The sequence below is a fragment of the Miniopterus natalensis genome, chromosome 7 (genome assembly GCF_054644295.1).
Source record: "Miniopterus natalensis isolate mMinNat1 chromosome 7, mMinNat1.hap1, whole genome shotgun sequence".
In the NCBI taxonomy this organism is placed as follows: domain Eukaryota; kingdom Metazoa; phylum Chordata; class Mammalia; order Chiroptera; family Miniopteridae; genus Miniopterus; species Miniopterus natalensis.
The window spans coordinates 10267913-10556270 of record NC_142087.1 but is presented as its reverse complement, the minus strand read 5'-3'; the positions used below and the strand labels follow the sequence as shown (position 1 = coordinate 10556270).

The window sequence follows — 288358 nt, the reverse complement described above, 5'->3', positions numbered from 1 at the left end:
AACTTCATCTTTCATAAATGGACTCTCACCTCCTTTTATTGCCCCAACATTTCATTATGAAAATTCTTACTGCCTCTGTGAATGTTTTATTTATGAGAATTTTCTACACTGAGAAACTTTACATTCCCCATAGTCAATTATATTTGTATTCGCCATTATAATTCTCTCTATTGCTGTGAAGGCTACAGTGGTCTCCTCAATCACAGTTTGGATAATAAATAATTTCCATTTTTCTTTCTAGTTAGTAGTCTGCTGTTTTTTGTTGTGTGTGTGTGTGTGTGTGTGTGTGTGTGTCTGCTTGCAGTGTGCTCTTTAAATCACCTGGCATTGCTTTTGGTGGTTAGTATAAAATGAAGTAAAAGTTGCTTTTTGTTTCCCAAATAGGTAAAAATCATTTTCCGGTCCCACTTAGTGACAAATCCTTCCATCCCCACTCAGTTGTGATGGCTCTGCTCTCACGGGCCACAGTGGTAGATGGTCTGGGGACCTGCATCCGGGCTTCCTATTCTAATCCATTGAGATGTCTTTCTTTTTTTATAAAAAAATGTTGTTTTGTTTTATATTAAAATGCAATATGTTAGGATTAGAACCCTTGAAATCTCAATTTCATGTCAGATCAGTTGCCCAAGCGTCTGTTTCCCACATCCAATTTCCTTCTGGTCTCTCACCTTGGGTGTCCCACAGCTCCCCTTTTCCACACGTACATCCACTTTTCTAGCTATTCTCCCAGGATGTCACATCATATCATTGTGCTCCACAGGGGCAGGCGACTGGTGGGTACGGCCTTGAAATCTGGAGGCAGGGTCAGGAGGTCTGGGTTCGACCACTGGCCCTGCCAGCCGTATACTGTGCCTCTGGTCAGCTCAGTTCCCCTTTCTTTAAAATGGTGTTTCAATCACCAAATGAGGTGGAGAACACCAGCGCAGCTCCATGCTCCTCTCGGCTGACGTGGGCGAGGTACCGGAGCACCAGGGTGGGCAGGGAAGCCAAGGTCTGCAGGAATGGCCTGCAGGGAGCTCCCAGGAGTAGGAGTGGGGCTTTTCACGGGGGAGCCCTTCAGAGAAAAAAGGCAATTCTAAAGAAATGATTACAAGGGCCCTGAGGGAAATGACCAGAATGTTGAGGGGAAAATGGGGCAGGGACCCTGCTCTGGGGAAGGGTCTGGGGAGAGCCTCTCTGAGGGACATTTAAGCCTAAAAGGCTGGGAGGAGGGGCTGGGGAGAGCTTTCCTGGGATGAAGAACAACCTAAGCAAAGGCTCTAAGAGAGGGATGAGCTCAGTGCCTTAAGGAACTGAGAGCATTAGCTTGTGGCCAGGCGACGGGAGTGGAGCATCCAAGGGTCATTGAAATGTGGACGGGCAGGTCAGGGGAGCCTTGAGAATGAGGCTGGATTTTGCTCTCAGAGCAATAGGAAGCCACCAAAGGCTGGCGACATAGACGAAAATGACATGATCCTATTTATGTTTTAAGAAGTCTGCTTTTACTGCTGTGTGAAAGTTGTGAGGCCGTTGTGGGAAGGAGGTGGGAGATGGGAGGTGGCTAGAACCAGGCGGTGGCAGCGGGAGGGCCAGGGTTCACTGGAATTGGGTGGGAGGGATGAGGGCAGGAAAGACTCGAAGACGACTCTCAAGGGCCAGGTTTGGGAGATTGGATTGAAGGTTGGGCCTTTTGCAGAGAAGGGGAAGACAAGAGGGGAGCAAACGTTTTGGGGAGAAATCAGCATTCTGATTGGCTGTGGCAAGTTTGGGGTGTCCGTGAAAGACATCCAAGTAGAGCCGTTAGCTGGACTGTTGGGCAGGCCAGTCTAGACAGGGCAGGTGGGACATAACCAGAGTCACTGGTGACCACCCAGGGTGAGAACGCAGAGGAAGATGGGAAGGGGTCAGGCACGAGTCTTGTCTTGGGGGAACCCAACGTCTAGATGCTGGGTGGAGGAGTGGCCCGTGAGGGCGGAGGTGACCTGGGAGGTCTTGGTGTCATGGTGGTGTCACGGAGGGCAAGGAGAGGTGCTTTCAGGAGGGAGTGGTCAGCTGTGTCAGACGCTGCCACGAGGCCAAGCGAGTGTAAGGAGAGGAAAGCATCCTTTGGATTGGGCAATGGGGGTCGCTGAAAAGAATGGCAGCCGTGAACAGGTGGGGGTGAGGCCAGCCAGTGGGCAGCACTGTCACCTATGAAGAGTTGGGCCCACATTGGTAGCAGAAGTCCTACCCCTTCCCCTTGTGCACATCCTTCAAGCACATCTCCCAGGGCCCAGCCAGGAAACTACCTGGTGACATTTTCAAAGCCATAGAGCTCCCACATTGTGTTTTTTGGTTAAAAGAACATTTTCTGAACCTCCATTTCAAGCATTTGATTTCAAGCAGATAGTAATTATTCTGCCTCTACCTAGCTCGCTGCCTGTTGCTGGGTGCAGAAAGGTATAACGAATGAATAAGACATGGCCCCAGACACAGGCAGGATAAAACTATGGCTAATTAGAGCTGTAGTTAAGTACCCAGAGGGCAGAGAAAAAGCCTCCAGAAGAACATGGAGATCAGGTGATTTGGTAAAATGTACATGAATCAATTTTGTTCCTTCCTACCAACACAGCTAATCCCTTCACCTATACACTTAATCCCAGTGCTCTAGGGCCCCTTCCATTACCTGCTCTTCAAACTTTCAGGCTCAGGCTTACATAGCCCCCCACCCCTTTCAAATGTCAGCATGTAAGAAACAGCATCTTCTCTGCCCCACTGTCCCCCCCAGGTCTCCTTTTCCCTCCTGCTTTCTCAGCAAACCCCTGATCATCCCCACCCAGGTGGGCTTCTGCCTCATTCCCTCAAAGTTGCTGCGGCAAAGATCCCCAAAGACCAGACTCACCTCCCCCGACTTCTGTGCATCTGACCCACCTGTGGCCACCCTGACTTCTGGAAATGCTCTTTCATGGACTTCTGAGCTCCGCCTTTCCTTGTCTTCTCTTTCTCAGACTCCCCTTCCCCTGACCCCTGGCCTTGGGCCTTCTCTCTCATTGTGCCCCTTTCCCCTAAAGCTTTGCCTACCTCCTGGGGGCCAATTCTCCAATCTGAGAGTCCAGGTCAGGCTGCTTTGAGCTCTAGGGCAACACACCAATCTATCTCTAATGACCACTCTTCCATTTGCAGTCCAGAGCTCTACTCTGAGCTCCAGAACCTGATGGTCAACCATCTATCAACATCTCAGACATCTCAACAGGACTCAAATGAAACTCTTGGTCTGGGTTTCTCTTTTCACTCAATTATCTCTTTTTTCAAATTCATAACTTCTTTCCCAAATAGGTCCTCATCTTGTGTTTCCTATTTTGGGGAATGACAATACCTCTATAGTGAGAGACACTTGACATTCTAGAACCTCCTCTGACTTCACCTGCCGCATCCGTTGTGAAGCTGGTTGATCTACCTACAAACTGTCTCCATCCTCATCAATAGTTTAGTCCAAGCCATCATCTCACAGTTGGTCCACTGCAGCTACCCGCGAATTGGTCTCTTTAAATCCATTCTTCCCGCCAATAAGCCAACCCCCACAGAGCATCCAGAGTGTTTTTTTCAGAAAATGTATTGTTTTAATGCCCACCTCCTACTTAAGCCCATTCAATGCTCTTAGAGAAAGATCAGCTTTGATTAATCCAGCCTCGGCAGATACCACATTCCCCCTATCCAACGTCTGGTTCTTGCGAATAATATTTTCTCCTTGGTTCTTGCTAACAGAAGTCACTCTCCATGTGACATAGGTTGATCTATGTGAGTCATCAGTGGCCAGGCCCACTTCTCTTGCCAGTGATTGGTTTTATGAGTGGGCATATGGTGCAAATATGACTAATGAGAGGTGGTGGTGGTGGCGGTATCTTTTGTGGAAGGTGCCTTAGTCTTTCAGAAGCAGTATAAGGAAAACCACTTCCTTTTACCCATCTCTGGATCCATCATTTTATGATGGATACAATGCCTGGAGTGTCTGCAGCCATCTTGTGATCATGGGGACAGGAGTCCATATGCTGAGGATGGGAGGACTGAAAGATGAATAGAAACTAGTCCTTGATGACATGAGAGCTGCCTCCCTTGGGACTTCTTATTGTTTAGATGTTTTTAAGTTGAATTCTGTCACTTGTGTCAAAATTGTTCTTACCAATAAGTGCTGCAGCCATGATGGCCGTCTGGTTTCTGGAATGCACCATCCTCCCACCAGGAGCTTTACACAAGCTGTTTCCTTATGGGCAATGCTCTCCTCATTCCTAGTTAACTTCCACTCCTCTGATCAAATGTTACTTTTCTGATCTAGGAAGATTTCTCAATGGCACCTATCAGAGTTTAAAATTACGGATTTCTCTTTCACTCGGTTAATATCTGGCTGTTTTGCTGGCCTGGCAGCTTATGTGGGCAGAGACCAGGTCTGTCTTTGCTCAGCACCGTGTACCCTCGGTCTCAATGCTTAGACAAAACAAGCTCACTGGTTCAGTCAAGGTCCTGGTAGGAAAGAGGGTGGTGTAGTCAAAAAAATTTAACTGATGGAACAAATTCAATGAAAGAACTATTCACAGAGTGTGGCAGGGCTAGGGGTTGCAGAAACAATAAAGGACCGAGGGGTGAGCAACGGTTGGAAGCCATCACTAGTTCTAGGACTGAGGAGATGAGAAGAGGGTGTGGGTTTTCAGAACCTGGGGAGAAAGCTGTGGCTTAAGGAAGGGACCCCACCCGTGGCCATAGTAAAGGAACCCAGTCAGTGTCAACCCACAGCCCATAGGAAGACAGCCAGGGGGACCTCGCTCCTCTCCTGCTGGTTCCTCCACTGATCCAACTCCACTGACTCCAGAGGGCAAGGAGCCCAGCTGGTGTCAAGGTCGGCCATTCAGGGCACAGAACAGGATGGAGAAAGATAATGGCTTTGAAGGGGCCAGTGAAGAACATCTGAACAGACATCAAACGACCTTCTCGCTACTCAGTTCAATGTACCTTTCCCCTTTCTTATTAGTCTCAAGCACCCTGCAGAATTTGACAGTGTAGACAACCTTCCCCGCAAGGTTTTCAGGACTGCAAAGGGCATCACAAGGCAATCTTTCCCATGCCTCGCCCTCTGCCCTCCAGACGTCTCCAATCATACCCACGTGTTTCCTTCATCTGGGCTCCGAGGATGGATCCCAGCTCACACATTGCTCCTCTTTTCCCCTCTCCCTCTCCGCTGTGCCCTCTTTCAAGATGAGAAAATTCTAGGGTCTTCCGTTTTCAAAAATCCTCCCTTGATCACCCACCTTTTTCTCCCTGCCACTCAGCTCCTCCCCTAGTCACCCGACCTTCTCGAAGGAGGGGGTCTGTGCCTCCGGCACCCGTTCATTCTATTGCCCCTGTCAGCCAGCTTTTACCTCCGCCCCCTCCCCCCCTGCCAAGGTTCATAATAGCTTCCTGATTGCTAAATTCAAAGGACTTTGTATTTTTCTGAGATTCGGGCCATATAGCAGCGTTGATTACTTTCTCCTGGAAACTCTTCACTACCTTGGTTGCCATGGCAACCCCCTCTCCAAGTTGTTTGTCTCATCTCTTGGGTCCTTCCCTCTCCCTCCTTTGTCGCCCGCCCACACCTCAATCAGCCCCTCAAAAGTCGCTGTAATTCCAGATTCTGCTCAAGGCCCTGTCCCATTCTTTCCCTACCCTCTCTCCCTGGGGTTCACACCACCCTCTAACCCTGGGCCGGCCACTCCCTTCGAATCTCTTCCTGAGCCTCAGGCTGTGGGATCCAGCTGCCTGCTGGGCACCACCTGGCTGTGCCCCCGGGCCCCCAGCTCTATCTGCCTGAGACTGGGTTCGCTGTTCCCCATCCCAAGCACTTCCCCACCCACCACTGAGCTTCCTGCCCCCCAGACACATGAGACTCACCCTTGGCTCTGCCCTCATTCTCACCCCAACAGCCAACAATCATCAAACATTTTTTACTTTATTTTCTAAAGATTTCTGGGTTCTGCCCATCCCCTCTTCATCGCTCCAGGTCAGGCCTAACCCTACCTTACCTGGATTGTGACCATAGTATCTTAACAGGTTTCCCTCCCTGGAGTCTGACCTTCCAGATCTAGCTGTCACACTGGCCACCACAGTGATTTTCCCAGACCACACACTGGAGATGTCGCAGGGTTAAGAACTTTCAGCAGCGCCCACTGACTATAGCTGGAGGGCCTGATCTCCACCACCTTCTTCAGCGATGAGTCCCATTCCCTCCTTTCATAGTCCAGAAACACCGAATGCCCTCGAGCTCACTCTTGCTACTCACTTCGGGGGTTTGCTGTGCGGTTTCCTTTGTTTGGAATGTCCCTCCAGTCCCTCTCCCTGCTCATTCCTGGTCATCTTGAAGAAGTTAGACCGGTGCTCACCTCCTCTGGAAAGCTCCATGCATCTCCATGTTCCATTATTGCACTTGCCAGACTATATTTTATGGCCCACTAAAATGCCGTGGAGTAGGATAGTATATTACGTATTATTCAGTGGCTTCCCCACCCCCTCAACATACACTTCCTTGCTCATCACTATTCTATGTAACAAATAACCCCAAACTTTAGTGGCTTAAAAACACAATTTATTACTTCCTGTAGTTCTGGGGGTTGACAGGGTTCAGCTGGGTGGTTCTTGTTTAAAGTCTCTCAAACGACTGCAGTCAGATGGCAGCTGGCTTGACTCCTTGAAGGCTCACTGGCATAGCTGGGGCGGCTGGGAGCTCCGCCGAGGGTGCCGACTAGGGAGCCTGCGCGTGGCTCACCACGCGGCTTGGACTCCGCAGCATGGCAGCTATGTTGCAAGAGGGAGTGTCCCGAGACCAAGTGCTTTGAGAGGCTGGTGCAGAAGCCACAAGGCTGCTGATGACCTAGTCTCACAAGTCCCAGACGCCCCTTCTGCTACATCCTATTGGCCAAGAAAGTCACTAGGGCCAGCCCAGGTTCGTGGGGAAGGAAAGTAAACTCCACTTGTTGATGTGAGGATTCGTATGTGTATACAAGGAGGGTGGTGGGGAGTTGATGGTGATCATCTCTGGAGACTAACTACCACCGTCACTCTGCAGATTCAGTCAGAGTTTGGGGAAGGGTTGGTATTGCTGCAGCATGAATGAGTGAGGAAGACAGCCAGTGGCTTCAGTCTCTTGAAACCTACAACAGAGACAGGGAGTTTGGTTGTGGTCGCTGACCTTTTGTAAGAAGAAAAGCAGCTGAGGAACTCAACTTGAGATTGATGCCATGAGCAGTGACTAGAGAAGCAGCTGTCTCTGACTGGCTAGTGGGGGGGGGGCGGGGAGAGACATGGAGACATAACTAATGGCAGAGACTAGATCTCTCAAAAGAAATTTGGGGTGTCCTGGAGTAAAGGGGCTATTGCCTGGCTCCCAGCTTGGGCTGGAGAGGTTGAGAGCCCTGCTGGGCGGAGGCGTCTCCCAGAGGGGCCTGTGGGTGTCCTCCAGGGTCCTGTGTGTAGCCGTATCAGGGTGCTGATGGCGAGGGTATAGGGAGGTGGGTGAGTGAAGCTGGTGGAGTTGGGAACGCTCTGTGGTCAGGACAAGGATTCAGCTGGGGTGTCTCAGCTCCGTGGACAGATCCTGGTGATCAGGATCAGATCTAAACCTGGTGCCAGGGCAAAATAGGAGAGCCCAGAACACAACCGCCCTCAGGGAAAAGAAGGGCCAGCTGGAGCGGACCAAGAATCTACTTAGGACAGACTTAGGAAAAGTCCACATGTGGCTGCATTTACCTTGAACTGACAGTTTGCGCTCCTGAACAGGAAGGTGGGGGTGGGGGTAAGAGTGAGCTTGAGTCATGGGGAAACAAGCAGCTATGTTTTGGCAAGGCTCTGTTGATGGCAGTTTCTGGGCCAACAACCTGGGGCCATCTCCAATCTCTCATGCCCCGTCTACCTCCAGAACTTCTCTTGAATCCATCTCCTTTCCATCCTCACTGTTTAGCTTAGCTGTGCATCAGTTCTCACCTGGACAACTGTGGTGGCCTCTCAGGTATTGCTCCTACCTCCAGGCTTGTGGGGTCCTCTTCAAACCCTTTGCTGCAGGCAGCCAGAGGGGTAACAACACATCCATTGTTTTCTTTACTTAGACCAGTGCCAGCTCCCCTGGGAAATCATTCTGCACTTCAGCCTACCTGTTTTGGATGGAATTCACGTTATTACATAACCCACCTTATTGTCCATCACTGACTGGACAGGGGTAATTGGGTCCCTGATGTAGGCTGAGCCCTTCCCCAGATTTTTTGACTTGGGAACAGAGAGGGCTCATAACTAACATCTCTGGGGCCCTTACTACATGTCAGGCCCTTGCTGAGCATTTTACAGGCATTATCTCCTTTGACTGTGACAACTCTAAGGATAGAGCTGTTACTCTCCCTGATTCACAGTTGAGGACACTGAGGGCAGAAAAAGCAGATAAAATAGTGAGTAGCAAGTAGCACTGAGTTGAGTGGGGCTTCTTACCCAACACCGGCGCTTCCACCTTGGTCTCTGGTCACACACAGCTGGCATACAGCAGGATGTGGGGGCGCGGAGAAGAGGCAGGGAGGGTGGGTCTGACGGTCAAGGCCCTGGCTCCGGGGGACCTGGAGGCCCAACTTGCCTGGCCTGTGGCTTGGTTATGGAAGCCAACCACGTTCTCTTTCTGACTGAGCTAGTTTGAGTTGAGCTGCTTTTACTGGCAAAGAAAAGCAATGTGGCTAAATGAGAATGTGGTCGATCGCACCTGTCTCCCTGCTGAAGCTCATTCACTGGTTCCTCATCGCCCTTAGGAAACGCCTCGGCAGGGCACACAGGGCCCTGCATGCGCTGGCCAGTCTGATTTGTCACTGCTCCCCCCCTTCTGCACCCATGCCCCCACCCGTGTGCCCCATGCACACAGGACTCACCGCTGCTCCCTAATACCCTGTGAACGTTGCCGGCCTCAGAGGACCAGGTGAGAAATGAGATCCATGCCCACTCTCCCTGCTACCCTTTCCTTCTCAGCTCTCAAGTTCTTTGAATCCAAGTCTACCTAGGATTTCACCTGGGCTGTCTCTTCTAAGCTCTGGGCCCAAAACTTACCTCTCTCATATGTCATCTCCTAAGAACCTAGGTCTTTGACTTTTTTTTTTTAATTACAAAGATAATTTGTTAACATCTTAGAAAATTGCTAAGTACCCAAAGTACCCAGAGGCAACCACTGTTCACATCTTGATATACTTATCAGAACTGCTTTTTAAAAGACCAATTTTTTATCTTTTCATGTAATATACACATATAGTTTTTATTTATTTATTTTCCCAACAATTGTATTGATCTATTGATTTCTTAACACACTTATTTTTAATCAAACTTTCCTTTTAAGTGTATCCAGCTATAGAGACTATTTTCTGCCATAATCATCACTGGATGGGATCAAGAAGAAACCCTTCCAGAGCTATGAGTTTGTAACTAACCAGATAAAGGCACTCCTTGAAAACAGAGGAGTCTCTTCCTTTACAATGACCTTTGGCTCTCTGAGGAAACATTTTCCCCCAATAACTTAGATACCTTGTTACTGGACTAGAGTTGTTTAAGAATGTAATCTCTGATCTCTTAACTACAACTCTATTCAGCTAGATTTCAGATGGTTCTGAATGATGGTTGTTTTGTAGCTTCGCTGTAATTTTGATGTGGTTGTGGGAGGATGCGTGTACCGCACTTACTCTATGCCGCCATCTCGACTGGAAGCCTCATATAATTTTTAAAAATCTAAGAGGATAGAAGGGGTTTGATGAAGACCAGCCTTCTCCCCACCCCCAAATCCTCACCCCAGAGTGTGTGATCTTCTCCTGAGGTCACCTCCCCAGCTCTAAAAGGCTCTTAGATTCGTTGTCTTAGATAGAGTGCTTTCACCAGCATCCAACAGAACACCTCAGAGTAGCTTAAATAAGAATGTTTATTTATTTCAAAGAATGGTAAGTCCAAAAATCAGTGGTTTCAGGTGTCCAGGCTCTGAATCAGCAGAGAGCTGCATCTCCTGGCCTTCCCCTCCTGGTCACAAGGTGGCTGTCAGAGCTCCAAGCATCACGTTTTCACCTAAGCAGAAAGGAAGGAGCAGGGCCAGGAAAGCTCACCAGGTTATCTCTTTAATCAGGAAGGAAAGTGCTTCCTTGAAGCTGCCTGAAGAGGTCCCCTTAGGAGATCCTAGTCAAACTTGGGTCACAAGAGTTCTCTGAACAGCATCTGCAACATCTGATTTCTAGTTCCTAAAATCCACTGATGTCCCACGTGGCAGATTAGGCTTTAGGTCACTTGGAAACTACTCCCCTCCATCCCTGCATCTCCCAACAGAGTTTCAAAGCACCTCTACTGTATATCTTTTGAATTTTAAGGCATCTCCTTGCCTCTACACTCCTGTTCCACTGTGGGCTCACAGAGGCTCTAGCCTCCCCACATTACCATTCCCGTCAACCCCCCTCCCTCGCATTGGTATTGCCAAACTTCTGTATCTTTACCTTCACATTGTAATGAATGATAATATTGACATTTTATGCTGAAACCATAATCAAATACAAAAATTGAATATAAAACTGGAAAGGAAAAGACAAAATTATTATTGAGACACCTATTTCCTGTGGGTACCTTTCCATGTATTTACAAGTTTTTAGAAAGTCTAGAAAAGTACACACTGAGACCATTACAGTGGTTATCTCTGGGGAGAAGGAAGGAAATGGGATGGCAGTGGGTGGCCGAAAGGGACATGAGCTTCAACTGCAATGTTCTAGTTTTTAGAAAGGAGAATGTATTTATGTTTCGCTGGTGTCATTAAACTTTAATTTGAAAAAAATTCCCATTCATTTTCAGCCAATTATGCCAGCTCTGTGTGTTTGGCAGTGCTCGCATGTTTGTGCCCAGGGAGAAAGAACATTTACTTTGTGTGTGTCTATGAATGAAGTACAGTGATTAGTAAGTAGATTTAGAAAAATGTAACAAGCAAAAGCAAAACAAGAAAGGGGGTGTGGAGAGAACTCATTCACAACCACAATACAATCTAGAGGAACAAACCCATTAGGAAACGGGTAGCTTCTTTATGGAGAAACTATAATATATGTGGCCGAGGACACACCAGATGATCAGAATAAATGCAGGGCTCTACCGTATCCATAGGTCGAAAGGCTCAGTATTGTACTGATGTCAGTTTTCCTCAAATTGGTCTTTATATTCACGGAACTTGACAGGCAGGCTTTACAATTCATGTGGAGGACCTAATGCACAGTAATAGTTAGATGAGATCATTGGGAAGGAAGCACAATGAAATGGAGCATTTTATTTAACGATACCAAAATGGTATAAAGCTACAGCAGATAAAACAGTCTGGTACAGACAGGAACATACAGACCGATGAGGCAGAGCAGGGCCTCAGGCCGCCTGGGGGGGGTCCGGGGGGGGGGGGCTCCGCTTCGGCGCAGGGAGAGCGAGCGTGCTCAGCAGCCTGCGCGCTGCGCTATCGGCCGGTGTTTGGAGAAAGGTTAGATCATATCTCATTTCAATCATAAACACATTCCAGGTGCATTAAAGACCCAAATAAGAACAATATTATCAGAAAAGAAGATAGAATATATTTAAACCTTAGGAGTAAGGAAGGCCTGAAATAGGATATGTAAATAAAAGGAATAAAGGAAAAAAACTGCCACGTTTCATTATGTCAAAACTGACAACTTGTCTAACAAAAGATCCTACAAAGAGTTATAGGCAGCAGACAAACTGAAAGAAAATACTTCCCAAATGATACAAAAGATTAATATCCAGATTACATTAGGAAATTCCACAATCAGATAAACAATTTTTAAATGAGAAATGAAAAGATAATTCAGAAAATAGAAAATACAAATGCCATACACCTATTAAAATCTCTCTAGCAAACAGGTATATATACATCTTTTAAATGATTCAATTTTTCATCTGTCAGATTGGCAAGTGTTTAAAACAACTGCTTATGGTATGGGGATTCGAGTCCTCTGAAACCCTCTGGCTGGAAATTTACATGGTACATAAATTATGGAGGACACTTTAGTAATATTTGTTAAAACTAAAAATGTGGAAAGCTTGAGACCCCAGATTCCACTTCTGAATCACTACCCTAGAGAAACATTACAGAGGCACGTGCAGGCCGTCTCCTGCGGTGCTGCTGACGACGGAGGAGAGAAGAGCAGCAACTAGCCGCCTATAGATCTCGGGACAGAGGAAATGCGGTACGTTCACGGGAACACATACGATACAGCTACTGAAAGGACCGGGCAAGAGCCATTTGTATCAATATGAGTGCATCTTAATAAGTGAAAAATGCAGCTTACACTAAAATCCCTACAAAGCGGGAGGATTCACTCACAATACCTACATTAACGCTGCACATTTCTAGAGAAGGAGACACACCTGGACGGGGTGGGAGACTCCAACTTCAGAGGGCAGCTAAGGGAAACTTTAGCTATATTCACACTGTTCTATTTTTAATAAGGAGAACGCATTCATGCTTTACTTGTTTGATTAAAGTATAATTGAAAAAGATTCCAATTTGTCTTCAGTCAACTATGCCGGCTCTCTGTTTGGCTGTGCCCAAATGTTTGTGCCCAGGGAGAAGGAACATTTCCTTTGAGGTGTGGCTGCAAATCAGGTGCAGAGATTATTAGCAAACGGGCTGCAATGGAATACGAAAGAACTAGGGCCAAACAGATTCAGGGAGGGGGTCCTGTTCTCAGTTGACAGCAAAACCTGTAACAGACCTAGGGATACAGTTGTCAGGAAATGTGCAAGACTTTGATCACAGAAAATAAAAAGATGTCCCTGAAAGGCGTAAAAGATGACTGGAACTGAGAAATACAGCAACGTGCACTGGTAGGAAGACTCAGTATGATAAAGATGGCAATTTTCTTCAGGCTTGTCCATAAACTCAATGTAATCCCAATTAAAATCCTAGTGGAAATTTTTCTGGAACCTGACAGGCTGATTTTAAAATTTATGTAGTGGGACAAACATGCAAGGATGACCAAGGCAATTCTGCAAAAACAACAGAGAGGGTGGGATTTGTCTTGCCTGTTAGCAAAGCATATAATTAAGCTTGGGAGTAGACAAATAGCTTAGTGGACCAGAAAGAGCTCTGACATAGACCTGTATTGGCATTTAGTGTGAGGCAAAGGTAGTAATTTTAAATCACTGAAGAAATGACAGATTATCCAATAAGTGGTATGAAAAAAACTGATTGTCAATTTTGAAAGTTATTAAAATTAATACCAATATCACATTAAAAATAATCTTCATATACAGTAAAAACTTAAATGTGAAAATTGTAAAATAATGCAAAATATAACTACAAAAAGAGAACTATGTAAGCTTTAGAAAAAGTATAGGAAAAATGGTTGTGATCCTAGTTAACAGAGGACCTTTTAAGGCAAGATTCTAAATTTGACATAAAAATTAAAAGTTCTATAGTAAAATATACAATTCAGTTAAGAGACAAGGGTCAGAATGGTAGAGAATTATGTTCAATGTAAAGAGTGGATAGGGAATTAATATCAAGAAAATATAAAGAATTCCCATAAATCAATAAAAAAAGATAACCCAGAAAAAAGAGAGACAAAGGATATGCACAGATGATCCCAACAGGGGGAAATATAAATGGCCAGGAAACCTGTGAGGACAACCAGGATGACCAATCATTTGGGAAAACAGGAATTAAACCAAGAAGAAGCCATTTTTTTCCTCCCTTTAGCTCCCTAAACTTTAAAAGCTTGTGATGGTCTGGGAAAATATGAATTTACATTTACTCGTGGAAGGAGTTTAAATTGGAACAGCCACTTCCGAAGGCAACCTGGGCCACGTCTATTAAAACTAAAACAGTGGACACCGTGGAGGCCAGATCTTCACTCTCAGCACCTATCCTATGAAACATTTCAGGAGGCTGTTCCCGGCAGCATTCTTCATATTAGGGGGGAAAACCACTCAGGGTCTGTGGGTGCTAGTAAGGGGGAAACATGGTACAGTCATGTGATGGGTACGAAAAGCTGTTATCAGGAGGGAACAAGAGCTGTATCAACTGACATCAGAGATCTCAAAAATATAAGCTTGAATGAAAAAAATGCAGGATATAGTACAATACCTATGATGTGGTATCATTTATTTGAAATGCCTCCATCAATACTATGTGGAGGGTTATACATAAAACTGAACTAGCAGTCACCTCTGTGGAAGGGGAAGGGACCAGGATCTCAGGTGGCCAAAAGAAACTTTAGCTATATTCATACTCTTCTATTTTTAATAAGGAGAACGCATTCATGCTTTACTTGTTTGATTAAAGTATAATTGAAAAAGATTCCAATTTGTCTTCAGTCAACTATGCCGGCTCTCTGTTTGGCTGTGCCCAAATGTTTGTGCCCAGGGAGAAGGAACATTTCCTTTGAGGTGTGGCTGCAAATCAGGTGCAGAGATTATTAGCAAACGGGCTGCAATGGAATACGAAAGAACTAGGGCCAAACAGATTCAGGGAGGGGGTCCTGTTCTCAGTTGACAGCAAAACCTGTAACAGACCTAGGGATACAGTTGTCAGGAAATGTGCAAGACTTTGATCACAGAAAATAAAAAGATGTCCCTGAAAGGCGTAAAAGATGACTGGAACTGAGAAATACAGCAACGTGCACTGGTAGGAAGACTCAGTATGATAAGGATGGCAATTTTCTTCAGGCTTGTCCATAAACTCAATGTAATCCCAATTAAAATCCTAGTGGAAATTTTTCTGGAACCTGACAGGCTGATTTTAAAATTTATGTAGTGGGACAAACATGCAAGGATGACCAAGGCAATTCTGCAAAAACAACAGAGAGGGTGGGATTTGTCTTGCCTGTTAGCAAAGCATATAATCAAGCTTGGGAGTAGACAAATAGCTTAGTGGACCAGAAAGAGCTCTGACATAGACCCGTATTGGCATTTAGTGTGAGGCAAAGGTAGCAATTTTAAATCAGTGGAGAAATAACATACTATTCCATAAATGGTACTGGAACAATTACCTATCTTTTGTGGGGTGGGGAGGGATTAAAGTTAAATTCTAAGATTCATGTGTATGGAGTTTATTTTTTGTATATAGTATAAAGGCTTAAATATATACATATATGTAAACTATATATTTTAGAGAAGAAAATACAGTAAATGTTTTTGACCTTGATATAGGGAAGGCTTTCTTAAGTAAGACTGTAAAAAAGGCATAAAAGTAAGACTGATAAATGTGTATTAAAATGTAAAATTTCTCTAAGACAAAAGATATAATTAAATGACAAGAATCACAATGTAGGAAAACATTTGTAATGTACAGAACAAGGTATTAGTATTCAAAATGCATGAAGAACTCCTAAAAATCAATAGCAAAAAGACCCAAAAAAACTTAAAAAAAAGGCAAAGGGTATGGACAAGCAATCTAGAGTAGTAAATATAAATGGATAGTAAACATATGAAGATTTCAGCCTCACAGGTAAATTCAGCAAAATGCAAACTAAAAGCAAGATACTATTTTTCACTCATCAGACTGGTTAGAAGTGTGGAACTTGGAGATGGCCTGGGTAAATGGACACGCTCACACATGCTGGCAGGAGATTCCATTAGGCGGGCACTTTGGAGAGCATTTCAGCAGTCTCTATTAGAATTTAAGATGTGTATACCCTATGATCCGTCAGTTCCTTTTCTAAGGATCTCTCAGTGAAAGACTTGACCATATGCAAATGGGCAATGTCCACGGAAGCTCTCAGGGCTTTGTCTTGTGGAAACATTTAATAGTCAATCAGCAGGAAGCAAGGAAGTCAAATGTGGCATAATCAGCTCTGGCGCCCGTCGCCAGCGGCAGGCTATACCGGGGTCCCGTAGGCGCACTAAGCTGAGAGCAACACCCCCAGCGTGTACACACCATGTCTGTGCAAACAAACACACACACAAAAAGAATAAAATGTATTTCACTGGGCACAGAAAAACATTTTGGGTAAACAGCAAAAGCTTAAGAACAACTACCTCTGAATGGGGGAAGGGGCCTGAGGAGGAGGTGAGGGAGGTCAGCAGAAACCTCTTTATTTGTAACGCTGTAATTTTATTTAAAAGAAAATATATTCATGTCTTACTTGTATAATTAAAATTTAATTCAAAAGTTCTAATTCATTTCCAGCCAATTAGCTCTACTTTACATGTGTACTGTGTTCTCATCTGTGTACCCAGGAACAAAGTACCTTTATTCTGAGTGTGTCTGTGAAGAAAGGATCATGATTAATAAATTGATTAAAATTTGGAAAACAAAAAGAAGAAAAAAACCTTTTTCCACTCACAAAAGCAACAAAACTGATAAGGTACTCAGGCATAAATCTATTAAGAAATGTGAAAAACCTTTATGACAAAAGTGACCAGACTTTATTAAAAGTCATTAAACACCAAACCAAACAAATAAGACTGATTAAAAGGCCACAGATACCATGTTTACAGATGGGAAGAACCAATATCCTAAAGATGTTATTTCTCCCTTCAATGCAATCCCACTCAAAAGTCCAACAGGATTTTTTTTTTCATGGAATTCTGACAAACTGATTCTAAAATGCATGTGAAAAAGTAAGTGTATAATATTGACCCAGGTAACTGTAAAACAGAATAAAGATCCAAGAAGAGAGAGGTACTTACCATATCAGGTAGCAAGATAAAGCTTTGCTCATTAAAATCTGGCATTGGCCTAGAAGTGGACAAATAGATGGACAGACCTGAATAGAGTCTAGACACAGGGAACTGGGAGAAAAGATGGGGTGGGGACAATAAATAGAGCTTACTGGTTATACATTTGGAAAACGATCAATTTAGATCTGTCACACCATACATGAAAATACATTTCAGATGGGTTAAGAACGTAAGCATTTTATTAAAATCTAGGAATTTTAGATGCAAATAAATAATATCTGTATCATCCTTATGGTGGGGAGGCTTCTTAACAAGAGTGTGACATGCTCTAATGCCAGTCCTGCAGATTCCATCACTGTAGTTTGATAGGATGCTTTAATACCTGGTAGGTCTCCAGTTGGTCTGTACCTCCAGCCTCCTGCAGGTGCCAGTGGAATATCTTCACCTGGACCTGGCAGACCCCTCTTCCTCTCATCTCAAGCTCACCCTGGTCCTGGGAAGAAGGACCGCGATACTGGGTGGACCGAGGGCTGAACCCAGCTCCTGACAGTTGTGCTGTATGTCAGTGAGACACTTCCTTCTCTGGTTTCCGTACTTCCTTCTCTGGTTTTCATTTCCTTCTCTAGGAAATGGGGCAATTTCTGTCTTGTGGGGGGAATGTGGGTTCACATGAGATGGTGGATGTAAACAATGCAGAAATGGCAGAGCTTACAAGGATGAGGGGAGCTGACTCTGCTTTTTCTCCACCTACCCACCCAAGTCCCTGCCACCCAGGACCTATTGTCCCAATTCTTTCTTCTTTCCTGCACTGTAACTTTTGAAGAATTGTCATACATTCTTTTTGGTCAAAAGGTTGAATGTTGACTTCAGATATTTTATTCCAGGGCAGAAAATACCGATTTGGCCCAAAGAGCTTACTGCCTGTTGCTAGGTGCTGAGAAACACAAAAAATAGTAAGACATGATTCCAGCCATGAGGCAGGAGAAAACTGGTGTTAATTAGCATGGCAGTGAGTACACAGGTCAAAGAAAAGCTCCCAAAAGAACATGGAGATCAAGTTACTCTTTAAAAGGTAAATAATTTTGCCCCTTCTAGTCAAATGCACATTACTGCCCCAAACTAATTTATCCACCTCAATACTTGATCCCAGTCCTTTGGGAGCTCATTTCAATAATTGTCTCCACCCTTAATCGCTTCATCATTCAGGCTCATTCCCTCAGAATACTCATATACCAGCACTGTTCTCTCCTTTAAGGCTAAAATTTAAATTCAAAAGTCCTAGTGCTGGCCAGGAGCGTCATCCCATAAAGCAAAAGGCTGCAGGTTGGCTTTCCGGTCAGGCGTAGGCCCCGGCGGTGGGTCAGATCCCTGCTCGGGGTGCGGATGGGAGTCAACGGGTCCATGTTTCTCTCACATTGATGTTGCTCTCTCTCTCACTCCTCTCTCTACAGATCAATAAAAACATATCCTCAGGTGAGGATATAAAAATAATAAATAAATAAAATCAATAAACATGCCCTTGGGTGAGGATAAGAAAGTGAAAATAAAAAGCCCTAGGCTTGGCGCCTCCCTCCTCATTCTCCTTAGTCAATGCCTCCCCCATGCAGCCTCTGGTAAAGGTCCCCAGAGGCCTTTCATGGGCTCTGGGGGTGCCAATCAACACTGTCGCCGGGCTGCCGAATTCCAGGGGCACCGTGCTGACTGTGCAGTTGTACGCTGGAGGGGCTCACGGATAAGCCCTTGTCCTGACCTCTCTGCACATACCCTCTGCTGACCGCTCCGGCTTTCTGCTGGAAGACCACTCTGGCTCTTCCTTTTTAGTACCCTAGGAAGATTCTTCTTTCCTTTTATAGTCCCCAAATGTTGGTGCTTCCTGGGCTAGGTTCTGGCTGCTTCTTCCTCAGCAGCCCTCACAGCCCAGAATGCTCCGGAAACCTGACGTCACTTCAGTTCACATTTCCACCCAGGATTCCTCAGGAGCTCCGAAACGGTCTCTGCAACTTTTCACTCTGTACTCCACATCTATGCATTCAGCCACTTCCGCCCCACCTCCATCTGGATGACTCTCAGCTGTCTACCAACAGACTTGGGGGCTGCCTCCTAGACACAGTCCCTTTCTAAGGCGCCCCAATTCTGAGGGCGGCACTGCCACCTCACCAGTAAGGCAAGCCAGAAACTCAGGGGTCATCCTGAATACCTCCTCCTCTCCCTGACCCTCTTCATTTCACCCAGCACCAAGGCTGGCCAGAATATGTTGATTGTGTCCAGATTCTGGCCACCATGACAACAAAAGCTTCTTAACCGGTCCCCATGTCTACCCGTGCTGCTTTAATGATTTCTCCATAGAACAGGCAGTCTCAGGTTATAGTGACATACCAGGGCAGGTCTCAACCCAGCTTCCCTTGTGTATATCTCAGGATGTACTCAGGAGCTCGGCCCTGGCCTCCAAAGCTCTGCACAGTCAGCACTGCCTGCCTCTCTGGTCTCACCTCACCCCCTTTGCACAGGCTGTTCCGTTTGCCCAGAATGCTTTTCCCCAATTTGCTCTGTCCCATTAATTCCTTCCCCTTCTTAACAACCTGATTCAAGTGTCACCTTCTCAGGGAAGCCTCCTAGAGTCAGCCTAGGGCAGGTCCCGGTGTTGTACACCCTGCAGCACTCGCTACCTTTCCTTCAGAGTGCCTATCAATGTTTAAAATTGTACATTTGTGAGATGATCTGATGCATGTGTTTCTCCCCTACCCCATACAAGCTCCATGAGAACAGGGATTCTGTCTACTTTAATTCATTCACCCAAGTATCCAGACTGTTACGCACACAATAGGTGCTAAATTAGAAAATGTGGAATGAATCAGCTTTGGTCACTAAAGAATGCTTATCACATTTGGGAGTTGATGTCTGCCTATAAACTGGCTCATGTCTTTCCTATGCTTTACCTCCCGCCCCATCCTTCACATCTCGAAGTCTTCTTTCCAGACTCTTCAAAGGACTCTTAGTAATGGACTCACCTCCCCCTCACATCTCAACATTATTCCAGCCTATGCCCCATCATTCCCCCAAAATGCTCTTATTAAGGTCATCAAAAGCTTACTAACCATCAAATCCAAAGAAGAAAATTCTGTCTTTATATTATTGGAATTCTCGCTGCATTTGGCAGTGTTGATTACTTTCTCCCTCAAACGCTTCACTACCTTGGTTGCCATGGCAACCCGCTCTCCTAGTTGTTTGTCGCATCTTTCAGGCCCGTGCTTCTCTTCCTCCTTTGTTGCCTGTCCACACCTTGACTGGTTCCTCAAACGTCACTGTAACTCAGGATTCTGCCCGGGACCCTGTCCCATTCTCTCTCTGGTAATCTCACCCATTCTTAGGGTTTCCATTACTCTTTCAGTGGGCATGGCCCTGGGCTGGTACTTCTGGTCAAATCTCTTCCTGAGTCCCAGATCTGGATCTAAGTGCCTGCTGGGCTCCGCCTGGCTGTATCTTAGTCCACTGTCCTGCCCCTCTAACTGGCTCCCTATGCCATCCCAGGGGCCTTCCCACCATTCACCCTGCCACCCAGCCAAGACCCATCCAAGTCACCCTTGTCTTTACCCTCTCTCACATTCTAATGGCTAATCATACACCAATTATTTCTGGTTTTTATCTACTACAAGTTTCTGACCTATTTCTCTCCACCTCCAAGGGTCTGGTTCAGACCTCGTACTCTCTCTGGGCTAGTTCTTATAATGAATGTCTGGGGGGTTGGGCTTTCTAGTGTCCCTTATTCTTCCCTAGTGACTCTTGTTACATTTAGAGAAATTTCCTGTTCCCTATTTTATGTGGCTCTGGTGGGACCTGAGCTACTCTCTCACACAGAAGCCATAGAGGCTCTTCCTCCAGGTCCTGCCTCTCATCATTCAGGTCTTCTTAGGGTGGCATGAGGCCTGAGCTCAGCCAGTTAGACCAAGGCTCTCTCTTGACTTTGACTTCTGTTCAAATATGAAAGAAATAGAATTATTCGAGACCCTGAATGTAGCTTTTAAGACTGCTTCAGTCCTCACCTACTTCATTGTCCATCATTTTCTCCCTCTAACCTGTCTCTCTGGGTCTCAGCTTCCTCACCTGGGAAATGGGGCTAATGGTGGACCACTAGGGATGATGAGATGAGGCAATGGTCATAACCCCACCATATAAATTATAAAGAGCTATGTCCACACTAGAGTACAGAATATATTTCCTGAGATCCAGAGAGCCTTATATCCAGACAGCCTCAACCTTGACTTTTCTCTCCTCTTGTTCATTGATTCCCTGGGAATTGTCACAAAATCTCTGTGGTAAAAAAATCCTGAACCTCTATTTCAGACATTTGATTTCAAGCAGATAGTAATTATTCTGCCTCTACCTAGCTCGCTGCCTGTTGCTGAGTGCAGAAAGGTACAAAGAATGAATAAGACATGGCCCCAGACACAGGCAGGATAAAACTACGGCTAATTAGGGCTGTAGTGAAGTATCCAGAGGGCAGAGAAAAAGCCTCCAGAAGAACATGGAGATCAGGCGACTTGGTAAAATGTACATAAATCAATTTTATCCATTTCTACCAATACAAATAATCCCTTCACCTCTGCACTTAATTCCAGAGCTCTAGGGCCCCTTCCATTACCTGCTCTTGCTCTTCAGACTCAGGCTTACACAACCCTCCTCCCTCCAAATGTCAGTGCGTAAGAAAAAGCACCTTCCCTGACCCCACTGTTCTCTCTAAAGTTCCCCCTTTTCCCTTCTGCTTTCTTAGCCAGATCATCCCCCACTCAGGTGGGCTTCTGCCCTCTCCCTCAAAGTTGCTGTGGCAAAGATTCCCAAAGACCAGACCCAGGAGATGCCCTCATCTCCCCAACCCTGTGCATCTGGCCTACCTGTGGCCACCCTAATCTCTGTAAATTCTTTCTTCCCTGGGCTTCCAGGACACCCACAGTTTTGGTCTTCTCCTCTGGCCACTCCTGCTCAGTATCCTCAGCAGGACCGTCTTCCTGCATCCATCCCTAAAATGTCAGTCACAGCTCCATGTCTGGCCCTACTCCAAGAACTCTGCACCTTCTCCTTTAAGCTCATCCTTAGTACTCCATCTATGCTGCTTGGGAGATGCCCACACTTACTTTTTGAGCTCTAAACTGCCATATATACTTTCCAACTTGACAGCAGCTCTAGTCAAGGTCACCAAGGAGCATTTTCCCTCCTTACCACTCTTGTCCTTTGATCTTGCCTCTGATTTATGCAGACAGGAAGACTTTAGGTGACAGCCCTTTCACCCTCTCTTCTATCATGTCTGTCCTTATTTCCTCTCAGCCCAGCTCAGAAATCCTCCCTGACCCAAATCATAACTCTAGCAACTTCTTCCCAGTATCCCAAACTCCCCGGGACAGGTGGTCATGGTGCCTGGTTTTCCTTCATTTTCCTCTGCCCACCTTACGCCGCAGTGAGGATCTAGGCCCCCCAGTTGCTCCATCCAGTGGCCCTCAGTCCTTATCTAACTGGATTTCTCTTTTGTCTGCCTATTATTCTTTCCTGGAAACACACCACATCCCCGGGTTTCCATGTCAACACAGGCTCCAAGTGCTTGTTCCATCTTTGACTTCCTGAGAGCTTTCTGAGAGCTTTTCTTTCTCTCTACCCACCCTGTAAATAGGAGAAGGGATTCTCTGTCCAGACCCCCTTTCTCTTTTCAGCTGCTACATTCTCTTAGGGCCACTTCACCAAAGCCCATGGCTATAATTGCCATTAATCACAACCTAAATCTTTTGTTCAAACTTCCTGCTGGATTCAAACCTTCTACCTACCCCCACCTGGATGCCCACCTTTTACTCAACTTGTCCAAAATGAAGCTTAACAATCTTCCTCCAGCCATCCCACCCCCAAGCCTATTCTTTCTCCTGGGTATTCTCCCATCCACCCAGTCACCCAAGATAGTGTCAGAGAAGGATCCTTGGTCAGCAGGTTCTCCTAATTTTACCTTTTCGCCATCCTCTTGGCCTCCACCCTAATTCAGGTGTTGCTTTCTCTACCTGGACCAAGGCAATCATTTCCTCATTGGCCTTTGAATCTCCAAACGTCTTCAAGCAACCAGAATAGTCACAAAAACAGAAATCTTACCACAGCACTCGCCTACTCAAAATGCTTCAGTAGCTCCCTGTTGTCAAAAGGAAAAAGACCAAACTCTTCAATTAGACAGACTTGATGCTGTGACCTGGCCCCGCCTTCTTCGCCCCCGCCTTTTTTTTCATCTCTGGCAAGCCTGAAGGGTCTGTGAGTGCACCCAGGATGCTTCTCACTTCTGTCTCTGCCCTAGACCTGAAAACTACTCATCCAGGCACCTCTTCTAGAAATGCCCCTGAATGCTCCCATGAAGCTTTACACTTGCACCACCCATTCCATGGGCATGCCCTGCCTATGTCCCAAGCCTATCTCTGCCCATCTTCCTACGACATATCATTTTAGTATGTTTGTGTCTTTCTTACCTCTTTGACTAAATGCCCAAGAGCAGATACCACATCTTATTTATCTTCATATTTTAACACCTAACGCCATGCCTGACTGAACAATAGTGCCCGTTCCACTGTATCCTCATAAACACTGGCTATTCTTAAACTTTTTTTCCTAATTTGTTGGTAAAAACTTCTATTTCCTTATTGTTTTTCCTTTTTTTTTTTTTTTTTGGTTAATGCTCACCCAAGGATATTTTTTCCACTGATTTTTAGAGAGTGGGAGAGAGAGAGAAACACTGATGTGAGAGAGACACATTGATTGGTTGCCTCCCGCATGAGCCCTGACGGGGGCCAGGAATTGAACCTGCGACCCTCTGGTGCAGGGGCCAACGCTTTAACCACTGAGCTACACTGGCCAGGGCAGGTTTTTCATTGTTGATTTTCAGTTAATAAAATTGATTATTTTTTCAAATTTTTTTTAGTCAATTCTATTTCTTCTTCTGTATACTCTATTTAGGTGAATTACATACTTATAGGTTGCATTTTTACTGTTAAGGTTTTGTGTGTGTCCTTTTATACATTATGGATCTGCAAATAGTTTGCCCAGTCCACTTTTTGGTTCTGTTGGCGATACTGTTTGACTTTGTAAAAATTTAGTTTTGCCATAGTCAAATTGGTTTGCCTTTGCTTTCTTGATGTCATTTTGTTGTTTTTTAGAGGGCACCCACCACCCCATTCAGATACTTGTTAAGTAACCGATTCTTTTCCTCCCTGGTTTTTAATGAACCGATAGCTCCTTACTGACCTTTTAAAAGAGTTTTTGCATTTGAGAGTATGTTCTGAGGTGAAGTTGGAAATAAATTATTGTTTTTCTTTCAATAGAGCCCAATTTTGGACAAGCCTTTCCCTCATAGCTCTGACTCTCAGCTAAACTCTTCCTGGCTGCTTATGGCATCAGGGCCGCAGCCTTCTCAGAGAACCTGCCACCTGGACAGGGAACTGGAAGGCTTTGAGAAGGTCTGCTTTCAGGCACAGAGACAATGAAATACAGGGAGGCATGTGAGAGGTGGGAGCAGAGCTGGCAGCAGAGAGCCTTTCTGGAAGACCTGCCAGGACAGTGTGTGGGAAGATGGTTCACCTACTTTGCAAATATCGAATGGCTGAATCTAGTTGGTACTGATCCTGGAGGGTTATGATTCTGCAAGGAAACATTACTCACGGATCATAAGAAAGGGAGAGCCCGACCCCACCCCTCACCTGCATCAACCTACCTGTACAGACTCTGCCAGGACATTTCACCTTCAGCAAGAAAAAGCTCTCAGCCAGTTCCTGTCAAATTCATCACCAAGGATGCGGCAGCCATCAGCATGATTCCTCCATGCTCCAAGATATGGACTGGACCCAGGTCCCGGGGTCATCGTGTCCCCTGCCCAATTACTGCCCTAGGCACCAGGGCATCTGAGAGTGATGCTAGAGCTAGAAAGGAGCTCAAGGATTATCTAGTCCAACCATCTCATTTTACAAATGGGGAAACTGAGACCCAGTGAGGACACCAGGCTGTGGAGCTTTTATGAGGTTCTTCTCACATGTCTTTGCAAGATATTAGTGTCTGTGGTACTTGCATATAAAATATTAGTCCGGAGGCTGGAAAATATTGTCACTTCAGAGTTGCCAAGAGGAGACTTGGGAGGCAAACTCAATTCCATTAGTTCTAGGAAAGACTGGGCCATCTAATTCCTTAGGGAGTCTAGATTGATTGGGCCATCTACCCATTTAGCCCCCTGGCCAGACACCAGCAGGTTCGCTGCCAGACCTGGTCAGGAAGGTACTGTACCTGGCAGGGGGACAAAGACAAGCCCCACCCTCAGGGTTGTGCAGGGTCTTGATGGCCAAGCTAAGAAGTTGGGACCACAGGCAACAGGGAACCACTAAAGGGCTGTCTGTCTTCCTCCCTCAGAAACCCTTCCAAGTCTGCCTTGACTCTAAGCTAAGATTCTTGACAGTTCTGCATCTAAGAGATTTAAAGTTTATTCTTTAACGCAAAAAATCCTTTGATTAAACACTTGCTTGTTTTAACACACTTTCTTTCAAGCAATATCTCTAAGACTAAAATAACAAGGGTAAAGTTCACTGATGTTTCACTGAAGATAGCTTTGGAAATGTTAAAAGACTTCCTGGTATAGCACCCTCCTTGGAGTATAGATGAGCAAACAGAAGAGCGAGCAGATCAGAGTAAGGTCACATGGGAAGTGGGTGAGGATCAGGCCCAGGGCCTCAGCTCCCCACCTCCACCCCTACCTACCCTGGGCTGCCACTATCAGTGTGGGTGCAGGGAATTGGCAGAGGGTTTAGCTTTGGAAGAAGTGGTGAGATATCCAAGTGCAGACTTTCTACAAATGGCCAAAGTGCCCAGAAAGAGGTAAGAGGCAGAACCACTCAAAGGATTAGTCTTTGGAGAAGGGTCATGCGCAACCCATAATCTGACAGAGCACTCAAACATATCCCTACACTGGTTCTTCATGAGGAAAAGGTGGGATAGGCAGCAATTTCTCTCTAAGAGGGGGGAAATCCATGGTGAGCAAGCTGGTGGCCAAGCAGGGACACAAAGTCAGGATTTTGGCCTCTTAAGAAAAAGCTATGCCTTGGTATTTCTTTCCCTTTTTAGGATGTTGTCGTTTTGGGGCTTGTAGAAAATAAAGACATACACGCTGAGGTCCTAACATATGGGTTCCCAAATGATTTCTCTCCCTAACCCCACTATAGTCTGAACAACATGGCATTGTAATCACTGGCTTACAGGACTTGCTGCTGCCCTCCCTCTCACTGAGCTGAGCCCCTCAAGGAGGGCCTAGTCTTATTCTGCATCAGGTTCTCAGAAGTTGGCACAGGACCTGGCCAATGCTCCTTACATGAATGAATGAGAGGGAAAGCTTGATGATCAGATCACATCCAGGCCTGAGATCAATAATGGTCGATGGTGGGGGGCCACAGAAGATAGGAAATAACATTGGGGAGACTTCACCTTGAGTCAGGCTATGGTGGATGCTATGATATCCGTGTTACAAGTGAGGAAACTGAGACTCAGGGGGGCAGAGACACAGAGACAAAGGCATAGGGCCTGGGAATCCCAGAGGCCTCTCCTCTCAAGGTTCATCAGTCCTAAACTGTTCCCCAAGTTCACCGCATCCCACTGTTTTGAGTCCTGATAGCCCAAAGGGAGACCAAGGACTTCAGTCTGAAGCCTCTAGCTGCTGCTTAGCCAGCTTCCTACCTTCACCTTGAGCCCACTCTATAATCAAGTTTTTCTCAAGATATGGAATTCTCTGTCAGAAGCCTGGTAGACCAAACTCTGGCTTTCAGGAAGACACTGGGAAGGGAGAGTACTGGTAAGCCCCTCACGGTCAGGATCAGTTTCCATCATTTGCTGAGGTGAGCACATCTTAGTTTTCTCCTCTTTCCAGAGCAGTGACTCTTTCACCCATTACAAAGGGGATGTGGGGTGGGTTGTGAGCTCTGTCCTGGATGTCAGCACACTGGGTTCTGACAATCCTTCTCTGGCCTCCCTTCCTGCAGCTGCTCAACGGGAGTCAGTTTTCCTTCTATCACCTTTCTCTGTCCTCCTGCCTTCCCCACCTTGCCTGCCATCACACCTTAGTGCTACTTCTCCCCAGGGCAATGACCTTCTTGACAGTCCTGCTGCTTTCACAGCTCAAATGCTATCCTGTTCCCTATTGACAAGGTCCCACCTTGAATGCTGTTCTGATTGGGTCACCCCTTATTCCCATCAGATCCTTGTTTGTGATGGTTCCAGTCAGCTAGAAACTGAAGCGTTCTTGGGACTGAGTTTTGGGGTATGCCACCGCCATGTCAGCCGTAGACCTCCTCTGTAAGTCCCAACACAGTCCTCTAGCTTTAAACAGACTGATTTTTAAGTCAAAAGGCATTTTGGGGTTCCAATTGCAGGGTAGCCAAGTAGAAGTGGTCTTTCATTTTACTTTTGGCCCAGTCACTTTATCTATAAGCACAGAAATACCTGATCAAATGGTGGGAAATAATATCTCATTTATTTCACTGTTCAAACATTTACACTTGTCCTCAGATGTCAGTCTGAACAGCAGTCCTCCCCAGCCTACATCAGATCCCCTCTCAGGCCCCTCTTATGGCACCTGCTACAATCCAGTATGTGTCTGGCCATTGTCATCCCCTTTCCCACTGGCCTGGTTGACTCCCTGGTGGCATGGACTGTCCACCCTGTCCACTGTGTGGCCCCAAGGCCTATTCCTGCATGGGATTCTGACAAGGACCTGCTTATTAAATAATAATTCAGGCCCCCTTGGGAGACAGGAGGAGCCCAGTCACTATAGAAGAGGAAGTTACCCAGCGCTGACACTAGCACTAAACAGGGAGCTGAGTAAAGTGCCCTAGGCAAGTGGATCTCCAGGGAGAGGGATGAAGTCCAGGAAGGCTTCCTGACAAGAGGCATAGCTGAGCTCACATGGTACACTGACTAAAGCATAAAGCATAAAGCATAAGCAGGCTGTCCTGCAAGAGCACTGCCACCTTCCTCAAATGTATCCAGGAGGATCCTAAGAGAAAGGATGCCCTGTGTATTAGTGCTAGAAAGATTGTGTTTGCTCCAAAGACCACATTTTACCTATAAGGAAACTTAGGCCCAGAGCAGGACAGACTAGTTCCTAAAGAAGCCCAGACCTAAGCCTCATGGGGCTTGCAGTTACCATGTCACACTAGGAGCTCAGAGACCAGTAGAATTGCAGAGTGTGCTCCTGCTCTTTTCCAGAAGCATCTACTTTTCACTTTCCTGAAAGGTGTTTCAGGAAGAGGGGACAGGGTACTGCTGGTGCTGCCTTGGTAAGGTGGTAAGAATGCTGATTTGGCAATCACCTTGGGAGGTGGTGGGCTGCAGGCTCCCTGCTGGAAAGGGTCAGAAATCTTTCAGAGGGAGGCCTGTTTGTGACTCTTAAGCAGGCTTGACCTACAACAGAAAGTTGGTTTCTGAGGGAGAGCAAAGTAAGCAATAATCTTGGCTTCATTTATCATCCAGGTGCCTCCACAGGATAGTGGGGCCACAAAAGCCTTGTTTGTTTGTTTTGTTTTTGGAATTTGCAATTGTCTATTTTCTTAAGTCTTCCCACTAGGCTAGAATCATGTGGTTCTGTAGAGTCAGGCCTAGGTCTTGCCCCTGAAATCCCCAGCAAGCATAGTATAGGGATTCAATGTTTGCTGAACAAACCATCCTTCCCACATGCGTGACTCCCCAGCTTAAGACTTTGCTGAACCAAGAAATATATCCAGAAACCCAGAAGAGTATAATTCAGAGATAAAAGCCCTGAAGAATCAGACAAGAAAAATACTCAGCAGATATAATCAATAAAAGTTTGGTTGTTTGAAAATACCTTTAAAATGGATAAATCTTTGGCAAGTTTTGATCAAGAGAAAGCACTGATAAACAATACTAGTAGTGAAGAAAATGAAAAACTGACAATAGGGAGATTTTAAAAGCACAGGGGAAAATTACACAAAACTATAGCAAGAAATTAAAAATCTAGGTAAAGCAGGTAAACTATGAAATTACCAAAGACCTTTCACAACTCTTATCTCAATAAACCCTCACAGCAGCTCTGTGCCTTGGACAGGTAGTGCACCTGCTGTTTTTCTAGAAGAGATTGAGAGGTAGACACCCAGCACAGGGTTCTGCCAAACAACCCTGCTTTATCTCAAAGGTGACAGCCACGGGAGCACATGCACATCGACGACACTGAACTGCATCAGTCCTGCTTCTAGCCATTGCCTTAAGCCTTAAGTCCCTGGTTGGATGGCCAGCCTTATTTATTTTTCCACTTCAGATGCCATAAGGGGTTTCACTTTATTTTTACTTCAAAAGCAGCACCATAAAAATCCTTGATGATTACAGCTCCAGCTGTCTTAAGTTGTTTGTCAAGGGATCGGTTACTCAAATCTCCTATGGAGGGAAACAGTTTCAGGCGAGAAGCCATGGGAGCTGAGAAATGCAAATGTCTCATCTCTGAAAACTTTCAGACTCCCTCTTGTTCACTGCCTGGCCTGCCCCCTGCTCCCCCTCCCCCAAACCCACCATCTGCTCTCCAGAGAGCAGATCAAATTTGCGGGCTAAGGTACTCTGGCGCCAAGGACTCAGCCCCTCCATGCTACCCTCTGCCCCCCACCAACTTAGAAATCCAACACCACGACCCAAATGGACTGCAGCCACATAAAACCACAAAGTAAAGTTTATAAAGCTTTATTAAACATTTCAAACAGCTGTGCAACGAACACACCAGAAATAAAAGCTCCAGAATAGCAGTCCAAATGTTCCACAAGTGTGGCCTTGAGGTCCCATTTCCTAGATGGACTGCCTCCAGTTCTGTCCTCTGCCTGGCCCACCTCCCTCCCTGCTCAGGCAAGAGAAAGATGGATGGTTTCGACTGGAGGGACAACCATGCTGATCCCCAGTGGGCAGGGGCCAGGAAAAAGTCTCATCTGCCAACACTTGTACGGAAGTGCAGAAACAGAAAAAAAGCAAGTGACAGTCACAAAGTCTTCCTGTGTAGTCTTCATAATGTACAGTCTATATGTGCAGGACTGAAGGAGCTCCTGGCACGAGGACGATGGTCACTGCTCCCTCTGTCTTGTCTGAACCACCTTGGAGTCCAGTGTGCTGGTCACTCTGTAATTCCCATGCTAAATAAAAACTGTAGTGGCACCTATTATAGCTAGCTATTGCTAAACCTCAAAATCGGAACACGTTTGATAAAGCTTCTTTAAAAGGAATATACACATGTATTTGTACACGTACACACACACTTACGGCACACCAAAAAATATCCAAACACCTATCAAAGGGATCATGGCTGTTGAGAAACACACAAGTACTCTCGCACTCACTCGGCTGGGGACTGCTAGATCTACGTGAACACGCTACACCGCAATCCTGCAGAGCATGCACAGGAGACACAATGAGGCCAACAACCCCCACCCCTCCCCGTGGGACAGCTGAGGAAGGCAGGAGAAGGGCAAAGGAGTGAGGCTGGGCCTGAGCCCAGGCACCCAGGTGAAAGAGCAACATGTATCCGTTACTTCTTTCTTAAAAAAAGTGGAAAAAAATACTGGAGCTTTGTGAACAAACAGTCAAGACACGTTTCTGTCTAGCCTGCTGACCAGGGAAAGGAGGCTGAAAAAGCGAGGCTCTCGGGCGTCAGCAATCTCTTTAAATTCGAGATAAGTGCAAAAATGAGCCCTGTCTTGGACAGATGCTCCCGAAAAAGGAAAGGGGTTGAAGAGAACTAAAGGGAAATCAGCAGGGAGGCTAAGGGTTTGGGAATATTCTGGGAGGCAAGAGACTCTGACAAGGAGGGGGTCACAGAGGTGATGACGAGACTTGGCATTTTACCTGCCCAGGTCATGCTGGGGTGGTTGGCCAGGATGGGTGCAGATTCCTCGTAGGAATGAGGTGGGGGGTAAGGGGGGGGGGGGGGCATCTTGCCAGCTGGGACCAATATGGGGACAGAACACACACAACCACAAGACCACCCACGACTATAGGACTCTACAATAAAAGCACCGGTCAGTGCCATTATTCACATTATAAGGATAAAACATCACAGGCCAAAAAGGCGCCGTCAGGAATGTGGCACCCGCGGGCTGCGGGATTTGAAACTCCAATGCTTTATGACCTATGTCAATGCCTCCCCTCCCGTCTTCTGCTTCCTTGGAAAGCTAAATGGGCAGGCTGTTAGGTGCCCACAACGCTGGGGTCATGTGCCGATTCCGGAAGCGGGGAATCGGAGCAGTGGTACAGGAAACAGTTTCCCCAGCAGCTATAGCAGATGAGGAACAGGGCTGCCAGGAAAACCAAGGCACAAATTGTGCAAGGCTTCCGCTCCAGGAGGAAGCTGAGCAGGTAGAAGCCCATGAACATGGAGTGGCTGAACCACAGGGCGGGGTTGAGAGGCTTGGGGATGAGGAGGACGGGCAGCAGCCACTGGAGGCAATACATGATCTCTGCCAGGCAGGGCCTTCGCCAAGGCCGCTGAACACCGCTGCAGGAACCGACCTAATGGGAGTCAGCGGGCGCGGGCGGCTGCCCTCCGCTTTCTTCAACCCTCACTCTCCAGGAGCTGAGCCGCTGTGCTCTCTGGCTGTCAGCCCGGGATCACCAAGGCAGCAGGGATCCTGAAGAGAAAAGTCAACACAACAGACAAACAGACAAAAAACAGAGACAGACAAAAAACAAAAAACAAACAAACAAAAAAAAAAACAGGAACAGAATGTATACTTATTTGGGAAAATGGATCATGGTTAACAACAGTAAATGTGAATGCCCTTTCCTCCCTGCCCACCCATGGAAGTCTATTCCTCTCCAAATCACCATTTCTAGAAGCCTCCTGGGGTGTCTCCCCTGGGCTTCTTGGGGGCTCCGCCAGAGGGCTCTTCCAGCAGGTCCCGAACAGTGGACTGGCTTTGCCTGGGCCCTACCCAGCAGAGATCATGTATCGCCTCCTGGGGCTGCGGCCCGTCCTCAAGGGGTCCAGACCTCACAATACCGCCCTGTGGTTGCCATCGGACAGCCATGGGCTCAGTGCTGTGCTCCTCCAGGATTAGCACAGGGTCCGCTCTCAGCAGGTGCTCAGTAGGGAGTTAAAGCAGTTAGCAGCGCACTGCCTGCGGAGATCGCAAGCAATGGATCCTCGAAAGCTTCCGGAAGCTGCAGTAGCGGCAGCACCATCAAATATTTTGTTTTAAGATGGCTTGCCTTTTTCAAATAGCCTGGCGTCATTTTGCCAAAATCAGCCAACTTCTTCGAAAGTGAATATAGAAAAAAAGTATCACCATGCTACTTTGTCCAAACTGACCTCACTTAGATCACTTACACTCTGTCTACTGCTGGCACTATATAGAACCTGACTTCTGTGAGCTTTTAATCAAAATTAATTTTCTGTCCACATAGGGGCAAATGCCAGTTGGCCCTTGTGCCAGGCAGCGTGCTGGGGAGTGGCGCTCTCCAGCGCAGGCCACCAGTGCGCTGGGGACGCGCTCACAGACCGCTGAGCCTGGAAACGGCGGCAGCCACAACCCTCTGGTGGCGGTAGCAAAACCCTGCTCCACCCGCCCAGTGCAACGGGTACAAAGAACCTCGTTGGCTGAGGAAGACCTACCAGGGCCTGGGGGAAGGAGAACAGAAGACGACAGAGGTTGAAATGACCTGCCCAGCAGCAAACTATCCCAGAGCACATTCTGACTTCACGGGAGAGCTCATCCCATCTCTTCAGCACATACAAAGGTGCCAGTCCCTCCAGTATCCCTCCCACAGGGTAGACACCCAGTGACTACAGCTTTCCTGCCTAGACTTTAGCGCCCTGGGAGGATTTCTACAATCGCCACTGCCGTAGGTCTAGCAACGTAAGAAGCGGGACTCAAAGAATCAGCGAAAGGTTACACGGTCGGAGACTCCCGTGAAACTGAGGATGCCGCCTTACAACACATCGAAAAATCAGAAAAAGAGTGCTGAGCAGGGACCTGCGAAGCCAAGGCTCCTAGAAGGGTCATCCTTTTTTGCTCCGTGGGATAAATGATCCATCTCTAAATTAGGTTTCCATCCGTGCCCAAGGTGGGTTCTGGCATGGCACTGGTTATTGGGCTCGAAGAGATGAGGTCGGCACCAAGAGGCAAACACCCCCTACCCTTGCGCTATGTGCTACTCAGAGTTGCAGCCCCCTCGTTTTACACTAAAATTCAAAAGCGGGCACGGCGGAATCTTCTGGAAAGGGGCTAAGATGAAACTCAGGAGGCGGGGGTCGGTGTGGAAAGAGCAGATGGATTATTTTTTCCTCTCCTAACGAATGAGGAGCGCCCCTGGCTACCCCCTCTCTTGGACCCCCCCCAAACGCGCATGCGCATTTGGGTGGAGGGCGGATACTTAAGGCGCGGCCGCGGCGGCAGCGGCAGTGCGCCCAACAGCGGACTCCGAGAGACCAGCGGCCTTCGGCGAACCCGCAGCCTTTGGCAGCACTCGCTCTCAACCACCCACTCTCTGAACCATGGCGGCAGTGGCGGCAGCCTCGGCTGAACTGCTCATCATCGGCTGGTACATTTTCCGCGTGCTGCTGCAGGTAAGTGTGCCCGGGGTTCGGAGTGGGAGAGGGGTTCCGATGCGTGTCCCCTGATCCGGCAAGCCCACGTTCGCAATTGCCGCCTCCCATACCCATCCTATCCTGATTGCCGCGATCCCTGATTGCCGCGATCCCCGCCTGCACGAGTGCCGCGGCGGCACCACGCGCCCCCACCCGTTCCCTGCGCCCTCCTCCTAGCGCAGACCCTTCTCAGTGCGCCCGCGCCCGGCCGGGAACAAAGAGTTGGGGCGCGGCGGGCGCCAGCCGCCGACGAACGCCGAGGCTCTTAGAGACCAACGTGGTAAGAAAAACCCGCTACACCCAGACTCGACCCTAGGAGGGAGGCGGGGCACGTCTGTTTTGCGAAAAGAGACTTTACAACTCGCATAGCAAAAAATTTCCGCCATAAAAAATTGCGCATTGCAGGGAAATTTTCTTTTTAAAAAAATATAGCGTTTTCGGGGCTGGAACGAAAAATAAGTTAGAAAAAGGCACTTCTCAAAAACAAACAAATACAAAGCACTTCACAAAAACCAACCAACAACAAATTAGGAAAAACGTAATTCGCGGGGAAAAAATGAATTCGAGAAAATGCGCATTGCAGGAAAAATAGACAAAAGCACTTGGCAGAAAAATTGCATTAGGTAAAAAGCGCATTGCAGGAAAAAATTAGACAAAGGAGCTCACAAAAAAAAAATGAATTGGATAAAAGCGCTTTGAGGAAAACAATTAGAGAAAAAGGTTCTTTGCAGGAAAATGAAAGAGAAAAAAGCACTTCCTAAAAAAACAAATTCATTTTATTAAAAAAAATTAATAAAAAGAGGCAAAGCGCTTTGTGTAAAAAAAACCCACACAAACAAAAATATAAACAAAAAAACAGAAGCAAGCGCTTTGCCCATAAAATCATGTACCCTAAAAGCACCCTTTGCAGGAATAGTTCCCTGCTAAAGGAATCCTTTGCCAAAGGACTCGCATATTTCCTTCAAGGTGTTCCTGGAATGCTGCATTTACTGGGTAGGATTCCCTTTTCGAAATTCTCCAGGGACCCAGCCCATTGCAAGAAGTGAGGTATACTTAAGTTTTAGGTCCAATCAGCTTGCTGCCATGCAGCCTTCAGCTGCGACGCTGCCCGCTTCTCTTAGCCGGGCGGGCGGGCGGGGCAGGGGTGGGGCGGGTACAGAAGCGCCGCAGACTGGCTGCGGGTGCCCGCCTCTAAGGTCAGGTCCTGGGTCTCTCACTACAGGTGTTCAGGTACTCCCTGCAGAAGCTGGCGTACACCGTGTCGAGGACCGGGCGGCAGGTGCTGGGAGATCGCCGCCGGGCCCCCAACTGAGGCCCCAGCCCCCAGCCCTGGGCGGCCATGTCACCAGGTGCTCCTGTGCATCCCACCCAGCATGGGAGCCAGTGCCGCGCAGGAATAGGGGGTCCCCTGTGCTCTCTCGCCAGAGGAGCATTTGCCAAGGTCAGTGAGGGGCTGGCAGGCCTCCGGAGAAGCAGCACCGCAATGACGACAATATCAGATCTCTTTCCACTCCCTTTGTACCCCTCCCACTGTGGGGCGGGGTAGAGGGAGGAGGGGGGATGGAGGGAGCAGACCTCTGAGATTTGGGCATAAGGCATTCTGATCTGGACCAAGTCGGGACAGGGACATCCCAGCCCCACAGCCAGGGCCATGCCAGCAGGCCCCACCACAGAGATCCAGACAACCACAGCAGCCAGCAGAATGAACATTCCAACATCACCAGCTGAAGCCCTGAATCTCTGAGCAGCAGACAAGGAGTCAACTGCGTGCCTGTGTGGCGGGACTGGAGGGCGCGGGGGAAGGAGGAAGAGGGTGAAGAAACAGAGTGGGGCCCTCTCACTGTCCCTGGCCTACAGCACATGCATTCCAGCCTTGCTGCCTTTGCTCCCTCAATTCCCCCTTCCCCCTCACTGCCTCCCAAGCCCACCCCAAAAATGTGTCACCCAATTTGGACCTATTCAACCAGTAAAAGAATCCCAACTTTACTAAAACACCTTCTCTGAGCCCCCAGCCCCTCACTGATCTTTTCCCTGGTCTCACGCAATTGTGGAATATTGTGGTAATCGCTAATTGTAATGATTGTGTAAGTGTGCATTAGTTGTGTTTCCCCAGCTAGATTGTAAGCTCCTGGAGGACAGGGACCACCTCTATAAAAAATAAAAAACAGTACCTCCCCCGTCTTGCAGTGCCCCAGGACCCTGCGGGGCGGTGGAGGCACACCAAAAAGTTGTCTCTTGTAACTTCTATTGCGGCTGCGACACATACTTCTAAGATTGAGCTGATGTGCCCATTGTGGAGGAGGCACAATATTTGAGGGAGGGGGGCAACAAAACGGGAATTGGAACTCTCACATAACCAGTTTCATCCCAACACTGTCCTGAGATAAAGGACCATACCCCCTCCCCAAAGGGAAAGTTCTTCATTTGTGGCCTCAGAATAAGGGACTACTACCCTTATTCTCCCAAAGGGGTGGGTGCCTTCACTGGTCCAGGGATAAGGGGCCCTGGCAGGTAATCACTGGGAAAGACAGGATGAGGGTAATGGTGGGAATGGCCCTCAAAATGGGGTACTAGGGACCAAGTGGGGGTGGGTGATCAGGACTTTAGCCCTGTCTCTATCCAGGAGCCCCAAGGAAATGAATACTGGGCAGGGTGGGAACTGGTTTGGGCAAGGAGTATGGGTTAAGCAGTGTGCTGTGGTGCGTCCCTTGCCCAGCTTATCCCTCTAGGCCCTATAACCTCTACCAGGACCCCTACAAGGGCATCCTGCTGGGTATCCTCCCCCACCCCCAGGAACCTCTCTCCAGCTCACTTCGTTCTGTTTCTATCATTAGCCTCCATATCCTATGGGGTGCTTACCAGGTCCCTGGCCCTGGGCTCTCCTCTGCCATCATGTCAGGGTGGGTGGGTGGTCTGGTTGCTCAGCTCCAGACTCTGTCCGCTCTCCCACTCCTCAGGGAGTTAGGGCTCAGTTTACATGAGGTGAGCTGACTGCCTCACCAATTGGCCCTGCTATCTATTCAGTCTTGTCTGTGGCTTTATGTGTCCCTGTAACCACACCTGTTCCTGGGTTAACACCAAGGGAGGGAGCTGGAGGGCAATAAATCTCTTTCTGCCACTTCCTCAAATCCCTTAGTCACAGTTGTCACAAACACTCTGGAGCACAAAGCACCTCACCCCCTTGAGCCTAATAATATTTCCTTCCTCTAAGCAAGCCCCTGGTGTTTCTCAGCCCAACCACCAGCACCTCTAGAGGCACCTATAACTTCAGCATCAGAGAATTAAGGGGGTGGAGGGTGTGTAGACTTCAGTTCTGATATTGGCTTTGCCATCAATCAGTCCAGGGAGCTTGGCCAGGTCACTTTTTAACCCTCACCTTTAGTTACCCTATGTAAAAGGGCTGCTAAGATCCCAGTGAACCCTAACGTACTAGAAACATTCTGCTATCAAAACAGCAATCGGGACTCACAGGATTAGAATGGGAATGTGCTATCTGAGACAGCATCTTCCTTAGGCTGGGTGGCTCCAGCTTCTACCATAGCCTGAAGGTAAGGCACGTCTCCTGCCTCAAAGGAAGGCAATACCCACACCTCCCTTCAGAAGCCCATCTCTTGACAAGCCTCAAGAATGGAGTTTCTGTGGTTTTCCACACTAAACCCCCAGAACCATGAACATATTTCAACATGTGTTCTCAATGAAGGCTGCCCTTCCCCTCAGAGCTTTCAGGGGGTGTGCCCACTACCCCAGATGCTCTAACCTGAGCCCAGTTTTAAGGCAGCTGGGTTCAGGGAGACAGGCTGCAGCAGCATAGAAAGGTCCGGCTGCTCTGGACACAGCAGGCCTCCCTTAGTGTCCTGTGCCATCATAGGAGGTAGCCCCAGAGCTTTCCAGACGCTCTTGGCAAAGCCCATCTGTGGAGCTTCCTCCATCCATACATCAGCAGAGCTCAGAGCACGGTGAGATGACAGACTTCCAGGCAAAGGTTGCCCTGGTGGCCTACACCTACATGGGTGGGCTTGAGTGTGCAACGTCCACTCCCTCCTTTTGTCCCCCATTCCCAAACTGTCATGCTTTGGCAACAAACATAACTCAACAGAGGACAGAAGGACTGCGTTCACTTTCTATTCCAGTGAGAGGCCTAGAAGTCTGGTCCAAACACAGCTTGTTTATAATTTTTCTTCCAGCAGTGATACCATTTAAACATTTTATTCTGATAGAGAGCAATGGGAGGAGTTGAAAATGACTGGAGTTTTATTGCAAAGCCCTTAGTCCACAGGGCTAAATGTCCACAGGCCTCTCCTTTTCCTAAACTGTCTCTACCACCCCCATAAGACTTTGCACGCACAAAGCCAAGGACAGAGATGAGTTGTGAGAGGACTGGGATGGCTTTGTAGAACTGCAGCAACACGTGAAATTGCCCCAAGAAGGATGTTAGTCTCTTAAACTAACCAACTGAAGTTAAGCCCCAGGGGAGTTCAAGTACCATGACTTTCAGGGGTGCTATGTGACACTGTTACATCTACCTGTGGAGTATTTGGATTGTGACTGAAGGAAGGGGCAGGGAGGATAAGTTTCTTGAGCTTCAGCTGAGGAACAGCAACAGTTTATTACATGTGGTTTGGATGAGGGAGACGGTTTGCTGTGAGCCCTTTGACAGACATCTATTTTCAAACTTGTATCTGCTCAGGAGCCAGCAACCTAAAGTGAGAGTCTGAATTTGCCGTTAGTTTTACCCCCCGAGATTTAAATGTGCAGGAGCACATGCACACACACAAATAAAACATTAATAACAGTCTCTTTTTCCCTAGTGACCTCGTCCTCTATATGCCCCAGAGACATAACCATCTTTTCTGGGAAAGATCCTGTTCACCCTCCTCTCCTCCCTCCCATAGGGCCCATACCCCAGCAGGATCCGGATTCCTGCGCATTCCCAGAACAGGAAGTCAGAGAGGCAGGCAACACATGGTCCTCAGTACATCGTGCAGTGACAGGTTTGAATGGAATGCATAAGTTTCAAATATAAGAGAACAACGACAAAAAGATGACCAAACCCAGACTTCCAGATTCCTCTTTGAAACAACATATTACACATAAAAGGTTAAACTGTTTCTGGCAGCAATTCTAACAAGACCAATTTCAGATATGGAATTGATCTGGTCACTCACTGTAAACCGACCAGGGCTCTAAATCTTTTTAACAGATTTGCTTGACATTAATTAGTCTCTTATTTAAAACAAACAAGATCTAACATTTGGCACTAGCACTTAAGCTGGAACTTTTTTTGGTCCTGGCTTTGGTGTTGCAGTCCAGAAGGCTGAAGGGATGGATGGGCCATGTCAGGCAGGGCAAACAGAAGCTGTCCCCAACACACCAGTTCCCTAAAAGGGACAAAACACGATCCAAACCTATAAACAAGAAAGACCATTTCTTTCCTAGGACAGACCCCAGTCTGTCCCAACATTTAGCGCTGCAAAGGGACACGGAAGCCTGGAAGGAAATTAAGGAAGGCTTGGAAGGGGTAAGGAAAAAGCAGCTGTCCCCCATCCCCCTTTCTCCTTTCCAGGCTGTAAGTGTGCCAGGCATTCCGTTCCTTCAGCTGCCCTTGAGGGCCACTCCCCACATATACCGAAGGAAAAGGAACGGGCGTCCAGACTTGATGTAAAGTTAGAGGTTGCAAGCAGTACCCCAGACTCAAAGCAGAGAGTCGACCTGTCACCCCAGACACCGAAGTGGGGGAGCGAGGCAGAGGACCTTTTCTCTTCTCCCCCACGCCCCTTCTGATGTAAAAAATGCAACCGAAGCGGCGGCGACAGAGTGACAGGCTTCTCAGAAGCTGGGCCCTGTGCCATGGGCCCCAGGGCTGAAGAGGGGATGGTCGCGCCCCTCCCCCCCCCGCCCCGCGCTGCCCCCGCGCCGCCTGCCCATCCCGGGAGCGGACAGGCGAGCGCTGACCTTGGAGGCCAGAACGAGAACCCAGGAATCCCGTGACTCGCCCTCGGCCGGGAAGGGATCCCCAAGGCCCGGGCTGGGGCCAAACAGGGCAATCATGTGACACCGGAAAGGTGGCCCGAGGGTGCGCGGAAGGAAAACCCCAGTGTGGGACCCGGAGACGCCTAAGGTGACCCCAAAGGGGCAACATGGCGGCGCGGACGCATTGAGGGCCTCTCATCCCGCTCCAAGGAAGCCAACGCCACGGTACCTGCAAGCCATGCCATAGCACCGCCGCCACCGTCGCCTTCGCGGTCGTAGCCCGCCTCCACCTCGGCTCGCTACAGACGCTGCAGGAAGCAGGGGAGACGCCCCCTTCGTCTTCTAGTCCAGCGGCCGAGGACCCCTTCTGGGATTAGGCTGTCTATAGCCGACGCCTGATCACGAGACCTAAATTGGGGGAGTCTCTCGCCCGCTCTCCCCCAAATATCCGCCCCGAATGACCCTTTAAAGACTCTCTACGTATGTTTGAGGAACTATGGGGGCTCTAAAGTCCCCAAGCCCGAAGAATTTTTAATCAGGCGTACTTTGGGCAGCCCCCAAATCATGGGCCCATGGCCCCCTCATGCATATGCAGCAGGTTGTGACTCTCCACCCTCCGAGAGCCGAGGGGGCGTACCTGGGTCCCGTAGGTGCGCTGCGGCTCTCTCTAGGCCACGTGGATCACCCGGGTACTTCGGCAAACGCTGCTCTTGGCTCAGAGGCCGCCCCTTCCTGCCCTTTCACCAATGGGCCGAGGCTCAGGAGCGGAAAAATCCGGACTCAGGATTTAGGACCCGACGTGGGGTCAGGACCTGACTCCTCCCCTTGCCCTGTACCTTGGGCAAGCCCCTCGCTTACTCAGGCTCTCAGCGTGTCCACGTCTGATGAAATGCCTACCTCACAGGGTTGTTATGGAGATCGAATGAGTCAGTGCATTCAATTATTAGCTAATTAAGCACATTTCTTGAGCGCTCACTAGGCGTAAGTGCAGTGCTGAAGGCAGGAAGGTGGAGCGGAGCGTGACGTAGGCGCTGTGCTAACCTCAGGGCGGCGCCCGTCCCGTGGAGCCGGGGAGACTCGGGGGCAGGGAGCAGGCAGAGGAAGGACGGTCATCAAATACTCACTATTTGTTAATAATTTTAATCGAGTCAGTATATAATTATGCATCATGGAAAGTGCTGTGGGGGAAAGCATAAAGAGTTATGAAAAATCAATGGAGTCCTAATGTAGGGTATTGGGAAGCTGGGATTTAGGCTGAGAGACCAAGGACAATTAGGAGCTGTACAGGGCCAGAGTGAGAGGGGAAATGTTTTAGGCAGAATGAACCACTTGTCCTAGATGTGAAGGTGGGAAGGAGCAGGGTTAGGATTAGAGATGAGCAAGAAGTGCAGGTAGAGCTCCCTAATGAATTTGGATTTTATCTTGGGAGCAATGAGAAGCCATTTTCATCAGGGGAATGATACAGATTTGGGTTTCTGAAAGGCCACCCTGGCTGCATGGAAGGCACTTGGGAGTGGGTGTGTGGAGACCACTTAAAAGGCAATGGCAGCCATCCAGGTGCAAGGTAACGGTGACTCGGTGCTGGCCTGGGGTGGTAGAGAGCAAAGGATGTAAGATTGGATGTGGGTGGGCCCTGAGGCATTGGCAGTAACACCTAGTTTTTTGTCTTGAGTATGAAGGAGTGAAAGAGCCCTTGACTAAAGTGGTGAAGCCTGAAGAAGGATCAGAATGAGGGGGAGGATCAAGAGTTTGGCTTTGAGAAGGTAAGTTTGAAATGCCTGGGCAGCATCTAGGTGGAGAGGGTCAGTAGGCAGTTTTGTGTGAGACTGGAGCTCAGAAGAGAGGTCTGGACTGTAGATATATATGGAATAACATCTGCTCACTGGTGATACATCATGGCACGGGGATGAGATCCCAAGGGAGGGAAGGTAGATTGAATAGTAGGCAGAGGAGGAGCAGTCAAGAAAGGAGGCTGAGAAGCAGTGACCAGCGGGGCAGGAGGAGGACCGGGTGAGCATGGGATCCAAAACTGAACACGAGGAAAAGACGAGGCGTCTGAGAATGAAAACTCTTGTTTGGAGAAAGAAAGGGGGCTAAAAAGAAGTATTGGCATGGATGTGGAACAACTGAAATTCTTGCACACTGCTGGTGAGAGAGGGAATTGGTACAACCACTTTAGAAAACTGGAAGTTTCTACTAAATCTAAACATACACCTATGCTGTGACCTAGAATTTCCACAACTAGGGATGCATTCCAAGAGAAATGAGTGTGTATACATACGAAATGACTTGTGCAAGAATGTTCATAGCAGACTTATTCATAGCTTGAATTGGAAATAGTCCAATGTTCATCAACAGGGGAATTAATAAACAAATTATGGCATGCTCATTCAATGGAATACTATGTTTTACATCTAAAAGTACAAACCACTGGACATATGTGACACCATAGATTAATCTCACATACAGTATGTGGACTAAAAGACTCCAAACACAAAAACAGTGCAAATTGTATGATTCCATTCATATAAAGTTCAAGGGGATGCAAAACTAATATATGGTGATAGAAATCAGAATAGTAGTTATCTGGGTTGGAGGGGGAGTAGAGATGGGAAAAGAGCAAGAGGGACTTTTCTGGGTTGCTGGAAAAAGTCTGTATCTTAATCTAGTTGGTGATTACCAAAAATTCATCAGGCTCTACAGTAAGCTTAGGGGACTTTATGTATGTTATACCCCTGAGAAAAATAAAATCTAATAAAAGAGAGAAAGGGGTCCTGCCAACCTAAGGCCTGTGATATGTGCTGCTGAGCAAGAATCAGAAGGTCCATTTTGGAGGGACTCCACCTTCCTGTAACCTTAATGCCAGGTCTGGGCATTGTCAAAGCCTTAGTAGCCAACCGTTTCCTCTTTGGGGCCCCAGAAAACTGAAGAAGGCGAGGTAGGACTTCTTACTCACATGGGTTTGGCTCATGCCCAGGTGGTTCCCTTTCTCTGTACCCACAAGACCACTTCACTCTACAAGCTCAGTTCCTGGTGGTAGAGATGATGCCAAAGCTGGGCCCTGACTTCAGGGACCTGGGAGGTCTTTCTGCCCTAAAATTTTGCTCAACAGATCTCAAGTTCCTGCCAAGGCCTCTCCAGCCTGCCATCTGAACTTACTTATGACTCCTGCTGTCTCCTGCTCCCCACTCCCCAAGTCTTGTCTATCCCTTCTAAATTCCCCTTCACCCCTTTTCTGTCCCCACTGCCAAAGCCTTGATCTAGGCCACCATCCTCTCTCTCCCCTGGATCCTACAACCATCCTCCTCACTGGTCCCTTATCCCCAAGAACCATCGTTCTTCATACAGCAGCCAGGATGATCTTTTTAAAATGACCCTGTCCAAAGGGGGAGGGTGGTTACAGGGCTGGGTGAAAAAGGTGAAGGGATTACACACCCTCCTTCCCCAAAACCCCACAGAACTCATAGACAGACAGTAGTATGGTGATTACCACAGGGAAAGGGGGTGGGGGGAGGTAGAAGAGGCTAAAGGGGGGATAAATGGTAATAGAAGGAGACTTGACTTTGGATGGCAAACGCACAGTACAATATACAGATGATGTATTATAGAACTGTATCCTGAAACCTATATAATTTTATTAACCAATGCCACCAAGGTAAATTGAATTTTAGAAATCAATAAAATAAAATGACCCTGTCACTTTTGAAGGGGTGTCCCCCTCTCCCCTGTCTTCACCTGGCAAGAGCCTTTCCAGTTGTCAAACTCCAGATCAAATGCCGCCTCCTCTATGAAGGCTTTGCATTCATTCAGCAAACATTTATTGAGACCTAAAATGTGCCAGGCACTGTGCTGGGCATGGATGATAGAGAAGTGAATGAGACCAACACCGTCAGTCTGGAGAGAGGAGCAATTAAGCAGTGCCAGTGTGTGCACACTTCCTGTGTTGGTTAACTCTCACTACCTGTGAGCTCTTTGAGGGCAGGGCTCATTTTTGGGTCATTTCTTGGCCTCTGAGCCCAGTACAGGGCCTGGCAGGGAGGAAGAGGTAGTAGCTATTGAATCAAGGAATGAATGAACAAATGAGTGAATGAATAAATGAATGAAAGGCCAGGCCAACCTCCTCCCTTTCTCAGTTGCCCCACAAACCTCCTATATAGCTGATAACCAGGTTCATGAAATTCAGTTGGAACTGAATGGCAAACTTGGAGCTAAAAAAAAAAGAGTCAGCAGAAGGTTGTTATTTATAGAACAATGTTTTGTAAAACCACAATACCTACTTTCCTATATTATCTCTCCATTTAACAATTACTTTTTTCCAAAATCCACATTATTTCCTTACTAAGACTTAGATTCAGGAAATTTAACCTGTAATGGAACAGTAGTTATTTGTTAAGTCACCAAAGAAGCTATGTGATATAAAAATATTTCAAATGTAATAAGATACATTATTACCAAGGTGACCAAAGAAGCAGTAGTCAGAATGCCAGGGTTTTGATCCCACACTGCATTTGCTGTGTATTGTTGAGCAAGTCACTTAACTCCCCTGTGCCTCACTTTTCCCATTTGTAAAATGAGGAGGATGTTAGAATCTACCCCATATGATTGTTTCTGGGACTTCAATGAGTTCATATTTTAAAGTGCTTAGAATAGCACCAGTCACATAGCACTCATAGTTATCTATTACTATAAATGGATAAAACAGGCTAGCCCAGGGCCTCCCAATTATTCTTAAGTTTGTCTTCTTAAAGAAGCAGGACAAGTGGGTTCAAATCTTTCATGACTTTGTGAAGTCCCCTTGCCTACTGTATCTCCAGTTTCTCCAACTCTAAGGCCCTTTTGTTCCAGACTTCCTAGGGCTTCTACACAGGGAAGCTAGTGCTGCTATTTTAGCCAAGTCTGTGTCGACACCTAGTGGTCTATGAAGAAATGCCTAACGTTGTCATTAAACTGTCATCAACCTATTAATGGCAGGTACAATAATGGTATGTTAAGGTCTTCCTGTATGCCAGACACTGAGTGTTACATGAACTCTATTAGTTAACTTTCAATTTCAGTCTATAAAGAATAGATTGTAGTTCTTATTTTACAGAAGAGGAAAGGAGGATTCAGGAAGATAAATCAGTTGCCTAAGACTACATAGCTATAGGTGAGGGAGCTGGATTTGAATGCCCTGAAGTCCGTATTTTTTACCCCTTTGTGTCAGGTTCTTGGATGAATACTGGGAAAACACAAAAAATCATTCCTGCCTCATACAGAACATAACTATAATCAGTAGTTATTTTAGGGAAAATAAATGAGGCTTAGATCTCATGCTTGGATAAGCTATAAAATGACTCCCCAATATCCCTTGGAGAATTTAGGAGCTAGGGAGCTTTTCCTTTCCCAGGGGCCAAGTCCATTGAGAAAATTATGGAATCCTGCCAAAGACTAGTCATGAAGCTCAATTCCAGAATCCCAGGTGTAATTCATTCAGTCATCTCTATAACCAACATTTATTGTTTGCCTAGTTAAGCCAGGCATCGTGCTAGGCTCTCCCTCTCCCCCTCCTTTCTCTCTAAAAATCAATTTTAAAATAACACAAAAATAAATTTTAAAAATACATATCCTAGGGTGATGATTTTAAAAAAAGACACTACAAAGAAGAAAATTATAGACCAATATTTCTGATTAACATAGATGCTTAAAATCTTCAACAATATATTAGCTAACTGGATCCAGCAATACATTTAAAAGATCATACTGTTTTAAGGACTTAAAAGGAATGGCCTTGGCCTCTCCCCCTGAAATTTCAACAAGTTAACCAACTATAATTCAACAAAGAATTTCCTACTCAATACAGAGGCACACCTGAGAGACCTGTGCATTGAAACATCTAAATGTGGGCAACCAGGAATAAACAGGGAGATGAGTCAGGAGGAAGGCTCAGACGGCCCTTAGATGCAGCCCTGGCACTGGGAGCTTGCTGCACTGCCTGGAGAGGGGAGGAAGCTGGTGGTAGCTGGCACTTCCTTCAGCCATGAGGAACAGAGAGCTGCTGGGGCAGAATAGTGACTGAGCCAACAGATGCATAACAGAGCACAGGATTCTGCTGTGTGGCTATCCACTGGTGTTTCAGACAAAGAAACAGAGTCCTGGCACCCCTTAGACTTGCAAAACTTGCCTCCCACTGCCCTCAGTGTTGGCTTGAGGAGCATATTATCTGTAAATCACGAGCTATTGCAATAGAACTGCTGTTTCCCTCTGTGACTGATCCTCAGGTTTGGTGCTTGGGGTGGGACCCCACAGAGGTATGGGGGTCATCATTACAGTGAGGGTAAAACAAACCTCACTCCCAAGCAGCGTGACTGTACTGCCTTACAGAGGCCCTGGAAGTCTAGTATGGGAGATCACAGAGGTAAAAAAATATTCTGATTCAGCACCATCTACTGGAAAATAGTAAGAAGACCTCTTCAGATAATGCTGCTATAGAAGGCTATTTATACCTAGACAAAGGAGAGTAGCAAATACCATGAATAACCATGGTAACGAGAGTGATCAGAAGGAAGATGAAAAAATCCCCAGAAAGCAAGCTGGCACACGTGGAAACACATGATATAAATGACAGAGATTTCAAGATTGAAGTTCTGAAAATATTCAAGATGTTAGGAAATATAGACAGGCAATTCAGCGCACTCAGAAAACAAATCAATGAACAAAACGAGCACTTTACCAAAGAGAGTGAAACTTTGAAAAGGAACCGATCAGAAGTCCTGGAAATGAAGCATGCAATTAAGGAGATTAGGAATGAGCTACTGAGCATAGGAAACAGAGCCAAGCAGATGGAGGAAAGAATGAGTGATATTGAAGATAGGAATCTAGAAATGACACAGAGGGAAGAAGAGAGCAACCTGAGCATAAAGAAAAATGAAAGAGCTCTATAAGAAATATCTGACTCCATCAGAAAAAGCAATGTTAGAATAATAGGCATTCTGGAAGAAGAAGAGAGGGAGAAGTGAATGAAGAGTCTATTCAAGCAAATAGCAGATGAGAACTTCCCAAACCTATGAAAGAACTAGATCTTCGAATCCAAGAAGCAAACAGAACACCTAGTTTCCTCAATCCAAAGAGGCCCTCTCCGAGCACATTGTATTAAAACTCAAAAATTAATGGCAAAGAAAAAATTCTCAAAGCAGCCAGGGAAAAGAAGGAAGTGACTACAAAGAAAAACATCAGAATTTCATCTGAATTCTCAGCAGAAAATCTACAAACCGGAAGAGAGTAGTACCAAATATTCAAACGTCTGAAAGAGAGAAATTACTAGTCACCAATAATATATCTAGAAAAATTAATGTTTAAATATGAAGGAGAAATAAAGATGTCCCCCAGACGTACAGAAGCTAAGGGATTTTATCACCAGAAAACCTCCACTGCAGGAAATATTCAAGGGAGTTATTCTACCTGAAACAACATAAGGTCACAACACTATGAGTAAGATCACCAAAAAATGTACAGCACAAACAGGGATAATTTGTGACAATGAAAACACAAAAGGGGCAGGGGAAAAGGTCTGAACTGGCAAAGAAGAATGGACATCAGATGCACTCGAAAGAAAAATCTATTGTATACACGCAACTTTATTTTTAACAAACTTAATGGTAACCACACACAGAAATCCCCAAACCAGGACACATAGCTTAAAAATAGAGGACACAGGAAAGAAGTGTGAAACACCACCAAACAAAAGCAACAGACAGAAGCACAAAGGAAAAGAACCAGTGGAGGCACAGAGCTACCAGAAAACAAAAGATAAAGTGGCTATAGGAAATCCTCATACTTCAGTAATTAGCCTAAATGTAAATGGTATGAATTCACCAATAAAGAGGCACAGTATAGCAGAATGAATCAAAAACCAAAACCCAACCATATGTTGCCTACGAGAGACACACCTGAGCTGCAAAGACAAAGTAGATTCAAAGTAAAAGGGTGGAAAATGATTCTCCAAGCAAATAACATCCACCAAAAAGGAGGTGTAGCCATACTTATAGCTGACAAAACAGATTTAAAGATAACAAGAATCAAAGATGGACACTTTATAATGATAAAGGGGACACTACATCAAGAAAACATAACACTTCTTAATATATATGCCCCCAACCAGGGACCACCGAAATATATAAAGCAACTACAGAACTAAAGGCAGAAACAGATCAAAACATGATCATAGTTGGGGACTGTAATACTCCATTGACAGCTCTAAACAGATCAACCAAACAAAATCAATAAATATTGGCCTTAAATGAAACTCTAGACCAAATGGAATGGATATAATTGACATTTACAGAGCCTTTCATCCCAGAACATCATATTATACATTCTTCTCCAGTGCACATGGAACATTCTCAAGGATAGACTAGATGTTGGGTCACAGAACTAGCCTCAACAAATTCAAGGAGATTGAAATTATATCAAGCATATTTGCTGACCACGATGCCTTGAAATTAGAAATCAACTGCAAAGAGGAAGTAAAGAAACCCACAAATGCATGGAGATTAAACAAAAATGACTAGCAGGTGTGGTACCCAGGGTGACGAAGCCAAGGAGAAACCACAATGCGGTACCACTTTGCGCCCACTGGGTGGCTGTAATGAAAAAAGACGAACAATAACAAGTGTTGGCAAGGATGTGGAGACATGAAGCCCTCATATACTGCTGGTGGGAATGTAAAATGGTGCAGCTGCTGTGGAAACAGTCTGGGAATTCCTCAAAAGGTTAAACATTGACTTACAATATGACCCAGTAATTCCAGTCCAAAGTATGTACCCAAGAGAAATGAACATACATCTTCACAAAATTGTACAGAAATGTTCATAGCAGCATTTTCACAATAGGCAAAACATGGAAACAACCCAAATGTCCACAAACTGATGAAGAGATAAACAAAATGTGGTTTATCCATACAATGAAATATCATTGAGCTATAAAAAGGAACGAAGTTCTGATACATGCTACATATGGATAAACCTTGAAAACATGATGCTAAGTGAAGGAATCGAGACACAAAAGACCACAATGTGTATGATTCTAACTCTGGCTAGTGTCCAGAATAGGCAAATCCATAGAGACAGAGAGAGTAGTGGTTACCTCGGGCTGGGGGTGGGTGGAAGGTGAGACAGTAGCTGGCTTACTAATGGGTATAGGGTTTCCGTAGGGGTAATGAAAATGTTCTGGAATTAGATAGTGGTGATGGTTGCACAATTTTATAAATATACTAAAAGCCACTGAATTGTACGCTTTAAGAAGGTAAACTTTGTGGTATGTGAATTGTATCTCAATAAAGCCATTATAAAATCATTGAAGAAGGCCCTCACTCTCAGGTGGGACTCTGCTTTAGCACAGCCATGAGAGGGAGAGTCTCAAATTTTGAGCTCTGGGCATCTCCCTTCTATGCCTTCATCCTGGCCCTGGTGGAAGATGAAGTATTTGTTCTCTAAATTCTGGTCCTCGCTGATTGAGGGTCACCCCCGAGATTTAACACTCTGGGCTTGTCCTCTGTATCCAGCCAAGCTCAGTGCTATGGGCAGGCGACTCCCTCAGGGAGAGACTCGGGAAGTCGTCAGGGTGTGTGGGTGCTGATGGCCGTGGCACCATCAGTGTCTGCTATGCCCTGTGTCATCTGGCCACCAAAAGGTCCAGTGAGCAGCTCCCTCCCTGCCCCAGGAATTCACTGTCTGCTTTCTGTCCCTGTAGCTCAGCATTTCCTTTTCTAGAATAGCACACCGTGGGGTAATTAGTGTGGCACATGCTTGATTTCTTTTGCACAGCCTCGTGTTTCTGAGAGTCGTCCGCGTTGCTGTGGGTATTGGTTACTCCTTGCCTTGCTGCTGAGCTGTGTTGCATCCCACGGATGCACCTGGAGTTGCTTGCTCACCTGCTATTGATGGGCACCGGGCTGTTGCCAGTTTTCAGCTTTAAGGACTAAAGCTGCCGCAGACATTCACACGCGGTCTTTTTGTGGACATAGGGACACGTGCTCATTTACCTGACAGTGGAATTGTTAGATTATCAATGGGCATCATATTTCCTATTTGCTTTTTTTTTTTAATGGCCCATCTTTCCACTCAGCCTCAGGAGGGCGGGGACTTTGCTCGGCTGGAGGCTGGGTCCCAGGAAGCACAGGCCTGTAGTCGGTGTGAGCAAGTCCATTCTGTGAGCAGAAAGCCAGCCAGGCTGACTTCCCAGTGAAGAGCTCCAAGCCAGGGGGCTGCCTGCTGCCGGCCCTGCTCCCCAGCCTTGGGTTCCTGCTCTGGGTCCTGCAGGACCTGGATGCTCTGAACCTGGAAGGGAAATAACCACAGGAGAGGGGAAACAGTGACACAGTCACGCCCCTCCACCCGAATTTCCCTGAGGTTTCCTGCAACGCTGACATGTGACAGTGGAGTCGCCTTCTCTCCTCTCCCTTAGGACTTGGCCTGTCCCTTGCACATGACTCTTTTCCCACCGTTGGGTGACTGGGTGCCTTTGCCTCATGGAGTGTTTATGCAGGTCCCCTCCCCCCGGCTGCCTCACACCATGAGGGCCCCCCCCGCCATGGGTCCAAACTCTGTCCACACCTTCCACCACCAGGCACCCCTTCCTTGCTCTTCTGGGCTCCTGGAGGCAGGGGAAGGGCCCGGGTGGTTTCGTGTGCAGGTTTTAGGGTGCGCCCGGAGTGTCTGAGGCCGGCAGGCATACGTGTCCGTGAATCTCCCGCCATCTGTGGTCCAGGCTCCTGGCACAGCAGATCCCACCCGGGAGGCCTCGCAGCCCCGCGCCTGCACAGGCTGCCCTACCGCCTCTCGCCAGCAGGGGCCGCCAGCGCTCCGCGGAGAAGAGGCGCCGCGTCCGCGCCCGGCTGCGGCGGGTGGGCGGAGGGCAGATCGGGGTCGAGAGAGACCAGGGTCTGCGGTTCGAGACTGAGTTCCCCTGGCCTCAAGAGCCCTCGGTTGTTGACAACGGGAAAGGGGGAGGGAGGCTACTCACATCTCCTAAATCCCATTCCCTAATTCCAGCGCACCACACCCTCTCCAGATTTCACTGGGGAAAGGGGGCTCTGTAGGAAATAGGGTGAGAAAAGTGTTCTCTAACTGGGCTGCTTAGACTTGCTGCTAGGCAGGGGGATGAACTCAGTGACTTCTCAGTCCCCTCCAAGACTTTCATTAGCTGCTGGGAAGCCTGTGAGCCCAGGGGTGAGGTCTGGAGGGCAAGGCTGGGGGACCTGGCCCCTCTGGAGGTTGCCCAATATGAGGGAGGGGCTCTGCGGAGTGTTTACTCATCTGTAAAATGGGTATGTAGGGAACTGGCGCCTCCAATTCCTTCTCTTCCTTCCAGCTTCATCCTAGCTCAGGCTGAAAGTTTAAGAGGTAGCTGGGCCATCCTTGCCCCATCCAGGCACAGCCACCTCTGGAAGAGACCACCGCTCCCTCCTGGACGCTGCCTGCCTGGATAATGAGATGGTCATCTGACCGGAGAGTGCGCATTTCCATTATCCTACCAGCCTAAGTCAAAATGATGGGTTGGGCCAACCAAAGATTGCCCTCCTGTTCTTCAGGGAAACATATAGAGCCCCAGCTGTGCGAGCACCAGGCTCTGTAAGCACAAAAATGAGGCCCTGCCCCCAGAGACCTCCCATCCAGAGGGGGGAGACAGACTGCCAAACAAGTAAACAACAAACAGACAAAGAATTGCAAATTGTGGTCAGGGCTGTGAGGAAACCCAGAAAGGGCAGGGATAAAGAATAACTGAGGAGGGGAGGCTGCTCCTAGCTGGAGCTGTCAAGGGAGGGCCCTCTAATGAGGCAGCATTTAAACCAGGAGCTGAGAGAGGAGATGGAGCCAGCCATGCAGAGGCGAGGCGAGTGGAAAGGGTGAGACAGGGCAAGGAAAATGATCGAATTCATAGTTTTAAAAGATCCTTCTGGCTGCTGGGTGGAGAATGGGCCGGAGCAGGGCATGAATGGAAGTCAGAAGACCAGACAATAGTAATTGTTGCCATAATTCAGGGGGAAGATGCTGGTAGCTCAGACCAGGGAGGTAGCCATGGACTTGAAGGATTCTTAGTACATTTTAAAGTACGGGTGATGGGTCTTGCTGTTTGATGAGAGGTAGGAGACAGGGAGGAGTCGAGGATGGTGCCTTAAAAAATCAGGTGATTGGAGGTGTCCTTTCCCGAGATGGGGAAGGGTGTGAGGAAAGCGGATTGAGAGGGTCATAGAATTGAACTACTGAAATTTAGGGGTCCCAGAACGGGGTCCAGCCCCCTCCCTCCATATCCCTCTGCCTTTGCTGGTGGGTTGTGGTTCTGAACTCTAGGACCAAAGCTCCTGAACTTGGCCTTGCCTCAGCATCACCCTGGAGCATTGGGAAATATGATTCCCCAGTCCCAAGTCTCTTGATTCTGAAGCTCCCACGTGGTGCTGGTTCAGCTGGTCTGGGACCAAACATAGGAGCCCCTGCCCTCGAGCGAGGGTTCCTGTTCCCACAATGCCCTGGTGACCTGTCTTCCTCTTCAGGTGGCCAGACCCAAGTGAGGAAAGAGCCACTGTCAGGAGAGTCAGGAGGGAGCCCAGGGAAAGAGAGAGAGACAAATAAGCAGAGGCTGCTGGAAAGTCAGAGATGCCAAAAAATGCCAGGAAAAACAAGCCACATTAAAAAAAAATTTTTTTTTTAATTTTTTCATATCCCCACCCGAGGACATGTTTATTGATTTTTAGAGTAGGGGAAGGGAAAGAGAGAGACATGAAACATCAATCCGCCCTGACTGGGGATTGAACCTGCAACCTAGGTATGTGCCCTGAATGGGAATCGAACCCACAATCTTTTGGTATACGAGACGAAGCTCCAGACAACTGAGCCACCCGGCCAGGGCAACCAACCACCTTTTCATTTTGGCCTCATTTCTAAATAAGCCCAGCTACCAAGGAAGACATATATTGCCTCCTGGGAAGTGGTTGGGAGAAGCACCAAGAGCAAGTGGGAAGCAAAACAGGACACAGAGGCTGAAGTCCTGGCACCATGTACTTGCAGAGGTGAAGGCTGGAAGGCTGAGGCCTGAGGGCCACGGGGACCCTGGGCTTGCTCCAAGCTAAGCCTGCCAGCTGAGGGCAGCCCAGTTCACTCTGGACCCATCCCTCGCTTTGGCAGTCTTGAGAGGTACATGGAAATTCTCTCTCCCTGACCCTCTGCACCTGGGGTCATCTTTTAGGTCTCAGCACAAGTGTCATTTCTGCAGAGAAGCCCTCCCTCACACCCGTCTTCACCCCAGCATAACTGGGTCACATCCCCAATCGTGAGCACCCACTTGGCACTCTCTTTCCGTATTCACACACATGATCTGCTTTCACTCTGCGAGGCAGGCAGACAAAGGCACTAAGATCCAGAGAGTTTAAGCGGCTTGCCCAAGGTCACACAGCTAGCACACAGCCTTGAACTTCCATGGCTGCCACAGATCAGTAAACGTTGCCCCCAAACCCTTTGTTATAGCTGAAGACCACTTAACAATGGAAAGCTGTGGATAGCCCAAGGGATCAGATGAAGCATTCTCAAAGGACCAAATAAATATCAGTGCTGGGTCCAGGCACGGGGTAGGGATTATGCCTCGGACCCCATGCCCTCCTGGCAACAATACCCCGGAGACCAACTTCGACTGAATGGAGCCCTCCCCTTTCCCAAAGTCAGCTGTTTCTCTGGCAGTGCCTCTGAAATGTCAATTGCGGGCCACCCTCCCTCCCTCCCCTGCTGCGAGTCCTGTAGCAGCTCAAATATATTATACATATTAAAAGAATATATTCTCTGGCAGCCCTGAAGGGGATAATGAAACCTATATATATATCTATATATTTATACACAATGGATTGGCTCGAAATGCTCTGAATATCCCTCCAGCTGTGGCAACCCTTTGAAATATGACACTCAAACAACGCCTCCCCCACGGGCGGCCGGCGGGAGACATTAAAGATTTAAAAAAAGAAGGAAGGGAAAAGAGGAAGGCGAAGGAAAAGGAGGCAGCTGCTTTTGCCTTTGGCTGTGCAGCAGCAAACTGTGTTTAAATATTAAAACCACCCATCACCCAGCCCAGCTGTCCACCCCGCGAGTGGCCCGGGGAAGCGCCACAGTGGGGCTGCCTTGCAGCCTCCTCTCTCCAGCGACGGGGCGGTGCTGGGAGGCTCCGCTTCAGGTCACAGACGCTCTGGGCTGGGCTGGGCTGGGCTGGGCTGGGCTGGGCTCAGCTGGGAAGAAGGGCCTGATGTGGGGGAGGGATGGGGGTAGTCCACTGGATTTGAAACCCAAAATGTAGCCTTAGATCCTGACTGCCTCTCAGGTCTTGGGTGACCTTGACCTTGGGAAGTCTCTGCTGTCTCTGGGCTCCAGTTTTCTCATCTATCCCATCAGAGATTTAGCCTGGATCATGGGACTTTAGGGGTTCACGAGTACTTAGAAATGACATGCAAAACTGGGCTGCAGCCAATGGGGTCCTTAGGTCCATTAGAGTGACTGGTCCTTCTCCGAATGTCCGGAGCACGATTTCTGTCTCAACACTGCCACTTTGGGCTCCCCAGCCAGGCAGGCCCTGAGTTCCTTTGTGTCCCAGCTCCTGCAGGGGAGGAGCTTTGAGATGTTAGCTGATGATCGGAGATACGGGAAGGTCCATCTCGTTCCAACAATATAATTAAAAAGGATCGGAAGTGACATGGTCTGTCTTGCAAGGTGGTGAGCTCCCTGCCATGGAAGGAGTTCAAACAGACTGAATGAACTTTTTGAGGGGGATACTGTAAGGGAGATTTCAGCATTTGACAGGACCTGGCTGCAAGGTCCCTTCCAATCCCAAATTTCTATAATTTTAATTTACTGTGATTGAAGGCTATATACGACTTCGGCTGTGACTGAGGAGAGAGGGGGAGAGAAGAGTGTGGTTTCTGTGTATATCATGGTAATATAAAATGGTATGTAGCTTTGCCTTCAGGTACCTCTTATGGTGAGTGTGGGTATTATCTTGCCACCTTGAGTAAAATTCCAGGGCTTAAAGATACATATTTAACTAATTACATAATTACTAATTTATACATTTAAATAATCTAATATTTTACGTTTTATTACATAATTACTAATTTACGTAACCAATCTGCTGGATTGAACTCCTTCTATCCCTGGACTCACTGAGTGACGGATGGTCTCTAGCATGGGATGTCTCTGAAGGATTCATGAGGGGAAGTGTGCACCAGGTTGGAATATTTGTTCACCACTAAGTCTAGAATCAAATCCCCCTGAATAAGACATGACTGACTCCCCAAATTAGGATGCTCCAAACCTAAGAGCCAACAGTCAAAGGTTTGAGGATTCCAGAATCTATAATCTCTATAACTTCAAGTTTCAGGGCCTCAACATTTCTAAGATCCTATGAATCTAGAAATTTTTAAAGGAAGGTCAAGATGGGCCTTTCTAGGGGGAAGGTTTGGAGTGGAGGTGCTAAGGGGTGGATGTGAAATCTTTTTTTGTTCCTAAAGTGAAGAAATCTGTGAAAAGACCACGTGTAGGAAACAAAGTAATTTTGCCTGCCAGGCGTGGCTCAGCGGTTGAGCATTGACCTAGGATCCAGAAGATCGAGGTCTGATTCCCAGTCGGGGCACATGCCGGGGTTGGGGGCTCGATCCCCAGTTGGGGGTGTGCAGGAGGCAGCCAATCAATGACGACTCTCTCATCATTGATGTTTCTATCTCTCTCCCTTCTTCTCTCTGAAATCAATAAAGATATATAGAAAAGAAAACAAAGTAATTTAGCTTTTTAAACTTAATTTTACATATTAAAAGAACATATTCTCTGGCAGCCCTGAAGGGGATAATGAAACCTATATATATATCTATATATTTATACACAATGGATTGGCTCAACATGCCAAATAAAACATTTTCTAAGTGCAGGCAGCACTGGGGCTCAGGTAGGCATCAGGTAAAGGGGCACAGTCAGTTGTGTGCTGGTAAACCAGATCTCCAAAGAGAAGCCTGACTTGTAGCATTTGCCAATTTCCATAGTGTAAGTTATCCCCACCATGGGGGATTTCAAGTGGCCAACTGTTTAACAGCCGGTTCTTCAAATTCCTGAAAATATAACAATCACCTCATGACCTAGCAAAACCTGGCTCCAGTGCATCCTGGGGTGAGGTGGCTGCCCAGGCCTCTACAAGTGAGCTTGGAAGGATTGGAGGGATGTGGCTGTGAGGGCAATTGTTCAAGTTAGAAGAGAGCTGTGCTGATCTCAATATCATATCTGGAGGCTGGGGCTGCATTTCCTCCTCTGGGCCAGAGAGGAATGGAGGGGGCAGAAGTGAGGACTCATAGCTGCTGGGCCTGGGAGGGCAGCTGGGTGGTGGGGGTGATGAGGAAGGGCAGAAACTGTTCTTTCGCCCAGGGTGAGACATTTGTTTATTTCTTCACTCCATTATTCAGTGAAGATACATGCAGAGTAGGTCTCCTTGTGCCCATTTTACAGATGAGGACATTAAGACCTAGAAAGGCCCAGACATTTGTTTTCAGTTGCCAAGAAATAAAGGGATAGTAGCTAACATAAAGGGAGCCTTTACTCGGAGCCAGGCTCATGCTAGGCAGCTTGATCTGGTGGTTAGGTTGGATCCCCAGTAGCAGACCTGGAGGTAAAGATTCCTGTGCTGATTTACTAAGGAGGTGTGCCCAGGTAAGAGGGCACTGCTAAGCGAGCAGCTTGAAGTCATGGGGAACTCTGGGGTGTGTGAGTGCTCGGAGTTTGTCCTACCTGGGAGCAAATGAGTGGAGCTCCCACACTCCTGCCTGTCAGTCATTGGCTATGGGTGGCTCCAGGGGTACAGAAGCTCCCAGGCACATGGGGTGCACTGTAGTCTGAGGTGAGGCCTCTGAATAAGGTTTATTATTAGCAACAACCCAAAGGCAGTGGGCATGGACACACAGAACGAGTCAACGGGGCCTGGGGTGGGCCTCGACAGTGTCCACTCCATTTGCCTTAGCTCATTTCTTCCTCACAACAACCCTAGGTGGTGTTATCATCACCCCTGCTTTGCAGACGGAAAAATGAGGCACAGCTTGGCCAGCATCACACAGCTAGTGGACAGCAGAGCTGGGCCCAGCCCAGGCTGAGCTGAGGCCTGCACCCAGCTCCCGTGTCCTCTTGTGTGAGAGAGGGAAGGCGGGGGCTGGTGGGAACAGAAGTGAGGGAACCTCGGCAGCGGCTGTAGGAAGGAGGTTTCAAGAGACCGGTTTGGACAGAGAGGGGGGCAGGCAGGGAGGGAGGGAACTACACAGGGAGTGTGGGGCGGGGTTGAAGAGAAGGGGCTCAACCAGGGCCCTCTACCCCTGCCCCCAAACATCCTAGGCCAGTTCTCTGAGCCTCAGTTTCTTTCTCTGTAAAATGGGGCGAGTGGAGGAACCTGTTTCCTCATGGTGCTATGGAGAGAGTTAAATAAGAAAGGGTCCATTGAGCATTTGGTCCAGGGTGGCCCACTGTGAGGACTGACAACCACAGCTGTTCTCTCTGCTTGGCCAAGAAGCACCAGCCGGGGTGCCAGATGTGAGCTCTGCCTCTGGCCTGGGACCAGCAGCCGTGCTGGGGCTGAGAGTGTGTGCAAGTGTGGGATGGCCAGCGTCCCTGTTTGGGAACAGCTCTGGGGATACTTCCCAGTCTCTAGTGCATTTCATTCCCCACTTTAGTCCAGGGGTTACTTATTTATCCGAATCTTGCAATTGGGGAAACTGAGACGCAGAGTGGTCAAATCCCTTCTCTGTGTCATCTAGTCAGAGTGGAGCAAGCTGGGATTTCAGGTCTCTTCATTCCAAGCCCTGTGTGTGTTTGCATATTTCTCTCTTTCTCTCAAGGTGTATATATATATATATATATATATATATATATATATATATAGACCCTTGACATCATTCATTCATTCCTTTATCTACTCATTCATTCCATAAACGCACATGATGTGCCCCCTGGCCAGGCACTGGGATGTGCAGGTCTCGGGAGCTCCCCTCTGATCTGACAGGTGTCCTTACAGGAAGAGATTAGGACAGAGACGCCAATGCCACACATGTACAGAAGGATGACCATGTGAAGAGGAATCTAGAGGAGAGAGAGGAAAACATCACTCACATGACAAATCGTTGCAACTCTGCCCTGTGCTTCCAAGGAGAGTATAAAGCAGGGAGCTCTGAGCTGGACCGGGCTCAGGGAGGGCTTTCCAGAGAACTGGCATTTGAACTGAGCAGGAGCCACTCAACAAGCAGAGGAGGGTGGGGATGGGCCCATATTCAAACAGCATGTGCCAAGGCCCAGGGGCTGGGGAAGTGGGCATCGAGAGGCTCTATGAGGCCCTGGCCGGTGTGACTTGGTTGGCTGAGCATCATCCTGGGCACCAAAAGGTCACTGGTTCAATTCCCAGTCAGGGCACATGCCCAGGTTGCGGGTTCAGTGCATATGGGAGGAAAAAAAAGGCTCTATGAGGAGGCTGGCATGGCCCGAGATTGGGGGGAGGGGGTGAGCTGAGGTGGGGCAGTGGGACGGGCCTATTGGGCTTTGGGCTTTGCCCAAGAGTCCCAGAGTGTGTTTGCAAACATGTGTGTCTGGCCCAAACCTGGCAGTCGGCGCAGAGGGGCTGGAGATCCCGGGCAGTGGCCTGATGGGGCAGCCTTGGCATCCCTTGCAGCTCCCACTCAGTTCATTCTGTCACTATTGCCCCGGGGATGGCTCTCAGGGTCTGGGGAGGTGCCTGGATGGAGGAGACAAAGATGGCGAGTGGAGCTGGATGGGCCTGCAAGAAGATGGGTAGGCACCTAGGACACAGCCACCTCCCTGGGCCTCTGTTTCTGTATCTTTAAAATGGGCCCTAATGAGCAGCCCCAAATGATGAAGCTGGCTCGACCCTCCATCTGCTGGTTCAAATCCCACTTTACCCTGAGGCCCAGAGAAGGCAAAGACTTGAGTGTTGCCCTGCAAGGCAGTGGCTGCTCAGAGGTCATACCCAGGCCTCCTCTGGCCACTCAGGTCAGGGTCCTCTCAGGGATCCTGGATGATCAGCACGGGGGCTCCCATTCTCCAAGTGTCACTCAAAAGAATACTCCAGCCTTAAGGGACAGAATGGATAGACGATGCGCCCCAGTATCTTGGCAGGTCCACAGGGACGCCTTCAGAGCATGAAATGACATAGGGATCCCACCACTGTAGCTCACAGCCTGTCCATTCTGCAGGATTTCAGGGCCAAGAAACTGTTTTTCCACCTGCCTGTCATTCTGCCATTATCGATCGAGTCAGTCATTTGGCTGCGTGTATATTTCAGATGATCCTTTTAAAAACCATAGGTCTTTTCAGGAGGTGTTCCACTGTCCGTCTTGCCGAGATTGGGACCAAGGAGTTGGGACCCTCGAGATTGGTGGGACGATCTGTGGAGCCAGTTCGGGGTGTGGTAGGGGTTGTTCTGGGGTCAAGCCAGGTACTTGTGCTTGTACCCGGAGCCCCAGCCCTGGAGGAAGGAGGCACTCCAGGGGGTCAGGTGGTGAGGAGGAGGCAAGAGTATGTAAACTGAGGCACCGAAGCTGGGGCCAGAGCAAACACCCTCCTGACAAACACCTTAGTAGAATGTGAACACCCCAGTCAATAGCACCTTCATTAACTTTCACCCCAGTGAGCTGCAAGCACCCTACTTAACGAACACCCTAGTTAACAGTGAACACTCTAGTGAACAGCAAACCTCTTTATTAACAGTTAACACCCTAGTAAACTGCAAACATGCTATTTAAGGAACACCCTAGTTAACTGTGAACACTCCAGTGAACAGCGAACCTCTTTACTAACAGTTAACACCCTAGTAAACGGCAAACATGCTACTTAACAAAGCACCCTGGTTGGTGATGAGCACTAGTTAACAGTGAACACATCCTAGTTAGCGGTAAGCGCCTTTACCAGCAGGTAACACTTAACAAGCGCCTCAGTGGACAGCTGACTCTGTTCAGGAGCTCAGTTGCAGCTGAAATCAGGAGGGGGCCCTCCCTGAGGGTGTGGGGAGAGGAGGGGGCTCGGGCCCCTGTTGGGCCCTGGAGCCTGGCGGCCAGTCCCAGCCCTGCCCCCTGCAGCAGCATCCCCTGCCCACCCCACACCCCCACTGGCTGCAGCCTCGCTCTGCTCCGGAATCCAAGTTTACAAAGGGAAAGATGAAACAGTCCTGGAACGTGAAATGCATTATTCAGCTCCAGCCTGGACGCCCCACTTCCCCGAGGGGAGCTCAAGTTCCTCGTGCATCAGAGATGAAAGTCCAGGCGGCAGTGGGAGGGGAGCTCGAAGCCGTTTGTGGTCTCTCTTCCCTCACCCTCCCTTTCTCCCTGGCTCTTTGTCTCTGTTAGCCCTCATCTTTCCCCAGTCCTCTCTGTTGGTCTGTCCAGCTGGCCGAATCTCCCTACGTTGTTCCCTGTCTCTCTCATTTCTGGCTCTTCTCTGCCCATCACCTTCTCTGAAACTCCCTTCCTCTAATTTTTTCTTTCCCATTCTCTGTCTCTCCTCTCTCCCCTCCTTTTTGTCTCCGCCTCTCCCTCTCCTTCCCCCCTCCATTCCTCTCCTTTCTCCCTCTCTTCTCATCTTCCAGGTCTCAATCCAAGCACCACCTCCTCCAGAAAGCTCTCCCTGACTGCTCAGGCCCGGCTTATGTCCTTGTGTCACACACTCCTAGAACCTGTTCTTTCCCTTCAAAGCCCTATTTGTAATAAATGATTACAAATCAGAGGGATTGTTTAATGTCTGTCTCCCCACCAGAGTGTAAGTTCCATGCCTGCTTTTGTCTTGCTCACTGCTATCTCCTCGGGCCTGCTGTGCAGGAGGTACTTACAATGTTTCTGGTGTGACTGCCTTTCTTTCTGCCCCTTTTCCTTGCTCTGCAGTCTAGGCTGCCCGGTGGCCCCAGCCAGAGGCTCCTCTCATTCTGCTCCTCAATTCCCTGTCCCCACAGCTCCTGGTGGCCCAGGTGGGCCGTGGCTCTCGGCCTGCTGACTGGGCACCCCTTGCAGCTCCCAGAGTGGAGACCAGGGCCTGTATGAGGCCCTAAAGTCCTCAGCCGGACCCAGCAAGCAGATGCCCGTTGTCCTTCTGTTGAAAGACTGCGTGCCAAAGAGAGAGAGGGATTTGGCATTCGAATCCCTACTGACCCCTCTCAACACCACGTGACCCTCGGGCAATCTCCTTGGTCTTCTGAGTTTCTCTCTCCCCGTCAGTGAAGTTGATGGGGGTGGGGTGGAGGGAACAAAGGTCGAAGACACCCCCTGGAAACGTGCTCTGTGAACCATACAGTGCCTTGCTGGTGTCTGTGCCCATCAGGGGTCAGTGCAACATTCTCCTCACTACCTGGGCCCCATGAGTGAGCCTGCAGCGCCAAGGGAGCCCAGCTGGGGGACCTGGGGTGCTGGGGCTCTTCAGTGAGGGGAATTGGGGGAGGAAGTTGAAGTTCAATATGAACCCCTGTTAACATAAGGAATCGTTCAAACCTGTGAAGAATTTTGGTGAGTTTATTTGAGCCAAACTGTCGACAGTTGCTGGGAAGCCCAAACCTCAACGGACTAAGATAATGCTCCAGAAAATGGCAGTTCTGCACTTTGTTTTATGCATTACAGTCAAAAGAGGAGACATGGCGATAGATTAGGTGGGTGCAGGATAGTTAACAGTCAACAGTTAACTCAATGAAATGAGGGGATTTGTGGTCTCCGAAGAGCAGTGCCTGTGCTTCGAGGGGTCCGGAAAAAGGAAAATTACTTTGACATTCCAACAATATGTTATCGCAGACCAAAAAGATAATAGGCTCAGGTAAGGTAAAGACTGATCTTTGTCAGGGAAGATACCAATCTAGGACATGACTACCCACCATAACCTGCTTTTTAGTTAAAAAGTTTTAATTTCAGACCATCCTTTGTGGTTACTTTAGGTCTCTGAGTTTGCAAGGCCGCCATGCAGGCCTCCCCTGAGCTTGTCAGGTTTAGCAACTGCCCCCCCCCCCCCCCCCCCGCTGTCCACACCCCCCATTGTTATCATGTTAATTGTTAACTGTCCTATACCCACCAATGTAAAAGAATGTGTGTGTCTATCCTGTTTACTTTTTATCCAACCTCAGAGGTTTCCTCGCCTTGCTTTCTCCCACCTCCCTAATCTGTCACCAACCGATTTCAGGTAACCCCCTTATGTCTTACCCTTTGATTTTGCCATATAAAATAAGTGGTAACACTGCCATTTCCTCAGTCTGTTGAGATTTTGCTTCCTGGCAGTTGTCAGTTTGGCTCAGATAAACTCACAAAAAAATCCTCACAGGTTTGGATGTTTCTTACGTCGACGCTGGGCATCCTTCTACACTCAGTCTGCCCACCCAACTTGTGAGGAGGGCCTTCTCCCCATTTGTCTGATGAAGAAACTGGGGATCAGGCCACCAGCCCAAGGCCATGTTCTCTAGAAAGGAGGAGCTGGATCAAAACCCGGGTCTGCCTGACTTTAGGGCCCTAGTTTTCTGTCCGCTCTTTCCGAGCCTCAGTTTCCCTGCTTGCACGCTGTGGAGCTGAACTGGGTGACCTTGGAGATCATCAGAAATGTGGGTCAGTGGAAGAGAGCTGGGGCCAGGGAAGGGGGGCGCCCGGTCTAACATCCCTTCTGGGCCTGGCCAGCACAGCCGCCGCCTGCGGAACTTTCCAAGCTTCAGCGTCCGGAGGTGATTCTTATCACTGGTTCCCGATGATTTTGCATCTATTTATTTGCTGCATTTTGATTTTGCATTCAATTTCCGGCCCATTCACGGTGTCTGGCTATTTGGAGAATGCGAAATTGAGGCAGCCAGGAGCGCGGTTTGGACACGCCTGACAGCCTCCGCTCCTTGCTCCTCGCAGGGAGGCGCGATGGACGAGTCCACAGTGGAAGTGCTGCTGTCCAGGCCTCCACCCCCCAGCCAGAACCTGCCCCACGGGCCTGGCACCCTGAAGCTGGATTCTCCCCCTCCCCTCACCCAAACACATACCTGAGATGGGAACCCAGCCAGTCCTAGGGATTTCGGGAAAATTGGCCCTGGTTTACAAAGGATTTGAAATCCTGCTGGAAATGTGCAAGAGCACTGGAGCAGGGAGACCAGGGTCTGAATCCCAGCTTGACCCCTCCAACCTCTCTTCCCCAGTCACTATCAGTGGAATCTTTCTAACCCTCAATCTGACCTTACCACTCCCCTGCTCAAGACCCTTCCATGACTCCCCATTGCCCTGGGGATTAGGTACAAGTTTCTGGCCTTCCAAGCCCTGCCCCTGTCAGCCTCCTCTCCCAGCACTTCCTGCCACTCACACTAAGCTCCAGCCTCTCCCAGCAGCTCAGATTTCCCAATGCCCGTGACTGTGTATTGCCCATTCCCTCTGCCCAGACCATTTGCCCAGACCTTGTCCTCTAGGCGAACTCCTAGCGCTCTTCACAAATTGTGAAAATAGCAGCTAACTTTCTGTGCAGTCTTACATTTAGCACTTTATATACCTTACTTGGCACTCACAGCACCCCCCTTCCCATTTCCAGCTCTTCAGAAGTCAGAGGAGGCTCAGAGAAGCCAAGCAAGTTGCCCAGGGTCACACAGCAGGATGCCAGTACAAACAATCCAACTCCAGAGCCCACCCATGTTCCTAACCTCAGAGCCTCAGACAACCTCCTCAGAGCTGCACCCCCCCCACTGTCCCCCACCCCATTTCCAGCAGAGCCCTCCCCCCTCCTCATCTCAGGCACCTCTGTATGCAGGAAGTTTTTGATGATTGCATTTCTACATTGGGGTGGTGCTTCTGCTTTTTGCATGTCTGGCTCTGTCATGAGATGCCTATGCTGGGGGTCCCCAGTGCCCAGCATGGAGCTTGGCATGAAGGGTAAGCAGAAACTAGGATTTCTATTTATTCTCATCAGGTACCCTGCAGAGATGATGGAGAGAGCAAAGGAAGTAAGAGCTGTAAATAGACGGAGTGTGGCTTCAGGGGGAGGAGGCAGGCGGGAGTTATTATACAGAGAGGTGACATGAATTGCCGGAGGTCACACAGCAATGATCAGTAATGTCTACACTGCCTTCCCCACAAAGAAAAGCAGAGCCACCATCTCCTGAATGTCTGCAAGTGCACCCATCAGCTGGCTCAGAATCACTCCATCTCCCTGACCCCAGCCTTGGGGAGTTTTGGGGGGAAGAAGCGTGCCAACTGGGGGGGGGGCTCTGATGGAGGCCATATATCATAGTGGCAGCCGAGGCAGAGGGACAGGAGTGATTTTTCTCCATGGTTCTCAGACAAATGAGGTGGACAGAAAATGGATGGCAACCTTCGGCAGTGAGAAGCCTGGGCCAGGGGAGCCGGCCGTGACTGCCTGGGCAGTGGGGAACCATTCCCAGCCGACCTTGGACTCACACCCCAGGCTCCTGTCCTCAGCAGAGGGTGGAGGCAGCCCAGACTGGGGAGGGAGTCATGACTGGAGGTGAGCGAGGGTGTGTGTGTGAGGCGGCCTGGGTCTGTGCTGCTGACAGCGTGACCAGGGCAAATCAAGCCCTCTCTGGGCCTCAGTTTCCCCTCTGGCATAGTGAGCGGACCAGGGTCACTGTAAGGGAAGGCACTACAGCTTCGATCGACTGGGACCTCTGAGCCCTGCCTGGTCAGGGCCTGGCAGAATCTTGGGGTAAGAAGTACCAGGTTTCCCCCCAAAACCTCTTTATTCTTCAACTGTCCCCAGGGGGCCTGGAGAGTCAGGAAAATAGACCCAACCCTGGCAAAGTTCTCAGCAGCCCCAACGCTAGATTTTCCCCACTTCCAAGCAGCCCTTGAAACCTGAGGTTTGGGAACCTGGAAAGCTTATCTTAGAGACCCAGATTCTTCATCTCTGAGTGCAGAGGGTAAAATTCCCCACCCACACCCAGGTGTAGCAGGAACGTAGCTTTCTTGTCTATAAAGCATCGTCATTTCCACTTGGATGCCCTGTTCTGCCACCGTGGGAGCAATGAAGGCAGATTGGACTCTCCTCTTTCATGGGATTGGAGGACCTTTTAGGGACTGACACAGATCATGAGGGAGGACAGTAGGCCTTCAGTTGTCTGCCTATCAAGACATGCTGCCCCTCTGTTGCTGGTCACCATGGTGTGCTGCTGGCCAAGAGGCTGTGCTGGGTCTAGCGAGTTTTCCCAATGCTCCTTCACCACGCCAGGCACAGGAGCTCCTGCAAGGCCACCTCAGGCCTGTGTACCCAGCCGTTTCTTCCCTGGGGCTCAGACTGGAATGAGGCACAGGTCTCTGCTGCTTTCAGGTCCTCCAGAGCTGGCTGCAGGTTCTCTCATCACCCTTGGCCCTGGAGACAGGATGGGACTCCTCTCTCAAGGGCCTGTGGCTTTAAGAGCTCTTGGTTTCCCCCTGACTCTTCTCCTGAAGCCCAGCTGACAGGACTATTGGAGTCTCGTGGTAACTGAGAGCCCGGTCACTCCCTAGACCATCACCTTCTCTCCCACCTCTGTTGTCTGTGTCCCAAGTCCTTCCTCTTCCCCTCAGGGCTGTGGCTCTGCAAACGGAAGACCAGGAGGACACCAACTGGACGGTGGGGGTGGAATCAAGGACAAGGGTCATAATAAAAGGGATTCATATTTCAAAAGGATCATTCAACTACATTGGTATTAGAATGATACAATTTTGGGAATTTGCAATCTCTAAATCACAACAACTCAGTATTACTTGATTGCTGTCTATAGGAAGATGGATGAAGTGTAGCAAATTAGTAAATTGACTATTCCAGTTATAAGTAATGAACTTCAGCCGCATGTAGTGAGTGATATGGATACATCTCAAAACTATAATAGTGAGTGGGGAAGGGGAGCAAGTTACAGAAGGCTATGTATGATTTGAAAGCCTTAATGTAAATACCAAAAACTCACCAACAATGTGAATACATTCATAAGCGGACAGATGGCTGGGAAGGCAACACACCCTATTTCCCTAGGGTGATTCCTTTGGTCTGGGGAGAAAGAGAAAGAATTGAATTGGAGAGTGGTGTATGCAGGGGTCTTCAGTTGTAGCTGCAACATTTTATTTCTTTGAAAAGACAGTAGCTAATTAAATATATATATGTATATATATAATGCTTGGTATGTAAGTTGCTTATAGAGTTTGAAAGAGCGGCCTGCTCTGTGCCTCCGCCTCTCACTCACTCTGGCGTTGCTAAGACTCCTCTCCATTTCTGTTTGTGGCCACTGTTCATTCATTTTGGCTGCCGGGTAGCTTTCGCTTACATGAGGCTAGCAGAGGACGCAGATCCCCAGACCTCGCAGGCTCCGCTGGTGGAGTGCAAATTGATGCAGCTACTTTGGAAAACAGTTTGGCAGAATCTCATGAAGCTGAATATTCAGCAATTCCACTCCCAGGGACGTGCCCAGGAGAAACTGTGCGCGCACAGCAGGAGACTGACAGGAATGCTAGTATTCATTCTGCCCGCAGCAGCAAAACCCCAAAACAACCCAGATGCTCACCAGCCCGAGTGGGTGAATATGTTTGTTTGCTGACAAAATAAATCTGAAAAAATAAAGGTAAAAAGGCATAATTTTGATATGTTAAACCTGGGTAGTGAGTACATTGATCTTCATTCTATTATTATTTAGATGCTTGAAATAATTCGTAATACAGAGAAATTGCATTTTAAAAAAATTCTGAATTGCAGTAAATTGGATTGAGGAGACCTGTGATCTCTGGTGTCAGGAGGGGTTCGAGATGATCTAGTGTGCTTGTTACACCCAGGATGTCGCCCAGCTAGCGCCCAGCCTCTGTCTGTCTGCTCCCCGCAGTGAAGTGGCCCGGAGCAGAGGATGAGATGAATCAGGGCTGGGTCAGGTCAAGAAACAAACATAACCCAGAAATTGCTATCCTTGTCTTTTTGATGATGGCCATTTTAACAGGAGTGAAGTGATCTTTCGTTATTTTGCGTGCTATTTTTTAAAAATCCCTCTTTATACATGTTTTTGAGAGTCCGCGTGTTGGGGTCTGCCCTGTGTGCAGCACTTGCAGTGCCCTACTCATGTTCCCGGCCTACCTTGTATGTCCCGTCCCCTGCCCACAGCTCCAGCCTATGCTTATGGCTTTCTGTGTCTAAGGGTGTTTCCTGGATATGCTCAGCCTAGACGTGCAGGAAGGTTAATGTCCAGGAGCCACACTCAACCAATGAGGGGCAGGAGTTTTAGAGAAACAGTCTGACTTCCTTACCCTCAGTGGCACAGTCACCCTTCAGTGTGTGCCTAGAGGGACTGACTTCCAGCACCCCCTCAGCGGCAACTTTTTTACTAACACACCTTCCTTGTCTTCTGTCCTCAATATACTTCCTGCGATCCCAAAGCAACTACTAAATACCTGTCTTCGAGTCCTGGTTGGAAAGAACCCAACTTTAGATGCTGTGTGTGCAAGTGTGAATACAGGTGCACACATGTTTGTGTTCATGAGCATGTAGGAATCAAAATAGGAATGCTTATCTGTGTGCCTACAGAAGCTTTTCTGTTTGAGGATTGGTGTGAATGTGTTGCACATACACAAGTTTGTGCACACTTACACTGATGGAGATGCACGTCAGTGTCCATGCACACGTATGTAGTTGTCATATGGTGCCTAGATAGCCTCTCGGACCAGTTTAAGCCATGTTTGTGTATACCTATGTGCCAGAGAGGTCAAGGAAGTGGGGAAAGGCCCTTCAAGGCTCTCTGTGATTAAGAGCCTCTTTCCAGGTGGTCCTGGGTAGGTAGGTAGGGTGTACATTGTAATAGGGCCTGTCTCCTGTCCCCCTTTCCTCTGTAGACACCTGTCTGGAGACAACCTCATCAGTCTGGTCTCAGATGTGTGTTCTCTCCTATGGGAGACAGCTGAAACGGCTGTCAGGGGCGTCAGCAGCGATAGTGGGAACCTGCCTGGCACCTGTCGGCAGCACCTAATTGCTGTCCTGGTGATGGCTGCTGAGAGGGAGCAGGAAGGTGACATGGGGCAGCTCTTCCTCCACTGCTCCTTGACCCCTCTACATGGAAGGGTGAGCCCCAGTTCCTGAGCACCTGGAATCACAAACCCCCTCTCCACTCCATCCCCAGTGGATTGACATCACTGGCTTCGACTCTGGCCTCTGCCACACAAGACCTTCCAATCAGGCTCCTTTTGGAGGACGGTGTTATGCCTCCCTGTGTTTCCTGCTCACCCTGCCTCCAAGGCTTTGGCTTCCCTCTGCCTGGTGAACTCACCCTTTCCAAGGCCAGCTCACAACCCCCTTTTTCAGACAGCCCGTCCCGCTTTGCCTAGGCACATCCTTCCTCCCAGGCCCCCTCACAGCTCTTTGCACATTGCTCTGCTATTACACATATTCGGTTGTCAGGAAGGAGAATCCAGATGGATATCTGCTTTCAACGCCCAATCCCAATGCTTGAGGCTCAAGGAGGAAGACCAGGTGGGCTCAGGCACCCTCAGCCCAAGGGGATAAGGGCCAGAGGCAGGGTAGGGTCTGGATCCCAGGAAGACAGCTCTGTTGGTATTCAAATGAGACCACCTGCTGGTGTGAGGAGAGAGGGCTTAGAGGGCAAAGGGAAAGCCCAGAGTCCTCATGGCCTCCAAGAGTAGGGACTGCTGACCACAGGACAGAGTGTCAAGGTCCAAGGTCACAGAGGTCAGGACAGGGTGCAGTCCAGCAAAAATTGGAGTAAAAACCTCATATTTCTGACTGAGTCCACCAATCCCTAAGGAGGCTGGAGCTGCTGGGCCTGGGTTTGAATCCCAGCTCCTCCACTTATCCACTGTGTGACCTTAGGAGGGTCACTTGACATTTCTGATCCTCATTTGCCACCATTATAACATGAGGAGAACAGTGCTCAATTTAAGTTGGGGAGGGTCTAGCACAGAGATTGGCTCAGAGCAAGTGCTGGTCTCCACCTTGGGGAAAGAAAGACACAGCTCTGCCTACTGGGGCTGCCTGAGACAAACTTAGGGAAACTGCCAACTCTAGCTGCCGACTGCTGGTGGGCAAGGGCTCCTGGCAGCCCCTAGGCTACATGCACTTGGTCCCTGACTCCTTACTTCCTAACTCAGCAAGTCATTTCACCTTTCCACACCTCACTTTCCTGCCTTCAACACTGGAGATATACTAATAGCACCCACCTTATGGGGTTGTTTGTAAGGATAAATTGCTGTGGGAGTGAATCACTTGTTAATTGCTATGAATGTTGAAATGTAATTGCTGAAAGAGTTAATTGTTTTAAAGCACTCACTGCAGTGCCAGCACATAGAAAGCATTCAGTATTCATCAGATATAATTATTGTCATTATTGACATTTCAGTGCCTGCTCTGTGCCAAGCTTCATGACAGGCACTGAGGGCCTTGGGAGAGAGTGCACACCTGGGCATGATTTGGTCCCTAAGCACTCAGTTGGGGGCTGGCATAGGTGAGGGATAGATGCATCCAAGTGACCTATGGAAAGTACACATTATAAGACAGGGTCAGGAGAGGGTGAGGTGCAGGAGGGCTTCCTGGAAGAGAAAGCCTTTGGTGCTTTGATGACTGGGAATGCAATAACAGTGTAATTAATGTTTATTGAGCACTTACTATGTACCAGGCACTGTAAGTGTATTGCCTGCAATGTCTTATTTAAAGTTCACAACAGCAGTAGGTAGTAGGGACTACTATACCCATTTCATGGACGATGAAACCAAGGCTTAGAGAGATTAAGACATCTGCCAGGATCATCTGGGCCTGAATTTGAATTCTCAATTACTTGAGCTCTAAAGCCCCATAATCCTCTGCACTGCAAGTAGAGGGATGTAAAGTTGCAGAGTTAGGAAGAGGGTGGATATAGGCATTAACTGCATACCTGTTCTGCAGGTATGCCAGACCCTGGGTAAGGCACTTTGCCTACTTGAACACATGCAAACCTTAGAACAAGCCATATGAGTTAGATAGTATTTTATCTCCATTTTGCAGATAAGGCAACTGAGGCTTAAAGCAGTTGAGCATTTTGCATAAGGTCAAACAACTAGAAAGTAGCAGCATTGGGGTCTGACTGAGTAGCCCAATTCCCAAACCCATATCATTTCTCTAACACCAAAGGTGTGTCCTGGGAACAGAGGAATAATTGTCCAATGCGGCTAAAGACTTGGGTTCTTGAAGGGAACAAAGTATGAAGTGGTTGGGGCTGGGTTGTGGAGAGCTAGATGCCCGTTCATGCCATTCATACAGTAGGCAATGGGGAGCCACTAAAGATTGCAGAGTAGGGACACAGCAGGACCAGAGCTGCATTGTCCAAAGATAAATCTCTCTGCAGCACCCAAGATGGATTGGATGGGGTCGAGAGAGGCAGCAGGAGCCCCATCAGGAGACAGCACCAGGTGATGCTGACTTTAGATGACAAGTGATAGGAACAAAGTGGCCTTCTGCTGGGGAAGGAAAATGGAGAGCTCAGAGATGAGAAACAGCCAGGGCCAGGGCCATTAGCCTTATCAAAAAGCTGATTGCTCTTAGCAAAGTATTTAATACGATTTTCCGCTATTAGGGCCCAAACCTGGGCTAGCAAGATTATTAATTCTAAAGATAATCATTAAGCTGGGTGGACCGTATTTTAATATATGGCAACAGACAAGCTATTGTCATTTTTTCCCTTCTATCTTGATTGTGGGCCACCCAATTAGAGCTGGCTTCAAATGCCCCTTCCTGGAGGTAGTGAGATAAGGCTTAATGTCCTCAAACAAGAGCTATCGGCTGTGACGAGAGCCCCATAAATATTAATAAATCTATAATTAGTCCTGTGAAAAGGGGGATCAATCCAGGAGAAGGTTCTGCCCATTAATACTAGAAATCACTTTTGCAAAGTTGCTGGGAAAGCAAAGCTTTTCTGTTCCAAATGCCAGGCTGTTCTTTGTTCTAAGAGGATGCACTTCTGTTGAATCCACCAGACTCTGATTCACATCTTACTCTGAGAATGTACTGTGGGGGTGGTGAGAAGCTCGGCAGGGGAGAAAGACTCTCTAGAGGTGGTGATAGAAGATTGCCAACCCCCTCCCCCTGTGATCTTGTCATTAAACTTAAATTGTTTTATAAAGTTATTGTATTTCAGAATCCCAATGAAGAAAATACTTCTCATTTTCCATGTTAAATCAGAGTGCCCAGAGATATGGATTCCTGCTATTTTTCTATTTAAAATTTTTTTTATTGAGGTCTAACGTGCACCCAGTAAAATACACAAATTTTAAAAAGTATACAGCTCAATGACTTTTTATGTAACCAATATCTAGATCAAGAGAGAGAATGTTTGCCCTAGCCCATTTGGCTCAGTGGCTAGAACGTCTACCTGCAGACCAAAGGGTCCTGGGGTCGATTCTGGCCAAGGGCATGTACCTGGGTTGCAGGCTCGATCCCTCATCTGGTTGGGCCATGTGCGGGAGGCAACCAATTGATGTGTCTCTCTCAAGTCAATGTTCCTCACTCTCTCTCCCCCTTCCACGCTCTCTGAAAAGCAATGGAAAAAATATCCTCAGGTGAGTATTAAAAAAAAATTAAAAAGAAGAGAGAGAGAATGTTTCCATCACCCCAGAAGGCTCCCTGGTGTCCCTCCCAGTCCCATCCCCCCAGGGGTAGCTACTCTTCTGACCTCTAGTCCCACAGACACTGTTTGCCTGTTCTTGAACTTCGTAGGAATGGAATCATTTGTAGGAACCCCCGGGGCCTGGCTCCTTTTACTCATTACGTTTCAATATCAGAGGTGAATTATCTGTTCTTAAATAATTGCTTGTTTTTTTTCTTATCACAAAAGAAACACTTGTCATTGTAGAAATAGTACAAAGCACGAATGAACAGAAAAGAAAACAATGGACCTCACCTTTGTACCTGAGTACTTTTAAAGCATATCTCTCATTTTTTTTTTTTTAACACGATAATTATGCCCGTTTGTGGAAATTTTGAAGAAGGAGAGACCCTTGGTTGCAATGGACAGAAACCCAATTTCAACCAGCTTGGGCAAGATTCACTTTGTTGGCTCATGTAATTGATAGACCTGGGGACTCAGTGTCTCTCCGTCTTTGCCCCCATCTTTTTCAGGCGTGGCTTTGTTTACACATAAAAGCTCTCCCTGCAGCCGATGAAAGGACTACTAGCAACCCCAGGCTCCAGCGGGTTCAGCAGCCCCGCCGAGAGTCCCTCCTCAGGGGCGCTATAGCGATCCCAGGGCAAACTCCGATTGGCTTTGCTGGGGCCACGTGCCTGCCCCTGGGCCAATCGCTGTGTCTAGGCTGATGGCGGACTCTGATTGGCCAAGGAAGTCAGGGCTGGCGCAGCTCCGCCTCTGAGAGTGGGGGAGGGAAGGGGTCCCCCAAAGGTACCAGAAGAGGGAAGGCTGACAGTGAAAACTAGGGGACCCCGTGTGTGTTTGTCCGCTCGGCGGGCGGGAAATTCTTAAAGGCGGGGAGCTGGGACTGCTGCCGTCCTGACCCACGTTCCATGCTTCTGCCCGGCTCCCTGCCTCCACCTCATAGCTTTCAAGGCCCAAAAGCCCTGGGGCTTGAAAAGGAGGCAGCTTGTGGAGAATACAAACATTAACAATCGAGTCAAAACTAGCGGACCGCGGGCTCCTGTGTGTGGCAGACCAGCCTCCTGGCCGGGTCCCCGGCACCCAGCGCAGCGCCGGGACAGCCGGTGAGTCAGGCGCCGCTCGGCCGGGCGGGCGGACGCGGGAAAGCATGCGGGGAGCGCGGGCTGTGCCCAGCTCTCGCTGTCCCTAGACGGCTCGTCAGTGGGCACAACTGTCTTCTGTGGCATCTTGGTCCCCATGGAACAGATTCGCTCTTTGTCACCATTTATTCACTATTGTCTAGGGTGTGCAAGAGAGGCAAACGTGGCACCTTCACGGAGCTTAGACCCCAGCGGGTGGGGCAACTAAGGCCTGCACGGAGGGAGAGCCGAGGGGGGCGCGGGGTGGCGGGTGCGGCGGGGGGGGGGGGCGAGGGGGGAAGGGGAGGAGGAGGCCAACATAACAATGAGACAGGCCGCTGGAGCTCTGGGGGTGCGCTAGGAGGGGGGCTGAGCAGCTCCTTCCCCAGGAGCCTGGACCAGCGGGGCACCTCCAGGCCTGCCCGCCCCTCCCCCTCCCCCTCCCCCTCCCCCTCCCCGGTCCCCCTCTCCTCCCTCAGCAGCCTCTGGCGCAGTGATTGACGCGGTAATTGGCGCGCGTAGGCGCCGGGCTAATTGAGGTCGGGCTGCGGAGTGCGGCGGCCTGGCGGGGGCGGCGGGCGCGGGGGCCGGCGGCGGGGGCGGGGGCCGCGCGCTCTCCCTCCCCTTCCAGGGCCCGGGGTGGGGGCGGGGCGGGGAGGGCCAGCGGCCCCGCCGTCCTCTTGGCGAGGGGCCGAGGCTCTCCCTGGGCTTGGGTCCCCGCGAGGACTCCTGGGCCTTCCCTTTGCACGGGGATGGGAGACTCCAGGCAGGAAGGCTGTAGGGGGCAGGGAGCCCCCCCAACGCAAGTTGAATCCACCCCTTGATGCCTGAGCTCCTGGGCAGGGAGAAAAGGAGGGCCTGGAGAAATGGCTCAGAACCTATCCTTGCTCTTTATAGCAGTTGGGGGCCTTGCCAAATAATTTCCCCTCTCTGAGCTCCATTCTTTCATTCATTCACTATTCAACGTTCATTTATTGCCCGAGTCAGACGTTTCAGGCACTGGAGATGAAGCTGAAATCAGATAGACATGGTCCCATCCTCAGGAAGCAACAGCCAGTGGGGAGATCAGCCATCCAATATGTACATTACAAACAGAGATGCTGGGGAGACATTATCTGCAGGGAAGTGATTCATACAGAGTGGTCAAGGAAGGCCTCATGGGGGGGACATTACTACTGGGGCCTATGCCAGCACACTGGGAGTGGCCAGTGTGCGGGGCCGGGGTGTGTGTGTGTGTGTGTGAGAGAGAGAGAGAGAGAGAGAAGGGGGATGGAGAAGACTTCTCCTCTAAGAGGTGGGCAGAAAAGGCCTGAACAATGAATGGTCTCACATTGTGCATGTCATTCCTCACTCACTCAATTGGACTCACAGATTCTTGAGAAGGAGCCCTGTTGACACCGAACCCACCACTGGAGAGGTGATGTTCTCATCTGCTGGCTAGTTCGAGGAGGGACTAGAAAACTGACAGGGCTGGAGGCTCAGTGCAGACAGCTGGCATGGGGGGGGGGACAGGGCAAAAAATGTACAGGGGAAGATTTATCTAGACTTGCAAACACTCCCCAACACTTACCAGTCTAAAGGAGTCAGGGAAAGAGGCATAGGCTAAGAGATAAGAGGTTGCCTGAGTCCTCAACTCAACTCAAACTCAGTGTAAAACTTTGGGGTGGTCCTTTCTCCTTGCCCATCTGTACAATGGGTGTATGTGTAAGAACCAGATCAAGGTCAGTGGTTTTACACTGGATTCTTAATCTAACTCAGTTTTCTTAGATACTGTATTTGTCTATTCGGCATCCATTAGTCGCAGGCCTGAACTAATGGCCCAAGTTGCTTATATCATCCCTGTGATCCAGAGCCCACACTCCTTTATCTAACACACACCAAGCCATTATTTCCCTAGTCCTAAATCAACCTATGGACAGCCTCTATGCCCCAAAGCCCACTGGAGTTATGCAAACTAACCAACCCTACACTGTCTACCCTGCCTTGCCTTGCCTTTGCCAGTAAAGGCTGTGGCTTATCCCTTCCCCTTGCTCCTGCTCCTGCTCCTGCCTCCCGACCGAACCTGGTGCTTCCTCATGTGGCCCCCATGGCGTGCTCCCCTCTCTTAGGAAATATGTGATAAATTCTTTCAATGGCATTAACTTCTTTGTGTTGTCACTCAGGATTCTTTATAAATTAAGACCTGGGCACAGTCAGTTCCTCAGAGTCAGGTGGTTGTGTGACATCCTGTTAGGGGCCATCAGGAGGACTATGGTGAGGTGGGGCCAGTTGCAGAGAGGGGCTGGATGTGTGTGCTATAGGTCTTCTCCTTGGCCTCACCTAGAGCTGCTCTCTGTGACATACGCAGCTGCCCCTTGGGCTCACCCATCCCAAAGATTTGGTGCTACAACAGACAGAAATCCATCCACTTCAGAATGATGTTGTCAAAGGGCTTCTTCTGTTATTTGCTCTGATGACCAAGGGGGCCTTGTGGGTCAGTTATTTGCTGCTGGCTCTCAGTCCCATCTCACCCTTCTCTATGCTTGTTATTGCTGGGCTAGAAGCCTGTGAACTACATTTCCCAGATGATCTCATTAGCTCGGGCCAGTAGATTCTGTCATTGAGAGGTCCTGGCAGGAGATTAAACACAGCAGTGATGACAACAGATGGCTTCAGTTGACCACTGACAAATGTGGGCTCTAGCAGTGGCAGTGGTTCAGTAGTGACCACAGCAGTGGCTCCTGCCCAATGGCAGTGGCCGTACCTACAGCCACTCAGCCATGAGTGCTGGCCTGTGGGCCAAGCCCCTAGTGGCAGTTGCTTCTGGATAACTGAGTATCACCCTCTTTTCCATGTTGCTCTTCTGCTTCCCCACCCCAACACCTTTGTTATAAATTTCATGCATTCAGTTCTTCTCTGCTTGAAGTATATAGGTAGTTTCTGTTTTTATGACTTGACAATGACTGATACACCTATATGACTCAGTTCATTAGGAAGATATGAAAAGACCTCGTGCTCACCTGGATACGAGTGCCATCTTTGGCTGCATTACTAGGAGCATAGTGCCTGGATCTAGGAGGGTGGTACCTGGATCTCCTCTGTGCTGGTTAGTCAACTTGGAGGATGGAGCTGAGCTGGGCAAAGTTCTGGGGCTCTCAATAATCCTGAGTGGGCAGGGGGACAGTGTGGGAGCTGGTTAGAAGATTCTAAGTCATCTTTTCTTATCTGAATGACAGCACCAGCCTCCTCACGGGTCTGCCTACCTCCAGCCTTGTCCCCTCCAGATCATTTTTCCCATCATGTACCAGAGGGTCTTTCAGAAACAAGTTCAGCCAAGCAACCTCGCCCCTCCCCAAATTGAAACCCCTCAATGGCTCTCTGATGCTCACAGTTTTTAACTTGACATTTAAGACCTTTCCTACACTGGTCCCTATATACCTTTCCAGCCTCTGCCTGACTTCTCCTTGCTTAGCAGGTATGATCTATCTGCCCTCAATCACCTGCAGTTCTCTGAGTGTGCCATGCTCTATTTACTCAGTTGATATTTATTAAGCACCTACTATGTGCCTGATGCTGTTCTAGTCACGGGGGTGAGGGGATTGGTAGTAGACTATTAAAAATCTCTTCCTTCGTCTCTCTTCCAGGCCTTTGCACATGCTGTGCCTTTTGCTTGGAAAGCCCTTTCTCTTCAGTTTTCCACCACTCTCCCTCATTTCGCCTCGTCTGCTGCCTTCAGAGCTCAGCCGAGGCATCATCTCCTCCGGAAGTCTTCCTTGACCCTGAGAAGCCCCCTGCCCGGACTGGTTAGATATTTCCTTCATGCTCCTACAACCTCTGAGCTTCCTCCGGCCTCCAACATGGATCTCTGAGTTGTCACTGCTGGTTGACACTGAGAGCTCCTGGAGGGTAGGTTCATATCTGATGCGGGTCTGTGTCCCTAGACTGAACAGTTTCTGGCACATGAACTTGTTGAATGCATGAATACTTATGGGATAGAAAACCAGGAAACACTTTTTGGAGGGAAGTGACCATGAAGGTCTTAAGGGGGCACCTAAGGTCCTTCTGAACAGAGACTAGAAGATGCAGGATGGAGCCTCCCTTGGTTCCCATTATCCTCAATCTGGTCCTACTGACCTCTCCAGCCCCATTTGTGCTTCCTCAACCCAGATCCAGCTCTTTAAGCCAAATAGAATTTTGGATTTGGGTTCAGCAAGATGCTGGCTGTGTGAACTTGGAAAATGACTTCACTGCTCTGTGACTCAGTTTCCTCATCTTTAAAAGGGTTTAGATGATTTCTGTCTCCCAGGGTTTTTGTGAAAACTCAGTCCGTGTAAAGCACAGCACTCAGGGCCTGAGCCATAGTTAGCATTCAATCAGTGGATGCTTTTCCTATTATTACGTATGCTGAGGGCAGTGGGGAGGTTGGGGAGCTTTCAGCAGCTGTGGGAGAGATGGGGTTAGATTTGCTGGCTAGAGCTCTGGAGGTGACTGTGAGGAAGATGACCTGGATGGGGCAAGACAGGAACAGGCTGCTGCAGGCTGGTAATTTACACAGCTGTCAAAACCAGATCTTTAATGCTTTTAGCCAACGGCTATTATAAAATTTTAGAGTGAAATATAAAATGCAATCTAATCTTCAGAGTAAATTATAAAACACGAAGCAGAAACACATTAGACAGTACAATCTCATTGAACCAAACCAAAAATTTTCCCAGTGACAACCCTGGGCTGGGTGAGAAACCACTTCTGTTGGGTTCTCAGAGCATCAGGCTCAGGTGACTGGAAGTGTCACAAACATATGTATGGCTTCCAGGGACTTGGGTTTCCAGATTCAGTCTCTCTTGTTTGAAAACAAGTTTAAAAATTATTACAAAAGTAATATATGCACATAGTTAAGTATTCAATTATTACCAAAGACATAGAATAAAAAATTCTCCCTCCCACTCAGGCTCCCAGTCTCCTCTCACTGATAATAATTTATTGCTTATCTTACCTGAACATTTCCATCCCTTTGCAAGTACAGATATACACAAATCATTCCTTTCTCTCCAACACGGTCAATATGTCCTGATTTTTTTTTCACTTAATGATGTGTCTGGGAGATCTTTTCATATTAGTTCTTTTAACAGCTATGTTATAGTCTGGTGTGTGAATGGAGCATAATTTACTTAACCAGATCCTACTGATGAATATTTAGGCTGTTTCTTTAGTGTGTCCGTAGGAGAAATTTCTGGAAGTGAGGTTGATGTTTAAAGGATGTTGACATTCTTGCCTGGCCTGTGTGGCTCAGGGGTTGAGCATCGACCTAGGATCCAGGAGATTGCAGTTCGATTCCCGGTCAGGGCACATGCTTGCGTTGCGGGCTTGATCTCCAGTGGGGGGCGTGCAGGAGGCAGCCAATCAATGACTCTCTCATCACTGATGTTTCTCTCTCTCTCCCTCTCCCTCTTTCTGAAATCAATTAAAAAAACATTTTTAAAAAAAGATATAGACATTCTCTATGCTGGTAAATGTTTCCAAATTACTGCTTGTAAGGGACTCAATTGGTGCTCCACCATGATCTCCTTGGATATCTTTTACTGGTTTGGGGTGTGTCCCCCAAATTTGTGTGCTTTACTTCTAATAGTTCACACCTATGACCTTCCTCAGAGGCCAGTACTCAGGCTCCTAGAGCTGCCTTGCCTATAAAACAAGTGAAATGCCTGGATGTTAAGCCCCAACTAGGGGGGACTAGTCAAAGGCTGACTGGTCCAGGGGTAGGAAAGCCCAGTTTCCTGGCCTTGAAGCTGGACAAACTCAGCCCCCTCAGCTCCCTCAGCCCCCTCAGTTCTGTTTCTCCTTCTAATGGCTTTTACTCAACTTATCATCATTTCTGCTCAAGTATTATCTCCGTTCCTGCACTAAGAGCCCTTACAGGGGTCCCAGGAGAGTTGTTGGTACACAGCAGTCATGGAGACCTTGGGGAATGAACCCTGGCCCAGTGCTGTTCAGGAAGACACCTGAACTCTCCCCCCTCTGTCTGTCCCCAAGTCCTGCCCATTCCCCTGGTCGCTAGTTCAGACTTACCAGCTGTGCTGACAGTTTCGGCCTTTCTGTTCCACCTCTGCCTCCCCCTCACCACTCATTTCTTGCTGTTCCTGCTGCCCCCACCCTCCGTTCTAGTCATGCAGAGCTATTCAAAGTTTCCAGAAAATGATAATAGTTACCATTTTCTGAGCCATTTCCAAGGATAAGCATTTTACATTCTCATGATTCCTGGGCAGGAGGTACCATTATCAGCTTCGTTTTACAGGCAAGAGAACCAAGGCACAGAGAGGCTAAGTTCACACAGCTGGTGCGTGGCAGGGCAGATGCTCTCGGTGCCCTGCCCCAGGGGTCACGGTAGACAGATCCTGGACATGCCGAGGGCATTCTCTGGCCTGCTGAAGTGTGTGAGCCCACAGGGGTAGGCACAATGGGCAGGGAGTTAAAACCTCAGGGGCAGCCCGCAATCAGCGAGGGCAGGGTCCCAGCCTCCTCACTCCTCAGGGACAGTTCTGCAGCCTGTTTTGCTCAGTCTGAGGGTCCCCAGCCAGACCGAGCTCCAGTTGCCCACAGCGGCTGCCTGCTCCTGAACACGCCTGAGCTGGCTTCCTTCCTTCCCTGTTCTCACGCCCCTGCTCCCTCAAGTGTGCTGGGATGGCCTCTCAGATACACCGCCTGCTCCCAGATCCTTGTCTCCTGCTGCTTTGAGGGAAAGCCGCCTGCAGCAGCGGCAGAAGGGGATTCGCACGCAGTCTGCCTGCCTGAGGCTGCCCTGCTGCCACACAGGGCTGGCTGTCCCACAGCCCTGCACCCCAGCCCGCCCTGCCCCGAGACCCCAGCCTGGAAGACACGCTCCATCCCTGCTCACCTAACCTTCACTTAAAATACCCAGCTGAGTAGATTTTTATAAGAACATTTTGTGTGAAACCCCCTTCCCCAGTTAGAACTGGCCACCACCCTCGGTATTTCAATAGACGAACTCCCCCCCCCCCCCCCCCAGCCTCTATGATATCTCAGCACCCAGCTGTGGGCTTCTGGCTCCCCCCACCGCCCGGGCAGGGATTGTATTTTACTCTTCTTGGAAGGAAAACCCCCAGGACTAAGTAACTGCAGGCAGAGATCTGTGTTTAAACTGTGGCTCCACACACAGGTGCCTCTTCTTTGTCTGCCTCTCTCACCCTTTTAACCCCCAACCATTTCACATCATTTCCAAGGGGCAGACCACTGTTTCCACCTCTTTGCTTGCCTGTTTGCACACCCCCCACGCCTGCCTCACAGTGCCTCACCCTCTCTGCAGACTTCAATCACACTTCGTTGCACTAATTTATTTTCCTATCCGCCTCCCCAGCTGGACTGTGAATCCTCTGAGGCCCCCCATGTATCTTGTTTATCACTATATCATCGCTGTGCTCCTTGCACAGTGCCTATTACATAGTGGGTGCTAATAAATGTTTGTTGAATGGATGAATTAATTACTTGATGCACATATCCCCAGATCCCTAAATGGAAGGATATAGGGACTGGTATAAATTACTTAGGACTCTTTGGGTTGTAAGTGGAAACAAATCTCAAGCTGGCTTAAGTAATAGAAGGAATTTACTGGCCTAATCACTAGGATGCCAAAGTGGACTTCAGGCATGGCTAGATCCAGCTGCTAATTCTCGCTTGTTTTCTCTTTCTCTCTCCCTCTCTCTCCACCTCTCTATTTCTTTCTTTTCATGGTGACTCTGCTCCTCTTTGTTTTGATCATATTCTCCACTACCATAGGCAAGTGCAATTGCAAGACTTAATCACTACTCTCTTTGGGCCTCAATTTCCCTTATCTGTAAAATGGAGAGGCAATTCAACCCGATGCTCTCTAAGCCTCTTTCATAGCTTTATAGTCTTAAAGGGGATCCAAGATGACTTTCCCATTTTCTAGTTAGAAACAACTGGGGCCCTAAGAAGCAAGTGATTTATCCAAGCTTACCCAAGTTGGGAATGGAGCTGGCACCATAGCCCAAGTTTCTGACCTTCATGGAAAATAGGACAATATCATTTTGGGCCCAGAGAACCTAGGCCAGAGAGCAGGGCCTTGATATTGACTCAGAGTCACCCACCTCCTCCCTGACTTCCTTCTGGCCTGTCCAGTGCCAAGACTCTTGGGCCATGAACAGATTAATGTCAAGTGCTTATACCTCTGACACCCCCTACCTGAATGTGAAGATCAGTTCCACCACTGGCAGCTCTGACCCTGGCAAGTCATTTTTCTCTGAGTCTCTGCTCTTTTCTCCTGGAAAGTGAGGACTCCAGGAGGAGAGTAGAGTAAGGTTCTCAGCACAAGATCTGGCTTGAGGCAGTAGGAAGATAATTTATCTCGGTTAGCCTGGGACCATCCTGGTTTTAAAACTTGAGGTCTCGCATCTCAGGAACCCCTCAGTCCCAGGCAAACTGGGCAGTTGGTCACCCTATCAGGCAGGTACCTACATCTGGCAGCAGGAAGGGAGGAGTATCCCCAGAAGACCCCATAGATGAGGCCCAAACAATCTCAGCCTCCCAGAGAGATGGATGAGTCTTGGCCAAGGCAGTGCCGGGAGCAGCTTTCAGGGTCCCTGGGCCCTTTGCAGTTCAGAGCAATTTACACAGAAATGAGGCCTGAGATGCAGCAGCCTCCTCTCCTCTCCTCCCCTACTTTCCTGGACATCCAGGGGCCCTTAAAAACTCTGTCTTCTAGAATATGCAGCTGGAAATTACCCTGACTCTCACCCCATCTCACCAGGCACTCTCCCACTGTACAGATGGCAAATCCAAGGTCCAGAGAAGGAAAACAACTGACTCAAAGTCTCATGGCAGGCTGTCTCCAGCATGGCTGACTTTGCAGATGTGCTTCTGGGTGCTTTCAGTGAGAATTCACAGTTTACATCTGTGCTCAGGGTGGGGGCTGGGAGAGACCGGTGAGTAATGTCCGAGTGACATGGAGAATGAGCCCAGGCTCAAAGCCCAGGTCTCCAAGCCATAGACTTGCTGAGTGACCCCTTGGGGTTATGTAATCCATATGTAACATGAAGGTGATCATGTTAGCTGGCGTGCCCCGGGGCTGTGGCTTAGGAGTAACTGAGAGAGTCTGCATTAGTATCTGAAACCTTGGGCATTCCCAGATCACCCTTTAGGTACCACCTATATTTATTAGTTATTTAATATTTTTCTTTAAAATAACTTGCTTGTAAAAAATTAACTAAAGTATTTTAAAGGAATACATCACGTCACTTGCTTGAAGTACTAGTTATATATTTTTCAAATGCTCTTTAAAGTAATTCTAAACTATTTAGATAAAAAGGTTTTATCTCCAAAGACACAAAACCTGGTGCATACCCCCAGCAGCATGCATGCAGTATGCATGCAGTACTTTGTTAAACTCTGAGCTCATCCAATCTTCGCCCTGACTGTGTCCTATTGTAAACAGGCCCAGAGAGGAGCAAGGTCAGAGCAGAGTGAGGGCTGAAGTCTAGACCCTCCCACTCTTCCCACCACTCTGGGCACCGAGCTGGTGCCCAAAGGAGCTGGGGGCTTTTCCATTTCTAGGTGTTTGCATAGCCTGTGCCCTCACCTGGGAAGTTCCTCCAGAGTCACCTTCTCTGGAGCATCCCTGGCCTATTTGGGAATCTCTCTGCACTGAGACAGGGAGGTCCTTGAAGGCAGGGCCAGACCTGACTCATCTCTGCCAGGAATGTGCACCCTGAGGCTGGACACCTAGGAGGCCCTGAGCAGTGCTGGTTAATTAGGGGAAACTGAGGCTAGTGGATTCCAGAGAGACAGGGGCCCATTCCTGTCCAGGCCCCAAGATGGACAGGACAATCAGGCTGGCAGCTTGTCCTAAGTGATGAAATAGTTCAGCCAGGGCCCCCATTACTCCACCAATTTCAGTGGCTAAGAAAGAAGTTCAAGGGCTCACTTGGGTCTGTTGCTTAGCAACAGGAGACTGTAAATGACATTGCTCCAGACACTTTAACCCCTTCATGACAGACAGAGGATAATGAAGACAAAGGCAGACCTGGGAAGGGAGCAGAGGCAGGTGCATGCGGGCCTGGGGATGTCCCTGAAACATTTGGTGGCTGCTCTGTTCCTGGGAGTCTTGTTCAGGAGCTCTGGGCATGTTTGCCAGCTTTAAAAGGGGATTTACTAAGCTTGGTCCCTAACAAAAGGCTTGTATTTCCTGGGCACTATGCCTGTAATTCCAGCAGTTGTCACTAGGGCAGCAGCAACTCCAAGGGTAGCCAACTCACAGGAGACAGAACTCCTTATTTTTGTATTATTTAAATATATCTTTATTGATTTCAGAGAGAGGAAAGAAGAGAGATAGAAACATCAATGATGAGAGAGTCATTGATCGAGCCCGCAACCCGGGCATGTGCCCTGACCGAGAATCAAACCCCGATCGCCCGGATCCTAGGTGGACACTCAACCGCTGAGCCACGCCTGGCTGGGCGGGAGACAGACCTCTTTATAGACCTTTTGTAGACACTCCAAGTTGTCAGGGAATCTAGACTTTGGGGGTGGCGGCATTTATTAAAAAACCACTTTACTTTTGTTAACTCATGTGATCCTCAGCATGTCATGATTTAGGGAGGCATTTCCATTTTACAGATGAAGAAACTCAGCCATTGAGTCATTACATGTATATTGAGCTCCTCCTATGGGCCAGGCACTGTTCTAGGCTCTGTGTATGCAGCAGTGAGCAAGACAGACAAAAATTCTTGCCCTCATGGAGCTGACATTCTTATCAAGGGGATAGTTAATAAACAAGAAAAATAAGTAAAATATATGATATATTAGATGATGACAAGGGCTGTGGAGGAAAGTAAACCAGGAAAGGGGATTGAAGATCTAGGGGAGCAAATAAATTGAGTCATCAGAAAAGGCCTTACTGAGGGGCACTGGAGCAGAGATGTGAAGAAAGCGAGGAGCGGGCCATGTGGATATCCAGAGGAAGGCGCGCCAGGCAAAGATCCTGAGGCGGGAGTGAGGCTGGCATGTGTCAGGTTCCGTAAGGAGGCCCGTGTGGCTGCAGCAGGATGGAAAGGAGGCAAACAGACAGACATGAGGTTAAGTGGCGGGGCCAGATCCTGCAGGGCCCCGCAGGCCGTGATAAGGCCTTTGTAAGGGAGCAGTCTAGTAAGTTAGCGGGTGGTCAGGCTGGAGTTCATCTGCCTCAACCGACCCAGAACAGGCATCAAAACAAGTCTGATTTTTACTTGACCCAACTCACAGACGGAGATGAGCTGTCCGGGAGAGTTGACCTCAGGCTGGAATAGTCAAGGAAGGTTTTATGGAGGAGGTGAGACTGGGGCTGGGCCTTGAATGATAGGTAGGACTGGAGGAAGGCAGAGAGGGCTCACCAGGCAGGAAGAGTAGGAAAGAGAAGTGGGAAGAAGCATGGCACATGCCTGGGATCATGGAAAGTGTGTGCATGTGTGTGCGTGTGCGGACATGAGTGCGTGTGTATCTGAAGATAAGGTTAGATTGACCCAGGAAAGACCGGGCAGGGAATGTTTGGCCCTCCTTTGAATCTGCAGACTCAAATATGATGCAACATCCACTTCTTTCTCACGGCCCTGTCTGCTCTTGCCTCCCCTCCTGCCTACTGCCGAAGACAATGCAAAGGAAGGGCCCAGAAATATCTGCAGACCTCTCACTGGCAGAACCCTATCATAGGCCCCTGGGACAGCCCCTTCCTCAACTCAGACAAAGCAGTTACACTTTTATCTGCTTTTTATGTCGAGCTTCCACCAACAATTTCTTTTCAAGAAAGGTGTATGTGTTGCATAAAGCTGGGGACAACCTATATGTCCATCAAAGAGAAGAATAGATAAATAAAGCACGAATTATTTATCCAGGGGACTGATACACGGCAGTGAAAAGAAATGAGATTGAGCTGTGAGGAAGAAGCTCACAACATAATATTGAGAGAAAACAAAGTAGGTTTCCCAGAGATACACAGAGGATGATGCTGTTTATATGAAGTCTAAAAACATATAAAACAATGCTGTTTGAGCATACACACCAGAGTAAAACGTATAAAAGTGTGCATGAAAATGCTAAACAGTCCATTCTGGTTGGTGGTTATGTCCTGGGAGGTAGGGAAGGGGGGGTGGAGTCCACGAGGAAAACTCAGGGGACCACAAAGGTCTCCATGATGTTCTATTATTTAAACCGTGTGCTACGTAATTGACTATATATTTTGTATGGTCAAGATCATCTCAAAGAAGGAACTCATACCTTTTGCCATAGCTTGAATGAACCTGGAGATTATTATACTAAGTGAAATAAGCCAGTCAGAGAAAGACAAATACCGTATGATCTCACTTATATGTAGAATCTAATGAATGAAATAAACTGACGAACAAAATAGAGGCATGGAGGCATGGAACAGACTGACAGCTGAGAGGGAAAGGGGGTGAGGGGGATTGGATGAAGGAAGGTGAAGAGATTAGCCAAAGAACATATTTGCAGAACCCATGGACACAAACAAGAGACAAGGCCAGAGGGAGGGGGCTGAGCAAGGGAGGGGAGACATCTGTAGTAGTGTCAACAGTTTAAAGAAAAGATCATCTCTGACAATCAGTGGTCTAGAGGGAAGAGTAGACTTGGGGGTCTGTTAGGCTTGAGTTTACATCACAGCTTCCTAGTGGCTATGCGCCACTTATTTCAGCCTCTTTAGATCTGTAAAATCGGCATAAAGAACTCTTATCTCATGGTCTCTCTCTTCCTTCTTCCCTCCTTCCCTCCTTATTTCCCTTCCTTCCCTCCCTCCCCCCCTCCCTCTCTCTTTCCCTTGCTTCCTTCCTCTTAACAAATATTTATTGAATGTCTACTGTGCGGAAAGTCCTGTACAAGGTGCTAGAGATAAGGTCCTTCATGGTGCTTGTAGTCTTGAGACAGACATGAATCAAACCAATAGGTTAATACACAGAGGCAAACCATAAGAGCTATGAAGAAAATCAACAAGCTTCGGGAGAGAGAATGTCGGGAGACTCAGAGAGGGTGGTCAGGGGAGGCCGCTCAGGCGATCTGAAGACCTTAGCCTTGGAGGGGATGGGGGGAGAGAGGAGACCGCATGGCTGGAGGCTGCTCACTCTTGGCTGCAGCCAGGCCATATTGTTTCCCGTCTCCTTATCACCATGTGTCTGTGATGCCTCAGGGACTTTGCACCCCCTATACCATCTGTTTTCAAGCCCTGGCACTGCATTTCTCTGCTTTGTGAGTTTCTATGTGTGGGCGCGTTTTGTTTTTAACTAACATTCTTTGAGCTCTTACTGTAGGCCAGCACCATGCTAAGTCCTTTATATGTGTGTTCCCATTTAGCCTTCCCAGCAACACTGAAATAGGTATTGTCATCACCTCCATTTTAATTATGACTAGAAAGAGGCTCAGAGAAGTTACTGACTGGTCTGAGGTTACATAGCAGTAAGTGGTGGAGCCAGGACACAATCCAGGCAGTTGACTCGCAGCCAACAGAGAAATATACAACAGTTTGAACCCAGGTCTATCTGCTTCTAGAACCTATGCACTTAGCCACCGTCCAGGCCTCCTCTGCCTGCTAATTCCTGTGCAAGTGCATGAACTATAGTCATTCAACTCACAAACATTTATTGAACACCTGCTGGGTGCCAGGCACTGTGCCTCGGTCTTCATGGGCAGTCACTTCCTTAACCCTCACACTAGCCCTGGGAGGTCATCATTCCTACTGATCTCATTTTGCAGATGAGGGCAACTGAGGTCCAGAGAGGTGGAGTACAGGCCATGCAGAGAGTAAATGGTGAAGTTGGGACACACACCCAGGCAGTCAGACTCCCAGGCCCAAACTCAGCCTCCAGGCCACACTGACTTTTGGTTTCCCATCAGCTTCTAGATCCAGTTCAGACACCACCTCCAGAATGCTGAATGGCTGAGTCCCAGGAGATTTGTGGCCCTGGCTCCTTCACCAGCCCCCTTACACAGGGCATTCGGAGCTGACAGCGCAAAATGCAACATGGTTTGGACAGAAGTCAGGTGTCTGACAACACTGCTGGGCACACCCCCTCCGGTTTTCAGCCTGGTGCACTGACCCCGCCCCACCCCACCTCATCCCCACCCCTTGGGCCTCAGGCTCTGAAACCAGGCAAACACAAAACCAAATGACTTTCACTCTGTTCCTTCTAACTCAGTGATTTTGAAGGAGAATAAATACCTAACCCACTGGCATGAATAGAAATTAACATAGAACCGTGCTAACTGCACAGGGATTTTTTTATAAAGAAAAAATTCTCAATTTAAAATCTCAACACAAATAGACTCTTATAAGGTCAAATGAAAGATAAATGCCTCTGGAAAGCAAAGAAATCATCATTTGGGCTGAGTTCTCTCTCTCTCCCGTTTCCCCTGCCCCTCTCTCGTCCTGGTCCCATTTACACCGCTCTACCCGTCTTCACCTCTCTTCTTACCTGTCGCTTGCTCTTCCTGTCTCTGTGTTTGCATGTGTCAGCCTCACACTTTCAGTTCAGTGGCAGAATTCCAACCTCAGGAGACTAGTATGACCTTGCTCAAGTAACTTCTCAGCTTTGTGATTCAGTTGTCCAATCTTCATAATAGCAAGTGCGCTTCCTCCTTGCAGGGGGCTGCTGAGGATAGCAAGACAGTCTTAGTCCTTCATCAAAGAAAATGATGCTCTCAACCAGTGGGGGGCAATCTCGCCCACCCTCTGGGTTCAGGCCTGGAGGGTGGGCAAAGATTAGGAGTAGACACCATCTGGTCACTAAGTGGTGCCAATGAACCATTGTGGGTGAATGGTCTTCTGACCTTGGCCTCTTTACTGTCGGTCTGATTCAGCCTAGAGTTATCCAAGAAGGTGATTCTGGCTTAAAGAAAGGAGACACTGAGAGATAGGTAAGGCCTGGTGGGTAAGAGGCTCTTCAAAGGTGAGGTAAGAGCCACATGGAATGGAAAAACAAGCATGTGACAAGTTTAAAGTCAAAGGGATTTTGATTAGTGGAAGGAAGAGCTCCTTAATAACTAAGAAGGAACAAAACCCTGGGAAAAACCTATTGGAACAGGAGATGCTAAGCTGTGATCCTTTTAAGGCAGCGATCTCATCTGTCTTATTTGCCATTGTCTCTCCAGGGCACAACAGAAGGTCTGGCTCCATAAGTATTGGTTGAATGGCCAACTGAATGAATGAGCATTTCTATGCCTGATGCCCCCTAAGATAAGAATAGAAACCATCTTCCTCGGAGCACAGAGCCTTACACACAGCATGTGCTCATCAACCATTGGCTGAATATTGACTATGTGAGTTTTCTGACTGCAGATATTGCTGCTACTGCCCAGGCATTTTTTTGAGGACCAAGTGCATATGAGGGGGAGGTGAGCATCTCCAGGGTGGGGCAGGAAGAGGGATTCTTGAGTGACACTTTGTCAAGTAGCTTAGGCATCTCTGCCTGGTCAGTGTAAGGCATTCTGATACCTGGAGGCTGAGGGTTGGACTGGCAGAATCGTAGTAGCCCAAGTACTATCTTCTTCCAAGAGGCACCAAGTCAGTGGACTGAGAGAGAAGAGGACTGGGATGATGGAAAGACCAGAACTAATAGTTTTTCACCCAGTAAAACACTTGACTGGGAGTCAGGAGTCCTGGCTTCCAGACTCAAGTGACAACAAGAACACCAGGAAAACACCCAAGAGCCTTTTAACCAACAGGATCTGACCCAGACTTATATCACAGATTGTGTTCTCTGGTAGGCAGACTCGAAGGTGGAGATCAGCATGCAGGGTGCTTATTAGGGGGTGCTCTTAGGGTCAACATCTGTGGGTGAGAAGGGAAGGAAATGGGCCTGGACAGAGGGAAAGTAGAGCTGTGATACAGACTCAACAGAGGCCAACGCTATGGGTGGTTCTGATGCTGGAACAATGTTTCAGAGTTGCCCCGAGTTGAGCCACTGCCATATCAATCAGTTATTGGGTGCAGGCTGCCCCAGGAAGAGGTGTTACCTTGAGTGAACCAGCTCCCTTCAGCTGAGGCAATCCTGTAAGGGACAGAGAGCTGGTGGCTTCCTGCCAGTGACACCCCAACTGGTGGAATGAATCCTTTAGCTCTGAAGGGGGATCTGGGTGTGCACAGCAGCATCCACCACAGCATGTTACCCTCGCTGACACTAATCCTTATCGAGATCCCACAAACTAGATGTTATCATCCAGCTTCACAGACGAGAACACAGGATTTTGGAGAGTGTATCAACTTGCTGCAAGCCGCAGAACTGGTAACAACTAGCTTACTCAAACCCAGTCCTTTAGGGCTCTTATCCCTTCTTTTTTCAGCTATATCTCACTTCCTTAGATTCACTCACCCTGCCCCAAATTCTTCCTGTTCTCTCTGAATACTTGGACAAATAGCTTCCTCTCCACGAGGCCCAGCCGCTCCCTCTGTAAAACAAGGAAGTTAAACTGTATCTGAGATCCATGAACCCCTTGAAATAACAGGCTCATTTTTCTATGGATGAGCAAAATTTGGGTTTTGTACATTTATGTGAGTAGAGGGTCCTAAAAGGTTTTTGACTACCATACCAGAGGGTGTGCGATCCCCTTCAGCCCATACATTGTGATTCTGCACCCTTGAGACCTGAGGACCATGGACAGCACCAATGACAATTAGCACAGCAGACAGAGTCACACCCCCGAAGTCTTCTGTGGCAGTCCCACCAACTCGCGTGCTGACCCAAAGAACAGATGATGGAAGACCCCTGGCTGCCCAGAATCAGTGGGATAGGAGGCCAGAGCCTGTAATAGACACAGATGGCATTTCTCCTACCCCCATTTTTTTTGTGTGTGAAAGAGTCCCAAATGTTGCAGTTGTCCTCACAGTGACATTTCCCCCACCCTGGGGGCCTCTCGTGCTTCTCTCCCCAACAGTGACGAAGAGGGTATCGAGCCGGGCAGTGGAGGACCCCAGTGACAGATTAGCGCTGCCAACCACCGACACAAAACCATTTGGTGTGGGGAAATGATAGATGCTAACACTCATTTTAAACACAGGCAACTGAATTCCTGCAGACAGGCGCCACGGCTGGAATTTAGGGCACAGCTGCTAGGTTCAGATAAGGTGCAGAATCAGCCCAGCACACCGCGATGTTACTTAATAATGAAAATGTGGTGATTGATGCCGCTGTCTCGAGGATATAACCTCCCCATTTGGAGGTTTTCAGCTCCCAAGCCATCCATTCCACCGTTTTTTTCCTTTCTTTTTTTGGAAAGGCGATTTGGGGGAGAGGTGGGTAAAGGACTGGGCATCAGGTGTGTATGTGTGGGGTGGAGGTGGGGGGGAGGCACCTGGCAGCAGGAAGCTCCTGATTCTAAACAATTTGAAAAAGTCTAAAGAGCTTAGTTTGAAAGAATTCAATTCTGGCAGACTCACCTGGGACAGTAAGTTCAACACAAAAGATACTTAGACCAGTCAATACTTTTATGGTCAAGGGCTTCATTTGCTATATCCAATTCTATGATGTCACAAAGAGCCAATCAGAGTTTTTGATACAGAACTTCAACCCCCACCTCTCTCCTGAGCTCCAGGAGAGAGATGCCATTTGTGCACTGTCACCTGAACAGTGTTCCCTGGAGAAATCCTCAGCTGGCATGTCCAAAACTGAGCTCCTCCTCCTCCTATCCAAACCTGCCCTTTCCCCTCACTTTGGAAAGGGGCATGGCCGAGGGCAGATGCCCGGGCATCACCCCAGACTCCTCCTCCTCCCTCATCTCTCATGTCTGTCTTCCCAAACTTGCTATTTTTACCTCCCAAATCACTCTCTCTTGAATTTACCTACTTTCCTTTATCCCAGTAGCCTTAAAAGACAACCTCACCCTCTTCCCCCTAAATAGCCTCCTGGACTCTGAGCTTTCCCTCCAACCCACCTTCCATCCTGCACACGAGTAATTTTCGTACACAGGCACACACCGTGTTACTCCTTGGCTTGAAAGCCAATGGTTGCATCTAACTTCCTATAGGCCAAGGTCCAGTTTTCTTCACTTGGCACCCGGAGCCTAGCAGGGGCCGGTCCCAGCCTCCATCCAAAACACATCTTTCAGTGCGCATCACTCTTAGTTGGAACCACATGACGTGCACGCGTATTTCTGCCTCTTGGCCTTTGTGCAGGCTGGCCCCTCTGTCTTGCACACCCTCCGTCCCTTCGTCTACTTGAAAAGCTCCTGTTCTTTCTTCAAGATTCAAACGTTTCCTCCTTTGATAAGTCTTCTTTACCATCCTCTCCAACTCCCAATTTCCCTTTTTTTTTCTGAGCTATTACAACTATAGTCACCCTGTTTTAAATGATAGGTCACCATCACCACCTCACTTGTTAGAACTGGGTTCAAATCCCCTTGTCACATTTATCGACTGTATGACCTTGAGCAAGTCATGAACCCTCTCTGACCCTCAGTTTCTTCCTCTACAACATGGTGATGGCAATAGGACCTATCTCGCCAGGTTGTTGCGATAGATGTAAATGATAAATGTAAAGCATCCAGCCAGCGTGGACTCTGGCACACAGTGAGTGTTTAATACATATTAGCTCCTCGCTAGGGAAAGGCCGTTAACCTAGAGCCCCTGACAGACTTGGGGAGTGCTGGTCTCAGGTTGGGGTCCTAGAGGCAGAGCAGAGAGGGGCCCCGTGCACAGGGTTTATTGAGGAAGTGCTCTTTAGGAAAACCACTAAGGAGGAAGGGGAGCAGGAGAGGGAGAGGGGAGGGGACAAGCAAGGATGTCATCTCAGATAAAGTCTATGCTTGGCCTGCCCCACAGAGGGCTCTGGAGCATAAATGGCACCACAGGGTTGTCCCTGACTTGAGTCAAGGGGGCCAGTCTTTTGTACCCCATTGCCAGCCACCATTGGCTGCGGGCTGGCCTGGGGTGAGAAAGGGAGGTGTGATCTCCCAGAAGAGGTGGCCTCGGTCAGCTTAGGGCAATTTTGCAGAAAAAGGAGCAGCTGCTGAGTGGGCATTCAGCCCTACAGCAGCAGGAGGATGGGTGTCCCTGTCTGGGAAAGGGGGTCTGGATAGGGCACCAGTGGGAGCCACTACAGTGTCATTAGGAGGGTGTCACTGATTTCAGGGGGCTGCTCTTTGTGGAATGAAGGCAGAGTCCAGACTCTATAGCTGCCTCAGATTTCATTCACTCAGAACTTCATGTTTTCTTACAAAATATATTTATTGAGCATCTCCTATGTTCTGGAGACCTTCCTAGGTGCTGGTTATACACTGGAGAGCAAGAAAGGTGCCTTTAAGGACCTTATAGTCTAGTGCAAGTGACAGATGTGCAACAAATAATAAAAAAGATGAAGGTCTCTAAAGAGAAGGAACTCAGTTCTGAGAGGGTGTATTAGAGAGACCCAGGTCAGCCTAGGGGGTTAAAGAAGGCTTCCAGAAGAAGCTTTTGAGTGCTGGCCTGAAGGATAAGAACTTACCAGTGAAGGACAGAGTGGTAATCAGGTGGGGAAGGGGAGATGTGTGGCTCTCTTCCTATTTCTTAAAGTCCTGCTAAAATATGAGGGAGTGCCCTTGCCTTAGAGTTGGCCGTCATTTACACTTGAGTATGAATTTTTTTTCTGGAAAAAAAAAAGCTTCTTGAAGGGAAATAAAAATAAGATCTGGGGGCACTGAATACTTTGGGGAAAGTTATAAAAAAGCAGAAAAAGGGAATTGGTCAGAAAAGGAAATCAAGGGCTTTGAGACTCAGTGCTGATTTCCCATCAGCAGCAGCATCTTCTGTCCTCCCTCCCTCCCTCCCTCCCTCCCTCCCTCTCCCAGGCCTTGGAAGCTGCTGAGAAGCTTGGAGCCACCCACATCCAGGGTCTCCCTCTCTTGAAGCCAGAGGTGACAACTGCCTATGTGATACAAAACCCTCCTCTCTGCCCTGCCTACTGCCAACATGCCACTGGTCACTGCCTGCAAATCCCACCATCAGCATCTCAAAGCCCAGGCAGCTCAGCTCTCATTCTGGCTCTCAGTTCTCTTCTCCTGACCTTGGGCATGTCCCTTCCTTTCTTGGATACCAGGAGGGGGTTGGGCAAAATTCCTCTGAGGTCCCTGCAGCCCTAGCTGTCTGTTTTTTCTTAACTCACTAATTGCTCTACTAAGGTTGAAAATTCAAGGTGGTGACCTGGAGACCCCCCGAGAGGGCTGGGCGATGCCTGAGCACCTGGAACTTGGGCTGGGCCCCTTCCTCCACCCTCTCGATGGTAGAGGTTGTGGACCAGGAGTTGGAAGGAGAAGGGCACTGGAAGAGGCCTTCGGCCCCTTGTGGCCCTTTAAAAGCTGCCAAAATGACTCCTGCTCCCCAGATTGCTGCCTGCGGCTGTCAGACACGCGTCAAGGTCAGGGGTGTGCATCTGCCCCAGACACAGCAATAATGGCTTCTAATGGACTGTAAACAGGTGAAGTTTGCTGCAAAGATGCTGCCGCTGCTGGAACATAAAAGCTCCTTTCTCCTTAACCCTCTCCTGGATTTTGTTTGCGCCAAGACTGCACTGTCTCTAAACAGAGCTTCTTCAGAGACTTTCTTGCCTGGCATCTCTCTCGTCCACCCTGAACAACAGGTCAAGAGGAAGGGTCACAGTCTGTCCATTTCACAGATGAGGAATCTGAGGCCCAGAGAGAGACTTGCCTGAGGTCTCAGTTATGATGTGGCACAGTTGAAACTAGAATTAAGGCGTGTCTGGCTACATAGTCCAAGCTGCTTTGGGATCCTACTATATTCTGTCTGAGGCTCACTCATGATTTGCATTGGACTTTGCTAGGAGTTCCAGAGACAGAAAACGTGACCTTGAAGCCAGAGTTCTACATGGCAAAGTGAAGGCCTTTGAATCAGACCAACCTGAGTTCAAATCCTGATCTGCCTTTTACTTGCTGTGTGACCTTGGGCTTATCAATTGATCTCTCTGAGCCTTAGTTTTCTCATTTCTTACATGGAGCAATAGGACGATTGTGAGGGATGAAGGAAATGATGTGCATGAAATGCCTGGCACAGAGGTCTCACCTCGGGTCACTCCCCTCTCCTACCCTACCTTGAATAAAACTGAGAGGCCTGGGGCTGCCAGATAAAGCAGTGACCCAGGTTCCAAAAGCCACCCCTCCTCTAGGGACCCTCAAGGTCATCATGTGCTAGGCAGGCAGAGGACAGCCCTCCTCCCCCTTCTTCCAACCCTGGGCCAGGGGGCAGGAGTGGAGACAGTGAGGACCATAAAGAGAGCCAATAAGGCGACAGTAATTCGGCTGCCATTTCCCGTCGCGCTGACACCTTGAGTGTCTCCATGTCGCAGCTGAGGTAGGGAGGATTGGGGGGAACGCGGAGGGGGCTTTGGATGGCTCCTTCCTCCCATGAGCCGTTTTTTCTGAGCCTGCTAGATGTCAGGCAGGGCGGTGAAGGGAGTGAGGGCCAGGCAGGTGGGGGAGAAGGGAGTGGGGCCGCACCCTGGGCCCACCTGCCCTCCGCCCAGCCGCTCTCCCGCCCTACCTCTCATGCTGCCCTTGGGCCAGCTTCCCCAGGGGCCCAGGAGAGGGGCCTTTCTCCTCCACGGTGGACGCCCACGTGCCTGTCTGTCGCCCCACTCCCTCCCTCGCATAGCCCTTTCCGTCACCAACATACTCCACCCTTTATTTACTTGCTTTTGCTGCCCAGCTCTCCCCAGCAGGTTGTTTCCTCTCTCCAGACTCCCTGAGCACAGAGGTTTTGTGTTGTGCTCACTGCTGTATTCCTAACACTAGAATAGTGCCCAGCACATAGTAGGTGCTCAGTGAAGTACAATGTGTTTATCACTCAGCCACTCTTTGTTGTCTCGCACTTCATTCAAAACACATGGATGCAATAAATGAACCCAGCAGTTCCTGGCACAGGGTTAAGTTCTGGTGGAATCTAAACGAACCACATGGTACCCCCCGACCCCCTTAAAGCGGGGGACTCACAGCAAAGTGGCACAACAGAGGAGTTAGGATTCCTGTCTCTGGGGTCAGAATGCCTGGGCTTGCTTGGTGTGTGACCTTGGGAGGATTTCCTGTACCTCTGAGCCTCAGCGTCTTCACCTGTCAAATGGGGAGGTCACAGGTGTTGTGAGGAGCCAAGAGAGTACTAGGAGTGCTCGGTGAATGAGGGCTATTGATCCGCGATGACCGGTGTGCTTGCTCTAATGGAGGGGAAACCAGGCGATGGGGGCCCACTGGGAAGGAGCGAGGCGCCCTGAGGTGGAAGGTCCGGGGCACGGAGCCTCCAGGAGCCCAGTGCTCCTGGTGGAGGAAACAAGCGGAGCAAAGGTGGAGGTGCGGGAGGAGCCGCGGGCTCCGGGGGGGGGTGGGGGGGGAGACCCTTCACCCCTTCGGTTCTCAGTTCCCTTGTTTGTAAAATGGAGGAAAAACACGCAAGCCGTTCAGAACTGAAAGGAAGTGAGAGCATGTCATATCCCAGCCAGGGGCATGCAGACGAGATAATATTCAGAGGGAAATGTTTAGCCTTTAATGAATTTGTTAGAAAGCAAGATGTAAAAAGATTAATTCAAGATACCAGGACTATGACAGAATAAATCCAAAGAAAATGGAAGGAAGAAATTTAAAAAGATAAAAGCAGAAATGGATGAATCGGAAAATGAGATGGCGATGATAATCCCTACCTCGTAGCGCCGTGGCAAGAATGAAATGAGAGCATTCATTCACTCACCCGAGAAACGTGCGCTGTGCACACGGCGTGCGGCGCACGTGCTGCACCCAGGCACCGAGCGGGCGCCAGGGGAGGAAAGGGGCCAGTGCCCCACCTGCCCCCCGGGAGGTCCCCGTCCACTGGGACAGACAAACGCAGCTCGAGGTTCAGCGAAGCCAGGGAGGAAGCAAAGGGGACAGTGGGAGTCCAGAGGAGGGGCGCTGACCCACTCTGGGGGAACAGGAGTGTCCCCCAGGTGATGCTACCTGTGGTCAACATGGATGGGGCTGTCATAAGACTCTTCCTAGTGGTGCCCAGTGGGGGAAATGCAGGCATTTCTGATACTGAGGACTCACCGGAACCCTGTGAGGTAGGGACTAATATTCTCTCCATTTATAGTCGAGGAGCTTGAGGCTCAGAGAGGTTCCTTAGCTTGTCCCAGAAGTAATGACACTGGAGTTGAGCCCAAAGGCCCAAGCAAAGCTCGCATCTTTCGTGGGGGTGCAGTTCTGGGGCAGCGAGAGTGAAGGGAAAGGGAAGTGAGGCGGGGGGAGGGAAGGCAAACACAGGTGATGTGTCTGGGGTGCTGGGTCACTTGGGGTGGCACATCCACAGCCCACGTGGAGCCTCCTTTGGTCTGTGGCTCCCTCCTCTCTCTTGTCAGCAGTCCCAATCTGCTCCTTGAGGTGCAATTACTCGGCTCCTCTGGGAAGCCCCTGGGGAAGCTGGATCCCACACCCCGCGCAGGGAACTTCATCTGAATGCGAAAGAGGCAGAAGGATCCAGAGACTCTCTCAGATTGGATTAGACCCAAATGTCAGCTTCTGCAGCTGGGCTTGATGGAGGCCATGAAGAAGGCTGGTCCTCACCTGGGTAGACTGAGGCAGCTGGGTTAGAAGATGAGGCAAAGGCAGAGGCAGGCTTGCCACTGAGCAAGAGGGGACAGGTGGGACTGAGTCCATCGGGGAGGGTGCATAAATGGGATCTGGTGCGCCAGATCTGTCGGAGCCTGGAATTTACGCGCAAGTGGCCAGAGCTGAGGTCAGACAGGTGGGCAGGAGCTGAAGCCTAGAAGCCTATTGACTGACGAGACAGGGGACTTTATCTGTAGGGCAATGGGGAGTTATGGGAGGACTCTTAATGCCTGGCAGAATGACCAGTACCAAGAGCAACTCAGGACAAGCTAGATCTCCTTGGCAGGAGTGGGCCTAGTGAGCTCCAAATGGCAGAGTGGGGGACTGCCCTACCGTCTGGCCCAGCTCCCCTGCCCCCAGGCCCAGCCACACCGACTGCAGCGCACATCCTTCAGCATGACATTGGAGCATCACTGGAGGAGTGGAGGGTGACGGAGCGCCATCCCAGGCGGTAATGGCTCCAGCGCCGGGAGGAAAATGACATAAATAATATCCCATTAGAGGTGCCGAGCTGCTCTGCTGAGTGCCTTGTTTTGCTGGCAACATTATGGGCTTCATAAACAGGCTCATCAATTTTCCAGTCCTTGCTCTGGCTGAGGTGGGGTGGTGAGGGTGGGTGCCAGGGAAGATGACTGGGGGCTGCAGAGGTGACAGAGGGCAGGAACTGCAGGGTCCAGTCCTTGCCCTGGCTGCTGAGGCCCAGCACAGTCCACCCCTCTGAGCCTCAGCCCGCACACCTCCCTCAGGATCACCAGGTCTGCCTGCACGGTCCCACCTCCTGGCTTTACCCACACTTCCTTCTTCACTGGGAATGCTCTCCCTAGCTCAGTCTTTAGAAACCATACTACCTCTTTAAGGCTTAACTCAGGTGCTCCCTTCTCCACGCAGCCCTCCTTGGTTCTTTGTTCTTATGTGATCTCAGGTCTCCCTTAGCTCCTGGTAAATCTGGTTTCAAATCTTGACCCTGCCACTTACAATCCTGGTAACCTTGGGTAAGTCCTCTAACCTCTCTGAGCCTCAGTTTCCTCTTGTGGAAGGTGGTAATAATATAGGCTTGTTGAGAGAAATATCTTTTAGGCTTGTAGATATCTTTTTTGATTTTCATAAATAATAGCTTTTGTTGTCTCCTTTGCTTTGTACAGAAAATTTGGGTTCTCTTCACCCCAAAGGGACACTGTATTTTCCTGTCTCTGTCCCTCTTGGAGTCCAGCCTTGGCCTTTTTGCATAGCAGGTCTTTGGGGCAGTTGTGAGGATGTAGGTCGAGGAGCTCTAGGCCAGGAATGTGGGCTCTGGGTTTTGTCCCAGCCAGAACATTGATGAGCTATGTGACCTTGGGAATGTCTCTTCTCCTCTCTGAGCCTGTCTTTCTCCAAGTATAAAACCAAAGGACATTGTGGTCCCTCTTAGCTCCCACTTCTGGGATCCTACCACCTAATCCTTCCCCACCTGTCAGGAGATGGGCTCTGGCTTTGGGGTCAGAGAGAATCAGGCTAGGATCCTGCTGTGCTGTGTGACCTCGAGCAAGGATTAACCAGCTCTGAGTCTAAGTTTCTTTGCCTACAAATGGAGACAATAGTGCCTATTTTGCAAGACTGGCATGATATTTTAGAGAAATCATTAATTCAGTGGTATTTACTAAGCACCTATTATGAGTCAGGCACTGTTCAAGGTGTTGGTGAGCAAGACAGTGTTCCCTTCTGCCCTCACAGAGCTCACATGTTAGTGGAAGAGACAGGCAAAAACCAACCATCATGTAAATAACTGTATAATTACCGATGGTGAGATGTGTTATAAAGAAAAATAATAAAACCCGAGGAGAAGCTGACCTAGTGCTCCTAGTTAGGGAAGGCTTCCCAGAGGAGGTAGCTCGTGAGCTGAGATCTTGTGCTGGTTATCTATGCTGCATAACAAATGAACCTAGTGGCTAAAACAGCAGCAACGGTTCTGTTGTTGCTCGTGTTTTCTGTGGATCAGGAATTCTGGAAGGGCCCTGCTGAGTATTTCTGGTTCAGGGTCCCTCATGAGGCTTCAGTCAGATGGTGACTGGGGCTGGAGCAGCTGGGGGCCGCCTGGCATCTCTTTCCCTCTCTGCGTGGAATCTTGGGTCTTCTCCATGTGGTCTCTCTGCATAGGCTGGCTTGGGCTTCCTCATAGCATGGTGTCCTCTGGACTGTCGTGCTGTTTACATGGTTGCTCAGGGCTTCGGAGCCAGTGTCCTTGACCTCAATTCAGAAGTGTCCCAGTATCACCTCCACTGCATCCTGTTCCTTATAAGCAAGTCATAGGCCCACCCCAAATCAAGGGGAGGAGTATCAAGATCATATATTATGAAGAACATGTAGGATGAAAGATTTTGTTATGATGATCTTTAGAAAATACAATCTGCCATAGCTCTAAAGGATGAGTAGGAGTTAAATAGGGGAAGAGGGTTCTACGCAGAGGGACAGGTCAGCTTGTGCAAAGACCCTGGGGTGGGAGAGAATTTATGGCTTAGTACTGAGGAAGCATTCAGGAATACAGTGGTGAAAAAGACAGAAATCCATGCCCTTTTGACACTTACATTCTAGTGGGGACGACAGACATTAAATAAAGGCACAAATAAGTTAACAACATAATTGTGGGTTGTAAAATGTGTTGGGAAGGGCATATATTGGGTGCTGTGATAGAGTGAGATTGGGGTCTAGGTATTATTTCACGCTTGGAAGACCTCTCAGAGAAGGTGAAAACTGAGCTGAGATCTGTGGATGACAAGGAGTTGGCCAACTATTCAAAGGACAGAGGAAAGCACTTACTCATCAGAGGGAACAGCATGTGCGAAGACCAAGAAGTGACAAAGGATTGGCAGTGTGGTTGGAACTTGGTAAGTTGGTGAGCAGGTGTGACCTGATGATGAACAGGGAAGGAGAGGCCAGAATTTGCAGGGCTCAGGAAAGGAGTTTGGATTTATTTCTAAGTGTGACAGGGAGCCACTGGTGGGTGTTAAGCAGGGCATCGATGTGATCTGATTTTGTAATAAAGATCCATCTGGCATGTATAGAAAGAAGCATGGAATTCAGGCAAGAAAGAAAGGAGGGAATCCAGGCAAGAGATGATGGTGGCGCTAACTAGCATGGTCACAGTGGAGATGATGGTGAGAAATGGACAGGTTCACAACACACTGGGAGCTAGAACTGATAAAACCTACTGACTGGGTGTAGAGCAAGAGAAGTTGAAATAAGATGACCTTCAGGTTTCTGGCAAAGCTTAATTTCATTTTACAGCCCAGAGAGGTGCAGCAACTAGCCCACAGTCACACAGCACATCCATGGTACCATTAGAAACAGAAGCAACTCATTATGCCCAGAATTCAGTGCCACCCTATGGGCCAATTCTGGGTCTGGGTTGCTTCTGTCATGGGGTTCTCAGTCCTCCTCTCTGTATTTTTCCTGCCCCACCCCTCCCATTACTTCCTCTCTCTCCTCCTGGGAGGCTGGCGGCTCTGGCTGACACAGGCCCAGCAGGTGTGCCTTGCCAAGCTGTCGGCATGATGAACGGCCTCCCTTGGCCGAGCAGATAAAGGTACACACACAGGTCAGGGGGGGCCCATGTAGCCCATCCATCAGGCTCAGGAGCAGGCGGAGGGCCGGCACACCCTCGTGTCTGTTATCTGCCACAAATGTGTTTTCCCCCCAAGGTTAACAGGAAGACTGACGGCCAGGCTCCTGTCATCAGCTGGGCTGGTGCTCACAGGAGCCAGCCAGGCTCCCCTCCCTTCCTCCCTTAGCTTCTGAAGGCTTCTTCCTGCCTTTCCCAGGAGAAAGGCCCAGCCGCCCAGCCTCTTGGGCATGGGAATGCTCAGAGTCCTAGAACTGCAGACTTTTCAATCCTTGTGCACTGAATCTTTGAAACTTAGGTGTACAGGATCCTTGATTCCTTTAGGCTGGATTGTGCATTGGTTAAATGCATGGACTCTGGACCCTGAACTAGCCTTGGGTTCAGATCCCAGTCCTGCCACTTATTAGCTGTGTGACCTAAAGCAAATTACTTAACATCCCTGTGCCTCATTAAGAGGATTATAAGAGTGTCTATACCAGGGGTGGCTGTGGAGATTAAAGGAGCTACTCTTTATAAAGCATTTAGAACATTGCCCGGCACATAATACATTGCTCAAATTAGTAGAGATAAAGAGTTCTTAAAGACACAGAGTCTTAAAAAAATTCTAAGTCTTAGAAACACAGAACCTTAAAATCTTTGAATCTCTTAAGTGCATGGATTTTCAGGATCTTGCTATTTTAGATTATTACTATAGTCACACCTATAGTGGGAGTGTTGAGGGGTGGCTTAACGGGACTTTATCTCTCCATGATTTCCATCACCTCTTCCTCCTTTCATTCATGTGGACAATTTATAGTTTCTGAATCTTATGTAAAGTGTCCTGCAAATAATAGTGTCAAGCCTCCCTTCCAACCAGTTTGTTACATACACATAGAAATTCTTGAGCATCCACTGCATAGCACCTCAAGTCTCTGTTTATCGGTTTATCCATCTACCCAATGATCCATCCATCCATCCATCCATCCATCCATCCATCCATCCATCCATCCATCCATCCATCCATCCATCCATCCACTCTCCCATCCATCCATCCATCCATCCATCCATCCATCCATCCATCCATCCATCCATCCATCCATCCATCCATCCATCCCTTCATCCATTTACCCATCCACTCTCCCTCCCTCCCTCCCTGCCTCCCTCTCTCCCTCTTCTTACCCACACATTTATCCACATCCCCATTACCCATCCATCCTTGTTCCCTCTCATCTATCTGTTCATCCTCACCTTTTCTTTTCTTTCTTCCTTCCTTGCTTCTGTTTTCTCATCTATTTATCCATCCATCCACCTGACACTTACTGAGCATATATTACAAACAAGGCACTGGGTTGGGTTATAAAGGGGTATATGGATGGGTTTCAGTTCCCACCTTCTCTGAGCTTCCAGTCCAGTGGGCCAGATTGGACACAAACACAGGCCAGCTAACACAAGATTGGCCATGTTCAGTAGGGATACAAAGCCATGCAGTGTCAGAAAGAGAACCTCGTTTCTGTTGGGCTTCTGGGATGACCTCATAAGGGAGGTAGTGTTTGATCAGGATCTTCAAGGATCCTGTAGCTTCATGTTTCAAGGGACTGGGAGGAGGGTAGAGTCATTAATAGGCTGGTGGGAGGAGAGCTTTGGAGGGCCTTAAACACCATTTAGTCCAACTGGATGACCAGAGCTAGGAGGTTCCCTTCAAATACTGTGGGAAGTATTGTGCAGTCCCTGTTTGCACACTTCCTGGCTGAGAGGCTCACCACAAGACTAGGAAGAAGTCCTGCAGAGCTCCACTGTGCTCCAGGAGCTTAATAGCCCTTCCAAACTTGATTTGACTCAGAACCTGTTTTTCAAGAAGTATCTTACAGGACATTATCTTGAGGAACATACTCTGTGAAATGATGCTTTGTGCCCCGCAAACTTTGAGAGCAGGCCCCATCTTTGATTTTCTCCCCAGATCATAGCACACAGAGATTGGAGGGCAGAAGGGAGGGAGAAGCCAGGTGATTTTTCTGCTTTCTCTACTTTTCCCAGCATCTCCAGTAGCTGCACCTCCTCTATGGTTCCTGGTCCTGAAAAGACAGCTTCTCCCTCTGTGGTTTCATGTCTCTCCAGCAGCCCAGCTCCTGGGCTCTCATAACGTCACCTCCTCTCTCCAGTCTGAGGGTCCTTCATTCTAAAGCGTACTGTTCATGAGCAGTGGCCCTCACTAGTCCATAGAAGATGCCTTGGAAATGTTAGACTGGTAGATATATCTGTTCACACATCCACACCCACAGAGACAAAATCAACTACTTCTGCTGGATAATGAAATATTAATAGGGTTTTTAGGAAATGAGAATAGCTCATCTCTTGTTTCACTTTAAAATGACCACATTTTGTATAAATCTTATCTCAGGAGGGACAATGGAGTTTATTTTGTTGTGTACTCTCTACAAACCATGGAAGGCATTCATTCATTCCTTCCTCCCTCCCTCCCTTTATTTATTCATTCGTTCGTTCAGCAAGCACTTATGGCAGATTCCTGCATTTTGTGCTGTGTGCTAAGCATTGGGGGCACCGAGATTTCTCCAGCTAGTAAAGAGACCATTTTGATGAAATGTATAGGACCAAGATGTGCCCTATATAATGGGAGCCCAAAGAGAGGCTGCCTCTGACCATCTGAGAAGGCTTCAAGGAGGAGGTGATGCCTGAGTTGAATCTGAAAAGGTGAGTAGAAATTAACAGGGAAAGCATGGATATTCTAAGAACCAGTCTTGGTCTTGACTCCTTGGAGTGAGAGCTTACCTTAGGCCCAGGAGGAAGAAAGACGTGAACTGAGATGCTCTGGCCCCCAGCGGTTAGTCCCCCACTTGTGTTAGGAGGTTGGGGTCCACAGAAGGAGCACTGAGTTGGGAGTCAGATAATGCTGGAAGCAAGCCCAGTCCCCTCACTCACATGACTTTGAACTTTAGCTCTCTCGTTCGCAGATTGGTGATAGCAAAGCTTAGCTCGCAAGCTGATGATGGATGCAGAAGTATTCTGTAAACTGTCAAGAGCTGTGTAAATGTAAAGCTCTATGTATATGCAACATGTCAGCTGCATGTCTTAGCTCAGGGCCCAGCTCACAACAGGGGCAGATCAAATTGCAGAACCAAATTATTCTGCCACCATTTGAGTTCTGTTCCTCAGGCTCTTGAAATTGTTTGGGTCTTCCTGAGGTCCCTTATTAATATGCCAACACCCTGAGAGGCGTTAATCCTTATTAGCTAATGCCTAGCTAGTGCTGGCACCTTCATAGCAGTTAACACCTTTAGGTAGCAGCTAACTCCACAGCAATCACCTGGCATTCAGCTGTGAGAAGAAGCTTCAGGAACGGGCCAGGAGGGGCTCCTGGTGGTCTTGGGGCACCAGGGGGAGAAGATGGGGGCTCTGCAAAGGAGGGAAGGTTGTCTAGGGGGACATCCCTGACACAGCTGTTTTGCTATATGACAATTCCATTGCCTCTCCCTTAACCTGAGCCCCCAGACAGCAGTGCCCTGAATCATCTCTGCCACCTTCCCTTGCTGAGAGGCTTTGGGCAAACTACTTACCCATTAGGAGCCTCAGTTTCCTCTGCTATTAAATAGGCTGTTCAGCCCTATCTTTGGGGGTCGCCATGGCTAATACCAGGTTTTTCAAATTTGCAGTGTACTTGTAGGTGGTACATAAACATTTTCATTTTAATAGTGATGCATTTGTATCAGTCAGCATAAAGAAAGTTATGCTGTAACAAATGACCCTCCCCCAAATCTCAATGGCTTTCAACAATAAGGTTTTATTTTTTGCTCACAACTGCACGTGAGGCCTGGGTCTGCTTTGTTTCATCAATCTGAGAACCACGTTAAAGGGGCAGCCACTGCCTAGAACGCTCCTGTCAGTGGCAGCGGGAAAGGACGACGGCAGAGCCACACTGGCTCGAGCTCCCATTCAGAGGGGCGCCAGCAATCCTGCCCACGTTTCATTGGCCAAGTCAAGTCACGTGGTCAAACCTGTGGGCAGCGAGGCAGGAAGTACGATCCTTTGTAGGGAGGCACCTGGCCAGGGGTGCGATGAGTAGTTTTGAACAGTAATACAATCTAGTACAGAATTCTCTTTAAGGTGTATTCTAAAATACATAGCTACGCATATATAAATGTATATATATATAGAGAGAGATAAAGCAAATGGGCAAAATGTATAAAATTGGTGAATCTGGGTTAAAGGGTGTACAGTTGTTCTTTGCAACTTTTCTGAAGAGTTTGAAATAATGAATTCCAGCCCTGGTAAGTGTGGTTCAGTGGTTAGAGCATTGGCCTGCACACAGAAGGGTCGCGGGTTTGATTGCCAGTCAAGGGCACATAGCTGGGTTGCAGGTTTGATCCAGGCCCCTGGTCAGGAAGCATGCAGAAGGCAACCAACTGATGTGTCTCTCTCACATCCATACTTCTCTCTCTCTCTCTCTCCTCCCCTCCCCCTTCCACTCTGTAAAAATCAATGGAAAAATATCCTCAGGTAGGGATTAACAAAAAGAAATACTAAGTTCTGTATATATGACATATTGACATATATATGGTGAGACAGAGAGTATAAACAAAAATGGAGCTAATTTAAAGTAAATGAAACAATAGTACCTGGACACAACATTTGTGAAAGTAGGACTTGAAGGAGAGATGTTTGGGAAACCCTTGGGTGAGGTGCATGATGTTTCTCACACTTCATCAGGGGTCCTCTCACTGGCAGCCCCCTTCTCATTCATTCATTCTATACCTAGTTATTGAGCACCTGCTCTGTGCCAGGCCCTTGCAGGGCACAAAGTATACAGCGGTGGATGACATGTGGCAGCCACAGGCCTTCCCTGGAGCAGTTCACAACCTCATGAAGGTGTCAGATAGAAAGACGCATGTGAGTGGCCCAAAGAGCCCAGTTGCCAGCTGGAGGTGTCTGCATAGGGAGGGACTGGCTGTCTAGTGGCTCCATGGGCCGTCGGCTTCAGAGAAAACCTCGAATCTTGCAGTATTGGGTCTTCTAACAAGGAACATGTGTGTCCTTGGGCCCACACAGCAGTATGTGTGTGAGCATGGGGTGGGGTACATAGGCAGAGTCACGGTGTAAGCGCCGCACACCTTCCTGTAATGCTTATTTGATGCTAAGATTTGTTGTCATGGGGACTGGAGAACCCATTATTTTTATATTAGAAACAACAGAAGGACTGGGAAGGCACACAAGAGGACTTTTTAGGGTAATAAAAATGTTCATTTTCCTGCTCGTGGTGATGGCTATACGGGTGTATAAATTTGTCAAAACTCATTGAAATGTGCATTTAAAATGGGTACATCTTATCATTTTAAAGTTGTACCTCAATAAAGTTGATTTACAAAAAACCCCAAACAAACAAACCATAAAAAGCAGAGCAGGATGAAAACGATGCATTTGTTTTGGAGAGGCTCAGAGAGCACTGACTAACTTGCCTAAGATCACACAGCTACTGAGGGAAGGAGCAGGAGGTGAGACCCAGGGATGCTCGCCGCCGCCCTGGATGCCCTTAACTGCAGGTAATGCATGCCATTCATTTACCCACTGAACAAAAGCGCCTTCTATTTTGAAAGGCAACATGAACAGACAGCACAAAATCTATCCCAGGAATAAAGATTTCAGGATTAGAAAAGACTTGTGGCCCCAAAGTTCTACCTCTTTCCTCTCCTGCCCCGTGACACACACAGATGCCTTTGTCGTTGGCCTTAGTTGACCTCTGGCCCCTTGAGGGCCTCCTTGGAACCTTCCATCTATTCTTGTGCCAGCCAAGCCTTCCTTACCCTCAACCTCTCTCCTGCTTTCTGCCCTCACCCTGGGTTCTTGAGGCTCTGCCCGCCTTGTCATAGACCAACTGAAAGTCCTCGTGTTGTCCTTGCTATTTACTCTTCCACAGTCTGGAAGGCTGGGAGGGGGCCTTTTGATCCGGGTGAGAGGCAGGGACCAAATTAGAGGGTTAACCCTTGACCCCTTTATAAGTGAAACAAGAAGGCCCAGAGAGGTATGGAACCTGCCTAAGGTCACAAAGTTTGCATGGGTTAGAGCCTGAACCCGCCCAGCTCTGCTGATTCCTGATCCTGGTCCCTTACCCAGGAAGGTAGAAGGAGGCCAGGTCGCAGGGATGAGCTTGGAGGTAGGTAGAGGGGGCGGGAAGTCCCCTCTAAATTTTCTCCACTCCAGAACCAGCTCTTTTCTGTCAACGGCTGAGAAACCCCCAGTCCCTGGAGGGACGAGGCTGCCTGGCCCTCTTGCTGAGTGACTGCGGACCACATTTTTCTTAATCTAAATTGAAAACCGCTCAAGTAGAAAAATCATTTCGTTGCTTCTCTCAGAAAGGAAGAGGGGAAGGGAGGAGGGAGGGGTCGGGTCGAGGGGGAGGCTTGGATGCAGGCAGAGAGGAGAGGCTGGCAACTCAGAGTGCTGAGTCCCTACCTGCCCCAAGCCTGGCGTCAGCCCTGCCCCATCCGGCTGCCCCGGCCCCAGGGCCCGAGTGGGTGGATCTGCCAGGCTGCAGTGCAGTCAGTCAACAAACATTGAGGGCCCTACTATTCGCAGGAAACCCTGAGCTGGACCCTGGGACAATGAAAAGCACTGTCGGGCAGCCGTCCTCAGGGAGCAACTAGCTCCTCTCCTCCCTCCGTTCATTTATTCCTTCCTTCAACAAATATTGATTGAATACCTACCGTGTCTCCGGCACTGTTCCAGATGCTTAGGGTATGAAAATGGTCCTTGCCCTTCTGGAATGCACTGTCTAGTGGGGAAGACAAATGATGACATAAACAGAGGAAAACAAACTGCATTCAGCTCTGAAGGAACGTGAAGAGTGGGAGGTGTGGTTAGCCCTTGGGCAGGGGTGAGAAATGTGATTTAAGCTGGGCCGTCAGGGAGGGTCTCTTGGAGGTAGTGGTATTTCAGCAAAGGCAGGAAGGGTGGGTAGGAGTTATCCAGACAAAAGCAGGTGGATAGGACAGTGGTGAGAGTGGGGTAGGGTAGCACCTTCCGGACAGAGGGAAGTAGTTACAGGGTAGAACCTTAAACCTGGCTGATTGGGTTCAACTTCCAGCTCTGTCACCAAATAGCTGTGTGATCTTGGACAAGTTGATTAACCTATCTGTGCCTCAGTTTCCTCAGTTTTAAACAGGGTAATTGGGAGGATTCGGTAAGTTAACATATGTAATTTGCTTAGAATGGTACCTAGCATATAATTTTCCACTAAACAAGCAAACAAAAAGCCCCAGCATGTGCAAAGGCCCTACGGCAGGGAACTGTAAATTGGGCCATCAGAGAAAGATCTGTAAACAAGCTTTATCCCAGGCAAACACAAACCGAGGACACAGTACGGAAATCCACAGGGTGCAGCAGGAAGGGCACAGGCTGAAATCCTATGTCTGCCACATAATCACAGTGACCATACCCCTCTCTCCAGGCTATTCCCACAACGTGAGGAAGTAGCCATGATTAAAGTATCCCCTCTTTACAGATGGGCAAACTGAGGCCCAGAGAAGTCAAGTGACTAATCCAAAGTTTCATACAGCTGGGTGAAAGCCTCGGCTTGGCTAACTCCAGAGCTAAAGTTCCTCCTCACTGCACGCTCTGCCTCATTTCTGAGACGTGCTGGAATAGAGTCTGTGTCTAGGTCTGACTATTTGTGTGCTGGATCCTGGGCCAAGCATGTCCCAGAGGAAGCAATTTATAAGATACCTAAACCGAGTCACTTTGGACAGTGGAAGGGGCACTATTAACATTTACACTGGGACAGCATGTGTAAACAGGGGCCCATGGGTGCCCCAAGCATAGGGGAAGGTCATTAAGAGCATGAGCCTAGTAGACCTGGCTGGCTGAGTGCCCTCCGACAGGTCACTTAACTTCTGAGCCTCATTTGCCCCGTGTGAGGGTAGTAATACCTACCTCTGGAGTTGTGAAGATTAAATTTCATAACAGACGGCAGGAACTTAGCATAAGGTCTGGCAAGGACACACCTTCAGGGACTGTTAGATGTTACTGCTGTTGGATATGCAACCAACAACATTGTCTCTGTGCTCTTTCAGCCTATTTGTCCATTTCTCTGTTTCTCAGATTTTTTCCCTTCATTCCCTCTACCCCTTTTCAAGACCCAGGTCTAGCCTGATCTGCTGGTGTCCTTGGGCATATCCCGTCCACCGACCGGAATGCATCCACAAGGCTGCCGGGCCCTCCTCCCTCTCCCCTTCCCCCTCAGCTGGCTTGCTGCCCCGCCATCTATCCCCAGACTCATTTTACAGGTCAGTTCCCTTTAATTAGTGAGGCTCTGAGCCTTTTCCTTCGCAAAATGGAAACTGCAGGTTCATCAGAATCTCATTAACCTCTGTTCCCCTGGTGGCCCCTCAGGGGGCAGGCCTGTTTCAAAAAAGCCACCTCCCAGCAAGCCAGGGTCCAGGTCTGCCTGGGCTGGGCGTGGGTGGCGGTTCTGGTTTGCTGGCTCCAGACAATATTCTGGTCACAGCCCCCAACCCTGCCAGCCCTCGACACCTGGGGTTCAGAAAAGTGGGGGGTCTTCAGCACTTTAATTTGAAAGCTTGCCAGGGGACTGAGGGACACTGGGAGCAGAGGGAAACGGCTGGCTTCAAATAAATTAATACTTTGGCTTGTGGCTGGCAATTTTCTCCCCTTTCATGTCGCCTGGATCTTCTTTTCCTTCGCCTCCCTCCTTCTCCCCGCCCCTCCCTTCTCCCATCTTCTCCCTCTCTCCTCCTGCCCCCCTTCTTCCCCCTTCATCTTCTACCTTCTTACTTGGAGCGGTGATGCGTTCCACCACTGTCTCCTTTGTCATGGTCCTAATTTTTAGTCTGGGACTTGTCTGAGCCTGGCTCTGGGCAGACAAGTGCTTACCCACTGGCCTACTCTTGGGAGTGGCCACTCTGGAGGAGCTTGAGCGCAGGGTGTACCTGGGGGGCTTTGGGGAGCCAGCACTGTCACCGACTTACTGTGGGGCTTTGGGCAAGTTGCTTAGTCTCTGAGCCTCACTTTCCTTACCTATTCTGAGAATAAAATGAGAAAATGTATTTAGGGCCTGGCAACCACTTTGAAAAATACTGTGGCAGTTTCTTATAACATTAAACCTGCACTTATCATATATTCCAATGATTCAAATACTAACATATGTATTTAAAAGAAATGAAAGCCTATGTCCACCAAAGACCCATATACAAATGTTTATAACAGCTCCATTCATAATGGCCCCAAACTGGAAACAACCCAAAGGTCCAGCCACTGATGAATGGATAAATTGACTGTGGTACATCCATACATCGAAATACTCCTTGGCAATAAAAAGAAACAAACATTAATATCCACAACAATATGGATGAGACTTGAAAGCATTTTGCTACGTGAAAAAGCAGACTGAAAAGGCTAAATACCAAATGATTCTAATAAATCACAGCCTAGAAAAGGCCGAACTATAGGCACAGAAACCCAAGGTTGCCAGGGACTGGGGTGGGAGAAGGGAGTCAGCTGCCAAGGGGCACAAGGCAGCTTTTGGGGGCGATGGAAATGTTCTATATCTCGATTGTGGTGGTGGGTACACTGGTGTATGCATCTGTCAAACTCATCCCACTGTACGCTTTAAAAGGGGAATTTTATTTTATAGAAATTATATCTCAATAAACCTTACTTTAGAAAGTAATGTTAGCCAATAAAAATGGTAGCTAATTTAAATTTTATTATTTTCTTTTATTAGGGTATGACGCACCGTCTTACGTGGACATTTTATCTTGGTGACTTTTTACATTTCTACACATCTCATACAGATCAAAATAGAGGTCCTGCAGCTGCAAGATCACAACCCTCAAAGTTAACTATTATTTTGACTTCCTTCACTACTGGTTAGTTTTGTGAGGTATTTGGATCGCACATGGATAGAATTGCTGCATATGTAATCTTTTTTGTTTGGCTTGTAACTAGTTATTGAAGTCATCTTTTAAAAACACAGATAAAATCACCTTATTTCTTGATTCAAAGCCCTTCATTGTCTTTCCAATAAACTTAAATGAAACCCCCAAACCTGCCCACCAGGCTGTGCATAGTTCCCCAACCCCAACCCCACTCCCTGTGGACCCCACTCCCTGGTTTCCCTTCACTTCTGTGTGCACATGTGGCTCTTTCCAGCAGCTCTGCCCATGCCCCCCCCCCCCCCCCCGTGGTTTACCATCTCCGTGTAGTTGTTCGGGGGTTGGCTGTCTTTACCCCTGCTCAGTCTGAGGCCTCCTGCCCGGGCAGGGGCTGGGCCTAAGCTGTGTCCTGGGTGCCAGTCCTGCACTGGCACATGTGTGTGCTTAAACACGTTGGCTGAGTGAGTACAGGGATATCAGTTTCCAATTTAGAAGTCGGTTTGTCTCACACCCTCATTCACCCCTCACAATAACTGGGCAAGGGCAGGGGGCGTCATCGGCCCCCTCTCCAGCTGAAAAACTTGGAGAAGTTGATCAGTTGCCCAGGTCACATAGCAAGTCCTGACAGAACGGACACCTGTCACCACCTCCTTGCCCCTTTCCCACCTCCCTGGGCCAGCAGAGCCTGCCCCTGACTCCCACCCATCCTGTTGCTATTGTTATTGTTAAATGAAAGCATAACTTACATCCCATAAAGACTTGTGTCCCATTTGGCAAATTTTTACTTAATGTTTACAGAACTGCCACCCAGACTGCGCTGCAGAACAGCATGGTAGGAGCCCCCACGAAATGGACCCCTTCCCAGTCAGTACCACCCTCCTCCGAACGGCAGCTCTGTTCTCGTTTCTGTCATTATAGTTCGCCTGCTTCGAACTTCATGTAGATGGACTCATTCAGTGTGACCTCTTGTGTCTGATTTCTCTCCTTTAACACAATATTTGGAGATTCATTCACGTTCTCGTGTGGAGCAGTAGCTTATTCTTTTATGGCCACCGAAGTACTCCATCGTGTGACTATATCACTGTGTATCCATTCCGCTGCTGCACATTTACGTTGTTTCTAGGTTTGGGCGCTGTGAGTAAAGCTTCCACGAATATTTTTTTGGTAGGTATAAGCACTTATTTTTGTTGTGTATGTACCTAGGACTGGAATAGTTGGGTTGCTTAGGCGTGCGGTTAGCTTTCGCAGATATTGCTTAACAGTTTTCCAAAATGATTGTGCCTTGCACATTTTAGGAAGCCAGCAGCTGGAAGACTCAGCACTGACTCCCCTGCGGCCCGGCCTTCGTGAGGTTGAACCCTGAGCACCCTGCTCCATTAGCAATCACAGCAGGGAGAGTGTCAGTGCAGACCTTTCTGCTGGGAGGCTGGCTGGCTGGCTGAGCCCAGCAAAGGTTAGGCTGCCTCGCATTTTCCCCTCCAATGATCTCAGCTCTTAGGGGCAATTAGCCGTCAGCGAAGCAGGCAGCTCAGAATACTAACCAGACCTGGCCTATTCTGGGGAGCGTGTTTTTGCCCTCCAGTGGGGCTGAGGCCCTGCCTTGCAGATGGGGTGCCTGCATGGAGATCCAGGGGAGGGGAACATCCTTTATTGTTGTCCCTGCGTGTTTTGTTAGTGTTCTGGGTCACCAGATGCTCTTTGGTGGGGAAATGGGTGCAGCATCTGGTGCCACTCTGCTGTTGCCTGCCTCCAGGGACAGGATTCTCATCACCACTCCTGGCTGCTGCTTCCTTCTTCAGGCAGCTTGGCTCATCCCATAGCATTTCTTGATTTATTGCAATGCAATTTGTAACATCCCTAAACTGAAAATAAACTAAAAAATCTCTTGGAAGGGGACTGATTAAGTAAATTATGTTACATCCAATTAAATATATAATGGATACTCTGCAGCCTGAATATAATGCAGACATGTCAGGCCTCCCAACCTCAGCTCTGCCGGCCTCTTCTTTCGTGCCTTCCTTCCAACCTGTCTGGTCTTCCCTGCTTCCCAGCCCTTAGCCTCATGATTGTTAGAGGGGAAAAAAAGACATGTCAACCTCATGTCATGTGCCCTGAGAAGAGCACAACATCACCCCTGTGTTATTCTTACCAGTAATGTGTACCCTCCATCTAATCCTAAGATGATACTAGACAAACTCAAATTTGATGGACAGTCTACAAATTAACTGGTCAGTACTTTAAAAAATGTCAAGGTCATGAAAGGCAAGGAGAGACTGAGAAATTATCACAGATTGGAGGACATCAAGGAGACATGACAACTAGACACCATGTAGGATCCTGGATTAGATCCTGGAACAGAGAAAAACAGGCAAAATTCAGATTTGATCTGAAGATCACTTAATAACATTGTACCAATGTTAATTTCCTTCTTTCAGTAATTATTCTTTGATTATGACATTAGGGGAAGCTGGGTGGGGAGTACATGTACTATTTTTGCAACTTTTCTGTAAATTTTTAATTATTTCAAAATAAATTTTCTTTAAAAGATAGTTTAGATTAGAGCTCCTTAATCTTTGTTGTACCATGGACCTTTTAGGTGAGGCCCATGGGCCCTTTCTCAGAATAATGGTTTTAAATACACAAAATATGTTTCAGCTTCCCAAGAAGACCAATTATATTGAAGTACAGTTATCAAAATATTTTAGAATATATCAGGCTTTATTAACATGTTCACTAACAAAATCTAGCAGCTGGTGTAAAAACACCATTGTAATTTCAAAGTAGTGATGAGCGTCAACAGTATTTGAAGATACCTGAAACAATGGTATTTTGATATGGAAATATCTATGATCATTGGTGGTGAAGCCACAGATACTACTAATACCACTGTGGCTTGTTGCCTGCATTCAAGTTGAAGGAAATGAGAAATTTTAGTTGGAGGTTCGGAAAAATAAGGATGTGATTTTTCCCCCATTCAAATTCATGGACACCCTGAATTCTATTTGCAGTCTGGCAGTATCTATTACATCCCTAATGTAAATGTATATTTATTGAACTGGAAAGAAGCTCATAATATATTGGTAAAGGGAGGAAGAAGGTCATAAAGCAATATGTACAGTAGGATCCCACTTTTGTAAATTAAAAATGTGTGCGTGCATTGTGTACTCATTCAGCAGGCTTCCCTGCCAGCTCCCTTGAGCCACTCCCTGGCAGTATCACAGTAAAAGACAGACGTGCTGTTACCTTCCCGGAGCAGGGCAGCTAGAAGCATTAAAAACTTGCAACAAAATGTTCAGTGATTATTTGCCCCCCCCCCCTTCTTGCTTATCTGTATTTTCTTATTTTTCTAAGTAAACATGTATGTTGGGTGAAGAAAATTTTTTAAACAAAGAAAAAGAGAATGTATCCTCATCCCAAGCTGAACCCTACCGGTAGGTAACACACTCCATTGTCCCTAGATCTGTCTTCTCAAAACTCACCCTACCTCAGTGCTCCACAGTGGCCTTCAGGAACAGACAGACGGAGATCTCTGGGCCTTCCTTTCTGCAGGCTGACCTGCCCCAAGTTCCTTGATGATTCCTTACCCTACAGCATCTTGTGTGTTTTCCACCTCACAGTGACCTTCCTTTGGACTCACCCTGGTTTTCCTACATTCCTCTTAGAGTGTGGCATTGAGAGATGAACTCCAGATGGAATCTGCCTCACTTAGATTGCAAGGAGACTACCACCACCTCCCTCCTTCTAGACATCATACTTCTATTTATGCAGCCTAAGATAATAATCATTTTTAAAAGAGCTTTACTGAGCTATAACTCACATACCATATGTATTAGTTTCCTACTGCTGCTGCAACAAATTAGCACAAATTTAGTGGCTTAAAATAACACAAATATGTTATCTTACACTTCTGTAGTTCAGAAGTCCAACACAAATCTCACCAGGCTAGGATGAAGTTGTCAGCAGGGCTCTGAAGGCTCTGTGGGAATCCATTTCCTTATCTTTTCCAGCTGCTGGAGCCTGCCCGCATTCCTTGCCTCGTGGCTCCTTTCTTCCATCTTCAAATCCAGCAATGTTGGGATCAAGTCCTTCTCATGACGGCATCTCTCTGGTTCTCGCCACAGATTCCCTCTTCCAATTGTTAAGGTCCCTCGCAATTGCATTGGGACTATCAGATAATCCAGGATAACCTCCCTATTTTAAAATCAGCTGATCAACAACCTAAATTTCCTCTTCAGTCTTAATTCTTTTTTGCCATGTAACCTAACATATTCACACCTTCCAGGAATGAAGACACAGATATCTTCGAGAGGTCACTATTCTGGTTACCACACCATACAATTCACCATTTGAAGTGTACACTGGTTTCAGTATATTCAAAGTTCTTGGACACCATCACCACATTCAATTTTAGAACATTTTCATCAGCCCCAAAAGAAACACTATGCCTACTAGCAGTCACTCTCACTCCCTCCCAACTCCACACAACATCCCCCCACCCTGCCATAGGCAACCATTAGTCTACTTTTTATCTCCACAGATCTGCCTATTCTGAACATTTCATATAAAAGGAATTGTACAATATGCACTTTTTTGCAACTGGCTTCTTTCACTTAGCGTAATATTGTATTCCTTTTTATTGTCAAATAATGTCCCATTGTATGCATTATCACATTTTATTTAGCTATTTATTAGTTGATGTACATATGGGTTGTTTCCACCTTTTGACTATTATGAATAATGATGCTATAAACATTCATGAACAAGTTTTTGTGTGCCCATGTTTTCTTTTCTCTTAGGTGTACACATAGGATTGGAATTGATGGGTCATACACATGGTAATTCTATGTTTAACATCTTGAGGAACAGCCAGACTGTTTTCCACAGCAGCTACACCATTTTGCTTTCCCACCAGCAGTGCGTGGGGATCCCAGTTTCTCCACATGCTTGCCAACACTTGTTATTATCTGTCTTTTTATTATAAGTATTCTAATAGGTATAAAGTGGTATCTCTGGTTTTTATTTGCCTTTCCCCAATGGCTGATGATATTGAGCCTCTTTACGTGTGTTTTTAGCCATTTGTATATCTTCTCTGGAGAAATGCCTATTCAGATCCTTTGCCCATTTAAAAAAATTGAGTCAGTTATTTTATTATTGAGTTGTAAGAGTTCTTTGTATATTCTGGATCCAAGTCCCTTAAAGTCCCTTATTGGATATGTGGTTTGCTAATATTTCCTTGCATTCTGTGGGTTGTCCTCACTTTCTTGATGATATCATTTACAACATGAATGTTTTTAGTTTTTAGTTAAATCTACCCACTTTTTTTCTTTTGTCACTTGTGCTTTTAGTGTTGTATATAAGAGACTAACCCAAGGTGACGAAGATTTGGTCCTATGATTTATTCTAACTGTTTTATAGTTTTAGCTCTTACACTTAGGGTGTTATCCATTTTGAGTTAATTTTTGCATATGGCGTGTGGTACAGATTTAACTTCATTCTTTTGGATGTGGATATGCAGTTGTTCCAACTGTCTGTTGAAAGATGAATCTTTCCCATTGACACCTTTGTTGAAGATCAATTTACTGTCAATGTAAGGGTTTATTTCTGGGCTCTCAGTTCTGCTCCACTGATCTATATGTCTATCCAGTACCACACTGTTTTGCTTACTGTAGCTTTGCAGTAAGTTTTGAAATCAGGAAGTTTGATTCCTCTAATTTTGTTTTTCTTTTTCAAGATTATTTTGGCTATTTGAAGTCCCTTGCAATTCTTATGACCTTTAGAATCAGCTTTCATTTTCTGCAGGAAAAACAAAACGAAATTAAAAAACCAGAAAACAAAACAAAATAAAGCAAGGACCCAGCTGGAATTCTGACAGGAATTGCATTTAATCTATGTTTTAATTTGGGGAGCATTGCCATCTTAAAAATATGAAATCTTCTGATCCAGGAATATGAAATGCCTTTTCATTTATTTAGGTCTTTAATTTCTTTCAACTATACTGTGTGGTTTTCAGACTACTAATTTTGCACTTCTTTTGTTAAAATTATTCCTAAGGATTTTATTGATTTTGCTTATTGTAAATAAAATTGTTTTCTTAATTTTATTTTTGGATTGTTCATTGTTAGTGTATAGAAATACAATTAACTGTTGAAAATTGACCTTGTATCCTGTGATCTTGCTGAATTCATTTATTAGTTCTAACAACTTTTTAAAAAATATGGATTCCCTAGGATTTTCTATATACAAGATCATGTCATCTACAAATAGAGATAGATTTACTTTTATCCTTCCAGTCTGAATGCCTTTTATTTCTTTTTCTTGCCTCATTGCCATGGCCAGAACTTCCAGTATAATCTTGAATAGAAATGGTGAGAGCACCATTCTTGTATGTTTCTGATCTTAGGAGGGAAATGCTTTTGGACACGTTCAGTGTGTTAGGTGTGGTTTTTCATAGATGGCCTTTATCAGTTTGAGGAAGTTCCTTTCTATTTCTACTTTGTTGAGTGTTTTTATCATGAAAGAGAATTAGATTTTGTCAACTGCTTTTCCTGCATCTGTTGAGATATCACGTGGCTTTTGTCCTTTATTCTATTGTTACAGTGTATTATATTAATTTATTTTCATGTATTAGCCCAACTTTGCACTCCTGAGATAAATCCCACTTGGTCACAGTGTATAATCCTTTTTATATATTGCTAGATTTGCTTTGCTAGCATTTTACTGAGGATTTTTACATCTGTATTCACAAAATATATTGGTCTATAGTTTTGTTTCCTTGTGATGTCTTTAACAATCTTTTTTTAAAAAGCCACATCACACTGTTGACAGCAATTTTATTGTGAGCAGTTTCTTCCTACCAGATGTTTGGAGACCTAGACTGGTCCCAAGGTTAACACAATCACACATTGCAATCTTGAATTTGCTCTCTCTGGACCTCAGTCTCCTCTTCTGTCATTACAAGATTGTAAACTTGTCAGAGTCATAGGATCTCATGGTTGGAATGGCCTCCCAGTCCAGTGCTCCTCCTGTGGGACCAAGTCTGATAAACAAGATAGATCGATGCTCTTAAAACAACGTATATATAAACATGTATGTGAATCACCAGGGAATCTTATTAAAATGCAGATGCTGTTTAACACAGTAGGCCTAGATGCTGTGTCAGTAGGTCTACATTTCTCTTGGACGCTGCTGCTGCTGCTAATTCATGGACCCCATTTTCAGTAGTAAGGAGCTGGAATATTGTCTCCGAAACTTCAGCCAGACAGTGTCGACTTCATATTTTTGCTACATTCTTTTATCTATACTACTTAAAAATATATTTTTAATTGACTAGCAGTTAAGTGGCTTCTTTGGGTGAAATTTAGACTCATTCTAGGCAACATTATACATCAAATCAGAGGTTTTATGTGCTAGTTATATTTTTCTAATACACGTTAAACATACCTATTCAAATAAAAGAAATGTTTATCTGTGTACTGCCAGTCATTGTCTCCTGTACTACTGTTCCACGCAGCCCCACGGTAAGTGTCGCGTTAGAACTTCTAAGGGACTGAGAAGGTGGTTCTTGCCCTTTAAACATGATCACACTTTAATTGGACACTTTTGACTGGCGTCTCATGCTTTTGCCCCATTTTTCTGCTGCAATTTGGCCAGTGATTCCTGTCTTTCCCTCTATTATCCACTCTGATTAACTCAGCTGCACCTGTCAGCCTCTATTCCAGCGAGCGCGTGGAGCGAGGCGTGCTGAAGAAGTCGTTAAAATGCATGAGTTTGATCACAGTCACTCTTTCCTGTCCAGCGCGTGGGGAAATGAGCTTGGGCTCCACACCAGGGCCCCACTCCACAGCCTGCGGCTCGGGGCCCTGGGCCAGGCTGCCTCTGCAACCAGCAGGATCAGCCCGCGGGCTTCATGGTGGGCACCCTGGGGGGCATGGCCTGGCTGGGTCTCTGGGAGACTGTGAGTCTCCTTTGGGTGCCTGACACCATCGACTGCAGGATGCAGGGACCTGGCTGTTCAGTGCATTTTATTTTATTCTCCAGGGTGGTGCTTATGAAGAGGAAACAGGCCGGCTGAGGGAATTTCGATTTCTTGTTTCTGCTTGTTTGTTTCTTTCGGGGAGGAAATACTACTTTCCCTTACTGAGCCCCCTTGTCTTCCCCTGTAAAATGGACCTAGAAATGACTGCCCTGTGAGGTGGGAGGTGCAACAGGTAAGAACCCAGAGTTTGATGTCCAATAGGCTGGCTCTGTCATTTACGTTGTGTGTGACATCTGTTTCCTCCTCTGTAAAGTGGAGATAACAATACCTACCTCACAGGGACAAAGGGAGTATTAAGTGCCGTCAAGCCAGTGGCTGGCATAAGGTGAGCACTCAGCAGACAATAGCAATTACTGCGATCACCGTCGTCATCATTATTATTTTTACATAAAGTATTTAGCAAATCTGGAATATTTTAATGCCTAACATTAGTTTCCTCTTCCTCCCTCTTTCCCTCTCTTCCTTCCTCCCTTCTTTTCCATCTTCTGACCTTCTCACCTTCCTACATGCACCTGATCGCAGCTGCAAGGAACAGTGGGCGCTTAAACTGGAAAAGTGGATTTGCTCAGACCCTAGCGGGGCTTAAAAGTCAGGAGTTTGATCTTTAGCCAAAGGGCAGTAGTGAGCCCTTGAAGGTTACAGAGCAGAAACAGGAAGTAGTGAAAACAGGAGACGAACCTGGCAGCATAGACTGAGAAGGAATGGTGAGCGCAGAAGCTGGAGCCACAGAAGTGAGACAACTTGCAGGTCCTGGAGGTCACGTGATAAGGGTGGGGAGGGAAAGGCTGCATCTCTGCCCAGAGCTGGCCTGGGAGATGCAGCTCCATTCCCAACTTCCACCGAGCCCACCCAGCCAGAGTGCCCCACCTTGCTGTGTGACCTCAAACAAGTGCCTAACCTCTCTGAACCAGCAGTAAAGGAGAGCCCAGCCTCGGTCTCACCTCCTGGCTTCCCAGCAGAGACACTGCCGGATCCTCTAGGCTTTCATCATCTTCCAGGCTGCTCCTCGTTCAGAGATTAATTTGTTTACTCCCTCGCCTGGAGATGAACTGAGAGAACTAATCGTCCATCAGCCACGGCTCCCCCAACCCTGCACCGCCCAGCCCCAAATGTCCATTTTCTGGTAAAATATGTCCTTGCTGCTGCCAAGGCTGCTTGGAAAATGCTAATTTTATCCTCGAATTAAAATTTGTTCCCTTACCCTCGTTTTAATAAAAATGAAGTGTCCGGAAACATTGCCTCGGCACAGACGAGAAAGATCTGACATAATTTTTTAAATGCCTTCAATCACGCTGCCTTCTGAACGGCCTGTCCTATCACCCTGACCCCCACCCCTATCTTCCCACCCCCTGAGGCATCATTTACATTTCTTAATAACCCCTCATTAATATTCATGAGAAGGGGCGGGTGATAATGGCTGAGCACACCACACTAATTCAATTTCCACCGCCTTGGCCTGTTTACTTAATCACCAAGAGACCCGGGTTACTCAGTATAATTATTTATTCAGAATTAGATCTGGAGGCATCTGGACTGGAAACAGAACCAGGAGCAAAATGGAAATCCAATTCTCTTTGTCTTTCCCTCCTAGCCGCCTCCTCCTGACTGTCTGCCAAGGCTCCAGGCAGCCAGCAGGCCTGGAGGACAAGCCTCAGTGCCAGTAGGGCTGTTCCTGATGGCTGGGGTTGAATGCATTCCAGATGCTCTGGCCCTGGCAGGAATCTCTCATCAGCAGTGGCCTAGGAGGTTATCGCCAGTCCCAGAGGTGGCCCAGGCCACCGGCCCAGGTGAGAGCGTGCCCACAAATGGGGCCTGTGGGGAATTCTGGGGGATTGGCCCAAACTGGACATGTAACATGGCCAAACACTTGATCACAGTCCCTTGTAGAGGTGAGATCTAATATGCTTGCTTATCATTCACTCTCAGCTTAACTGTCACCTCCTCCAGGAAGCCTTCCCTGGCTCGCTAGATTAGGTTAGGTTTTCCCAGTACATACTTCTATTACAGTTAGGAATGATTCACACAAAATCATTTCTAAATAGTTTTCCAGGGTCTGTCTCTCCCAATAAACTGCCAGCTCCGTGGGGGCAGGTCCCACGGCTGTCCTGGTTATCCCTGTGTCCCCAATATCTAGCAAAGGCTGGCGTAGAGGAGGTGCTTGACAAATATTTGTTGATTGGCTGATTTGAGAGCCTCTGTGGCCTTATTGCAAAGTGAAGATCAGAACATCCGCCTTGCAGGACAGGAAGGCCAGTTCCTGGCCCATCAGCAAATGCCAAGGCCATGAGGGGGTGTTGGGAAGGTAGCTTCTAGCTCTGGGGTTTAGGGAAAGGTGACTTGAAGGATGGCATTGGGGGCAAGAAGAATTTGGACCAGAGTGAGGAGGAAGAAGATCCTAAGTAGAGGGACCAGCAAGAGTAAAGGCCCGGGGGTGGGAATTTTCTGTTACTTACAGCCCAAACATCCTCGATTTACACACTTCTGTTTATGTACTGCTACTTAGCCTGTACCTCCCTACCTTCATATGCAACAAACTCCTGCTCATCCTTCAAAGCCCAGCTCCAATTGACCTCCCATTTTCTGATTTTTCCTGGTGAGCCAAGACTCTTGCCTTGAGTTCTCCAGTGCTGTGTTCCTACCCCATCCCGACTTCTCACGTAGCATCTCCTGTTTACCAATGTCTCCGGTCCTCACTCTACTGCCAGTCTGCTATGTATTGCAGGGGGAGTCAAACCCTGCAGGCTGGGTTTGGTTAATGGGAGGCACTGGTGAGATATTGGAAGGCAGGAGGAAGGGAGAGGCCAGGATATTTCTCCCTCTCAGCCTTAAGCAGCATCTCCGACTGTGTCTCCTTTGTTTCCCCAGCTTGCCCATAGCTCCACTGTTTCGTATTCCACCAAAGACCCTGCTCCTGGGCTGGCAACTCTACCTCCGCCTTCTGTCCCTTAGGTCTAGGGGAGGTGGCAGGCTCCTAATGTTATTTGTCTTTGGGCTCCTTCACTGTTGCCAGTTGGCTTCTCAGCTCTTCCATCACCTTCCATCTCCTAGATTAAAGTTCCTCTTTTGTAAATATTCCAGTGTTTCCTGGGTAGACACCGACCAATACACTTCCTATCAGGCTATAAGCTCCAGGTGAAAAGGGTTCCATCTTGTATCCTGGGGTCTGGACACAAAGAAGCTACCAAAAAGTGAATGAATGAATGAATAGATGAATGAACGAATGAATGAATGAATTTTGATTGCATGGCTTTTCTAGCCAGGATCTACCCTTTCTTAGCAAGAGAAGAGGCATAAGGAGAATGAATTTCTCTCTGAGGTTAACAAACATTTGTACTAAAATGACATCAGTAATAATAATAATAACAATGATGATAATGGAGTGGGCTTTATAAATAGCTCACAGCCTGTAAAGTTCTTTGCAAACTGTAAAGTTCTCTGAGCACATTGGGCTGTCCTACTTTTTCGGCCCAGCTCAGTGTCCCTGCTGAGGCAGCTGTGGGCTGGGAGGCTGAGCGAAGAAAGGGAAAGAAATGGAGGCATCATCTCAGCCAAAGAACCAGAGGCAGGAGGAGCCCAGGGAACAGCAAATGATTTAATCATCACAGACTCATTTAGAAAATTCCCTTCCCCCTCTTCCTGCCTCCAAAGCACCTGCCCCCCTGTGCCCAGCCAAGTCCCTTCATTAACATTTCTCAGAATTAGGGCTGGGTTGAAAGATGGTCAACACCTGCTGACCAGGGGAGAAGGCTGTGTGTGTGTGGGGGGGGGAGCATTTGTCAGTCTGCTGGGAACAGCCTGGCAGATGGAATTTGGGATTCAGAGAAAAGAAGGTGTGAAAGGGAATTTCAGAGTTGCCAGTTGGTCTTAGATTACGTTCCCCAAAAGCAGCCTGAGACAGGACTGGGGCACAAGTGATTTTGGGGGGAGGTGATCACAGGAAGCAGGAGTGAGGGAGTGGGGAGACAGGGAAGGAGCTGGTCACCGTGGTGGGCAACTGGGGGGACCCTCTGAGCACTATATAGAGTTGTTCACCCAAAGTGTAGGAGGCTGGGGCACGATCCACCAGCTCCCATTTCCCCAGGGGTCGAGTACTGCTGTGGCGGGGGAGGGGGGCATTATGTTCTTGCACCTCTGGGCTGTGCCTATGGGTGGGCCGAGCAGGGACCAGGGCTTCTGAAAAAGCCTTGAGGTAGAAAAACTGAGACTGAATGGGCGCTTGAGGGAGGATGCTGTGCCCATGGCTGCAGCTGAAGGGCTGTGGCACCGGGCACCCAGAGTATCACCTTCTACTGTTCCTGATGTTCTTTAGCCTGAGCGCCGCAGCTCCCTCCCCCTCCCCCTCCCTCCCTCCCTCCCCCTCCCTCCCCCTCCCTCCCTCCTCCCTCCTCCCTCCCTCCCTCCTTCCTTTGTACAACAAACACCTACTATGCACCCAAACTGTGCTAGGTGCTGGGGAGAGTGCGTGAATAACAGATGTAGGCACTAATCTCATGCCACTTGCATTCAAATAGAGAAGACAGACAATAGGTGTACAGGCAAATTAACGAGATGCTCTCAGAGAGTGATGACTTCCGAAACCAAGAAATTGGCAAGTGGAATAGAGAGTGAACATGGGGAGAGGGAGAGCAGCTACTTCAGCCAGGGCTGTCAGGGGGGTCACTCTGGGGAGGTGGGTGGCCGAGAACAGGCTTACAAGTGATTTTGGGGGGAGGTGATCACAGGTAACCCCTCCTGCCCGTGTCTGCTGACTCAGTGTTCTGAAAACTAGAGGCTTCAGGGACTCCTGTAGTATAAACATTTTTTTGAGAACCAATGTAGAGTTGCTTTTTGTCTTGCCAAGTTAGAACCTTTTTCTTTTTTAAATATATCTTTATTGATTTCAGAGAGAGGAAGGGAAAGGGAGAGAGAAAGATAGAAACATCAATGATGAGAGAGTCATTGATCGGCTGCCTCCTGCACGCCCCCAACTGGGGATCGAACCCACAACCCGGGCATGTGCCCTGACTGGGAATCGAACCCCAATCACCTGGATCCTAGGTCGATGCTCAACCGCTGAGCCATGCTGAGCAGGGCAAGTTAGAACCTTTTAAAAAATCCGACCAAAAATGACCATTTACTATCACCCAGAGAGGACATTTTAATCCCCCCACCCCCATTTAGGAAGAAGGTGATCTCAGAATCAAGAAGTTCCATTAAGTGAAATAAATTAAGTTTGTCAGAGCTCCTTTATTTTCCTCATCTCAAGCTCTAACTTGGGCTCAGGACACATTGTTTCCTTTGTATTCCTGGCTTGAGGATTTGGGTAGCAGGAAATAAATGTAAAGGTTGCATAGATATGCCTGTGCCCATCAGTTTTTCCATTTGTAAAGATGGGGTGGGTAACTGCTTCAATTCATCTCTAAAATACAGACTAGAAAGTCAGAGAAGACCTTAGCAATTCACTTAACAGGCACAGAAAGTGTGTGGAATTCCCCTCCTCTCACTTCCACCTTCTCTGCCTGGTGAACTCCTCTTCTACTCTCAAAAACCCTATTCAGATATCCCCCTCCTGGGCTTCTCTCTGAAATCAGTCATCCTTCCTCCAGCTGCCATTGCAGAGTGTCCTTTACTGAGCACACATCCCCATACAGTGTGAAGGGTGACTCTTTTTGGGTGGAGGGAGACAGTCCAAGGCCTCCCTTCCAGATAACCTTGCATTTTCCTAAAATTCCTCAGTGTGAATGTGGATAACATGGAAATACAGGGAACAGAGAATTGTGAGCAAAAGAGAAAGGGAAGAGAGGTAACGTTTACCAAGGATCTGCAATCTGCCCGTCAGGGGCGTTAGGCGTGTTATTTCATTTGAAGCCTTCTCTCGCATAAAGACAGTGCTTCCCACACAACCACTGCTCCTCAGGCCATTCCTACACTCTGCTCTTTCCAGCTGTGACACCTGCCCGCCCTCCCCGTGCCTTTCCCTCCTGTAGGGTCTGGTTTCGTCCTGTGAGCCTGGTGTCTCCTCCACACCCAGCACCTGGCAGCCTGAGGGTTTGTCAGCCTTGCCCAGAGGAAGGTGGGCAGTGCCTCCAGGCCACGCAGTTAGGGTCTGCACTCAGAGGTCAGGGAGAGAGAAGTGCTCAGACAAAGATCCTGGCTGGCCCCTTCCAGCCTGAAAATACTGGGATCCTTTAAACCAGAGTCCCTTGTTCCAAGAGTTGTTTGCACTTTTGTGATGACAGCCCGGGGATGCTGATTCTCCCCTCCCAAGATTCTAGAATTCTAAGATTCTACAAACAGGAAGGAGGCTTCTGCTTTAGGATTTGAGTGGTCTCTGCCATCTTTCCAGGAGCCACCACACCGCAGGATCCCAGACAGGCCAGTTGGGGCCAGGACGAGCCTGGAGGAAAGCCCCCAACTTGTCCCTGTCTTCAGGCCTGCTATGATGAGGCAGGCCTCATTCATAATTGATCTAGTGGCTTGGCGAGCAGGAGGCTGCAGATGCTTGGGGTAGGGAGGGTGCTCCTGGAGGGACCCTCCTCTCTCTTCTGAGGAAGGAGCTTCCTCTGCAGCCTGCAGGCCCCTCCATGACAGCAGCTGCTTAATGCCTGGTGGTCCCCACCCAGCCTCCTTCCCCCGCCCCTCCCCTTTCCCTTTGCCCATTCTCCTGAGCAAGGAGTCAATTTTCACTCAGCAAACCCTAGCCAGCTGTCTACTAAGTGCCACGTGCTGGGTTAAGCATTTGACATCTATCACAGGTAGGGAATCTCCATAGCAGAGTTTGGGGTGCAAGATATTGATTAGGGACCAACATCTGTAAAAGAAAAGGGAGAAAGCTGACTTGGACAGGTGGAAAAGTTGACTGCTGCTGGCTCTACAGAACCTCAGCCAACCCGGCAGGGAGCTGGGGAATGAGCACTGAGTTGCTTGGCTAAGCCTTCAAACCCCTCGCTCAGTCATGGATGCAGGCTGCCTTGGGAGGGTGTAACCCCAGGCTAGGTGACCCTGCAGCTGAGGCAGACCTGAAAGAGATGACAGCTGGAGACTGCCTGCTGACCACACTCCCCAGACTGGGCAGCAAGCCCTTCCTTGAAGGGAAGTTTGGCAGCCCCTCTCTGTCTACAACAGCCACGATCTGATGGAACCCCCCCCCATCTGTGCAGGAATTAACTAACCTATTTTACAGATGAGTTCACAGAGGTTGAGCAGAGCCCAGAGCAGCTTTCAAAAAGGAAGGTAGAGTTAGAAGCCAGGTCTGTCCATGGCCAAAGTTTTATGGTCTCCTCACCATACCATAGGGGACCTATGCATGGGGGAATCCACTTTTATCCATTTGCAAGTGGTGGCAGGATAGGGAGCACCAAGGATGACTTTCCTGAGCTTCACCTCCACAACGTGTCCTAGCATCCAGCCCCCTTTTCCCTCATTTTCCTTCAGGACCCTCCCCCTCCCCCACTCTCAGTCCAAGAGGTTCAAGTGGGGCTCCACCTGCTGCTCCAGGACAAAACACGTGACCCAGGCTAATCCAATCCGTGCATCTCACGGTTCCCCTGGGTGAGCAAATGGTTTATAGCTGGCACATGATTGGAAGGGAACCAATCAGAGTGAATTCAAGGACTTTGGCAGGAGCTGCCAGAAAAGTCTGGCTCTGTCTAGCTGCACTTGAACCTGTAACAATGCAGAACTGCTGGAGCTGCTGGTATGTTTCAGTTATTCCTTGCTGTGTAACAAATGACCCCCAAACTCAGCGGCTTAAAGCAACTGAGAAATAATGATTTATTATTTCTCAGAATTCTGTAGGTTGACAGTGATGCTTCTGTTCCATATGGTGTTGGCTGGGGTCACTCATGCAGCTGCATTCAGCTGTGACTGGACTGGAAGGACCAAGAAGCAATAATAGGGGGAGGGGGAGAGGGTGTATTAGTCCAGCCCAGGTGCAGGCAATAAGGCGAAGCATACTTTGCAGAAAGCTTAAAGATGATAAAAACACTGACTAAAGTCAATCTGCTTTTTATCTGACGCTGGCAATTCTAAACAATGTTAGTGCTAAACCCCCACCCCACTGGGGCAGACCACCATCCCCCTTATTATAAAGGCCTCTCTCAGGTTCTGGAACCTTGGTGGTGACTGTTAGCCGGGGTACCTCAGTTCTCCTCCATGTGGCTCCCCTCACTCCCATGTGGCATGTCATTTTTCCAGAGCTCTCCGCATGGTCTCTCTCTTCAGCACGATTCCCATACTTTCTTACAGCAAGGCAGCAGGATCCCAAGAGGGAGCATTTTAAAGCGTCAGGCACAAAGGGACAGAAGCCTCTTTTGCATCACAGATGTTAATATTCCATTGTCCAAAGCCAGTCACGTGGTCAAGCCCAGTGTTCAATGCAGGAGGGGGCTCACCAGGGCAGGGATCCTGGGAGGCATGGTTTGCTGGGGGCCATCACTGTAACAGTCTACCTTTGTGCAGCTTACTCAACGCCTGGAGAGGAGGGTCGGGTAGAGCCCATGAGCTGCCAGGATGTATCAGGCAGGGTCCTTAAAAGAAACAGATGCACTCAACTAGTAATTTCAGGAGAGTATAATCCAGGGGCTATTTATGAGGGTGTCTGCAGTGTTTAGGGAATCCAGCAAAGGATGGTGCTGTTCCTCTGGCCTAGTAATAGTGAGGACATTAGCACCCCTAGGCCTGAAGGGCAAGAGCAGGGTGTGGTTGCCAGAATCCAAGAAGTGTAGCTATGGCTTTTTAAGAGGCAGCTGCCTTATAGGAGCTGGGGCCTTTGGTAGAGAAATCCAACGGAGGAACCCAGGAGGGAGAAATGGTCTACCTACACCTTCTCCCTCCCTTGATCGCCTGCCATTGCCTCTCATTGACTGGACCCCACAGAAGCCGGAGGGCAAGAGGAGCTGCAGATGCAGTTCATTCAGGTGAGCCTCCATGCCACGGAGCAGAGTAGGCAAAGACAGAGGGTACATCTGCAGGCCCAAGGAAGGTACCTGGCACAAAGGGCCGTCCTCGGGAAACCTGAAAATGAAACAACGCAGCACAAGATAGAGAGGCTAGGTGGAAAGAAACTGGATCCTGACTATATCGCCTGGGTCCCCGAATCCAGCAGGGCCTGAAGCAGTTCTATTCCTGGGCTCTTTAGCTACATAAGTTAATAAATCATCTTTTTGCTTAGCCCAGTGTTGGTTGGTTTCTGTCTCTTGCAACCAAAAGATTTCTGATAGATACATTCCCACTGAGGAGCTGGCCCTTTAACGGCATGACTACATTTCACCTTCATCAGAGTCCTCAGAGGTCCAGAGGGCAGCTCACATTGCAAGTGAGCAGACCGGGGCTCAGAAAGGTTAAGGGACTTGGTCTAGGTCATCTGGCTCATTAGTGGCAGAGATGAGATCTGAACTTGGGGCCGAGTCTCCAGCGTTCTAGCCACGTTTAGCCACTCTATTCCCTGCATATGCCATACTCTCTGGCCTCTGGGTCTGCACTGGGTTGCATAGTGTCCCCCCACCCCCTAAAAATATATGCCCAAGCCCTAACCCCAGGTACCTGCAAATGTGACCTTATTTAAAAATAGGGTCTTTGTAAATGTAATTAAATATCTTGAGATAAGATCATCCTGGATTTAGTGCAGGCTCTAAATCCAATCACAGGTGTGCACACAAGAGAAAGGAGGAGATTTGAGAGAGAGACACAGAGGGGAAGGCCGGGTGAAAACAGAGAGCCGTGGCAGAGATTGGAGTGGTGAATCTATAAGCCAGGGACACCAAGGCCTGCCCACAGCCACCGTGAGCTAGGAAAGAGGCGTGAAACGGGTTCTCTCTCAGAGCGTCCAGAAGGCACCAGCTCCACTGATCCCTTGATTTTGGACTTCTAGCTTCCAGAACTGTGGGAGAAGAAATTCCTGTCACCAACTCAATGTGGTAATTTGTTACGACAGCCCTGGGAAACTAATACGAGGCCTTTGCATATGCCATTCCCTTTGCGTGGCAGATGACCCTCTTCCCTTCCCCAAACCTCCACTCCACTCTGCCATGTGTCCACCTGCAGAGAAGAAAGAGGACCTTTCAAGGAATCACTCACACTGCCCCCTCTTATGCCATTCCTCCTTGTCCTGCAGCGCAAATGACACCTCCTCCAGGAAGCCTTCCCTATGTTCCTACCCTTCTATGTGCTCCCACAGCCCCCTAGACTGCCTCTGCCACAGCTGTGCTGGCTCTGTATGTTGACAAGGCTTGTTTCCCACTCCCCTGCTGGGCACTTCTCAAGGGCAATGACTGTGCACTGCTCCTCTTTGTGGCTGCAGCTGTGCCTCAAACAGGGATATTCATTAATGTTTGCTGAGGGGATGAATGAACGGGTGTTCAGCTCCCCTTCAGTTCTGCTCCACCTCTGGACCCCTGCCCCTTGTGGGAGAAGCCCTTTTGAGAGCACGAGTGGAATAGCTCGAGGTCACTAATGACACGTGGGGGTGGGACGTCCACTCCTGAGTCCAGCCATACCTTAGCACAGCCCTCCTGCCCGAGACTCGAAGACCCTGTCAGAGGCGTGACAAACAGCTTGGCTGATGGCTTATAATGTCACAGATGATGGAAAACGGGGAGGCGATGGCTGAAAGAATGGGTTGGGGATGCTTGTCATAACTTTATTTGTGGGAGGTGAGTTTCTGTCCGCCTGGTGATGGATGGCAGCGGGGCAGGCACAATACAGACCCTGCCACTGCATCTCCCCCTTCTCTCTAAGCCAAATGACTTTGGGGATGAAAAATGACTTTCTTGGGAAAACCAGGGAGAGGGGAGCTTCAGGGGAAGGGGGCTGTGTGGTTGGCACCTTGGAATGACTTTTGCTTTTCCTGCTGAGAGTTGAGTTTTGCCTCGTCCAGCCTGGTAGTTTCTTTTTTCCTCCCTTCCTTTCAGGACACATTGCCAGCTGCCTTAATCCTCAAAACTGCCTAAAAAGAAATGTATACTTTACAGAGGAGGAAGCTGAGGAAGTAACAGGCCTGGGATTTGAACCTGGGTCCAATTACTTTCAAGCCTGACCTCCCTCCATAACAAGGTAACAAAGACCACATAAGTAGCACGTTCCAAGTTCCTAAGAAGCACAGTGGAGAGAGCAATTAATTCGATGGGGGTGAGGGGAATCAGGGAAGACTGCCCGGAAGAGATGATATTTGAGTTGATTCTTGAAGGGTAAATAAAATGTTAACTAGTAGAGAAAAAATATATTAGGGATTGGAAAGAGAAAAGAGAGGAGTAGCATATATTTTTGTTTGCTTACCTCAAACCAGTCACTGCCCTCTTTCTCCCCGATTTTGGGGTGGGGGTAGTCCAACCTTCTACAAGTAGCCATGGGCCTTATCAAGCCATTCATGAAGCTCCCACTTCCCTTGTGAGTGGCTGGTTTGGAAACAGGAACGGGAACCATTCTAATCAAAGAGATATAAGGAATGTTTACTCAAGGGCTTCTGGGAAAGGTTTTCTTGTTCTGAGAAAGTCCCTCTTTTTTGCAGGATGTGGTCATGTCTGTACCTCATGCTTAGAGGTGTGGCAGCTATCTTGTGACCAGGTGGATGAACTAACACACTAGTGATGACGCGGTGAGAAATGGGAGCGACATCACCGAGCTGCTGAATTAATGGCCTTGCAGCAATCATTCCTTGGAACTTAGTCTTTGAGTTGACACATTTTTCTCATTGATAATCAGGTAAGTTGATGATTTCTTTTTTGTGGCCCAAAGCATTCTGACTGATACAATAGGTAAGAAGGATGCCAAGGCGAGTGGTGGTTCTCACAGCTCCTGCTTGGGGAAGAGATAAAGCAGAGGGACAGAGCTGGGTTCACGCCCCAGCTTGGCTGCTTCCTAGCTGTGTGACCTTGGGCAAGTCATTTAATGTCTGTGAGATTCAGTTCTTGGAGATGAGAATAATACATCCTAGGGCTTTGATGATTTAAAAAAATGCACAAAAGGGCTCCTTAGCACAGTGTAGTACTCACTACATCATACCGGTGGTGGCAGCTGTTGTCATTTTTGAAATTTTGGCCTCTGTGGAAACCTCTACACTCACCCCATTCTTACCCTAAGATTAGACTCATCTGATCCCCACTCACCCAAGCCCAGTTCCCATTGCACTGGTGGCTATGTGGGTGTCTGGGTCTTGGAATTGCATCCTGGACCTGGAGGAGGAGGAGAGAAGCTGGAGCCAGGTCATGACACGCTCTGGCAGGAGCGCCCATGGGCTGGGTTGATGTTGTGCAGCCATCGGTCAGCCACAGATGGACCCACATAGGGGAGTTTCCCCCTGGCCACAGCTGCTTGGACCTTTCACATCTCAAACAACTAAGTAATTCTGCACCTCGAGGTTCTTGATGGTAGTGAGAAGCAGGTAACACTAAACGATACGCCAGGAGGAAGGAGCAGCACGTCCACCCCAACCTGTGCCTTATGCACAGTGTAGACAGCAGGCAATGAACGAAGCCCTGGGCTGCCGCACGTTGTTTGGGGCTGGGTTTCTGGAAGCTGAACCCTTGCTCTCCAGCACTGGCTCAGCCAACTGTGGCAGGAGTTTGCACCCCTCTCCCCCCAACTTTCCCTCCTCTCTGCTCTCCTGGACAGTATTTCCCTGCGGCTCCTGTTACCAGTTTGCAGAGCAGAGGCACGCACAGGCAGTTCAGGGGTGGCGCGAGCTCAGCGGTTCTGGTATTGTTTTTAATTCAATCTTTTGTCCCTGTGCGCCAGCCTCCTTTATTGGATGAGAACACTGTTATTGGATCCTGCCCTGCAGCAGAAAACGCAGGCTTCCCTGGATGAAGGCAGCGATGTTGTTCTAGAATCTGATGAGTCAAGGCAGGGCGAGGAGAGAGCAGAGAGTTTCAGAAAATCTGGTGGTTACAAGCTGTTCTGTGACACGCACAAAAATATTAACATATGTATTCTTGACCTTTCCCCTCACCCTCCCTTCTAGGGAGGGCAAAGCCCGGAGGCAGCCCTCACCCCGCCTTCCTTTCCCTGCGTGGCCGCTGCGAGGCCTGGTCCTGCGGATTTTACCGCCACTTTCTCCAAGTCGGTGCCATTCAGTTCAAGGCCCAGCCTCCTGCCTGGGCAAATGGTCTACCCCGTCCACCCCTGCTGCCTGCAAATTCTTTATCCTTGTGGTAGACTGTCTTCTTTGGGGTCTCCTAAAAGCCTGAGGTAAGGATTCAGAGGTACAGGGTTTATTTGGGGAGTGATCCCAGGAAACACTGGCAGGGGAGAGGGAAAGACAGTCAGGGACCGGAAGGCAGCTAGTCAAAGGCTTATCAAGCTGGTTGCACTGTGGGCACCTGGGGCTTGGTCCCACTGGGGGCCTCTGGGAGCCAGTGAACAGCACGTGGGGCACGGTTATGGCACCTGAGGAGTGAGGGAGCTGGGTGCTTATCTACTAAGTCCTGTCAGGCTGAAGGCCATTCTGGAGTGGGTGGGAGCAGGTTGTTAACTCTCTGGCACCTCTGGCCTGCTCCATAGGCAGACAAAGCCTGTTTCTGTGATCAGAGAAAGTCCTCAGGTAAAGAAACACAGGTGCTGGCATTTGGAACTGCCCACTGTACACTAACATGTAAGGGCAAGGGTATATGGGTGGGAGGCACTGATGGCACGTCTTTTATACAGACCCATTTCTTGACTTAAAACCCCCTGATGGCCTCCCTTTGCTCTTTGGGGTAAAGACCCAAATCCTCTTCTCCATTCTACAAGGTCTCAGCAGGCTGGCTCCTGCCCCCCCTGCTGCCTCACCCTTACCCCACTCTCCCCCTCACTTCCTGGGCCCCAGCCATCCTGGCCTTCTCTCTCTTCCTCTGATGTGCTTTCTCTCACCACAGGACCTTTGCACCTGCTGGTCCTGCTGCCTGGTCCTTCCACGTCACCTATGTAATTCCTATACACCCTTCAGATCTCCAGGCAGCCCAACACCATCTCTCAGGCTGGGTCTTCAAGGCCCTAGGGGATGGTGAATTGCAAAGTGAAAAGAATCCAGATGCCTGAGTCTGCGTGTGGAAGTCAGGCCACATGCCAAACATCTACATTGGACTATTTTATAAGCAAGAAATAAACACCCATTTTGTTGTATTACAGCAGTTTGATTACTTTGATTAATACACTATTTCCACCCACATTTTACCGATGACACAAAAAAGGCTCAGAGAGGTGAAGTGACTTGCCCAGGGTTGAACAGCCAGATGTGGCAGAGCCGTGATTCTGACTCCAGAACATATACAAAATGTAATTGCTGCTGTTTCCCACTTAGTAGGTCTTTAATAAATATTTGTTGAATGAGTAGAGTAAAAAGTCTTGATTCCCTAGGCTTTATATTAAGAACCTAGGGGGAAGTAGTTAAAAAATAAACCACAGAGTGACCAAAAAAAAAAAAAAAAAATCAAAATGCATGAGTCTCCTCCACTATATTATAAGTTTCTGGAAGGCATATGCTTTACTGTATTCATTTTAAAATCTTTTACAGCATCTAGCACAGTGCTCAACTCAATCCTTACAGACAGCACCAACTGGGCATCCCCCAGCTTTTTCAGATGGTGGAGAAATATTTTGAAATCATTGCCTTTTTTTGCAGAATACCATGAAACAGTGGCAAATTAATTTTCAAGTGAGTAAAGATATAATTTTGTGCTAAAAGCAAATACCATCTTACAGTAGGCTCTGCTATAAAGAGTGAAAGCAGCTGCTAAAGTTGGGAAAATGACTGGGGAGTAATTACAAATGAAGACAAGTGTACCTGTGACCCCTTCCCTCCCTGAATTGGCCTGCAACCACCAGGCCCCCCCACCTGGATTTTAGAACAGCTGGGCCCAGCTCACAGAAGGGTTCCACAGGAGCGCAATTTGAAACCACTGGGTGAGCAGGGTGGAGTAGGAGGGACCAATTAATTAATGAGCAGTTTCTGTTTTCATATTTGCAAGTCAGTGGCTTAAACGCCACCGGTGGCCTCCTCAGAGTGAGCTGTGCGAGCGCTTTTGCAGCAGCCTCCTTCCCATCTCCGCTTTATGCCATTCTCCACGTTTTTGTTTTTCTCATGCCTTCTTTTAATTTATGCTACCTTGCTGTGTTTTATGTATCTGATGTAAGCCACCTTAAATCCTTTCTGGAATAAGGTGGAGGTATAAATAAAAACATATAACATAAATATAACCTGTAACAAGGTCTGTAAGACCTATTCCTAAAATACCAACAGTGGTTGTTCATCACAGAGAGAAACGGGTGATTAGAGGCCGGAGGGAGGGGGGGCAGTGTCCTCCCAAAGGGGACAGATCTATGTAATTTTACAAAGCCCAGGATGTGGCATTATAAATAACTTTTATAATAAATTGCATGGAGATAAAAAACATTAGTTTTATTTTATTACCTCTATAGATATTTATACAGCTTGTTCAGGATAGAAATTAGGAAATACAAGTAAGCAGAAAGAAGAAAATGAAAGCTGCTCGAGGCCCGGTGCTCAGAGACCATCATCATGAACATGCAGTTGCAGAACCTTCGCACCTTCTTCATGTAAGATTCCCAGAGGGGCCCCAGCAGATCGGGCAGAGCTTAGGGTCTGATGGACTGGGCAATGGGGCGAGGAGGAGGAGGGGAGGGGAGGAAGGAGAGGAGGGGGGAAATGAGCAACGGCCGGGGGGGGGGGATCTCTGTGTGCAGCCCCCAGCGGCTAGACGGGAAGTGGGAGGACTGGACAGTGTGTATACACTATCTGACCTACACAGGACACGGACACCAGGGAGATTTACTGGGTGCATCTTGGGGCCTCCAACTCCCTCAGATCAGTGCTGGCTGATGACATCTGACTCGGGCATGAAGTCTGACTCTCACAGGGAGAGATGCTGTGGATGTGAGAGGCGAGTGCAGGGCATAAGCAGAACCGCTTCGGGGTCCAGATGACAAAGTGCCACTCAGCACTGAGGAGAGATGCCTGTACCCCTTAACTCTGCAAGACACAGTCTGGCTCTAATGCTTCGAGGACCCAAGCAGGAGGCCACGGCACCTCCCGGGTCCTTGCAGCTTCTGGAGAGCCTGATTGCAATGCCCCGGTCAGGGCGGCAGTGGTGGGGGCGAGGCTCCCCCTCAAGTGACTTCTGGGCAGTAGGTGCCAATGAAGAGGCCACAGCAGAGGATCCCGTGAGAGGACCAGCCAGATGTATACATGGTCATATGCACACCCAGAAAGCTCTCAGTCGTTTTTGAGAGCTGGGGCTTACACTGGTGCAGGCGGAAGCTCTGAGTCAGAGGATGTTAATTAATGTCATTGTGACATCATTTATATGCTCGGGATGTCAGGCTTGGAAAAATTTAGGTCTTTGAAATATATACATGGACATGTATAGATTTTTTTCCTAAGCAAAAATTTGAGATTTCACCTGGAGTGGAGAATTTCCTGAAACTTCTAAAGAGGTGGACATAGATCAGTCTTTCTTAAGGTGTGTTCCTCGTAACGCTGGTTCCCTGGGATAATAATCGGCATTACATGAAAAGTGGCTTCTGTGGTCCAATGGGCTTGGAAAACATTTCGTGAAGCAAAGTTAAGCAGGTTTCCCCCTACAGGACTGCTCGGAGCTTTTAATGTACTGATGTGCATTGTGATTCTCTACGAGAAAGTGTAAATTTAGCAGCTGCCCCTGCAGCTCATCTGGGGCGCGGGCCATTCTCTGTGTTCATTGATATCTGCCTGGAATGGTTCAGGGAGCCTAATGGTATTAATCAAATGTTCAATTTATCAATAGGTCACAGTAGCTGCCAAAGATGGGAATGTGACTCTTTGGAACCTAATCTGCTTTGACTTTGTATATCTATTGCTGCATAACAAATTACCTAAAAACATAGAAAGTTCAAATACCAAAGCATTTATTAGCTCACTGTTTCTGTGGGTTAGGAAGTTAGGACTGGCTTAGATGGATGATTCTCGCTCCCCATGTCTCATGAGGTTGCAGTCAAGATATCAGCTGGAGTTGCGGTCATCTGAAGCTTGACTGGGACTGGAGGCTCCACTCCCAAGATGGGCCCAGTGAACCTCGCTTCCAACATTAATGCCCTCCCACGATGAATAGGTCTGGTCTGTCCAACCTATAGCACGTTGCAGAAATGGTGGGTAGTGAGTTCTGAGACTAGGTCACGAAACACTGTGGCTTCTACTCAGATCTCTCTTAGATCATTTGCTCTATGGGAAGCCAGCCACCATGTTATGAGAACACTCAGGCAGCCAGATAGAGAGATCCACATGGTGAGAAATTATAGTTTCTGGCCAATGGGCAGCGTCAACCTGCGGGCATGTGAATGAGCCATCTTGGAAGTGAGTGACATCTTGACTACAATCAAGAGAGACCTTGATCTCAAACTCTCCTGCCATGCAAATTCCCGATCCACAAAAACTGTGTGAGATAATAAACGTTCATTGTTATTTTAAGCTATTACATCTTGGGGTAACTTGTTACACAGCAGTAACAAATTACTAATAGGCATCCTTAGTGCTAAGCTGCTTCAGCTCACTGGCCAAGGAGCCTGCTTACTTCCCAAGCTAAAAGTGTTCTTGACCAACATAATTTTGCTGACCCAATGAGTGGCTGCATAAATAGTTCACTCCAGTCCTTACTATGAAAGCATCTCTGGGTGGTCTGACTCATGAAGATCATTGGTGTGGGGCACCGAAGAGGGGAGACCCTCAGAATTAGGGGTTTATGAAAATTGTTCCATTCTTATGAGCCATTGTGAGCCAGTTTTCGTGGCTTTTCTAGCCCTACGCATTTGATCCCAGAATCCTTTCATGGTGCAATGGACACCATTGGTCCCTACCGTGTTCCTTCTCACTTCCTCCGGAGAGACAGCCTCAGGGTCAGATGGCCCCTCTTACTCTGCCCGATGTTGTTGTGCCGGAAACTGTGGCTGCCATCGTGTTGCAGGAGGATAACACCGTGAGCTCCAGTGTCTCCATCACCCAGTTTCAATGACTACCGCCCACACCCACACCTGCCCCCACCTTCGATGGCTCTGAAGCAAATTCCAATCGTATTATTTCCTACATAGATTTATTAGGACTTTTAAAAACTTAATCCAATTCTATTAGCATCTCCCCCCCCCAAAAAACCCCGAAATAATTCCTTTTCATTGCATATCCATGACTCTTGAGTTCTTACTTGGCTCAAGAATGAGCACCCCAAGCCTCATTCCTGGGGAGGTTCCCAAGAAATTTTTAATGAACCTTCTCATTGGAAATAAAACTGGACTATCTTAATATGGTATTCAAGAGTCTCCATGATTAGGATCGCCAGATAAAATACAGGATGCCCAGTTAAATTCCAGTTTCAGATAAGCAACGAAAATTCTCCTGTCTCACTGAGACCAGTGCCTTCTGGGAGAGATAATTACTCTTCAGTATTCAATAATCATTTGTGCCTGGATCATAAGTGTTCATGCTGTTTGAAAGGTTAACTGAGCCCAAATCCCTACTGTGAACTGCATAGTCAGGCAGACTTGGCTCGGAGTATTTCTAATTACTAACTCCATGACTATGGGCAAGTAACTAAGCTCTCTACATTTCAGTTTTCATAAATTTCAAAAAATATTATAGAGGATCCAGGGACCTGCATTTTGGAAATGAGAGGCAGAGGGAACAGGGACTTCTCCTAAACCCCACAAATTGCTTTCTGCTCCTCAGAAAACATATCCCCCTTTCCACTGCCGATGCGGTCGAGCACCGTCATATGTTTCCAATCAGCCCGTGATTGCAGGCGAGGAGCTCAGTATTGGTGATAAATATACTTTACGAGTGTTTTTTTGTGGGTATTTTTTAAAACGCTGTTCCAATAAATAATTTACTGGGGCATTGAAAGATGGAGGAAGCGACTCTGATTACATCTTGAAGCACCAAAGCCTTGAAGTTTAAGGAACCTAGGCAGCCCACAGCTATTTAAAAACATTCTGGAAGGGATAGTTCTTCCGCATTACATTTTTTAAAAAGGTTACATCTCAGCAGTTGGTCTCCTGGGTGGTGCCCTTCTCCCATCTCTCTCCTGGATGCCACTCTAAAATTAGCATCATCATCACATGTTTTGGGACTGCTTGGTGCATAGCACATAGCTCTTCTTTTCCCCATTGTCAGTTTTTTTTTTTAAGGTATAATTGATGTAACATTATATTAGTTTTGGGTAGACAATATAATGATTTTTATATTGTTATATATGGTAAAATGATCACCACAATAAGCTGAATTAATATCCATCCTCACACATAGTTAAAAAACATTTTTTTTCTTGTGATGAGAGCTTTCAAGATACATTCTCTTAGCTACTTTCAAATATCCAATATTATTAACTATGGTCACCATGTTGTACATTATATCCCCACATTATTAATTCATTTTATAACTGAAATCTGTGCCTTTTTCACCCCCTTCATCCATTTCTCCCACCTCCCACTCCTGTCTCAAGCAACCACCAATCTGTTCTTTATACCCGTGAGCCTGTGTGTTCTTTAAAAATTTCATATATAAGTGAGAGGATATGTCATTTATCTTTCTGTGTGACTTATTTCACTTATCATATCCATAGCTCTTCCAAACTTCCATTTCCTCACCCTTAAAATTGGAATAGCACATTGTTAGGATTTAGCATAGGGATTTGAATGTATTTGACAGTATATTGCCAGGAAGGAATGAATCAATCAGTAGAATGATTGGATCATTTGCTAAATCAACAACTATTAGTGAGTGCCAATCACATGCTAGGTATCATGTTAGGTGCTGATGTCCTTGTGGTGAAGACCACAGCAATCTTTGGCATATGGAAGGGAGAACAGACCCCAAATGAGTAAAGAGCAAATAAATATAAAACCCCAAATCACAAATGTTCTGAAGATAATGGTCAGGAATGCTGACAGAGAATCTTGAGGGCACGGAGGGACTGTCTTAGATCTCATAATCACGGAAGACTCCTCTGAGGAGGTGACATTAAGGTGAGACCTGAAGAATGAGCACCCCAAGCCTCATTCCTGGGGAGGTGCCCAAGGAATTTTTAATGGGCCTTCTCATTGGAAATAAAGTTGGAATATCTTAATATGGTAGTCAAGGGTCTCCATGATTAGGATCACCAAATAAAATACAGGATGCCCAGTTAAATTCCAGCTTCAGATAAGCAACAAAATGTTTTTAGTATGTTATTAAATATTGTGTGGAACATATTCATACCAATTTTTTGTTGTTTAACTGAAATTTAGATTTAACAGGCTGTCCTATATTTTCATGCACTAAATCTGGCAACCCTATCCATAATTTTCCTCACCCACCCTCTCCTGTCTTACTTCCTACCATTCCCTCTACACACCCTGTGACCTGTCTACAAGAGATGGTCCAGCTTTCATGTCCTTGCTCATGCCGTTTCCTCTGCATGGGTCACCAGTCTCCCACCATGTCCCCTTGGCAAACTCCCCTCATCCTTTAAATCCAGTCCAAATGGCACCTCTTTTGGAAAACCTCCCATGGCAGATCACATTATCCCCATCCCAAGGTTCTCACCAAACCTGGTTCTCATGGGTTTTGCCTTATGATTCTTTTAAGGCCTTCTCTCTAAAAACACACAGACAGCTGCCCTGGCCAGGTGGCTCAGCTGGTTAGAGCATCATCCCGATACGCCAAGATTGTGGGTTCCATCTTCGGTCCGGGCACGTACAAGAAGCAACTAATGAATGCACAAATAAGTGGAACAACAAATCGATTTCTCTCTCTCCCTTACTCTCTCCTCCTTTGTCTCTCTAAAAAAATCAATAAAAACAAACACACAGGCAAGATTGAATGCCTGCAAAAGAAAGGGTGTAAGGAATGATCTCATCTTCCCCACCTCCCCATACCCACCAATTCCTACTCCACTCCTCATAATATTAACATCAAACACTGAGCGAGCACTCTTCTGTTCCAAGCTTGTGCTAAGTGCTTTGCGTGCAGCATCTCATGTACATTCCCCATAATCTTATGAGGTAAATTCAGCTGAATCTCCACTTTGCAGGTGAGGCAATCAGGTACATAATGGTGAAGTCATTTGCCTCTGTTTCCACATCTGTAAAATGAGTCTCAGAATGATATTTTCCTCTTTTAGTTTTCTCCCTGTGTAGACTATAGGTTCCAAGAGAGCAGGAACTTTTTTTCTTATAAACTTCTGTATTCTCAGAGCCTAGAATTGTGTCTAGCATTGAGTAGGCACTCAGTAAATACCTGTTGAACACCTTACAGATTTAGAGACTGCAATTTAGAGGGAAAGTAATTTGCCCAAGAGAACACAGGTAGATGTGTTGGAACTTTGACTAGAACCACTGAAAAACTGATAACCCTGTTTTGTAGCATTTCTTAATTTCCATGATGTAAGTATTCCTACTGTGGCTGATTCCAAGCAACCAAGCTGATGTCAATCTGTTTGCAAATTTCCTGAAAATTTAACCATAGGACCTTGCATGTTTGTCCATACAAGCTGGCTCCAGCGTAGCAAGAACTAGGACATAGATTTAAAGGGTACACAATTCCAAAGGGCACACTCCCACCATTTCTTTATCCTGACACTCCAAGCAAGGCAAAGTCCATACTTACAGCTAAGTAGGAGGGGAAAAGACACTGAAATAACTCAGTTCAAAGCAGAGTGCATAGGTGATCCTTTAAAAAAAACACCACACACACACAACATAAGCCTAATCACAAAACTCCTTTGCTTAAAACCCTTTAATAGCATCTCAGTGTTCTCAGCATGAAATCCAGTCTCCTTACCATGACCCATAAGGCTCACTGAGAAACCTCCCCCTCTGTCGGGCACTGTAGGAGGCTTTTTGTAATAAGATTTAGTGGTGAACATGACATATACAATTCCTGCCCTCATGGACACTGAGTCCAGTAAATGAGGCTGTCAATAAACAAATAATCAACCATTAAGCACAGATTACAAAAGCAGACATATGTGCAGTAGAGGAGGTGCTAGGAAAGAAAATAATGAGAAGGGATTGCTCACTTGGACTGAAGGTGAGCTGAGTGACTCTAGAAGGTGACATTTGAAACCTGAAGAATGAGAAAGGCCTGGATGAGGAGTGGGGCAAGTGGCCTGACAGAAAAGGAGAAGACCTGGCATCTTGAAGAATAATTTCTGTATATTTGGAGACAGCAAAGAGGGGCTGGGGAGGATGGTTATAAATGTTGCTATGGTCTGAACATCTGTGTCCTCCCAAAATCCCTAAGTTGAAATTCTAACTCTCAAGGTGGTGGTATTAGGAAGTGGGGCTTTGGGGAGGTGATTAGGTTATGTGGGTGGATCCCTCAGGAATGGGATCATAAGAGGCAGGAGAAAGCTCCCTCACCCGCTTATGCCACGTGAGGACACAGTGCAAAGGCACCATTTAGAAACTACAAAGCAGGCCCTCACCCAACAACGGATCCGCCGGCGCCTTCATCTTGAACTTCCTAGCCTCCAGAACTATGAGAAATAAATTTCTGTTGTTTATATGCCACCCAGTGTATGATTTTTCCCCCACAGCAGCCTGAACAAACTAAGACAAATATAAACATAAAGGACAGGTGGCTAAGTGCTAAGGGGACTAAGGGATAGGCTTACCACCCTTTGCAGATAGAGCCTTATTTAAATCCCAGGAGCTCAGATGCTCACTTTGCGTGATTCTTTCCCAATAATGGGCAACTTTCTCCTACAGGAAACATTTCTGTGTCCCTTGGGTATAAACAAGATCATCCAGTTCCCACAAAGCCTTGCATGTATGAGTAAAAAAAAGCCCAAAGAGGGAAATGGGATCACCAGCAGTTTTTCAGCCAGTAATAGTTGGATGGCCTTGGGGAATACACTTTCTGAACCAGCACTATCCAACAAAAATACAAAGGGAGCCGGCCACAAAAAGAGCCGCCTATGCAATTTACATCTCCTACCAAACACATTTAAAAAGTTAAAAAGAATGGTGTGAAATTAAGTTTACATTTTATTTGACCCAGTGTATCCAAAATATCATTTCAATACGTAATCAGTAGAAGTCTTAAAAATCCAGTGTGTTGCCCTGCCGGGCGTGGCTCAGCGGTTGGGCATCGACCTAGGATCCAGGTGGTCAGGGTTTGATTCCCGGTCAGGGCACATGCCCGGGTGGCGGGCTAGGCAGCCGATCAATGACTCTCTCATCATTGATGTTTCTCTCTCTCTCTCTCTCCCCTCCTTTCCTCTCTCTGAAATCAATAAAAATATATTAAAAAAAAAAAAATCCAGGGTGTATTTTATTTACACTTATGGCAGGCACATTTCAATTCATACTAACCATATTTCAAGCTGTCGTTCTCCACAGGTGGTTGGTGGGTCGAGTGCTGGACAGCGCAGTTCTGTGCCTTAGTTTCCTCGTCTGTAAAACGGGGATAAAAAGCCTAGGTCAAGGGAAGGAGCGCGGGAGACCCTGTGAAACACGCGGCATCCCCCCGCCCTGGGGGAGCGCGCGATCGATCTTGGTTCCCTTGTGTTTCTTTCTCTCTCGGAGCACCGCCCCCTCCAAGTCTCCGCCCCTTTCCCCGCCCCCTCCAGGCTCCGGGCGGAAGCAGTGCTGTCACAAAATGCAGCGCTTTACGGTAGCGCGGTCTTCAACGGCAGTGTGGCTGGCTCGCGTGTCGCGCACGCTTGCGCCTCATTGGCTCTGCGTCCCCGCTCACGGCGCTTTTCGGCAGTGTGGCTGGAGCCGGCTTGGGGGGCCGCGGTTTGGGCGTGAGTGGTGGGAAGCGAGCGGAGTTACCGGGGCTAGGTGCTAGGCGGGCCTGGAACCATGGATGTGGGCGAACTTCTGAGCTACCAGGTAGGAGGGACGAGAGGGCTGGGGCGCCGTACCCTCACCCGGGTAGGGGTGGCAGGTCGCAGGACCAGAGCCCCTTCGTCTCACCTTTCTCACCTCAGCCCTGGGCCCTGGGCCCCTCGCTTCTCATGCCACCGAGGTTCGAGCCTCTCATTTCACTTCACTTCCTCTGGAGACCCTCCTGGGCTCTTGCACTTTCTTCCTTCTCAAAGCTCGAGCCTTTTCTCAACTTCAGTCTGGGCTCCTTCCCGCCCTCCCCTTGGGCCTGGTTCCCTTAAACTCTGCCGCAGGCCCCAGGCTGTCTTCACAACCACCCCCGCGCGGCTCCGCTTCCCCAGCCACTGAGTTGTGTGGTGGTGGGAGGGCGCTGGTCGGCCTCGCAGCGGAGCGCAGCTTCTCCACCACTGGCTTCGTGGCTTTTGGACAAGTCATTTCGCCTTCTTCGAGCTTCAGGTTTTGTATATATAAAATCGAGACAGTGGTAACTATGTAGTACGGTTGTTGGAGGGCTCTGTCAGCTAATGGATATGAAAGCTGATTTTAAAGTGTAGAAAGCTGGACCCATATTAACTGCAGATGTTGGGAAATGTTTAGAATTCTAGCATGGGACAGACCCCTAGAATCTTCTTGTCCCTCATGCTCAGGGTCCTTGTGGGAAAACGGTGACCCGGACAGAGGGCAGAAAGGACTTGTCCAAAGTCACTCAACCAGTAGGAGCTGGGATTAGAGCTGAGGTCTCCTGGCTCCCAGCTCAAAATTTTCCTCCCTCTTTTGACTTCCAAAAGAGGCTCCTTGTGAGAGGCAGTAGAGCCCCGGTTCAATTCCTCCCAAGGGCACATGCCTGGGTTGCAGGCTTGATCCCCTGCCCTGGTTGGGGCAGTGCTGGAGGCAACCAATCCATGTGTCTCTCTCTCACATCAGTGTCTGCCTGTCTCTCTCCCTCCTTCCACTCTGTCTGAGAAGCAATGGAAAAAATATCTTCTGGTGAGGATTAAAATATATGTATATGTGTGTGTTTATATATACGTGTATGTATAAATTTTACCTGTTTCTGTTTACTTTTTAATGTAACTACTTACCTTTTAATTTGGCTATTAAAATTACATCTATAGCTGACCTCATATTTATATTGGACCAGCTCTGCAGTACAGAGAATAGGTAATTAAGAGTCATGAGTATGGAGGCCCACGTTGCCTGGAATCTGTTTTGCTCATAACTGGTTGTTGTAACCTTGAACAAAATAGTTAACCTGTTTGTGCTTTGGTTTCCTCATCTGTAAATGGGGGCAATGTTGGTACCTACCACATAGGTCTCTTGTGAAGCTTAGACCAATGCTTATCAAATATTAAACATTCAACAAATGTTAGCAATTATATTTGTGCCACTACCTCAGCCACTGTACAAAGAACTGACCTTAGAGACTAGACAGAACTTATAAGCAATGGGGTGAGATACAGCCAAGCAATTTCTCTTTTTAAGACAGTAATTGAACATGAAAGAAGAAAGGGAATAGGAGAGTTGTTGAATGAGTGATAGTATGTCTGTTTGGGTTGTAGAATGGCTAGACGTTGACTCATGGGATATTAAAGCTAGAAGAGGTTCTTTCTTTTGCTCAACAAATATTTATCGGGCCAAACAGATAAGGTTCTTGCTTTTGTGGAGCTTATAGTCTGGTGGGAAAGTAACAAAATAATAAGTGAGTAAACAAGAATTCAGATTGTGATAAGTGCTTTGAAGAGTATGCAGGTAATACCATAGAACTGTGCTGCTTAGTATGGTAGCCACTGGGCACATGTGACTGTCAACACTTGAAATGTGACTAGTTTGAATTGGGATCTGACATGTGTAAAATACACACTGGATTTCCAAGATTTAGTATGGAAAAAAAGGAATGTAAAATATATTAATAATTTTTATATTGATTATGTGTTGAAATGATAATAGTACATATTGGCTTGAAGAAAATATATTATTAAAATTAATGTCACCTTGAAAACTTTTTTTTTAAAAAAATATATCTTTATTGATTTCAGAGAGAGGAAAGGAGAGGGAGAGAGAGAGATAGAAACATCAATGATGAGAGAATCATTGATCGGCTGCCCAGCCCGCAACCCGGGCATGTGCCCTGACTGGGAATCGAACCCCAATTGCCTGGATCCTAGGTCGAGGCTTAACCGCTGAGCCATGCCCGGCCGCGCGCACCTTGAAAACTTTTAATGTGGCTATTAGAAATGTAAAGTTATATATTTGGCTTGTTTGCGGCTTTCAAAATATTTTTATTGGACAGTGCTGCTAAAGAAAATAACCCCTGGAAATGGGAGACAGGACCTATTACTTTAGGTAATATGGTCTGGGAAGAACTCTCTGAGGAGTGGACATTAAAGGACCAAAGGCTGAGAAGGAGCCAATCATGTGGAAAGAGCAGAGTGATCATGGCAGAGGGAACAGCAAGTACATAGGCTATGAGGTAGAAGCTGGTGCAGCCTGTTAGAGGATCAGAAGAAGCTTCAAAGTAGCTGGAACATGGTGAATGAGCAGGAGAATGGCAGGTGGCGAGGCTGGAGATATAGGCAGACGGTAGACAATTAGGCCTTCCTGTGGGTCATGATAAGGAGTTTGAATTTTATTTTGAGAGATGTTGTAGATAACCTCATTCAACGTACTTGTTTGCAGGTGAAAAGGGAACTCAGATGAAAAGTGAACTCCATTTTGGTAAATGGACTTCCCTGAGGTTATGGGCCAAGATAGTGGCAGAGTTGAAAGTAGAATCCTGATTTCCTTATTTCTAGCTCTGTTCATTTCCCACATGTACTATTCATGCGGTTTCCTTTCTGAAGGATCATTGTCCACCCCTCCTGTTCTAAAAAGATAGTGCAGTTTGGAATCTAGTCCATAATTATTCAAATGCACCCATCCTTTTGTGGAAGTCATGAGGATCATCTACAAGTTAATGGATACAGAAGCTCTTTGAGAACAGTAGCATTTTATAGATATGAAAGATGCACACTTACCTACATCATCTCTAAATTCTTATAACAACCCTAGGAGGAAGGTGCTATTTTTAATCTGTGTTGCATAGATGAGGTACAATAAAGTACCTCATCTATGCTGGAGCTCCTAACTACTGTGCTGTACTGTCTGTCTACTCTGTGCCAGATGCCGAGCTAAAGTACTTCTAGAAAAGTTCTTACACTTAATTCTCAACATGCCTCTTGGCATGCCTTCTTTATAGAAAATGAAACTCAAGCTAGAGAGGTCAAGTCACCTAAGCAAGGTCAAAGAGCCAGTAAGGGGTAGAGGTGGAACTGGAACCTACTGAATACCCAGATCTAGTTTTCCATTTTGTTTTTAGATTTTTAAAAACTTTAAACACTGAAGTATGGTTTACATATAGAAGACTGGATACATTTTAAGTGCCACTGATTATAGATATCAGTATTACCACCAAAGTTCATTTCCAGGGAGATTTGGGAACAAGTTGATTTGAGCATTCCCACCCCCAGAGTTTGATTCAGTAAGTCTCCTTTGGAACCTTAGAATTTGCATTTCTAACAAGATCCCAGGTGATGTGAAGCTTTTGGTCCAGGGACCTCATTTTGAGATCCCCTGGTCTAGAATGATCTACATTTCTTTTAACATTTTCTCCAGCTGAGACATTCTCTTCCCTTTTCACGGCCATTAGTTTGCAGTTTTTTGAGCTTAAGTTATACTTTTTCCCTGCCATCCAAGATATTGAGAGTAAATCACTTAATCTTTCTGGGCCTCAGTTTCCTCATATGCCTAATGAAGAGATTAAGTAAGTCTCTCTGAAGTCCCTTCTAGCTTTAAAATTCTGTGATACTAATTATTTAGGCCAAGAACTCTAGAGATTTTAAGGTACATAAAAGCTTGTAATAGAAGGAAACAGAGCTGAAAATCTGGAAGATTTGAGTTGTAATCCTACCTTTATCATTACTTATCTGAGTTCAGGACAAGTCAGCTCCCCTCTCTGTACATCATTTTTTAAAAAAAATCACTTATAAAATCATCTATAAAATGAGGGGGTTGGGCTACATAACTTCTGGTTCTTTCCTAAAATTCATAGGCCAAGGTAAGCAAAGAAAATATGTAATGTCAAGAAATGTTTATTAAAAGTATTTAACATTCTTTGTGTGCTCACTAAATTTCATTTTTCAGGCAACTTGGTGGGAAGATTCCAATTTTCTGCTGAGATTGGTTCTTCTATTAATAGAGTTAGGCAGCAAGGGCCTCTATGTATATGCCTTATATCCTTGATATATGTTAACTGTTCATTTGAGAAGACAGGAGAATTATAATGTGGACAGGAAGTGTTGGAAAAAGTCTTAAAGAGGAAACCAGTTATGTTCCCAATATGGAAATGTACTTTTTTGATGCCTTCAGGCTTAGACAGCTCATCAAGAAGTATACCCAGCAGTTCCTTGACTGAGAAGTTTCTGCTGCATAGGCGCGTATATGAACTCCGGGGTGTTCTCATTAATACTAATTCCACAGATGTCTGGAAAAAGTTTTTATATCTGAAATTTTGCAATAAGGACTTCACATTTAGTGCAGCTTGGCTCAGTGGGAATGACTTGCTTTGTGACATGAGAAGTATTCTGTTTGTGGCAGATTGGGGTCAGAGACCCTTGGTTTTGGCAATATTGCAGATACCCACTCCTCTTGTCACCTATCAGTCATATGATAGGATTTCCTTGGATTGCAGGTGCTTATAGGAATCTATAATCGTGTTCTTTTCCCCTTATTCTTTCCCCTTTTTTGGTAATACACATTTTTAATGACAGTAAACTGACAGGACCAGTATTAAAAGAAAGTCTTTGGGAAAAGGAAAACTACTACCCTAATCTAATAAATATTTTTATATTCCCACAGTCTTTAGGTATTTTGCATGACTATAACTATTGTGTATACACTATTTTGTATTCTGTATTTTCAATTTAACATCGTCAGAAATATTTCCTGTGTTTCTACATAGTCATAAAGTTATTATTAATGTTTGTATATTTTTGGTTGAGTGATAGACCGACCATTTTTCCCAAAATTGTTCCTCTATAATTGAGTATTTAGGTGGTTTTCAGGTTTTTGTTCTAGGGGATAATATTGTAGTGAATTTCTTTATTCATGTGGCATTTCCCCCTCCCATCTGTCCTTAGTAATTGCCATGCACCATATCCTGTGCTAAGTATTGCAGGTACTAAAGTTATTAAGATATTGTCTGACCTTAAATAATTCATAATTTAAGGAGCAAGTCAGACATTTTAACATCTTAACTGTGTGAATAAAGCACAGTAGAAGGAATGATTGGATATGCCTGCAGAGGGATGTATTGATAGGAGTGGATTTGGTTTCATCATTGAAAAAAGGGAGATGACATTGGAATCTCAGTTTTGAATGAATAGGAATTCTGTGGGTAATGAAGGAGGCTGAGGAGAATCATTCTTGACTTGGATTAGTGAGAGCAAAAGCATGGGAGTGAAATGTTCAGAGCATTGAGTAAATGAGGGGAGTGGTAGGAGATGATGGGGTCACCTTAGCTGTAGTTATGTTAAGCAATACATAATGCTCATGGAATTAATCCTGTATCAGTTTACAGTGCTAAGAGCAGTGCGTGTTCCAGTTTCACTGCACTTGATACTACTGGTTGTCATAATTTAATTTTCCCATTAATCTAATAGGTATATAAAGCATTCAAGTTTGCTTTAATAAGCATTTTTTCTTCTGTGTTTATCATTTGTATTTTTTATTATCTCTTTCTCTTAAAGTAGTGTAGTTTATAGTTGAGCTTCTCTGTTGTGTTTTTTGTTGATGATGTGTGTATAAGAAACATTGGAGGGATGAACACTTTGTGCTCAGATGTATTTTTAATTATGTGGTCGCCCTATTTTACTTATAACCCTGAAAGTATTATCCTAATCACGATGTCATTTTATAGCATCGTGAAATAGGCTTTTTGCATGACAGTTTAGATTAGTGCCTTTTGAAGTTACTTTTTGTTAGTAGTGAGACTATCAATAGCAGATAAAAAGCTATTCCCATTTCAGGGTGTTTGTGTCATCTCCTGGGTGATTTTTTTCTTAAGTTCCTTTCCTCCCTTTGCAACCTTTTCATCCTCTGTCTTCCCTAGTGCATTCTTTTCCTACTCCCAAAGTACATATGTATAGTCTCCTTGCACACTAGGCAGTGAACTTAGAGGCAGGGACCAGCACCTAAGCAGTGTCTTCCCCATAATTGATGCCTAATAAATGGATGTTTAATGATTGAGTGAATGAACTAGTACATGCCTGCAAATATGCTCTGGTTATTTGCCCTTTTTGGAAAGCTTTTGTTCTAATATCTTGCTTGCTGACTTGTATTTCTGCTTTCATGTTAGACATCAAGAAAGTTTGATTCAGATTTTTTACTTCAGTTTCTGAATTCTCCTCCTCTTCCTTGTTATGTCTCGCTACTCTTGTTATAAAATCTACATTAAAAAAACTTTTTATTTTGACCTAATTTTAAGCTTATAGATAATTTGCAAAAATAGTAAAGAGTTTTCATATACTCCTCACTCAGCATCCCCCAAAGTTAACATATTTAAAACCATAGTACAATGATCAAAACCAGGAAATTAACATTTATATACTAGTAACTTACTAAACTACAGACTTAATTCGGATGTCACCAGTTTTTCCACTAATGTCCTTTTTCTGTTCTGGGATCCTATCTAGGATCTCAATTGCATTTAATTGCCATTTTCTTTGTGTTACATGACATTGACATTTTTTTGACTGGTCAGTTATTTTGTAGAATGTCTAACACCTATGTTCTTGAAGGTTGCCAAGCACCCTCTTTAAGGCCAAAGATTCTCTTGACTCATCCATTCTTTTGTCTTCTTTCTTTCAGCACCATTATGTAGACAACTCTTATTTCACTAGCCCTGATTTGGGTTTCGTGTGTTTACTGAACATTCTGGACAGATGTTCTTGTATCACATAATTCTCTGCATTTCTCTGCCTGCCCCACCACCTACCCCCGATTTTGCATTTTAGTCTGGGGTGTCCCTGTTCAGTAGACTTGAAAAAAGCCTTGGAGCAATTTCTCAAAGATGAATGGGCTCAAAGATTGAAAGACAAGGTTCTTTTTCCTCATGGATCATACAAGCTCATAAGCAGATGACTAGTTCCTCTCTCAGGAGTCAAGGTGTTAGGAGTTGAAAATGATTAAGTCACAGTCCTTGCTCTCGTGGAGCTTACAGTGTAGTGGGGGCATCCCACAAATTTAACATCTGATAGTCTGGCTCGCAGTGTCGGTGCTGTTTACAGAGGCATGAACAAGATGCAGTGGCACAGGCAGGAGAGGCTCTGCTGTGGGGAAGTTGGGAAGGCTCTGCAGAGGAGTTGTTTCTTCAGGAGTCTTCTCTTTGTTCCTTTCTATTTCAAGCACCATCATCCTACTTGAGACTTGTGGGACTTGGTTAAATAAGTAGCTTTCTAGTTGGTCTTACTTTTTACCTTTGTGGATCTCATAGTGTAGTTCTTGACACACAGTAAGTGCCCAGTAAATGTTAGCTGTTAATTTTATTGATATGCTATGTCAATCAATAAAAATGTTTTTCTTGAATTCTCCAAAGCTGCCTTAGTACTCCCAAGGTCATTGGTTCCCTTGGAGATTGATGTTTAGAATGCTATAAAAGAAAATGACAACAGTTTGTCACCCACACAAGCCACAGTATGGAACTGCTCTCAATAGATTAAAGCACACCCTATTCTACCACAGTTAGCAGTCACTGATATCAAGAATTATGTCATCAACACAGTAATTCTTTTCTCTAGGTCTCTAAGATCACTTAGATATATCAGTTTTCCTCTTTTCTAGTGAGAGGAATCTCATTTACAAGTTTCTCCTTTCTTTTTCTTCCTTTTCTCCTCCTAAGGTTCCTAAGGAGGTGGTTGGTTTTGGTCTGAGTCTTCTATAGCTGTAGAGAGATTGGAGTTAGGAAAAGGTGTAGCAGGAATTCTCTTACCTTCTCCAGGGTCAGCCATTTGATTCTAGTATTTCAGCTGAATGGTCCAAAACCATTTTATTTTCCATGGAAAATAAAGAGTGACTGATCTGAAAGTGTTGACCTAAACATTCAGACCTCAGCTCCGTTGTGGGTTGGTAAGTACAAACTAGATTATCTTCATCCCAAGTTCATCAAAAGATCTAGTGAAACTACTGTAGTACATTTTCATCTCTTAGCTCATTTTAGATTATCAGTTGCCTGTAAGCAGGTTATCTACTTTGGCTCTTTAGACTTTCCTTTTACTACCTATCAAAGACCAAAGTCATTGGCTGAATGTAGAAGTATTTGAAATCAAGCACAGAATATTGTAATGCTTCTCTGCATGCGGCTGACTGTATTTCAAAGGCAGGTATGGTTGATTATTGAACATTTTGTTTGGCATTACTCATGGTGTGTTCTGTTAATACGTAAAATTGAGGTTTGATTACATTTTTTACTTGAATCCCCCATTTAAGAGCAACTGAGTTTAGAATCACTTTTGGGATCTTTAATAGACTTAAACATTAACACTACATCCGTTCTCTGTTGGTGTATCATATTAGAATGTTATTTTCTTTGCAGCTTTGGATAAAAAGAAAAGAATTGTAGCTATAGTATGTCATGTTATCTTTTACCAGACTCTTTGAACATTAATGCTTCCATGGGACTAGCTAATAGCTTTTCATATTAATGATAAGAGAAACTTGAGCATTTCCAGGTTACATAATTACTGACAGAGAAGCTGAAACATGGAGTGGGGACTCTGCCAGGAATCACTGTGTTGGATGTTGGGCAGGGGAAAGCAGAGGTGCCAGAGCATCAGCAAAATGCTGCAACTCAGCAATAAAAGAGGACGGGAGAAAGGCATTACCGTTGATGAATGGGGGCATAGCTGAAAGACACCCATAAGGAGGTTCTTCTTTCAAAAGGTGATGCGGGTTGTATTGAATTGTCCTAACTCCTCTTTAATCTGGGGTCTTTGGAAAATGTGGTGGTCCTCGTAAACAGATTTTCCAGATAGCTGGAGCTTACAAGTGGAGCAAGATTGCTAGAACGAGAGGGACCTAGAAATGGTTATTCCAGCCTCTTTTTACAGATGGGGAAGGCAGAGCTCAGAGGAAGGTGACTTACCTCAGGATCCCAACTGCTTGGGAGTTGACAATTGAAATAAGGTCAGCTGTGGGGAGGAGGGGAAACCCTAAAATTTTTATATATTTTTTGTAATTACAATGGGAAGCCATTAGGGGTTTTAGGCTGTGGAGTGACACAATATGATTTATGTTTTAAAAGATCGCGGCATCTGCGGAGTGGAGCAGAGATTGTAGGGCAGCAGTCTGGGCTGCTCAGTTGTTCAGGGTGGTGTAGAATTCACCTTTGTGCTGCAAAGGGCTGCAGCTGACAGTTGTCCTCTCCCTAGGATGATTGCTTTCCTGCCTAGGTTGTTTTCAGAATCTCCCAGTTTTAAACATTTAATCTGTGTTCTGGTTTAATCAAGAAGCAACACTATCCGAGTGCCAGCCTTGGCACAGAAAATGTGTGGGCATCGTGCCTTTTGTTGAGCGCCCTGGCCTGGAGAGAATGAAGAAAGCAGCCCCTGGTGGACCTGAGGACAATGCAACTGACCCTCAGCACCTGTAACTTGTAGGAAGCTTTGGAATCTGTAAACTTTATGTGCTTCTGCAAAACAGTTGCAGATGGTCTGGACTGATGATTAAGTATCACTGCTGTTTTGTCCAGATCTGCTGTGGCCATCCTCTCCATGTCCGGTTTTACATTACAGTGGGCGGTTAAAGGGGCACAGCCATTTCTGGTCACTTCCAGGTTATCTTTTTCAGTTGGCTTAGGGAGTAATATCAGTTTCTGCCAGTTGTATAAGTGACTGCAGTGAGCAGTGGCCTGTGAATGGCTACTTTTTGCTTTCAAAATAAAAAAAAAACAAACTTAAAAAGAACTTTCCCTAATGAAAGGGAATAATTGCCTACCTGCCTTTGCCGTCTCTGCTGATTCTCCAGTGGGAGTTCTGCCATCAGACTTGTCAGAGTTGGTTGCCAGAGACTTTGTCTCCTGAGTTAGCACATAGAGATCTGAACTGGCAGAGATAACACAAATTAGCAATGGTACAAACATATCTGCAGAGGAACAGATTTCCTTCTGACCAGAGGTGCCATTAGTGGGCACCACCCTAATTCTCCATGCATCTCTTACCACTGAAGACAGGACTTTTCAGCAAATAAAAAGAATTGTTTAAGTACCACCTGAGTTGGGCAGTTTTTACAAGACTTTAGAGTTTCAAAGGTCCTCAGGCTGCTCATCCTGCCAATGTAAAGTCACTGAGTATTGTCTCTCTGGCTTCTCACTGGAGATCCTTACATCTCTTTCAGTGTAATGAACTTGGGGAGACAGAAATTCTGATTCTTTCACCTCTGTTTTTTTGGCCAAAGATTTCTTTTTCCACCCTCACAGAATTTACAAGGACACAGAAGGTTCAGTGGGGAAAACGAAAAAGAGATGATGTCTGCCTTCTTGCTGATGTGACTTGTGCCAGTGATCGCATGGGGCTTCCATAATGATTGTAAATCACTTTCCACCCTCTTGGAGCCTGTCCTATAATTAGAAGATTAAACATTTTGTTAAATTAATAATTTCCCCCTACCCTCTCTGTGTGCTTCAAACCACCATTAGAGCAAGATGGAAACTGGTTAACTGGTCTGATATTAGGCTTTATGTTCTAGTTGTGATTGTCAGTAAGAGGTGAAGTCTCATTTTAATTAAAAAAGCAATTTTTAGCCATGGTTCACGTTGTGCAAAGCAGAGGCACTTCTGGCTGTGTGAACTTTTGATTGCTAAGTGCAGGGAATATAGCTTTTTCAGGACCATGACACCGAGCCTCACAGAATAATATTGGAGGTAGGTGTGCAGCTGGGCTTGAAATCTTGCTTGTGCATTAATGGCAGGTTTGCCTTTAATTGACAGGTTGTCTTTGTGGGAGAAAGGGGTTACTTATAGGGATGGTATATTTCTGATTTCAAATGAATGAATAGCAGCTCATAGGGGAACTTACAGAAATTGTCATTTTTTAAGTGAAATAATATGTGTTTTCTCCTCCCTATGTCACCCAGCCAAAAGAACAAAACAAAGGGCTGGGAACTATCAGGTATTAAAGCCCTCTGATCCTAAAGGCAACGCTGGGAAGTCAGTGTTCTTATTCCCATTTTATAGATGAGGAAAGGAAGTTCACAGAGGTTTAGTAATTTGCCCAAAGATACCAGGAAGTAGGTGGTAGAATCTTTTTCCTAATAGAGGGCTCTGGTGGGTGGAGGTAGCTTAAAAAAAAGAAATAACCTAGAGAGTAGAATGCAACAGAATGCTACCATTACCCTACCTTGTACTTACCTCAGCATACCATGTATATCATTCTTGTCCAGCACAACACCATGCACTGGTTATCAAAGCCAGGGGAGCAGGATACCTGGTATTAGTTACCAGTACCAGGGGAGGACTCCAAACCTCCTGCCCACTGCATCTTGGTATTGGAGTTGCCAAGGAAAGCAGAGCATGGTCAACACTAGATGGAATAATGCTTTACTCACATAGAGATAAAGCAAAGTCAGCTTCGGTATTGTACAGTGATCCCTTGTGGCTAATGCCCCCACGCTCACTGCAGCCATTTGGCCTATGTGTGCCCCTCTCTTTTGCAGCCGAAGGACCCTGACCTGAAAGGTATTGGTATGCCTGAGGGTCATTGACATACCCGCTTAAGCAGAACAAAGGAACAGGAACACTCCTTGGGCCTGAAACAGGGAAAGATACTCCCAAACAAGGCAGTAAGCCTGGTACAGCCTGTATGAACTCCTTATCTCCTGGTAAGGAAGTATTCCAGGCCCCAGGATCATCTTATGCGGTTGAGTTGGGTTTTGAAAGACTGCAAGTATGAGGCTGCCATTCCCAACATTTCTTTATTGGAATTACTTGATTAAATGTCTTTCTTCCCAGTGGACTTTGTGTTCCTCAAGGGCAGTGACCAGGTCAGTGCCTGATGTACAGTGAATGCTCAGTAAATGCCTCTTGACTGAAGAAAGGAAAGAATGAGGGATGAGTGAGTGAAGCAGTGAATCGCTCACTGATCAGGGGCTGAATTTAGGTTTCTTCTAGGTATCTGATTATGTTGAGACTTAGCACACCTTCTCTTTCTGACTTCTTCTTTCTTGATGGAGAGTGGCCCTAGTCATAGGAAACACTGGACTGGGTGAAACTTGTCTTACATAACAGGAGATGATCTTCATAAAATCTCAGTCCCAATACTGTAGTCACCTGAGAGTTGACTGGCCTTTTTTTTTCTTCAAAGCCTGTGAGTTGTCTCTAACTCCAGAGCAAGAGATGGATTGATGCATTTACTTGCCAAAGGTTTACTGCAAGTCTACTGTGGGCCATAATTGCTCTTTTCTCTTTACCCAGCCTTATAGGAAAAAAATAAGAGCTAATACAAACAACAAGATTAGTTTTTATTTTGTGTTGTTTGTATCTGGCATATCCATTTCTATTTGATTTTTTTTTTTTTTCTTATTTAACACTTATTAAGTACTTTTTCTGGGTTAGGCACTTCACTAAGAGGACTTTCCCAAGGATGAGACAGTGGGGATTTGCTCAAAGTCACACACTACAGTAGCAGCAGACTTCGGTGTCTGACTATGAAAGTCCATTTTCTTCTCACTGTCGTGCTCCCCTATTAATGGGACTGGCTTAGAATCATTTTCTTATGTGCTTTAGTGGAACACACATGGGTTTCTAAAAGGGAAAGTAATAGAGCTGCTAAGTTTAGGTAGCTATGGGAAACAGATCTGTAGTAAGGAGAAACTCATTAAGGCAAGATGATTTCCCAGTCACATGGTGGTAGTATGAGCCAGAGTAGGGGAAAGAGCCAGAGCTTTAGGCTTAGAGTGACTGGCAGTGTTTCTGTCTCCACTATTTTCTAGCTCTTTGACCTTAGGCAATTCGCTGAGTGAGCCACCTGAGCCTTGATTTCCTCACTTGAAGAAACAGGGAATGGAATTAGCAGGATTAAAAAGATAATGAAATACGTAGTTGCTGGTACATGATAGGCACACAGTTAATGGTAATTATTATTATATAGCTTGGATAACCACTTGGGGAGGAAGCTGTAGAAGGAATTCTTTATGCTTTCTATAAACCCTGTGATTCTCTGACTTCAGTGCCTTCCAAGAAGCTCTTTGTGAGAAGTTCTTTGTGATTTTGCCTATTGAGGCCCATCCTGGATTACTTACTTATGCAGCATGGTTTAAAAAGAGGTGACTGGCAGAATTCCCTTGTGTACAGGGTTTTTCAGCCAGTGTGTCTCTGTGTTTGTTGGTATGTTTACCAGGATTCTCAAGTTTCTGAGTAATTTCAGTCTGAGACAAGTGAGTAGGATTGCTGTCAGGCTGCTTTAACACAGGTGTTATAAACAAGATTAAGAGGTTCTTGAAAAGATATCGTGGAGCTCTGGGGCTAGCTTTCTGGAGTCATTCTAAATTGACAGCTAATGGGTAGGCTGCTTTGATGGCTCTCTCTGAGTTGGTGACTAACTAGAGATTCATCCACAGGGGAAACCTGCTTATGAAAATTCACTTTCCTTTATCAGAAAGTGAAGCTATTATAACATGCAATAATGTCTTTGCATCATGTAAAAAACCAGTTGCCATTGCACTGTTTAAAGATGCCTTTGTTTAAGGCAGCCAGTTCCTAAGGGTTTTTTGATAACACACAAGCCTGCCCAGCTTCAAATCTTTAAAGGGCGGGAGATGATTCAAGACAGTTAATTAATTAATTAATTAATTTGTTTAAGACACTTATTTAAATACATATTTTTATTGATTTCAGAGAGAAGAAGGGAGAGGGAGGGAGAGTTGAAACATCAATGATGAGAGAGAGTCATTGATCGGCTGCCTCCTGCACGCCCCCAACTGGGGATTTAGCTCGCAACCTGGGCATGTGCCCTGACCAGGAATCGAACTGCCATCTCCTGGATCCTAGGTCGATGCTCAGCGCTGAGCCACACCTGGCTGGGCAAGATACTTATTTAATTATCTTAACCCTTAGTAGAGTTTCTTCCTGCCCAGCAAGATATATGTTTTGCCTTATCTGGTCTACTAGGTGCTATTGATAGGAAATTGAGTATCCTAAAGTGTTCTTGAAGTGAGTAGTTATTAGTTTAAAATTACTTTTAAGTCAGTTTTATAGCCTTCCTGACAGAGCATTGTAGGGGTGGGGATAGAACTTGTAGGGGAATTTGTAGGTGGGCAGGCATTTTGATCATAACTCCATGTGGCCAGTGGTCCAAGTTCTGTTTGCCATGTGGGGGAAATATTTCTGACTCTAAGAATAACTCATTCACCATCCTTGTCTTTATTGGGAATGGAGGTATTTCGGTAACTTCAGGGTTTGTAAAGCTTCTAGAAGTAGTAAAATCTTTGAGTTGAGGATAATAAATTGCATCTTAGACAAAAGCAGACATGAAACCATTTCTTTTCATTGTTTTTGATGGACTAATCAACAGGCATGTATTGAGGCCATAACACCAGATACTTTAGACAAGCTGAGAGACAGGTATATCAGCCCTCAAGTGCTGGGAAGTATCTCATAATCCCATGCTATGTTTTCAGGCTCTAGAGTATTATCCATAATGTTGAAAAATATTCTTTTTAACAAGATACTCAAGGTAAAGTTTCACGTGAGTTCTGTCTTCCCTGAAATAAATGTGGCAGCTATTATTGTAACAGACTTATGTGGATAAGTTTTAAGCTTTAAAAGAAATAAGGGTAATAGTTAATGTCCTCCTAGACTCCTGAGATCAAAACCATGTCATTGCCATTAAAGAATTAATGAATAACTGTGAAAGAGCTAAATTTTGTAAATGAATAAAATGATTCGTGTCTCACTTATGATCTGGTTCTCACTTATTCAGACCACTCATTCCCCCTTCTCATTTTTTCAAGTCATCTTTACTGTTCTCTTTTATTTTCTGTCTTCCTGCTAGTATGCACCCTTCCCCTAACTATTCCTCTGAAAGAGAAGTGCAGTTTTGCATCTTGGTGATGACCTCAGAGGCAACTTATAGAAAAAGTAATTAAAGATTTCCTTGCACCACTTTAGTCTTAATGAAATTGTCCATTGCTAGAGGCAATACTCCACTGTCTGGAGGCTTCTCTTTCAGCATAATTATATGTAACAGGTGTGACATATAACTTGCAAAACCACTGTGTGCGGCCGCTGGTTGCTGAATGGATACATTGCCCCCCCCCCCAACCTCTGTGATGTACACTTAAAATGTATATAACCTTTGTGTCACTCTGAATAAAAAATGAATTTCTTGTATCTGAGATTTCGTTTAAAACAGCAAATAATTTAAAATAGCTTTGCCACTTTAATTTGTTATTTAATGTTTAAAGATTCAGCATGGACTGATGTTAATGGTAGGTCCCCCTGGGCTCAGTGTGGGTTCACCAAATGATCTGGGGGAGGAAGTTTTCACTGAAATCTCCAAATAGACAGACACTAAGCTCTTCTGGACAGGGAACTTCCAAGTGAGCAGGGAGCAACTACAGAAAGGAGTTTTCCTGGCTGAAGGCATGGGCAGAAAAGTAGCAGGAGTTTTAATGTTGGTTGAAAGATGATGACAGCAGGGAGAATGATGCAAATTATGCCTTTGCGATGATTGTTTTTGAGGTTGTAACTAAGGAAAGGGGTCTGGAGGTTGTGTATCCTGCTACAAAAGTGAGAGAGATTTCAGACCCATTTCTGTGGCTTCAGGCTCAAGTCTGTTCACTTCCTTGAGTCTTAGTTTATTCATCTGTCGATTATGAGGTTGTGCTGATATTCTTTGTCTGAATCTGAATTTTACTGTTCCTACTCTCTGAATATTGGTGCCACCATTACAAAATTTACTAAGCTGTATATGGGGTGGGCAAAAGTAGGTTTACAGTTGTAATATAAGTAATACAATAATTAATAAACTATAATACAAGAATGAACTTTCACACACTCACAACTGTAAACCTACTTTTGCCCACCCTTATATAGAATGTAGCCCAGAGTGGCATGGGATGATTAAATATAAATAACAGTCTCTTCAATAAATGGGGATGGGGAAATTGGACAGCTCTATGCAAAAGAACGAAACTGGACCACTATCTCATACCATACACTAAAATTTACACAAAATGGATTAAAGAGAACGCAAGACTTGAAATCATAAAACTCCTAGAAGAAAACATATGTGGTAAGCTTCTTGACAAAGATCTTAGTGATGATTTTTAAAATCTGACACCAAAGCAAAAGCAGCAAAACCAAAAATAAACAAGTGAAACTACATCAAATTATTACTTTTAATCCTCACCCGAGGGTATTTTTTCCATTGCTTTTCAGAGAGAGTGGATGGGGGAGAGAGAGAGGGAAAGAGAAAGAGAAAGAGAGAACCATCGATGTGGAGAGACACATAGATTAGCTGCCCCCCGCACTCGCCCTGACCGGAGCCGGGGATCGAGCCTGCAACTGAGGTACATGCCCTTGGCTTGAATCAAACCCTGGATCTTTTAGTCCACAGTCTGATACTCTGACCACTGAGCCAAACTGGCTAGGGTGAAACTACATTAAATTAAAAAGCTTCTGCATTGCTGGACTGGCGTTGCTCGGTGGTTGAGCATTGACCTAGGATCTAGGAGATCAAGGTTCGACTCCCAGTCAGGGCAGGTGCCTGGGTTTCCGGCTTGATTCTCAGTAGGGTGCGTGTAGGAGGCAGCTGATCAATGACCCTCTCATCATTGATGTTTCTATCTATCTCTCTCCCTCTCACTTCCTCTCTCTGAAGATATATTTAAAATAAATAAATAAAAGTAAAAAATAAATAAAAAAGCTTCTGCACAACAAAGGACACCATCAAACCTACTGAATGGAAGAAGATATTTGCAAATCATGTATCTTTTAAGGGGCTAATATCCAAAATATATAAAGAGCTTATGCAACTCAATAGCAAACAGATTAATTGACCATATATGTGTGGGTTTATTTCTGTTCTATTGATCTATGTGTCTGTTTTTGTGTCAGTACCATACTGTTTTAATTATGATAGCTGTGTAATATAGTTTGAAATCAGGGAGTGTGAAGCCTTCAGCTTTATTCTTCTTTCTCAAGATTGCTTTGGTTATTTGGAGTCTTTCATGTACATTTTCCTGATTTCTAATTAGATTGGGTCCCTTTTTATATGCTTATGGATGATTCAGTATTTTTTCTTTTTTGATTATAATTGTGATTATATTCTTTGTCAAAAGTTGATTTCAAGTAATTCTAAAAGCCTTTTGTATATATATAGGACTTTGCAGCTAGCAGTCATTAAGATAAATTGAATCCTAGGCTCTGGTTTTTTTTCAAAGTGCTTTATCTTATATAATCTTACTTCCCTTATCTTACTAACGACAGTCCTGTGAGGTAACAGAGAAAGGGCAGAACATTTTTATAAATAAGTCATCTTTATAAATGACTTCCCTAAGGTCATGTGACTCCTAAGTGATTCACTAGAACCCTGATTTTTCTGATTATTGGTCTGTTGTTCTTTGCATTGTACTATGTTGCTCTCTTTAGATCAGTGTAATTCTGTTGTTACTGTTTTTGGACTGATGTCTAATATTCCCTCCAACACCTAATAGAGTGATGTTCAGGTTCTATTAGCTCAGTAAACACTTCCTGAGTGAATGAATGAATGATAATGGTTCTGGCAGAGCTGACAAAACATTCATAAGTCTCCTAAAATGGAGGTAGTTTATTTCTAAATTTTACCAGTGCCTCTGTTAGCCTTGATAAATAAAGAAACCGAATCAATATTCAGCTTTCTGATACAGCTGCAGAATTAATCAGAGAAGATGTCAAGGTAAATCATAGATGCTAAAGTATAGTTTGTACTTCTAAAAAAGAAACCTACACACCCTTTGGAGGTGATATGAATATATATTCAGGCTTTAACAAGGAGTAAGAATTTTTTTGGTAGGAAAAATTGATTAAGTAGAATCTTCATGACTAGTAATTTAAATCATAAATCACATCCATGTTACTTATCAGTGAATCAGATTACAAATCATAAGTGATTTTAATTTCTGATACATTGATTCCACCCCTCCTCCCCATTGTGGACGTTGATAAAACCCACATTTTTCAATAATTATTGTGGCCTCAGTACCTGTAATTTTTTAAATTGGGAATTAAATAAATGAGGCTTTAAGATTTTGAGGAATTTTTGGCATGTGGTTTTTCTCCCAGAAAAACTGGAATAAATTACCATGATTCATTGTTGTTGTTTTTGTTTTTTGTTTTTTTTATGCCTTAAGTCTTGTAAAGGCGTAATATATAGTTTTATATAATATCTGAAATTTTTGCTAGGATATTTCTTAAAAATATGATTATAATGCCTTACATTGGTATAGCACTTTATAGTTTTCACAGGGCCCCTTTACCATCTCATCAGTTCTTTGAGGTGGGTAGAATATTCTGTGTCTGATGACTTTGATCCCTAGTTATGAACTTTGGCTGATGGTAGTTGTATTAGAGATTGTGAGCTTTTTTCAGTTCTGGTGCCTTAAGCAAATTTGCAAGGGATCCCTGATGTTAACTTTGGCAGATTTCATGCCTGCAAATATTGATTGAGCTAGAAGTCCTAGTTGTAAAATGTCACCAGTGAATGTGCAGCCAGCAAAGGCAAGGGGAAACTCATTACTGCAGCTCATCTGTAACTTCTGGGTCAGGCCAGTCACTACCATTTGGTAAAAATTAATGTTTGAAAACTCCCTTTTATACTGACAAAATGTAATCAGGCAAGGTTAACAGCAGATGATTCTGAGCATTTTGAATTGGCTAGATCAATTCTCCTACAGACTTGGGTTTGTGACATTCCATAGGTCTGATTATCTTTTTTTTTTTAAAATGTATCTTTATTGATTTCAGAGAAAGGAAGGGAGGGGGAGAGAGAGAGATAGAAACGTCAATGATGAGAGAGTCATTGATTGAGCCCGCAACCCTGGCATGTGCCCTGACTGGGAATCGAACCCCGATTGTCTGGATCCTAGGTCAATGCTCAACCGCTGAGCCACGCCCGGCCGGGCAGGTCTGATTATCTTAAGAAGCATCAGAAAGCTTTAAAATTATGAAATCCACAGATAATGGCAGGAAGGAATTTAATTATGTATGTACCTCCCTTTCTCCTCTGTTGCATTCCCTCCTCCTCATATGTTGAAAGTGTTTATTCTGAGAAAAGGCAATGAGAGAGGAAGAAATTGGGTTACTCTCCTGAAATAATCTGAAGATTTTATTTTATTATTATTTTTTAATGTGAGAGTGAAACTAACCTGTTTTGTATTGCTTTAAAGTGAAAGATTAGGACCAGAGAAGAAAATTATAAGTTTAAAGGTTTCTCCTCAATTTAATGAACTGAGTGATCCAAAGAGGGAAGGGGCACAATTTAGGGAAGAGGTTAAGTTTCTGTTCTCTGGAAATGTTTGGAAGCCCCAGCTTGTGTGCAGCAGAGATGATTTAAAGGGATTCATACCTCAGATAGGTGATTGGGTCAGATCAGGAGTTCCTAAAGTCTGAAATGTCTCAGGTGCCTCAGAACTACTGCAGGCGGGTGTGAATCCAGAGGTACACAAGAATTTTCTGTAGAATGAATCTGTCTCTCAACATCTCTCTCAAAATCAGTATCTCCTTCTCCCCTCTCATAAATGTGGGCATTAAAAACACAAATTCAGTGAAAAGTGTTACCAAATAGATAGTAATGTATTTCTTTGTTGTCATTGTGTCTTTTTCTCAATCATTGGATACTGAAAAGTACAGCAGGAGGTGGGGTCTGTCAAATATTTTGACAGTAAAAAAGGACCCTCATTTTAAAATCTATGAATGGTAAGCACCCTTTTCAATCCTGAGGTTTTTTTTTACTTTGAATTAGGTGTTTCAAAGAGGTAGAAAGCTACATGTATTGTTTTGGGCCACACTGTGTTTGCACTTTGAATCATTGCCCTTTATGTGCATACATACATATATTCATAAATGTCTGTGTGAAAATGGTTATTGTCTCTAGTTTATAGATTGAGAAAACTCAAGAGAGGGTAAGTTCCTTTCCAGGGCTGCTAAGTAGATGGACCAGATTTGAATTTAGGAAAATTAACTCCAAAACTCATTCTTCATGCCAGGATATCAGCATTGCAAACAGGTCAGGAATGACTAGTTAGTGTGGGGGAGAAGGGGAAGGACTGTGTTGGGAATTAGAAGCCTTGTATATTATTGGTCACCACAGACAGGTTGCTTAAACCCACTGAGCTCAGATTTCCCTATGTTTATAAAAAGAGGGATAAACTATATTATCTTTTCAGTTCAGATTTCTGAGTCTTTATCATTGATTGATATTTAGGAAATACCTCTTCATGCCCCCACTTGGAAGGCCCTTCTGAAGTTGTCTGAGTTTCTTAGTCCTAGGTAAAGAATTCCTGGTTTATTATATGATTATAGAAGATTTACTTTGACTTTTTCTATTTCCTTAATAGAATTGAACATATTTTTCTTCCATTAATGTGAAAGTACATTTTATGAAAATTACCCCCTTTCTTAGCCAGGTAACTTGGAATATTGAGCTGTATTAGATGTTACCCCCACCATACACGTCTACAGTGTTATATCCTGGTACAAATGTGCTCTTCACATTAATAATTGCACTGTGTGTTTTCATAATTTATCATAATGATACCATTATTGCTTATTATAGAAGTCCCACCCCCAAGTCTAATTGAGGTCGAGACAGACCATAAATGTGATAATATAGATTGCATGCTTAGAGGAAATAGAGTTGGTTTCATAGTGGAGTTTTAATTTAGGATTCGTTCTGGTGATGTAGCCTCTTCCTATGGTACATTACTTTGAGCCCAATATAACTGCATGTTCCCACAGCCCCTCATTATAGCTACAGCTTCTCGCTGCTTTTTAATTAAAAAAAAAAAAAAAAATAGGGAGAGAGGGAAAAATGAAACCTAAAGCTTAGGTTGGATATTGTCTAGGTACGCAGGGAGTATGCTAGGCAGATTGCTTATTTAATTTTTTAACTCTTTCAAAGATTTCATATAACTGTCTTGATTTCTATTGCCAGGGGATGGATGATATATATACAGGGATGGACAAAAGTTGGCTTACAGTTGTGAGTACATGAAACACAGAGTTTATTCTTGTATTGTTATATATTAATTATTGTATATTTGTATTACAACTTAAACTTACTTTTGCCCACCCCTGTGTGTGTATGTGTGTGTGTGTGTATATGTGCATATATCTACATACATATAAATAAAATCATCACACTCACACACAATAGGCTTCAAGAGTTTGGGGAAGTAAAGGCATCTTATATATATAATCTTGGAGTTTACTATAAGCTTTGAGCAAGTGGGAATCCTTTATGTGTCCCAGAGAGGCTACCAGCTGTGTGATTGGGTGGTAACAATGCTTAGTGAGCTTTTATACCGCTCACCACCTGTTGGGAGTAAGGCAGGGAATGTAGAATATTGTAACAATTCTTAAAGGCCAATGCTCTGGCACATCGGAAGTTGAGTTACTCATTTTCTCCTCTAGTCCTGTGGGCAGCAGAAGCAGAGACATGACTTTATTAAGAACAGTTTCCTTTGTCATTCCTTCATCTTGAGGGATTCCGTATACCTTTCAGATACCCAAACAAATTAATCTCCAAAGGTGACTAGTAAGAATTGCTTAATCCTTTTGGGATTGGTTGTGTAAGACACAAGGAGAGTGTGGGCCTGAGCTGTTGACCTCTGACAGGCTGTGAGGGTTAAATTCCCTCTCTAGATTCACAGCCCTCTGGCTCTTCTGCAGTGAAATCAGTTTGAGGGCTCTGAGGCTCTTCCCCACTTACACATTCTTGCTTTCTTTTGTATAACTGATCACTCTCTCAGTGGTGAATATTGGTAAATATAATCTAGAAGTTTATTTCTGGGTCAGGGTATTGTTAGCTTCACAATTTTTAGTGGGGACTTTTCACAAACAGGACTTCAGCTTTATATGAGTCCCGATTTCATTCGGTGTTGCTGGAAAGACAATTCTGTCTTGTCTTTATTAGGGAACAGGAACCCCTTGGGTGAAAATCCCCTAACCCTGTGCTAGCCACTAGCTGCATATGGCTGTTGGGCCCACAAAATGGGGCTCCATCTCTGTGGAAATACACCATAAGTATAAAATATGTCTATAAAATTCCAAAGACTTAATATGAATAAAAAGAATTACTAAATATCACATTAGTAATTTTTTATACATGCTGAAATGATAATATTTTGGACATACTGCGTTAAATAAAATATATTATTAAAATTAATTTCACTTGTTTCTTTTTATTTTTTAAAATGTGGCTACTAAAAAATTTAAAGTTACACCTGTAGTTTGCATTATATTTTGATTGGACAGACCTAGACTGCAAAGCAGTGTTTGTCTTATTTACACTTACGTCTGCAGTCCCCAGCAGTGTCTTATACATAGTTAATAAATATTTGTTAAAGAAATGATTCCTAATCTTTATTATTCAGAGTGGTCAAATATCAGAGATGAGTAGGAACTTCTCTATTTGTAGTGTTAGTATCTGAAAAAGAGACAGTTGAGGGTTGAGATGAGAAGTAAAGAACAGAAGTTCTGAAAATTTTGCCTTGGGAGAGAAAAGTGCTGAAATAAAATGTATCAGTGCCTTTGAACGGCTTACCCATCTGTTGGAGAGGGAAGTGGTATGTTGCTGAAGGAGCCGTATCAGAGCATCCTAATGGGCTCTGCTCTCCTCTGCTGAGTTGTCCTAAGAGGAGCTGACGCTGAGTACCCTGTATGAGAGAGAAGGGAGTTGGAGAAACAGTTGGAGAACCTAAAGGCTGCCCTCTTAGGGGTGTGTGCTTAGACTCTTCATAAAGATTAACAAAGGTGTTCTAGTCTCAAGACTCCACACTGGCCCTGTGTGTCCCTGTGTCCCCATTTAGACATTACCCTAATGGAAGCCTGGGACTGCTACTGGGCCAGCTGATTACTTGAGGACCCTTCAAGCCTTGGAATTCTTTAACAAATTATTTGTTGAATGAATGGTTTAACAAATATTACTTTAACTCAGCCAAGGTCTTGTGTGACTTATATTTATGGATGTATGTTCTTGCTTGAAAGCCCCTCAGATCTGTCTCAGTCAGGGCCTTGGAATCAGGGAAGATTAGCAAACTGCCCAGAGATCAGGTTCAATTTTTAGAAGGCACCGGGTTGTCTTTGTAAGAGTTTATTGAAGGGTCCCAGGCATCCTTTCTTCCTGCTTATGAAATAGAACTGTTAACTACTACTCTTCCCCAGTGATGTAGTGAAGATTAAAATAGGTGCTTTAAGTTCTGCAGAAGGAAAGTGCTATTTCAGTAGAAATTACTAGAGGTAAAAATGAGACTCCTCCAACCTCTGAAATGCTAAAGAAGTGGATTGGAAGATGTACTCTAAAGAGACATGGCCAGTGTTCTTTCTATTTTGCATCTCTTAACTGTGGCAGTACTTAGCTTTCTCCTTTTAATTATGGTCCACTACCCTTTCTCTCTGCCCTCAGTGATAAACAATACAGAAATCTCCTTTCTGGGGAGAACCATGGAACTCATGCTTTGACTTGGCTGCAGCAGCAGGCTCATGCTAATTAGAATCACAGCAGGACTTGTTTTATGAGCCTGAAAGAATTAGTACTCCCAGGGGCTGAAGTTCCTTACCTGCTGGGGAGCTACAGATTTCTAGTTTGGAGCCTGCTCTCTTTTAGGATCAAGCTACCTTTCCTTGCCCTTCTCACATGAAAACTGCCACCTTATTTTCTTGTCCATGTTTACTGGCATGTTGATTTCTTTTTTCTTTTTCTTTCTTTCTTTTTTAAAGTAATGATGACAATGGTTTTTTGTAATTTTTGTGTTTATGAAAATAGGACGTGATCATATGAAATTACAATCTATCTCAGGGAGACTAGGAACAGTGAAAAATAGCAGGTGGTTCCCTGCAAACCAAATTGTCTAATGTGAGTTTTCTAAGCAATGTCATATGCTTAAACTTATTGAAGCACCTGGTATGCGGAACCAGCAGGGTACATGCCTATAGCGGGGGATGACTTTGCACCACTGGGATAGTGGAGTTCAGTAACAGTGTGGGTGATAAGTCACGACAAGATGTGTAACAAATATAATATAAACTTGTCTATTATTACCAAACAACTTAGCAAGCTGGTAATGTGACTTTTTTTTTGGTTTGGAAATAACATACTACACCACACTTACCGTAAGTTGGTTATTATAATAGATAAAGAAAAATTTATTTGAGGAGCCTAATGCAGATGTTTTATGTTGGGGAAGACAGAATCATGTGGATTACTTCATAGTAAACATTTTTATATTTGTTTAGCACTGTTAATAGTTTAGAGTTCTTTCACCTTTTGCTACAAACTTCCAGTTATAAGATGAACAAGTTCTAGGGATCTAATATATAGCAGCATCTATAGTTGACAATTCTGTATTGTACACTTGAAAGTTGCTAAGAGAGTAGTTCTTAAATGTTCCAAAAAGGTAATTATGTGAGGTGATGGAGGTGTTAACTAACCTTATTGTGGTAATCATTTTGCAGTATGTATTTCAATCAAATCATCATGTTGTACACCTTAAATTTACACAATGCTATATGTCATTTAATACTCAGTAAAGCTGGAAAAATATAAAATAAATGGTAAACACACACACACAAGTATCCGTTTGATGTTCATAGGGAAAAGGGTTACAATCTCCATTTGCAGATGAAGAAACCAAGGCTTAGAGAAGTTACACGAGATGCCCAAAGTTGTACCAGCAATAACACGAACTGAATGGAGACATCGGACTGTTCAATGTCTAGTGCAGTGCTATTTCTCCTCAACTATGAAGGCCATTTCAGTAGTGCCCTCTTTTATTCCAATTTAATGGAAAGCAACTGTAAGAACTCCATGAATTGCAGTGTTAAAGGCAAAATGAAGTCTCAGCAATACAGTGGAAAGAGTCCAGGATTCAAGGTCAGGAAGTGCCAATTCTGTTTTTGGTGCTACTGCTGGTTTTGTGACCTCGGGTAATATTTGACCTTTGGGCCTTACTCTACTCTCCTGTAAAGTAGGAATTTGGAGTGCCATAGACCTTGGAAGTTACTTGTGAGTGACTATAATCTTTCTTAGACATAAAACTATGCGTTAAGGGATTGGTGTTGGGGATTATATGTATTAAAGTCACCTACAAGGGCCGGGCTGGTTGTGGCTTGGTGGTTGAGCATTGACCCATGAACGAAGAAGTCATTGGTTCGATTCCCGGTCAGGGCGTGTCCCTGGATTGCTGGCTTGATCCCCAGTAGGGGGCGAGTATGAGGCAGTTGATCAATGGTTCTATTTCTCTATCCTTCCCCCTTCCTCTCTCTCTAAAAAATCAATGAAAACATATTTTTTTAAAAGTCTCCTACAAGGTAGTTGCGCCTAACTCGGTGTCCCCATCTCAAAGTGTCTCTGTTCCCTATGATTTCTATATGCATAGGAACTTTTGCGAAGTGGTAAAACTTTGCAATACTGAATAAATTCTGTAAAAGAAAAAAAAAGCCAAATTTATAGGTGACTTTAATCATGTATTTATAGAATCATTAAGTGTCTGAAAAATACCACTTAGCTTTAATCAATTTTGTGGCAGAAATTGTATGCTGTGGTGCTTTTCAGTTGGAGAATTCTTGAAAGTATTAGGATATTTGCTCTGTATGGCCTTCTGCATCTTTTCCAACTCTAAAATCGTGTGTTTATTTTTTCTCTTTCTTAGCCCAACAGGGGCACAAAACGTCCCCGGGATGATGAAGAGGAAGAGCTGAAAATGCGTCGGAAACAAGCTGGCACTCGAGAACGTGGCCGATTTCGGGAAGAGGAAATGACTGTGGTGGAAGAAGCAGATGATGACAAAAAAAGGCTGCTTCAGATTATTGACAGAGAGGGCGAGGAGGAAGAGGAAGAGGTAAGGCGGCTGAAGTGCACGGGTTGCTGAGACGGCTGGTCCTCACCGTCTCTCTAGACATGTAATTTTGACCAAATACATAATTTCTCTGACCTCTCTAGCTTAATCTGTAAAATGGGGTTAAGAATACTTATTTCACAGTGTGGACATGAAGGTTAAGTGGGATAATGGAGTTGGGAAATCATTTTGCAAAGTGTAAAGAACATTATAGATAGAGTTTTAAAATTATTCTGGATTATGTGTTATAATCAAGGCCTAGGCACTGAACTGTTGGGGCTATTGGTATTGACCGAGGAGGGCCAGGGAGGCTTTCTAGACCATACTGAGGACACATTGAAAGTGCTTCCGTTTTTGAACGTAGTTAATAGTCTTCGAAAGAAGAGTAGGTCTGTATCAAACACGTGGAAGATGGGCTTTTGAGGAAGTTGAAATGGCATTAGCAAAGCAGCAAAAGTGGAGAAGTTCAGGGGGAGCAGAGGTATTAGGTATTTAGGTGTTACTGAAAAATACAGTTTAGGGAAAGAGATACCTTTCTGTTGCTGTCCTCAGGATTCCTTAGGCCTTGGTGCTCATTCCTGCCTCTGTATCTCTTTCTGTGCCCTCTGCTGGAACGCTCTTCTTGCCCTAATGAAGAACCACCCTTTGCATGGCTGTTTTTTTCTCATTCAGGTCTCAGTTCTGATGTTTCCTCCTCAGAGAAGTCTTTCCTGTCTCATTCTGTATTCTCTTACCGCTTTATTCTGCATATTGTCTTCACAGCACTTATCCTGATCCAAAGTTTGTTTGTTTTGCTCATTTGTTGTCCCCTCCCAGCCTCCCATGAAAACAGGGACTGGCTCTGTTTTTTGTTCACAGCTCAGAGCGCTCAGAGCAATGCCTAGCTCTTGGTAGACCTTTAATAAATATTTATTGAATGAATAAATGAGCGAAGCTGAAAAGGGTAGAGGTAAAATATCAGCGATTAAAATGACCATGCCTTTGTGTCTTTTTAAATTCTTTAGTGTTAACTTGTATGTTATTTCACTCTGGCATTTTGTTCAATATGAATTATGGAAATAGATTCTTAAGAGCCAGCTGTTTTTTGGTTCCCTCAAAGACATGATGCTAAGTTTGGATTTAAAAAATGAAGCTGGAGTGTGAATCTAAGAGGAAAAAAAAAAAGATTCATATTTCACAAAGGTCTTTACCATGTTATGACAATAACTCCTGTTAGCGTTTATATCAGAGCTAATTTAGGGGACTGCCCCTAAAAGATGGTGACACCTTGGAAATATGTGGTGGAAGATAGTCCCAAATTTCCTCTCTGAGGGCAGAAGCCCTGCTAGGCTTTTAGACAGTGTGTATAGCCCGTTTTCCCTCTCTCACTCCCTTCTTACTAGCTTCTGCTCAATCTCTTAGCTCTGCAGCAGCAGTTAATTGGCAGGTATAATTCCTGTGTAGGGCAAGGCTGGTACTGGAGAATTAGGTAGGAGCTGTCATGGGTAAGTGGTTTCTAGCCTGAGAGACAGGAATGTAACGTGGGACCAGCCCTTCTGTTAAGGGACAGGGAAAAAGAGATCGCTTTGTAAAAATGACACATGGAAGGCTACAAGCTCAGGAGTTATTTTCTCACTGCCACCAAAGTCCCATTTGATGAAAAGCAAGTGATGTTTGCCCCTGTAAAGTCACGTGAACTTGTAAAATATTATTGTCCTTTTTGTGCTACATCACCAGCATTCATCTTTCTGAAATCTCCCTCTGGTTTCTGACGTTGAGCTATTGGAGATACTGCTGCGGCTGATGACTAAGACTGATAATTCAGTTTTCCCCCAGTGCTGGAGAGAAATTAAAAGAGGGAAGGCCAAACCCTGGAGAGGCTAAGACTGGGAATCTTACAGGAGCTGTATTAACACTAATATGTTGTTTTTCTACGGCGTGGGCAAGATGCTAACCAAAGGAAAGAAGAGTAGTGGATATTGAGGTTGCTTGACTTAACTCTTTCCTAGAAATTTGGATTGTTTTAGTTAAATCCTTGTGGTGTGTTGGATACATCATGCCTATTACTAATAGTAAGAACACCAACTTACATTAATATAGTGTCATATAGTTTATAAAACAATTTTATGTGCCTCATCTCTTTAGAACATCTCTGTGACCTTAGAAGATACAGGTAATATTTCTTGCCTCCCCCTCTCCCTTTCTCTCTCCTTTTCTTCCTTCTTTCAACAGATCTTCACTGGATGCCTGTTGTGTGCCAGGCACTGTGAGGGAGCTGGAGAGTAAGCATTGAACAAGTAGACATGGGCCTGCAGCAGGGCTATTTTCCCTAGTTTGGGGTTGGACAAATTGTCTGGGCCAGGTCGTGCTAGACCTTCCTTACATATAGGGTGGGGCAAAAGTAGTTTTACCATTCCTATGGAAGATAATACAATAATTAATAAATAATAATAATACAAGAATAAACTCTGTGTTTTGTGTATTTACAACTATAAACCTACCTTTGCCCCATCCTGTATGTCATGTGAAGGATTTGGAATTTTATTTTAAATGCCAAGTGGATGAATTCAGGAAAGACTTAGAGGTACAAACAATTGGATTTGATGAACATTTGAGGATAATAGTCAGCAAAGTAATGTTGCATTGTGGCTAGTCAATAGTGAAACTAGGCTCTGCGTGCTGCCTGGCCAGGGCACTAACTTCAGTTTTATCATGTCAGGGCTCTTCTCTCCAAGCCATAGACACCTGGGAGGGGCTGGGGGTCCAACAGACTACCTGAGGGTTAGGAATCATTGATAAAAATCTAAGAAATGTGTTATGCCCAAAATGAATTTATAGGTATCTTCCACTTAAAACCTTATATGTGCAAATAAAAATTTAACAAAATAATAGCATTTTTTAGTGTACTTACAAAATTATGGGATGATTCAGTGCTTTTCAAAAGGTTCTGTTTCAGGGTCTCTTAATAGTAGTTTCTTGCTTCTAGGTGTGAGTTACAGTCAGTGACTACAAAGCTATGAAGCTAAGAATTAGGAGAGGTATTGCAGCACATTACATTAAACTGGAAAATAAACGGAGGTGAAAGCATTTCTGAAATTTTAGTGTGGATTTTCTTGGGGAAAATGATTCAGTTTTCAAAAATTTATTTTATTTACCTTTATAGGTATTATTCTGGTGTATGAAATAAGAAAACTCTGTGTGGTCTACTAGTTTTTAAATATTTTCTCTGAGCTTCCTCTAATTCTTGATGTTATTATCTGGATTCCAAGAATCTGTCTGATTCTCTTCTCAGCAGCTAGTAAGGGGCAGATACAGTAATGTGTAAGAAATCTAAACAGTGACTATTGCTAATTAACAACCCTATGGTCTGTACAAAAAATAGGCAGAGAGTTGGATTTCGCCGTGGACCGTAGTTTGCTGATCCCTTGTGTGGGGAAAAAAGATTGAGGACCACTGTCACTTACTGAACAAGTTCTTTTAAACCACTGAATGTTATCTTACCTGTACAACAAAGGAGAGGGACATAATAAATATTAATTAATATTTATCTAATATTGATGCTTAGTCCATGCCCTACAGTATGCTTAAGAAATATTTGTTGACTAAGTCTTTAACAATGTAAACTGAATTTCCTGTGCTAGATATGAGAAATACAGAGTGATACAGAGTAGCATGTGATGTAGAGCCTTAATCCTCATTCTAGTGGGGGAGATAAAGTATGTATTGTACATGCAGAATAGCATGTAAGGAACCATGGAAAGAAGAAGTAATTAGTGAATGAGAATTGTTGTATTTGTCCCTTTATACCAGGAGGAACCTTTGGATGAAAGCTCAGTGAAGAAAATGATCCTTACATTTGAAAAAAGATCATACAAAAACCAAGAGTTGCGGATCAAGTTTCCAGACAATCCAGAGAAGTAAGGCTCCGTTTTGCTGATACCCTTTCTCCTCTGAGGTGTTTTGTTTGCTATCTTTGTTTTGTTTTTTGTTTGCTTTGTTTGCTTTGATTTTGTGATTTTGGGTTAGGAGTCCCAGGATGACCCACATGTTTGGGAAATTGCTAGGACTCACAGGACTTAGAGTCAGTGGTACTGAGAGTATACAACCAGATCAGCAAGGGGAAAGATACATCAGGCAGAGTCTGGAGAAATTCATATACAGACTTCCTGTGCTTTCTCCCTCCCACTGAGTGGGTTCATGCTGTGATGCTCCTTTTTCCAGCAGTGAAATACATCAACACGTGTGCATTGTCTCTGTCCAGGCAAGTCCATGTGAGATTCCCAGTCTAGGGTATTTATTGAGGACAAGTCATGTAGCCATTCTCTGCCAGCAACAACTACCGGAATTCCATTCTCAGAAGGAAAGACGGGCAAAACAACCTTATCACATAGGGAAAAAGCCAAGTCCCCAGATGCCAGTCCAGAAACAGACTCTTCTAAAGATCAGGCCTGTTATGTTAACTCTTTTCTGCATTCTTATTCTCAGGGTCTAAAGAAAAGCAACCTTGGTTGCTGTTAGTGATAGCTTTACTGTTGAGAAAATGTCAAAGGCTTTGGGGTTAAACAAAGATGAGTGTGACTCCCACATGATCTTGAATAAGTCACTTCTCCTTTTTTTAGCCTCAGGGGTCTCATCTGTATAAAGAAATAATATCTCCTTTACGGAACAGTGAAGATTAATGAGAATAACTGCAAGTATTTGGATCAGTACCTGCCATTTAGTACATACTTATGAAATGATAGTTAATATGATTGTTACTACACTGGCTCCTCAGAACACTGTGAAGTACTGTAATGAGGAATCTGTAGTCAGTCTTGAATCCTAACTAAAGGGATTTTCATATTTATACAGAGTTTAATGTTCTCTCTCCCTCCCTGTTTCTCTCCTTCCCGGGACATATACTTTTAATGAATCTTAATATGTCCAAGGCCTCTAGGCCATTAAGAGTTGGATAGTATAGTCTTTGCACTCAGGTTTATAGGTTATTAGGCACACTAGCTATAAATGCACAGTAGAAGAAAATATACTTTAAAAGAGACACAAATGGAGTGTTGTGGGAGCACAGAGGAAGAAGCAGTGAGTACCAAGCAGTGAGTACCAAGTTGGGGGCTGTTATTGGCTCCATAGAAGAGGTGGTATTTGAGCTGGGCCTTGTAGATTGATTTTATTTTAATAGGCAGGAAAGAACATGGAAAGGCATGTCAGACAGTATGACTAGCATGAACAAAGGCATAGAAGTGTCAGAGGTCATCAAATCCTCATAGCAACCTGGTAAGGCTAAGGTGGTCCACTGCGTTCTCTCTGTACTTTTAGATGAGGAGGGTGAGTGGGGAGAACCTGGTTACTGGGCCTAGGACTGCAGCCCTCTTTGACAGTGAGAGTAGTTAGATTGCAACTCAGCTTTCCCAGCACCGGAGTCCTGTCAGGTTTTGTGCTGACCTGCACCAGACAGTGTCACTTGTCATTCTGCACTGTGTCTATGTGTGTACTGTATGTGTATGTTTGATTATACAAGGAACACATGAATAGATTGTCATTGTAAAAAATACCAACAGTGCATAAGTAGAGTAAAAAATGGGTGTTCTCCTTCATTGCACTGACTCCCTTTCCATTCCCCCACCTAGAGATAGCCCTGGTGAACACTTCTGTGAATATCCTTTTAGATTATTTTCTGTTTAATTTACATATATATATGTAAGTATAGAATATTTTTTTCCTTCCTCAATTATACTGCACATATTCTGCACATTGATTACTTTTGGTCACACAATAGGAGATTTTTTTCATGTTCATATATGCATATTTACCTTATTTTTTTGTGACTGGTTATAGTATTTCATGGTCTGTAGGTACCATGATTTATTTATTATTTTTCTATTACAGACATTTGGTTATATTAAACATTGGCTTTTATGAATAGTGCTGCAGTGAACCTTTGTGTGCATGTGTCTTAGTGTAAAATGTATTTCTATGGGATAAATGTTAAATTCCCAGATTGAAGGGATGCATTTCAGATTCAATTGACAATTCTCCTTATGCAACCTCTACTTTGCACTGTGTAATCTTTCTCCCAAACATCACATTGAGTAGGGTGTGCTGTTTTCCTAGTAAGTCCATTAATAGTGCTTTTCATTTTTGCAGGGGCAGAATTATTTAGTTTAGTGGTTCTCAAACTTTCTTAATCTCAGGATCCCTTTGCACTCTTAATTTATGAGTACACCCCAAAGTGCTTATCTTAGAAAATTCTAAAATACACAAGCACACATTTTATTAGGCATCATCACATGTTGTGTAGCCCTGTTGAACACTCTGGTGTTCACTCCTGAGAGAATGAGAGTGAAAAAGGCAGATACAGGCAAACCTTAGAGACATTGTGGGTTTGATTTCAGACCACTGTAGTAAAGTGAATGTTGCAGTAAAACGAGTCATAAGAATATTTTGGTTTCCCAGTATATATAAAAGTTATATTTACACTATATGATAGTCTGTGAAGTATATAGTAGTGTTATGTATAAAAAAACAATGCACATACCTTAATTTGAAAGTACTTTATTGCTAAAAAATGCTAACCATCCTCTGAGCCTTTAGCAAATTATGATCTTTATGCTGGTGGAGGATGTTGCCCTAGTAACATCAAAGATCACTGATTGAAGATCACCACATCATATATAATAATAATAAAAAAATTTGAAATATTGCAAGAATCACCAAAATGTGATGCAGAGACACGAAGTGAACAAATGCTGTTGGAAAATCTACTTACTTGAGGCAGGGTTACCACAAGCCTTTAATTTGTAAAAAACGCAATATCTGTGAAGCTCAATAAAACAAGGCAAGCTTGTAATACTTTGGAATTATTATGAAATTTAATCTCGTAGACCCCTGAAAGGATCTCCAACCACCTTCACCCCCACCCTGAGGTTTCAAGACCACACTTTGAGAACTGTTGATTTAGTTGGGTGGAAGAAGCACCATATTCTCTATGCATTATTGATCGTTGGTTTTGTGTTTGCAGGAGGACTCATGAGTTTCTGTTGCTTTTCTGGCATGTTTGAACTTTGCTGGTCTTCACTAATGTTCAGTTTTGGTTGAAGGAGGACATCCTGCTGGTCTGAAGCAAATGCACATGGGCAGGCTAGCAGAATATTCTCCATCATACAAGATGGAATTGATGACCCCATCTCAGCCTGGGTTACTGTTCTAACAGGTTGCTCTAGTGCTTTCCCATTGGCCTCTAACTTGATCCATTCCCCCAGCTATGAGTCATCCCTTACTGATTGTGTGCTCACTTCCTGGACAGCCCTCTACAAATGTAGCGTGTGCTTCAAATGAGGAGGCTTGTACTTTATTGACAAAAAGAAGAAAATTTCCTTTGTTATAGCATAGCAAACTTGAGGGTACCTAGATTTTTTTGAGCATCTATTATTATTATTATTATTATATATATATTTTGAAGTAAAATAACTATTCAGCCTTGTTGAGCACCTATTTTTTTTAAAATATATTTTTATTGATTTCAGAGAGAGGAAGGGAGAGAGAGCGAAACATCAGTAATGAGAGGGTCATTGATTGGCTGCCTCCTGCTCACTCCCTGCTGGGGATTGAGCCTGAAACCCGGGCATGTGCCCTGACCAGGAATCCAACTCCATCTCCTGATCATAGGTCGATGCTCAACCGCTGAGCCACCTATTGAGCACCTATTATGTGCCAGCTATCATTAGGCATTTCATTTTTTTAAATCTCTGAATCCTCACTGTAATTCAGCTAGGAAAATTAAGGAAGCTGAGGTTTAAAGATAGGTTAGTTGCTATTCTCTGTCTCCTTTGACCAGGGTGGGGTCCTGTGATCTGTGTTTCAGTGGCATCTCTTGGACAACACCGATCCTTACAATTAATTATTTGTAATAGATGGTTTATATTCGTGTTAGGGTAGGGGCTCTATGAGGACAGCAACTGGGATTATTTTGTTATCTGTTATATCCTCTGTACCTAGCAGAGTGACTGGCACCTAGTGTGTGCCCCAATACTTTTTGACATACTGCTCATGGTTACAGAGCCAGTAAATAGTGTGGCTGGCATTGTGACCCAAGTCTGTCTCATTCCCAAGTCCAGGCATGTTCCACTATATCTTTGTTACTCACGTAACACTGGACCCCTGTGGTATTTTTATGATGTTTTTTGCTCACAGTTGAGTTTCTGCTTGTTTTTTGTTTTGTTTTGTTTTGATAATTTTCTGACTTTCTAAACTTAAAAACATTGGGCTAAGGCTGCATATTTAGAAGAATTTCAGAGTTGGAAGGAACTGAAAGTAAAGTCCATTCTCCTTTCTCATTCTTGATTTTTTTATTGTATCACCCTTTGTTAATTACCCCCAGTGACAAATATCTAACTTTTCCAAGAAATCTTTTCATTATTTGGCAGTTCTGACTCTTAAGATTTCAACTCAGAATGAAAAAATTTCAACAAATTCTTGTATGAGAGGGTATCTAGATTCCTTATAATCTTGGATGTTTCCCCAAATTAATTTCTATATCCCTCCTAAAGTACAATTTCCATAACAGATGTCACAGAACTTAGGGTCAGCTGAGCGATGTGATGGCTCTGTATTGCCGTCATTAAGCAGCCTGAAACCACAGCAGCATCTGTGGCAGCTACTTTCCTCTGCTCCTGCATTTGGCAGGCGTCTGCTGAACTGTGGACCTGGGAGTGTGCCCAGTGCTGGGTGTCCAGAGTTGAATGAGTAGTCTCTGTCCTGGCACAGCTGTCTCATGGTCTGATTGTATTGTGGTTACAGTTGACTAAAACCATCAAGTTCTTTCTATACATGTGCTCTTATGAAACTATCTTTCCCACCTCATGCATTTGTTCTTGACTTTTTGGTTCAGTGTACCTCTCTGTGTGGATCCTAGGTGGTTTTCGTCCTGTTAGATTTGGCCAATCATCATTGCCTGTCAGGAACTTTTTGAATTGATTCTGTCAGCTGCTGTGTTCACTTTCTCTCTAAGGTTTGCGTTATTTGACATTTGTTAAGTTTGCCTTTTATATACCTTCACTCAAGTTATTGATTAAAAAAAGAACCCAATAAAATAATATAGTTCATCTAAACAGGCCTAAGGATGGAGCCCTGTAGGATACCACCAGAGGCTTCTCTCTAGACATTCATTCATTCATTCACGCATTCATCATTACCCAAGTCCCCAGATCTTTCCTTATACTCAACATGATTTTGTTTACTATTTAGTGCCCGTTCTCCCATGTCAGTTCTTCTTACTGAGCTGTAAAAATCTTTTTGTCAGGTTACTCTTCAGAAATCAGATTTTTAAAAAGAAGTACCCATTTAAAGCAAATAAACCTTAGAGGTTTGATGAGCCCATAAGGTTCAAAGATTATATAGATCTACTACCCCATGGGATATCTGAATTCTGCATCAGCCCTTCCAAGTCATGATTCTTCTGTTTTGGCTTCCATACCTTAGGAGATAGGAATAATCTAAAAAGGTGGTCAATTTGTAAGCACAGTAAAAGGAGCCTTAAAATAAAAGGGGTATGGATGGAGGGGGACTCTTTACAAAAATAAGGAATTTGAAGACAAATCAATGAAATGTAGTGAAAAACCCATAAACAGATTAGAGTACATTTAGTGTGTGATGGAAGTGACGTTCATTCAAATCTGGAAAAACGATAGGTTATGGTATAGGGATACCATACGCTAAAATAATTTCAGATTTATTGACGCCTAAACCTTTAAATATGTGTAAACATAAAAGTATACCATAAAGTTTATCTGACCTTAACATAGAAAAAAACCTTGCTCAGGATACATGAAAATAGAGTTCATAAAGGCAAAGATTTGACTACTTAAGCTTTTAAAAACTTTTATGTCAGAAAACACAATTAAAAGGGCAAATATTTTTCTCTATGTCAGAATCTGCTAAGTTATGCATACTCTTTGACTTGGCACTTTCCTTCTGGGAATTTATCCTGACACAATAATTGTGAATGCGTTGTAGTGTCATTTGTTATAGGGGAAAAAATTGGAGACCATCTGAATGCCTGACAAAGACTAAAATAAATTATGGTACATTTTCACAAGGGAATACCATGCAGCTTTAAAAAATGTATTATTTAGAACAGGAGTTTCAGATAGGCTTAATCTGCCATACCTGCTCTGATTGATTGATAGTCTCGTTTTGGAATGCTCTGTTGAGAAGGATTCTGAAGCCCGTCTGGCTCGGCAGGGAAGAGTGCTGTGCTAAGTGAGGGATTGTGCCGTGGGAGGAGAAAGAGTGACAGCAATGTCAGATACTGGCTTTTCCTGGTGTAGAAGAATGTTTAATGATAAGGGGAGTTGTTCAGTCTATGTTAACAATAGCAAAAATTGAATACAGAGCTATATACTGGGTAAGCTACTTTTGTGTCGGTGGGGGAAAGAGTATGAGTTGAGTAAAATGACTTAAACATATTAGAATAGTATCAATGGTTATTTCTGGATAATAAGATAATGGATGATTTCTGTTTACTTTTCCAGGGCTTAGTATTTTATAAAAAGAAAAAATACGTTATGGTTAAAAATAATTAAAAACAATGCTAGGGATACTGTCTAAAATATGGACATGTTTTAAAGAGTTACAGTTTCTAGATTTTGTTCCTTACAGAATCCAGATTTCTGGAGAGGTAGTATTTTCCTAGCCTTTCAGCATCTGCAAGTTGATAAGTATTTTATGACTTCTAGAGTCCCTGCTTGTGTTCCTTTTCTTTGTGGCCTCAATTAAGCAGACATCTGTGGATATATAGAGACAAAATATATAATTCCTGTTTTTAAGAAGCTTACACTCTAGCAGGGAAGATAGACATAATAATAATAATAGTGGGAGGAGGAGAAATGATAGCAAACATGCATTTTTAAGTGCTTTATATCTATTTATTCATTTATCCCTTATAGTATCCTATGAGATAGGTAAATTTATTTTCCCATTTACAGATGAAGAAACCGAGGCATAGAGAGACTAAGTGCCTAGGTTAGGTTCAAACCCAGCAGTCTGGTTTCAGAGTCTGTTAGCTACCGATTCCTGCCGGTCCCTCTCAGTTGGGTATTGTTAGGTTGCTCACATGGATTAGCTCATTTCCTTCTCAGATCAAACCTTCCGGTCTTATTCATCAGAGACTTACTGGGCATTCCTTATGTGTCAGACATGGGGAGGGGGTGTGGAGGTGAACACTGCAGTCTGTTCTGAGGGCCAAGACGTTGGTCTGTTGAACGGTTCAGGGGTGGAAATGTGAGTGAAATATCATGCTACGTGAAGTATGGTGGTGATTTCAGGATGCCAGAGGGTACGTCTGCTTTCCTTGGGGTCTACCCCTTAATCAACTCACTGGAAGGGATGTGGGGGAGGAGAGGGTGTTTGGGTGATGGCAGAGTCTCAGTGTGCTTCTTTGGGTAAGGGAAGCATAAGGGCCCTGATGTGATGTTGCAAGTAGGAGGATTCCTTCCTGTATCATCTGGGCAACTGCTCAGGGCAGCCGAATGGCTGCACTAAGGGGCAATGTTAGCTAATCCACGAGACTGGCAGGCAGACCATTTAATGCTGCACAGTGCTTTGGGACCTCTAAAAGGCAGCTTGTGACTGCGAGAGTAAGGGGAACCCTGTAATGAGATCTGAATCCAAGATTGATTTTTTTAATGAGGAAATCGATTTCCCAAGGAAATTATGTGACAGTATGATGTTTGGATGAGTGTCCTTCTTGGTTGGTCTGTTGTAGACACTTTGACAGATTGTCTCTCTGTCTTGGTTGTGTTGCTGTTTGCTCCTCAGTGCTGATAGTACTTCTTTCCTTTCATTGATGCTGTCTTGTTTCCCCCTCCTAGGTTTATGGAATCCGAGCTGGACCTAAATGACATCATTCAGGAGATGCACGTGGTAGCCACCATGCCAGACCTGTATCACCTTCTGGTGGAGCTGAATGCTGTTCAGTCTCTTCTCGGGTTGCTCGGACACGATAATACAGATATCCTTTCAGATCTGTCCTCTGTAGGAATGCTGACAGGGTGGGGGATGCTGTTTACTCTCTTCTGTCTGTCTCTGCTGTCATGTCTGATATTCTATTTCCATTCTAATTATCTCCTGTCTTGAAACACACGCTGCTCTTTATTCATTTGAAAATCTGTTTACATCAATAAATCTTGGGCAATCCTTAGTTGTTCTCTTTGCTCTTAATAGTACTAGAATTCGTTGTGATGTATCTGTTCATGCATTAACAGCATTAATTTTTCAGGATCTTGATTTGGAGGCCCATTAGAGAGGCAAGACCAGACAGGATTTGAATTTTTGGTCTAGACAGCATTCTGCTAGCAGATATCCCAGTGGAGTTGAGACTAGCAGATGCAGTGAACCGTGATGGAAAGCACATTGGAATATTGAGGAAGACAGGGATTTTTATGTTTTGTCCACTGCTATATTTCCAGTCCTTAAAGGCTAGGTGCACAAAAACATTTAGTATTTATTGAATCAGCATTAGACCTAAATAGACAATCTGGATTTAACTCTACGTTTCATTTTTTGTGTGAAATTTGGTGCCCCTTTAGCCCTTAGTATTCTCATCTGCAAAAATTGCATTAATAACTTTTGGCTTTCAGTGTTATTGAGAGGATTAAAGTAGATCCTATAAGTGCTAAGCAATTTCTGATACATAGTAGGTACTTAGTAAATATTATTTTAACTGAATCTGAATCATGACTTTGAAAACCATTTTATACTTTGTCTTTGCTATCTGATGTGCAGCTGCTTTAGTGCAGAAGGTTTTTGATATGCCTGTGGTTGGGGTTATGTTTATTAAAGGAAGTTCTCTTCCAATAGTTCTGTTAGAATCCCGATTTCCGAAGGTAAGACAAATGTAGTTAGTCTGCTTGAGTGATATTCATGGGGAATCTGCTGCTGCTTCATGTTATTTTCGTCTTTCTGGTAATCTCTCTCCTGAGAGCATGTCTGACTAGGTTCTTTCCTGCCTGATCATTCTCATAGAAATAAATCAGTGAATAATTTTAATGCAGGCTTCTTGAAGTGTGATCTTAAGCCATTTCTGATATTTCATGTAATGTTAGAGAGTATTAAGGATTGCTGTGTCAGTCCTTAGATTGATGAGTGCTCCCCAGGGTTCACTGCAGAGTTCTGGGTTGTATAAGAACCCTAGTCAGCTTGTTTCTGGGTGAGCTCAGCACAGGGCCTTATGAATCCATTCAGTAGGCATGCTTTGAGTGCCTATTATGGACCAGGCACTGTGCGAGACCCTGAGGAATCACAGGTGACACTGGGTGCTCAAGTCAATAAATATATATTGGGTATCTACATGTGATCAGCCCTATTCGAGGTGCTAACGGCTCCTCACAGAGTCAGTAACTAAGAATTCTAGTTGTGACTTCACATTTCAGTTCACCTACACAGAATGGTAGCTTTTCAGAATCTGAGCGGATCGTAGAGATGATTTAGCCCAGTGCCTATTTATTTACTTAGTGACAAGTCTGAAGTTCCAGTGTTGGGCAGCTAACTGCTGAGGTTGAGGCTGGCACTCCAGGCCTGATTTCCAGTCCATTGTTCTTTCTTGTCCACCCTTAGGATTTTCTATGTCCCCGACAGAGTTGCAGTTATTCATCCATTACCTTGTACATTAATACAGAAATCACCTGTATTTTTCCTAGAAACACAGTTCTCATTCTTTTTCTATTCCTGCTAACTCAAAATAATAGTAGCAGCTTTCCTAAGGTACTGACACTTCGCTGATTCACCAGCCTGGTTCCTGCTGAGGAGAAGACTGACGCGAGCAGTGCTGCTCGCCTTCGCATACACAGCCGGGAAAGGCAAGGGCACAGCTGTTGCAAGTTGTTACTTTCTGGTCTTTGAAAAGGAAGAAAACAAGTCCCCCTGCAATAACTTTGACAGACTGCCATTCCCTCCTGTTTCCTGAGAGATAAACTGTACTTTTCCCCCTCTTGTATGCCAACCTTCACCCTACTGCCCTAATGATATTTTTAAAAAATCTGATTAATTATGCCCTACATCAAATTTTAAGTTTATTTGAAAAATTTTTAATTAGATACAGCAATTAGGGTAAATGTCATCCTCCTCAAAGTCCAATTTTTCTTGGAAGTGGTTTCAGGAAAGGGTAGGCCCTCTTGACTTGCATGTAATGAATCCTCTATGGGTTGGGATGTTGCTCTCCCAGCAGCACTGCACTCTGTTTCTTATCTGCGATCTGTAATGGAAATTTTTCTTTAGGAAACGGTTGTTAACAATTTACTGTTGTACAGCTGTAACTGTCCGAAACACCTTACCATGAATAAACAATTTCACGGCAGTCATGACTTAAATTTTTAATCTTTTTAACTCTTCATTTATCAACCAAGACCATACATGGCTGGTTATCTTCCCAGCAAGCACAGGTCATCTTTGCTTTGTTTTTCTCCAAGAAAACATAAACTATAGGGGTTTTAATTGGATCAGAGGCTGTTTGTTGTAACCTTAAGAGGCAGAGGATGTGAGAAAACGGCTTGCGCCTTGTCCTTTCAGCCGTGAGAAGCAGCCTCAGAGTTTATTCTGGCTCCGCATCACTGCTGCTGGCGAGCCCGCGAGGGCCTCTGTGCCGCCTCCCCCCGGGAGGCCGGAGCTCAGCCGGCAGTGGCTGCAGAGTGGGATTCTGGTCTGTGAAGAGCACCTCTGGGGGTGAGGGGAGGAGGGGTGGGGCACCCCCCTCACACTGTTGAAGAGTCACTGAGTGTATTAGGGGAGAGAAATACTGCTTTTTAAAACAAATTTTCCTTTAAAGTAAATCACTTAAACATGTTTAGAGCCACTTTTCGTGAACATTTTGGAGTGTTTCTGCAGAAAAATAAAGCCAAAGCTACATTTAAAGATATTTTCTTAAGGCATTGCTAAACAGTTTCTGTGGCCTAGTTTAAGCCAGATTTACTCAGTTTGCCTGAAAGAACAAGGAGAAGATAAAGCCCCAGATGGTGGCTGAGTACCCCTTCTGCTGCCACCCCAAAAAGCAAACAAAATCTTCAAGGTACCACAGCCACAAGTATCCTATTTTTGTGTCATTTGCTTTGTTCTCAATTTAAGGGACAAGTCAATGGAATCCTTTCTAAAGCCCTGTGTTAGATCAGAGCATTTACTGGGTTCTTACTTAGTATGATAAGCTCTGTTGGTTCTATTAGGAAAATAAGAAATAGTAACTCCGGCTGATAGCAGAAACGTTCAGATTACTATGTGTAGCAGTAACTCCCCTGGCGTGTCATGCTCAGGAAATGCTGTTGGAGTTCTGAGAAGGTGTGGGTCATGTCTGGCTTGGGGGTGATAAGGACGTTGGACATTGGACATTGGACATTGGAGATGGGCAGGCTTTTGATAGATGTGGAGACTTGAGTGCTTTTCACGTTTATCTTCATGGTCTCTACCTTGGCGATGGAAGTTGCCATTCCTCACTCACTGGAAGCTGACATGCTCTTACTGGCTGTTCATGTCGTCACCACACATTGAATATCAGGTCCATTTTTTAAAAAATTACAACTGCCGATTCCTAGCTAAATGCCCTATTCTTTAATAAAAAATATCTAGTAATCTAAGCCCAGTTTGTTCAAAGTCTGCTTTCTCTCCATCTGCTCATGGTTCAGAGGTCTCATTGTAACGTCAATACAATGGGTTGCGTACTAATATGCAGGAAGGGAGAAATTTGTTAGTACCAAGTAGATCATTGGTGCTGATGGGACAGCTCTTTTTTGTCTGGAATTCTTTTCTAAATTACTGCTTAGTTTTCTCAGACTCTAGGAAGCCCAGAGGACTTGCCAAATTGTCCTTTTGGATTTTGTGAAGAATTACTATGGGATTTGGAAAATAAGGAGCAGACAGACCTTTTTTAGACTAGCAGGGATCAATTGGACTTGAGCAGTTTGGGTCTGAGAATGCTAAAGTGTAACAAACTGCCTGGGTCACCGTATTATTGTAGAGGGTATGTACAGTATTCGGGAGCCTCGTGTTAAGCCCGGTGCTAATGAGCAAGGATAGGGCTTTCTTCTCGTTGCTCTGGGCGGGAGCTGGCTGTTGCTCCAGTGCTTTCCTGTGGGTACTGTCCAACAGGAATTGTGTATTTCGGGCTGTTGTTTTGCTAGGAGCTAGTCTCATCGTGGTATTTCTAGAATCCAAGTTACATTGAAAAGAATTTACCTCTTTTACTCATCGGTAGTCTAACTTCCCTGATAATCTGTTGATAAACCACTTATTTTTTGAGCCATTTAGATGTGCTCTGAAGAAAGATTAGGTAAAAAGTGCCAAAATGGCAATCTAGGAAAAGGACCTGTTAGTGTAATTTTTAATTCTGTTTATGACTTTTAGATGAATTCTATGTCCCGAAGCAGGGTGGTTGTGCCCTGCTTTGTACATTTTCCCCGTGGCATGAGAGTGCCCACTAGCATTTACTAGGTACTTAGTAAATGTTGAATGAGCACATTTTCTCATACTAGTTTGACCTAGGATTGGGATAAAATTAAGAGTCCAGGTTCATTATAGGTAGCTCTGCCAGCTCTTTCTACATTAATTGAGCTATATCTAATCACTATCCTAGTCTAGGAATAAAAGAAAAAAGGTTTTTTAGAAAGCCCCTATTTGTTCCATTAAAGCAGTTATATATTCTGAACCTATACTGGTTTGCTTTTCTTTAAGGAAGCCTTTTTGCAGTGACTTTTTAAAAAAGCCATCTGCTTACTATGTCTTGTTCGTCTTTATCTTTTAAAAAACACCATTCCTCACGAACACGTCTCATTGGAGATTAATACGGTTAATGTTCAGTTTCTGTACCAGGACTCTACATGGGATCAGATCCAAAAACAAATACCTAGAGCCAAAAAACAGAAGTAGACATCCCTCTTTTTCCAAAAGCCATTGTGTTATGTACCGTTTTGTGTCCAGCTGGTTTCTTCAACTTCACTTCTTATTATTCTAGCTTATTGCCCCAGTAGTGGACAGGTACAAAGGGAGTGAGTAGGGTGGCCTTTCTACTCGACATGACAAAATAGGCTATCAAAAACTGTGTTTTAGTAATTCACAGAGAGACAGGCTCTCTGTTTTCCTATTATACTTGGACCAGAGAGCCTTTTACCTTGTGAAATGAAATTGTAACTACAGTGGAAAAACCTATCACCCATGCCGAGTCTGCTTGTGAAGAAATGCTGGATGGGTGGCAGTGGCAGGCCGTGCTGCATTTTCTTACCAAGGTTGAGAGTCCATCTGTGTGTCTTTAGTTTTGATTCTTGCTCTTCTTTTTGGTCTTCAGATGGCCTCTGTCTTCTGGGTCATGTTTTATTACCCAGGAGTTGATGATTACCATTAAAGACTCATTGCTGCCTTGCTGAAATGCTATTTGGTGAAAGTTGGGAATTTATGTAAAACCTGTTAGTGGTAGGATTAATGAGATGTTTACCAGATCTGGTAGCTGGTAACTGATTTCTTATTTGACTTCTCAACTGGGGCGGGAGAGTAGACAAGGAGATATACTACACTGGAACGTTATAAGAAAAGACTTTCCTTGGTAAAAGACATATATCCTATTTCTTTATAAAACCACAGCAATTGTCATTTTTTCCCCTTTTTTAAAAAAAAATTCCTAGGTTTAATTTGACCCATTTGTGTGCCTGGTAGAAGACTAATCAAAGAAAAAGATAACTGGGCCATGAGACCAGAGAGGCTAAAGGACTTGACCAACCTGAATGTCTGTGGCATAGCTGAAATATAAAATTAGATCTAACTCCTTATGACCCAGAAAGGGAGGACCATTGCTGCTGTTAGCTAAAATGTACAATTTAGATTTTAGAGACTTCAGGAAAAATGAAGGCAACGGCGAGGACTTTGGCATTCTGTGGGAAGGCTTGACTGACAACAGTCTTTATGATAGTGCTTTCCTGTTTTCCCAGGACTTGACTTACTTGGCCTTCGACATACACGGCCTCATGTATTCCTCAGTGAGATAGGCTGGGCAGAGATCGTTACCACCATTTACAGATGAGGAAACTGAGCTGTAAGAAAATAAAGGGGCTTCAGCCAGATTCCATGGCCAGCGACCATTTTGGGAAAGATCAGTTCACTAAAGATACGAAGTGAAGATGAATGGCCCTGTCCTCGGGAGGGCTCCGACCCCTCACCTGTTGTTCTTTAGTGTGCGTCCCACCTGCCTCCAGAGGCTGCTGTTTAGTCATCGTCGCGTTCTAGTTAGCGAGTGCCCCCCATGCGCGGTGTTATTCGAGGACGTAATGATAGTGGCTGCTGCGTGCCCGGGTCACAGCCCTGCCCTCAGACATCTGCCCCTGTAGGGGATGGGTGGATGAGTAGGAGGACGCATGGGTGGGCACATGAAATGCTGTGCACAGCAAGCAAGCACGTGAGTAGGTAGGAGGTTTTTACGTCTCATATGTAAGAACTTTTCAATAGATAAATGTGCTAGTTTTAGATGAGAATAAAGAGGAGTTGTCAGCATTTTGTTCTTTTTCCTGGGACTCTAATAATTTATGACGGAAATACATGACCGTTCTTTTCTCTGTGATTACAGTAGGGTCAGTAGCTAGAATTTACTCGAATCTAGCCCTGCCTAAACCTGGTATATATATTCCCCTGCACATTAATATAAAGTTTAGTGGCAAAAATATTGTTTGAATCAGATGGACCTAACATTTTTCCTTACGGTTGCAGTGATCTTTAGGTAAGTTTCTTACCCACGCTGAGCTTTAGCTTTTTTATCTGTGAAATGGGATCACACTTACAATGCTGCTGTCAGAATGCAGTTGCACAGTGCCTGGCATAGTGATGACTTAAAGACAGTGGTTATTATGATGGTGACTGCTGCAGCCCTTAGTGAGGGAGAACTACTAATTCCTACAGGTAGGGTTTCTAGGGCCTACTGTTTATTTTTTAATGAATTCAAACTATTTATGTATTTTGGTTTACTGTATTTCAGGTTTCAAGTATGATATATGGTCTTTTGTATCAACAAGCTATCTGGTGACTTTGTTAATAAAGGTCATAAGCATGAAGGAGTTTGTCCAAAGACCTTTAAGCTCTTTATACACATTGTTTTATAGCACCCCTGTGTTTGGGGCAAATATGACTTTAAAAAGTGAAAGAATCAGACACAGGAAGCTTAATTATTCATGATGGTCAACTGGTCAGTTACAGATGAATAAAATGAACCTTCAAATAATTTTTTTTTTCAGCAAAAGATGTTCATGAAGTACTTGGAATATCAATCGGCAGTTGGCAAGTTCTGTCATTCTTGTTAGTATGTCCTGTATCTTTTATATTTTTCTTTCCGGTTCTAGTGAAACTGCCCTGATTCTGACCCTTGTTGTCTCACTTCTGGACTCTCTTGCTTGCTGTAGCTTTGGGACAGCTCTTCCTCCTTCAAGCCGGACTCCCCCCACCCCTCACCCCTATCCCCCAACTGACTGCTTATCCTGCCTCCCATTTGCCCACCCCCAGTGCTCACAGTGCTTTAGTGCTGCCTGCACACAGCTGTTAGGCTATTCTTTCAAAATACTATTATTTTATATAGTTATAGTTGTAATTTTCTCTCTCCCCTCCTGTTCCATTTCTTTTCCTCTTTGTATGCCTTTGTACATTCTAATCTCTCTGCTTTCATTCTTGTTTTGCTTTCCTGCCTACCTGCCCTCTTCTTTTTAGTTGCCTGTTTTCTGACCACTCTCCTTTTAACAAATCATTCTTGATTTCTTAGTTCAAGGTGATTGCTGCTTTTTCAGGATATCTGGAGTTTATGTTTCTGTATTTTTCATTTGTTACATGTTGGTAATTGCCTGTGGTGTATAATTACTTAAATGTCTCTGATTACCTGATGTTTTCATTTTATGGTGAGGAAACTGAGGCCCAGAATGAAGAATAGGTTTGCCTTTGTCACTGTCACAGTGCTTTATTCATTATAGGCATTCATTAAATGCAGGTTGATGGAGCAAGGTGTGTGTGTGTGTGTGTGTGTGTGTGTGTGTGTGTGTGTGTGTACAAGATGAGGGAGGAGAAACTTAGTTTAGTTCTGGCATCCAGTTTCCAAACATAACTTCTTTTTTCTCTGCTTCATGTTTCCTTTCACTTACATGTTCCTCTTTATCTCTATTTTTGCCTAGTGTTTAATTTTCATTGTTTACATTTCTTTTATGTATAAAGCAGCGTGGTATTTGAGGGGAAGGGAGGTTGGTGGGATCTAGCACGGCCCAGTGTAAATCCTTCCCTCTACATTTTAAATCTGTTTTGTCATGCCTTGGTCTCCGAAGTTACCAGCATGTCATCTTAGAAATCATTACTGCCTTTGAAGGTGAACTGTACAAGGTAGTTAAGATTATGCTGACTTCCAAGAATTTAAATTATGAGATAAGGCTAAGGATGTTGGCTATTTCACACTGGAAAAGTAACCTCGTGAGTGACCATATTCGAAGTTTTGAAATGTATGAAAATACAGTGAACCTATGGAATAAGTTGCCAGGAAGGTAGCATAGGGAAAGAGACTAAGTCAGTTAACAACATTTATTGAATACCCTTTGTGAGTAGAACCTTGTTGAAGAGATGTTAATAAAAACAGTGTATTAAAGGTAAACAGTGATGAAGCAATTGAGAAGGAAATGGGAGGGAACCAAATACTTTAGTAAAATCTCAGTAGGGTTTCAGTATGTACGTGATACCCTTAACATTTTTCACATGTGTCCATAGCTGTGGTTGATTTGCTTCAGGAATTAACAGATATCGATACCCTCCATGAGAGTGAAGAGGGAGCAGAAGTACTCATCGATGCTCTGGTAAGTTGCATGTCCCTCTGGGGTTTTGCAGGCTTGTGTGAGGTGTTGACATCATCACCACCATTGTCTCTGTGTGCCGCATCAGCTGGGTATCAGGTAGAGCTCTGGCAAGGCTGGACTGAGTGAAGAGAGTAAGAAAGTAGAAATGCAACCTGTGGGCTACTTTATTCTTTGAAACTTTGTTAGAGAAGGGGTTATAGAGGCCTAGCATTTATTAAATATCACCGTGTAATCCTCACCAATCCTCTCAGATGGGTATTATTGCTGTTATTCCTGTTTACAGCTGTGAAACAGGCATAGAGACCAAACAGCAGCCAGGCCAGAGTTGCAGCTCTGCCTTAGAAGACAGGGCCTGTTGGTTTCAGCATTTTTTTCTGGTGGAGCCTTGGCAGGGCCTCAGAGTCTTCCTCAGCTATTGTTTCAGGCAGCAGCCAATCAAAGGGAGTTTATATGTGAGGTGGACCATTAAACCCATCACCTCACTTTACACATGAGGAACTCCAGATGCAAGTGAAGGCTTCCACTGGGACACTCAGGCGGTCCCTGTCACAGCTGAGATTAAAGCGTGCATATTCTGATCCCCACCACAGTCGTTTCCCACCACAACAGTTTCTCTCTCGCTGGTGATCAGAGAGGGCTCAAAGACTGAAAAGGCTCCACAGCTGGCCAGTGGCAGAAGTGAGTCTAGTCTAGCCTCTTACCTGAGACTTCCTGTGGAGGTCAGTCCACCACCCAGCTGTCACCCTCCTCAAGTGTCTGCTGATTCTCCTTCCTTTCTGTTGTCAGGCCTTTTCTGTGGAGTAAGAAAGTAAGTACTGGTTTTGATGCAGTTTGCAGAATTTATCATAGATGTTTGCAGCCACTTGTACTAGAATCATTTGGAGTGCTCGTTAGGCCTCCTTCTAGTCCCATCCAAGACCTACTGAATCAGAATGGCTGAGACTGGGGTCCTGAGTGATTCTGAGATCCCGTTGCTACACGGCCCACCCTCTCCTCACCCTTTCTCTCGCAAGGTTCTTGACACAGGAAATTTCCCATGTGCCATGCTTGCTTCTGGCATTTGGTGTGAATGAAGGGGTTGTGAACCCACTGGAAATGAAGAGCATGGCTGGAGTCCAGCAGGGCCATTTGTGATTGAGGATGATGAAAATTTCTTTTGCCATTTTCTTTCTTCCTAGAGCAAACATCCACTTTTGTAGAATTCAGAACCTTTATTTTTCTTTTGAACCACTGTGCAGAAAGAAAAGCATGATGTGGGGTGTCCTTTTGTTTTGAGGAGCATCGGAAGGAGGCTGTGGCACTTGCTCCTTCACTGTGTCTCCACAGTGTCATTTGTACGGTCTTACCTTCCAGAGGTTAATTACAGTGGCCCTGAATGAGCCTTCCTGCTTGGTCCCTGGGCTGATTTTAATCACCATCTTTTGCCTGTGTGAACAGAGGAGACGAGAGAGGAACAGCTGGCCTGGCTGCTGCTTGTAAAACATAGAAGCAGCAGTTCATACAAAAGCCCCCTTTGTGTTTTCTGTGTTGCCAAGCCCACCAACCATGCTGGACCTGGAAGATTTTATTGTTTGTTTGGAAGAAACAGTTCATCCTCAGTCTGGGGAGCCATTACGTAGCTGCTGCACCGGATCTTCTGTTTGTTTTGTTTAGTTGTGTGTTGTTTATTATATTAAGTTTTGACTCTTACAGCTTTATATTGGTGGGGCTGGTGTGAATCACAAACAATGGAACCTTCCTAGACTCCTACATATTGTCGTCAGCCAGTCAGAGCCATCAGTAAATATTAGGGAGCAGGACCAGTGGGTGGCCTTCCATTATTTCTTTACCCTTGTGCTGCATTCAGGAAGAAGATTGATAAGTATTCTCATATTACAAGGGTTGAGTTGTCTTCCTAGTTTTAATTTGGGGCCAATATCAGAGGCCTGGAATTGCATGAGCAGAGGCTAGAGGGCATGTAGCAGAATTTATTGTGGCGTGCAGTTTGCAGTTATTGCCTTGGTCTTTTTCCCAGTTGGAAGTCCTAAGCAATAGAAGAGCACATTTGTGGGGAGAGAGTGCTGTCCTGGCATTCTCAGGCATCTTTGGTGTTTAAAATTTGGTACACATCTTACTGCTATGACTTATGCAAAAGGTGAATATTTGTGCTTTATAACAAGTTGACTTGGTAGCCTGGAAAATAGATTCTTTTCTAAAGAGTAGTAAATGCAAGCATATTTGCTTTGCTGGCAATTCCCTGGCATACCTTTCTAGAAAAGACTTTGGACTTCTCAAGAGTCGTGATTAGATTACAGTCATTTTTCTACTTGCTAGCCCCAACACTTGCCATGTGCTTCACAGTCCCAGGCCTTTGCTCACATCTGTCTCGGCTTGGTAGGCCTTGCTTCTCTCGGGCTACTGGGAATACTCCTGCTCATCCTTTAAAGCCTCACTTAAACCTTATCTACTCTCTTCTGAGTTTTTTCAGACTCATCACCTCAGCAGAATTCGTGTTCCCCTAGCACTTTGTACATCCTGGCACTTGTCACATTGGCTTACAGACATCTGTTTATAAGTTTGTCTTTCCTGAGTTGTGATCCCTGTCAGGGGAGTGGCTGCTTTGTCACTTGCCAGCTGTGTCCTTGGGAAAGTTACCTAACCTTTCTGTACTCAGTTTCTTCTTCTGTAAAATGGGGATAACAGTAGTAGTGCCTGTTGCACAGGGCTGAAGTGAGGAACAAATGAAATATTTGATATGTTTTAGAACAGAACCTGGCACAGGGTAAATACCCAATAAATGTCGACCATTGTCTTCATAAAGATACTATGCCCGGTATTATCTTCATAAAGGCACATATTAAATACTTAGTAAATGTCAGTGTCTACCCAGAGTGAAATGTTTGTGAATGTTTCTTGAGTTCAACAAACATTTTTTCCATTTCAACAGATATTAAAAAAACATTTTGAACAAATACTAAAAAATAAAAACAAAACAAAAAAGCCTTTGAAGGGTGTGGACCTAAATAGACATGGAAGGATAGAGGTGTTTGTTTTTTTTAATATATATCTTTATTGATTTCAGAGAGAGGAAGAGAGAGAAGGAGAGAGAGACAGATAGAAACATCAATGATGAGAGAGAGTCATTGATCGGCTGTCTCCTGCACACCCCCGACTGGGGATCGAGCCCGCAACCCAGGCATGTGCCCTGACCGGGAACCAAACCTCGATCTCCTGGATTCTAGGTGGACTCTCAACTACTGAGCCACGCCTGGCTGGGTGGTTTTGTTGTTTTTTTAAAAGAGTGAAATAAGTAATGATGGTAACATAAGGCAGTGAGAGAGTCAGTGAGAGAGGCACTGGTGGTGGGAGATTTCAAGCCTCTGTGGAAATGAGGAGGAGGGAGCAGTCACTTCTGATGGGGAAGAGTCAGGAGGGACTGCAGAGCTGCAGGTATTGGCCTCTGTGGGGAGGGTTTAATGTGGGGGTGGCTGGAGGGGTCACAGCCAGGGGAAGTGGAAATGCGGCTCACCTGGGAAGCTGGTCAGGGTGGCTGCGAGCCACCATTTGCTATAAAGAGTTTAGTAAAAAGTGGCTTTGATGTAGAGAGCCAAGGGACTGCCCTCCATACTCATTCTTGCTCTCAGTTAACCCTACTTATATGTTAAACTTTGAAGCCCTGTGCTGGTTTGGCTTGGGCTCGTTGGCAGTGCATTTGTGCTCTTCAGGTTGGTAGGTTTTTGGTTGCTCTAAGGGCACTTATTATATACATTTCTGGGTCCTATCACTTTTGTCCCTTTTCATTTCTGTTAACAGCCTCACCTTCATCTGTATTTGCTCCCAAGCAAAATTCATTTGTTCATTCATTCACTAAATGTTTCTTGAGTGCTTGGTATATTCTCAATTCTAGGAACTGGGTATATAGCAGTGAGCAAGACTGACAGAGTCTGCTTTTGTGGAGCTCATATTCTAGTGCAGGGAGAAACAGTAAATAAACAGGAAACAGTGATTCTCTGTTACGTAGAGAATTAAAATAGAGTGATGCGATGTAGCATGACTGGGAAATCACATTGTATTAAATAGTCAGAGTTCTGAATGACAAGAAGAAACCAGCCGTTCAGAATGACCAAGGGCAAGATGGGACAAGTGTAAAGGCCCCAAGGCAGGAATGAGCTTGACATAGTTGAGGAACAGAAAAAGGCCAGTACTGTTAGAGTAGAGTACAGCTGGGATGAGAGGGGAAAGCGCAGTCAGGGCCAGACCACTCGGCTTTGTAGGCCTTGGTAATAAGTTTGGGTGGAATTGGAGGATCATAAGCAAGGGAGTAGTAGCATAGTCAGACCTAACATTTTAAAAAGACCACTCTTGGCAGGTGTGTGGGTAATGGATTGGAGGGGCAAGAGTGGAAGCTAAAATATTATTAGGTAGGTTGGAACAGACATAAATTTTGCATTATGACCATATCACTATATGTTTACTGAAAACTTACTACTTGATCAAGATTCAATGTGTGTGGTGGGGGGGACTGTTATTGTTTTTAAAATATAGAATTTCCAGAACTCCTACTAAGTAGAAAAACTCCAGTAGAACTCAAGAAAACTTATTGGCAGATTGTACAAGATAAGAAGATTCCTTCATGCCTGTCCCCTTTATTTCTTCCTCTTCTCCGTATCCGTTCTTTCTGGTCAAGTGGAAAAGTGTGTCTGATCATGCCCTGGAACTTCATCTCAGTAGGACCTGCTGGAATATTGGTGAGAATCTGCTAACAAGCAGAAATAACCAGCAACTTATCAGAAAACATCAGGCTTAAACACTTATGATTTCCAAGGCTAGGGTTGCTCTGGCTGAGCAGCCTTTCATGTTTTAATCCCTAAGCAGGATTTGTATTTAGTTTCAGACTTAGTCACAGTTCCAAAAAATAGGCATGAAGGTGGTAGACCCAAGGGGTTAGAGGGAGTAAGACGGAATGCTAATTTTTGTTTCTTACTAGGCGATATCCAGAGCTATGCATAATATAAATATTTTTCCAAGGGTTTCTGAGCTAAATGTGTTTTGACGGCTTTGACCCTCCTGCAATCAGATAAAATTACATTTAACCCAGCTAAACATAAAGTTTCATACTTTGCAAGCTTAAAAAGGCTGTCTGTTAGAGGTTAGATTTACGTGGCAAGAAAAAAAGATTTTCCTCTGGCCAGACACCCATTATCCATAACCATTCCGTTCTGGGATTTGAATGCGTTGCTTACTGCCACTGTCCCCACCATTTTCCAGACAGCAGAGATGGGAAACATGACTAAGAATTAGGGAAGGGGCTAGGGGGAAGGAATAATGCAGATAAAGCAGCAGTGAGTGAGTGAACCTGGTGAAGCAGTTTGCAGAACTGACAAGCAGTGTGATACCCAATGGAGTTGCAGTGTCTGCTGCTTTAGGATTCAGGAAGATTATAAGTCAATCAGGGTGATTTACGAAAAAGCAAATTGTGACATGGTTCATATTTTCCCCCCAGATGTTTTTCTGTTTTCTTCCTCATACCCAAATTGTCCAATTAAGGAAAACATTGCAGTGGATTTCTTTGGTGAAGCTTCTGCTAGCTGTGAGATTTGCGAGCAAGCTTGTATATCTTCTTGGTGTAAGAGGGGAAAACAGCCCTTCCTTATATTTATGGGTGCTCTCAATTTTGGCATGAGTATCCCCTCAAATATGCAGCTAGTGTTTATATTGTTTCTCATACCTGGGCATAAAGGAGAGCCTAGAAAAAAAGGTCTTCATTTGTGATTCAGGTATTGCAAATTATTCAATAATTTCAGCTCCCCCTCCCCCCTTCCCTTGAGTCTCACTGAGAAAGAGTAAGGAGGTCTTATTTCAAGATCCATTTCTCTTGCCATTGTTTTATCCTCAGGCTCAGTTTGCATTGTGTCTGTAGAGTCCACAGTGCTCAGGAAGTGTCAGTTGACTGAGATCATTTCCTTCTCTCGCCTTTCGTCTTTGCCCCTCACCAAAGTGGTAGGGTATGGTGGGAAAAAGTAGGGTCCCAGAGGTGGTCCTTCTGCCACATGCTTTGTGACTTTGGCCAAGCTAATTAACCTCTCCAGACCTTTGTTTTCTCTCCTATAAAAGCTGTGAGGATTACATGAGATTAAATGGGGAAGTGTTTTATAAATTTATTTAAATTTAGTGAAATTTACTGCGTGTCTGCTATGCATAGCATTGCTCTAGACTGTGAAGAGTACACCAAAGTGAATGATGGTGTGATGCCTACTTTCCAAGAACTTGAGTTTCTCTTGGCCCAAGGAGGCAAGTGGTGAATAATCAGGTATAAGAATGGATAAAGGGCTTGATTCTAACTCTTTCCTTAATTTCTGACCCAGACCCAGATAAGGCACACCATGTATTTTCATTTAATCTTTACAACTTATTTTCATGTTCTAAGTGAGGAAACTGAGACAGTGAGAGAGAGGACACACTGCAGGTACACAGCAGATCTTATCTTCCTGTACAGGTTTACATACCGGCTACTAGTAAGAAACTTACTACCAGATAATCACTTCTTGATGATTAGGTGTTTTCTTAGTTAACCTTGTTTTGACTCGGTTACCTGGAGGGCAGTCTCTCTGTGGCCACAAATTGTGCCAGAAGGTAGTGTGAAGTAGTATGAGCATTATTTCACCTAAGAAGGGAGCTTCGCTTTGCTCTTGTTCCCACTGCTCAGTAGCCGTGTGGTCTTGGCTGTCATTCATCTCTTGAATATCAGCTGTATGATGTGACTACTGAAAGTTTCCTCGAAGTGTTGTGTGAATCAAATTATGAGAGAAATAGAATTGCTTACTTATATAATATAAATATATTCCTTTTCAAGAAGGAATTAGAAATTCGTCAGAAGTAATAGTTTCATAGAAGCTTAGCATGGAAAGTTAGAAATGTTTTGAGTTTAACTCTCAATTTCAAGGTCAGTGTCAAGTGTGGCTGGTAAACATACCAACTAAACTTGACTCTCTTGGTCCTGGGGTCTAGAAGCATGCTTTGACTTAAGTGAACTGTTGACCTGGCTTCAGGTGGCATTTTTATAAGGTCTGTAAATACCACAGGGAAGTAGAAAGAACTCTGAACTTGGTTTCAGAAGGCCTAGGTTCAAGTGTATTAGTACTGTCACCCACTCACTTTGTAACCTTGAGTTTTACTTGGTCTCCTTAAGCTTCAATCTCAAGTTAGGAAGAATGATGCCTGCCCTTTCCTTGCCTCAGAGTCGCTTCAAGGCTCAAAGATAATGGGATGGGAGAGCTAAACCATAGGCAGCTGGTTTACGTTGTTCTTTGGTAGAGAAGTGAGTATGGAGACTGTTTTGTGACATGTATCCTTCTCTCCTCTTGCTTCCCTGTGGCTGAAGGTGGACGGGCAAGTGGTAGCGCTGCTCGTGCAGAACCTGGAGCGCCTGGATGAGTCTGTGAAAGAAGAGGCGGACGGCGTGCACAACACTCTGGGTGAGGGCGGGTGACCAGCGGTCCCTGGGTTTCTTCATGTTTGTTTTGGGGCTTGGTGCTCATTTCCCTTCCTCCTTCATAATAGAGTCAACAGCAGTAGTGTTTTTCTTTCCTACTGCTACCAAACTGCCTTTTCAGAAATGAAGACCCTTGTGTAAATTTCATATAACTGCAGCTTTGGTTTTGCTTGCACATAATAAAAGCAGAAATGCACCTTCCTGCAAACCACTGGCTTCTTTTAGTAGGCCTTTGCCTCCAAAAGTTAAGATGAAGTCTGTGTAGAGTGGGAAAAAATATATATATATATATATATGTGTAATTTTTTTAAGTAATTTTTTAATCTCCTTACATTGTTTTTTCTTCCCACTTCCCTTCAGTGAAACTACACATTTTTTAACAATTGTGTATCTTCATAGGACATTTTATTTGAGAAAGAGTTAGTGTTTCTTTCTCTTCTTATGTGTAGTTTGCTGGGTAAACTGCGAGTTGAAATATTGCCGTTAACTTGGCTGCCCCTGCATCATCTGTTCATTTAAGTGAATTCCTCTGCAGTATTTCCCCTCCTACACCTCCTCTTTGAACCTCCCCAGTCTTCGCTCTGTAAAGTAGCTGAACCAGTAGCCTATTTAAAATCATGCTTTTGGGTATCCCTCTTTATCACTGGTTGCTGTTGTATGAAGCCGTAGGTGACATATCTGTAAGCAGAGCTTGAGAAATGAACGAGGCCCAGCAGAAGCAGAAAGTTTGATGAGATTAGATTTTCTCCCAGCTCTTTTGTGTCTGGCACAGATTTCTCTTGTGGTTTTATACTCTATTCCGTGAAGATTAACATAAAGAAGGAAGAAGACACAGCACCTAGGGAGTAAGAGGAGAGAGAACACAGTAATCTGTAATTTGGGGGGCTGGCCCTAGTCTAGAGCCAGAATTTGCATTGCCATCTGTTAGCCTAATGCTGAGTTTTGCTGAATGGAAAGCTTATCAAAAGTCTTAACTGACTGTTAATTAAAAGGGCCTGATGTAATGGAAAAAGTACCAGCCTGGCCATCTGTAGAAATGTGTCTACTTTCAGCTTGGTCACCTACCAACAGCTCAGCAAAGTCATCCCTCCATCCCTTATTGAGCACCTCATGTTCATCAGGCATTGTCCTAGGCACTGGGGTAGGTTAAAAATGAATTAGGCATGGTTCTACTCCTTCAGAGGCTGACTGATGGGAAGGTCTGAACAGGAAGGGTAAAGATAATACAGGGTGACAAATGGTATAACAGGAATTAGTGGAGAACACTCTGAAGTGAAGAGGAAGGTCTCCAAATTACTGTGCAGGAGCAAGTAGTCACCGGAGCTGAATATGAAGACAGGTACATTTTGACAGAAATGTGAGAAGGACCCTTGCGCAGGGGAGTAGCATTTGCAAAGCCATGAATGGGCCTGAGCTTCAGGGAAAGAGTAGAAATGTAGCATAGCAGTGGGAGGTAGGAGTGGTGGGAAGTAGGAGTGGTGGGAGGTGGGACCCAAGGAGTAAGTTTGTCCAGCTTATGGAAGACCTTGTAAACCATGGTTGAGTTTTATTCTGATGGGCAACAAGAAGCCATCTAAAGTATAAGGAGAAGGACAAGAATGAGTGATTAATGTGAATGAGTTGATTCCCTTAGAAAATGTGAGAAAGTAATTGAAGGTATTGTAATGATCATCTCTCAGGGGCCTTGTTGCTACTCTGCTACCAAAGCTTTGTGTTCTACTCCCGGGGGTGGCCCCGTTTATTCTTGTCACGGGCAAGGCTGACATGGACACAGGAGTGAGGAAGAAGACAGGAGGCATCGCGACTTCTTCAGCCCTTTCTCCTTCTAGGCATTGTGCTTATAGTAACGTACCCTGGGATGGGGGAGGCAGGAGGCCCGAGGAAATGAAATGAAAGCATTGGATGTGTTAGAATGGGATTATAGGTGATTTAAAAAAAAAAATCCCCCCTGTTAGTATCATAGTCATGCAGTAACTCTTTTTGCCTCCTAATTTTTAATTTCTCTCTTAAGCAGCAATTTGGCTATTTTTGGAGATAGCGGGACCAATTCTGTTTGCTTCTGAGTACCTGACAGTTACTTCCGCCAGCATGGCCTCTCCCCTCTATGCACAGTATTTTGTTCAATTAAGATTATGCTTGGTTCCTTTGCAGTCCAGACAAAGAGAACTGAAAGTGAGTGAATTGGGAAAGGAAGAGACTCCAGATTCACCATGCCCAGATTTTTTCCTAAGGTTTATATGAAGGCTTCTCTCAGGCCCCCTGTCTCTTAGTCATAGGCCTCTGGGGCTGAGGTACAGGGGGGGTTGAGAGGGTCTTTGGAGGCAGATGCCCACCCTTTTCTGGTTCTGCTCTGGTGGTGTTCCCTATGAGCACAGAGCATCTATCACTCCTTTTGTGAACTCCATCGTTTTCAGGTATAAGTTTTACTTATAATAGAACTTGAAGAAAACATCCCATAACATCTCCCTGGTTAATCTAAAAATGACAACACAGCATCTGGCTGGGAGGAGGGCAGGGAAGTTGAAAGAGGAATAAAATGCCTGTCATGGGCAGCAGGCTTGTTGCAGGTGGAACCCAGTTGCCTCCTAAATGACTGGCTTCTGTCTCCCTTCAGCTATTGTGGAAAACATGGCTGAGTTCCGGCCCGAGATGTGTACAGAGGCTGCCCAGCAGGGTCTTCTGCAGTGGCTGTTGAAGAGGCTGAAGGTAAGTGTGGCTTTGTGGGAAGGCAGCTCAAAGCCTCTCTGCTCTGGGCCTGGCTCATGCTGGGTCATTGGCATCGATTGTTATCCCCAGGCTGTATGATCTAGTTTGGGAATATTTTGGTATCTCCTGCCTCTTTCTTTGTTTTTCCTTTTTTGTTTGTTTTAAAAGAAACGGTTTAAAAATAGACTCTAATACCTCTGAAAACAATACAAACATGTTATAAACAAATTCATGTGATGTAGAAGGTATAAAACTGAGAGTAAAAGTTCCCCTCTGCTGACTGCTTCTGGTTCCACCTCCCAGAGGCAGCCATTCTTAACAAACAGTATTTTATCTATCCTTCCAGAAGTTCTTTGTGCATATATAGGAGTGTGTGTGTGTGTGTGTGTGTGTATTTCACAAAAAAATATGTAGTATTTTTTAAAGCCCCTTAACGTGGCCTGTTTGACCCTTCCATTTCTCAGTTTTAGAACATTGGCCTTATTACCTTTCAGACATCTCTTTTACCTACCCTCTGCTCTACAAAGGTCAAAGATATTTTGACTTCTGTATCTGTCTTTGCTCATGCTCCTCCTTACACCAGGAATGATCCCTGTCTTTTTCATATATGTTTAGCTTATACACACTGTTCTTTAACCAACTTAAATCCCTACTCTTTCATGTAGCGTTCCATCATTTTTAGAAGTGAGAGGAAATGTATAAGTTCTATTGTAGATAAAAAATTAGAAGTCGAGACCTATAGAGATTAAATGCCTTGCCCAAATTCATACAGCTAGTGAAAGACAGAGCTAGAATTTAAATCTAGGCCTCCAGACTTCCTTCATGCACCGTTTCCATAGTGCTAGTTTCCCCCCAGCCCATACTGCCATCTTTCTTTCCTGAATAGCATCTGTTTTACTTCTTCTCTACTGGCTCTCTGTGGGAGTGAGCAGATCTGGATTCTTACAGTTATATTCCCATAATTGTGTGACACTTACCTTCACGGATCATCTTTTCTTCACCCCCGGCAGACTTTCATTTTATTATGTGCTCATTGTCTTTCTCCAAATACCCTTAAGCTCCTTAAGAGCAAGGACTGAGTATCATATTTGCATCTCCCCCCAGTTGTTCTCAAGGTGTTTTCCTGACCAGGAGCATATGAATCACCTAGCAGCTTGTTAGAAATGCACATTCTTGAACCCACCCCACCAGACCCACTGAATCTGTCCAGCTTGGGGTGGAGCCGATAGTCTCCGCCTTAACATCCAGGTAATTCTGATACATCTGATGTCTGAGAACCACCATCTTAGATTATTTATGTTTACATTGCTTGGTAAAACCTTGCTGTTTAACTGATCACCCCATATCTATTCAGTAGTCCTTGAATAATTCTTAAGTGTATAGCACGTTGGTGAGTCTCCTTTTTGTATTGGTCACCTAGCAATATATAGAGATACTCTTGTATTTCTTCATCCACTAAATGAAATCTCACTAATTTGTGCTAATGAGGATGAAGTCCATCACAGATGATGATATTAAATGGTTTAGCAGGTAAGCAAATCGCAATAGCATGAGAGACACTGCAGCACATTTTGTTTTTTAATGTGCTATTAAAAATGACACCAAAACCCAAAAGTTTTATTTTTTTCTTTTCCAAAGAAACAAGATTAAGATTCCTCTTTGTTTTTCAATTAAATCAGTGCTTCAAAACCAGTTGCAGCTCGGCTGGGCGTGGCTCAGCCGTTAAGCGTCGACCTAGGATCCAAGCGGTCAGGGTTCGATTCCCGGTCAGAACACATGCCTGGGTTGTGGGCTGCAGCCGATCAATGACTCTCTCATCATTGATGTTTCTATCTCTCTCTCTCTCCCTCTCCTTTCCTCTCTCTGAAATCAATAAAGATATATTTTTTTAAAAAAACCACAAACCTATAAAACCAGTTGCAAAATTCAGCATATTAACTCATGAATTGAGAATTGGTACATTATACTACGTGTACAACTGGTTAATGCTAGATCCTTAGCCTCGATGACCTGGAGTTGGGATTTTGCAGGGCACAATCTACTTTGACAATTGTACAGGGCTATAGATGTTTCTGAACCTGCCCCATGTGTTCCAAGTACCAGAGGTGAGCTGCAGAAATAACCCGAAGATTCTGGCTGCAGGTGGTAGCATAATTGTTTTGTACTTTCCAAAAAAGCCGCAGCTCCCAAAAAGGTGAAGTTTAATTTTATTCAAGGCTGGTACATGCTGAGTACAAACCTATGCTTGACTCAGTAATTACTCTCACAGCTGAAAGGTTTAGGATCACCAGGCTCCTGGATAGAAGAGAGTCCCAGAAGTTCCAAGTTCCATTGGTTTATTTTGCCAAGTCTAAGAGACTACCTGCTAAATGATTGCTCCTCTCTTCTAACTTTGACTAAATGTCCTTGTAATTTCGTAGTTTGGTATTTTGCAAGCTTAGAGACTGTCATATCTGGCTGGTGACTTTTGTCTTTTGCTAGACATGAAAGATTATTCTCCTTTTCCCCCTACCTAGCCCATAGTTTATTTCTTTTCCATCATATTAAAATATTTGGTTGTCATCTTCATCATCATCATTACCACCACTGAGTTTTCCCCGTCTGATGTGAGTGTCATGTTTGGCTGTTTATTATGTGCAGAGTGTTATTCTAGATACTGTCCATACATTATTTCTGATCCTCACAAACAGCCTTCTAAGTGAGTGCCACTCTCCCCAGTTTACAGATGAGGAAAGAGTCCCAGAGGGGGGATGATGCCTTGCCAAACCCCAGGGGAAGTATGTGGGAGAGCCTGTGATAGCCGGGCCTGGCTATCTTTAAAGCCTCCTCCTCTTGCCAGGCTGTTCCCCAGCTGCCACTCTTCAGGGTCTGAAGCATTGCAGGGCTCAGTGTTCAGAGTTGAAGGGCCTAATCATTTTGACTTTCTGATTAGATGACTCCTTCATGCCAATTTTTCAATCAAAGGACCTATATTTTATGAAAAAAATGATTGAAATTAGATTTTGATTTTTTTTGTTTTGTTTTAATTTTACAAATCGGAAACTCCTTGAAGTGTCACACAAAAAAGCTGGAGATTTTCTGGGGGAATCAGGAATTCTCAATAGAGGGGAACTCAGCTGCTGGGTGCTATTAAGTGTATACTAGTGTAAGTAATCAACCACCTCATGAGGAAATTACTATTTGTTTTCAGTTAACATGAGAGAAGTTGAGTTAGAGAGGCAGAGTAATTTGGCCAAGATCAAATGGTGGGTAATTTTTAGAGCTGAGATTCTAACCTGGATATTTTCTGATTCCAGTCATAAGAAAGACTTATAGTACCTACTGTTAGATACTTCCATATCTTATTCTCATAGTAACTCTCCAAAAGGATGTTATTTTATTATTTCCATTATGCAGATAAGGAAACCTGGGACCAAGAAATGCCACTTGGGTCATAGATGCCCATTCTCAGTTCATGGTGCCATTAGTGTCTCAGAATTTTGTTTTTATAGCATCCCTGTGCCAGAAAGGACATAACAGCCCCATGTATTAAGTAGTTAGGTCCAGACAGTTTAATACATATTTATGTCTTAACAACTTAGTGTCATTTAAGGAAATAATACACATGAATTAAATGAAAAAAAATATTTTTATTTCATTCTTAAACACTACAGTTACTTACTGATACATGTGTGTGCCTTTTGAGTTCTGTATAACTTCTAAAGCCTTGGAATCAGATTGAACACCACCACCCTCTTTTCTGTCTCACACAGTTCTTTTATCACAGCACCCATAAAAACCTTTCATAATGATAGGATGTCCTGAAGAGAAGTGTACCTGGAGCTAGTAGTTAATGCAGCATTCAGTAGATGTTAAATGCCACTGTACTTCCCTTGGGAATTAAAAATATCCTTAGTGCCCCTCTGAATTCAGTATGGCACCCTTGGCTCGCAGTTTGGGAACTGCAGACTTTGTGTCACATAAGTAATGCATGCTCATTAGTCAAACCTAGGTATGTCTGATCCCAGATTCATGTCTTTTTTAATGTGACTGTATTACTTGATGTAATTAATTTTAATTCAATGCCATAACTTAATGCCGTAACAACAGACAACATTCCTGTGAAATTCACCTGTTTGCTGTCATGTTCAGTTCTTTGTCTTGCATTATAGCAGGTGCCCAGTAAATATTTGTTGAAAAAAACCCCAGAAAATCTATCCCCTACCTTGGAGACTGGAGTTTATAAAATCAAATAAAGGACAAGAGGCATTGGGACCATGGAAAGGCTATTGCTCTAGTGGCCTGATTCTTTTGGCTTCTTTCAGTTAAGTGATTTTTGTTTTAAGCAAGAACCCCGGCCCTTGAAAAGCGTATAAGTTGGTGTGACTTAAATCTTTTTAAATGGCAGTACTTGGAACTTAAATAATTTGAGTAAGTAATTTTATTAGCAGATTCTTGATTCTGATGGAAATGCTCACCTCTTGGCTTTTCACTTTTGTGTTTTGATTTTTATAAAACTGTTTTTCCTAAAGTGAAACATGCCACAGATTGCATTTAAACCCTGGCTCTTATACTGAATTTCTTGAAACAAGGCCTTAAGCTTGCCCAGGGAGCATACCTTGCAGTCAGCACACGTAAGTCCTTGCATTTACAGATCTTTTAATCTAAAATGGGTCATACCTGGTCAGGCTCCTGAAACCCTGTGGGGTGCACTTAGGCTTGACGAGGGAGACGTGCATAGGAAACTGAAAAGATGCTGGCATTGCTTCATTAGGGGCCACTCTTCCTTCTTAAGTACAAAATCAATGTCCAAACAGAACTGTGAATGGTGCTAAGGTGATGGAAGTGTTAGCTTCAAGATAAACACTTCCCCTGTCCTTTCCAGATACAGGAATTATTTGTCATTTTAAAGAACCTGGGTAGGTAGCAAGGCTGCTGCTGATTAACAGTTGTTGTCTATGTTCCTGCATTTTAAGGATCAAGGGTACAGTAAATAAAGAGACATTGATGAGGCTTGCTTCTCTCTGCACCTTTTTATCCAAAGGGCATTGTTAATGGTGAGAGATTTGAGTCTCACAATTGAAGCAGCAGTGTGGATGGCATGAAAGAGAGTCTCTGCAGTAGGTGTGTGCCCCCTGAAACTCCAAGTAGCAGAGCATGCAGCAGGGAAAGAATTGTGGGTAGTAATTTGGGTGTTAAAATATTAACACATTTCTGCATATTTAATGCGGTTTCCTTTTTAAATAGTAGGCAGATTATGGCACACAAGCTGATAGGTTTATGATTTCAAATTAAATTTTAAACATTAAAAAATCCAAAGGCACCACTTTGTTATAAATACACTGAACTAATCTAAATAAGAACTTGCTTTCTTTTCAGCTTCTCTAATGTGTCAGCTAATTTACAGCATAATTTTATGATTATAACTTGTGAACAAAGCTTCATGATAAGTTTTAGTCTTAAAAGTTCAAAAATTTTAGTTATTCATCTAGTTCACATTAGGGTATACACTATGTGCTAGACAATCCCTGGACTCAAATTGGGGAATCTGGGAGGGCTTCACAGAGGAGGTGACATTCATACCTGGGCATTAGGAGTGTGAGAGCCATTGTGTTCATCTGCTATTTATGGTTTTACTGTGTAGCACTTGAGTTTTGTATCTTGAGAACAGAGGCAAACATTTGTTTTTTTTACCCTTAACCTGCCTTTCCCCTTTCTAACTTCTACTTTTCTCTAACTCAGATCCTGTACTTGTGAAAAGTTCATCCTGGGGAGGGAAACAGGGCTCCATAATGTTTTTCTCATTTTTCCTATTTCCTCACAGGCAAAGATGCCTTTCGATGCCAACAAACTGTATTGTAGTGAAGTGCTGGCCATATTGCTCCAGGACAATGATGGTGAGGCTCCCTCTCGGTATTGATATTCTGTTAGGGTAGGAGCCAGGCTTGTTTCAGATCATGACAGCAAGCTCTCTTGCCTTTGGCATCCCCTTGCTCTCCCTCTTGCTCTCTGTGCAGCTTTTGTACTCTGTCAAGCTGTATTGATTTTGTTTGCTGATGTATCAGTGTTAGACGGCTGTAAAATCTGACAGTTAGCTTCATTTTTTTTCTTCCTCTATTTTTTCCCCTTTTAGAAAACAGGGAATTGCTTGGGGAGCTGGATGGAATCGATGTGCTTCTTCAGCAGTTATCCGTGAGTAATTCTTATGCTTCCTGTCTGCCATGAAGATGCATGGCCTGCTTTTAAATAGGGGGGGGGGGGGGGGGCTGCAATTGTGTGAGGGGATAACCACATGATGCAAGGCATGTGGAGTATGTTGTTGGGTTTGAGGTTACATGGAGGTGCGTGATTTGCCTCCTTTTCTTAGTCATTTGCTTTTTATGACCAGCTATCACTGTGTATCTGGTATGGACTTTCTTGGTCTTTTGATATTTATCAGTTCAAAAGAAGTGTGTTTCCTGCTTAAGTGTATGTTTTGGAGCTATGAATACCAAATTATTTTCAGTTGACCCGTGCCCAAGATGATTCCCTTCCTTTCCTTTCAGTCTGCCACTAAAATGGAGTCTATTCGTTTTCCAAATAAGTTCAAGGAGTACAAGTTCCAGAGCAGTGGGGTAGAGGTCACAGGAGGACAGGGAAGGATGTGGCACTGGAGGCTAGGCTGAGAAATTGGAAATTGCCGTTTGTTCTTTGTAAGAAGTGTAAATCCAGTTGAAACGTTGTTCTGCTGGCATTCTGAAAACACTGTCAAGATTTCTTCTAAGAAATCTCATCTGTGCTATTCCAAAAACAGGACTGGAAATAGATCATTTGGATAAAATCTAGAGTGTGTTGGGAGTGTCTGAGATGTCAGTTTGCATACAGCTTCCATCTTGGTGCCAACAGCCTGAGTGGCTTGGCCTCCACCCCCAAAATAGCTTTGAGATGTGAATCTGTTTTCAGTTCTAGGAAGGTGCTTATCCTGTTTTACAAGATCATTGATCATTTTGTAGTAGACTGTATGGGTATGCAGATACTGTTAAAAGGCTTTCCTCTTCACATGCCACATCTCTCTGGCAAAAACAAAACTTCTGCTTTAAAATGCTCCCATGACTTACAGCCACAGCTGCTGTGTGAGGCAGTTCATTAGCCCTGATGGTTAGAAAATTCTTCCTTCTATTGAGCCAACCTTTGCCCTTCAGGACTGTGGTGGCCTTTAAGAAGGGTAAGAAACGGGTTGGGTTGGGTTGACCAAGAGGAGGGGATAAGTGGCAAAGTTGCTTCTTGGCTTGGATGGTCGTCTCGGGGGGTGTTCATCTTATTCATTGAGCTGTACATGTCTTTTGTGGCGTTTCTGTATCTGTGTTAATTTCACAGTAAATATATATATACTTTAAATCTGCCTCCTTGAAGCTCATGGACCAGTGGTCAATTGAGTGTTTTGTTTTTTGCATGAACTGACAGCCATTTATTTAATACCTGTGAACCAGAAAGCCCAGTTTCTCTAAAATTGAAACTAATGAGAATTTTGTTTGGTAAGCTTTTGTTCCCTCTTCTGTAGGGTTATCATGACAGGCAGGCTTTGGAAATTGTTGAATACTGGCTGATGAAAGGACTCTCTCTTATGGCTCTGTGTTTTCTGATGTCTTTGCTTGACAGGTATTTAAAAGACACAATCCTAGCACGGCTGAGGAACAGGAGATGATGGAAAATCTGTTTGACTCACTCTGTTCGTGCCTAATGCTCAGTTCTAATCGTGAGCGCTTCCTGAAGGGCGAGGGTCTTCAGCTGATGAACCTCATGCTCAGGTATGATTCTTACCTCCTAGCTCTCCATTCTTTTTGCCCAACTCCTGTCTTTTAGCCTGGATTCAAGAACATGTACTTATGGTAGTTTATTCCCTTGAGCTCCTCCCTCTTAGATATATAAAACCATAAAGTCTTCAGGGGCGTGTGTGGTCTTTTCTAAAGTGAGAATGGGTGAATAAAAATATATTTTGGTCTGTTTGTGCTCTGTTGTATCCATTGGTAGTATGACCATTCCATTGAAGGGAAATGTCTTTTTGTTCCTTCTTTTAGTGTGTGGTTTTGGGAATCTAAAACTTCTAAACATATCCTATGTTAATTTCTAAATTTAGCCCAATTTTTTTATATCCCATGTAGACCTATCTATGTTTGTCTATATTTTATTATTGACAGCAGACTATCATTTATATTTTTATTTATACATATTTTTCAATATACATTATTTTCAGTGATGAATTATGCATGTGCAATGTGGCTAGCATAGGAAATATGAAAATGTACAAGACTGTTCCAGAACTTTTCTTTATTATCTATGTTCTGATTTCTTAAAGTATTTAAAGTGGATATCATGTTAGCATATTTCATAGAATCCTAAAGTTGGAAGTAAATGGGAAATATATCCATAACTCTTTTGAAAAATCTGACTGGGAAAGGGAGTGGAGAGAGGAGGGCAGAGGGTATAACCAGAGTGTGGTGTAGGCTCTAGAAACACTTTTCTAAATTGAGGGGTGCTAGGTCATGTTTGCACGGTTGGAAGACTCTAGTCACTATCGAATTATTGTTTATGAAGTTGATCCAGAGTCTATTGTCTTGAAACTTCTATTCCCATACACCAAAAACTCTGTTGAATGAGTTCTTTGACAAAATATTTTAATAAGTTGGATATATATCTATTAAATACAATTTAGAATATAGACATGTAACACTTCTTTTAAAACACTGATATGATACTGTTTTGAGTGCTGGGCTTATAGAGAAATGAGTAAGACAGGATTTTTGCCTCCAAGGAAAAACAGACAAACAGCTCTATCACCCAAATGCAACCCAACTTTGGGTGTATATTCCTGTTCTTTTTCCCCCTGTAATTATTTTCTTGTTTTTAACAGCTTTTTTAGCCTGTCACACATGTAATTTTCTATACTGGTTTTTTTAAACTTAACATGCTGTTTCCCATACTGTGACATAATCTTCATGCGAGTTTTCAATAACTGCATAATGGACTCTAAGGGAATCTAGTTTACTTAGTATTCTGTTGTTGATACTGAGGTTACTTCTAACGTTTTGCTATTATAACAAATTCCACAATGAACATTTTGTGTTTAAAATTGCTTTTGTATTTAATATTATCAAGATATATGTTTCTAAAATATCTCCTCTTTAAAGGCTTATGTAGGTCTGGCAGCACAGTAGACCTCGTCCTTTTCCCAGTGCGCGTCAGACCTTAGATTGATTGAACATTTTCCTTTCTGGAATTGCTTTAAAAATTTTATTTTAAAGTGCAGAGAGGGGCATTGAAATTATTCAGTGGCCTTTAGTGTTTGGGTGATTTTTGCTAGCTTTACTCTCTTGGGTCTTTTATTTGCTTATCTCCTTTACCCTTCTAATTGCCTGTCTTTTTGTTGAAATGACCAACCTTCTCTCAAGCAAATAGCAAGTGAAGAAGAAGCATTTGGCTTGCTGGGCCTTCTAACCTTAAGACTACATTCTGCAGGGACTTTTCCCTGAGCTTCTTAAAGGTCTGAACTGCCAGTGCTTTGGATGGTTGAGTGTAAATATGAAGTAATGTATTTCTGTAGCATATGGCTTGGTAATGTGCAGCAGTGGGTAGCTGAATAAATAACTAGAAATATGGATTATTCAAACAGGAATGCTGAGATTCTGGGAGCCTAATTAAAAAGAAGCTCCAAAGACTTGGAAACTACCTTTCTAAGATCTCCTAACTTTTCATTTTTTAATGCTGAAGTTACTGTTAGATTAATTCTTCTGCATTAATTAGCCATATTAGCAGATTCAGCATTTTCTTTTTTCTCTTTCCTGTGCTCTTTGTTCTGTGTTATTTTTTTTTATTTTTCTTCTTCTGACTCCCAAATGGAAAGTTTAATTGGGAGGAAACTTTTTTCTACTAGTTTAGTCCTTTCTGATCTAGCAAGAACTGCGAAGTTGCTCTCTGTTAGAGAGAGCCTATTCAAGACTAGGAAGCTGTAACACATAGAAGTTCAGGAAAAGTTCCATGGTTGCATTATTGCCCCTACATACTGATTTTTACTTTGATTCAGGCATTCTTCAAATAGTTAAGAAATGTGCACTTGGAGAGGTGGCAGTGTAGTATAGCATAGAAGTGATGCAGGTGTTCTAAGGGTCTGGGGACCTAAGGGTTTGCAAACCACTGTGGATTCTTGGCTTTGCACAGGAAAGAATTCAAACACAAGCCAGCATAGAGTTTAAAGTGAGAGTTTGTTAATGAAGCAATGAAAGAGAGTGGGCTATTCCACAATCAAAGCAGCCCCTCCCTAGTGGGATTTACTTCTTTTATTGATGCTCATTTAATTGAGGGGTAGGGCATTCAGTAAGGGGGAGGAATATTCAGGATCTTTCCTAGGAAAGTGGCAGAGAGTTCTCAGAAAGCCCTGTAGGCCATTTTGGTTCCTTATATGGGCTTTCCATTTATCATGGTGGCAAGGGGTGTGTCATTTAGTATGTTAATGTATTACAGTGAGCTTTTAATGAGGCTAGGGGTTACTGTAAGGTGAAATTAGTTGCCATGTTGGATTGAGCTGGTCTCTGTTGGTTATAAGCCATAAATCCTTTGGGGGTTGGTCTTACTATCTCTTTGACAGTCCCTGTAGCCCTTATCAGTTACAGAGTTTCACCACATGCCCTATCTCAGAAGAAGGGGCTTTGGAGTTGAGGTGAAAACGGGTTTGGAACATAGCTGTTTCATTTACTGGTTCTGGATATTTGGTGAGTTTATTATAACCTTTCTGGCCTCTGACCCTCCATTTTTTTCATCTGAAAAATGGGAGTAACAGTGCCAAATTTGTAGGGATTTTGTGGGAATTAGACTATATATAAAGTGTCTGGAACAATTTTGCAACTGTTAAAACACTGATAAAGTACTATGTTAACTTACTGTGCTAAGTGCTAGGCTTATACAGAGATGAACAAGACAGAATTCCTACCTTTAAGAAACTCAATATCTAGTGAGGGAGGCCAACATTAAATAACTGTAATATAATTTAAGTTCTTAACTATTAAGAGGAACAGTTCATTTTGCATGTCTCTACCCTGTGAATTTTTAATATTTCTCATTATTGATAAGGAAAGGTTACCAACAAGATAGTTATTTATATATACACATTATCACACACATATACTACCCAACTTAATATCTTTATCAATTTTATTGAGGCATAATTTATATACAATAAAGCACACCCATTTTAAGTGTACAGTTTTAATTTTACACCTTCGTTTTCACCACAATGACGATGGAGAACAGCATTGTTGGGTAGAAATGTGAGGTGAGTGAGATGTGTAGTTTTATATTTCGTAGTCGCCATGGTAAAAAGGTAAAAAGAAACAAAATTAATTTTAATAATGTATTTTATTTAACCCACTATATTAAAAATCATTTTAACATACAATCAATAAAAAAATTATTGAGCCATTTTATATTCATCTTTTCATATAGTCTTTGAAATCCAGTGTGTATTTTACATTTACATCTCAATTCAAATGCTAAATTTTCATTAAAGTACTTGATTTATATTTATAATTATATTCCATAAAATTTACAGTTGAAAAAGTAGATTTCTATGCCTGAATTTTTTCAAACATATATAAATGTGTCCCAGTAACTGAATCAAGCAAGTATCAATTTTTAAATTTAAACTTAAATTTATTTAAGTTAAATTTACATGTTAGCTCCTTAGTTTCATTAGCCTCATTTTAGATCCTCAATAGCTACATGTGGGTAGTGGCTACCGTATTAAACATGCATATATAGATAGTTTTTATCACTCCCAAAATTCACTTGATCCCTTTTGCCGTTAGTTCCTACCGGTCTTCCTCTGGTCCTAGGCAACCACTGTCATTCTTGAATTTCGTATAGATAGAATCATACAGTATGTGTGTTTTAGCTTATTTCACTCAATAAATTGTTTTTGAGACTTGTTCATTTTGCATGTACCAGTAGTTTGTTTCTTTTTTGTGCTTAATAGTATTCCATTGTATTTCTGCATTCCAATATATCAGTTTGTTTATTTATTAATATGTTGGTGGACATTTGGATTGTTTCCAGTATAAGGTTACTATTAGAAACTACCAAGCTCTTTTCCAAAGTGATTGTATCATTTTATATTTCTACCAGCAAGTCATGAGAATTCCAACTGCTCCATATCCTCTTCAACACTTGGCGTAATCTGACTTTAATTTTAGCCATTTGAGTAAGTGTGTATCATAGTTTTGATTTGCATATGTGATAACTAGTGATGTTGAGCATCTTTTTATATACACATTGATCTTTATTACGTCTTTTACTAAAGTCAAACTTATGTTCAAACCTTTTGTCTATTTTTTTATTTGGGTTGTCTTACTGAGTTTTAAGTGTGGTTTATTCTAGACACAAATCTTTGTCAGGTACATGTTTTGGAAATATTTTTCTCCTAGTCTGTGGCTTGCCTTTTCATTTTTTAGCAGTGTCTTTTAAAGAGCAAAAGTTTGACTTTGAGGAAGTCTAATTTATAAATTTTTCGTTTTATTGATTGAGCCTTTGGTATTATAAATAAATTCTGTTTGCCTAACCCAAGACATCAAAGCATTTCTTTTATGTTTTCTTCTAGGATGTCTCAGTTTCAGGTTTTACATTTCTAAGCCTATGATCCAATTTAAGTTAATTTTTGTATATGCTGTGAGGTTTGAGTTGAGGCTCTTGGTTTTGTCGGTGGCGAATGTTAGACCTCGGTACTTGAGTTTGGCTAAGAGAAGAATTCAGAACCAAGGAATTCAAATTGAAAGAGAAAGTTTATTCAGCAAACAGAGGAAGTACACTCGAAAGAAAAGAATCCAGTGAGCTACTGAAAGTGCTGCCCTGGGATGTTGGCAAGAAGGGCAGGAGAGACTAACTACTTCCTTTAGGCTGACTTACTGGTCACCTTTTGTCCTTGTACAAGTCATATGAGGCTTGTCTCTGGCGTTGTTCCTCCTCTAAAGGGGGGTCTACCACATGACTAGTGATATGAAATGTCCCGGGTTCCAAACTGCATGACCCTTAAGATATGTTCATGGAGGAAAGTTACCCTGGGGCAAGGTGATCCTCTCTGCTTCTGTAATCCTCCTAGGTATTTCAGGATTATGGCTTAGGTTTTAATTTCTTGTAACCTTTGCACTCAGGGTTCAAAGAAGTCCTTCATGCAGATTTGTAGTCTCTCAGCTTTTGTTTCTGGGGCCTGTTTGGGGGTCTAGTACCTCCTTGCCATTCATAGCCTTTCCCCTCTGTTTACCCTCCTACCCAGGTGTTAGTTTAGTTGTCAGGTGACTTTTTTCATTCCTGTGTTAAGAGTGTCTGGATTTCACAGTGCTTGACAGAATCAATAAGGGGGAAAAAAGCTATTGTTTTTTTTCTCTCTCTGCCAAAGAACAGATGAAGACATTTTGAAAAAAAAGAAAAGATTGTTGAGGCGATATTTAGAAATGGAACTCATGCTGTGAAAAAAGCAGCAGGTACCCATCCTAGAGTACAGGAACCTCTCAAAAGGGAATTTCTCATTTGACCATAGCGATTCAACAAAGAAAGAGAAAAGATGAGGTTGGGGTGGGAGGCACAGAACCTGTTGGTCAGGGTAGAACTGTATACTGAAAGAAGGAGAGAACCAGAGTCTCTGATGGAGAAAATACTACTCCTTGTGTGTCAGGGAGGTCAACTTCATCTTTTTTATTTGAGAGTCGAGACTTAGGGTACAGAGAGGATGTTGGATGCCCCTTGGCCAGCAGCATGACAGTGAGGATATGAATATGAACCATGTGGTATTTTCATAGTCAGGGTTAGTTGAGAGAAAAGTAAAACTTAAGAAAGATAGAATTTACTGTGCAGTTTAACAGTGATTAGATTAAGAGGGTACAATTCATAGAAATAAAACTAAATTATACTTACAGAGAGTAGTGACTTTCAACTGGTGTGCTGCAAGACTTTTTAAAACATGCAATGCCTGACTACTTAGGGGCACTGACCTCTTTTCCCTTGGACTGTCAAATAAAAAAATGACAACAGCCAACACAACAGCAGCCGTCATTGTGATGAATCAGAGATACACCTTTTTTGGGGGGGGGTCAGATTGGCAAAACATATAATTTTTTTTTGGTGTGCCACAGAATTTTAGTAATTAGTTTAAGTGTACCATGAGATGAAAAAGGTTGAAAATCGCTGTTTTAGGGGAATGGCCATTTTAGCATTTAGCAGGATGTGAGGGTTGAACTATCAAAATGCCCTCATTTTTCCCTGGATTGAGACTGGTTTGCCGTTTCCATGTTCTTGGTTACAGATGTCTCTCTGGTAAGATGGCTGCTACAAATAGAAGATGCCAATATATCAGGTTTAATTGTAACCTGTACTCCAAATCATTTGCCTCTTGCCACCACAAAGCACTTTAACTGCATGTCCTTATATCAGATGGTTCATTGTTCTTTAAGAAACAACAAAGCCAGTGGGAGACAGAAGAATTACATTGTCAGTTTCCTTGAAAATGTTGACATGAAACTTATTACTTCTGTTGTAAAACCCTGTTCCAGTTAGAAAGAGGAGACCACCGTGATCCCAAGGGGTATGTACAAATGCAGCTTGGGATTGTATAATAGAAATACAGTGAACCTATCTTGTTTATTAACTACAATAGACACAAAAAAAGGAGAGAGAGGAGACGAGTACGTAGACACATCCATTTCAGGAACCACCTTTTTTTTTCCTCTCAGGATTTTCAGTAAGATTTTCTTTAAAGAAAAGTGTCTGTGACAAAGGAAACAAAATAGTGGTATACCATCTGCAAAGTCTGTGCAGCTCAATTCTATAGGTAGGTTGCCCAAGCTGGGGCATTTTTTTTAACCTTGACATTTTATTTCCTTGGTTTTACCTTGTTCTGTAGCGATGTTCATAATGAACATATGAAGCTGCAGGCTCTATTGCATTTTCATCCTTGTGGTCCTTTACAGGGTTTTGTTGTTGTTATTAAGAGCTAGAGCCTTTTCTTTGGACATTCAGTCCCCATGATTCTACCGAAAAAGCAAAATAATAATGCAGATCTTTTAGAAGTCAGCTGTGCTTTCTGATGGGGCTGTATAGTTTGTGCTTTACGCTGCACACACAGATCTTGCTTGCTGTTTGTCCAACAGGTGTTCCCTTTCCCCGCTCTGAATATTACCATTCTCTCTTAGATGGGTATAATAGTTTGTACCTGTTCTCTAAGAACCAGAAAAATGCTTCAAAAACACAAAATAATCCTTCCAATAGTCCTCCAAGCTGGCGTACTTCTTCATAAATGGGAAAGTGCTATGGCTGAGAAGGCAGATTGTACTGAAGCAAGATAACCTGGCAGGATATGGTGCAGGACCTGTCTGAGCCCTCCCATCAGACTTCATAGCTAGTTATCATTCCAGTATCAAATTGCACATATTTAAAGTATGCAATTTGATGAGTTTTGCAATATTTTTTATTCCTTGTTTATTTCTTAGGGGACTTATTTAGCTCTCTTTGCTTTTTTAGTGGTTATTTTAAGGTAGTATGCATTGTTAACTTATCACAGTCTGTCTTCAAGTAGTAGTATACCATTTCATCTATAGTATAAGAACATTATAACAGTAAATTTCCATTTCTCCCACCTGGTCTTTGTGCTACAGTTTTCATACATTTTACTTCTATGTATGTTATAAATAGCTTTTTCTGTTTTTAAGTGGTCAGTTAACTTTTAAAGATATTTTTTAAAGTAAGAAAAAAAGTATTTTATGTGTACCTAGATATTTGCCATTGCCGGTGCTCTCCATGCCTTTGTGTAGATCCAGATTTCCATCTGGTATCAGTTTCCTTCTTACCAAATGATTTCCTTCAACATTTCTTGTAGTGCTGGTCCTATCGGTGATGACTTCTGTCAGCTTGTCTGTGTCTGAAAAAGTATTTGCCTTTATCTTTGAACAATATTTTAGCCAGGTACAGGATTCTAGGTTAACAGGGGGTTTTCCCCTTTGAGCCTCCTTTGAGTGTTACTCCACTGTCATCTGGATTCCTTGGTTTGCAATGAGGAATCTGCTGTTACTCTTATATATGTTCTCCTGTATGTAATATACCCCCTTTCTTTCTGGATGTTTTTGGAATTTTCTCTTTATCATTGATTTTGAATAGTTTTATGATATGATACCTGGTGTAGTTTTCTTCATGTCTGTTGTGTTTGGGCTTATTACTGAGCTTCTTGGATCTGTGGGTTTATAGTTTTCATTAAATGTGGAAAATTTCCAAATATATTTTCTGCCACATCCTTTTAGGAACTTCAATGACATGTATATGAGGCTGCTTAAAATTGTCCAACCACAGCTCACCAGCAAGCTTTTTTCTTTTTTTGTAGCCTTTTTTCTTTCTGTGTTTTATTTAGATAGTTTCTATTGTTATATATTCAAACTCACTCTTTTCTTCTGCAATTTGTAATCTGTAGTTACTCTCACCCAGTGTATTTTTCATCAGACATTATATTTGTCTTCTCTAGACGTTCAATTTGGCTCTTTTTTATATCTTCCCTGTTTCTAGTTAACATTCTGAAACTTTTCTCCACCTTCTTGAACATATCAAATGTGATTGAAATAACTGTTTTGATGTTCTTGTCTTCTGTCACCCATGTCCTTTTTACTGATTTTTCTCCTCTTTATGGGTAATGTTTTCCTTCCTCTTTGCATGCCTGCTCATTTTTTACTGAAATTCAGATATTATGAATTTTATCTTGGATGTTGGATTTTTTTGATATCCTTATAAATATTATTGAACTTTGTTCTAGGTCGTAGTTAAATTACTTTGAAATTGTTTTGTTGTTTTTGAGGTTTACTTTTAAGTGCTGTTAGGTGGGACCAGACTAGCTTTGAGTCTATGGCTAATTTTGCCCCATTACTGAAGCAATACCATTCTGAGTACTCTCCCTGATGAATAGAGTTCACAAGGTTTTTCCACAGCAACTGGTGGGAACACAAAATATTCCTAGTCCTACTGAGCTCTAGGGATTGTTTCCCCCTTCTTTCAGGTGGTTCCTTTCTGCAGCCTTGGTTAGTTTCCTCACATGCATGTTCTCATCAATGCTCAACTGACCACTCTAAGGGGACCCTCTCTGCAGCACTTGGTTCTGGTATTCTGCCATGTGCATCCAGTCACCTTGGTCTCCCCAGACTCTTCAGTGTGTCTCCTCTCTGCTCTGAGGCCCAGAAACTCTCTTCAAGCAGCCAGTTGAACCCATTTCTCTGCAGTCACTGTATTGTGCTTCCTGAGGTCAGGTGTCTGAAAACTATTGTTTTTTATATGTTATCCTTTTGTTTTAGGCATAGGAGGGGATATAAATCCATTAGGCCCAAAGTGGAAGTCCAGCAGTATATTATATACTTCGAAAAATACTTTCTAAGTTAAATTTTCCTCCTATTTATTGTTGGTGGATAGTAATGCAACTAACTTTGTGTGTTGGTCTTTTATTAAGCAACTTTGCTATGTAACATGTCAGTCAGATTTTGTTGGGATAACAACCCTAACATCTCAAGGACTTTTAATCACAAATGTTTATTTTTTTACTCCTGGTATATCCATCACTGGCCACCTGAAGCTCTGTTTCATATTTTATTTTGAGATTCAGGCTGAAGGAGCAGTGTTTAATGGGACATACCTCTCATGGCAGAGAAAAAAGACTAAATGATTCGATGAGTTGTGAAACTTCCCCTCTAAAAACACATAAATTATTTACACTCACATTTCTTTGGCCATAAAAAGTCACATGGCCAAGCCTGATGTTTGTGGTGGGAGGAGGGATGTATAAGTAGTGATGTGTTTGAGCTGGCTTATAATGGCTCATGAGAGCTGATTGTACACATCTCTTTCCTGTACTGTGTTTAGTGACATCAGGTTGGTAATTTGAAATCAGCTATGGTGGAAGTATTTACAACATGTAAATTGGCAAACAACAAATCAGTACTTTTTTCCTGGAGAGCTAGTTGTTAAACTTTTGTAGCAAATACTAGGTATATGCCTCTTTTAGGGAGTAGAAGTTAATAGTTGAGAATAAGATTATTTTTGTCATATTTTATTTTAATAATTTGTTAATTTGTGTATGCATATGTTTAAATTTTACTAGCTATGGCCTCTAGTGCAGTACTGAATAGGAGTAGTGATAAAGGGCAAACTTGTCTTCCCTTAGTGTTAAAAGGAATGCACATTTTGCCATTGAGTATAATATTTGCATTGAATTTTTTGGAGATAGCATTTGTCAGATTAAGAAAATTTTTTCTCTTTCTCATATCACAAATTTGATCAATCATATTATCAAATGCTTTTCCTGCATTTATTGAGATGTTTTTTAAGTGCAAATTGCATTAATGGATTTTCTGATGTTGAACTAACCTTGCATTCCTGGGATAAGTCCATCGTTTTATATGTTTTCTAGAATTTTGTATTTTACTTGCTAATTTTATATCTATATTTATGCATAAGATTGGCTTGTAATTTTACTCTCTAAAAGGTTTTGGTGTCAGAGGGTTTTGTTTGTTTGTTTGTTAGCTTTATTAAACGAGTTGAATAATGTTCCTTATTTTTCTGTTTTCTTTAGGAGTTTACATAAAATTGGAATTATTTCCTTCTTGAATGTTTGGTAGAACTTAATTGTGAATTTTCTTTGAGAGAGGATTTTTAACCACTGATTTTGTTTTTTGAATGGTTAAAGGTCCATTTAGATTTTTTTTTTTTCTTGCACTAGTCGGGGAAATTTAGATTTCCCTAGGAATTTGGCCACCTCACCTGTTTTCCAAGCTTTTGGCATAAAATTATTCCTTATGCTTTGTTGTTCTTAATGTCCACTGTATCTGTAGTAGTTTTCTCTCCTTCTATTCATTTTCATTATTATTTATCTGTTGCTTTTCTTTTTCTTTGATCACTCTTGGTAGAGATTTTTCAGTCTTTTTAAAGAACCAGATTTGGGCTTTATTGATCCTCTTTATTAGGGTTTGGCAACTAATACCTGTGGGCCAAATCTGGCTGAGTCCTGTTTTGCTACAGCCAAATGGTTTTTATATCTTAAAAGTTTTTATATATGAAGTGGGCAATACGATAATTAATAAAAAACAATACCACTGTAAACCTACTTTTGCCCATCCCTGCATAAAAACTCACACACAAAGAAAAAGATGCCACAGAGACCATATGTGGCCTGTGAAACCTAAAATACTTTCTGTCTGGCCCTTTACATAAAGTTTGCCAATCCGGCTCTCTAGAGTTCTGGGGTTTTTGTTACTGATTGTTTTATCTTACTTTACTGTCTGCTCAGCCATGCTGTGAGTGGTTTCTCTAGTACTAGAAACAAAAAATTTAACCTCTGTTTTATAATATTTGTTTTTGTTTCCTGGCATAGGTAGTCAAGTAGTAGTTGGTACCAGTAGTTTATGAAAAAATGGATGGGAATAGAAATTGAAAATTGAAAAAGTGTGTCCAGCAACATAGAAGACCACCATTATTCTATTTTAGTGATGGAATATCCCTTAGCATCTCCCAGAGCACCTGTGCTCTTTGGCAGTATACTTTGAGAGCAGCTATGAACTTGGTCATATTGATCTGACTATCTAATTCATAGAAATCCTTGATACTAGAAAGTGATCTTGTATTTTGGAAGCTGAAAGGCAGTGCACTTTATCATGTACATTGTAAAGCAAGCAAAAATGATCTCATATGGCATTATCCAAGTTTCTTGCCAGGATTAGTTTATGGTTCACAGTCTTTCAAAGAATGCCTGTCACTTCTAAAAAAATTCCTCAGTCTCTTATGTCCTTCGAATAAGTTTCCTCCAGGGTTCTGTCCCTCTATTGTACATATTTTCTGTACCCTTTTAGGGTAGCCTCATTCATACCATTGATTCACTTACTCCCCATAGAGTTAATGATTCTTCCAAGTTTCCCCCTATTTTAACCTCATTCGTGGACTTCAGACCCATAAGTCTAAATTGTACATCACTGTCATGTCTCACAGGCACCTCAGGTTCAATCTGGATTCAACCCTTTTCACTCCTAGTCTGCTATTACTCTGCCTTTTTTACCAGTCTCTCTGCCTTTTATATATCTTCCCTCTTTCGGCTGCTTCCCTGCGCCCTGCCCCAGTACTGTCCAACTCACTGTGGCAAGTGTAATCTTTCTAATACACAAGATCAGCCTATTCCATGCTTTGCTGCTGCCCCTCTTACTCTTTCTGTTCTTTCAGTACCATGCACCGCTTCCCTGAATGCTCATGCTAACTCGTCTTTGCATGTGCTGTTTGTTGTTTCCTTCTGCTTGAAATACCCTTTCCTGTTTTGCTTCTACAGGAAAGACATTCAGTGAAGCTTGGTTTAGGCATCATCTCCTTGTGAGGCCTTCTTGACTCAGACATAGTCAGCCCCCCTTCCTGTGTTCACATTCTCCTTTATATACACATCCACTGTAGTACTTGGCTCTTCTCAGTATATTTATTGTCTGCATATCTGTCTTCCCTGTGAACTGAGCTTGGAAGCATGAGCTGTGCCTGTCTCTACATCCTCAACTTAATATCTAGCACTTGTTAAGGTACCTTGTAAATATTTGATGAAAGAACAAATGAACAAAAAAATTATACTCAGAATGCATGTTCATTGCAAAAGTGTTTTCCTATAATAAAAATGAGTAAACTAATTAAAATAAGAATGGAAACTTCCCTCTCCCCACTCCTCCTCCTCATCAGAAGGTTCACTTTGGCAGAATAGGGAGCAGTAGATGACTCCCAATCATTTCTCACAACCACCCACTTTAATGGAGGCTTTTGCGTTCACATTGGTCCTGGCATGATCGACAACCTGATGAACCCAGACAAGACTAAGATAAACTACTTGTCCTCCAGTAGAATAAATATTTCAAATAAAGTCAACCCAAGATAGTCAGGCCAAACAGCTATTGATTGCTAAAAGCCTGAATTTAAGCCCAATGAATATTCCAGAGTTCACCTCCATGCAGCTTGCCTAAATGGTGATCAATATATAATTCCTGCCCCTCCTTTAAATGTGTCTTATGCTGCCTATCTGAGGAAGGGTTTTACTTTTAAAATCTTTTGTTTGTTGAATTTGCTTAGTCAGGAAAAAAAGACTCGGCTAAACCAGAGTTCTTTGCCTTCAGGATTTCAAACAATGCCATGTAATTTGTGAAATGACTTAAATGTATCCTGAATGGTAACTGAAGGCCATCATTCATTTCAAGAGACATTTTCCTGAGTTTCTAAAAAATGAGGATATTGTGTCTCATCTTCCTAATTTCTGCTCACACAATCATCTGCCCTAGTCATAACCTTTGTAAATTCAAGTTTATAAAGTAGGTTGCTAAAGTCCAGCTGCAGTAAAAGCAAATATATAGTTTTGTCTAGTTTCCTCTTAGAATTTCATCTTGATGCAAAAAAACCATTATATTGAGTACTGTAGTAAATACACTTTTTTTTTTTTAAAGACTAGAACATTCTTATGAAATGCCTTATATGAAACCTCTTTTGTTTCAGAGAAAAGAAGATCTCACGAAGCAGTGCCCTAAAAGTGCTGGACCATGCCATGATTGGACCCGAGGGCACAGACAATTGCCATAAGTTTGTTGACATTCTTGGCTTACGAACCATCTTTCCCCTCTTTATGAAGTCTCCCAAGAAGATCAAGAAAGTGGGAACCACTGAGAAGGAACATGAAGGTAGGATTCACTGGAAAGCTCAGCCTAATTTAGGTGCAATAGGAGAAATGGTGGAAATGAAAGTTACTTTGAAAAACTGATGTGCATTTGAGGAGTAGACTGTTATGTTGAAGAGTGCTGCTTTTTCCTTTTCTATCTTTTTATTTCCTGTGCATGGAAAAGCAACCCAGAGACCCCAGATCACAGATGGCCTTTGTTGCACTGGTTCTCTACTTGCTTGAATCCTAGTGGTTCCATTCCCTTCTGGCCTGTTAATAAGTCTGTGCGTGAGGGTTTTGTTTGCTTCACTGTAATTTGTAGCGAGGTGTCTCTCTGATGGAAGACCCTTTTGAAAAGAGTAATGAGATGGCAACACATGTCACCTCCAGAGTGGTGCTTTCGTGTATTTCTGTATTAAAGTATGATTCAGCTAACATCAGGAATTGCCGAAATAAACTATTTACAGCCCAGATTCCCCTTTTTATGTTTCTCCTCCCTGATGGTGCATACTCCCAGCAAAATGCTGCCATGAATTGTGATGCTGTAACCAGAGTAGTTACTGCTAGGCCAATCTCTTCCCGCTATTGTCTAGTGGCCGGCTGTATCCCTCCCCCAGTAAATAGCCGCAGTGCAGTCTGGAAGGCTGGGGATTTATGAGCATTGGCAGTTCTGCTGGGCTGACAGACACTTGTACCAGGGAGTTTACATGGTTGGATGGTTATTTTAAAGTGTGGAAAGGGGCAGGAAGGGGTTTGAGGAGCTGATTGGCTAATTTGGTTGTCTTGTCAAAAGTTAACATTTGTCATGTGGTTTGGGTGTTTTTGTTTTTGTTTGTCAGTGATTAATAGGATTGGTGGTAGTATCTGGAGGATCTTTGCATTCTTCACTCTCTTAGATAAAAGTTTCCCTTCTCAAATTGACTCGGCTTAGTGTCTTCCAACTGGAGTGGCTTAAGGGAAGGTGATATGACTTTTTTCAGTGCTCACCTCCAATGATATCTTCTCTGATCAGATCAGCTTCTCCAGAAACAATAGAAAGTTTGGCAAGGGAGGCACTGGCAGTGCAACACACTGAACTAGAGATCTAAGAACAAGGAGGGAGTTCAGTTCACTTCAGATCAGGTATTGACCAGCCCCCAGCCTTCAACATGTTTACCAGCTGTAAACAGTCCTACTGCTGGTCTTTTTTCTTTCCTCAATAGAAATCAGCTAAATGAGGCGATGGGAGAGGGAGTAGGTGGTCTTGGAGATCTAGGAGATAAAATTTTGGAGACAGTCTCCATTCCTTGAAAACCTGCCACAGCCCTAGTATTGCTGTGCTATGGGCTATCTTACTTAGTCTTAACAACCTATGAAGTAGATGGTGGTACCTTTGTTTTTTTAGGAAATCAGCTGAAAAGTGAACCAAGCAGTGGTTCTGGAACTAACTAGCTATGTGACTTTAGATCCTTCATTTAACTTCTCTGGACTGCATTTTCCTCCTGGTCTATAAAAATGAAGAAACTAGACTAGTGAACTAGAAGCTCTGATATCTGTACCTTAAGACTCTGAGGCACAGGCCCTATTGCCTGTTGTCAAGGCTTTGTCCCGTAACCCAGGAAGCTCCTCAAGGTTTGTGCTGTGGCTGACCTGTTGAGTTCTAGTGAGAGATTGGATGCTGCATCTTGAGCCTGCTTGAAGAAAGAGAAGGAAAACAGCGCTTAGCTGGCTCTTGCTCTGTGTATATGGTACTGAGAAGAGAGGTGACGGATTCAACGAGCAGCTGTTTTCCTTCTGAGAAATGTGCCTGGTCACGTGCTGATAACAGTACATTTGCTGTAGAGTACCTGCATTAGGAATTGGATAACATTATATTAGCAAGGGCAATGGTTTGGTAAGACAGTTCCTGGAAGGCACGTTTGGACTGTAATGGCTGGTGAGGATGAGCTCTGCATCCTGAATACACTAGCACCCAGGGAGAAGAAGTGAACCCCCAAGGAGAAAATACAGCTAGCCACTGCTGCTCCTGGCAGACTGGCCCTTGCACCATGAAGGTAGAGAAGGAAGGCAGGGCCGGGCAGGGCTCATTGTGCAAGATTTCTTTGTCTTGTGCTGTCCTTTGGCTTACTCTCTGTGTGCTGGCGAGCTTTGTATGCTAAGCTAGCGCACAGTAGCCTCAGACCATCAGGAGTATTTACAGACATGCCCAGCTCATTCCTGGCCCCCAGGCTTCCACCATGCTCTTTCCTCAATCTGTAACAATTTTTCTCTGTCTGCATGGCTACCTTTTAGTCATCCTTCAGGTCCTTAGCTTTGCTGTCACTCTCTCAGGGAGGCATATCATGAGCCCCTGGACTGGAATAAAGCCTTGTATTAAGTAGACTCTTGGTCTCTGGACTTTGACTTCATAACCCTTAAGATTATGGAACTAATGGTCTTGCCACCTCTGGGTCCCAGGGCCCAGCCTGGAACTTGGCATGTGGTGGATGCACAGTAAATGTTTATTGACTGCATGAATGAACAGCCACTTTCCTAAAAGACTGCTTATTGAGAACAAACATGGGTTTGGAACTTTCCTCAGAACCCTGCAAGGTTAACAGCAGTGCAGTCATCTTCAGTTCAGATTGATGGTTGTCAGTCACACCCATGGGTGAGTGTTCTTTTACCCAGCTTGTTTAGAAGCAAAAACAAATGGGTTGCTAGCCATAAATTTTACTTTGTCTCATGGACATGGAGACTGTGGCAGAAGCCTCCCTTTAGAGCCTCATCCTTAAGAGCCATGTTGTGGATAGAACTTTCTTACAGATGTGGTCACCTTGAGACAAGCTTCTTTTGGTAATCCAACAAGTCCTAATTAAGCAGTTTGGGCTAGGAACCAGCTTCAAATTCCAGAAGCTCTGGAGGACTGCCTGCATGCTTCCCTTTTCTGTCAAACCTCAGGAGGTTCGTCACCTATCAGGGTTAGCCTCTTTTAAGTTCATACTGGTCCAGTCTCAGCCCTTATCATGCCCCAGGATCTTCCCCAGACTCCTCTTGGTAGCAGTATAGCCTACTGTGGCACAGATGGACTCACTGCTTACCAACCATGTGATCTTGGGCAAAGTCCTAAATTCTCTGATCCTATGTTGCCCCATCTCTAAAATAGTGAGGCTAGATCTACCACATAGGGTGGTTGTGAGAGCTGGGTAAGAAGACATGTATGCTCAGCATAGATCCCAGAATCGAGTGGAACCTTAAGAAGTATAAGTTCTCTCTACCAAACCTGTCTTCAGTTCTCCCCACCCTGGCCTTAATCACATGCACCCATCCTTCTAAGAGGTTACCCAGAAAGCTAGGCAAAGAGACTGCACATACCTTGGTTGGGGAAGGACTAGAAGAGTGTGGGTTTTATTTATGCTAAATAGCAGGGTGGCATAAAAGCAGTTGTGTTCCTAAAGCTTACAAAAGGGGTTGAGAGAGGAGAACTTTTTGATAAAGGTGACTTGAGAGGAGGGAAGAAGCAAAAACTGTCCTTATAACCTAGAATTGCTGGTAATTTAGCTCCTCTTGTGAGTTGGGGTAGAGAAGGAAAAGAATTATTGTAATTGAAATCCATTCAGGTTTGCATAATAAAACCTTCAGAAATAGATCAGGGGAGGCATTTAGCTTGGGGGATGGGTTGGAAAGAAATAATTTGCCCTTGTGTGCAATAGCATGATTGGCTGCCTCCTTGGTTTTATAGAGAATAGCACAGTATATATTGTCTCCTTGGTATTAACTGCTTCAGAATAGGTGGGGAGAAGAAAAGAGCTGGGATCCAGAAATGGCATTTGACCTTTACTTCTTGTCTCTTTTTAAAATTCTTATTAAAACAGGTACAACTTTTCTTATATTGCTTCATTAGGTAGGTGAGTTATTGAGATTGTAGCAGTTCTAGTTAATTGTGCTGTTTTAACATGGTTCCCCTGGAGGCTGTTATAAGCATTAAGGGGGTGAGCTACCAAGCAGTGTGTAGGTGTGTGGTGTGCATGCTGAGCATGTGCACACATTTTACCTTATGAGCAGTGACAGCAGTTGATAACAGGTTAGTGCTTTAAAGAATACCATTCTGTCATCTGCAAAGAATTGTGGTAGACTCTACATGTCAGGAAGCGTGTAGTTGCCTGTGCTTCCTGGACTCCTAACAGTAAGTGCAGAACAGAACTCCCACCACCTACCAGGGTTAGAAGAGGGAAATGCAAAACTTTGCCTGCGGTCAGAAAAGAAGAAGCTTAATCAACATAGGCAAGAAGGAAATATTTTTAAAGTCTCTGAGGTGGACTGTAGTAAATGACATGTCATTGTTTGGGGCCAGCTTTTACTGGGGGCCCCTGCTATGTTCAAAATTTAACAAAGACCTAGTATGTGACAGGTTCCAAGGAGAAAGCGACCAAAATAGAATCCCTGTCCTGGGGGAAGCTGCTCTTTCCTAGTGTTCCGTCTCCAGGTCCTTTTCCTCTGTCTGTTCCTCAAATGTTGATTTTCTCATGTATCTGCAGTGTCTTCCCCAGTTCCTTTTTTTACTCTTCTTAGGTGATCTCACCTACTACCTGCAGCTTTAACCTCTGTCTCTTTGCCATTGATTCCCAAATATTCAGCATGGGTTTTAGATGAAGAAAAGACTTGGGTTGGTGTCTTGGTCCTGTCATTTACTAGCTGTGTGACTTTGAGAAAGTTGCTTAACCTCTGTGAGCCTGTATTTCCTCAATTGTAAAATTGGGATGAAAATGGAATCTATCTCATAAGGGTGCTATGTGGGGCTTAAATGAAATAATCCAAAGTGCTTAGCACGGTGCCTGCTTCACTAATACTAGTGGTTACGAATGGGATGTGTTCCCATTTGTGTTCCTCTTCTTTGTACTCTCTTGTTAATTTTAGAAGTACTTGCTTGAAGAAATGCTTTCCTTCCCTGAATCTGCCGTTCATAAAGGTGGACTGTAAACATGCCAGTCCTTTGTGGAATGTAAGACAAAAAGCTTCCCCAGAGAGGACACACCAGGGATCCCCAGGTCCCCACATCCTCTCCATATCACCTGTAAACACATAATTTAGAGATCCGCCCCCTCTTTTTGTATTTCCCAAGCTTAAAAATCATGAGGGGTTGGTTATAGAGGTCAGAACAATGAGCAAGTGAAGAGTGGATGGTATTTAATTTTAAGAATGGCATTAAGTCATGTACTAACAGGCACTTTATGTTAAACAAGGGTGGAAATGTCTTGCTGTTGCTTTTTGTTGCTATTTGAAAACCTTATAATTGAACAGATTCTGGATCAATTCCTTTTCTCTCCCTCCAGCTGCTTGTCTTGTTCCTGACCTCAGATGACAAAATGTAGGGGTGCTTAAATAACAGTGTATTTAGATTTGGGGTTCCTCGTCAGGCTTGAGGGGGTGATTTTGAGTGTTGCACATCTGGTTTGCTAACTGATTCCATCATATTAAGAATTTACCCTCAGGCCTTTCTTTCCCAAGTAGAACACAGCAGAGTCTTTTGTCAGCAAGGAAGACAGTGAAGCAGAGGATGTATTTGCCATGCTAGAGGAAACTGTTACTCTCTTTTGCAGGGAGGAGTGTGGAAACAGGCTAGTGGCCAGCTCACATCTGTTGGGCATCTACTACTATGCTTAGGGCTTTACAAATGTACCTACTGTATGAATTAGGCATTCTATCTTTTTACAGATAAATCTCAGGGAGCTTTTCATTACCAAAGACCTTTTAGCAAATGAGGGACAAAAGCAGAATTTAAGCCTACGTCTGCTCCTAAAGCTTCTTCCAGCACCAGAATGACTCCAGTGATCTTCTGGTTGGTATTCAGGGATAGCACAGAGTCGTGGAAAGGGAATTGACTTTGTAGACAGACAGACCTGCCCCCACAGTAGCTGGTGGCCTTCTCGACCTTGAATTCCTCATTAATCAACAAGCCTGATAAAAACCTTTCTTAAAGAGTTGTGTGAAGAGTAATGATCATGGGCATCCTGTATATATAGTCTTTAGTATATGAACATTCAATAAATAGTAATGTAGTTACTGCCTAGAGGCCTCTTCTCAAAAGTAGTCATCCTTATGTCTCCCAGTTCTCACGTTTACATGTAGGATCAAACTCCGTGACTTTTGTGGTTGTAAAGCCCAGTTGTTGACCAGGATTCCGTATGCAGACAGGCTGGGTCATAATAACAGCTGCCAGGGAGATGGGGGAGCCACTAGTTATCATGATGGCCTATAACCTGAACCCTTAGTTGTAACCTTGGTTATGCTAGCCCTGTTAAATTCCATCACTTTTTGAGTGAGATACCAGACCCTTCTATTTCACACTCTTGCAGAGTTTATTTCTAAGAATATGAGCCCTAAAGGTAGATCAGTAAGGCTTTATTCAATTTTTTTTAAGCCAACCACTGGCCCCCCCTTTGTGCCAGGCTTGGTGCTGTAGATGGAAAGTGAGTAAGCTCACAGCCCAGCCATGGGGGGAAAACCTGAATTTATATTACAGGGTAAAAATGAAAGGTGAGTAAGCTCACAGCCCAGCTAAGGAGACAGACCTAGAAACTTGTATTTATATTACAAGGTAAATGGGTAGAAGAAAGTGTGAAACACTGTGGGAGCACAGAGGAGGGGATTCCAATCTAGTCTGGATGGTGAGAGAACAGTTGGAGACTAGAAACAGCTCTGCTTAGAAATGTGGCTTTTGAGCCAAACCTTAGGTGTGACTTATCCTGGTGTAGGACTGTCAAGTGAAAAAAACACAAACACAAAAACTGGCATGTGTAAAATAAAAGTTGCAAATGACAGACTGCAGTGAGCCTTAAACCTAGCTGCCCATCAGAATCACCTGGGACCTTGTTTAAAATTTAGTTGTCTAGGACACGTTCTCAGAGTTTCCAGTGCCACCAGTCTACATAATGTTGGTGAATCTGTGTTTTATTAAGCTCCAGAGGAGTAGTACCTTTAAGACCTTGCAGAGCCACTGTGAGAATGGACTGAGTTATATATGTATGATGCTTAGGAACATAGTGTGCATTCATTAATGTTAGTGCTTATTGCTGTTCTTATTTTTGTTTTATTATGTTATCCAAAAAAGGACTCTCCCAAATGTTTACAGGTTATACATATAGTACTAATTTTGGTTATTTTGACTATTTCAGCTAATTTGGAACAAATTGAACTTTGATGTTGAGGGCCTGGGTGGAGAGGGTGAAGGAGAAACATTTATCACTTCTTTTTTTGTTCTGTGTTTCATTTTGCCAGGTAGAAACTTAGTTCTTTAATGACAGCATTAGCCAAATTCTTATTTTGGATATAGAATTTTCCACTGGTACATTTATTATTTTGTCAATATGACTGTTAGTTTTCATTTATAATCTTGATTAAATTTTATAGAAATAGTTTAGTATGCAATGTATCTTCTTTATAGAAGTAAAAGAAATACCAGGAATGTAGAAGCAACAGTAGAGAAATAGCCAAACCTTTATAGGTTATTTCTCCAGCATTTTTAGGTGGTGCCAAAATAAGGAAATAACTTAGGGACCAGGCAGTAATTAACTGTGGGCCCTGGTTTATTAAAATTCAACACAAACTTTACTGGGTATGCTTTCTAGTGTTTCTGTTTGGGGGCTTTTTCTGTTCTGAGTACTTGGATAGGCTTTTACATTCATTCTCTCATTTCATTTAATCCTTACAGTAATCCTATGAGCTACATATTATTACCCACATTTTACAGGTGAGAACACTAAGGCATAGAGAAGTTGTCATTTTCCGAAGATCACACAGCTAGTACATGGTCTTACTAGGATTTTAACCCAGGATTTTTCCACAGCTGCTTCCTCTCCTCCTCCCCCTCCCCTCCCCCTCCCTCTCTTCCTTCTCCTCCCCTTCTCCCTCTTCCCTCTCCTCCTCTTCTCTCTCCTCTCCTTCCCCCTCCCCCTCTTCCCTCTCCTCCCCTCCTCCTTTCCTTCCTCCCCTCCTCCTTCCCCTCTTCCCCCTCCTCTTCTTCCCTCTCCTCCCCCAGCCCCTCTTCCCTCTCCTCCCCCTCCCCCTCTTCCCCTCCCCCTCCCCCTTTTCCCTCTCCTCCCCCTCCCCCTCCCTTTCCTCTCCTTCTTCCCTCTCCTCCCCCTCCTCCTTCCCCTCCTTCCTCTTCCCTTCCCCCTCCCCCTCCCCCTGCTCCTCTTTTCATAAATTAAAGGTTGCTCACCTGTAGTAGGCCTAATTTAAATTGCCTGGTGTCTTTTCCTATTCAGTTTCTTTAGGCTATCAGTAAGTCCTGCCCCAGCACTGCATAAATAACCTTGATCTCTTAGTCTGAACATTTTGCCCTGCCACACTTTACTTCACACTTTATTTCTTCTTGGCTTCCACCTTTAAGTGTATCCGTCCACTGTTAGCCTTCTCTCTCCTCGTGGTCTCTCATACCTGAAGCCCGGCACTGCTTTAGCCTTCGGTTTCTGTTCCCATCTGGTTACCTGCCTTTATTTTTATTTAAAAATTTTTTTTATCTATTGATTTGAGAGCGAGATCAATTTGTTGTTGCACCCATTCACACATTCATTGGTTGCCTCTTGTACGTGCTCTGACCGGGGATCAAACCTGCAGCCTTGACGTATTGGGACAATGCTCTAACCAACTGAGCTTAGTGCCTAGGGCGCAGTTTCCTGCCTTTAGTTAAACACTGAGCACTCTGGCCTGTTTTCTCCCTCTGTTGGTTCCCTCTTGAGAATGAGATAAGTTTGTAGTTTTTGACCCTGACTGATCAGTATCACTTGAAGAACTTTGACAAAATACACATGCCTCTGCCCCACCTTCAGAAATTCTGAGGACCAGGACTCTGAGCATCTATATTTTAGAAAGCTCCAAATTCTGTTGCTCAGCTAGTGTTGAGAACCACTGGCCAGAATGCTCAGAGCACAAGCCCTGGTAAGCATTCTATTACTTTCTGTGCCAAGAGAAGATCTTGACATGACATGGTGGATCTTTGAAGGGAGGCTTGTTAAAAATAGCATTATTGCTTTTTCTGAATATGAATAAAATAAACTAATGTAGAAATTTTAAGCATGTGGACAAGGATGGTGAGACCATAAAAATCACCCCCAGTCTCACCTCCCAGAGTTAATTTCAGAAAACATCATGGACACCATCCATTCAAACATCTGTGTTAGGTGGGAGTTGCATATGTGTGCATGTAATTTTGTATAACCGGAATACACTGTTTTGTAACCTGTTTTTACTTGCCCTGTCTTGGACATATTTGTCAGGGTTGAGTCTTTTAATACAGTTAGGACTCTAGACTCTATTGTTAGAAGGCAGGATAGATTTCAGGTTAAATGATTAGGTTGCAGAGGTGATAGTTTGGAAAGGTGAGCTGTGCTTGGGTAGCGATGTTGGCTCTTCCAAGTATTGTGAATGTGCTGGGGCTTCAGGATGGTAAGGAAATAAGGTATGAACTGAAGGCTAGTGTGTCTAAGTCCATTTGGTTGTAGTATAAGGGGAAACAAGATGCCTTTCGATGGTATTTTTTAGATGTCTGAGTGTTTGCATGTTGGCGTCTAACAGTAGATGTAATGTGAAGGGGATAAGCTGAAAATAAATTTGTATACATTTCACTGCTCATAAAGAATACAATTACATGTGTGAGATTGTTAGTCCACCTTCCTGGACTCTGTGATATTGGTTGTGATTTTTATATGCAGCAGCCTGCAGGTTGTTGGGACAATGTTTTGTGTATTTAATCATGTTGCAGTCGTACTTGTTTGTTTGTTTTTTTGTGGTAAGAAAATGTCTTTGGCTTGCTTTTATAGTCAGATTGATTTTGCTTGTGGGTGTCCAGATGCTGATGAGCTGTAATTAGCATAAGAAGGAGGTTGGAAAGATGTTGAACATTCTTTTCTGGTAGCCAAACAACGGATCCCCATACAGAAATTATTCTCAGATAGCAGGTTCAAGAGTAGTAGCTCTTTTTTCTTTTAGATGCTACTCCATAAAAGGATATGTGTGTTGGGCAGGGAAGGCCACCACTGGGGTTGGGGCTGCAGGACCTTGTGAACTGCCGTGGGCATGATTTTTGCAGCTGAGCACCTTTGTTGTGAGAGTGGTAACTGTAAATTCTTAAGTAGTCCAGTAGAAAGGAGACCCAGCTGGGTTCAGAAGACTGGGTTCATGTTCCTGCCATAACTTATACTCACGCTCTGTGACTGAACAAGTCGTTTGCTCTTTCTGAACCTCACATGGAAATACCTTTAAGACAATAATATGTCACAGTGTGTGAGAACTGGATAAGATAATGTATGGGGAAAGTGCTTCGTGTACTATAAAATTATGCACATGTACAATGTGGTGGTGTGTATCACATTTAGTATTTTTCCTGTCTCTTATAGATTCCTTGCATTTTTCCCTTGTAACACTTTTCTGCCATGTCCCTGGCTCCAAAGTAGAAAGAAAATGATTGTTAATTTGTTCCCTGTTTGCTGCAGGGTTACCATAAAATAAATTAAGTGTATCATTTTGATAATCACAAAAAAAATATGCCTACAACTTTCTTAAATGTTATTGATTACTAATGAATCATGTTTCTGTTAAGTATCCCTGCTGGCTGGCAAACCTGTGGAATAACAATGTTTGCTAGCCTACTTACCAGGCTGATTTTCCTGATGTGTCAGCCAGTCGAGGTTACTATAGATGATGATGACAGTGATGGTGTCTCACATTATTATTTGCTGTGTCCCATTATGTACATGATGTCGTTATCCAAAGCATCAGCTTTGTGTGGGGTATCATTAGCCTGTTTTATTACTGAGGAAACAGCCCCAAAGAAGTTAAAGTCCTTTTTCAAATTGTGCACACAGTTTAAATTAACGTCTGCTAGAACCTAAAGCCCAAGTTCTTGATACTGTGCTTCACTCTCTCGAGGAGACATCTGAAAACCGAAAAGTTGAATGACTTTTAATCACCAAAGCAACAATCCAGTAGTGTTAGTTGTTTCTTGAAATAAAATAGGAACATTTATAATACTGGTATGGCAGGGCAGAAACGCTCTATTACCAAGTTTTTTGGTATTTGGTAATGTGGGATATGAAATTTTTTTTATAACTTCAATCTAAATTTTTTGAAATACTGAACTTTAATTAGAACAACCTTCTGTGTAGGTGACCCTTGAACAACACAGGTTTGAACTGTGTGGGTCCACTTATACATGAATTTTTTTTTCAATAAATACTGTAAATATATTTTCCTTATGATTTTCTTTTCTCTATCTTACTTTATTTTAAGAATACAGTATATAATATAACCTGCAATATGTGTTAATCAGGTGTTTATGTTATGGGTAAGGCTTCAGTCAAAAGTAGGCTATTAGTAGTTAAGTTTTGGGGGAGTCAAAAGTTATACATGTATTTTAGACTGCAGGGATGGGGGTGGGGTCAGTGTCCCTAACCTCCATGTTGTTCAAGGGTCAACTGTATATTTTATATTAAAGTTAGGTGTTTTTTTCTAAGCTATAAGGTTGCCATGGTTCTTAAAAGCAGTGTAGTGGGGAAAGCACAGCCTTTCAGAACATGCCTTTCAGGCTTGAGTTCAAATCCCAGTTTATACCAGCTGGATAACCTTAGGTCCCTTAATTAGCTTCCTTGACCCCAGATTCCTCATCTTTAACAGTGCTTCTCCGTGTTTATATTGCAGACAAATCACCTGGGGATCTTGTAAAATGCAGATTCTGCTTCACCAAGTCTGGGGTGGGGCCTGACATTGTGTATTTCTAACCCTCTCCCGGGTGACTGCTGCTGCTGGTCCTCTGACCACACTTTGAGTAGAAGAGATCTATAAAATGGTATATTGATGTCTGCCTCTCAGATTTATTGTAGCATATAGTAGGTGCTTAACAACTATTAGCCCTCTTCCCCTCTCTAATATACCTGCGGACAGCCTTTATTTAAGAAGTGGCTCTGGAAATATGTATTCCCAACATGTCTTATCTCTGTCAAAGTCCCAGGCTACAGAAGCCATTTCACAAGTAATGAGCTCAGGATTAAGCTTTAAAATGAGAGGTGCCCACATCTGAGCACATCCCAATGACATAAGAGACTCACCTTAAAGAGTTCACCCAGAACTAGTTGTCATTTAGGAAGTCTCTGAAACTCTTGTCCGTAAGGTGGCCTAAAGGAAGCCTCAACTGACCTATTCCATGAGCCTATTTACTCCTCAGTTCTTGAGACAATATTCATTGAACACCTAATGATGCCAAGCAAGGTGTTAGACCCTGCGAGATACCCATGGGCCACCTCAGGTGGGGAGACAACATACAAATAATGATTACAGTACAATACACCAAAGGTTACAAAGGAGGTAGGTACAAGTTGCAACTGGAAGCAATGAAGGAATAATTGGCTTCCAATCTACTTGGAAGAGCCTTGTAAATCTTCCCTGAGGAGATGAGGAAGACTAGGAAGATTGAAAGTTAGTTGGAATATTCCAAGTGGACAGGAAAGGGAGTCTTCCTCCCTCCTCCCACCCCCATTGAGAACCACTGATGTAAAGGGAAGAGTTTTAAAGGTGTTAAGACAGGACTGTTTGATAGACAGTTGGGGAAACTGAGTCCAAGAAAAGATGAGTGCCTTTCTGATTATTACTGTGCTTATTAATATCATTCTGAAGACTAAAATCTGTATTTTCTGATCCCTGTGCCAGAATGAGGCCCACTCTACTACACTTAGGAGATACCAGGGTGAAGGCAGAGGTTTCCCAGGCACAGGAGGGATGCCCGTGGTGCTGGTGGGGGTGTTTCACTGAGAAGGGAGGGCCATGTGGCCAGGCTGAGGGGAGCTCTGGAGCACAACTTCCAGCAAGGACACACTGTTGCTGATGCCCAGCATCTGCCAGGGCTGCTCACCATTCCCCTTTACCAAATATTTATGATGAAGTAGGCTGGGGAATTCTTTCTTTGGGAATGCATTTTGGATTCCATAATAGTAGACAAGTGGGATTTGTTTCACAGAAATTACTTTGAAGTCAGTTTTTGCCAGAAACCATCTGTTTTGTGTAAAGCAAAGGGACTTTGGCATTTCAGTTTATAGCTTTGTTAAAAATGGGCTCTCTGTTTTTTCTCACAACCCAGGTTGCTAAGCAGTACCCTAGAAACTTGGGTGCTAGTGAATTGAGTTCACTAGAAAGGCAGATTCGGGGCCATGGAAAGAAAGCTGGCTTTGGGAGTTGGATCAATCTGTGGCTCTTACTAGCTCTGAGAACTAGTAAAACACATAACCTCTCTGGGCCTTATCTTTTCTTATCTGTAAAATGGGGCAGTTTACTTCAAGGGAGGTCGTGGATAGAATTTGTGAAGCACCTAGCACAGTAATCTGGCATGTAACACTAATAAATGTTTTTTTTCCTCTTAATAAAGCCCCATTGATAAAAGCATGTAGGTTTCTCAGGCTCTTCATTCATCATTTGTACAGCTGTAAAATGGTTGTGCTGGTGTATCGGAAAGGTTAGCTTGTGAGAAAAGGACGATGGCCGAGTACTTCATGTATTTGCTAATTGGTAGTTATATCCTGTTAGTAAAACAGAGCATGGCGTTGTTCTTCACAAATGCAGTGTGTTTTTTTAGGATTAACCAGGTTTTTTTATCTCCTCCCGATTACGAGTCTGACCCTGTTAGAATATGATCCTTAAGCATTTTCATGGAGATGACTGCTTGTTTTTCCAGTAGTTTTTGTTTGCACAAGATTATAGAATGGCTTAGCTCATTCATCTCAAACCAGAAATGAAAGAACTGTGCTGGCGAGTGCAGTACAGAAATTCCTTTTGTCCTTTTACTCCGTCGTGGTACTGGCTGGTGGAAGAAGGGTTAAGAAGTCAGACTTCAAGAAAACGAACATAAGGCCTCTTTGGGTCTGCAAGCAGGTTTTGCTGGTTTCTGTGGAGATCAGCTGGGGCCTGGAGTCTGGAGGAAGAGTGTGTGAAGCTGAACAGTTGGTGAGGCTGCAGCAGCTTAAAGGAGGGCTCTGCTGCGCAGCGTGGGAAGAGGAGGAGACCCTGGCTGTTTGAAGAGTGCGAAGGCAGGACTGGTGAGTAAGATGAAAGTAGGGAACAGGTAGGTTTGGGTCGTTTCCTGAACATCCTGGAAACAGGCTTTCTTTTTCTTCTAAACTGAATTTCTCGTCTAAGGCAGGCATCCAGGATGGCTTTCAGAGGAGTGTGAAAACACCTCCCTTGCTTTGGGTCTGTAATGATCAGCTCTCCTGCGTCAAGGCAGGTTGATACTTGGAAAGTGGGAAATTGGAATAGCAATGAAATCACTGAGAATGTGGGAGAATTCTGGCATTTGTTATTAACCTTGGGTGTATCCACATCCAGATAGTACTGTGTGATTGCTTTCCCAACCTTTTAGGACTATTTGAGAATACAGTAAGCTAATTGTAAAGAACTCCGAAAAACTTAAAATCACAGTACAAATATTCAGGGTGATTGTCTCATTTTAGGATCTAAAGACTTTTTGTTTTGTTGTTGTTGGGCATGCGTCATGAGGAGTAATATGTAATGTGCCTTTCAACCCCTGAGAAAGAGCTTTTAGGCCACAGAGTCTGTTTAAATCAATTTAGATGAAATACTCCTAAAAATGATACGCTGTAGGAAAGTGAACCGAGCCCAGCCGGGTGTGGCTCAGCGGTTGAGCATCGACCTAGGATCCAGGAAAGTGAACCGACCAGCCTCCCCTGATGTACAGCTGTCTTCATCAAAGGGACTCAACTAAAGTACTCAGTCTATTGGCCAGAAACTCCGGGTTGTCTCATACCAGTTTTTCAGAACATTGCCAGTGTGGGTGCTGGTAATGTGAGTATTGGTGGGGATGCAGAGATAAAACAGAGGTGCTGAAACTCCAGGCATTTATTTCTGCCATCACAACAGGATAGGGGTTAATAAAAAGCTGTGTCAGTTATCCCAGCCAGCTTCTCTGGAATATAATAGAAAAGTGTTTGGAGGAGACCCTTGGAGACAATTAGGTAAAAAGAGGGGAATGTGCCTTTCACCAGCAGTTATTCCTGTTTCTAGGACTTTCTTCTGGGATGTGTGGCTGGTCCAAAAACAAGTGAGATTGTACACAGCTTCCTTGGGGTAAATACCTGAACTCTCAGGATGTACAGTTTCTCTTTGGACTTCCTAGAAAAGGATTTACTGGATGAGTGTATCAGTTAGGAATTGCTGTTGATTGCTCATAACAGAGACTGGAAACAATCATGGTTTAAACAAAATAGAACACATACAGGTTTGTTTCTCTTGCACATAAAATAAGCCCAGAGGTCAGCAGGACTAGACTGGCAGCGTCACCATGTCATCAGAAGCCCAGGTTTCTGTCATACTATTTTACCAGCCTTATCACAGGACCAGGGCTGTTTGCTTGTTATGTACTCCAAGCACCTATTAAAGCAACTAGCTTCAATTTTCAAGATTGCCTCATGGTCTCAGATGGCTACTAGAGTTCCAGTTATTATGTCTATATTCTAAACAGCAGGAAAGCAAAAAGAGGAGGGGGTAGGGCAGAAGGGGACGTGTCCACTCCTGAAAGTCCCAAATACCAGTTCGTCTTAAATCTCTGACCCGAAGTTAGTCACAGGGTCTTACCTCCAAATAGGTAATACTGATAGGGAAGCTGCAGTTTTGTTTTGTTTTTCTTTTTAAGCTGGATATATTACCAAATAAATAGGAGTTCTATTAATAATAAATAAGAGGATAAATTGGGTAGGCAGCTGGCAGTCTCTGCTGGTCACAATGCCACCACTTAGTGTACAACATCTCTCTTAGGCAGAGTTCGGCCAGGCCTTCTCAAAGTTCCTGAAGTTACTGGTGCCCAGCTCATTCTTCATGGTGCTCCCCAGAACCAGCACCATTCCCCAAACCACACCAGAGTGATGGAGTTGGTTCACATTGTAGGAGCCAGAGGAAACTAGATGGAATCATTTCCACTGGAGATGGTTATGTGCACACGTGGCAGGTACTTAAAGCTTCATAGAGCTCTCCTTCAACCCATCTGAGATATGGGCCTTCCCTGATAAATGAACACTTGACCGGGGAACTTTCTGCTTTCAGCTCAAGCCCTGAGAGGGAATGTTAGATGCCACATCACTCATTCTGTTCTTTTCTCTCTGAGCCCTTGGAGAATAATTACATAGCAGAAAGAAGTTTTTCTTGAGTATACATATCCATTTCTTGCTGCAAGGCACATTTTCCCACAAATACAGGGCTGTAAATTAGTTAAGATAGTGCTTAAACACTTTTAAATCCACAGTGCTGCTGGAACTCTGAAAGGAGGGAAAAAAATCCCATGGGAACTGTGAAATAAGTCAACCAAAAGCAATACCTATCATTGCTTTGTATCCAGTAGGTGCTTAAACAGTGTTTATGGAATCTCATTGCAACTGAAAATTGAGATTACTGGATTAATTTTAGCTGTATTTCAGGTTAAATGGGTTTCAGTGTGCCTATTTCAGTGGAAAATACATTCAAAAATTTAAACAACAGACATTAAAAACTAGCCTTTTGAAAAAATAGCCTTCAGGAATCTCATCATTTATATTCCAAGTTCACACCTTTCACACTTTTTTACTAGCCTTCTTTCTCCTAACATTTTCTTATGAAAAATTTCAAACATACAGAAAAGTTGAAAGAACTATATAGCAAATGCCTATGTAGTTACCACCTAGATTCTGCAGTTAACATTTATCATATCTGCTTTGTCACTCTCTCATCCATCCATTTTATTTTTTAATGCAGGAAGTTGCAGACATCAGTACACTTCACCCTTAAACACTTCAGCATGAATATCATTAACCTAGAGTTCAGTTTTTAAAATAAAATTGCATAGAGTGAAACGCACAGATCTTGAATGCACCATTTGATGAGTTTGGACAAATACATGGTTCTATCAAGGTACAGAACACTACCCCCACCCAGAAAGTTATCCTCATGCCCTTCCTGAGTCAGTTCACCCCCCAACCTCACAAAGGTATCCACTGTTGAGTTTTTCACCACAGATTAGGCTAACCTCATTTAGAACCTCATCAGTGGACTCATACAATGTATACTTTTGGGGTAAAGGTTTCTGTTTTTGAGATTTATCCGTGTTGTATATATCAGTAGCTTTCTCCTTTTTATTGCTGAGTAGTATTCCATTGAGTGGATGTATTTTTCCTGTTGATAAACTATTTTTAAGTTTTTGGCCATTATGTTCACACCTTTTTTTGATAACTAGAATATTATCATTGAATTCAGAGAGGACCTTATAGATCATCCAGGCTACTTCTCTTTTTTTACAGACAAGGATAATGAGGCCCAGAGAGTGAGTGGAGAAGAGACCAATTCAGAGTCACATAAGAGATTTTCCTCAAAGTTGAACTCTAATGTTCTTTATGTCGTGCTTCCCTTTTTCCCTTGAGAAGGGGGGAAGGAAACTGGGCTTCTTTCTGAAAGATCATTAACTGTTTCAGTTTTTGCTTAGGGGGAAATTCACTGTTAGATATACCCAAATGCAATATATTGTGTATACTGCATATGCTTCTGTTACAGTCTAGGTCTGGTTCTTCATTATGCATTCCTGTACACATAAAGTCCAGACTCTTCAGTTGAGTGAGCGAGGCTCTTAATACTTCCATCCATTTCCATCCCACCTCTTCTTCCATCCCATCACCAACCCCTGGAGTGTTTCCTGTGTTGTGCTCCTTCCTGTCTCCAAGCCTTTAAACCTCTCCTGTTTTGTCAAGAGTGCCATTCCCCACTTTGACTTTCTGATAAATTCCTCCTCATTATTCAGAATTTGAGTCATCCAGATCCTCTCAGGGTCACACAAACCTCCTACAGGTAACTCTTACCACGGTGTTTCTTGGATGTCAGATTTAGCAGTGGTTGAAGTAGGTACCGAAGGACTAGGACTAGACACAAGACTAGGTACTGAAGATGTAGAGACGAGTAAGTGGGCCCTGCCTTTGAGGAGCTTACCCTGTGCTGGGGAGAGTCACAGAGCAGAGTGGTTTCAGGTCCGCAGTCAGCCAGCAGCAGCCAGCAGCAGCCAGCAGCGCAGGAAAGCTCACCTCCCACAGCCTTCAGGCATATTTTGAAAACCTCATCAAATGAAACTATCTCATGATTTTATTTGCAGTACTAGTGAGGTTGAATTATTATTTTTATTTTTTTTTCATATACTTGTTGGGTGGTTTACTAACTCCTGAGGAAAATAACCAAGTTTTACTATAGTAGAACTTACTAGGCCACTTCTTAGCTGTGAAACCCTGGGAGGCAAATTTATTTCCCGGCTGAATCTCTAGTTTCTTGTCTGTAAAATAGAGAGAATAATAAAACATGTTCATAGGATTCTTGTGTGAATTAAAGTATATGTAAAGCACACATAGGCACATAGTAGGTTTATGGTAAATGTTGCCTCTGTAAGTACCCAGTGCCTAACCCAGGGCCTGCCTCATCCTCAGGGTCCAGTAAATGTTGGTAAGAATAGAAATATGTGTATTTTGTATATGTGTTAAAAGGGGCTAAATATAGATACACAGATCCATCTGTCTTGAGAAGAGCGTTTGATTTGACTTGACTCTCATCAATATTCAGCTTGAGCAGCTGAGCACGCACGCGTGGCTCTTCTTGGGTTACCACATTTCCTGCTAGGCAGATGTCCATTATAATGAAATGTAAAAAGGGAAAAATAATAATAAAGGCAGAGGAGTGTGATGTTAAGGCTTGATTTGACAGGGCCTCCTGCTACTTAAGCTGCCAGTGCCAAGCATGGGACACATTATTCTGTATTCTAACACCACTGCCGAAGTCAAGATCAATCTAATTGGGGTATTTTAAACATCCTGTTTGCATCTAGCATCTTACCAGAAAGAAGGATGTCTGTCTATCTAGGGTGCTCAGGGAAGGGAGGTAGGCAGCAATTAAAAAGATGGTTTTAATTTTAGAAATGAGAGAGCACTGCTGATGGTTTCCTTAAAACAAAAGAGCTGATGGCCTTAGATGTTCCATGGAAACAAAAGTAGCTCTGCAGTGTGGCCTTGAATTTTAAGGTGGCCCTGCAAGATCTTGCCAAGACATGGGCCTGATGGTTGAAGTGCAGGACCATTTCCATACTAAGAATAGAACTCTGGCTGACCCATATATTTTTTTAACCATTTGGGCTACAAGTGAGTCTCTGCAGTTGGATGGGCAGAGCAGCCCTGAATTCATTAATCAGCCATGCTGGGCAGTATTTAAATGTCAGGCCCTCAGGATGTTGGCTAGGGTCCACTTCCCATGGTACGGCATTTATGTTATATCTGCACCCCTCCTCCCCCTTTCCAACCGCGTCACTGTTATCCTCCCTTCCCTCCCCTCCCGCTCATCTCTTCCCATTTCTTTGTTCACTCCCTGTGTGTTCCAGCTTAACTCCTTTGCTTCATGTTTGTCCATCTGCTTGGAATGTCCTTGTTCCCATTGTCCTTTATCTCTTCAAGGCTCTTCTCTGCCTCTTCTCTTCTTCAAGGCTCAGCTCAAGTGCCACCTTGCCTACCAGTCTTCCCAGACCCCCTGCCTGGGAGAGTATTTGCTCCTTCAGTAGTGTCTGCCCTTTTCCCTTTCACTTCCACTTTCTGCCAAGGAATTTTAGATGTAATAGACCTCAAGCACGTGGAGGACAGGATCAGTGTCTGATTTTCTCTGTCCCTAAACACTGTTATCTTATACACTGTAGGATTTTATTTTATGAATAAATAGATGATTCAGTGTCAGTGCCTGTGCCAAAGATCCCTAGAGACTTTCTCCTGTAACCCAGCTCAGCTTGCTAGTGCCTCTTCTTCCTTTGTGGTAAATGTGATCTTCCCCTACCTCATGGGACCAAAACTTCACCAGAGATGCAAGCAGACGATCTCTGAAATCTGGAGCCACTTCACTTGGCACAAAAGGATAAGAAAGTCACATTTAGGGATTGTTACTATGTACCTTGTCACCTTCGTCCCTCTGTTACTCGCGTCCCATCCCACCTCCCACCTTGGGAGACTTGTTAATGCAAATAGTATTCCACTTATCCCTGACTTCAGGAATATGGTCCAAGTCTATGCTTCAAGAATTAAATGTGCCCATAGAACCCGAAATCCTGGCTTCTGTCTGTCTGCCAACTTTACCACTAAAAACTTAGAGCTGAGAGCTCACAGACATTCACTTGTCTGTGTAACAAAGCCAGCTCTGACTTCCTAATTTTTAATCTGTATAGCTACCCCTACCCATTCCCTCCTTTTTCCTGCCTCATCCCCCTGCTTATAAGGCGACAGGCTTCTCTAAAGTGGACTGTCTACTCTCACCTCTGCAGTCCCAGTACTTGGTACCTTGCCTGTACATAGTATGTACTCAGAAGTTCAAGTGAAGGAATGGTTGGTGTATGTACCACTTCATACCCTGTAATTAATTATCCTATGGTTATAAAACTCATGAAGGAGAAGGTATTTTTCAGTTCTTCTTCAGAACATGTGCTTTGTTTTCAGTTCTTGCAGCAAGATCAAAAGATAGATGATTACCATGGCCAAGTACATTTATTTGTAATAAAAGGTAAGACCATCTTTGCTTAGCTGTGCTGTGTGTTTTAGCCGACTAGTAAGTAGCCACTCCCTATCTCAGGGCTCCCCATCTGTAGGTCTTCTAGAATCTTGTATCATTTGGCTCTATAGGCAGCCACACATAAGCACATTGTTTTAATTTATTATGGGATTAAAGAGTCTGAGTGAAGTTGTCCTTGCTCCATTTTAGGATTAGAACAAACTTTGGGTTATAGAAAATAACCCTATCAGCTGAGGAAGTCAAGCAATCTAAACTCCTATATTCCTTTTTTAAAATTTAATTTTTATTTATTGATTTGGCGGGGGGGGGGGGGAGGGCAAGCGGAGAGAAACGTGGCTTTGTTTTTCCACTTATTTTTGCGTTTATTGGTTGATTTTTGTATGTGCCCTGACCAGGGATCAAACCCACAACCCTGACATAGTGGGATGACGCTCTAACCAAGTGCACTACCTGGCCAGGGCTAAATTCCTATGTTTCTTCGTAGGGGCTAGTTAGGATGACCCAGGCAGACTGAAACATGTTCAGTGATGGACATGTGATCAGGGTGCAGTATGGAAGGAGTTAGATGGTCATCTACACAGGTGTGTAAGTGAGAGACTCTTGCAATGCTCTTTCAGTACAGATCTCAAACTAATGTCTGTTGAGTGCCTACTGAGCACATCTCATTTGATATAATGGATTTAATAGATGGAACAGATAGCCCCTTTTACAAATAAGAAAACAGACTCTGAGATTAAACATGGTTAGTTTAATCAGCTACTGAGTGCCAGAGGCAAGATTTGAACCCAAGTCTGTCTGATTCTAAAGCCCCCACATAAGGTTAATTAATTCACTAGTTGGTGTTTCCGGAGCACGTCCTGGGAGTTAATCTTTTCAATGTATCCCCAAGTCTTTCTCAGCAAGGGGACACTGATAGGCTAGTTGTAAACAAGCCTGTTTATGCATAAATAGCTCTCCTCACAGAGAGAGGCTATTAACTTATTGGAATTTGGACCACACTTTTTAAAGAATGAGGAAGAGAAATGCTAGTGCATCCTATCTATTCTTGGAGAAAATGGTACACACAGAGGCTGGTTTGAGTGACTGCCACAATCTGGTTGTGCCACTCTGAAAAGACCTCCAGTCTGGGTATACTAAATCACGGGTTCTTAACTAAGGAGCCATCCCCAAGAGATGGAATGCTCTGAAACTTCATTAGTATATGTATATTTTGGAAGGGAGAGCATGCATAAGGGTTCATCAGATTCTCAAAAGTGCCTGTCATGATACAAATAGATCTAGATTCCAGTGGCCCACAAAGGTACTTTTGACCCAAAGAAAATAATATTCCTTATCAGGCCTATTTTTTCTATACTCCAGAGCTTATCAGGGCTGTTGTTTCTAAACTCCAGAGAAGTTGAAGTAAAAGATTTTTAATTCTCCTTCCAGCTCTGAAATTACAGAACTCTTAACTGACCCTAGAGAATCAAACTTTTAGCATATAACCAGGGGTCTAACCCATTGCTAATTGCCCTTGAGAGGCCCTGAAGAGATTTGAGTTGGGAGAAGAGTGGAAGAGAACCACCGCCCTAGGCAGTTTCACTAATTAGTGTCTGAGGCAGCCAGTTGTTGGACTGCTGAGCAGGGCCCTAGCGGGCAGGGATTCACACTGGCACAATTTCAGTACTTTCTCTCTAATACTCTACCAAGGCTCCTGCCTCTTTACCTAGTGACTTGAAAATGTAGATTTTCTTGGCCTTCCCTCTCTGGAAGGGGGTGTGGGTGGGGGGGGGGTGTTTTTATGTTCTGCTCTTCTGGGCCCTGCCTTAGAGATTGTTCTCTGCAGTGGAAGCCACCACATTTACCTCGTCTGTGTTGACAGCTCCATAGCTATCCTTCACCTCCATCCTGTCGAAATGATAGAGCAGCTGAGCAGTGTTGGCCAGCAGATAAACCTGTTATCTCCCCTGTTCTCTGTGCCAGGAGCTTTCCGCATCTTTTTGGTGCTTGAAAAATTGACACCACCTTGGGCTGAAATCTGTTCCTAGGGAAGCTACAGTTATTAGTAGCTAATGAAACTGTGTGTGTATGTGCGCGCGCGTGTGTAAAATTTGGGGTGGCTAAAGTGTTTTCCTATCTGTCAGGCACTGGTGACGTATGGCCAGCCCTAACACCCAGAGAGACAGGTGGAAGGAGCATAGGCAGCTTCAGCTCTCCTGAAGTTGACAACCTGTACTTTGCTTAAAATCCCAAATAGGTAAATGTCATTTGCTCTTAGTAGACCACTGCAATTGATTAAGGTATCTCCTGCTCCAGGCTGGGATGAGCTCTGAAAATGCATGCTAATATGATCTAGTGCCCCTCCAAAATGATTTTTCTGTATATTACATTTTTCTTTTTGAAAATTACAGCTCCTGATCCCCTCTCTGTGCCCCGCCCCCTGTCTTGTTGAGGTATATAAAGAACATTCTCTTTGCAGCTCTTTTTCATCCATCTTAATCAGCAAGATTAAAAGGGAAAATGATTGAGAAGTTCTATTTTGGTATTTGTAGAACTCCCTAAAACCCAGTCTCTTCTTTTTTTGGACTCTGGTAGAAATTGCTTTTGGAAAGAGTAGTTCAGTAAAAGAGGGAGGTAGGTTGTTATTGACATCTTACTCCATATGGCCTTTTGCTTCATTTTCCTGTCATTAAAACTGTTGAATTTTTTTTTAATTTACATAGTGCCTATCTTTTGGACACAGTGAGCCCCGCATGAAGCAGGTTTTCAGACTTTGCATGGTTTAGTTTCTGGTCTCTTGTCTTCCTTTAAAAGCTTTGATGGTTACCTTTTATGTGTGTGAAGCATGTGATATAGTACGAAAAGCTTACAGTTTGAAGTCAGACAACTGAGTTCAAGTCTAAGCTCATACCGCTTACTCAAGAACATGACCTTACATAACTTAGTTAACTTCTCTGAGCTTTGGAGTCTACATTTATAAAATAGAGATAAGAATAGTACCCTTCTCGTAGCTTAGTAGTAAGGATTCAATGGGAAAATTTGTATACAGGCTCAAATAAGCCTACTGTCATAGAGACACAATAAAAATGGTGACAGTTATTGCTGTGCCCTACTTACTTTCAAATAAGAATCAAAGCAGCTTATAGCAAAACAGTATGTGGTACTGAATCTTAGCTTTGAATAAAAATTTATCAAAAGACAAATGTCTAACTTGCGAAAATATTTGCAACATATATGACAAAAGGGTAGTATTCTTTTTTTTTTTTTTTTTTAATATATCTTTATTGATTTCAAAGAGGAAAGGAGAGGGAGAGAGAGATAGAAACATCAATGATGAGAGAGTCATTGATCGAGCCCACAACCTGGGCATGTGCCCTGACCAGGAATCGAACCCCAATCGCCTGGATCCTAGGTCGACGCTCAACCGCTGAGCCACGCCCGGCCGGGCAAGGGTAGTATTCTTAATCTACTAAGAGCTCATAGAAATCAAAATGGCAAAGAATAAGGCCAGGCAGTCCACCAGAAAGCTCTGGAATGGCCCGTAAACGCCAGGAAAAGGCACTTAGCCTTATTCATAGGAAGAGCAAAACATGCTGATCACCCATCAGGTTGTCATTATTTCTAAGTTGGACAATATCCAGTCTGAATGAGGATGTGGGAAAACAAGTACTCTTTCATTATATGTATACACGCACACACAATTATTCTTCCGCTGTGTGTGTGGAGTGGAAGTATAATTGGTACAGCCTTTTGGAAAGGCAGAGAGAGTGGAACTATCAGTGTCTTTCAACATTTATACATCAATATCTTTTGACTCACCAATTCCACTGCTAGGAGTTTGCCATAAGAATATACATGCATCTCTGGCCAGTTTGGCTCAGTGGTTAGAGCATCGGCCCACAGACTGAAGGGTCCCAGGTTCGATCCCGGTCAAGGGCAGGCTTGATCCTGGCCCCAGTCGGGGCGCATGTGGGAGGCAACCAGTCAATGTGTCTCTTTCACATCAATGTTTCTCTCTCTCTCTCTTCCACTCTCTGAAAAGCAATGGAAAAAAATATTCTTCGGTTAGGAATTAAAAAAAAAAAAGATGCAAAAGTTGCCAGAATGTGTATACTCAAATGTTTATTGCAGCATTGTGTCTAATAGCAAAAACAAAAAAACCAAAAACTGCAAACCACCTAGAATGCCCATGATTAGGGCACAAATTAAATTATGACAAGATTCAGTGGAACTCTAGATAGCTATTTAAAAAAAAAAAAGGAAGTATGTACTGATACAGAAAGGTAGGTTACAGAATATATGAAAAATATATATATGTTATAATTTTCCTTCTCTGAAAATATACACAGTAAACTGGTGTAGGTTATTTCCTTGGGAGAGAGGAATAGGGTAGACGAGTATGGAAAAGAAAAATATTAGTAGATGCTCAATAAGTGTTTGTTGGTCTCTTTTATACCACTCTGTACAGTTTGGGTTTTACCATAGCTTTTCTTTTAAAATCCTTTGGTGGAGGATACTGGGTGTCAGCAAGAAAATAATGAAGGGAATTGCTCCGTGTGTTTAGGCTTTCTAATAGCCAAGGCAAAGAGGGAACCCCGATAAGAGGCACAAACAGTTCATCAGGGAAGAGAAACGTTTTCCTCGTCCTGGTCTCTAAAAGGAGTATAGGTGCCAGGACTGGTCTAAACTCAGGTAGAATCTTGTCTCTGCCGCATGAAACTCATCGGTGGGTTCTTGTCGCTCCTCTTCATGATTCGGCCTGGTTCTTGTCGCTCCTCTTCATAATTCGGCCTTTGCCCACCATGCTGTCCTTCTCCCTCACCCCCATCCCGCATGTATGTGACACTCCATCCGCACTGGCCTTTGCATATATTGTTCCTTCTGCCTGGAATGTCCTCTCCCCTTCTCTACCTAGTTGTTGGCCATGGCTGGGCTTTGTTTGCATGTTTCTTGGATTGTTTAGAAGACTTGCAGTTGTTTGTTACCTCCAGTGGAACTCCATCTGGGTCAGCTATCCCTATTCTGTGCTCAAGCCCCTTATGCCTACCTCAGGGAAGGAACTTGTCACAGTGCGCTGTAATTATTGTTTTGTTTACCCCACGAAATAAAGAGTGCCTTAAGGTTAGGGGTACTGTGTTGTTTGTTCAGGGGCCCTGAGCACTGAGCGTTTGCCTGACACAGAAAAAAGTAGTCAGTAAATGATTGAATGGATAATCTGAAGTTTGAGTTCTACCTCTTTCACCAATTAGCTATGTGGACAAGTCCCCTCTCTCTGGGCCACGATATTTCCACCTATACCATGACAGATGCGGCCCAGATAATCTATGATAACTTTTTTTCTCTATGGTTGACAGATTGTCCTATATATACATGGAAATTGTTACCAGTTGTCATGCTAGTTTCAGAGTTTCAGAACTGAGCTTGTTAGAATTCACTGCGTTTATTATGGTCTGTCCTACATCTGTTCACCAGCTGAAGAGATCAGAGCCATATCTAACTTGCTTGGCCCAAAATTGCAGAACTGATGTGTGCCCCCCTCTCCCTCCCTCTAATCTTCTCTCCTTGGCATACACAGAGGTCAGAGAACTTTCCCTGGTATGTACCTCAAAGGCCTCCCTTATCCTACTTTCTCACCCTGTGCTGAGCTGTCTTTGTTCACTGATTTTACCCTGGGTTCATGATATATTTTACCTTCTTGTGAAAACAGGACCTGTTCTGTCCACTATGCTTTCTACCCTCACCCCACCCTACTCCCTGTTCTCTGCTTGGATCCTTTTGTTAAAGATGGAGATTACTCCATCTCAATCCCAGCTTTACACAAACACTGAAAGATATTGGGGTCTTGAGAAGGTATATTTTAAGAAAAACTTTATACTTAAAAAATTGAATCTACTGATTAGAAATATTTTACTGAAACTGATAGCTCCCTAAGAAGAAACATCCATTTACTCTCAAATGCAAAAAAAATGTACAAAAGGGTGTAAGCTATTTGAAGGCATTTGACAGATATCCAGAGTTCAAGAGTGGTTTTGTTTGTTCTGTTCCCCCACCACCAACAAAAACTTGTACTGAGAGCCTGCTTTCTTCCCATTCATTCAGCAAGTATTTTCAAAATACCTACTAGGTGCCAGGCATTGTTTTGGGACCTTGGATATGGCAATGAACAGAGCAGACTAAAAATCCCTCCCTTTGTGGAACTTATATTCTAATTGAAGGGAGGCAGTGAACAAAATAAATAATGTAATATTTTAGAAAATAATGCATGCTAAAGAAAAAGAGAGGAGATAAGACTTGGGAATAGATAGTGCTGGGGCACTGCATTTTTAAATAGGGTAGTCAAGGGAAAGCCTCATTGAGGAGATGACAGCTGAGTAAAAGGAGAGTTGAAGATTAAGCCATACAGGTAATCTGGTGAGGAGCATTGCAGAGGAAATAGCAAGTGCAGAGGCTCTGGGACCATGCCTGACATTAGAGACGGCATTTAGGCTGAGCGAGTTGAGGAGCCACTGGAGGGTTTTTAAGCAGAGGAATGATGGGACCTGACTTTAGGTTAAAAAAGGATCGTTCTGACTCCTCTATGGAGATTAGGCCAAAGGGTGCAAAGGTGAAAACAGAGACGAACAAATAGCCTGTTAAGTATTCCAAGCAAGAGATGGGGTGCTGTGGACCAGAGTAGTGACAGTGGGGCTTTCCTAAGAAGAGATGGTATTCTGGATATAATTTGAAGGTAAAGCTGACAAACTTTCCTGTGGTTTGTGTGACAAAAGAGAATCAAGAATATCTTCACTGTGTATGGCTTAAGAAACTGGAGAACCTGGTTGCCATTAACTGGATGGAAAAGACTGTGGGGAACAGGTTTGAGGAGAAAGGCAGGAGCTTGGTTTTGGACATGTTAAGTTTAAAGGACCTTGGACAACCAAGTAGATAGAGCAGGTAGGCAGTTAAATGTATGAGTCTGTGTTCAGAGAATAGGACTGAATTATAGAAACAAGTTTGGGAGCTGTCAGCATGTAAATGGTTTTTAAAGCCCTGGGACTAAATGAGATCCCCATAGCAGTGAACATGGGGAGGAAATAATCTAAGCCTGATAACTCCAGCGTTAAGACAACAGGGAGATGAAGAGGTGGGGGATGCCTGGTGCAGGTGAGGAATAAAGGAAATAAAAACTTTATACTACAGGCAGAGTGCTTACTTTGTGACTTTAATTAACAATCAGGCTATTTTTGAAAACCCAAGGTAGCTTTGGTATGCGAAGATGCCCTCCAGTCCATTTTCAAATAGAGTATTTGTTGTCTACACCTTGTGCATTTTATATCAAAATAAACTTGACTCGGCCATTTCTCCATGAGTAGACTTCTGTCACCTCCTTTTCAAGGTCATTATTCTTGATTTTTAAAAACTCTTTTTAAAGAAAAGAATCTCTTTACAGCTGAAGCCTTAATATACCCTCCAGTTACCCTCTTCCCAGGGTAGGAGAGTAGGATCTCATAATAAGAGCCCATGGGTTATGTGAACTCAAAAGACCTTATTACAGTTTTGAAGTACTTGCTGTCCAGCTGCTTTAAACTTGAAGTGGGGGTTTTAGCTATACCAGAAAGGAAATGATAGCACCGGGACCCTATCACACTTCATGTTTAATTCTGGGATATTGACTCGGTAAAGTGATAAGGTAATTTGAGAATACGACAGAACATGTCTTACTTACTCATGTGCTCACCTCATGCCAGTATTCCTACTCCGTCCACAGGTTATTTCTGTAAAGGGGGGAATTAGTTTGAAGTTCTGTTGTAGATAATAAATATCAATTAGTTCCAAGCCGAATAGAGATCCTAACTTAGTTTTGATTCGCTTGCTCCAGGTGTCCCTAAAGATTCATCCCTTCTGAATGCATTTCTTGAGCAGTACAGGAAGATCTGTGGCGCAGGTTAGGTTCCTTTCCTGTTCGTCAGTAGCAGCAGTCAGGGAAGGCCTGCTTATTCCCCTTCATGAGAACCAGGCCACGTTTGCAGAGAGGGAGGGATGATTACTGCTCTAACCGCAGCATGTCTTTTCTCCTTCCCAACCCAGAGCATGTCTGTTCGATCCTGGCTTCCCTCCTGCGGAACCTGAGAGGGCAGCAGCGAACCCGGCTCCTGAATAAATTCACTGAGAATGACAGTGAGAAGGTGGGTGCTTGTTGGGCTGTAAGAATGGGATAAGACCAGTGGGGATAGAGGACTCTTTACCTGATGCAGTCTGGGGGTGCTGGGCTGAGTGTTCCTGCCCTGAAATTTCTTCTTCTGCATCCGGGCCCCATTGCTTGGATGCCAAGGGTTCATCTGGCCATTCTGCCTGCATCTCTAACTGAGTTCCCCTGGGAGTAGTAACACTGTAGGGTGGTATCAACTAGCACTTTAAAGGGCTGTTCAGACCCAACAAGAGTGGGTTATGATAGGACTGGGGTGGGGGGAGACAGCATTGCAGAGCGATTGAGAGCATGGGCGTATGGATTCAGACGTATGGGTTTAAACCTGGTTTTGGTACTTTTGAGACATGGTACTCTGAACCTCATTTTCCCTGGCATTAAAATAGAAACAGTTACCCATCTTGAAAAGTCAGTGAGCTGAAGATCAAATGAAGTCTCACTAGGTGATGGTAATGAGAATGAAGATGATGCTAAAGGAAGTGGTAGAGCCTGTTCGAGATGGGCTGTGGAATGTGGGACTGATCATGTGAGTGAGATTAGATGTTTTATATTGTTACCTAGCATGTCCAACCATAAGTTTTTTAAGAGTAATAAGAACTGCCATTTATTGAGTGACTACTGTGGATTGGGTAATACAGTATTATTCACATTTACAGATAAGAAATTGATGGCTTAGAGACATTATGTGACTTGCCCAAGATCACCCAGTTAAAAAGCAGAAATAGGATTTTAACCCGGGCTGCCTAAGTCCAGAAAGCCTGTGTACTCTATCATACTAGACATAAGGAGGTAACTCCAGATGAGTAAAAATTAAGGACCAAAGCCCCCCTTTTAGAGCCATCATTGTTTTCCAGAGAGGGTATGGACATAGTCTTCCTGGTCTATCTGATGCCACGTTGAAGCAACATCTGCATTAACAGAACCATTAACAGCTCCTGGGTAAGCACCAAGGTTGCCAAGAACCATGGTGCTGCCAGCCTAGTAGGAAGATGGGTTAGAGGTCTAGGCTGGCTTCATGGTGTTCCTTCAATCTTCTGGAAGTCTTGGGGAAAAATGAAACTTTTTAAACCTACCAAGTGTTCCTCAGGCCATGTTTGAAGTGTGACTTTTGTTAAGTTTAAAACTGATTTTTAAGTTGTTGCTGAGCAAAAGTCAAGCTTTTTTAAGTTGCTGAAGGAGTTTTCTTTCACTCTCTTCTTACTCAAAAGCAACTAAAGAAATTTTACTGAGACCTTTTTAAAAAAAGATCAGCTCTGGGGCAGAATCTGAACATGAAAGGTTTCAGTTCGAAAAAAGAAATTTCTCTAAAGTTCTAAGTGAATATCAAGTATGTAACTTCAAGCTCCTTCTCTTTACGCGAAGGGGCTTGAATTTTAATTTTTTTGTTTTTAACAACTTGAATTCATAGGAGTACTTAAGGGCTGGAGATGCATTGCATCCTCTGGGAAATGGGCCTGTGTTCAAACTGCATTCATGCTGCGTGTCTGCTTTGTTCTGGGCCAGCTCTCTCATCCGTGCCTCAGGTGTCCATAAGCAGAGCTCATCTCCGATGTAAGGAGTGGGGAGAGGGTCTCCCTCTGTAAGGCATGGCAGAGATGAATGGGAGCTCGCCTTCCTTTTGCCTTGGCTTCTCTTTCCTTCTTGCTCATGCCTGTGGAATCTCTCTCTTTCAGGTCGACAGATTGATGGAGTTGCATTTTAAATATCTGGATGCGATGCAGGTAGCCGACAAAAAGATTGAAGGGGAAAAACATGTACGTATCCCTGCCGGTGTCTCGCCAGCTCCTGACTTGCACTCCTTGTGGGTCCCCTGTGCGCATTATCTTTGCCCTCAGGACAGGCAAGGGCAAAAGTGCCATCTGCCTTCATGTGCCATCTAACGTGTTTAAGAGCAGAGCTCCTCTGACAGGAGTGGAAGTCCTTTAGGAGGAAGGCCATGTAGGATTGATCCGGGCCTGGTCCACAGTCTGGGTGATGGTTCTAGAGCCCTTGACAAGGGCTTCTCTTAGAAAACCTGACCCAAGCACACTTCTGGGACATGGGACTTCACTGGCAGAATGTGTCTTGGTACACACACTTGTTGGTTTCTGTAGTCATAGGGAAGCATCTGAAGGACAGGTAATCATAGAGGGTAAGAGCTAAAAGGAAACTGCAAGGCTGCTGCATCCAGTTCCCCCATCTACAGATGAGAAACTGGAGGCCTAAAGGAGGGAAGCTCAGACGCATTGCAGCAAAACCACACACCAGGTTCGACATGACTGCCCCTAATTTTCTAATGCTGATGGTGCTGAGGGACATGAAACCTGCTAGATTTTTCACCTGAGGGGCTCTGCTTACTATGGTGTTGTCCTACCTCCAGTATTATTTACCTGCTTCCATTTTGTTCACTGCTGTCTCTGGCCTCTGTAGCTTTCTCATCGGTCTCCTTAATCAGAGCATGTTTTCATGTCTGTTGTTTTAATGTTCAATTCATATTCTCTTTCCTCCAAGACATTCCTTAGTCTTGGTCACATTGCAAAATGATTCTTTTTTTTTGCTTTTTCAAAATCTGAAGTAGACCCATTTTCCTTGGTCTTGATTTGCTGTATTGCTCCATTCTCTTTTTTCTCTTCTTGCTTTAAAGATACACTTGAGGCTTTTTGAGCCTCTGTGGTGGAAGAGCCAGTTTCAGCGCCCTGCCCCCATCTATCCTGGGGCAATCCAGCTGTGCCTCAGGCCAGGGTGAGAGACTAGAGCTGGCAAAGGCTGCCAACGACCCTATTGTCTGTGCCTGTTTCTCTTCACCGCCCTTTCACAAAATACACCTTCACTTATGAAGTCCAATAGACAGGGAGCTGTGTTTATCATTCTTGTGATTTCCCTATGCTCCCTAAACCGAGTGAGTCCTCAGGTGTTTGTTGATTGATTGAATTGATTGACTGGGACTTTTTTCTTTTATGTGGTGATACAACCACAGGAGAGAGGCAGAGACTTTAAATTCTGAGGCTGGACTTCAGACACTAGTGTGTTCCACACACAGTCTTTTCATCCCACACACTCTACCCCTTTTTGTTCTTGATTAAGCTCCCCTTTCCCGTCTTTCTTCCCTTTACAGTAACTTGTACATAACGGACACTTAGTGATTGCTAAAGTAACGGAGTAGTGTATTCTTTCTTTTTGTCTGAATGATAATTAGAAACAAATTAAAATGCCCCAAGACTTTTGTAAGGAAATAGCCATGAGACCACTACAACAACAGATCTGATGGAATCCCCCATGTTATCTGCTGAAGGAGATTTTCAGGGATGGGTAGAGTAGCAACTGGGAGTCAGGGGACCTAGACTTTTAGTGCAGGCACCACCTCCGAATCACTGCCTAGCCATGCCTTGTCACCGTGTCTCACGTAACCCCACTGGTATCAGCAAAGGCAATTTCTAAGCTACCCTCCAGCTTAATGTTTCCCTCAGGTTCAGGTGAACATCCATGGTAACTGCCATTTTTTGAAAATGGAATGGGTAAAGAGCACAGTGAGAGGCTGATCAGTGACTGAATGGTCTTCTGTGGAGAGGAGTGGCCGCCAAGTAGATTTGAGTTTGAGCTCTGCCACTTCCTAGCTCTGAGACTTGGACAAATGAGTTGACCTCTCTGAGCTTTGGTTTTCTCATCTGTAGAATGGGAATAACATCTCCCTTTGAGTATTATTATGAAGACTAAGTATAAGTATATAAAGTCCCTAGCTCAGTAACTAAAAGCTGCTGCTGTTCCTAGATTTTCCTAGCTTCCTTTAGAATTCCTGTGTAACTTTTAAGTAGGGCAGGCAGTCCTTTCTGAAGAGTGTCCTCCTTGCCAGATGTCCCAAACGAGTCAAGAGTGTTGGTACCAACACAGATGCTTCGTTTGAAAGGAAGCTGAAATAGTTTTGGTTTTTTTTGAGGGAGACCAGGTAAGCTGTTGGCCATCAGGTTGCAGTTTGCCTGTAGCTGTTAGGAAACTTGGCCTGCTTCCCACAAGATTATCTATTATCAGCATTGAAGAGGGTGTGAAATTGATTAGCACTGACGGAGAGTAATCACTGCAGCCACTCTCCCCAGCATTCTGGGAGCTTCTGTGTGCCACAGGCACCGGGCCCCTGCCATTCCCTGACAAACATCTGTCTCCTGGATGCCAAGGCCATTTTGCTGGGCACTGGCAAACATTCCAAGGCCATTAGCTCTCAGCAACCTTAGTGTTGCTCAGAGATGGGGTTGGGTAGAAATAAGGATGCATTTGTGAGCAGTGCTTCCTGCCAGCACTCACGCTCCATCCTGGCAGCTGAAGCCACCTCACAGGTGTAAAGTGACTTGGAACAAAACGACCTCTTTTTCACCTCTCCTTCATGCAGTCTTCTCTCTGAAGTCATAAACAGTTTGTAGCCTCACCCCATTCCACCTCCATTAAACTTGGCGTCCTACACCCATTGGGAATTTGGCAAATATTCGTTGACTTGAGTTGAATGCTTATTTCTCAGGCATTTGATGATATTGGCTGTCAGATCAGTAGTAAATAAATATCTCACATACTTTGCCAAGTTGGCAACAACAAAAAATCCTAGATAACAGGGTCGGGTATGACCCAGATGACGGAGGTCAGGCACTGACATTTTTAGTGTCTGAAAGCCATCTTCTTCCCAGTAAGCTTCAGACTTCCATGGAGACAGTGCCAGTTCATGGTTTGCTGTTGACCGAAAGTCACTAGAGAGAATCTAGTCACTTGGTTTGTGCAAGGCCCTGGGCTGGACACTGGCAGGGTGAGAGGTGGAAGTGCATGTAGAAGAATGGGCCCCAGGAGAGCTGCTGAGGGCTAGCAAAACCCAGAGAGTAGGGAGAAGTCGTCTGCACATAGAGTCACCCTTAGCAGTTCTGTGGATGAGACGAGATTCGAGCTGAACCTTAAAAGGTAGAGACATATAGGGCATTTCCAATCCAGAGAGGAACAGGAGCAAAGGAGGGGCAGTGGGAAGGCGCATTAAGTTTTGGTCAAGTGGTAAGTTAAATTCTAGGAGCAGAGGGTGTCAGAGGGAGAGCCTGGTTGGGCTTTAGAGCCAGGCTTTTTCTGGTTCTCTGACTGTGGACATATGGCCTAACTGCCCAGTCTGTTTTCCTCCTTACTGGTGTTTTGTTTTTAAGGCGCATGTCCCAACCTGTGTACTTTGAGGAATTGCATATGTAGGGGAGGGTGACATAGATATAATACACATGAAAGCTGCTTTCACAGGGCCTGGCATGTAGGGGTGGCCAGAGAAACCTTTTGCTTTCTTTTCTTTATGAGGACTGTTTGCACCACCACCCCTCCACATACACACACATTTTCCCCTTAGTACTGCAAGATTTTGCTTGATCTGAGCTCTCCCTGCTTCTCTAACTTCTCCTGCCACTGTGCACTACCTTCCTGCCTTATCACCTTCGTACTTCTCCCTTCTGCCCTGGCTCTGCTCATGCCTCCTCCCACCTTCAGGTCTCAGCCTAAATGTCGCCTCCTCAGAGAGGATTTCAGTGATCACCACATGAAAAGTAGCACCCCATCCCCAGTGCTGCTTTATAACCTGTAATTATTTGTTTATTCTTTAAATCTGGGACTGTGATCTCTCTTGTTCATCATGTTCTCGAGACTTACATGGTAGTAAATGAAGGCCCACTACTCATGAGATGAAATTCATATTTGCCTGTGGATATTAAGAAACAGAGAGGAGCCTGGGTTGTCTACATTATTCTTTAACTCTCATTTTTAACCCTAATTTTTGTTTTCTCTATGATTAGCCTGAAATCAAAAATATTTAACTGTAGAGTCTATGGCATAACTAGCTATATTCAACACAGAAAAATACTCCTGTTTAGAAGAATCTGCAGGACAAATGGATAATTTTCTACACATTCAGTTCAAATTACATCATTGCAATAATCTGCAACTGGCAAGTCCTTCTCTCAGGCAGTTGCCTACTGTTCCCATGTTATGATCAGTGAACATACCCTTGGGGTTCCTGGTTAACAAGATTGGACCTGAACTTTTAAAGATTTTTTTAAAATTGATTTTTAGAGAGGAAGGGAGATGGAGAGTGAGAGAGAGAGAGAAACACCCATGTGAGAGTGAAACATTGGCTGCCTCCTGCACACTCCCTACCAGGGCTTTGAGCCTGCAACCTGGGTGTGTGCTGTGACTGGGAATGGAACCGGCAACCTTTCAGTGCATAGGATGAGGCCCAACTGAGCCATACCGACCAAGGCTTTTTTTTAAGATTTTCTTTTTAATTGATGACTTGAACTTTTAAAGGGCATGTAATTCTTAAGACTCTGAATAAGCAGTAGTTCTCCATGATCTGTAAACATCCAGGATGCTTGTCTCAGCAGATTTCACCTGACTCCCCAAACAACAGGAAGCCTAGAAAATACCACGGATGATGTCCTGACTTCTTGGTTCCTTCTGGCTTCTGTTGGTTAAATGTACAGAGATGCCTGGCTTCTGACTGTCAGAAGTAAGACATAATTACATAGGCAGGGTTTTAAAAGAGGAAGGAGAGCCTTGGAGGGAGGGTTTTCTCTTTTTTAGTTCCTGGGAAAATTATTCACAGCAGGTTTATTCAATAAAGTGTTCTTACCACATACTTTGCACCATAATGACTTACAAATTGCATGCTAATTTTGTCACAGTTAAATCATTCCAGGCTTCATCCTGGAAAGAGAAAGATGGACTCCGTGTAATGAAATAGTATTCACAGGACTTAATGTCTGAAACAGACTTTGAGTATTCCCTTAGCATTTGAAACTCCAAGATATGTACAGAAATGGGGAAAGTGCAGGAATGAAAGTGTGGGGTGCATGATCCTAAAGCACCGGGTGGCAAGTATGTAGACAAAGGAAGTGTGAGACTGCCACTGATTCTTCTGCTCACCCCGCTGGAAGCTTCTGAGACAAGCTTACAAAAAGAGAATCCTGCTGAGAGTTCCTCTCAGCTGTTCTTTAAACCAGTGGTTCCCAGTCTTCTCGGTCCATGAATTTGCCAGAACACAGCTGACAGCCGGTAGAGGCCAGGGATGGTGGGGGAGGGCTGTTATGGTGCTTTTCCTGTCTCCTGCCTCCCTCTGTCCTTGCCACTCACAGAGTCTGCCACAGGTCTGCTTACCCTCTCTCCACTGCCTGCCTGCCTCTGCCTGCCCCCTTCTCAGTCACAGTCATCCTTTCTATAGCTGGAGAAGTTGGACTGGGGTCCCAGTCCCATGCATCTGCTGCTTACCTTGCCCCGTGGCCCTGAGCACTGTTTTGCTTTTTTCTTTCTCTCTCTTTCAGTGGGTTCGTGGTCTCTCCCCTGACTCACGGAAGCCCTGGTCCTTTCAAGGCTGGCTTATATATGTTATCGAAATTCAGATGAGAAGTCGGGTGGTGGCTTCGTTGTTTTTAGTAAACTCAGAACTTGAAGACACCCCTGTGGTGGAGATATTACGATAACATGGGAGGAACATGAGCCCGGGGTTAAGTCCCGACTCTGCACACAGGAGCTCTGTTCTTTTTGGAAATGCCTCATCCTATGGGTGTGCTAGTTTTCATGATAACTTTATTTTAGAGGCTTATTTTGAAGATGAATGCAATTGTTTGTAAAAACTTGGCGCGTGCTCATGCGTTGAGACCAGCCTGACACATAGTCAGTTTCTCCTTTGGGGGCAAAGCTCTGGCCTGAGATCCTTGGGTTCTTATCAGAGCTGCTATCAATTAGCTGTGTGTTCTGCAAAAATAAATAAATAAGTCCTTTTTACTCTTTCTCCAACCTTGATTGCCCCAGCTGCAAATTACCTGCAGTCTCTAGGATTTCTCTAACAGGCTGCCCTATTTTAGAAGCTCTTGAAGATTCTGTTTTGCTGTGTTTGTGCCTCCCTCATCTCTACTTACCTGTCTCTTCCATGCTTTAAATTTTCCCTTGCTTTGGAAGAAAAAAAAGAAATTGGCTTTTTCTAAATGGTGGGGCAATTCCTGCTCAAGACTGTAGATAGTGACTGTGACCCCGGTGGGGGCTCTGAGTCATGTCCCCTCTTATTAAGGTGAGAGGGACTCCTATTGGCTTCATAGCAGCTTCTTTTTTGACTGTCTCCTTCCATCAGCCAGGGGCAGCTCTGCTGACTGTCAGGGACAGATTAGAAATGGCATCCACATGCTCATTTGGAGGCCTGTGACTTGCCTGCTAAGAGAGAGAGAAGCCGGTGGAAAGGTGGTGATTTGGTACTGCTCTGAAGACAGATTAACATTTAAAGTGAAGATGCAGCTCAGGGAGGGGAAAACACACACAACCCTGCAGAAATGGCACCTTGATGCCACACATACCACCTCCTTGTGTATCTTTGGAGATGAATCTGTTTATTTTAGCAGCCCCAAACAGGCTTATGCTACTGTGAATTGCAATCTGTTCTACTTAATGTGCCATTCACTAAATTACCATCTAAGTTTTTATTCTATTCCTCTCTTATGGAATGAACAAAACAAAACCTTTCAGAGTATCTTTTTTTTTCCTAACTCTTCCAAATTGCATGTGGAATTTGCTGGTCTAGCTACAGGTTCCCCTCTCCCTCCTCTTTTTTTTTAAAGTTTCTTCGCATTTTAAGGAAAAGGCCAAAAAGGTAGATGACCTTATATTTAATGCTGTTTGTTTGCAGTAGTCCCCAGACGTGGCATAAAGAAAAAAATCCCATCCATTTGCTGGTAAGATAATGCTGAAGAAGGTCTATAAAGCAAAAGCTCTTTCCTGCTTTGAACTGTGGATGGGGCCACAGGCTCAGAGCCAGACTTGTGTGGGGTTTGATCCCATCTCTAAGACTTACTCAGCCATGAGTTTTGTGAGATTTCATCTCTTTAATAAAGCCTCAGTTTCCCATTTGAAAAGTGAAAATAGTCATAGTTCTTACCTTTCAGGGTTTGAGGGAAAATGAGATCCTGGAGGTGCTTAGCACAGTGCCAGGCCCTCATTAAAGACTCGGGAAGTTTCACTGTTGGTATTATTCCATTTTTGCTGCCCATCTCTTGCCAGAGTGAAAGGACCAATAGAAAAAGGTCTTGGACTAGAAATCGTGTTCCACTCAAGCCTCTTACCAAAACTCAATGACAGTCGTTCGGCAGCTGTCTCAATTTTTCCGTCTGTGAAATCTGAAAATGGCATTTGCTGTACATACCCAACATGGCAAATAGGCAAATAAGGTTGATGTAGGTGCACAGCTTTGGAAAGTAGAGTGATGTACGTGGGTGTTGAGTTGTCATTGTTTCACAAGGACAGTCACCTCCCTCCTCTCAAAGGTGAGAGTTGAGAGAATTAATTTGTGGAAGACTTCCTTTAAATCTTAACTCTCCTGTCTTATTTCAAGTACAATTCAGCGTGAATATATAGATTTTCACTCTGAAATTTTGTAAAGTGAGATATGTTTATAATACTTGAGATACTGGGTTTTTGGAACTTCTCTTTACTCTCCATTAATCATATTCCCATTTTAAAGCACCTGATGTACATGCCCACATTGTTTTTAAATTGCCTGTGTGAAGTAACAGCAGATCCAGAGGTTGTCTCTTTCTTACAGGGAAGTTTAATTTATTGATGAGAAGATGAGCTAATTGTGTTGACCATCATATCCTATTGAGGTGACAGTTCTTGTGTCCTACTTGGGGCATTTCTCATGGTGGCTCTTCTGTCTGGGAGCCCTGTGAGTCAGCAGCTTCAGTCTGTCCATATACCTATATGCAGGCAGAAATCCATTAACATTTGGCGATGAAGGTGCTTCAGTCCAAGGTTTGTCACAGGTTATCACAGCTAAAGTGAACCTTCAAGAGCACCAGGTCAGGGGAGGCAAATGTGAAGCTCACTACCACTCCCCATCCTGCAGTCAGTGCAGACATTGCTGATTGATTTCATTGCTCCTCCACACTGAGCTCCATCTCAGCTTCACAAACTTTTCCAATAGAGTACTCTGCAGCCATTGCAGTGGATTAGAGTTGGCCTTCAGCGTGAACCCTGTTTCTCTGCCCTGATCCACATCAGGCTTCCTATTTCCAAGCAAAGAAACTGAGGCCAAGAAAAGTTAAATGCCTTGCCTAAGGACACTAGTAAGTTAGTATTAGAGCTGGGATCTGGTCCCATTTGCTTGGTGCTCTGTCCTACCTTGGCAGAGGAACTTGTTTGTAGAATTTATACATCATAGTTCAAAAAATCTCTGATATCTAACGTAAATGCTTCTTGTACTATGAGAGGTTCTTCTGAGTGGGAAGGAAAGCATGGGAGGTTAGGTGCCTTCTCTAGAATGGGGCATTTGTGGCCTATTAGTTTAGGACCCCTGTACTAAGGAGGTTGGGCTGCAGGTTGATCTGTGCATGGTCAGCTGGCTTCACTCGGTTCTTTGTGCAGTCCCTTTTGAAACGTTTCTCAGTGGTCAGTTGGGCATAATAGTCCCTCCCTGCCTCTAGTGAATCAAGTCCCCTTGTACGTTCCTAGTGCATAACCATCAGTGTCCTTGAGCAGACTCCTTTAGTTCTTCTGGAACCTGTAGAAGAGAAGTAATGGGGTGGAGAGAAGTTTGTGATGATTTGTCTTTTAATTTCTAGAACTTTTATATTACTTTAATACTACTTTTCCAGAGACAGTCCTAGCTAGATTATCATGATTTGAGTTGTACTGCCAGCCATTTCGGAGTCTCAAATACCCTTAGGAGTTCTTTCAGGTGTCTAGTTCTACTTTCTCACACACAGATGTCCAACGAGCCATGTCAAGTCCTTATCCCAAGATCAATTTTTTATCAAGTCTCTTAGAAACCCAGAAAAGGGGCCAAAAAGTTATTAATCCTTTTATAAGTTGACCCTGTTCTCACATACTAAGATAGAAGTGGATAATAAAGGTGACATGCCACCCACTTCTTTTTAAAACTGACCAAAACTTGAGAAGATGTTCCTAAAAGAGCTGTACCCAGCCCTGACTGGTATGGCTCAGTGGGTTACACATTCTCCTGTGCACCAAAAGGTTGCTGGTTCGATTCCCAGTCAGGACAAGTGAGTGGGTTTTGGGCTTGATCCCTGGTAGGGGGCATTCAGGAGGCAGCCATCGATGTTTCTCACATCATTGTTTCTCTCCCTTCCTTTCTCTCTAAAAATCAACTACAAATCTTTTTTTTCTTTTTTTTTAAGACTTCCCAAACTTTCTTATTTTCTATCAGAATGATACATAATTATCCTGCTTTTTTGAATATCTCCCTTTAAACACGGAGTGCACACTTGTGTTCAGCTTCCCTGAATGCACCGAACAGTAAACATTCCATGCCAGGAGGTTGTAACAGGCTGGATAAGGTGCTATCCTGGCAGCAATCACCTTCTCTGTCTGCTGGTTTCTATGATGTTTCTAAACTGTCAGGGCAGAAACTTCGTCTTAAAAACCAATCTCTGTTTCATCTTTGTGCGTGTTCAGTGCAGCGATGCTGATGCCTTTCTTGGCAATGAGCTATATAGTTGTATCTCGTAGATACACTTGAAAATTTCACTTTCAAATCATGTGGCCATGTGTCTAAAAGTAGAATGCCGAATTGAACGTTGTCAGAGTTGAAGTTCTGAAGAAAGGAAAAATGGGGTTTGGCAGTGCTCTCGAGTCCATCTTTTCTAGATGGCAGTGTTTAGAGAAACTGGAAGGTTCAATATGTAGCTAAGTTAAAAGGAGATCTGATTGTGGGGAAGAGTGTGAAAAAGGGAAAATCACCAGGAGCATTTCTGACCTAATTGGAAAAACTTAATTTCACTAAGTTCCATTTTTAAGCCTTTCTACCCCTTTTAGTTAGCATCTTCCTTTGTTCTCTAGACGGCTCTGAAACCCGTATTTACACAAACATGGTAGTATGAAAAGAGCACAAACTTAGACTGAATCTGAGGCCTATCACCCCACTAGCCTTGGGAGGTTGCTCTGCCTGAGTCAGTTCTTCTTCTGACATGGGGATAATCCTTACCTCCCCATACTTGTGAGAAGTAAAGGAGTAAATATATGAAAGCACCTAGCAGTAGCCTGACACTAAGCCCTCTGAACATGAGCTGCTCCTTCTGGCAGGTAGGTAGTGGGAGCAACGGTTATTATTCAGACTGTCTCACACAGTGCCTCGTGTGTAGTAATCAATAGTAATATGATCTGTTGATAGCTAGGATCTGATAAGCAACAAATATATATGCGTCATTCTGTTCTTTCTCTCTTAGAGATGGTGATATGCTATTGTTACCCTCTCCTGCTCTGGCCAGCGTGGCTTTTCTGTGCCTTCATCCATGCTGTCATTCCTTCTGTTTGGAGTGTTCTCTCCACCTTTCAAATGCCTTTAGAATCCAGCTCAATGTTATGTTTCCCTTGAACTCTCCTGACTTCCCCAGACAGACTCAGTCTGTCCTTTTTGTGGGTTCCCATGGCACTCAGTACAGTTTGAGAAGACCTTTATAATAGCCATTACTACTTTAAAAGAAAAAAAAAAAGTGTCTTTTGGAGAGAGGAAGGGAGAGGGAGAGAAAGAGATAGAAACATCAATGATGAGGAAGTCATTGATTGGCTACCTCTTGCACACCCCCTACTGGGGGTCGAGCCCACAACCCGGGCATGTGCCCTGACCAGGTATCAAACCACGGAATCTCCTGGATCATAGGTCGATGCTCAACCACTGAGCCACACTGGTCATGCTACCATTGCTACATTTTTAAAAAACAATTTCTTCATATTGGTTAACTTCATTAGACTGTAATCTCCTTGATTATGTGAACTATATTATCTATTATCTATCTTTGCTGTCCCCAGCCCATCATATACCTGGGCCATAGTTAGGTATTCAGGATTTCTTTATCAGATAGATGAATGAATGTGCTCCACTCCAAGTTCCCATGTTTGTACACCTCTAAGGATTTCATCTCTCTCCCCTCCCCTCTGATCTATTTTTATTTATTTATTTTAAATATATTTTTATTGCTTTCAGAGAGAGGAAGGGAGAGAGAGAGAGAGAGAGAGAGAGAGAGACTTCAATGATGAGAGAGTCATTGATCGGCTGCCTCCTGCACACCCCCTGCTGGGGGTCAAGCCCACAACCCGGGCATGTGCCCTAACCGGGAATTGAGCCTCAATCTCCTGGATCATAGGTCGATGCTCAACCGCCTGGCCAGGCCAGCTGGGCTGATCTACTTCTCACACAGACTGATATTGTGGCCTTTTCCTGCCTTTCAATGCTTTAAGCCAGGGATGGGGAATGTCCGGCCCACGAAATCATTTGGTCTGGCCCTACCAAGGCAACCACAGGTGGGACTTGAAATTCAATAAACCTAGGAGCTTTTTTTCATAGCTAATTTTTAAGTTGATAATTTTGTATGGCCTGAGAATGATGTTATAAATATCCAAATGACCCTTGGCAGAAAGAATGTTCCCCACCCCTGCTTTAAGCCATGTGTCCATCATACAGGTTTTACACATTCTTGGTCATGGCATTTCTCCTGCACAGTGTAGTCTGCTCCCATCATATCTCACTTCTCTGGCCAGCATTTCAGCCACCCACCAGCTAGCCCTCAAAGGCACTGTCAGCCCTCACAGTTTCCCGACACTTCCCCTTCTACACATGCACATGTGTCAGCACACACAGCTCGTTAAACAGCACTGAATTTCTGCTGTCAATCCTGTTTAAGACACTCTTTCTAAGAGCCCACTATGCAAAAAGTACCATGCAAGGTGCTTTCTAGAGCACAAATACAAGTAAGACACAACTCGTGTTTCAAGCAACCAGCACAGGAAAGAGGCACACATCTGAATAACTGTCACAAGGCAGGCCCTGGGAGGCTCCAAAAAAGAGACACAAATCCAACGCTTGGGAGTTTTAAGGACCGAAAAATCACATTTAATTGAAAATCTTTGAAAAGCTCTCAGGAAAAGTTTTGTAAGGAATATCACATTTTAGGCTTTATATTATGATAGAGATTGGGAGGTAGGGAAGAATACCAACATTATAAGCAAAGGCGAGGAGCCAGAAAAGGGAGGGCAGGCTTGTTTGTGCTGTGTGTATGGGTGGGGACTAATGAGCAGAAATTATGAACAGCATTAAGGCATTTCACACAAGGCCTCAGACCCCAGGATGACCTTCATTCTGCTGAGTCTGCCCATCAGGAGCCTTGAAACCTCACCCAGGAGTCACTTCTTCCCAGATGCCCTGACATCTTAACCAGTCCTGATCAGCACCCACCACTTGTAATTATTTGTAACTTGTGGGCATACCATATATATCTCTTTACTTTTTGGTCATTTCCTGTGTCCCTGTAGCCTCCCCAGACAGACATTCAGCAACTTGGTGATTAAGACCAGGACATCTCCTTACCTCCATGTTCATTCTTTTTCTACCTTAACTCAATGCTTAGAATGGTGTCCTCGCCCACTAGGCTCTAAGCAGGGCCGAGATCTGAACACTTGCTTTATGTTATCCATGTCCACCTCCTAGATGAACCAGACAGGATTCCTGCCCCCTGGGAGTCCATATTCTCGTAACTGATAATTATGTCATTATGAGCAACTTAACCTCTGTGTGCCTTCTAATTTGTACAGTGGGATTATAATCCCTTCCCTGCTTTCTTTAAATTTAGTAGTGAGGACTATGTATATAATAACACTTAAACTCTGCAGCATTATAGAAATATAAAGTGTTAGCACCAAATGCTCTTTGCATGAGTGAAGTTGGGAGTAAGTAATTCTCCTTCCTGTGCCCCAGCTGCTGAACACTCAGGAGTTCTTGAGCAGGAAGTCACAATGAGTGAATGAAAAACTAAAAAGGCTCTTTTGTTTTTTAAACTCCTTGGCCATCATTCAGTGCTACCTCATGAACATTGACACTAGCACCAGAGGACCAAGGAGTTTGCCACAAATGAAGCCTGGAATTGGTGATGGTGATCTGCCAAGCAGTGCAGAGCCTGGCCAGTCTGCAGCCCTCTTTTGCCTCATAGACAGAGGCCTTTAGGAGCAAGATGAAAAGTAGCCTTATGTTGCTACAGGCTGGCCCCCTGGGCAAATAAGAAAGTGCATTATCTGCGTCTAAATAGTCTCTGAAGGATTCTTGTTGGAGATTGATGACCATCGTGGTAAGTCTTTCAAGTTGGGGAGAGTGGAAAGCAGAGTCCCAAGGGCTTCTGTCAGTGACAGGGGCCCGAGTTGTCAGAGGGAACCATGGCCATAAAACTACTGACAGAATTAAGAAATGGATTGTTGTCATCAGAAGCTTGTATTAAGCACCTGTCGTCTTAGGGCAGTCTGAATCGCTCAGGAGGAGTCCCTCACCCACTTCTTCCTTCTGAAAGCTGACAGCCCAAACAGAGATGTCTTTTCCTTTCTTTCACAGCATGGATGTTTACTGAGCTGGAGATATGAAAACAAAATTCAGTCCCTGCTTTCACAGACTCACAGTCTACCTTTATGAAATAGAGGGAGTTATAGAAACGGGGAGTTGACGACGGAAATCAGTGTGACTGTGATATGCAAGGAGAGGTCATGTCATGAAGTGGCTTGTCGAGGGTGCTTTCAGGAATTTTGGAAAGGAGGAGCTATTAGCCTTAAATAATCAGGAAAGGCTCTCAGGTAGAGGTTGTTTAAAAACAGCATTGGCTTGAGAAAGAGCCCAGAATCCCTAGGAAGGCGGACAGTAGAGGCCCTGGGATGGGGAGAAGAGCTGTCTAGGCAGAGTAGTAGTAACCCACTAGGTAAGGGCTCAGTTGGGGGAGGAAGGGTGATGGGACGTCCAGTGATGACTGTGATGATAGTTGCACAACTCTCAGCATACTCGTGGCAATTAAGTGATGCACTTTAAATGGTTGCATCGTGTGGTACATGAATTGTTTCTCAATAAAGTTTTTTTAAAAATTTACTAAAGGGGAATTGATATGGGGACAGCAAGTCTGATAGGTCTGGGGTTACAAAGGTTTAGGGCTCCGGCCTAGAGGAGTGCTGGACTTGTGGAAGGAAATGGACAGGTTGGCAGCATTTTGCATCCAACAGAATATGAGCCCAAAGTGACACATATACACAGTTGAATGCCTGTGCCATTGGTTTCTCCAGGGTCCCAAGACAGAGTTGTAGAGAAAGGGGATCTCTCTTCTTGATATTTAACTTGATTTGGAAGAGAGAGTTCAGTATGTCTTGTAGAGAGGTTATTTATGGAGGCCAGAACCAAAGAGTAAAGAATTAGTGGAAGCAGTTAAGTAGCTTAGATTTGTGTCCCTGTCAGCTTTTTTTTAGGTTAAATATGTGGGTGAGATCGTTTTGTCCTTGATTCATCATATAGAAAAAAAGGGCTTTAATCCTTTCTCGCTGGGCCTCTAGTCTGTTAACGAGAGCATAAGGAAGATGCTAGAATAACAGGAGCCAAGTCAGTGTGGAGAGGTTTTCTTTTGTTGCTGCTGTTGTAGCCATTCTTTTGTGTATCGTGGGTGGACTAGAAATCTGTTCTTTCCCACTCTTCCCACTGTCTAGCTTCTATTTCCAAATGTTCGTTCATTTCCAGGACATGGTCCGGCGCGGTGAAATCATAGACACCGACACTGAGGATGAGTTCTACCTCCGGCGCTTGGACGCAGGGCTCTTTGTTCTCCAGCACATCTGCTACATCATGGCGGAGATTTGCAATGCCAACGTCCCCCAGGTAGGGCCTCCCCTGGATGGCCTGTCTGTCCATGGCAGCTGCCTAGCTGGGGACTCAAAAGAAAGAAGTGGATCACACTGTCCTTGAATTCCTTCACTCTGTGTGGGCCCTTTTTCAGGGATGGGGGTGAGGTGAATGCTCTCAGTGCAGTGTATCCTGGTGTCTGCCCGGACAAATGATACTTTTTCTTTCTCTCCCACCCTTCCCTTCCTTACTAGATTCGTCAGAGGGTTCACCAGATCTTAAACATGAGAGGAAGCTCCATCAAAATTGTCAGGCACATCATCAAAGGTGAGTTGGCCATTCCTGTGTCTGAGGCTCCAGGGAACTTGACGGTGCTTCTTTTCTGAGTCTGTGTCAGTATCCCTGGATTTGGTGCACAGCATCCTCTGCCGTGCAGGCTGAAGTGTGTTGTCAAGTTCACTGTGTGTCCAGGTCATCGTTTTCAGAATATCATGGACTAACCCAGTGTTCTCTGCCTCTGACCCTCCAGTTCCAGAATTTAAAAAACATGTAGCAACCAAGAAGCACTAGAACTTGGAAATATTTGTTTGTTGGTGTGGTTTTTTTTAGACAAAACAAGAAAGAAACAAAAAATTTAGTTCCAAACTGCAGGTAGAAAGAAACTGCTTTCTTGGAGGGGGGGATAACAAGAAATGGTTGGAATTACACAGAAGGAAGTGACTTTGAGGTAGTGTGGTTATAGTAGAAAGAGCCTGCATGCCTGCCTTGCAGTCCAGCTGTGCCCTCCCCCAGACATGTGAGTGTTATCCAGAAGAAATTTTGCAGAGGTTCACAAGATACTTACTATAGGACAGCATCCAGTCTAGTGCCCAGCACACAGAAAGGGCTGTCAGGGAAGTTTCCCTTCTTCCCCCAGCTACCCCAGGGAGTCCCTCAAATGCTCTTGCATCTTGGCTGAACCTGACTCAGCTGGAGTGGCTCCCAGAGGCCTCCAGTCAGTGAGCAAGCTCAGTCACAAGGCAGGTCTCCTGAACTGAGCTCTGTGACACATCCCACCCTCGGGCCACTTACCTCAAATTAGCACACATGGCGGCTGAGGCCGTATTGGACTTTATAGTACTGATAACACCGGAGTTCAGAGAGAGTCATGATGGGCTAAGGAACAGCAGGCAAATCATTTTCTCTCTCTGGATCTTGCTCTGCCTGTTTCTAAGATAAGGGGCTAGGCTAGATGTACTCAAAAGGGTTTGCCTATAAGTGGCTGTGACTCCCATTACAGGTGGGAGACGAAATGTGAAGATAAATGTGAAGAGAAGTTAAGAGCTAGGGGGCTGTGGGGTCCGGCTCCTGGGGCTGAATCCTAGCTGTGCTATTTACTCAGGCAAGTTACCCAATTGCTCTGTGACCTCATAAAATGGGTAAGAGGATTAAATGAGGTGATATGTGGAAAATGTCTGGCCCTTAGTAAGTGCTCAGTAAACGTTAGCTGTAATGATCATGTGAAATAGTCTAGCGGTAATGATCACCCTCATTGTCATGCATGAGGCATGCCTAACATCCCACAGGAAGCCTGGTGAGAGCAGCAGCATTGAGCTGGGCCTCAGAGGCTGGCGGCAGGACATTCCCAGAGGTAGAACAGTGTCAGTGGAGGCATGGGGATAGGAATCACAGGTGCCGCACAGCCGTTCCAGGCAGGCTGGAATGGTGAATGGATTGTGCCCATCTTGCAGGTGGAGCATATGAGGCATTGGAGTCTCTTGTTTTCTCCCCCAGAGAAGAGGAAAGGTGGACCCGTTCATGAACCAAGCCCAGTATCTTGCCTCCATGGTGGCATCCTGGGTGCTCCCTTCTCATTCTCAGTGTCGCGTTCGCATGAATTAACTGCTCAGAGTGTCATGCCGCCTCCCTAGGGTGTAGCTGTAGTGATTTGCAACTCCAGCCTTTAAATGCCATTTACTTCTTACACCCACATGTTCAATTAGAACTTTTTATTACCCTCAGGTCTACTCTTGCATTTAGGCTTCTCCCTGCACCTCCATCCCTGTAATCACAACAGCAATCTTCTAAGGAAGTGTCTTTAATGGGTGCTGACATGCAGTAGGTGGATGTGTTTCTCTCTTGAAATCCTAACATGTGTAACAGCATACCTCAGGTTAACCAGCATCTTCCATTGTTGTGAGCCAGCCTCTGTCTCCTTCAGATTATGGTTACTCCCCCAGTGCCTGTTAAAGTCCCGGATGCTGAATAGGTATTTGTTGAGAGCATCTGGGCAGGTGAGCAGGTGAGCGGGCAGGTGAGCGGCCTGTACAGCAGCCGTCTTTGCTCCCCCCAGTCTTGTTCCTCTCTCCTGTTACCTTCTCCCCTCCCCTGTCCAGACCCGCATCCAGACTGGCCTCTGGCCCTTCGCTTTTCCCTCCATTGCCCTTCACAGCCAACCCACTAGTAACTCTGCCTGTTCTGCCTCAAAACTCAATTTTGAATCCATCCACTTCTCTCCATATGTTATTTCCCATCATAGCACCCAGTTTATTTCCTTCCTAGCCCTTATCACAGTCTGTCATTGTTTTTATTTGTGTCTTTGTTTACTCATTTTGTGTGTCTTATACATTAAAATGTAAGCTCCACGATGTAGGGCCGTTGGCTTGGTCACCATGTCTCCTCAGCACCTAGGGCATGCCAGGTACATGACGGGAACCCAGTTACTATTTTAAACATTGCTGAATAAACCCTGCCCTTTTGTGAGTTTAAATTGGCTAATGTTGACTGAGACTCTCCTTGGGGTGAGTAGCGCTACTTTCTGTGCTGCTAAGGTATCACGCAGCACCTGCCCTCACTGCATTCATAGTCCTCCGGGGCCCTGGGTATATAAATGACAGACCATAACTCCAGCTGAATGAAATACACGTTCCCACAACTACCCAGCCAGCATTGCTGGGTGCCCGGCTTGTACCCAGTACTAGAGACACGAAGAATAGGCAAGAGCCCTGTGCTTGAGGCGTTCAGAGCCTTGTGGGGAGATAGTCTCCTTATAATGTGATAAGTGCTTTGTGCAAGTGCTGTGTGCATAGGGATTGGTAAGGAGACAGTAATGGAGGCACAGGCCATACCTTGGATCCCAGAGAGAAGGGCTCCTCGAGGCAGCATAGGACCTCGGTGGCCTTTGTGAGGACTCTGGCCACATCAGCAGGGACTGCCACATCAGGGGGGTTGGGAGTGCTGCTGGGCAAGGCTCTTGAGTTCTGTTGGGTGAGTTTGGGGATACGGACAGTGACTCAGCAGACAGTAAACATTCTCATTAGGGCTCAAGGCAGATGCTAGTTTGGGCAGTTTGAAGTCATTGGTGTGGAGATGATATTTAAAGCCAGGGAATTGGATGCCATTGCCCAGGTCAGATGCCCTCACAGGGCAGTTACCACTAAAGAAAAAACTCTCTGCAGATGGGGGTTAAGATAGGGTTCTGGACCTCCCTTTGCTAGCATACCCCCTGCCCTGGCCTACCCCTACTTCAGGAAGCCCACCTGCTGCAGTATTGTGTGGATTGTGCAGCCTCAGCAGCCAGCCCCTGGGGCAGTGAGGAGGTGGGAAAGGGGGGGGGGGGCTGCCCTGGGGTTGGCTCCGTGCTGTGCTCAGGCCCACCTCTTAAACCGCCTTCACTCCCTCCCCCTCCTTCCTCCACCCTTCATTCCATCAAAAAGCACAAAAAAACAAAGCCTCATAAAGAAAACCAGCTCATCAGTCTGTCCTCTTTGATTTTAATTTTGTTTTTCAGTTTGGGTGGCTTCCTTTTTTTTTTTTTTTTTACGTACTAATTAGATGCAAGCTCCTTTCTTTGATTTTATGGCCTACATATTTCCTAAGTTTTGCTGGCAGAGTGACAGCTGATGTGTCCCTTGAGGTCTCAGGAAAGCGCTGATGAGGCAAGCCCAGCGGGGGCCTTTCCCTCTTATATTCGGTCCCCTTCCTCAACATGTCCTCCCTCCTTTTCTATTGGGGAGCCAGGGAACCAGGAATAATTGATGGCTCATTAAAGTCCCTCTTTATGCTGACTGCTTGCTCAGTGTTCCTGGAGTCTAGCCTTCCCTGGAGCTGGAGCTGGTAGCTGCTGTGGGCCTGAGGACGGTGGTGCCCACATAGGAGAAGGCAGATCAGACCTATGCTCCACAGGGGCAGTGACAGTCATCCTGCCTTTACCCCTCCCACCCCCAAGCCTGGTCTGTGACTGGCCAGAGAGGGGCCCCTTTAATGCTATGGGAGTGCGTGCTGAGGTGGCACCCTGGCTTCCTCCTGTCATTGCAGAAATCAGGGCCACAGGAGGGAGAGCGCTCGCTCCCCAGCACCTCCTCCTCCCTGGCTTTTAATGTGCATTTGTTCTCTGGTCCTCACCACAGCCCTAAAAAGCAGGATTGCATCTCCATCTTGCAGATAAGGGAACAAGGCTCACAGAGGCTGAGGGGAGGCAGGGACATTGCCCAAGTCACTCTTAATATTGGGAACTGGATCCAGCTCAGAACTGTGCAGTCATGGTTCCCTCTGACAAGAAGGAACGCTCTACTTGTATCGACTGGCTGGTGGACGCCTTCAACCTTTGGAGAAAGAAAATCGGCATTTACTTTTACAAAGCACCCACTTGGCATCACAGGGTGCCAGGTGGGCACCTAACACATGAGTGAGATACTTCGGAGGCCCTGTCCCAGGGGTATACAGCCCCATCAGAGGTGAAATAACTGCCAGCACCAAGCAGAATGAAGCCAGAGCCGTGCTACCATATGGGGTGGGAATCACCTTCATTCTGTTGGAGATTAAAAGGAGCTTGAGTGCTACCCAGAGGAGGCGCTTGCTTTTTCTCCTTAATTTAAATTGTGGTGAATATGCTAAGAGTTGCCACTTTAACCATGCAGCCACAACCACCACCTACCCACAGAACTCATCTTCATCTGTGCCCATTAGGCACTCGCCTCCCGGCCCTCCTCCCCGGCCCCTCATGACCACCTTGCACATCCCGTCTGTGACACTGAAAGCTGAGTGGGGAGGTGGCTTCTTAAAGCAGACGCAGAAACTGAATGGTCATCTCCTGGACATGGAGTAGGAGCTGTGTCCTGGGCACGCTAGTTAATATAAACACCTGTGCCAAGAGTTACCGTCTCCTAAACGTTTGCCTCACTGGTGAAAGTTGTGGGAAGATTCTGTGGGCACTGGGCTGTTTTACAGAGGAAAGCTTGGAGGATTACTGGCTCTAGACTCTTCCACTGGCGACAAAAAGACTGAGCCAGAGACTTCAGAATGCTTTCAGAAATTGGCTCCTGGCCCTTTGAAATGCTTCTGTTCTTTCTGGCTGAAATCTCTCAGAAGCTCATAAACATGTATTTCCATATTGATGGGGGCTCTGGTAACCTGAGCTTCCTCTCTGTGATTTCAGAGTTGCAGAAGCTGGTAGAATTTATCTTTCCGTGACACGTTGGTGTGCGTGTGATTTGTACCAGGTCCTGACTGTGTGTTAGCCTTAGGCAGCTGCTCACCCACCCTCTCTGTGCCACGGGCCTTCACCCATAAGATGAGGATGCGCACCTCAAAGGTTGCTGTGAGGTTAGATGAGGTGCTGAGTGTAAAGGGCTTGCATGATGGCATCAGCTGCCATTTCTGTGGTTAGCATCCGAGCTACCCCAGTAATAAGTGGAACTGAGATGCTCTCTGTAACTTTGGGTAAGTTAGTAGATAACATATTTGAGCCTTGGTTTCCTCTTCTGTGAAAATCAAACCTAAAGTGAATGCTGCCCCTCAGGAAGGCTGAGGTCAAATGCATTTGGGGCCTGGGACAGAGTATGTGCTCAGTAGATAGAGGTTCCTTCCTTCCCCTCCTTGGCTCAGTCCTTTCTCCCCTAGCCGGCAGCAGCATGGACTCAGATGCAGGCAGGACCAGCTCTGGGCCAGACTCCCTGGGGCCTGGTTGGGGGTGGGGCTGGGGTGCCTCAACCAGCTAACATGCCCTCAGGACTAAGGGAACAGGGCCCTGTTAACATCCTGAGGAAGGGTAAGTTTCCATCTCCTTTAAGTGGGTTTGCTTTCGGTGCTGTCCTTGATGAACTTCCCTCCTTAGCCCCAGCGAAGTGTCCTGCAGAGAAGTTACCATTAACCTTCCATGGCCATCCTTGTGCAGGAATCTGTTGGGCCTGAAGGACTTGCCTTCCCAGTTTCTGTGCTGTGATTATTTCTGTCTTCAAGGCTTTTCAGAGTGAGAATATTGGCCGTCCTCCTCCCGCCCGTCTTCCTCCTGCAGCTTTTTAAAGGGTGAGCTTTTCAGTTTAAAGTCCAGGGATCTGAACCAGGCTTGTGAGTGCGGGTCCAAGGCTCTGCCCTGGGGGACGGCTCTTCCTGAGCCCCAGCCCCGTGCCCCTCCCTCTCCCTTTAACATACACAGAACAGTTTGTATTCCATGTCTGAGTAGTAAACCTGCTGTCTAAAGTTTGCTTTAATATTTATGTCTTCAGCACTGTTTCCTGTCTTTCCACTTCATCAAAGCCTTTATTGTTTGAAAATGCTGGGGAAGTAGAGGAGGGAGTCGATCTGCCCTGACTCACCCTCTTCCTCTCTCCCTTTCCCCATCTCTCTCTCTCCCCCACCCATGGTTCTCCCTTCTAGTATCTCTTTTTCCTGCATTCTCGCTTCCTCTCTTACACACACACGCACACACAGCAAAGAGAACTCTTTCCTAAGGCCTCTGGGGGGACTCTGTTCAATATTTATAAACTGCTGCAGCAGCTGTAATAACCAGAGGTCCTGGTACCACCAAAATTTCCTCCAAATAGGATTCTCCTCTGGAAACAAAGAATGAGGAGGGGTAAGGAGTGGAGGGTGAGGGGCCAGCGAGGACACAGCTGAAACTGGCTACCAGGGGCAGTGTAGGTGCCCTGGGGGGTCCTCAGACCTGGGTCTGGGCCTGGTTCCGTGCTGGCTCGATGGGATCCTGGATAGTCACCTGCCCTGCAGGGTCGCCATATGTTTCCGAGAGCCCTGCCGGCTCTGGCATGGGTGACCTGGCATGAGAGGGTGAGGCCCAGTGACCCACTCCACACATGTGCCCACTAACGCCCCTCTACCACAGGACATTACCTCTAGAGTCTCACCCTTCATGGGGATTTGTAACCAGGTGCTCTGCTTTGCTGGGCTGGGGTGCCTTGATGTGCTCACATAGCTGGAGTTTTCCCCAAAGTTTGGGACAAGCAGGGTAGGATGTTGCTTAGGTAAGATGCCACTTTGAGGTCCACTCCATCCCTGGTGGCTTTCATGTGCCTTTTCACTACTCACGTGCGTTCTAGGACTTGTGTTTCAGCTCCTCTGCCATTCCAGGCGTGGGTAAGTTGCTTTAGCTCTAGTAAGTCTCAGTTTCCTCGTCTATAAACAGAGATGGCATTCCCTGCCTTTTGCTACAGAGACTAAATGAGGGCATCTGCAAATGCCTGGCACAGAATCCGTGTCCCCTGCGTGTCGGTTTTCATCCCCCTGCGTGTGAGGCAGCCCCTCACCACACTGCACTGGCTCCCTCGCAGCCCCTTTCCACAGGCCTCATCACCGGACTGTTTCCTCCCTCCCCGTAGACGCAGACTGGGTGGCAGGAGGCTTGCCCAGGGGTGAGTGCTCTGTGCAGGAGTGGCTTGTGCTTTCCTACAGCCCAGCTGAGGTGGTTCAGCAAGGGGCTCATGCAGACTGTGGTCCTCACCCCTGGAAAGAGAGTGGGCCCCTCCAGGGAAGCTGGCTCCACTTGGAAGATCTCTGCCCCAGGATGAGACTATTCTCGCTCCCTCCCCTGGGCCTGCGAGTACATTAGGAGAGCAAGTGTTAGCTCAATCCATTAAGCCTCTGGCTTCCAGATCATGCCTCTGGGGGTCTTAAATGCTGTCTTGGTCATTTCTCTCTCTCCTGGGGCAGCAGCCCGATCACTCAGAGGCGAGTAAGAAAGGCCACTCACACACAGCCCCGCAGCCTCGCTCCTGTGCCGCATCACCCAGCCCCTCCTAAGGCCCTAATAGAAGGCATCACGACCGTTTGCTGTTAGAGGTGATGGATGGGCTAACGGAAGAGAATGATTTCGGGGGGGGGGGGGGAGCGGGGGCGGGACACACAGCTGCACATGCCTGAATCCCACACCCCGTTTTCCAGCACACGTCCAAAGTAATAAAAACGAAGAAGGAAAAATGAAGAAGTGACAGGAGCAAGATTATTTCCCCAGCGTGGGGGTGCACACTTCTCCTCTCGCCCAGGTCTTTGTCTGATTGGGATCTGCAGATGTGTTATTATGCAGAAGCCTCTTAGGGAGCGTCTCTGTTGTTCCGTCTCGGGCTGCTCTGTCGGAGCGGGCAGGAGCACGCCGTCATCCTAATCAGCTCCTCTGCTTATTCACCGCACCAGACTGATGGCTGGCTCTCAGCCAGGCTCTGCTGGGAATTTAGCTGGAAGTGAGGCAGAGCCCCCGCCTCAGTGAAGCACCGGTCTAGTGGGGGAGAGAGGACAGGAGATGATGATCCGACGTCAGGGCTGCGATGGAGAAGCCCTGGCGGTGGTCACAGTCCCCACAGGGTCTGTGTCCTACCCCTCCCCTGGCCCTGAGCTCTGCCCACACTGACCTCCTTGCTCACGCTCATCCAAGGGACCAGACAAGCTCCCTGCTCAGAGCCCCTGCGCTGGTTGTCCCTCTGCCACTCGCTCCCAGGTGTCCCCACATGAATTGCCATCAGGTCTTTATTAAAATCTCTCTGTCTCTGTGAGGCCTTCTGACAGCCACCCCACATATTTTACTTACTTTTTGTTTTGTTTCCCTCAATAAAAAGTGGGCCCACAGGAACGGAGCTTTTCATCTCTTTCGACCATTACTTTATGCCTATTGCCTCACTTAGTGGCTCTCAGACCTGAGCTGCACCAGCATTACCCAGAGGCCTTGTTCAAATAGACCACTGGGCCTGTCCTCAGTTTCCTAATAGGAGGTCTGGGTTGAGCCCCAGAATTGCATTTCTAACAAGTTCCTGTGTGATGCTGATGCTGCTGGTCAGGGTGCACACCCCGAGAACCGCTTGTCTGGAGCAGTGCCTGCCCCACAGCAGGCGCCCACTGCATGTGTGTTAAGCGAGTCAGAGTGAATAAAGGGTGTGGCTGGGAGAGAAGGAGAGCATGGGAAGGTAGCCTAGAATGTAAGACCAAGGAGTTTGACACAGCTGCCACCTTGGGGGCTGTTGGGGACATTAGAACAACACGCACTTCCATGGGAGCTGGGCTTCAGGGAAAGGTATGAAGTGGCCCAGCCACAATGGACCCCATGCCACCGATTCACACCTAACCCTGCCCTGTGTTTGTCTCTCCAGAGTATGCAGAGAACATCGGGGACGGCCGGAGCCCGGAGTTCCGGGAGAGCGAGCAGAAGCGCATCCTGGGCTTGCTGGACAACTTCTAGAGCCCCAGCCTGTGTGTCATGGACGCTCCCTGGACCTTCCTCCCAGTTTTTACATGGCTCAGTGTACTTTCAGACAAATTAAAACTAATTTTTTTTATTCCTGGGCTGGTATTCTTTGTAGCAAAGCAGTCCCTCTAACGTTCACCTGCAGTTTGACCGTGGCTGTCGTGGACACACTGAGGAAGGTTGGTGGTTGGCCTCACTCTGCCAGTGGGGAAACCCAGGCTCAGAGTGACCACTGTGGGTGGCTATGCTGGAGGTGCCATCTCTGGTGAGGCTGTAACTCAGGAGGGGCAGGCATGTACTAGTGACTTCCCTGGGGTTTTGCCCTGATAGACAGCCTGGGCATGTCACATGAGGCCTGGGGCTCATGCAGAAGCACCTGGAGAAGCTTCGTGGCAGGTAAGTCCCGCCATAGCGCAGCCTTTGAGCCCTGACCACACATAGGCATCACTCTGGGAGGGCGGGGCACTAAAAAATGCATCAGTGTCAGGCCCCACCCCGAATGATGAAATCAGAATCTCAGGGCAGCCGGGGGGCTGGAGTTGTTTTCAGCTCCCAGGCAGTTCGTACATCAGGATGAGAGCCACGCTGCAGACGGGTCATTCACCAGCTGCAGCAGCTCGGAGAAGTAGCGCTGCCTTCCTGGATCTCACTTCTTTTATCTGCGGAGAGGGCAGCAGTACCCGCTTGCTGCTTATGAGGGTGAGATCCATAGTCTACGCGTGCCGCTCACTGATAAGCACGCAGTAGGTGCATTATAAATGGTGATTCCTTTGCCCTTCCCTTTCACACCTGTGGCTTCAGAAAAACTGCAGTTTCACCGGTTTTACGTGGGTTGTGAGGCAGTTGGTCTTCACACAAGCCCACAGTCCTTCAGCATGTTTTTAACCCTGAAGAGGCGAGAGAACAACCGATTCAGAAAAGGTGCATTTCGTTAAAATTGTATACTTGGCCCAGGGTCAGCAAGTGGGCTGTAAGGGACGCCACACACCGTGCTGTGCCCTTGGCTGATTCCGCACCTCCCGGCAGCCATGTGAGAGGACTCTGAATAAGCTGGTGCCTGTGTCATGCCCAGCATGGGGCGGGTGATAGAAGTGAGGCAGGCCCTGCCCTCCTGGCGCTGTGAGCCTGGCTGGAAGCTGGACAGTGCTCCTGCCAGAGCCCTGGGGTAAGTGCTCCGGCAGAGAGGTAGGTGGAGGGAGTGTTACGGGGCCATTACACAATCAGAACTGCTGTGCAATCACATTTTGGATTTAGTTATTATTATTTTTAAATATATTTTATTGACTTCAGAGAGAGAGAAACATCAGTGATGAGTCATTGATCGGCTGCCTCCTGCACGGTCACCACTGGGAACTGAGCCTGCAACCCAGGCATGTGCCCTGACCGGGAATCGAACCTCCGTCTCCTGGATCTTAGGTTGATGCTCAACCGCTGAGCTCCGCCACTGAGCCAGGCCAGCTGGGCAGATTTAGTTTTTTTATTTCACTCTCCTGTAACTGTAATAGCCACTGTGTATTGAGCACGAGAAGCTATGTGCTACTCGCTTTCTATCCACTCACCTGCATAACAGCCCTGCTGGCAGTATTACCCCACTTCACTGGAGCTGAGACTGAGGTCTCAGAGGGTAAGGAACTTGTGCGAGACCCTCCCCTCCAGCAAGCTGCCTCTGTCCAGAGGATGTCCGCGGATCGCTGGCTGCCACACACTTCAGGCTGTTCCACTGTGGATAGGCAGCTTAGTGAGTTCACGAGGAATAAAGCTTGTCTAGATGTCACCGATAGAATCGTAGACTTTTTGAACTAAGATTGGTACTTTAAAAATCATCAGTCCTTGAGCTTTATTTTCTTTTTAAATTTTGTTTTTAACCAGGTAATGCTTCTACATGGTATGAAAGTTCAAAATTTAACAAGAAGGTGTATACAGTGAGGAGTCTCCCCTCGAGCCTCCCACCCCCTAGGCATCCCTGTCCCTGAAGCAACTGCTGTCACCTGATACCCGTCCAGAGTTCTGCCCAGCGGCCCTCCAGCTCTCCCCCAAAGCACTGGAAGCCAGCCTGGAGGAGAGGCTGGGCAGGGCCCCTGGCCACTCATCTGCAGTCTCTCCGTTTCACCCTACTTCATATATCGGGCTGCCTCCTAAGGTCTTGTTTGACCAAAACGTCCATCTGCTAAAAGCAAGTCTGAACTCACACCTCGCTTTACAAATAACTAAATTGTCCCCTTTCCCACTGGTTTTGTCGCGGGAGGGTTTGGGGGGAACCTGAGGTATAATCCCTTTGGGTTCAGAAGGGGTTTCAGTTCCAGGGGTTGGGGGACCAAGGAGACAGGATGAGAAGTCTTAAACCTCTGCTTTCTGACATAACCCACCACACAAGGTGAAGAGGAGCTTTTGAGAACGAGGTAAAGATCCCTGGGCTCTGGGGTGTGGCCCCACCTCCTGCCACTACTGAGGCACTGTCCGCCCAGTCAAGGCCGCCCTGCCTTGTGGTTCTGAACCTGACTCTGTGTCGGCCACTCCTGGGGTTCCCAAGCTCCCCGCTTCACACAGCCCCTCAAGTCCCTCCTCGTGTCACAGCTGAGTGGTGCAGACGTTGCATCCCTGCAGGGCAGCAGTCCTGCTCTTACCCAGAACTCCTCACGAGGGAGATGGGGGTTGCCTTTTCCTCTCCCCTGCAGCTTGCTGCTCTGTTTGTGGCACCCCTGAATTCAGTGGCAAGAGGGGCATGTCTGGTTTAGGGAGATTTGCGTGCAGGCTGCATCCTTTATCTGGGGGGAAGCATTGTTAGGGAAGCTCGGGGCATCCCCAGACACCCCCACAGTAGCACGGTGCCCAGGTGCCCCTTCTGCCATGACCCGGAGCATCGATTTAGTGTCAGCAGGGAGACGAGGTTCGCTGCCCTGAAGGCAAACACTCCTGATTAGATTTGCGTACCCATCACTGGAGGTAAAAGCGGAGCCGAGTTTTTCAACCTGTCTTGCTCCTTGGTACACGTGGAAAGAGTTGGTGTCACAGCCGTGGGCCTTCGCTACCTGTGCCGAGGAAATGGCGAGCTTTCCCGTCACCTTCCTCTAGGTTACGCAGCACGTGCCCGTGGCATAAACTTCGGAAGGTACGTGAGGTGTACAGTGTGGAAACCTCCGCCAGCTGTCTCCTGGCCACCCAGGGCCCATGCAGTCGTCTGCGACGTCCTTTCAGACAGTCTACGTGCTGCCAAACGAGTAAAGGCGTATTTAACACATGGTGGCGTCTCCTGTTCTCTGCGCCCCAAACACACGGTCCCCCGCTCCTTTCATAGCTGGCTCTGCCGAGCTGTGCCCTAATTTAGTTAATCGTGCTGATGGACATTTAGGTTGTCTCCGATCTCTGCCTATCACTGTGGTGCTGTGACATCCTCGTGTAGACCGTCATTTCACACGCGTGAGTTTAGATCCCGAGCAGAATTGCTGAGTCACTGGCCCTCGTCCGGCCCCATGTCCCCCCAGCAGTGCTGGCCGCCTTCCTCCAGCCTCTCCGAGCTGGGAGCAGTGTTTCCTGTTTGTCCCCTTAATCTGCATTTTTCAGAGTGAAGTCATTTAGCCTCTCAGAGGGGGCGTCTTAAGTGAGCGCCGTATCAGCTAATACGGGCCCTTCCTATGAGCCGAGTACTCTACCAGCTTGAGGGGACATGAGGGAGCTCGTTCCAGAGCCCCTCCTGACCTCAGCCGCCTCCTAACTGGTAGGGAAGGGGCTCATGAGGCTGGAGAGGGCTGCAGGGCTGGGGACCCCCCGGGGGGACAGACGCTGGAGCAGCTTTCAGCAGAGCCTTGCAGGAAGCCCAGGGACCAGCCCCTCGCAGGCCTCCTGACTGAAACCCACAGTGGCTCGGGGCGGGGCCCGGGGCTCCTGCTGAGGATGGACAGTCAGTGGTGGCCGTGACCCTGGCTACTGTCCTGTGGGGAAGAGGTAGTCCAGGAAACCCCTGGAGGGTGAGGCCTGCCCTCTGCAGCGAGGAGGAGGTGCGCCCTCAAGCTTACTTGCAGCGAGGACCTTGCCTGCCGCCACCCACCCTGCCCGTTCTCACCCAGCACCTCCCGCTCTGCACCCTCATCTCATGTTAGCTGCACTGCCACCTCCCAGGAAATGCTGGCCCAGCACCCACTCTGCGCCGGGCCCCATGCTAGGAACTGGGCCCAGGTACCCGACTGAAGTGCAGTGTGGACTCCCCACTGCAGCCAAATGAGGCACCACGGGAGAGGTGAGCAAAAGCTGTGGGACACAGGAGGCCCCTACCTGGCTGGAGCAGTCGGAGAGGCAGGACCCTGCACCCTAACTATCTTTTTTTTTTAATACTCACCCAAGGATGTTTTTCATTGGTTCCAGAGAGAGGAAGGGAGAGAGAAACACCAATGCGAGAGGGAAACCTATCGGCTGCCTCCTGTACACGCCCCGACTGGGGATCAAGCCCACAACCTGGGCATGTGCCCTGACTGGGAATCGAACTCGTGGCCCTCCCAGTGCATGGGACGGCGCTCTAACCACTGAGCAATGTTAAAAAATGAGGTGGAAAGTCACTCGAGGCAGAGGGGCTGCACAGCCAGAGGGTGGGCCATGAGAAACCTGGGGCCTTTGAGGACCTGGGGGCCTGGTCAGTTACTTCACTGGATGCTGCTACTACTCTGAGGCCATCAAGGCATGGTTGGAATGAGCTCCTGGTTGTGGCGGAACCTGGAAGAATGAGATGCATGTTGATTTGGGGGGTCCTATTTGTCCAGTCACAGAGCTTGCTCTAGGACAAGTTGTCTCTGCTTCCCCTGGGCACTTTCAGTCCCCAAATGGTGGGGAAACAGGTTTACTCTATGGTGATGAAGCTGTGATTCTGACCCTAAGTCAAGATCTGGCCTTACAAGGCCATCCAGGAAGTGCCCGGGCCCCAGATAGACTAGTAGCTGAGCGAGGACCGAGGCCACCACCTCTACGGCCGCAGGAAAGTGGATGGGAGACCACGGTCTGGCCATAGTTGAAGCCTCCAGCCTGGCTCCAGCTCCCGGGCCTCAGTGAACCAGCCCATCCAGGAAACATCCAGGAGCAGAAGGGAGGGTCCCAGAGCCCCCAGCCAGCCTCTGTGGGACATGACATGTCCTTCAGCCTCTCAGGCCCTGTTCTTCAATCAGGGACCAAATGAGAGGGTCTCTGAAGAGCCAGCCTGGGGAATCCCACACAGACCAGTACCTGTGACCAGCTCATGGTACCTCGGTAATCATTCATCCTCCCCATCATTTATTAAAAGCCCACCATAAGCTGTGTGAGGAACAAAACAGACATTGTCTCTGCCATCAAGGAGCTCACATCCTCTTGGGACAAACTAAAAGACACTAAACATGTAAACATGCACAGACTGATTACTGAGTGTTAAAAAGGGGCAAACAACGTGCAAAGCAACGGAGAATAGGTAACAGCTGGAGGCTGGGTGGTCTGGGAAGTTCTCTGATGAGGTGCCTTTGAGCTGAGCTCTGAATGATGTCAAGCAGGGCAGCCCAGGAGCTGGAGGAGAGGGTTCTAAGCAGAGGCACAGGTGCAAAGGACCTGCGGCAGAGAGAGCACCGTCATTCTGCAGCAAAAAGCCAAAAGAAGCCACTGTGGCTGGACCCAAGAGCGAGGCAGGGGTAGGTGGGGATAAAGCCAGGGAGGTGGGCAGGGGCACTGAGGAGTTTTGAGCATGGAAGGAATGCGATCTGATTTTGAAAAGATCCCCTTGCCTGTTTGATGGAGGGCAACACTGTGGAGGGCAGTATGGAAGCAGGAGACCCAAGAAGGGGCTGGTGCACTCATCCAGGGAGGAGATTCTGGTGCTTTGGACCAGGAGCAGGTAGCAGGTTGCAGACAAGGGGACTCAAGATGTGCTGAGGCAGAGCCAATCTGTCCCGGTGCAGGGAGGGACCCCTGGCCCCAGTTCCCCCAGCACTGAGGGCTGGGAGCAACATCACCGGCCCAGGAGGAGTCGGGTGGGGCCTGCAGAGAGCTGCTCAGTATATAAATATCTTTAATGAATAAATAGAAGTGCTTTTAGGGCTGGCGGAGTCGTATCATTTCCACCTGCCGTAAAATTTCATTAGAAGCAGGCGCTGCAGGGGGAGAGGAATGACTGCAATAAATCTGCCCACCCACCCTCAGGCCCTGCCTCCACTCCAGCAGACTCAGCACCACTCCCTGGGGATCCAGGCCCAGCCCCTTCTCCCCAGGCCTTCCTGGGGCCCGAGGGAGTCTGATCCTTCCTGCCCCAGCCCCACAACTTGAACAGGCAAGGGGCAGCGTGGGCAGGGAGGTGTGGCTGGCCACTGACCACCAGGCCCTCACTCTCCTTAGCTGGGAAGTGGGCACTTTCCTGCCCCACTTTCACCCCCTCCCCACGAATGCAGATCGGATGGGTTTCTGAGGAAGCAGTAATCAACACTGTGTGTTCCTGGAGCAACACAGCTGGGAGAAAGCATGCCTTGGACTTGCTCAGTTTTACAAATGTGAAAACAGAGGCGCCAGGAAAGTAGGTGATTTTCCTAAGATCACACAGCTTCAGCAGATCCAGCCTGCAATGTTGGTGACATTATTTAACACCAACTAAATGCCTGGCTCTGTCCTAAGCACTTGACATGCACCTTCTCACTGAATCCTCCCCTTGTTCCTGGGACTATGAGGCTGTTTCCACCCCATTGTGCAGACGGGATCCCTGAGGCCCAGAGAGAGCTAGGATCCTGGTCAGTCACCCCATCAGCTGGTGACAGAGCCAGGTCTCCAGCCTGTCACAGCAGCCTTCTTCTGGCTTTTCAAGTGGAGTAAGGATGGGATTGTTTTCTTGACCCTATAAATCATCAGCGTGAGTCCTTAGAAGGATGGGATGGAAAATTCGCTGAGTGCCTACTATGTGTGAGGGAGTCTCTAAACTAACGGCCACTGTCCCCAGCACCTTGCTGCATCCCTGTAGCATCTTCCAAGGTTGCCATGCTCACCTCCACTTTACAAATAAGAACAGGAAGCATCATGAGATCAAGGAATATGCCCAAGGACACTCCAGCGCTGCAGACAACTGGGGTCCTCAGGCTCCTCCCTTGGCCTCACTGCCACCCTCCCTCAGCCAGTGGGTGTCAGGACTGGAAAACAAGCTGGCCAAGTGGACAGGCCCCGAGGCAGCCTGCCTGAGCCCAGGGTTATCAGTTAAGCTCATTAAGTGGGCCACTGGCCTGAACCAGCAGCCTTCCCTCCCACCTCACTCCAGCTCTCTAGGGAGCAAGGCCCGAGGACAGACTCTTGCTTTTAGCAGCTACGTGTGGAAGTCTCTCTGTAATTGGGGAAGATTAAAACTTACATGAGCCAAGCTCCATGAGGCTGGCCCCGTGGGCCCACATGGGCAGTGAGCACGGGACCTGGACACTGGAGATGGGCTGCCTGGGTTCAAATCCGACCCTGCTACTCCCTAGCTGTGGGACGCTGGGCGAGTCCCACAGGGACTCAGTTTTCTCATCCATAAAACTGGGAGATAGTGCTGTACTATACTGATCGCTGTCTAGATCTGCAGTGGGCTGATGCATAGAAACTGCTTGACCAGCTCAAAGTCCTGATCAAGGATCGTCTTTCTCCACTAGACTGTGAGCTGGTTCGTCTTTACTTCTGCCGTCGGAATGAATGAACACGCCCATGAGCATCATTCCGTCCATCGGCAAACACCCAGGCCATGTTCTTTAGGAACAGAGTGCGCAGTGTGCCTGCACTCAGGGCTCTTTCAGGGCGGGGAGTTGAACCAGCGCCGCGGGTGCCTGAGCAACTGCCCAGCTGCTGCTTGCGGCCTCCACGGATGCTCCCTCCCCCACGCCTGTGTCTAAGCCGTTCCTCCTCTCTGACCCCCACTTCCCATTTCCTCCCCGGCTGATTCTCCTCATTGCCTGAGACTTGCTCAGGGCCAGACACGCCTCCTCTGGGAAGCTGGAGCGCAAGTCCCACCCTTGGGGTGCCCAGCCTCTTGGGGGAAACAGAGGCAGACACAACCCCCACCAGTGGGAGCATGACAAGCACAGAGAACCCCACACACTCTGCCCTCAGCCCTCAGGCCCCCAGATCCACTTCCACCCCAGGCCCCATGTGAGCCTTCCCGGGAGCCTGCTTCTCCCCAGCTGCCCTGGGAGCTGCCTGGGGGTGGGGAGGAAAGGGGAGCTGCATTTCATCATTTCTTTATTGCTGCACCCAGTACAGGGCATGCCACCCAGCAGGTGCTCCCTGCAACATTTCTTGAGCAAATATTTTCTGAGCACTTACTACACACCAGGCCCTGTGCCGGGCTGTGGGGATAGAGCACCAAACAAAGCAGGCAGGCTCCTTGCCCTGCTCCTTCCAAGCAGGGGAGAGAGAAGTAAACAAGCAGGAGATGAACCAGCAAGGCTTTGAGACGGTGCTAGGAGCTGTAAAGAAAAAAAAAAAAGAGCGCGACTGGTAGAAAGGGCGGCTACTCTGGTCTGGAAGGCCAGGGAAGGCCTTTCTGAGGAGCTCATGTTGGAGCTGAGCAGGGTTGCTGAGCAGAGCAGCTGCCAGGGGAAGTTGGAAATAGTATTCTTGGCAGAGGAAACAGCAAGTGCAAAGGCCCTGGTGCAGGAGTGTGATTCACATATTCGGGGAACAACCAGAGGTGCCATATGAATGAGGGAGAGCGTGGGAGGGGGTGGGGTGGGAAGGGACCAGACCACAGGAAGGCTTGTTAGCCACAGTGAGGAGCTTGGATTTTCTTCCATAGGCAATGGAAAGGCATTAGAGGGTTTTAAGCAGAAGAGGGAAATGATCATGGGGAGTCTGTGTGGAATGTAACAACTGAGTCACGGAGGGAGGGAGGGAGGGAGGGAGGGAGGGAGGGAGGGAGGGAGGGAGGGAGGGAGGGAGGGAGGGAGGAAGAATGAATGACAGAAAAGAGGCAGAGGCTGAGACTCTGGCTGCCTGCATGGAGGAAATGCCACCACGGATGGGGCAGGATCTGGGCCCCTCCTGTCCTTTGACCCTTCTGGTCCACTGTCAGGTGTGACCGGCACCCAGCCTGGGCTCACAGCTGCCAGAGTAGTGGACACAACAGCAACTCGAGTCAGGGTGGGAAACAGAGGTCTGGGGACACTGAACTGAGTTACGTCTTGGAGGGTCCCTGATGCTTTCAGGAGGAGGCAGTTGTGGCCCAGAAATGAAAGAGCAAGTGAAACTTGACCAGGTAAGAAGAGGGGTTTTCAGGAGAGGCAGTGAGCAGGCAAGGACAGGGAGGTAGGAAAGAGCTCTGAGCTGGGGTCCTCACAGACCTAAATCCAGTTCCTTGTCACCACAACCTTACGAAGGGCAAGCTCCCACCCCCATTTTATAGATGAGAAAACTAAGGTTAAAAAGGGGGAAGAGGCTGGTGCTGGTGGGTATCCCAGTGGTTAGAGCATTGGCCCTTGCACCAAAGGGTCCCCCCTGGTTCAATACCAGGTCAAGGTAGACATACCTGAGTTGCAGGTTCGATCCCCAGCCCCAGTAAGGGTGAGTGCGAGAGGCAGCCAATCAATGTGTCTCTCACATCGATGTTTCCCTCCCTCCCTCCCTCCCTCCCTCCCTCCCTCCCTCCCTCCCTCCCTCCCTCCCTCCCTCCCTTCCACTCTAAAAATCAATGGAAGAAATATCCTCAGGTTAAAATTAACAAAACAAAACAACACACACACACACACACACACACAAAGAAATTAATCATTCTTTTTAAAAACAGGGAAGAGGCTGGATGGTCACACAGCTATTTGGGGCAAGAGCTGAGACTTGAACTCAAAGCCCAAGAGTGGCCAGTAAAATATATCCCAACATTCTGGTGAGTCCTGGGGAGTCCACATGGCAGGCAAGAGGGGAAAGGGGGGAGGAAGTTGTCAAAAGATACAAAAATACATGTGGGCATGGCAGAGTAGCTCATTCTTCCTGCATCATGGAGGGCATCATGGAGGAGGTGGCATTTAAATTCAGCCTTGAAGGGAGATGATGGGTAGAGAATGGGGGGCGGCGCAGAGAGAGGAGGCATGTTGGTGGTCATGTTGGGTTAGTAGAGGGAGCGGGGCAGGTAAGAGGGAGAGGAGGGAGTGAAAGGGCGACGGGGGGTGGGCAGGAGTCAGACTGGGAATGTTGGGATGCCAAGGCCAAGCATATGAACTCTGTTCAGAAGGCCCAGAGGGGCCCTAGAAGGGTTCTGACCGAGAGAGGCAGGTTGCATGAACGAGTCTGAACGGCTCTCTCGTGTGTGCAAGATGGATGGAAGGGGCGGGTCAGGAGGCGGGGGAGCAGGAGAGGGCCTGCTGCTGTGCAGGCAAGTCTCGGCCATGGCTTCAAGCAGGGCTTGACCTTGAGGTTGGAAAGGAGAAGACATCTGAGAGCTATGATGGAGTTGGAGTGGGTGGACTTGGCCCAGGAGGAGGGGGCTGAATGCAGAGGTTGGATCCCCTGGAGGGTCCATTACCTTGGTCACCTTCTCGAACCAGACTAATTAATCAATGTATCAATTCATTTATCCATCTCTCTGACCATCCATCTACCAACCAACCCACTCAGTCTCCCTCCCCAGCAGACATCAGTCCCCTCTTTGTGCCAGTTCTCTCTGTTTTGGGGGGGAAGCAGCGTATGAAAATGCCTGGACGGGTCCCTCTCTCCCTAGAGCACTTCATGGTCTAATGGGGTTATTGCGACAAGACACCATCACAGCCCAATGTGCCCGGCACATGTAATAAGGGGGACAAAGTTGGGAGGCAGGAGGTGGGGGAAGGTGAGGGGGAGCTCAGCCAGCTCTCCATCGGGATGGTGGGTCGGCAATGTCATCATCCCAGACAAAGGACAGTCCATTATCAGTGTTATTAATTATCATTAATCTAATTAAATGGCAATTACAATTAAGAACACATTGATAAAAGCGCCACCTTGGATTTAAATGTCTTCTCTGGCATCCTCAGGAGTGATTTTCCATGAGCCCATCCCACCCCTCGCCGTGGCACTGTGCACGTAGTAGGTGCACGGCCAACCCTTGTGTTTCAGAGTCAGAACTGGGGTCACAAAGTCCAGCTGGACTCATTTGGAAAACGGGCAGCCCTGGCCAGGTAGCTCAGCCGGTTAGAACATCCTCCCACTAGGCCAAGGTTGCAGGTTCGATCCCAGTCAGGGCACATACAGGAATCAACCTATGACTGCATCGATAAGTGGAGCAACAAATCTATGTTTCTCTTCTCTCTCAAATCAATTTTTAAAAAGTGTTTTTAAAAATGGTCAAATTAAGGCTCAGGAGGGGTCGGGCCCTGACATCACCCTCAAGTCTGTGCTGGAGGCAAATTCGAGCCAAGATGCCCAGTTCCCAGCCGCCTCCCAGCTTACCCCGTCCCGAACAGCCTGTTCTGTTTTTTTCTAGGAAAAACAGCTGTCAGAGGCAACCATCCTGTTACCATTAAACAAAGCACATTCTATCGGAACAGAATCGGAGACACCCCTGGACACCTAATTACACAGTCTGGAACGAGAAACGCAGGCAGGGAAATAGAAATATGAACCAACGGTGAGGCAGACAGCAGACACCCAGCCTCCCCTTCGCTGGAAGCTGTCAGGTCCCCGGAGGCCTCAGGACAGGACACCTCTCCCGGTCCTTGAAAAGGATCCCTACTCCGGGAAGGGGCTCACCAGCTGTGCTGAGCCCTGTGAGCCTCCCACCCCCCCACTCGCTGCCACCAGCGAGGGCTCTGAGACAAGTCAGTGTCTGGGTAGGAGCAGTGAGCTGTCTCAACCTCCTCCAACCCCGTGGCACACAGATGTCATTTCAGGTCTCCAGCTGGACTGGAGCCCGCGCTGGCCAGGCCCCCACACCGAGGGTTGTCCCCGGAGGTTTTGTCCCATTAGTAGTGTTAGGTGCGGAGGGCGGGGGCAGCAAAGAGATTCTGCTATTAGATATTGGGCAGGGTTGTGAGCAGGTGAGGGCAGGGCCCCTGTCTGATTCCATTTCCGTGTCCCCTACCTGGACAGGCACCGGGGCAGGCACTAATGAGTGGCTGAGCTCACAGTTCGTCCCGCCGTGCTCACCGAGCACCTCCGTGCGTCCGTGCGGGGCTCCGGGGAGACAGGCGGGAGCACAGCGAAGGTCCTGCTCTCAAGGCTCAGGAGTGGGGGACACAGAGGCTAAGGCAGCTGCCTTAACCAGCCAGGAGGGAACCGAAAGCTGGCACCTCAGACGGGAAAAGTGAGGTGAACAAGGTGACGGGACAAAGCTCGAGTCAGAGTGCGTATTGAGGAGAGGGTCTACTTGAGGTAGGATGGTTCTAGAAGGCCTCTCTGAGGAGATGTTTGAGCTGAGGCCTGAATGGTGAACAGGGGCGGCCAAGGGAGGAGCTGGAGGAATGTTCCAGGCAGAGGGAACAGTGCAAACTGAGGGAAGCAATGGGTGGGTGCCTGAGCCGGTGAGTAGGCCCGAGAAACGTGCCGAAGAGGCTCTGCTGGGAGAAGACGGGCCTGGAGCCAGGGCCAAGCAGGTGTCCCCTGGCTCTCCACTGCAGGGTCTGTGTCCCCCATGGCTCACAGGCCCCTCTGAGAGTCCCAGGAACCCTCCCTGGGCCTCCTGCCTCTTCCTCCACCCTCCCCTCCCCACAGCTCCTCCAGGCCACCCGCACAGCCGGCCTCCCCTAAGGTGACCTGCTATTGTTTATTGTTAGTATTATTGCTGTGCCATCAATAACCGTTACCCCTGCTCTTCACCTTCACCGCTGGTTTGGTCCCTCAACCTAGGGCAAGGGGCCTTGGGAAAAAAGTCACTGGGCCTTCTGAGCCTCAGGGTCTCCATCCCTGAATGGGGAACTCCAGACCTGCCCATGACTTGAGGTTCTGCCTCTTTGAGGATCTGACTCCAGCCTTCATGCCGTGTGACCTGGAACAAGTTGCTGGTCTCCTTGAGGCCCGCTTTCCACCCCTAACACCCAGACAGTGACAGTAGCCGGGCTCCCTCCATCGTGGTGCTTCCCAGGCATTGGCTCATTGATGTCACACACAGCCTTGCAAGGTAGGGTCATCACCTCACCACCCCCTTTCCCGATGTGAAACCTGGGCCTAGGACAGTCCACGTTCCTTGGCCAAGGCCGCACGGCCAGTCATCGGTGCCGCGGGATTGGAACGCAGGCCCCGGCTGGGATTAGCTAGTAGTGATGTTTCAACACAAACGTCCCAAGTCTGCGCTTGTATCATGGTTACATAAGAATATGTCTGTGTTTTAGAAAATGCACACTAAACTGTTTGGTCGTGATGGCGCATCATGTACTGTGCTTGCAACTTTTCTATAAGTTTTAAAAATTTAAAACATCCAAAATACAGAAACAAAAACCAAACAAACAAGGGCTGAGCTCAGAGTCCAGACTGGCACGGCTGGGCCGGCTGCTGACGGGGACGCTGGTTATACCGCCGGGTGCAAGGTGGGCGAGGCTATTTTACCCCTCACTTTGCAAAGGGAAAGCAAAAGTCGTCCAGTCATTTTCTGAGGCTGTGCAGCCAGGAGGCGGCAGGGTGTCTGCCCACCCAGCGAGCTGGGAAGACCAGAGGAAGGGAGCCTGCAAGGGGCTGGGGTGGGCAGGGCGGGCGGCTTGTGGCTGGGCCGCCTGGCAGGAAAGCCCTCGGGGGAAGGGGTGCTGGATGCCAGGCCCCTGGGGGCCAGGGCGCTGACTGGGCCAAGTGGTCTCCCTGGCCCTGACCTTCAGAGCCCTCAGCCCTCACTGTGGGGAGGGGAGCCCAGGGTTCCCACTCAGGTCAAGGATGTGTGATCCTCACCATCCCGGGGCCGGTCCCCATATCCGGACCTCGAGTTGCTGCGTGTTTTCTTGTCTCTGATTGTAAACAGATTTGACTAAAGAGGTAAATTAGAAGTTAATTAGAGAGAACATGATTGATGA

General features: G+C 45.4%; 3 protein-coding genes across 7 annotated transcripts; 2 read left to right on the top strand and 1 right to left on the bottom strand.

Annotated features, from left to right (window-relative positions):
* Window positions 1–30608: 30608 nt before the first annotated feature.
* On the bottom strand, window positions 30609–39557 carry BLCAP (BLCAP apoptosis inducing factor). Of its 2 annotated transcripts, none has more exons than XM_016219381.2 (2): window positions 39471–39557; window positions 30609–31313 (listed from the first exon to the last, which is right to left on the bottom strand). In XM_016219381.2, exon 2 carries the CDS (start codon window positions 31135–31137, stop codon window positions 30874–30876), a length of 264 nt encoding a protein of 87 aa, XP_016074867.1. In that variant the 5' UTR covers window positions 31138–31313; window positions 39471–39557; the 3' UTR covers window positions 30609–30873. The 2 variants fall into 2 exon arrangements, 1 of the variants encoding a protein (XP_016074867.1); XR_015714802.1 differs by lacking the exon at window positions 30609–31313 and adding an exon at window positions 35200–38676 and having other exon boundaries at window positions 39471–39518.
* Window positions 33061–35498, top strand: NNAT (neuronatin). 4 transcript variants are annotated; one of them, XM_087818738.1, is made up of 3 exons: window positions 33061–33250; window positions 34238–34313; window positions 34494–35498. In XM_087818738.1, exons 1-3 carry the CDS (start codon window positions 33179–33181, stop codon window positions 34718–34720), a joined length of 375 nt encoding a protein of 124 aa, XP_087674864.1. In that variant the 5' UTR covers window positions 33061–33178; the 3' UTR covers window positions 34721–35498. The 4 variants fall into 4 exon arrangements, with proteins under 4 accessions (XP_087674864.1, XP_087674866.1, XP_016074868.1 ...); XM_087818740.1 differs by lacking the exon at window positions 34238–34313 and adding an exon at window positions 33449–33551; XM_016219382.2 differs by having other exon boundaries at window positions 34238–34318; window positions 34494–34667.
* Window positions 39558–140783: 101226 nt separating the features above from the next.
* Window positions 140784–274530, top strand: CTNNBL1 (catenin beta like 1). Its single transcript, XM_087818737.1, has 16 exons — window positions 140784–140863; window positions 166793–166981; window positions 170768–170874; window positions 178822–178963; window positions 187696–187791; window positions 195152–195245; window positions 197877–197968; window positions 203772–203844; window positions 204081–204139; window positions 205586–205734; window positions 219497–219678; window positions 248262–248359; window positions 250053–250133; window positions 264893–265030; window positions 265249–265321; window positions 274345–274530. The coding sequence occupies exons 1-16, from the start codon at window positions 140834–140836 to the stop codon at window positions 274431–274433; spliced, it is 1692 nt and encodes a 563-aa protein (XP_087674863.1). The 5' UTR covers window positions 140784–140833; the 3' UTR covers window positions 274434–274530.
* Window positions 274531–288358: the final 13828 nt, after the last annotated feature.

Coding starts and splice junctions, on each gene's coding strand:
- CTNNBL1 (XM_087818737.1), top strand. CDS start 140,834: ATGGATGTGGGCGAACTTCTGAGCTACCAG. Junction 178,964..187,695: donor TCGGACACGATAATACAGAT/ATCCTTTCAGAT, acceptor CATTTTTCACAT/GTGTCCATAGCTGTGGTTGA. Junction 219,679..248,261: donor CACTGAGAAGGAACATGAAG/GTAGGATTCACT, acceptor TTCCCAACCCAG/AGCATGTCTGTTCGATCCTG.
- NNAT (XM_087818740.1), top strand. CDS start 33,179: ATGGCGGCAGTGGCGGCAGCCTCGGCTGAACTGCTCATCATCGGCTGG. Junction 33,251..33,448: donor TTTTCCGCGTGCTGCTGCAG/GTAAGTGTGCCC, acceptor CCCTCCTCCTAG/CGCAGACCCTTCTCAGTGCG. Junction 33,552..34,493: donor GGCTCTTAGAGACCAACGTG/GTAAGAAAAACC, acceptor CTCTCACTACAG/GTGTTCAGGTACTCCCTGCA.
- BLCAP (XM_016219381.2), bottom strand. CDS start 31,137: ATGTATTGCCTCCAGTGGCTGCTGCCCGTCCTCCTCATCCCCAAGCCT.